This window comes from Dermochelys coriacea, chromosome 5 (assembly GCF_009764565.3).
Source record: "Dermochelys coriacea isolate rDerCor1 chromosome 5, rDerCor1.pri.v4, whole genome shotgun sequence".
In the NCBI taxonomy this organism is placed as follows: Eukaryota; Metazoa; Chordata; order Testudines; family Dermochelyidae; genus Dermochelys; species Dermochelys coriacea.
The window spans coordinates 2,397,014-2,677,768 of NC_050072.1; the positions used below are offsets into that span (position 1 = coordinate 2,397,014).

A 280,755-nucleotide genomic window follows, 5' to 3' on the forward strand; every position below is an offset into this window, starting at 1 on the left:
CTAATTACTTGATACCATCTCAGATTTTAGATAATTATTTGGGATGTTCTAAACCTATTGCTTATGTCTGTGTGTGCTTAAATCTAATAAATAGTAGTTTTAGATAAGAGCATGGTTACTTGTATTAATCTTTCATCAGCCGAAAGCGCTGTGTTCCCATTGATTTATTCCTGATACCACCTGGAGTGAAACAGTTAAGTTACCACTGTTTCGGGTTCTGAAAACCATGGGTTACACACCTATTGCTGGTACTGCATTAAAGTGAGCACATCTCTGGTATATCTCTCTGGGGAGGAAGTGCTGTAGGCAGTCTATGTCTGGTACAAGAGTCTGACCTGCCAGTAGCAGCCCTGCAACCTATCATGTACAAGGAGTACATCACATAGTGTCAGAAGTAAATTAGGGCCAGACAAGAACAGAAAGAGAAAGAACAAAGCAACAAAGGTTGCAGGATCTCATCAACATACCATACTTAAGTGTCCCAGAGAACTTCACCTTTGATAGGCTTTCAGAATGGACAGTCTGGAAGCGGTATTTTGCAAGATTTTGCATTGCTACAAAACTCCCTAAAGAAACTGGAGATACTCAGGTATCTTCTTTAACTTATGCTATGCAAATGCAGGCAGACTATATCTTTATCTTTACTGATGACAGTCACAAAGAAGACAATGAAAGAGTTTTGGCTATGTTTGATACCTCAGAGAAATGTGGTTTATGAAACAGCATGTTTTCATCAGGGAATTCAAGAAACAAAAGAAAATGTTCAATGTTTTATAAGAGCTCTGCATCCATTGGCTGAAAATTATGATTTTTGGGACTACAAAACATGAAAATATCAGAGACAAGCTGGTTATTAGGTTAACAGACAAGAACCTCTCGCAGTATCTGTGATTAAAGACGCAGTTAAATCTCCCCACAGCTGTACAGATAGCAAAGCTCTCTGAACTAGTCAAACGGCAGAACAAAAGGCAGGAGGCAACATGAAAAACTTGAAACTAGCTTAGAAGCTGTAAACATACACAGCATGAGGGCTAGAAGTCATTACTATAAAGTCCATGAGGCTATGAAGACATTCCAAGCAAACTACAAAGCCTTTCAGTATAAATATACAAGATATGGAAAAATACATAGCCCAATAGATGTATGTTTAGCCAGAGGCATCTGATGTAATAAATGCACAAAATATGGACATTATGCAGCTGTTTGCTGCACCAAGGCAGTCAGGGAGATGACTAACATTACAGACAATCAAGAGCCATTGTTTCTGGGATCTATCACATAAGATGAGACAGAGCCTGCCTGGAGAGTGAAGTTAAATATTCAGGGTGAGACTATTGACTTTAAAATTGACTCAGCAGAAAATGTAAGTATCATCTCAAAAGGGACTTACCATCACCTTCAACCCCTTGCAGGTCTGAAATCACCTGACCCAGCTCTGACTAGCCCTGGAGGTATTCAGAACTGCATAAGAATAGCCATGCTGGGTCAGAGCAAGAGTCCATCTAGCCCAGTATCCTGTCTTCTGACAGTGGCCAATGCCAGGTGCCCCAGAGGGAATGAACAGAACAGGGAATCATCCAGCGATCCATCCCCTGTCACCCATTCCCAGCTTCTGGCAAACAGAGGCTAGGGATACCATCCCTACCCATCCTGGCTAATAGCCATTGATGGACCTATCCTCCATGAATTTATCTAGTTCTTTTTTGAACCCTGTTATAGTCTTGGCCTTCACAACATCTTCTGGCAAGGAGTTCCACAAATTGACTGTGCGTTTTGTGAAGAAATGCTTCCTTTTGTTTGTTTTAAACCTGCTGCCTATTAATTTCATTGGGTGACCCCTATTTTGTGTGTTATGAGAAGGAGTAAATAACATTTCCTTATTTACTTTCTCTACGCCAGTCATGATTTTATAGATCTCTATCATATCCCCTCTTAGTCATATCTTTTCCAAGCTGAAAAGTCCAAGTCTTTTTAATTGCTCCTCATACAGAAGCCGTTCCATACCCCTAATACTTTTTGGTGCCCTTTTCTGAATCTTCTCCAATTCAATAGATCTTTTTTTGAGATGGGGCAATGACATCTGCATGCAGTATTCAAGATGTGGGTGTACCATGGATTTATATAGAGGCAATATATTTTCCATCTTATTATCTATCCCTTTCTTAATGATGCCCTACATTGTGTTTGCTTTTTTGACTGCTGCTGCACATTGAGTGGATGTTTTCAGAGAAGTATCCACAATGACTCCAACATCTTTCTTGAGTGGTAACAGCTAATTTAGACCCTATCACTTTTAGATGTAGAGTTGGGATTATGTTTTCCAATGTGCATTACTTTGCATTTTTTTTTAACATTGAATGTCATCTGCCATGTGTTTCCCAGTTACCCAGTTTTGAGAGATCTTTTGTAGCTTTTCGCAGTCTAGCTGGGATTTAACTAACTTGAGTAGTTTTGTATCATCTGCAAATTTTGCCATCTCACTGTTTACCCCTTTTTCCAGATCATTTATGAATATGTTGAATAGGACTGGTCCCAGAACAGATCCCTGGGAGACACCACTATTTACCTCTCTCCACTCTGAAAACTGACCATTTATTCCTACCCTTTGTTTCCTATCTTTCAACCAGTTAGCAATCCATAAGAGTACCTTCCCTGTTATCCCATGACAGCTTACTTTTCTTAATTGCCTTTGGTGAGGGACCTTATCAAAGGCTTTTTGAAAATCTATATACATTATATCCACTGGATTCCCCCTTGTCCACATGCTTGTTGACCCCCCCTTAGAGAATTCTAGTAGATTGGTGAGGCATGATTTCTCTTTACAAAAAACATGTTGACTCTTCCCCAACAAATTATGTTCATCTCTGTGTCTGACAATTTTGTTTTTTACTATAGTTTCAACCAGTTTGCCCAGTACTGAAGTCAGGCTTACCAGCCTGTAATTGCCAGGATCAGGTCTGGAGCCCTTTTTAAAAATTGGCATCACATTAGCTATCCTCCAGTCATTCGGCACAGAAGCTGATTTAAATGAGAGGTTACAGACTATAGTTAGTAGTTCTGCAATTTCACATTTGAGTTCCTTCAGAATTCTTGGGTGAATACCATCTGGTCCTGGAGACTTATTACTCTTTAGTTTATCAGTTTATTCCAAAATCTCCAAAATCTGGGACAGTTCCTCAGATTTGTAACCTAAAAAGAATGGCTCAGGTCTGGGAATCTCCCTCACATCGTCAGCCTTAAAGATTGATGCGAAGAATTCATTTAGTTTCTCCGCAATGACTGCATCATCCTTGAATGCTCCTTTAGCATCTCAACTGTCCAGTGGCCCCACTGGTTGTTTAGCGGACTTCCTATTTTGGATGTACTTAAAAAAAAAATTGCTATTACTTTTTGAGTCTTTGGCTAGTTGTTCTTCAGATTCTTTTTTGGCCTTCCTAATTATATTTTTACACTTCATTTGCCAGAATTTTTGTTCCTTTCTATTTTCCTCACTAGGATTTAACTTCCACCTTTTAAAGGATGCCTTTTTGCCTCTCTCTGCTTCTTTAGTTTTGTTGTTTAGCCACGGTGGCTCTTTTTTGGTTCTCTCACTGTGTTTTTTAATTTGAGGTATACATTTAAGTTGAGCCTCTATTATGGTGTCTTTAAAAAGTTTCCATGCAGCTTGCAGGGATTTCACTTTTAGTGCTGTACCTTTTTAGTTTCTGTTTAACTAGCCTCATTTTTGTATAGTTCCCCATTTTGAAATTAAATGCTGCTGTGTTGGGCCACTGTGGTGTTTTCCCCGCCACAGGGATATTACATTTAATTATATTATGGTCACTATTACCAAGTGGTCCAGCTATATTCACCTCTTGGACCTGATCCTGTGCTCCACTTGGGACTAAATCAAGAATTGCCTCTCCTCTTGTGGGTTCCAGGACTAGCTGCTCCAAGAACCAGTCATTTAAGGTGTCAAGAAACTTTATCTCTGCAGCCTGTCCTGAGGTGACATGTACCCAGTCAATATGGGGATAGCTGAAATCCCCCATTATTATTGAGTTTTTTATTTTTAGAGCCTGTCTTATCTCCCGGAGCATCACAGTCACTATCTCCATCCTGGTCAGGTAGTCGGTAATATATCCCTACCGCTATATTCTTATTATCAAGCATGGAATTACTGTCCATAGTGATTCTATGGTACAGTTTGGTTCATTTAAGATTTTTACTTCATTTGACTCTATGCTTGCTTTCACATATAGTGTCGCTCCACCACCAGCACAATCTGTTCTGTTCTTAAGATATATTTTGTACTCTGGTATTACTGTCTCCCGTTGATTAGCCTCATTCCACCAAGTTTCTGTGATGCCTATTATATCAATATCCTAATTTAATAGCAGGCACTCTAGTTCACCCTTCTTATTGTTTAGACTTCCAGCATTGGTATATAAGCACTTTAAAAACGTATTACTTTTTAGCTGTCTGCCATTACATGATGAAATTAAGTGAGACTTTCATTTTCATTTGACTTTCATTTCATTTCATTCAGTACTAGGTAACTTGGTAGAAACTATTGTAAAGAACAGAATTATCAGACATATACATGCATGCGATTTGTTGGGGAAGAATCAACACGGCTTTTATAATGGGAAATCATGCCTCACCAATCTATTAGAATGTTTTGTGGGGGGTCAGCAAGCATGTGGATAAGGACAATTCAGTCGATATAGTGTACATGGAAATTTAGAAAGCCTTTGACAAGGCCCCTCACCAAAGGCTCTTAAGGAAACTATGTAGTCATGGGATAAGAGGGAAGGTTTTCTCATGGATCAGTAATTGGTTAAAAGACAGGAAACATAGGATAGGACTAAATAATCAGTTTTCACAATGGAGAGAGGTGAACAGCAGGATCCCCTGAGAAAGGATCTATAATGGGACCTGTGCTGTTTAATGTATTCATGAATGATCTGGAAAAATAAGTGAACAGTGAAATGGTAAAGTTTGCAGATGATACAAAATTATTCAAGATAGTCAAGTCCAAAGCAGACTGCGAAGAGTTACAAAGGGATCTCGTTAAACTGGGTGACTGGGCAACAAAATGGCAGATGAAATTCAGTGTTGGTAAATGCAAAAATCATGCATATTGAAAAACATAATCCCAGCTATACATACAAAATTTTGGGGATCTAAATTAGTTGTTACCACTCAAGAAAGATCTTGGAGTCGTCATGGTTAATTCTCTGAAAACATCTCAGTGAGCAGAAGCAGTCAAAAAGGCTAACAGAATGTTAGGCACTATTAGGAAAGGGATACAAAGACAGACAATACCATAATGCTACTCTCTAAATCCATGGTGTGCCTACACCTTGAATATTGTGTGTAGTTCAGGTCAGCCCATCTTAGAAAGGCTGGAAAAAGTTCATAGAAAGGCAGCAAAGAAATCGAAAATATGGAGCAGAGGAGAGACTAAAAAGGAGAGGGCGGTTCAGGTTAGAAAAGAGATGATTAAAGGGGGATATATTAGAGGTCTATAAAACCATGACTGGTGTGAAGAAAGTGAATAAGGAAGTGTTTTATTTACCCTTTTCCACAATACGAAAACCAGAGGTCACCCGGTAAAATTAATTGACAGCAGGTTTAATACAAACAAAAGGAAGTACTTTTTCACACAATTAACCTGTGGAATTCATTGTCATGAGTTGTTGCGAGGGCCAACAGTATAATGAGTTCAAAAAAAAACTAGATAAGTTTCTGGAGGATAAGTCCAACAATGGCTATTAGCCAAGATGGTCAGAGATGCAACTCCATGCTTGTAGCGACCCCTAAACCTCTGACTGACAGATGACATAGTGAATCTCTCAGAATTGCCCTGTTCTGTACACTCTCCCTGAAGCTCTGGTATAGGCCACTGTCGTAGACAGGCTACTGGGTTAGATGGACCATTGGTCTGACTCCAGGCTGGATCTTATGGATCTCACAGAGGAGAGAGAAGTCCTCTGGATCCAGTCACTGAGGAAACCTTTTGTGGAGTGGTGGTGTTTTCATGCATGTGTGGATCCTGGTTCTTGTGAAACTAGCCAGCTCTGTAACAGACTAACCATTGGAGGGAAAACCTACTTTATAGGCAAGCTAATTATAGGAGAGGTAACTATTAATAAACGGAGACCCAGCTTTGCATTCTATTATTTAGTTTTGTGTTGTAACCAATTGTTTCCATCATTTTCTCTCTCAATTCTAGTTAAATCTTTATCCTTTCTTAAATAAACCTACTTTTTTTTTTTATTGTGCATGCTCACAGAGCTGTGAGTTACACAGGAGCAGTGGTTTAAGGCAGGGGTTCTCAAACTCCATTGCACCACGACCCCCTTCTGACAATACAAATTATTACACAACCCCAATAGGAGGGACCGAAGCCTGAGCCTGCCCCAGCCCCACCGCCCCAGGTGAGGGGGCCAAAGCCCCAGCCTTACCGTCCTGTGGGGGCCTGTAACCTGAACCCCAGCACCCATGGCCAAAGCCCTTTGGTTTTGGTTTCAGCCACTGGTGGTGGGCCTCAGGCTTTGACTTCAGCCCTGGACCCCAGCAAGTCTAACCCAACCCCGGTGACCCCATTAAAACAGGGTCACGACCCCCAGTTTGAGAACTACTGGTTTAAGGTGAAGCTAGTAAACAGGGCAGAGAATCTGGAATTACAGGGTGTAGCCAGTGGCAGGAGCCGGATATCAGGGGGGAGTGATTTGGGACTGGGGTGCACCTACTGCTAACCTGCAGGGTGAGGACATGGCAGGCCTAGCCCAGAGTGGGGTGCTTGACTGGCCAGTAGAGTTAAAGAGCTGACACCCAGCCAAGCAGAGTCAAGACTTCCTCCGGCAGGTCAGTCCAAGTGTGGATTTGCTGCAGGAAACTTTCCAGGCCTGGTCTCCCTGTGCTGCCCTCTTGGATCATCTAGTGCAGACCATTCTCTGCTCCTTCATGCAGCCTCACCTGCCACGTGGAACAGCCTCTACCTAGCAGTCTGCTTCATTCATTCTCCATCCCTTTCAGATCCTATCTGAGCACAGACCATAGCGCTGCTCCCTTCTCCACGGCTCATAATTTCTCCTCCTCTCGTTACTTAAGTTCTGTAAAGGATTGGGGGGGATGCAGTGGGCATGAAAGTGACTGTGCACCGTAGACTTGTGTCACCACCAAAGCTGAGCCTCTGAGCCATCTAACCAGTCCTTGTGCCCAGGGTCCCCAGCTGGCCGCTTTGGAGGAGCTCCAACTGGCAGACACTCATCAGGCTGCTGTACCAGCCCCAAACTTTGGGTCCCATGTACTCTCAGCTTGCTGGGGGAAGGCAGAATTTAAACACTGTTTCTGGGCTGTTAGGCATGCACATCAGGTGCAGATCCAGCATCTGACACCCCTCTTGGCAGTGGGGACCCCATAGTCCACATGCCTAGGTAGGCCCTGACGCTCCCAAGCAGCTGCTGCATGTTCTCAGAGTTCCACCATTGCTGCTGAGCCCCCTGGTTTACTGTTTCCCCCTTCTGGACTCACATAACAGTGTAAACAAGTAACTCTCAGGCTCTGTGAAGGAATTTCTAAACCCATGACATACTTTACTTTTAGATAGCACTGATCTATGGAAAGCAACAAATCTCCATGCAGATCCCTGCCTCAGTTTCCTCGCTACTGCAAGTGTCCTTTGGGACTTGTCACTGTCTCTTCAGGGGGCCTAGGATTCCTCCTACTCAATTTTATTTCCATTGCATCTCCCAGCAGTCCCTACCTCTCCTAAAAATGGCTGATGAGAAAACCTCCCTTTATAATAGTTGCAATCCCCGTTGGCACACTGTGACTACCCGCTGTGACTTCCGATCCCTCTGGTAATTCCTGGCCTGGTTACCAGCTCAGTAGAAGAGGTTTCCCCAGGTGTCAGTAGCTCATTGTCCTGCCAGGGCAGATTAGTCAATTGTTGACTGTCCCCTCAGCACAAGAAGGATGATGCAAGGATCCAGTGACAGACACCCGGCATGCCCAGCGTTCATGCAGGCTCACTGGAATTCATCACTCCACACAGATGGATGGCCGGCAGGTCACACGAGGCAGACCTGGATTGCAAAGCATGGCCCGAGATGTTCGCACAGTGTCCCCAGCCGGCTGCCGCTGGGCAACGAAGCCCCTGTTGAGACCCGCTTCTCTCAGCACAGCGGTGCTGCCATCCCAGCCTGGGTGCAGGGGCTGGGGGTCCCTGCTGAGACTGGCTGCTCTCAGCTGGAGCAGGTGGGACTGGGAGGCCCTTTCTGAGCCCAGGGACTCATTCACTGCCCATCTCTGACCCAAGGGGCAGAGAAACCAGCAGCAGCCCGGACCCACCCCCCCAAGGGTTAATATTGGTCTGTCAATCACCTTCCTTCCCTTCCTGATTGGCTGAACCTGTCCAGGTTTTACTGGGTCTTAGCTACTGATAGGGACGTTACTAGGCAGGATAGCAATGAGGGCGGGCCTGCCTGCCCCGTTTTTCCATTGGTGTATTTTTGTGATTGGCCGTACGTTTCGTGTTGCCGGGTAGAGTCACCCCTCTTCCTTGAGCACTGTGATTGGCGGACGAGGTGGCGGTTGGAGCTTTCTGATTGGCCAGAGCAATACGATTTTTTCCACTGGCTGCTCTGCTGCCAGCCTAAATTTCTGATTGGCGGGCGCGGCTTGTTGCTAGGCAGAGTAGCCGGCGCCGGGCGGAGCTCCGCTCCCGATGAGTCGGCTGTGAGGCTCAGTCAGAGCGAAGCGCCCGGAGCCGCCGCCAGCCCGAGCCGAGCCCGCTGGGGAGACCCCGAGACCCGCCGCCGCCAGCCCCGCTCCGAGGAGCCGCCCCCTCCCCCTCGCCCGCGCCATGGCCTCGGCATCCGAGTAAGTGCGGAGGGGCCGGGCCTCGCCCCCGCCCCCGCCCCCGCCCCCGGAGGAGCCGCGGAGCCGGTAGGCCCCGGCCTGGGCCCGAGCGGGCGGGCGCGGGGCAGCGCCGGGGGCCTGCCCCGGAAGCGGGCCCGATCCTGCTGTGTCATGCAGGCCCCGGGGGGCGGGCCCGGCGAGCGGGGCCTGGGCCTCTCGGCCGCGCGGGAGCCCGCAGAGGCAGAGGCGGCGGCGGCGGGGCCCAGCCCTTCTGGGGCGGGGCGGGCGCCCCGCTGGCCGGGCGCGGGGCAGGGGCCTCGCCGGGGAAGCGCCGGCCGGGGCTGGCCTGGGGTCCGGCGGCTGCCAGCGCACGCCCGGGCCTGGCGTCCCGGCCGCTCGGTGCACTTCCTGCTGCCCGAGAAATGCCGAGTCATGTGGTTACAAGATGGTGGGAGCTTCGGCTCCTGCCCCTGCGCCGTCCGCTCCCCCTTCAGGCCTCCTCGCTGCCGGGGGGGGTCCCCGCTTCTGACTTCGAAATCAGCCAGATTATGGCCATTAGTAAAGCGAGTCCCTCGGGGCCTAGGGCTCGGCCTGCTGGGCGGCCTGCCCCTCCACTGCTTTATTTTTCACTTTGCCCTTTCGGGGGGGGGGGTGTATTTCCGCTCGTCGGCCCCCAATTCTGAAGACACCGTGAAGTCTCGCATCGCGTCGCCCGGTGGCTGTCAGCTTTTACAAACAACCGTACCCCTTCCAGGAGTCCGATGTGTCTTGTGTCCCCCCCAGGTTGCACCTCACTGAAAAGCTAGGGGCTTACAAAATCGGACGTACAAATACAAAAGTGTCTCGGGGCACTGCTAGTGAAGAATTGCTGACTTTCTCATTTTACCATAGAATTATAAAATCAATTGGAATATAAACATTGTACTTACGTTTCAGCCTCAAGTATATAGAGCCGTATAAACAAATCATTTTCTGTGTGAAATTTTAGTTTCTACTGGTTTTGCTAGTGCTTTTTAATGTAGCCTGTTGCAAAACTAGACAAATACCTAGATGAGTTGATGTACCTCCTGGAAGACCTCTGCGTACCCCCAGCGGTACATGTACCCCTGCTTGAGAGCCACTGGTGTAGCCCTCAGGAACCCACAGGACAGCAGTTGTGGGAAGGTTTGGTTTTTAGACTCGGTTACGGCATAGAAGAAAATGGCAGATTCTTGGGAAGTTGATGGCCATCAGCGCCTCCAACCAAAATACCCCAGATTAAAAAATCATACTGATTGTCCTAAAAACAAATTCAGAGTAACCAGATAGATGGAAATGGGAGCTGCTGAGGGACTCAGTGTGAGAAGGCATGGACATGTTCCTTTGGAGATGTGGTTATGCCATATGGCAACTGAGAGGAATCCTCTATTTTCTTGTGCGGCATCTTGCTTCATATTGTTACACGCTGAGAATGGAGGTCCTCTTCAGCTTTTCAGACTTCACTAGGGTGATAGCTGCACAGCCACTGTGCAATGGGCAACCATTGAGATGACCTGCCACATAACTTAAAGGTGATCTTCCAAACGAAAGAGTATTTGGAACAAGCCATTCGCAAGTGTCAGAGGGGCATTCAGTGCCTTAGAAATCCATACCTTAACTCTTTGTTCTTTTTCAGGTCCCAAAGTCCAGACCTGCTGTGGATCAACAGTTCTGGCATGACACCAGATTGCTTTGTCCTGATGGGTCAGCTGCAGCAAGGATCTGCCATGGGTTTGGTGCCCATGGCAGAGTTCATGCTGGAACTGGTGATCTAAGATACACGTTTTGTCACTGAGTCACATTGACTGTGCCTCAAAATAAATCTGCTCCTGTTCTGCTTAGGAAAACTTTTCCCACCCTATGATTACAAGACAAGTCATTCTTTAACTGAATTAAATGATACTATTTTAATGACAATTTCTGGGCTCCTGTTGGTGGCAGCTGTCTTGCTGAGGTGACTCCTCTGATCACACCACGTGGGAGTCCAGTAACTGAGTAAACTATTTCAGCTTGGCTTTTAAGATTGTTTATCTTTTAAATATATAATTGATTAACCAATATTAGTAAATGGGAACTGACTATCTGGTAATGGGCTCTAATTGTGCTGTCCCAAATGACACCTCAGCAAGATGGCTGCCATCAGCAGGCAGCTTTAAGGAAAAATTGTGTTCTTTATTTTTATAAATACCTGAGGAAAGCACTACTTGCAGCACAAACATTCTGGCTCAATCTCTTACAAAACTGACCTCTCCCTAGGTATCTGTCAGTAGCAGGTCCACCTGAATCAGTGCTAAAACCAGTTTAACTATTAGCATAGAGGGTGCAAAACTCCTTTCCGATTCATTGCAGAAACATGAGTCTCAATCACATTTTCCATCACAGATGCATATAACTTTGCCCATCTATGTTAGCAGTAATTGTCAGCAGCAAGTTTCAGGGTGGTAGCCGTGTTAGTCTGTATCAGCAAAAACAATGAGCAGTCCTTGTGGCACCTTAGAGACTAACAAATTTATTTGGGCATAAGCTTTCGTGGGCTAAACCTCACTTCATCGGATGCATGGAGTGAAAAATACAGTAAGCAGTATATATATTGCAGCACATGAAAAGATGGGAGTTATATATATATACTGCTTACTGTATTTTTCACTCCATGCATCTGATGAAGTGGGTTTTAGCCCACGAAAGCTTATGCCCAAATAAATTTGTTAGTCTCTAAGGTGCCACAAGGACTCCTTGTTGTTTTTGTGTCAGCAGCAAGTCAATTTCCTAATGTGGATAGGCCCTCAGAGACCCAGACATAGTTGGTTCTTGCCTCCTGAGGAATATGTTGTCACAAGTGTGCTAATCAGTAATGTAGGTTCCTCTCTGCCCCTGCTCATTCATGCTGTGTACCACAGTATATGAGCTTCAGGTTTCATCACAAGCTAAAGCAGCAGGAGCTTTAACACAGGGAAATGATTAAGTGGCACGGACTGTAAAGCTTGTTTTGTTGGCAGACAGGAGACTTGGAAAGTTTCCCTTATAAAGGAAGGAAAGCAGTCTTTATGGATTGGGGCAGGAAAATACTGTGGGTGAGTGTTAGTGCTGGGATTTCTCATCTCAATTGGACCTCTGTACTGGGGAACATATCCTGACTTCTGGACTGTATTGAAGAGAGATTGAAACATGCCGTCAACTCTGCGTTTTAATCTAAACCCCCTCAAAAGTACAGTAAAACTTAACATTACGTATCTGTCTCATGGGTCAGTGTAAAAACAAAAGAGGACTGATCCATTTTCACTGGGCTCTCTGTAGTCTTAAGGACCTTGTCAAATTCCCTCTAATTCTCCTTTCCAGGCTAAGTAACTTCCATCTTTTTCACTCTCATCTGTACCCCTCTGATACTTACTCTCATCTGTAACTACCATGTAACCCTCTAAACACCCTTGTTCCTTTCACTGGAGCTGTTCATTGTCAGCAGTACCTCTAAGGTGAGGTGACTGAAACTGGCCCTGCTAGACTATATGAGCATACGCCACTGTTTGGAATAATGTCTTCTATTTGTAATGCCCTCAAGCCTCTCAGTGCTGTAAGTGCTGCAGTGTGCTGGACAGACGGCTTCTTCTGTCCATTAGACCTAAGGTTCCCAAACTTTTCTGATTGCGTACCCCCTTCCAGATTTACCAGCTGCAAGTTCAAAGCTCTACAGTGATTGGCGGTGAGGGCTCTGTATGTCACTGTATCTGTGTTCTCATTGGTACATCTTGAAATAAATTCATTACCATATTTTATATAACAAATTCCCACAGAGTTTTAAAGCTTCCTCTGAGCAGCTTATTATGAAAATGCAATAAATAAAATAATGAATAAAACCCACCATTACACAATTTCTCCAGTGTACACCCAGGGGTACGTGTACCAGAGTTTGGGAACCCCGGCATTATCCTCTTTTTCCTCTGAGGATCCTGCAAGTTTGAAGCTCTTTAACAGACTTTTTGCCTCTTGTGAATTAACTTATATTTACCCAAGCTAGGTGTCACCTGCTATTGTATTGCTCATTTCCCCAGTGTGTTTAAATCCATCAGAAGTTTCTCACCGTTTTCCATAGCTTTTTAATTCACATAACAACTTGTTTATAGTTTCAACTCACTGTCCATTTCCTCCTCCATTTTGCTAATAAATGTGCAAAGCTGAACCTACTGTCAGCCCCTAGGCTCACACTGCTAACCTCTTCCCCCCTCAGAGGCAGTAATTCACAATGCCATTTCCTGTCAATTCAACTTCTTAAGCTGGACAAGCACAAGTCTATGGGGCCGGATGTGCTGCATCCGAGGGTGCTAAAGGAGTTGGTGGATGTGATTGTAGAGCCATTGGCCATTATCTTTGAAAACTCATGGCGATTGGGGGAGGTCCCGGATGACTGGGAAAAGGCTAATGTAGTGCCCATCTTTAAAAAAGGGAAAGAGGAGGATCTGGGGAACTACAGGCCAGTCAGCCTCACCTCAGTCCCTGGAAAAATCATGGAGCAGGTCCTCAAGGGATCAATTTTGAAGTACTGAGAGGAGAGGAAAGTGATCAGGAGCAGTCAGCATGGATTCACCAAGGGCAAGTCATGCCTGACTAACCTAATTGCCTTCTGTGATGAGATAACTGGCTTTGTGGATGAGGGGAAAGTAGTGGACATGTTATTCCTTGACTTTAGCAAAGCTTTTGTCACGGTCTCCCACAGTATTCTTGCCAGCAAGTTAAAGACGTATGGGCTGGATGAATGGACTATAAGGTGGATAGAAAGCTGGCTAGATCATCGGGCTCAATGGGTAGTGATCAAGGGCTCCATGTCTAGTTGGCAGCTGGTATCCAGTGGAGTGCCCCAAGGGTTGGTCCTGGGGCCGGTTTTGTTCAATATCTTCATTAACTATCTGGAGGATGGCGTGGATTGCACCCTCAGGAAGTTTGCAGATGACGCGAAACTGGGAGGAGAGGTAGATACGCTGGAGGGTAGGGATAGGATACAGAGGGCCCTAGACAAATTAGAGGATTGGGCCAAAAGAAATCTGATGAGATTCAACAAGGACAAGTGCAGAGTCCTGCACTTAGGACAGAAGAATCCCATGCACTGCTACAGACTAGGGACCGAGTGGCTAGGCCGCAATTCTGCAGAAAAGGACCTAGGGGTTACAGTGGACGAGAAGCTGGATATGAGTCAACAGTGTTCCCTTGTTGCCAAGAAGGCTAACGGCATTTTGGGCTGTATAAGTAGGGGCATTGCCAGCAGATCAAGGGACGTGATCGTTCCCCTCTATTCGGCATTGGTGAGGCCTCATCTGGAGTACTGTGTCCAGTTTTGGGCCCCACACTACAAGTAGGATGTGGAAAAATTGAAAATAGTCCAGCAGAGGTTAGCAAAAATGATTAGGGGGCTGGAGCACATGACTTATGAGGAGAGGCTGAGGGAACTGGAATTATTTACTCTGCAGAAGAGAAGAATTGAGGAGGAATTTTATAGCCACTTTCAACTACCTGAAAGGGCGTTCCAAAGAGGGTGGATCTAGACTGTTCTCAGTGGTACCAGATGACCGAACAAGGAGTAATGGTCTCAAGTTGCCTTGGGGAAGGTTTAGGTTGGATATTAGGAAACACTATTTCACTAGGAGGGTGGTGAAGCACTGGAATGGGTTAGCTAGGGTGGTGGTGGAATCTCCTTCCTTAGAGGTTTTTAAGGTCAGGCTTGACAAAGCCCTGGCTGGGATGATTTAGTTGTGGATTGGCCCTGCTTTGAGCAGGGGGTTGAACTAGATGACCTCTTGAGGTCCCTTCCAACCCTGAGATTCTGTCATTCTATGATTAAGTCATGTATGAGGAACCTTATCAAAAGATGGGTTTTGTGCAGTTGGTGTCATTTACATTTGAAACTCGTAATGAGTTTGGGAGGAATGATTATTGCTTTGTAGAATCTGTGCTGCCTTCACTCCCTGAGGATATATGTTACTTTTCAAAACATTGTACTAGTCGCTTTTTAGACTTGCCATCAGTTCCCTCAGTATCACAGCCAAGATTCTCTAGTTTCTGACGTCCGAAGTCTCCCTTGGCTCTGTCTTTAAAGCTGGGCCACTAAGTTAATGACTTTCCAATCTCCAAGAGCAGCGCTGTTTGTAAGGACCTTGCATCTCCTTGTATATACCTACTGTTTCACCCATTGGATCCTATCTTGCCTGATGACTTACAGGTTTTGAGTTTCTTATATTGCTCTGTTACTTCCTCATGGGAAACTTGAGTCCTTGAGAACTCTTCCAAGACTGTTTTGTTGGGCTTTGGTCAGAACCCGTCAGTTCCTCCTCCAGTCACGCCCACAGCCTTTCTGCTTCTTACGGGTTTAAAGACTGCCTGCCTGGGTGATTGCACATAGCACTTTACATGTACAGAACTCTGTGTGGACCTTTATTAATCCCTTTCCTCATGAGATAGGAAGAGAGCCCTATTCTACAGATGGGGAAAGGCAGATACAGAGATCAGGGCCACACAAGTCTATGGAAAGATGCATGCTTCCTGACTCAAGAGTTTGTGTTTTTCTTTAGGTCAGTACTGCCTCTCTGGTTATTCTGAATTTGCCTCTTAGCTGTAACTGGTTGTCTGTCACAGCATACTTGTGCTCAAGCTGGATTTCCAAACAGTTCCCAGATAAGGCAGCTGCCCTCCTGTTATTCCTGTGATCTCTTCTCCAAAGTGACAGGGAAGGGGCCAGTGCTGCATAGTTGTCCGCTCAGCAAAAACTGTCATCACTACACTGAAATCACATTGCATGTACTACCACTTGTCTGCATGTCTGTAACATTTTTCTTAAAGATTCAGTGAACATGCAAAACAAAACAACTGATCATCCGTAGTCAGCATTCCCCAGGAAAGTTAATGCAGAACGCTGCACCCGCTTGCTCTGCTCACCACCTCCCCAAGGTTTGCTCTCTGAAAACTGTTGTTTGTTGCCCCCAAAGGAGTTACATACAGCCTAATTGTGCAACCATCAGTGTTGTCCAGTGGAACCCCTCTGCTCCCATCCTGCGTTAACACGGGCATATTACTAAGGATAGTATTATTAAGGATAGTAAGAGTTGCCTTTTTGTTGGAACCAAACCAACCTGCTTTTCATATTTATCACTCACGTATGGTATCTCTAAACTGTCCAGTTGTGCCAGTCAGCCGTTGTTAAGGGAGCAGTTAAAATGCTCTGCTGATGCTGTTCCAGAACAGCTTGCAACTTCTGCAAGCTCTTAAATGATCACTTGGTTCAAAATCATACTTTTAAAAAAACAACCCAAAACTTTTTGCTTAGTATGTTAGATGTTGAAAATGTATCTCCTCAGCATTTTTTGCTCTTCAATTTACTCAGTTTATTTTCATTGCCCAAACGATCGGTTTCATTTCTTGGTGTGTATTAGCATAAAGCTGCAATGTTCTGTGTTTGAATGCTGCAGGGAAATGTTTACATCCAAACAAAACTTTTCATGGACGCTTTAAAACAAGGGTGGGCAAACTTTTTGGCCCAAGGGCCACGTCTGGGAATAGAAATTGTATGGGGGGCCATGAATGCTCACAGAATTGGGGTGGGGGTGTGGGCTCTAATTGAGGGAGGTGGGGCCTGAAATAAGGAGTTCAGGGTGCGGGAGGGGACTCCAGGAGGGGGGAGTGGGATATGGGGTGGGGTGAGGTGTGGGCTCCAGGCTAGGGATGAGGAGTTTGAGGAGTGTAGGAGGGTGCTCTGGGCTGGGACTGAGGGGATTGGAGGGCGGGAGTGAGATCAGGGCAGGGGGTTGGGGTGTGGGCTCTGGGGTGGGGATGAGGGGTTTGGGGTACAGGAGGGTGCTCCAGGCTGGGATTGAGGGGGTTGGAGGGCAGAAGGGGGATCAGGGCTGGGACATGCGGTTGGGGCGTGGCTCGGGGGGCAGGCTCCAGGCGGCTCTTACCTTAAGTGGCTCCCGGAATTAGCTGCATATCCTTTCTCTGGCGGAGGTGCAGCCAGTCAGCTCTGCACACTGCCCCGCCTGCAGGCACCGCCCCTGCAGCTCCCATTGGCTGTGATTCCCGGCCAATGGGAGCTGTGGGAGCAGCGCTTGGGGCAGGGGCTGCATGCAGAGCAGAGCCCCCTGGCTGCCCCGACATGTAGGAGCCAGAGGGGTACCATGCCACTGCTGCCGGGAGCCACATGTAGCGGCCCCCGACCCTGCGCCCCAGCTGGAGTGCCAAAGCATGGCAAGCCCCAGACCCCACTCTCCAGCAGGAGCTCAGGGGGCTGTCTTAAAACAGCTGGCGGGGCATAGTTTGCCCGCCCCTGCTTAAAACTATTCATCAATGTGATTAGGTTTGTTAGTTTTACCTGACAGCCTTCAGTAGGCTAAACTCATTTGAATTGGGGAACTGTAACATTGTCCTTGTGTGTAATCTGGGATTTGTGACCAGATAGAGTCCACCCTCCTGGCCATTACTGTGGGATTGTTAAGCCCACAATTTGCATATGAATGCTGGTGTTTGTCTTGATACTGTGTCTTTGTTTTTAGGCAAGAGACATTCCAGGAGGGAACATCTTGATGGTCCTGTTTTTCATAAATATCTTCATATTTTACTTCAAAGCTACCAAATTAGCTAAAATCACTTTCTTACAGAACATAGTTCTGCCCTCTCACTTTGCTCTCCATGTAGAACTGAACCAGTTTCACTCAACAAGATAATTGTATTTTGTCTTTCAGACAGGTTTAGTTTGTAAAAGAAAAGGCAGCCAAGGAGGTTTTTAATGTGTGTAGACAATGGTGACCAAAGCAGGGTTTGCCCACAAAGGGAGGAGCAGTATTATCCAGGTTCAGCAGTTGTGTTTCTTTCCAGTTCTAAAGCGGACGACTTATCTACCGCAATTCTAAAGCAGAAGAACAGGCCCAATCGGTTAATTGTTGATGAAGCCATCAATGAGGACAACAGCGTCGTATCACTGTCACAGGTATGTCTCAAGTAAAGTTAGGAACGGTGTAGTTAATATGCAAACTTTCAGTGTCTTTCACCCTGAAACTCGGTATTAGGCCATTGTTGAACATGCTATATGAATGTAAAGATTATATAGAAAGCCATGAGGAAAGAACAGATGGGCTGTGATGGGTGAAAATGGTTTCTTATAGGTCTCTTGCTTGTAAGACTTCTGAGCAATTATCATTGTTCTCTAATGATGCTAGCGTTCAAGCAGGAGGCCTTGCCCTTGCTCCAGGATTGGGAGTTGTGGGATCCCATATGTCTTCATGGGTTACTCAACACTACTATTACCAAGATGTAGCACTTTGGGGTCAGGTTGCTGCTGTCTTCCAAACGGTTGCATTCTGGCCTTGGCAAATGCATGGTCTAACTCTGTCACTGTTCACAGGCAAAAATGGATGAATTGCAGCTGTTCAGAGGAGACACAGTTCTGCTAAAAGGAAAGAAGAGGAGAGAAGCTGTCTGCATTGTCCTGTCAGATGATACCTGCTCAGATGAGAAGATTCGCATGAATAGGGTTGTTCGTAACAACCTGAGAGTGCGCCTTGGTGATGTGATCAGGTGAGGTTTGCTTTGCTAGCTTGATGCATCTTTCTGGATTTGTTTAGCTGGCTCTGAACTAATTCAGTCAGTAATGGAGATTGGGATTGTAGCAAGTGTTTAGTTACCCTTCAGGGTAGTACTAAGAAGCAGTGCCTCTTAAAAGAGAATGTCTGTAGCTGGAATCTAAAATGTGCTGCTAGCTATATGACTATTCCCAGCACCTGTACAGGGGAACTATGTTCTGTGGATACAAGAGGGGTTTTCAAAAGAGCTCAGGTGATTTTAGGAGCACAAGTTCCATCACTAAATCTCTTAGCTATCTTTGAAAATCCCACCCCACATCACAGATCTCTCTTCTCCTGAAATGTTCCGTTTGACCGTTGCATAGTATAAGCCTATGTCTTTTCACAGTCTGATTATTAGTAGAAATGGTAATTTCAGTGGAAAGGGATATTGTATTTCCTCATAGTGTCTGTAGCTTAGTCATTGAACTTTTGCATGAGAAGCAGAAGTTGATACTGTTTGGAAAAGTAAAAGTGACTAATCTGTTTTCATTGTCAAAGTGGAATGAAAAGTGAAACAATCAAATAACATAACTAGTGAACAATTAGAATATAAAGATCCTTTCCATTTTAATCTGAGGGGTTAGCAACTCATGCAGACGTGTGGTGGGAGTCCTGTTGCTTGAGACTTCTAAAAAGTAGAGTGAGCTAGCACTATAACATGCATCATAGGGAACAGTCTTGCATTGACTTGAGGGAGATGAACTAGATTATCTAACAGAGGGAAAACCTGTAAATGGCTCTAAATCACAGCAATGTCCTTTTGTGTGCACAAGTTGTGGAGGGTCAGCTACTGAGTTGGCTCCTAATCCAGCACTCCCCAAATGTTGGGTGGGCATCTGAAGCTCCCTCCTGTTGCTTGCACAGGATTTTCAGGAGTGAGATCTAGTAGATTCTTCGGACTTTGCAAAATATATTTTTTGGTATCTTTGTAGAGGACTGAGATGCTTTCTAATGGAGTACCCCAAAGTGGCAAGCTTTGAACAGCACATGGGAAAAGGTGAAATCTGAGCTGATCAGGCTGTGTAGCTATGATACTAGATTGAAAGTTAAGATGGGCTTGAGTAGAGTACATAGCTGATGTTTACGGCTGTAACAATTACTTATGACGTGACTATTCCTCATAACCCAGTATCTTCTCTCCTCTATCATTCGTCTCTTACCTCCTAAAATTTCAAATAATCTTTTCCAAATCCTCTGTCTCTCAGCAGCTAATCATCTCTCCTTTCATCCATTTATCTCTACCTAGGTCTCTGTCCGGTGCCGCCTCTTGAGATTTCATTCCAAAACCGCAATCACTTGTCTTCACTTGGTCCGAGAGGCCAGAAATCGCTGAATTCTCGTTGGCCTCAGACTTGTCCTTGCTTATCTCCTTTGGCTGTAAATTTCCTGTTGCATTTCTTACTGTGGCCTTGCCTCTGCCGAAATCCTGATTCATGTCTTTATCACACTTCCGAATTCCTCCTGCCTCTGGGCCACTTGGTCTCTTCCTTTATTCTTCAACTTAATTCCTTCTTTATAAAACATTTGCTAACATGGTATATAAGGGGCGCTGTGCAAAGCAAGGCTTGAAAACACTCAGGTGAACAGTAGGACACACTCTAGGTGCAAGCTTCTGCTAAGTGAAATTGACACGTCTCTTGTCACTTGCTGATTCTAGTGAGATCTTAGTTTCACAATTGCTCAGTAGCTTTTTCCAAAGTGATTAGGAGCTGGAGCTCAGTTTTCTGGTGTTGCAGTCAGGAAGAGAGGGATTTTTTCTGCCTCCTTTATAGTCTTGCCAGGAGCAGCTGCTTGTTAAAATGAAAAGTAGCTGTTGAGTCTTCCAGCTGCCCAGAATGCACTAGGTAATAACTGGGGAGGTGGACAGATTCTTGTCCACTTCACTCTGCTGCTTGGGAAGGAGGCTCTGAAAGAACAAGGTTTGGGAGCAAGAGTGGGAAGCTGCTCTTTTCCAGCAGTCATAGTGGGAAGGGTGGAGAAGAACAGAGGGAAATGAGCAGAGTGAAGGACAAGCCCTAGGGTGGGTGTCAAGGGAGCTCTTCACATACTCGCAGAGCAGGGTGGATGCACGCTGGGGTTTTCATCCTGGCATTGGGAGTCTCTGTGTTTTGTGCCTGCTTTTCCTTGCTCTGTGTATAAGAATGAAATGAGTTGTAGCTCACTGGAATCTGCTTGTGTTTCAGTATCCAGCCCTGCCCAGATGTGAAGTATGGCAAACGCATACATGTGTTACCGATTGATGACACAGTGGAAGGGATCACAGGGAATCTGTTTGAGGTCTACCTCAAGCCATACTTCCTGGAAGCATATAGACCAATCAGAAAAGGTAATGAAACCTACCCCTAAAATCAGGGAGAAAGGTGAAAGATTGTGACATACTTTGTAATGAGACTGACCATAAGGAGAAGAGCTCCAGAAACTTGCCTGAGTCTGTACATGGCATTAGGGTAGCTTGAGTCTGACTGGCATCTTTGTGACTACGGGTATGTCTATACTGCAATTAGACACTCGCAGCTGGCCCATGCCAGCTGGCTCAGACTAAGGCATGGTTTAATTGCAGTGTAAACTTCTGGGGTCGGGCTGTAGGACCCTGCGAGGTGAGCTGCAGTCCGAGCTCGAAAGTCTGTACTGCAATGAAACAGCCGGGCAGTCCGAGCCCTGGGTGCCTGAGTCAGCTGTCATGTTCCAGCTGTGGGTTGTTGTTTGCAGTGTAAATGTACCTCCAGTCCTGCCGTGCCTGGCCTCACTTCCACCACTGAGGAGCAAGTAAGTTGCCAGCTGCTGGCTGGCTCAGAGCAGCATAATGGTCCTCTAGTCACAGGGTTTGTGTGGCTCTACAACTGCTTGGTGCACACCCAGAGAGGGTCATGTGAGGCTGGGGAGAATCTTGTTAAACTAACTTCTTTTTTTACGGGACTACACGGTGGTTTGATAAAGACAATGGTGTTGACACAATATTCTTAGGCTTTTTTTGATTTTTGTACTCCACAAGATTGTGAGTAAGAACCTAGAATGATATAAAATCAATATGGTATATACTACATGGATTAAAAACTGGTTAACTGACAGGTCTCAATGTAATTGTAAATGGGGGATCGTAACTGTTGACTTGGTATGTTTGTAGTGGGTCCTGCAGCAACTGGTTCTTGGCTGAACACCATTTAACACTTCTCCCAGGTCACTGATTAAAAACAGAAAATGATCACTGATAAAGTTTGCAGGTGACCTACTGGTTGGGAGAGTAGTAAATAATGAAGAGAGCAGGTCAGTGAGACAGCGAGATCTGAATCTCTTGAGAAGCTGGTCATTAGCAAACAGTAAGCGCTTCCGTCTGACCAAATCTAAAGTTGTGTGTCAAGAACAAAGAACACAGGTCAGACTTGTAGCATGGGGGACTCTACCCTGGAAAGCGGTAGTTGTGCAAAAGAATTGGCATTCGTGGTGGATAATCAGCTGAACATCAACTCCTAGTGCAACACTGGTCCAAAGGGTTAATGTGATCCTGGGATGGATAACAGGGAAGTACCTTCATGGGGAACAGAAACTTGATAATAGGTGGCTCTTCAATCTAGCAGACAAAGGCAGAACAAGAGCCAATGGCTGGAAGTTGAAGCCAAACAAATTCAGACTAGAAATAAGGTACACGGTTAACAGTGAGGGTAATTAACCATTGGAACAACTGACCAAGGGTTGTGGTAGATTCTCCACCACTAGCAATTTTTAAATCAAAATTGGATGTTTTTCTAAAAGCTCTGCTTTAGCTCAAATATGAATTAATTCAGGGAAGTCCTAGGGCTGATGTTATAAAGGAGGTCAGACTAGATCAGCGGTTCTCAGACTGTGGGTCGGGACCCCAATGGGGTTGCCAGGGCTGACTTTAGACTTGCTGTGGCCCAGGGCAAGGGCCAAAGCCGAAGCCTCCCCCATCTAGGGCCGAAGCCCAAGGGCTTCAGCCCTGGGTGGCTGGGATCAGGTTACAGGCCCCCTGCCTGGTTCTAAAGCCCTTGGGCTTTGCCCCCTGTCCAGGGTGGTGGGGCTTGGGCTTTTCCCCTCCTCCACCCCGGGCAGTGGGATTGGGCAGGCTCAGGCTTCAGTCCCGGCTCCTGGGATCATGTAGTAATTTTTGTTGTCAGCAGGGGGTCGTAGTGCAATGAAGTTTGAGAACCGCTGGACTAGATGATCACAGTGGTCCTTTCTCATCTTCTAATCAAGCCAAGGGATCAGAGAAGGGAATATGTCAAACTAAGGTATCTGGCCAGTCAGGGTTTCTCCCCTGGGGTAGACACTACACAGAGCTAAGTGCCTTTTGTATGGAGAATTGTCCTGCTCTGGTATTCAGAATTTCCCACTTCCCCTGCCTACTTCTGGTGCTGCTGGCTAAGAGTCCCCCCCCTCCCCAGGCCAGTGCTGACAGCTTGGTGATTGGAGGGGAAGGCCGTCTAGATACCATACTATCTCTCAAACTCCCACGGAATGAAAATGGGGAGAGGAAGGGAAAGTGAGAGGAGAGACAGGAGATGAGTGGATACGCTGCACTCCCAGGTTTGAAACTTGAATTCTGGCAGTCACTTGTTTTGCACACAGGGAAAAAAAGCAAGGGAGCCTTGGTTGGAATGACCTTCTTTTCCTCCCATCTTCCTCTGCAAGTGTAACTGACAGCATGAAGGAATTTAGTTACTGTGCATTGAGGATGGGGCTCATTGAATTGGTTTCTTCTGGCCACTGCATTGTAGTTTTGGCATTGGGCTTTCTCTTATCCCACTACTAGCTGGTCAGTTTGGCTGATTTTCTTTCTGGGTCTGATTCCCAGTATAGAACTCCCTTCCTCTCAGATCTGCAGTTCCTGCACCTGTGGGAAAGCCAGGCGGCCTGTATTGGGGATCTGTAGTCACTCACTTTGAGAGCAAGCATGATGCCGTTTGCATCCTGACTTACGTGGTGTTGGTCAAGCCTCCCCAAGGAAGGCATTGGCAGCTCCATAGCCCAGATCTTACCTGTGCAGGTTATTTCACTATCTTTTGAGTGGAGAACTCTTCTCTCCTCACAGCTGTTGACATTATTTCTGATCAAAGTTTTGGAAATGTTAACCACACGAGAGGCAGTTTGGCATGCTGACAGTTACAGTACATGCCGTGTTAGGAATAAAGACGGACAGCATTGGTAAACGGCAGCTACGGGCACCTCTTTTTATTACCAAGTACAAGCAGTCTGTCCCATTGGGCCTCTTTGGTAGCATGACTCTGACATTGTACATGCTCTGGTAACTGCAGATCATTGAAATCTGATGGTTTTTCCAGGTGACATCTTCCTTGTGCGTGGAGGGATGCGTGCTGTGGAGTTCAAAGTGGTGGAGACAGACCCAAGCCCTTATTGTATAGTGGCTCCAGATACAGTGATCCACTGTGAAGGGGAGCCCATCAAACGAGAGGTAAGCTGAGCCCCAGCACCTGGTTTCTCCCACAGTACCCTTTCTGCAGAAGGGAATCTATTCTGGGGGATCTCTGTGTGCTTGCTGTGCAAATTTCACACTTCCCTTTGGAGCATCTAATATTAACCATTGTCATACAATGGTCTCTGTTCTGGAAGCTTAAATTCATAACTTTGCTAGACTCTACAGATCACGGATTTAATAAAGAGACTGGATTTATGGCTTAAGACAACAGTCTGTAATCCAGGTATCAGAGTAGCAGCCCTGTTAGTCTGTATTCGCAAAAAGAAAAGGAGTGCTTGTGGCACCTTAGACTAACAAATTTATTTGAGCATAAGCTTTCGTGAGCTACAGCTCACTTCATATGCATCCGATGAAGTGAGTTGTAGCTCACGAAAGTTTATGCTCAAATGAATTTGTTAGTCTCTAAGGTGTCAGTCTGTAATCCACTAACCCTCTTGTTTTGTCCTATGACTGCAGAGGTGTTAACAGACCACTTCACCTTGAATGGTCTCTTACAGCATGTGTTAATTACTTGTACTAAACGATTTGTTCCACCTTGTGTTTAGCTATGACGCTCTTTGGGCTTGTCTACACTTAAAATGCTGCACACTTCAGTGCAGACGCCACCTATGCCAACGGGAGGGGCTCTTGTGTCAGTGTAGGTAATCCATCTCCCCGAGAGGCAGTAGCTGGGTTGATGAGAGAATTGTCCTGTTGACCTAGCACTGTCTGCACCAGGGGTTAGGTCGGTTTAATTGTGTCGCTCAGGGGTGTGGATTTTTCACACCCCTGAGCAGCACAGATATTCCGACTTAACTTCCTAGTATTCCGACTTAACTTCCAAGTATAGACCAGGCTTGAGTCCCTTTCCCAGACCTGAAGAAGATCTCTATGTAAGCTCGAAAATTTGTCTCATTTACCAACAGAAGTTGGTCCAATCAAAGATGTTACCTCACCCACCTTGTGTTCTGTTCCTGCAGTTCCTATGGTCTGTAGCAGATAATGTATATGATGTGGCTGACCAACTCAACTCTTTTCCTGTCAGGAAAAGGAGTGAATGTGGACATTAGAAAAGACTTCCAAAAGCGTCTGGTTGTGTGTGTGTGTGTGTGTTTGTTGTTTTTTGGGTGCCCAATTTGGGATACCTAGAGGGGGGCTGATTTTTGGAGAGCACTTCTTGCAAATCAGGCCACTATACAGTGTCTCGGGTTGGCCATTCTGCATTTAGGGTAGGAAACGCTGAAGGTACTAGGCATATGGTCCCTACCTTTCATTAGGCACAGGTGCCTTTGAAGTCTCATGAAGGAGAATCTAGAGTGTGCGCCCATACAGCAGTGTCTGCAGCCACTCACCTAGCTATCTGCTGAAAACCATTCACATTACGTTAATAACTATGGCTGAGTACAGATCTCTGAACAGCCACAAGACCTGAAATGCTGCCACTAACACTGTAGGGTTTGAATGTTACACTGATAGCATTAGCTAGAGCTGGCTTTGAACTTTCTGCAGAGTTTGGTATCTTTACCTTCCATACTGTGTGTAAGTCAGTCCTAAAATAAGAGCCTCTCATATGGTGTAACTGCCAGTTAGCCTAGGTGCTTTGAGTGGCTTGACTGAAATGCATCTACCTAATTCCTTAAACTATAGCTAATCCCTGACGTTGGGCTTCCCGGTCTAATTTTATCGCCAGGTTAGCAATACTAGAGGGTTGCACGCATTGGTACTTATGCAGACCCAGATGGTGGGAGGGGCAAGAATACAGCCTTCATCCCTGAACTTAGAGCTTTTTTACAAGAAACTGCCACTAAACCTACATTTGATTAACTTGTCTAAGCTACTTTGCTTTGTTTTATCAGTTTCATATCAGCTTCCCCTTGACAGTACCCATTTGTTGCTGCTTTTCTTCCCACTGGTGCCTAGACCGTTCCTGAAATTGGACATGTTCTTCAAGTGGCAGACAGAGGCGTGCCATTGAGTTGAGTGTTAGGTGTCACTTCACTCAGCCAGTGTACTTGTGGCACTTTAGAGACTAACAAATTTATTTGAGCATAAGCTACAGCTCACTTTATCGGATGCATATGAAGTGAGCTGTAGCTCACGAAAGCTTATGCTCTAATAAATTTGTTAGTCTCTAAGGTGCCACAAGTACTCCTTTTCTTTTTGCGAATACAGACTAACACGGCTGCTACTCTGAAACCAGTAAACTGTGGATCTTCAGCCAGACCTTTAGCTTTTGCCAGAACCACTCAGCTCTGAACTGTGCCAAAAGAGGAAACACTCCCATAAATGGTCCTTGATGTCATGTAGGAACTTACTGTAAAGAGTCCAATTTTGCTAGTTGGTGATATGCTCTTAGTGTAGTGACACATCAGGTGCGGTGATACCAAGGCATTTGGATACCACAGTGATGGACGTGGCATAAGAGCTAGAACAGTCTTTGGGGCTAGCATCATAGTCTGTTGCTTGGTGCGAACCAACTCCCTCACAAGCCTGAAATGTATTGTATGTGGTAGGAGGCAAAGTACTGGCATATGGATCTAATTCTGGGAAGGACATTGAAAGGGATGAGAGACCCGGGCAGTATCCCTGCTCCCCTAACAGCTGCTGGGTGGTGGGAGGTATTTTAAAACCATTCAGATTTCACTTTTAAATTTGCTGGAGCTCCTGTGTAGCCACATCACGGGCTGTCGGTCAACAGTCTCCACTGCACAGTTAGGTAGCTTACTCAAGAAGCTAGGTTTGTGGTCACGCCATGATTATAGCTTGAGATGAATACTGCTTAGCAGTGACACACCCTTTTCACTCTCTGAAGGGAGTTACAAACATTGCCCCTCTCAGCACCTCACCATTTTACAGCTGAGGAGATCAATGCTGAGACACTGTGACTGGCCCAAGGCCACAGGCAAATCCATTAGAACTGGTTCCCAGTTTTGTGCTATGGCCAATAGCCTGTGCTCTTCTGTAATCCAGTTGGAGGAAAAGAAACTTGCAAGTCCTGTGGGGATCCCCACTGCTTTCTCCAGTGTCTAAGGGCTCCCAGGTCCTGCGTGACTGAGGAGAGTGTTAAACTAAGTCTCTTGTTTCCTTTGTGCACTAATGACTTTCCCTGCTGGCAGGATGAGGAAGAGTCCCTGAATGAAGTGGGCTATGATGACATTGGAGGCTGCCGGAAGCAGCTGGCCCAGATCAAGGAGATGGTGGAGCTTCCACTCAGACACCCTGCACTTTTCAAGGCCATAGGTGTGAAGGTAAGGGTCGACCTGCTAAGCTCTGCAAGTGCCACATGAATGATCAGCCTAGCTCAGTGCTTGAAGCTCTGCTGGGATCTTCCTTCTTGGTCCAGCAAGAAGTTGGGAGTGTGCTCGGTGCTGGGGGGAAGTAACCTGTGACCTTTCTTGCTGACCTCAGGAGTCCCATTGCTGGCCTAGGTGTTCAGGCTACCACTCTGGTGGATGCGGAGTGAAAAGCTAGAAGCCATGGTCTATTGCACAGTGCTTGTCCCTGGAGAGACAGTGATGTGAAGAGCAGAGCCTCACTTTGGAACAGCCCTGCCACCTGTTGGAAAGTTCTAGTTTCTGTGTACTGCAGAAAGACATTAGCAGTGTTGATAAGACTTATTGTTGCTGCCTGAACTTGCATCAGAGCTTTGGAGTGAATGCACTCCTCAGATTCTCTTCAGGTTCATTAGGAATCTACATTGATGTTTAAAATTAATGTACTAACAAAGGCCCTGCTCCTTGTCCTCAGCCTCCCCGTGGAATCCTGCTGTACGGCCCTCCTGGTACTGGTAAGACCCTGATTGCACGTGCAGTGGCTAACGAAACTGGAGCTTTCTTCTTTCTGATCAATGGTAAGTTGCATGAATTCCTTGTGCCCCAAATCTATTTTAAGCACTCGTTTGAAATGTGCATCCAGCTCATGGGGACAGAAGACATCAATGCTGTTTGTAAAACAGTCCTCAGCTGAGTGGAGCCACCTTCTTTTTAAGTCTTTCCTGACCTGTTTCAAGCATGCCTCTGGGCCTTTTGCAGCCCATCCTTGTGAAAACCTCTCTAGTGTCAGCATGGAGTAAACTATAGTCTCCTCATAGACAAGAAGAGTTGTAAAGATGTGTTCAGATCTAGGACCTAGATTCTTTCATCTGCTGAGGGGAGTGTGGCGGTTGTGGGTTGACACATCTGATTAGAAAATACATCAGCAAAGAGTTTCAGCCTGTGCCAGCATGTTTCATTCTTGAAGGGGTAATGCTACCTGGCTGGTCTGTAGTGGAGAGCCCTCTATGGTCATTGTTGGTATGGGGAGCTCCCTACAAGTGGAGGAGGAGAGCTGTTCTTGCTTCACTTCATACCAGCTGGAAGGAGCTTTCCCAAGGGCAGTATGTGACTCTCACAATCTAACAACAGGATCAAAACTCCTTATTAACCCCTTCATGGGATCATCAAAGGGCTGGGTCAGAATGACCTGGGTCGTATAGAATATAGCCAGCAATGGCCAGGTTACTATAATGTTTTTCTGTTTGCTCAGCCTTGTGCCGCACATCATACTTAGTGTTTTGGGGACTAGGGATATGTGCTTAGAAACTGCTTTTTCTTTCAATTTTGGTCAGATTACATCAGACTTTGTCCTGGGAGGGTGAAAGCAGCCAAATGGATCGTGCAGTATAAGAGTGACCAGTGTCTGGAGTTGGCAAGCTCAGCATCTTTAGAGTGACCCTAGTCTGCAGGGGCTGGAGGACATTGTGGGTAATGCACTAGCTCTTCCTCTAGAGGCTTGAGCTCCCATTGCATCGCAAAGTAACTACATAGTAGATAATGACTTTGTCTTTGAATGGGAGTACCCAAACTGCAGTTGCAGAGGGTGCTATAGGGCAGGATCTGGGTGCATCCACAGAGCTACATAGGGGAAGTCTACATGAGTACTGGCTCTAGTCATGGCTGTCAGTTCCCCTCAGATACTGTAAAGAACATTCAGTCCTGGGGTTCCTTTGCCACAATGGTGCATGCAGTCAAAAAGAACTTTAATAGAGTGAGTCAGTAACACTTCTCATTTGTTTGCCTGTTGTAGGAGATCTCTTATCCCCTCCCTGCTCTCCTCCGGGGAGTACTTTTCTTCCTTCTGGAATTCACATGCTTACAAAAGGTCTGTCCTTACTGAAGTCTCTTCAGACCGTCTGCAGAGGAGCTAGTTTGGAAAGCTGACTTGTATTATCTGTGTACTGCAAACCCCACAAACAAAAGGCAACTGTAGTATATGGCTCTCTCTAAATTCTTTACAGTGTAATTTGGTCACGTCTCTTTCAAGTCAGAACTGACGCCAGCAATCTGCATTGAGGTGATGAGGCCTCAAGAGAGAAATAGGCTGAGTAGAAGTGAAGATAAAAGGTGGCTCAGTTATTTTAACTGAATGTAGTTAGCTGGTTTGGAGACTCCCCAGGCTGGTGTTAAAAAGCAGCTTTGCTGCTGCTGTGGATTCGGTGAGTAATCCCAGCCCTGACAGTTCCAAGTTCCGTTTAAAAATACACATTCCTTTGCAGGAGAAATGTAACTTTTGCTCTTAGCAATGAGCAGCTCAGTCACAGGTCCTGTTGGTTACTTGTTGTTTCCCCAAATCCTGTCGCTCTTTTCCAGGTCCTGAGATCATGAGCAAGTTGGCTGGTGAGTCTGAGAGCAATCTGAGGAAAGCTTTTGAGGAAGCTGAAAAAAATGCGCCTGCCATCATCTTCATCGATGAACTGGATGCCATTGCTCCGAAGAGAGAGAAGGTAAACAAGGAATCCCACTCCTGCATTCCCACAGGCTGTTAGCACCAGGACTTGAGTGTAGTGCAGAAGCAGTGTACATGCATCACGCTAGCCTAGTGCTTGGGTTTCGATCTGAATTGGGAAGAATCCGAAGACTGGGGCTGGCACAGAACAGCAGGTTTCCTTCGAGCTTGAGGATTTCACTAACATTGGGCAGTGTTGCCGACCTGCTTCTGTCGGGTCTCTTGCTAATCTGCTGTTTTCTCTCTCTGTAGACGCATGGAGAGGTGGAACGTCGCATAGTGTCTCAGCTGCTGACTCTTATGGATGGCCTGAAACAGAGAGCACATGTGATTGTTATGGCAGCTACCAACAGACCTAACAGCATTGACCCTGCACTCAGGCGATTCGGTAACTGAGTTTTGCTGCCTTTTTGTTGGTGCATCCAGTGCTTTGTTACAAGTGGTACTTGAGTGTTCCCTGGTTAGGGCAGTGAAATGATTGATGAGACATTAGCATGTGCCCGATAACTTTGTAGGTCTGATTAACAACTTGCTGACTCATCTCTTCGGAGCTCACGGGAAACTCATTTCTGGCTTCCAGCATTTGGTATCACACTCCGTGCTGCAGGGTTATAAACAGCAGAAATTTCAAAATGCTGTAATGATGGCTAAGGCAAGCCTCTGTCTGAAGTAGCCATTTACTATTAAACAAAATTCCACTGGAAACCTTGAGGGTGCTTTAAAGACCATCTCTACTAGCTGGTCACTTCAGACAGGTTCATCCCTTAACTTGTAGTAGGCCCCAAATTGTCTACCTTAAATTTAGGTGTTGAGACATGTCCAGTGAATTTTCAGAACTTTGTGCCAAGAATGAATGTCCAATTTGCATGAGCAGTTTCTGCCAGACTGCAGTTGCAGACTAGTGGAACTTGCATGGGCAAATGGCCAGTTAAATGCACAACTAGCCATCTGAGTGCACAGTTCTGGTGACACTGTGCAGTTGTGGCATGTTTACATTTTTGCATGTGACTATTAATTTTTATTGCAGTAGTGGCTGTCAGGGATCGGGGCTCTTTCATGCTAGGCACTGTAACACTCTTCATACGTAGCTTAGATACTGCAGCGATAGGCATTGTAGAAAGTTATGAGAAAGATTTAAATCTGCCTTTAATTTCTGAATAGTCCCTTCCTGTGCTGTGCATGCATGGGTAGAAATGAAAAAGGAGTCATGCTGGTAAACTGGGTGTAAGCAAACAATGTGTGTTTTAATACGCTGAAATGTATACATCCGGAAACAAAGAATGTAAGCCAAATTTATGGGGTGGGTGACTTCTATCCTCGGAAGCAGGGACTGAAAAAGATTTGGGGGTGATGGTGAATAATCAGCTGAACATGAGCTCCCAATGCGACTCTGGCCAAAAGAGCAAATGCGATCCTGGGATGCATACACTGGGGAATCTGGAGTAGGAGCAGAGAGGTTATTTTTCCACTGTATATGGCACTGGTGCAACTGCTGCTGGAATCCTGTGTCCTATTCTGGTGCCCACTGTTCAAGAAGGATGTTGGTAACTTGCGGAGGGTTCAGAGAAGAGCCACTAGAATGATTAAAGGCTTAGAAAACCTGCCTTATAGTGATAGTCTCAGAGTCCAGTCTGTTGAGCTTAATAAAGAGAAGGTTATGGGGTGACTTGATTACAATCTAGAAGTATCTAATGGGGAATAAATATTTAATAAAGGGCTCTTCAGTCTAGCAGGGAAAGGTCTAATGCGATCCAATGGGTGGAAGTTGAAGCTAGACAAATTCAGACTGGAAATAAGGGTGAGAGTAATTAACCATCGGAACAACTTACCCGGGGTTGTGGTGAAGTCTCCATCACTGACCATTTTAAAATCAAGATGGAATGTTTTTCTAAAAGTTCTAGGAATTACTGTGGGGCAGGTCTCTGGCCTGTGTCTTATAGGGGGTCAGACTAGATGATTGCAATGGTCCCTACTGGCCTTGGAATCCATGTATCTGTGGTGCTGCTTCTTTCAGAAACAGAGCAATGCTGGTGAGGGGGAGACTTACCTTCACAAAAGCATAAATCACTCTAGAAGAATGACTGAACCAATCAATGCTCCTCAACATTTGGTAATCCTGACTTCTAATCAAACCAGTGCTCTCACTTGGCCTGACTGGCTGACTCTCTCCCTCACTCTCAGATCTCTCTTGGGTTTTTTAAAGCATCTATTACTGTAGTTCAAACTACTGGGACCTCCTGGAACATGTGTACAGTCCTCATTTTGCTTTTCAGTGGGACCACGGGCAGGGGAATGCTGTAATCAGAGCTTACCTACTTCCAGAGAATTTGGCAGCTAAGTGTGTGTTTTGTGCTCCTCAGGTCGCTTTGACAGAGAGGTAGATATCGGTATCCCTGATGCCACCGGCCGCCTGGAGATTCTACAGATCCACACAAAGAATATGAAACTGGCTGACGATGTTGATCTGGAGCAGGTTGGTAGCATGCTTTCTGGGAAAGCCTTGGTTGTACCAGCACACCGATGTTCTCATTAAGGAGTTACGTAATGGATGAATTGTTGCTGTTATGGTGATGTAATTTATCCATGGGATTGATAGGGCAGGAAACTGGATAAGCAGGGAATCTTTGGCCTTAATCCTACTCGGCCGGCTTGTGACCAAAAGTCACTGCCATGTGAAAGTGGCGTGGCTGCATAAGAATGTATGAACGGTCACACTGGGTCAGACCAATGGTCCATCTAGCCCAGTGTCCTGTTTCCAACTATGGCCGGTGCCAGGTGCTTCAGAGGGAATGAACAGAACAGGGCAATTACCGAGTGATCCATCCCCTGCCGTCCCTGGCTTCGGGACACCCAGAGCATGGGCTGCATCCCCGACCATCTTGTCTAATAGTCATTGAAGGACCTGTACTCCAGGAACTTATCTGATTCTTCTTTGAACTCGCTTATACTTCCGGCCTTTCCAACATCCCCTAGCAATGAGTTCCACAGGTTGACTGTGTGTTGTGTGAAGAATTATTTCCTAGTGATTGTTTTAAACCTACTGCCTGTTCATTTCATTGGGTGACCCCTAGTTCTTGTGTTATGTGAAGGAGTAAATAACACTTCCTGATCTACTTTCTACACACCAGTCATGATTTTACTGATCTCTCTCATATCCCCACTTAGTCAGACACCATTGATTTATATTGTGACATTGATATATTTGTCTTATTATCTGACCTTTTTCTAATGGTTCCTAACATTCTGATGGCTGCTGCACATTGAGTGGATGTTTCAGAGAACTATCCACAATGACTCCAAGATCTCTCAAGTAGTAACAGCTTATTTAGACCCCATTATTTTCTATGTAGAATTTGGATTTTGTTCCCCAATATTCATAAATTACTCTTAGGCCAGTTGGAGGAGTGTTGTGCAACCATATCTTCGGACTCCCCAAGTTGGCAGTCTTATGAGAAGCCAAGGATTGAACGGACCACAGACTGAGTTATCTGAGTGTTTGGCAGTGTGCACGAGAATTGGTGCAGTGCACTTGCAGTATCGGTCCTGTGGATAGAGGACACCTATCTCCAGGGCTGTCATTTTGCCCCCTTTCTGAATTAATCCTAGCTCCAATCCCTTATGAAACGTAGCTTCTCCCTGCCTGCTGGCTGGGGTGCTGTATGCTCCTCCTGAACTTACAGCAAAGAATCAAGGTTCCTGTCCCCCAGAGGGTTAATGCATGTCTTGCTGGCTGTACTCTTGGGCAGAAAAGTGGGGCCCAAATTTTGCCAGTGTGACGTGTTGGCACGTCCCAGTAAGTCACGGCTGATGCATTGCTTTCAGGTGGCCAATGAGACCCATGGCCATGTTGGTGCTGACTTGGCTGCCCTTTGCTCCGAAGCTGCTCTTCAGGCCATCAGGAAGAAGATGGATCTCATAGACCTGGAGGATGAAACCATTGATGCTGAAGTGATGAATTCACTGGCCGTGACCATGGATGACTTCAGGGTAATGCAGAAATGCTCAGTTAGCTGCTGGCACAAGTCTCTCTCTGTTCATCACTTATCTTAGAACAAGTGAACGTAGCATGTAATTCACGTGTTACCCATTCTCTTCTGATCCTAGTGGGCTCTGAGCCAGAGCAACCCCTCAGCTCTGCGGGAGACCGTGGTGGAGGTCCCTCAGGTTACCTGGGAAGATATTGGTGGTCTAGAAGATGTCAAGAGAGAACTCCAGGAGCTTGTGCAGGTGAGGGCTGGTGCAAGCAATTCCTGGCTGTCGGCTAAATTGCTTAATTCAAAAAAATTTACTAAGAGATGCCAGTGTGGGCTGCAAATGGAGAGGGTTACCTAAAAAGAGTTTCTGATCAACCTTAATCTCACAGGCCACCTCTTCCCAAATATTTTCACATGGATTCTGATTTCCTCACACTTGACTGTAAACTTCATGCTGCTTCCTGTCAGTTTTAACAGTGTGGTGTGCACGGGGGGAGGGGAGAGCTGTGCACATGCTTGGGGGACAGGCGCTTTTCTGTCTTGTTCTAAGTTGCGTCTACACTGAGCTTTCTTGGCAGATCTTGTGTTGGGGCTAGCAGTGGTGGAAATGCTATTGCAGGTGGGCATTCTTATGTCATGGAGGCTGTTCAGAGACCAAGAGTGGGAAAATTGCTGGGGTCTCAGTGTAGCTAAGACCTTTGTATCCAAGAAACTAAATGCCGAAAGCAAGCGCTGGCTCTGCGCTGTCAGGGCGCGTGACGTGTTTGATTGGGGGCTGTCTACTATTGTGAAGCTTTTCCCATGAAGAGACGCTGGAAATGCTCTTCTCTATTAGCCCTGAGATGCCAGGATCAGGGCGGTCTTGACATGCCCCTATCTTTGGCTGCAGGTCACTGTCTGCAGGGCAGATGCTGAAGACCCATCACTGCCCTTTTATGAAATATAAATTGGAGACTCTTATCCTGTCTTGTTCTCTGGTTTTAAGCCATCCCAAGTTAGTGTTAACCAAAAGCTATCCCCTAGCCCTGGTGAACTGGTAGGACTGTCCAGTTTCTGGTGGACATCACTGTCTCAGGAGAGAGACCCTGGCTGAATGGGCCACAGAGACTGAGCTTCCATCTCTCCCCTCTAGTGCAGTCCTTGCAGGGCAGAGATGAAGCACCCTGACAGGAAACTGGCCCTGCTGCTAACCAGGCAGTGCCTGGTCTGGGGATAAAGAGGCTCTTCGGGCCCCAGGACTGTTGATGAATGGCGTTAGACATTGGCTTGAAAACTGTGTTAGAATCTAGCAGTCTGAACCCTTCAAGTTTTGGAGCTTTAGCCTCCCAGCTGGCAGGGTCAAGGTGTGATCCATTGGTCTGGCTCATTCACTGAGGGCTGATGCTAGATTTCTCCCTTCTCTAGTATCCTGTGGAGCACCCAGACAAATTCCTCAAATTTGGCATGACTCCATCCAAAGGGGTCCTGTTTTATGGGCCACCTGGCTGTGGTAAGACACTGCTGGCTAAAGCCATTGCCAACGAATGCCAGGCCAACTTCATCTCCATCAAGGGGCCAGAGCTTCTCACCATGTGGTTTGGGGAGTCGGAAGCCAACGTGCGTGAGATCTTTGACAAGGTAAGTAGCTTTGTTTCCTAATAAGGGTTTTAATGTTCTGTCCCATCTCCCCAGAGCATCACCTGTGCTGAGCTGGCCCCAATGCTATCTTGATTTTGTCACATGGTCAGGTGTTGCCTTCTCGTGTCGTGAGCACACCCCATGTTTCTAACGTTAGAAAACTAATGACCCGTCCCAATAATGTGAGTCACATAGATGTAATAGGCTTGCTCCTGCTACTCCCTGAGCCTATTGGATGATAGATGCTCAGATATCCTGGCGATGGGTGCAGGGTAAGGACCAGAATAGAAGGGAAGCAGGGTTGTTTAAAGGTAATCCCCCCATCCCCATAGAGCTCTGTTACATGGGACGTCCCATTAGCTACTCTCAGCCTTCTAGAAACCTGCTGAAGGGTGGTTCATCAAGTAGGCTCTGTTTTCAAGGTCCTCAGTCTTGTCCAGCAATGCACCCAGCTTAGGGAGGCCACCCACCTCCATGAGTGTCTCGTTCCTCAGTGGAAATGTGAGCCTCTGTCCGAGCTGCATGCTTGTCTTGGGAGTCTGCTTTCGGAGCATGTTGCCTGCTGTGGAATGGGGAGTTGCAAGGGGAGTGAAATCTCAATTAGGAAGAGTGCCAGTCCAGCCAGAATACTTCCCAGCTTTTCTCTAGGCCTGGGAGTCTCCAACATTCTGCTGGTTCACGTTGCTCCCAGTTCTTGGGGAAACACCTAAGTCTATTGAGCGTAAGCATTTGTGATGTAAATCTGGGACACCCCCAGAGCTGCTTGTCTAAGCTGCCCTGAGGTCCAGCAGCATTCCAGCACCTCTCGGTGTATGATGAGAGAGGGCTTTTATTTGTCTGTCAAAGGCCAGGAGAATTCTTCAGGTGAATTCTAGTGTGATCCTGGCATTTGCTGTTAAGTGCACAAAGGAACTGTGTGTGTTTGCCTTGTGCAGGCCCGCCAAGCAGCACCCTGCGTGCTCTTCTTTGATGAGCTGGACTCCATTGCAAAGGCTCGAGGTGGGAACATCGGCGATGGTGGTGGCGCTGCGGACCGTGTCATTAATCAGATTCTGACAGAGATGGATGGCATGTCCACCAAAAAGAATGTCTTCATCATCGGTGCTACCAACAGGCCAGACATCATTGACCCGGCCATCCTGCGACCTGGCCGTCTGGATCAGCTCATCTATATCCCCCTGCCTGATGAGAAGTCACGAATCGCCATCCTCAAAGCCAACCTGAGGAAGTCCCCCGTTGCCAAGGCAAGGCCTGAGTTCTTTGACCAAGGCTGTGGTATTCTTGGGGTCTGGTGAAAATGGACCCCAAAGGAGCAAGGGGAACGACAGAGAGGCAACTGCTGCTGTTAGCGCATGAGCTGCCGTCCCTGCTGTTGGGGGATAGGGAGGGAGAGTGGAGTTTGGAGTCTGAATACCAGTGACTCCTTGGGTGTAAGTGGCAGCTCCCTAAAATAGTCACCCTTAATGAGGCTACACCCCAATACTTCTAAAGCCTGACCCACTGCATTCTGGGATGGGGACGAGCTCAGGTTGGTTCGAAAGAATAAGGTTCTCTGTAGTGAACACAAAACGGGACAGGGAAATCAAGCAAGAACCACAAAGGTTAATTGATGGAGCCCGTTTACTGAGCTCAGGCTGTGGGCAATGGAGCCTCAAGGAGGCAAACCGAACAGAGCAGTCCTGACCAGGAGCGAAGGGCCCACGTTGGGCCAATGCTGGGGTTCCCTAATATAGAGCATTTCTTTCCTGTGGGTTACCGCTGGCTGGCGGGTGACGACTGAAATGGTATATTGCTCTGAGCAGTTTGGGGGACTTAAAATGGGGTTCTTGTGCCCTGTTTATCTCAGTGCCCTCTGGGGTGTCTGCTGCTCTCTCTGCAAATGAGACCTAGGCAGTCACATGACCCATGCCCTTCCTTACCCAAGGGCAGCGTTTCCCTAGCACTCTGGCGCTGAGCTGGGCTTCCACGCTCCCCTGTGGCTTTGCAGTTCTGACACTGTCACACCATGAGCCAATGACTTCGGGGCTTTGCTGGCTGCAGCCTAATGTTGCTTCAGGCGATCCCCAGCACTGATATCTGAACGAAGGGCCCTGACCCCTAGAGCCATGCTGCATCCAGCTGCCTTTCCCGGTGGGGAGAGCAGTACCAAGGCACTTGGAGCTGCCTGCCCAGGTTCTGGTTGGGCACATATGGGAAGGTGGGCCTGCCTTTGCCCAAAGCTGAGCTGTAGGAGTCTCCTACTGTAGGGTCTTCCCACTACTGGCTAATTCTAGGAGGGCAGCCTGTTGTCTCGAGGGCACATGACACCTTGGTATTAGTTGGCAGTGTAACATGTAAAGAATGGGCTGTCCTGATCCTCCCACAGGATGTGGACCTGGAGTTCCTGGCGAAGATGACCAATGGCTTTTCAGGAGCTGACCTGACCGAGATCTGCCAGCGTGCCTGCAAACTGGCCATTCGCGAGTCCATTGAGAACGAGATCAGGCGAGAGCGTGAGAGGCAGACCAACCCTTCTGCCATGGTGAGTGAGGTTGCGTCTCAGTGCCGCTAGAGAGAGACGGGACATGGCTGTCTCCAGGCTGCTGGCGCAGCTCTCCCCAGGCACCCCAGAGAGGTGGGCATTTCCCAGCCACGGAGCAGGGCACTGAACGTGGTCATGTGAGGTGCCCTTTGCAGCAGATGGGTTCTTTGCTCTTGGCAGCCCAAATACTGGGCTGATGTGGGGGAGGGCCAGGCTTTCCCACTCTCAAGGGGACCCTTCCCTGGGGTGAGGTCACTTCTCTGCTGCAGTTTCCCCTTTCCAGTTGCTCCCACTGGCTGTATCAGAGCATTACCCAGAGCAGAGCTCTTGGGGGCTTGGCTGGGGACAAAGTGCTGTTTGCAGTGGGAGCTTGGGTGCAGGGTGAGCTGTGGTTCTGTCTCTGCTCCGTGGCAGGAAGTGGAGGAGGATGACCCGGTTCCAGAGATCCGCAGGGATCACTTTGAGGAGGCCATGCGCTTTGCTCGCCGCTCTGTCAGTGACAACGACATCAGGAAATACGAGATGTTTGCACAGACTCTACAGCAAAGCCGCGGCTTCGGCAGCTTCAGGTAACTTGGGGGGCAGGGGCTAGCGGGTCGCTAACGATGAGCAGCCTCAGCTGTGTCCTAGCATTTGGGGACCTGGGTTCCGTCTCCCCAGCTCTCCGTTCCCCCAGCAGCGTCAGTTGGTCAATTCCTGTCAAAGCCATGTGCTGTTAAACGGCAGCTGGGCCCACCCTGGTGTGGGCTGCACGTCAGTGGCAGGCGCTTGGTAAAGCGCTGTGGGACTTCCTTGGAATGCCGGAGCCATAGGTCTCGGTTCCTGCCTGCGTTTCAAAAAAAACCCCAAAACAACAAAACTTATCAGCAGTGTAAGCGGAGAGCAGAATTTCCTCCCTTTGTCTCTGAGCCAGGGGACTGGCGTGGCGGGGAAGGCGGTGGTGGCTGTTGGGCGGAGCTTGACTGGTGTTTCTCTGCTCTCCCATCCCGAAATGATCCGTGCAGATTCCCCTCCGGTAACCAGGGGGGCGCTGGCCCAAGCCAAGGCCCAGGCAGTGGCAGCGGAGGAAACGTGTACAGTGAAGACAATGACGACGATCTCTATGGTTAACCTGCTGCCCTCTGCGGACCAAACTCCAGACCAGGCCATGCTGTGCAGGGAAATTCCAACGTTCAGTGGACTCTCGGCTTCTTCATTCCTCACTCAGAACAGTGTAGCTGCACGTCAGACTTTGTACAGGGGTGTCTGTTGCAAACAATAAATTACAAACCGGTGTCATTTGGGAGGCAGACAGTGAATTAACCAGGAGGGGAACTGACTTAATTTCTGAGAAATTTCTGTTCTAGTTTATGTGGCAGAAACAGCAGCTTTAGCAAAGGGTACAATGCTAGCCTGTAAAAAAAAAACCACAAAAATAATAAAAAAAAACAAAAAAATTGCCATAAAATTCCAACCAGGCCACTGCCCTTCCTTTGTGTGATATGGCTGTGTTGTAGCCAGCTCTGTCACTTGCAACTTCTGCGTCTGTCTCACTTCTCTGGCCTTTACATCCCCCTTTCCCTGTGGTTGGCTGGGAAAATCTAGCTGTGTTGACACAGTGAATGTTTTGGAAAATAAACTTATCTACCCACAGGCGGTTTCTAACCCAACCCCAGTGAACGTTGAGTAAAAGTGGCTCCTGGGGACCAGCAGGTGCTGAATGTTCCCTCTAAAAGCAGGTGTGAGGCTGCATCTCTCTTCCCAGCTGGGACCTGTGTTTGGTACAGTGCTGTGGCTCGTGTCCCGCTCTGTCCTCTGAGCTCCCATGGGCCAGCCTTTCTGGGCTATCAGCCTGCTGTAAATGTGACTGCCTGCGCCCCCAGCTAGCTGTCTGGGTTCAATGTATCCCACTGGGTGCTCAGTGGCTGGGAGTGCAGCATCTCAGGGCCATGGACAGGAAATAAAGGAGCATCCTCTTAATCATCTTCCTTGATGCCCCAAAGCAGCTCTCCTGCGTTTGTCAGGCTGCCGAGCAATTCGTACTCGCAGAGGGACCCATCTTCCCCTTTGCCTGAAACCAAATCCAGCCAGGCCCTTCTATGTCCGGGGAAAGGTTTAGTTCTTTGTTGCCAACCTCGCTCTCATTGTTCCTCTTACCAGCCCACCAGAGCTGTCCTTTGGCTTGGGCGTCCTTCCTCTGCCAGGCTTATCCTCCCCTCTTCCAGCAGCCCAATGAGATGGACGTGCCCTGTGTCCCCTGCTGCTTCCCTTTGCAGTGCCTTAGCTGGGAAAAGCACTGGCATGGCCTGCCACTTACAGCGCATGCCATGGGGTGCACTCACTGCTCACCTGGATCAGAGGGCTGGCTGGGGTAGATCTGGAGAAGGGTGTGGCTCCTACTGGGCTCTGGTTCTTGAGTTCTTTACTACTGCGTGCGCAGAAAGCAGCCTCTGTTTCTCCAAAAGCCTGAGGCCGTGAGCTTGGACACTTGGTCTTTGCAGTTCTAGAGGAGAACCCGCCCTCCGGTGCTGAAAAGCTACAGATCTCAGGTGTAGCCACTTGCCCTGTTCAGCCCCCTTGCCCCATGTATGTCCACAGTAGCGCACATGGTTCAGGAGAGGTTTGCTAAGCAGCAGCCTGCACTATCGAACACATGGTGCTGGAGGGTAGCTGGCTGTAAAGGAAGGGGGCTCGTCACACAGTTACCTGCGTGTTTGTGATGGGGGGGGAGGGGGGAATGCAGGCTGAATTCAGAACCACTCCTGCTGTTATGAGTATGGGTGTAGGACAGCTGTATTCCTGCACTCCTCACTCAGCTCCGGCTCTCATGTGGCTACAGGTCCACCGTGTTTGGTGCTGGGCAGCAGGGGGGGACTCTAACAATGTTCAGGTGCTGTGTCCAGCTAGCCTAAAGCAAGATGGGGGAAGAGAAAGCACTGTGATAATGGGCTCAGGAGCTGAAGGATGCAAACACCAAGGAGAAAGGACATAGGCAGGGTGATGGTGTGGGTGTACCGGGGAGCAATGCAGGGCCAGTGAGAGCAAACAGAGATAGAATAGCATGCTCCAGGTTGCAGGCTGGCAGTAAGAGTAATCAGGTTTGGGCTAGTTCCCAAGCTGGGGTGGAAGCTCAGGGCATTTAAATTAGGACACAGACCTGTGGACCGGACTGCCAGGCACAACCCTGCACTCCCCGTCTGACTGCTGGCACAGCCCCATCGACCTTTCCCCAACCCAAGGAAGGGGGACAGGCCAGGTGGCCTATGTCCTAGCACTGATGGGGTGATCAGTAATAACCCCCATGGATCTGTCAAAAACAAGTCATAGCCAAACCAAGCTATTGTCCTCCTCTGATGGGAACCAGGCTACTTCATGGGGCGAAGCAGTAGACGTAAGACAGCTTATGAGGTCTTTTGACACAGTCTGATGTGACAGTCTCATAAGCAAACTAGGGAAATACAGTCCAGATGAAATTGCAATAAAATGGGTATGTAAGCGGTTGAAAAGCTGTACTCAAAGAATCGTTCCCTGGGGGTTCTCTCAGACTTTGAGGAAGTAGCAAGTTGGGTCCTGGAGCGGTCTGTCCTGGCTCCAGAATTATCAATATTTTCATTAATGACAGGATGACAGCATAGGGAATATGCTTACAAAATCAGTAGAGGGGTTGCAAGCGCTTTGGAGGACAGGATTAGAATCTAAAATGAGCTTGATAAACTGAAGGAGGGGGTCTGAATACACTATAATAACAGTCAAGAAAAACAGGTGCAGAGTATGACAGTTTAAGGAAAAATCAAATGCAGAACTACAAAAACTGGCTAGGCAGCACTGCAGCAAAGGAGCTGGGGGTTACAGTAGCTCACAAATGGAGCCAGGGGCCAAAAGTGTGGAGCTGGGGTTAAGGCAAGAACAGTCAGTCTGGGTGCATTCAGCAGGGTGTCATATGTAAGGCCTGGGATGTAATGGTCCCACTCTCCTGGGCACTGGGGAGGGGAAGGGAGCAAGGGCACTGTGGGTTAGATATTAGGAAAAACTTCCAAATGCACAGGATGGTTAAGCATTGGAACCAGCTGCTTCCGGAGCTTGTGGACCCGCCATCATTGGAGGTTTTTAAAAAAACAAGTCATAACACAAGAACCGGGAGTGGGGGGGTCACCCAATGAAATTAATAGGCAGCAGGTTTAAAACAAACAAAAGGAAATACTTCTTAACACAATGCACAGTCAACCTGTGGAACTCCTTGTCAGAGGATGTTGTGAAGGCCAAGACTATAACAGAGTTCAAAAAAGAACTAGATCAGTTCATGGAGGATAGGTCCATCAATGGCTATTAGCCAGGATGGGCAGGGATGGTGTCCCTTGCCTCTGATTGCCAGAAGCTGGGAATGAGTGATGGGATGGATCACTTGATGATTCCCTGTTCTGTTCATTCCCTTGGGGGGACCTCGTATTGGCCACTGTCAGAAGACAGGATACTGGGCTGGATAGACCTTTGGTCTGACCCAGTATGGCCAGTCTTATGTTCGAGACACACCCATCAGGGATGGGCTACATTTCCTTGGTCCTGTCGCCATACAGGGGGGCTAGACTAGATGGCCTCCTGAGGGCCTGGCTGGCCCTACATTTCTATGGAGCTAGTCCAGCTGTACCGGGTTATCACTGAGGTCCTCCTCTGGGACAGCGCCTTGGGTTGCCATTGTTGGGCTCACCGCAAGACCCCTTACAAAAGGTGGCTGTGATGGTGAGCACTAAAGCAGGAGCAGAGTTGGTAGAGAAGAGCTTTGTGTGAGCTGGAACACTCCTCTCTCTCGATCTCTCGCACCAACACAAGTTGGTCCAATGAAAGATATAACCTCACCCACCCTGTCGCTACTATCCTGGGACCCATATGGGTACAGCAACACTGTGTACTTATTAGAGAAGCCATTTGTAGATCAGGCTTTAGGGCTTTCAGGCCTCCTGCCTGGCCAGCATCTGGTCCCAGGGGGAAACGTCTTTTGTAGTTAATCTTTGTCACGCTCCAGCATCTTGGGACCAGCGTCTACTCCCATTCTACGAACTGACATTATATACGTTGCAAACACCTTTCACAAGCTCCTAGCTCCAAGGCTACTGTGAGCCAGTCAGAGATGAGAAGCAACATTGTCATGGACCAAAAATTGCCTCCTACACCCCGTGACCAAGTGAGCTGTTTTTTATCACAGCAGAAGATGAAGCCAGGTTCCTCAATGGGCTGTACTAGGCCCAGTTTAGAGATTGGAAAGAGGCAGGGAGCAAGCAAAATCTGTGGAAGTGCCTCCCTAACCTCCGCAGCTCTCCCCTGCAGGACCGACCCAAGCTACACGCCGGGTAACTCACGGCCTTGAACTTCGTTTGCGGCAGTAACATGTTGGAAGGTAAAATTGTAACGCTGCTGCTAGACATCACAGGAGCCTAAATTACCTTTCAGCTCCAGCAAGGGTCCTGGACAGCAAGCACCCTGATGTCTGCTCCATGGGCAGCCACAGACCAAAAACCTGCCACCAGGGGAGTGCACTAGATACGGGATGAACAGTACAGAAAATTGTATACAGTACTTTTATAGAAATCAAAGGATGGCCAGGGAGACTCCAGCCTGCTCACTACTACCGTGGGCTGCTCACCCCTGTAGGCAAGAATGCTACTGTGACGTACAACAAGGCTCTGGGACTGAGGGAGTTGGGGGGATGAAGCTGATGTTCTTAGCTGTTCTTCCGTCTCAGCTGGGGCCCCTGCCCTTGGCCAGACGCAGCCTGCAGGTCAATGCCTGGCTGTGCAGATGGGGAACCAGGAGGGCCTCCTCGAGCCCAGGTCGCTGTTCTGAGAAGGACAGCTCAACAGAGATGGGGTCCAGCTCTCGAGGATCGTTGGCTAGAGACGGGCTAATCTAGTGAGGGGGGCTTTAAACTAGGTTTGATGATGGCAGCAAGAGACAAAAGCCCCCAGGTGAGTCTAGAACATGGAGGAGTGGGTGAGAGGGAGACAGGAAATCAGACACATCTTTGAGCTCGTACACTAAGGCAAGAAGTGAGGGGAATAAACAGGCCAAGAAATACTAGGGAATAATCACACTGACACAGTTGGCACCACAGAAACATAGGGGGATAATTCACGACTGGAATATTGGTACAGAAGGGGACAGGCTCTTCCGGCAGAGAAGAAAGGTTTTGGCTTGTATCTCCTTGTATCTGGAGGTCTTGGCTTGTATCTCCCGGCTGTATTACACCTGCACTGAGGTTGGGATAGAAGGGGGAGGCAGACCTCTGAAAATCTCTGGTAAGGCTAAAAGAGAAAAATCCAGGCTGATGTCATGGAAGGGCTCTGCTATAGACAAGCTCACCAGGAAGAAACGGTGGATGGGGCTTTTTTTAAGCAACTAACAAAAATCATCCCAAGCCTAGGACTTGGTGGGGACGGGGCACTTCAACTCCCCAGACATCTGTTGGGAAAAACAATACAGAGCACAGAGCATCCACCATATTCTTAGAATGCACCAGAGACAGAAGGTGGGAAAAGCCCTTGGGGAGAGGCTGGTCTAGATTGGATTCCAACACGGGAAGGAACTGGTTGAGAAGTTGAAGGTGAAAGGCAGCTCAGGTGACCATGATCATGAAATGAGGAGTTCATGATTCTAAGGGCTTGTCTACACTTAAAACGCTGTAGCGGCACAGCTGTGCCACTGTAGGGCTCCAGGGTAGACACCACCTACGCCCCGGGAGAGTTCTCCTGTCAGTGTGGGGTAATCTACCTCCCTGAGTGCTAGTAGCCAGCTTGATAGAATAATTTTTCCATTGACCCAGTGCTGTCTACATGGGGACTAAGGTCAGCAACTGTGCCCCTCGGCATGTGGATTTTTCACACCTCTAACTTGCATAGTTAAACTGACCTCTGTCTTGTGTAGAGCAGGCCTCAGGAATGGTAGGAGGGAAAACAGCAGAATAAAGACAATAGACTTCAGCAGACAGGGTAGGTAAGACCCCACAGCAAGCAAGTCGAAAGGAAAAAAGATCAGGCAATGTAGCAGTTTTGCTTTTGCACCTTTAATAATGTCTAAAAAACTCTATCCCAATGCGTAGGAAAGCTAGGAAGTATGGCAAGATACCCCCCCAGCCTAACCAGGAGAGCTTCAACAACCTGAACCTCAAAAAAATGGCATACAACAAGTGGAAACTTGGTCAAGTTACAAAGGCAATAGGTATTAAAACAAGAGTGCAGACATCATTCTGGGCTGCATTAGCAGGAGTGTTGTAAGCAAGACAGGAGACGTAATTCTTCTGCTCTACCCTGTGCGGATTAGGCCTCCACTGGAGTCTTGGGTCCAGTTCTGGGCGCCGCAATTCTAGGACAAACTGGAAAAAGTCCAGAGAAGAGCAACAAAAATGATGAAAGGTCTAGAAAATGTGACCTGTGAGGGAAGATTAAACAAACCAATTTTTTCAGTCTGGAGAAGAGACGACTGAGGAGGACATAAATCTTCAAGTACATAAAACACAGTCAAAGAGGAGGGTGATAAACTGGTCTCCTTAACCACAGAGGACAGAACTAGTAGCAATGGGCTCAAACTTCAGCAAGGGCGGTTTAGGTTGGCCATTAGGAAAAGCTTCCTAACTGTCAGGGTAGTTAAGAAGTGGAACAAATTAGCTAGGAAAGTTACAGATTCTCACTGGAGGTTTAAGAGCAGGTTGGACAAACACCTGTCAGGGACGGTCTAGATAATACTTAGTCCTGCTTCAGTGCAGGGGACTGGACTAGATACCTCTCAGCATCCCTTCCTGTCCTACATGTCTATGGCACAGCCTCACAATACCATGTGCAATCCTCACTCCATTTCAACAGGATAGTGCAGAATTTGATGGGGTTCAGAGACAGGCAATGAGAGCGAGTAGGGGCCTAGAAAAATCCCCATGGAGAAATTGAGAAGATTAATTTTTAGTTTGAGACCAGATCAACACGACACTGCTGCCAGCATAGCCCTGTAGGACAGGGGTGCGATCCCTGACAGCAGTATGGGAAAAAATCCATAGTGCAGATGCAGTTAGATTAGCAAAAAGGCACTGTCTCTGCTCTAGGTTGTTTATTTGGGTGTATGTGCAGTAAGCGATCCTGGGAAGAGTGCAGCTATAGCAGTCTAAGCTGCATCCACACCAGGAGTGCTTTCCTGGTAACGTCCTATACTGCCGTGCTTACCTGTGTCAGTGCTCTGCAGAGACATGGCTTAGACAGGGGATCTTACATACTTTTCATCAGGGACACATCTAGAGAAAGGAGATCAGCAATGGCTGGCCTGCCTCTCACACAACAAATAGGGAATTTGAAAACTGATCAAAGGACATTTTCCTACACGTGACTAGACTGTGCCACAGGAAGTCATAGACCAAGATTAGCAAGATCCCAAAAGAAATGGGGGATTTTATCCACAAAGCTATCTAGAGTTTTAATGATTAATGTTAGTTAGTTTTGGAAAGGCTATCAAGCTTAACGTGCCAGGGTTTAAGTCAACGTCTAGTGATCGCTTAGAAAACTACAACATGGGGGGTGGATTATCCCTTGTTTGTTTACTGTGATATTTCTTGCCCCTTCTTCTGAAGCAGCTGCTCCAGTCCATTGTCAGAGACAGGATACCACACTAGATGGGCACCAGAGCCAGTCCAGTCCAGCAAATTCTTTACTCTCAGCCTTTTTTCCTTCTGTTTTTAAGAACAGAGGAGACCTGGCCCTTGTGTCAGAGCTGCTGCTGCTGCTGCTTTTCCCCACTCCATGCTGCTTGGGCAGAGACGCACGAGTTTCACTTTCTAGTTCTCTGGCTGTTAAAAATAAAAACCAACCAACCTGGCAGCCCCGGGGCTAATTTCCAGACACATTTCTGGTTAGTGATCTTCACTTCCTCTCCCCACCCCCGCCCACGGACAGGAAACCCCACACCAGTAATAAAACTCCAGCATCTTTAAGTCAATCGAGAAAACACAGAAATATCTACAAGGACTCTCCCCCTGCCCCGGTGGTTTGGGATGTTCTCTGACGGGGCTGCCGGTTGTGAGTGTGGCTGTGAGCTCGGGAGTGTGACCATGGAGTGTGTCCTTCCACCACCCTTGGGATGCTTCCTGCTAAATAGGGACACAAGTCTAGAGTGACCCCAATGGGAAAGGGGAGTGAGCTTTGGAGCCCAGCAGTGGGAGCCACAGGAAGGGGTTTAGAGGCCGAGTGCTGGCTTAGTGGCACTGGGGATGGGCTGTGTCTGAGGAGGGGCTGCCGGTGGCGTGACGGGCACTGGTGTGTGGGGAGTGGGGCGAGGAGGACAGACATTCAGGGGCTCTCCTGCACTGTTCTTTACAAGCCAGAGCCCAAGTCAGCTGGGATACAGTCAAATAAATTACACAGTAAAACCAAGATCCTCTAGTCTCCAGGCCAGCGCTTCGTGGAGGCGGCTGACTACCTGATGGTGTGGCCACGCTGCCATCCCAGAGGCTCGGTCGAGCATCCATGCTCTACACACGGCTACAGCCAGTACTGTTTGCTGCAGGTAAGAGGCCCGGGAGCAGCCCCCCGCTTCGCCAGCACCCTCCTCACTGTCCGATGACACGACCCGCAGCGAGATCCCTGCGGGACACAAGGTGGAGATGCTAGAGAGGTAGGTGGGTGGCCACCCCCCCGGTTCTCATCCCCCCCAGATCAGGCTGTAGGCAAAGGCTGGGGTCTGCCCAGCATCGACACTGGTAGTTACAGCCATGGTAGCTAGGACAAGCGTACAGACAGCAAGAGGGTCACACCCTGTCCTGAGTGACGCAAGTTACATCGACTTAAGTGGTAATCAAGACAAGCCCTTGGATGCTCAAGGCGACAGGATCCTTTTAAATCCAACACAGGCAGACAAAGCGCTTTTAAGACTCAAAATCCCCATCTCCTCCCTTGCCCCAAAGTTGAGAGACTTCTGCCAAGCCCGACACTTTCTGGCACAGCTCGTGCTGGACTCCAGGCCCAGCCAGCGAGCTGGGATCATGGGGGAAGACAGCCCCAACCCCATCCCACCCCACCCAGGAGGCCAGACAGTGCCCACCCCAGAGGGGGAAGAACTAAGCCTGCTAGCTCCCAGGCCAGCCCCTTTCCTCACGAGTAGCTCACCGGCACTGGCTCCGAAGTCGCTGTCCATGCCCGGCCCCAGGGAAGCAGTGAAGTTGGCAGAGTTCAGCGGGGCCGTCCCATCATCCCCCTGCCAGATGCTGCTGCTGTACTCGAAATGGACTGAGCCCACGGGAGTGGGGAAGGTGGTGCGAGCTGTTCTCAGGGTGCTGGTGCATCTCTGGGGGAACGTCCTCTTTGGGGTGACCTGCAGCAGGAGTGGGTGGGATGCAAGATACAGCTCTGGGGCCACAACAGCATGGCTGGGAAGTGAAGGCCCGTTGCCTTGAAAAGACCCAGCGCCTCTCAGCTCTGGAGCGGGGGGGCAGTGGTCCCTGTGGTGAGGTGCAGAGCATGCCCCATGCACCCCCTCCATCCAGCAGCAGGTACATGCATGTGTCCAGTCCAGCACTCTGGCTCCAGCCAGCACCTCAGGGGGACACAGGCAGTAAGTGCCTGGGTTAGAATACAGCCAGAACCCCAAGGGAGGTGTGGGGAAGATGCTAAAAGACAATCCATCTGCCATCTCAGCACTGAGCAACCCACCTACATGGGCCTATGCAGATAGGGGGCAGGTCAGCAGCTGCCCTGTCCTCCTTCCCCCACCCCCCATGAAGTGATCCTCGGGGAGGAGGGGGGCACAGAAGAAGTCACTCACTTCCCATAACCCAAGAGCAATAGGACACTCCACAAAATGCAAAAGGGCACATTCAAAACAGATGAAGAAATGCTTTCCCCACACACATAACAGGCAACTGGCCTGTGGTACTCATTGCCTCAGGATGTCAGGGAGGCCAAGGGCAGTTCAGAGAGGGAGCGGGCGTTAGGGTGACCAGATGTCCCAATTGTATAGGGACGGTCCTGATTTTTGGGTCTTTTTCTTATATAGGCTCCTATTATCCCCCACCCCCGTCCCAATTTTTCGCACTTGCTGTCTGCTCACCCTAGCAGGCGTTTACATGATCACAGGACTAGCCAGATGCTGCACAGCAACTACTTAGACAGCAAACCCTTTGGGGCCAGGATCTCCGTTTGCACAGCACCTAGCGCTGCAGGGCCCTAGCCCACTACTGGGGTTTCTTGGTGTTACAATAGTAAAGCAAGAATGCTTAATGCTGGGAAGGGCTGGGAGCCTGGGGCTTCAGGGCTTGGCTGTCTGGGCTCGGGAGGAGACTCCCCTGGGGTCAGATTATCCCACTGCTGCTCCCGCAGGGGGTCTGGCGCCTTCCTCCAAAGCAGCTGGTGCTGCCACTGTCAAAGCAGGGCCCCTGAGCTAGACAGGCCCCAGGTCTGACCTGCGCCCACGTACATCGCCAGAGCAACAGGCTGGCATTCACCACCTGGGGCCCAGTTCTGCCCGCTCCCTTCTCTGTCCTGCCCACCCCAGCTTTAGCTGCTAACCCTCCTCTCCTGCAGCCAGGGAAAGCTGAACTTCAGGGTTGCCAGAGGGTTCCCAAGTGGCCAACCCCCTGCCCCCACCCCAGGCTCTGAGACAGGGGGCTTACACCCCAAATGGCACTGGGGCTGTGTGACACAAGACTGCCCCGGGGCCAGCCCACCTAGCAGGGTTAAAGGGGGCAGTGCTAGCCACATCCAGGGAACCAAAGGGAGCAGGGCTAGTACCCAACAGATGTGGGAGGCTGGGAACAGCTTCCCCAAGGAGGGGGTGAGAGCTGGGTGCTCCACTGGGGTAGAGCGGAGACAGGGCCCAGGCAGCTCCCTGGGACATGGCCCCAGGAAGGGAAGTTGCAGACTAGATAGGAGCCAGGCTGTGCAATCACCGCTCCCCAGTCCCTGGAGCCCGAGGTTGTGGCAGGGGTGGTGGGAGGCACTGGCAGGGTGCATGCATCAAGGTCCCTGACAGAGATGGTCCCTTGAGATGCCCCGGTCCAGCGGGGAGCTCCCTGTTGGGCCTGGCTGCAGCAGGGGAGCAGATTTCTAGGGGGCCTCCTAGAATTGTAGGGCAGAGCAGCCCCCACACTGCAGCAGGGCAGCTTCCAGGAGCACCCAGCCAGCCCTTCCTCAGAGCAAGGGGTGCTGCCCCCAAGTCCCACAGCTAGGCCTGGGCCATGGCAGGCAATGGGACTGCTAGGAGCAGATGCTGCCATAGCTGGGGGGCTCTGGTCCCCCAGCTGCCCCTACTGGTGCTGCCACCTCCCCCTCTGACAGGCAGTCAGCTGGCAGAGCAGGAGCACACAGGGGATGAGCAAGCAGAGTATGGGCTGCAGAGCCCCCAGGAGCACAACTACCCCCTCCTACCCTAGGCTAGGAGCAGCCTCTCCAAGGGCCATCCTGCTGCAGGCCTGATTAAATCTGGCCAGGGAGGTGCAGGGGAACAAATGACTGTGAGCTGGGAGGGGCTGGGAGTGGAGCCAGCTGTGCAGGAGGGGCTGAGCAACTGCACCTGGGGAGAGGGCAGGGGCTGAGGAGTTGCAGCTGCCTGCATTTTGTCAGCCCCAGGGAAGCAGGGACAGGCACTCATATGTGTGGGGCAGCTCCTAGGTTAGGTCCCCCCTGCAGGGGTGAGCAGAGGGCAAAGTATCATCAACCATCATCAACCCCCCCAGTGGCTGAGATCCCGGCCCCATGGGGAGCCCTGGGGAAGGGGGACGCCCCGTCCCAAGTGGCTGTACCACAGGAAGGTGAGCGCTCACAGTGTTCTGTAGGGGAGAAAGGTGCCATGTTTAACCCTGGCTGCTCCCGGGGCACACACAGGTTTGCCCTGCTCACTGCCTGGAGCCCCGCTGCAGGCAGCTCCGCTCTGGCCTGAAAGTACCTTTAGTTCTTAAAGGGCTGGCCAGTGCCGAGCCATCCCACTGCTTGGCTAGAGCTTCCCCAGCCCCCCCGCGTGTGTGTGAGACAGAGGGGCAACCCAGGCTGTTCTGTGGGTTACACCCACCTGGGGCTGGCACTGAGTGCCATGCTGGGTGTGTGCTCCAGGTGGGGCTGCTGCAGCACTGAACCCAACCCCTTTGCAGCTGGGCCAGGAGCTGGCTCGCTTCTCACTTGCCTGATGCCTGCCTGCCTGCCTGCAGGACAGCACAGCATAAGAATGGCCACATTGGGTCAGACCAATGGTCCATCCAGCCCAGAAGCCTGTCTGCTGACCATGGCTGGTGCTAGATGCTTCAGAGGAAACAAACAGAACAGGGCAATTATCTAGTGATCCATCCCCTGTTGCTCATTCCCAACTTCTGGCTGTCAGAGCATCCCTGACCATCTTGGCTAATAGCCACTGATGGACCTATCCGCCATGAACTTATCTAGTTCTTTTATTAACCCAGTTATACTTTTGCCCTTCACAACATCCCCTGGCAAGGAGTTCCACAGGTTGACTGTGCATTGTGTGAAGAAATACTTCCTTTTGTTTGTTTTAAACCTGCAGCCTGTTAATTTCATTGGGTGACCCCCTGGTTCTTGTGTTACGTGAAGGGGTAATTAACACTTCCCTAGTCACTTTCTCCACACCAGTCATGATTTTATAGACCTCTATCATATCCCCCCTTAGTCATATCTTTTCCAAGCTGAAAAGTCCAAGTCTTATTGATTGCTCCTCCTACAGAAGCTGTTTCATACTCCAATTTTTCTATACATCAGTTTTGAGATGGGGCAACCAGACCTGTACCCAGTTTTCAAGATGTGGGTGTACCATGAATTTATTTCATGGCAATATGATATTTTCTATCTTACTATCTAGCAGTTCCCTAATTGTTCCCAACAGTCTGTTCGCTTTTCTGACAGTTGCTGCACACTGAGTGGATGTTTTCAGAGAACTCCCCACAGTGACTCCAAGATCCTTCTTGAGTGGTAACAGCTAATTTAGACCCTGTCATTTTCTGTGTAGAGTTGGGATTTTTCCCCGACGTGCATTACTTTGCATTTATCAACACTGAATTTCATCTGCCATTGTGTTTCCCCATCACCCAGTTTTGTGAGGTCCCTTTGTAACTCCTCAAAGTCAGCTTTGGACTTGACTATCTTGAGTAACTTTTTATCATCTGCAGCCAATGCCAGTTGGCTGTTTACCCCCTTTTCCAGATCACTGATGAATATGTGAACAGCTCTGGTTCCTGTATAGAGCCCTAGTGATCTGTCCCCTTGCTTGTGAATGAATGATGGATAGGCTGGGATCCTGCTCCAGGCCCAGGAAGAGCTGGTGTTCAAAAGGTTAAGGCAGCCAGCTCTCCCCCAGCAAAGCATGGAGGGATTTGCACTCACCGCCCAGAAAATGACTCCTTCTGTCCCCAGGAACAGCCCAAGGGGTGGTGAAAGGTGCCACTGGGCTGTGAACTCTGGGCAGGGCCCATTGCTCATCTCATTAGGCACCAACCAGCAAAACAGTGGTTGAGCAAGCCCCTATTTGCCTTGGGGTGTCTGTCAGGAGATCGGGGGCAGAAAACCCCAGAGCACGGACTGTGGGGGAAACACTTTATTGTCGTTTACCAACACAAAGCACAGGGGAAGCCGCCAACCTGCAGGCCGAAGCTATGCCTGTCCTGGGGCCATTTGGGGCCAGTTTCACCAGCACAGAGTAGCCACAGAGCCCCCTCCAACCTGAGGGAGTACCCCCTCCACCCTAGGCACAGAGCCAGCTCTAAGATCCCCTTCCCCCCACAAAAGCCTCCAGGGCCAGGGGCACTGCTGCACCTAAAGCCCAGGGGTCCTGAGCATGGGCCAGATTGGCAGTGAGCAGGACTGGAGGGATGCAAAGCACAGCCCCTGGCTGCCTGTGGTGGGCAATGCCCTGGCACAGGGCTGAATTACAGCCTGCGAGCTGGCCCCTGAGCATCAGGCCAGCGCAGTGGTAGCCAGGGACCAACGGAGTGCCTGCAGCAAGGGGCGGCTGTCGAGAAGGGCTGGGGAGGAGGCAGGCCTGGGCTGGGGAGACCGGGCCATCTGGCAGGGCCGTGGAGGGGACGGATACTGGAGAGGCGAGGCCAGCAGCTGCTGCAGTGGCACGGGTGGCTGGGACAGGACTGGGAGCAGCCGCGTGTACTCAGGATGCACAGGAAGGGCTTGTTGGTGCTGCTCTGGCTGGGGGCGCAACGGTGGAGATGGGGCCTGCCAGTGCTGCCTTGGCCAGGCTGGGAGCAGGACCAAGGGGGTGCACTGGTGGTGCAGCAGAGGGGCCTGCGGCCAATGGGTGGGGGAGGATGGAAGCTGGAGAGATGGGGGCTGCAGTGGAGGGGTGTGCCAGGGCTGCAGGGGCAGGGATGGGAGCTGGAGGGGTGGGGCCTGTGGGTGAGACACTGGCTCAGGGGGGCACCAGGGAGGTGGGGCCTGTAGGCAATGCAGTGAAAGCACCTGCTGGGGCCACGCTGGCTGGGACAGGAGGGGTGGGGCTGGCTGGCGGTGGGAGGGCAGCGTGGGTGGGATGGAAGCGAGTGGGCACAGGGTCTCCAGGATCTGCTTTTGCCAGTTGAGTGTGGTATCAAGGTAACCGCCTGGCCCGCCACTCCCCTGGGACGGTGCCAGTGGCTGCATGCCAGCGTGAAGGGCTTCCCCTCGTGGCTTCTTCAGCAGCCGCAGGAGGGCGTGTTCTGGGTCCTTCCTCTTCAGGCCGGCTGACGTGGTACCATCAGGGGAGGCTGGGAGGGTGGGGGGTGCCTCTAAGCAGGGCATGGGGGTGCTGCTCATTCTCACGGGGTCACCGTCCAGGCCTGCGGACGAGAAGCAGAGACCAGGGTGAGGATCCAGAGCAGGAGCTAGCGAGCTACGCTGGAGAGCAAGTGCCGCATGGGCACAGGCTGGCTGTGTTATGACAACACATGCAGGTCCCAGGCAGGGTCAGGGCCCACCAAGCCGGGTGCCCCCTGGGAACACAGCCCCTGTCCCACAGGGTTCACAGCCTCACCCATAGTGAGGGCAGCTAGACTGGTGGGAAGCCCCTACCCCCAGCCTACAGCCCCATCTTGCTCGTCTTCATGGAAGGGGCTCGGCCTTGCCGTGGGAAGTAGTTGGAGAGCGTCAGGGCTGTGGAGGCAGTGCCCCACATCCGGAGAAAGGTGGATTTAGGGAGACTCGTCCAGCCCCAGCTCACCCTACCGGCGACGGGAGGGCAGGAGCCACGCGAGCCTGGCTGGTTTTCCTGCTGCCGGGGTAGCTCTATACACAGAGGCCTGGTGACCTCCTAGCACTGGCTGGGAGTCAGGATGCTGCAGCCTGACGCCCCATGCCAGCGGGAACTGCCCGTTACTGCCAATGGCCAGTGGGCCAATCCCTGGCCCGCAGGAGACTCCAGTCGCCAGGAGACAAGAGCAGGGGCCCATGCAATGGCCATGGCAAAGCATCTTGGGACCTGGGTGAGGGGAGTCGCCCGAGTAACTCTGCTCTGTGGAGGGTTTAAAGCCCTATGGAAATATGAGGGAGATCCCCCCACCTGAAGGAGGCCAGGCCTGGCTCCATGGCAGAGCAGGATCCTCTGGCTGGGCACTCAGGCCAGCGCTGGCAGAAGGGGCCCTGGCACTCGGATGGATCCGTTTTTGGATACCTGAGAAGTCAGATCCCTGGGGTCTCGAGCTGGGCAGCCGAAGCCAGTGGCCATTTTTGGCCAGCACTGGCCTGAGTGGCCCATCAGTCAGAGGCAGAGGTAGGAGCAGGAGCTCAGCCTGCTGGGACAAGGCCTCCTACTCTTCTACAGCCACCTGACAAAGCCCCAGTTAAGGCAGGGGCCTCCCTCCCAGCTGTCTGCTTTGGCCAGTGCCCCATTAAAAGCCAGGGCCAGACTGGGGGTGGGGTTTCCAGGTGCAATTTCCCATGCCGATTTTGCTGGGGTGTCCTGCCCCTCGGAGCACCCAGTCTTGCAGGTGAGATTTGATAGGGCACCTGAGCAGACAGTCACAAGAACTGCCTCGGAGCAAGGCCCTGGGCCAGGCCTGGCTTCCCCCGCTACTCCACAGGGGCCTCGGCACAGCCAGCTGCGGGGCCCACTTGCTCAGATCTTTGCCTGGGGCTGGCTTGGGAAGATGATGGGAGCCTGGTGTCAGTCAGTGCTCATGGGACTGTCTGGGCTTGGTACGTACACAGACAGAGACGACTGAAGAGAACACCAGGCAGCCACCCCCGCCTCAACCAGCCCCCACAGTGCCAGCCATCTGTCCACCCATCCCTCCACATATTAATGCCAGGACATTAAGGGCGTGTCCCCATTGAGAAATTAATTCAGATTAAGGGTGGGTGCAAATTTAAAGCAGAATAGTTATTCTGGACTAGCTTCTCATGTGGGCACTCTTATCCTGAGCCGAGTGCTTTATTCCAAGTTTAGCTTTGGAAGTGGATTAAGCCAACTTGTGATAAAGCACTCAATTCAGAATAAGAGCGTCCACACAGGCAGCTAATCCAGAATAGCTTCCTGTGTAGACAAGCCTGAGAGCGCTTAACGGAGATCAGACAATACAGCACCTGCTAGAAACAGCTCCTGGTCTTCTGCTTCCCCGCTGTCAGACTCCTCTTCCGTGAGAGAGCCGGCGCTGTCCAGGTCCGTCGAGCTGGCGCTGTCCAGGTCCATTGAGCCGGCGCAGCACTTGCAGTGTGTGGAGTGGCTAGGGTGCTCCAAGTCATACATCAGCTTGGTGACCTCGCTCCCAAGGATGGCGTGCAGCTCCGGATAGAACAGGCAGTGGCCCCGCCCCGCCCCGATCTGGCGGTTGAAGTACTGCTTCATCATGGCATTGGCCTTCATGCGGCACTGCTGTGGCGATCGCCTGACTCCCGCTCCCATGAGCTCCAGGGACATCTCCCGGGCCAGCGGTACGCCGTGCGCCACCCGGCCTGCTATGCCCTTCCAGACCGAGAGCAGGCTCCTCATCTCCGCCTCCGACCACACTGGGCCAGCGCCGTTTCGGGAAGCAGAGAGGGAGAGGTCAGTAACAAGCAGGTGGCACAGCCAGGTGTGTTAGCGCGGCTGTAGCAACCCCCCTGGCCCAGCCCCCCAGCTCCACCCATGGCCAGAACCAGCAGCCACCTAGGAAGGAGCAATTCCTCCCCAGCCCAGTCTGTTAGCCGTTGGTTATGCTCAGACACAGATGGAGTCATATGGACACTCTCACTGGACCCTGTGGCGGAGAGTTCCCCAGGCGAGGTGTGCAGCTGCTGACGATCTGCCAGCTCCCTGCCCCAGGTGAGTTCTGCAACACTTTGGTCTAGCTCTGGTTGGACTTAGAGTGCAGGAGCTGGCCTAGGATAGACAGGAGGTCAGCCTATGATCCCTGCCTTAACCTGTAGGACTGTCTCCGCTCAGAACAGCCTCAGGCTTTCCTAGCCTCCAATTCTCCTGGCCCAGCTGACCCCAGCCCCCTCCTTCTCTAGAGACGGGGAGAGCTGAATGGAGCACTAGTCCCAGGGCGGGGTGCCCCACTAGCAATGCCATCCCATGGGTCAGAGTAACGGTATCTGCCAAGGACGGGGCTGTAGACTAGGGAGGGGCTCCCCGTTGGCATGAGCAGCCTGGCCCTGCGGGGTGGCCGGTGCCAGGGCACAGTGGATGGGGACAGCAGGAGTACAGGGGCCTGCCCTCTAGGCGTCGCCCACCACAGGCTGTCCTGGGAAGCGAGGGTTTGAGGTCCCAGGCCCTATATTCCAGCTACGCCCCAGGAGAAAGCAAAGTAGCCCTGCCGAGGCAGGGTCAGCACCGAGAACCCAGTCGTGCGTGGATGCTGGCTGAGCGGGGCCATGCCAGGTCCTGAGCAAAGCTGACCTACTCTCCTGGGGACAGAGAGGGCTCCAGGAGAGCCCTTCGCTGAGACAGCTGAGGATGCCAGAAACTCACTCCATGGGGTATCCTGGCCTCTGGCGCTCAGGGTGCTGGTCTGTGGCACACGGGGCTCCCTGTATCAGGCACCTCTAGCCCCACAGGTGGCCACCTCAGTCATTGCCGCTGAAGCAGAGTTTCCTGCGAGCGTGTCCGACCAAGGCTGTCCCTAGCGCCGTGCTGGAGACCCTCCTCTCCCTCCAGCCTAGCGAGGCAAATTACCACCTACCTCCACGTGTGTAGTCGGAGTCTTGCTGGAGCCACCCAGGGAGGGTAGAATCCAGGACCTGCTGCAGGCTGGTGGCCATGGTACTGCCCCGCTTCCTAGTGCCCGCCCAGCCTCGGAACCAGGGCATCTGCAAGGGGCAGAATTTCCGAGTTACTGTCTGGGTAACGGAGGGCAGATCCCCTGCTCGAGGGGAGCCTCACCAAGTCAGTGATCTCGTCTCCTCCACGTGGCTGGAATGGCTTCATGGCTGCAGGTGGAAGCTAGACAAATTCGGACTGGAACAAAGTGTACATTTTTGACAGTGAGGATCGTTAACCATTGGAACTGAGGGTTGTGCTGGATTCAGCATCACTGACCAGTTTCAAATCAAGATTGGATGTTTTTCTTCTCATAACATAAGAGCCGGGGACAGCCGTGCGTTACGTAGCTGGCCACTCCTGGGGTTTAATGGCCTCTGCGTGGCGAGGGAGGGGGACAATATTACCGACTTCCTGTCACGTCTGGCAGCCCCAGCAGTGGCCCAGGACCACGCTGTGCCAGGCACGGCACAGACAGCCCCTGCCCCAGGGAGCTCAGCAGACACTGTGGAGGGTGACCAGGGAGAAGGGGGGCCAGCCGAGAGCCAGGCTCAGGAACCCGTTTTCCCTGGAGAGCCACAGGCCTTCTGTGGCTTGGAACAGCAGAGACGGGGCCCTGGACAGTGGCCTGGCCAGCAGAGCAGGGACAGCTGTCGACGCAGGGCCATTTTAATGCTGAGGGCTGGAGGAGAAGGGACAGGAGACAGCCTGGGCGTTATAGCCCTGCTCCCCAGAGGTACCCTGCTGCCTGGCACCCATTGATTTCAGTGGGCGCCAAGTACCTAAATACCTCCGTAGGTCATGGCCCGAGGCACCACTGCCCCTGCATGCAGCTGTCCTGGGAACCACAGTACCAGCCCCCCAGCCCCCGCTTTCCCCAAAGCACCGGCTCTGGCCTGCAGGCAGAGAGACATGGCATCATGGGTGCCGGTCTGAGACAGCCGCTAGGATGGACAAACCAGTGGCCTGGCTAAGCCGTCCCGCTTCCCCTGCGGCCAATACCACCCATTCCTGCGGGATTTGGGGGGGGGCACACCTGGCCCAATGCCCTGCAGCCCTTCCCAGGGTGGCTGGGCCCCAGACTTACCCTGGAGCTGGGTTCCAGCAGGTTGTCCCCATGCAAGCCCGAGATGGGGAGAAAAGCCACAGTTGCTGGGTTCTTGCCCAGCTGGCAGAGGCAGGCGCTCACTGCCTGGATGATCTCCTGGTAGCGCTGGCGGCTGTAGGGAGGCTGCGTGGCATCCATCTTGTTCACACAGACGACGAGCTGCTTGGCCGGCAGGTTGCAGGCCAGGAGGACCAGCTGGTATGGGACAGCATAGCCGGCCTCACGCGGTCCCCCGGCCGCAGGCACCAGCAGCATGGCAGCACTGGCCTGGGGGAGACGAGAGCTGGTTAATGCCTGGAGCAACTCAGGTGTGTTAGTTGCGATGCACACGAAGCCAGGGAACCACAGACACGAGCGCTGGGGCCATGCACGGCTACGTAACTGCCACTATCCAGGGCACAGAGCAGTTCACGCCCATTGGGGCCTGGCGCCCGATCTCGTGCTGGCTGCGCGGCTCACGCCCACTGGGTCGGGTGCTCTATCTGGCTCTGGGCGTGGTCATGGGGCAGGTGTAGGGATTCCGGTACAGGGCAGCATGCCCTCTTTGGGGTGGGATGGGGTGGCGGGGGGTTAGGGGCACAGTGAATGGGGGGCAAACCTCCTCTTCCCCCAGAGAAGAGGAAAGGGAGGAAGGAGACAGGAGCAGGCAGCAGAGAAGCCAAGGGCAGACAGCCATGGCCTGACGATGCACCCCGCACATCAGCCCTGAACATTTAGTTACTGCTAGGGCCATGTGCCCTGTAACCCCCCCAGGGGAGAATTAAAGGGCAGCAGCAGAATTAACGCCAGCCAAGAGAGGCTGGTCAGACAAAGGGCACCACAGCTGAGCCTGCCCGTTCAGCTGTCCGAGGTACCCAGGTGGCCACGGCATGGCGTCTGACTGAACCCTGCCCGACATGCCAATAACCAGCACACGGACATGGGTTAAAGCGGGTTAGTGGAGGGAAGTCTTTAGAGCAAGATCCAGCGCTTTTGAGGCCGGAAGAGACTGTTAAATCTTCCCGTCCAGCCTCTTGCCAGAGATCCAGCCTTGACTCAGCCTCCAAGTGATGGGGAACCACACCCCTCGCTCCCGCAGCCCGGGGCGAGTTTCTGCCCTGCGTCAGCATCTAGCCAGCGGATCCTGGGTTTGTCAGTGAGCTCCCCAGCAATCAGGGCCCCAGCCATTCTGGTAATGCGCCCCCCAACCTGGCACTTACCTGAGCACTGCTCGGGAACCGGTTACTGAGCAGTCCCCTGGGCTCCAGGGAATCAACAATGACAACCTCGTACTTTGGGGTCGTGATGTGCTGCAGGAGGTGAGTGGGGGCTGCACCCTGCTGCTGCTCTGTGCTCGGCCTGTCCAGCACCCAGGCATGCGTGGGGGGGCTCTTCCCTGTCTGCACGGGGAGGGACGCCGGTTATAGTTCTTGTACGAGCCAGCAACAGCCACCTATCTTTAGACAAGGTACCCACAGAGCAACCAGCTGAGGCAAACCTCAGCCTTCCTCCGTCCCCCTGCCCAGCATCCCCCCTCTGCATGCAGCAGACATGCCACCCATGGCATCTTGGTGCCAGGAGTCTATGGGAATGGGGGCCTTGTGAGTGTCCCAGAGACCGGGGCAGCAGCCCTTTGTCTGACACACCTGGCACAACTGTGAGGTTCTCTCAGCTACGGGACAGTGAGCTCACACTGGGGCAGCCTGGCTGAGGAACGCACATGGGCCTGGGAGTCGGTGGTTCTAATCCTGCTTCTGCCGCCAGCTGCTGCCCTTGGGAAAGGCCTTGGGCAGCACTTACTTTGTAACAAAAGAGATGCCAGGACTCAAGCAATTGTTTTACATTCATAACTGATGCAGCAAGCAGAGAGGTGCCAGGGCTCAGCCCTGGCACAAATTAAACACTAGTCTTGGGGCTGAATTCCCAGGGGTGGGCACCGCTTCAGGGCATGCAATTTGAGACACACTAGGGCTAGATTCTCAAGGGTGGACCTCAGAGTCATGCCCCCAGGGGCTCAGCCAGCTCTGTGGCACCCAGAACTACTCATCTGCCCCAGAGGAGATGGCTAAGGCTGCAGAGCACCGTGGAAGTGCTGAGGGGAAACACCAGGCTCCTGTGGCTATTTGCGGCTTTGCCGGATGGGGGCCGGGCAGGGTGCTCCAGCACCATTTGTTCAGTTTTGTTACGCTGGAAAGCGAAGCCCAGTTTCTCTGGAAACCTCCCTGGGGGACTGGGGATCTGCTGGTCCAGGGGCACTGACATGGCTCTCGGGCTGAGACTAGCTGCTACATTGGAAGGGCTTTTTTTTCCACCAAATGCATCCGATGAAGTGAGCTGTAGCTCACGAAAGCTTATGCTCTAATAAATTTGTTAGTCTCTAAGGTGCCACAAGTCCTCCTTTTCTTTTTGCGAATACAGACTAACACGGCTGCTACTCTGAAACCTGTCATTGGAAGGGCTGCAATTGTCTGTTAGACAAGGCCTTTGGAGAAGCTCATCAGGCTCCAATTCCCCTGGGAGTGAGGGCTGAGAAATCCTCACTAGGCAGGACTGCGTCCTCCAGCTGCCCCGAGAAGAGAGATCCCAGCCCCCCCGGGTCACTCTGAGCCCATCCGCTCTGCTAGCTGGGGGGGCCTGCGGAAACGCTTCTCTTTTAAGTGGAGACAGAGGCTCACTTTGACTGTCCAGGCAGCAGTGAGGGGCCTAACCCCAGCCCCGCCGTCTGTGGGTCCCCCATAGAATGGGCATTGGCCGAGGGACCTCGCGGACAGTCTCATCGCAGAGCTTCCCCCCTATGCCGTCCAGCCCAGGCTCTGGTAGCGAGTGGTGGGGGACAGGGCTAAAGGGCACTCGTCTGCCCTGCAGACGGCCCCTAGCCACGGTTACCTCTCTCTGGGGTTTCTCCAGACTCTTCCAGCTGGCGCCCCCTTTGCGGAGCAGGTGTCTGGTCATGGTGGATTTCCCAGAGGCCTCTGGGCCGAGCACCAGGACCTGGAGCCGAGCCTGGCTCATGGGGCCACGGTGCAGCGACTGCTGTTGCAGGGGAAGCGAGGGAGAGTCAGGGGCTGTCTGCACCCAGGGAGCTCGCGGGGCAAGCCGCCAGCAGAGAGACCCTGTAAGCCAAGGACGAGCTCAGCCTCTCTGGGCAAACCCTGGATTACACCAGGGCAGGGCAGCGACACGTGGGCTGGGCCAGCGACACACAGGGGCTGGCTGCTCGGAGACCTGCAGGTGCTGGTGCTAAGGCCATCAGAGAGGTACCAGGGGGTCACATGTCGCAGAGCTCACTGTACACACCAGGCTGCTATGCAGCACCCCATTCCTCCCAGGAGCCCCCCTCCCAGCCCTCTATTATTTCAGGGGCTCCCCACTACTCTCCCTGACAGGGGGTCAGTGTGCCCCCCATTTCCCTTCCTCCCATACCAGGCTCATGCCATCAGCTGTCTGCACCCTATTATCAGTCCCCCCCAGACCCAGGATTCTGTGTGCACCCCTATTCTCACCTTTCTGGGTCCCCCAAACTCACCTCACAGCCCCCTTTCCCCCCCATAAGAGCCTCCCCCAGCCAGGGTAGGGTGTGCCCAGGGCATTCCCCCACCCTGGGGAGAGAAGCAGTACTCTGCTGGGAGGACGGCCAGCTATTGTTATCCTGAGAGGTGCTAATGGAGCCATCAGCCAGTCTGAGCTCCAAACAGTGCAGGCAGCTGAAGGTCTTGTGGGCTCAAGAGAGGGCAGGGGCTCCAGGTGCCCCCCAGATCAGCAGGGCTCTGGCCATGGATGCCTGGAACATTCCCTGACATTTCAGCATTGACTGGATGCAGCAAGTGACTGAATTGCAGCCTAGGGCAAGGCGTTCACAAGTGCAGCTGATGAGCCCCAGTCCCTGCAGAGAACCACCCCTAAACCCGCTCGCTCTAACCCCCTGCCCCTCACTAGGGAGATGCTGGGAGAGCAGAAGCCCGCTGGCCCCCCAAGAGAATCACCCCAGCCAATACAGAATGGGGCCAGAGGACCAGCCAGGGCTACCCAGCTGGGAGCAGGGAATCCAGGCTGATCTTCCCCAGCCCCCCATCCCATCGGCATTTCCCCCTGCAACCTCGCTCCAGCCTAGTCAGTGTTACACTCTCAGGGAGCCACTGTCCGGCACCGCCCGAGACATACTCAGAGCCATGTGGGCCTGGAGCAGTCATGGGTCCAACCCCCTATGTGGAGCCAGCATCAAGCACCCCTACAAGGGCTGCTTCCTCTTCTCCCTCCAGGGGAACTTTTAAACCAGTCGGGGAGTGGGAACCACCAGCCCTGCATTTCATTTCAGACCAGGCCTGGCTCCCAGGGCTGGGCTCCCCACGCACGCAGCCAGCTGCCCTTACCTCTGTCCCAGCACTGACTCCAGACACAGCTACCTGCAGCCTGCCCCACCCTGCCCTCCACCTGGCTCTTTAAAGAGTCTGGCTCCCAAGGGACTCCACCCACAGAGTTAGCCACACCCACACCAGTGTAGCAGAGACCTAGATGGCCAAAGCATTGCCCCATCCATGCCCCCTGCCTGGGCAGCGGGGCAAGGGGGTGTCAGGATCCCAGGTGCTCACAGGGAGTATCTCCTTTACACCAGCCCCTCTTCCCTGGGCCCCTCGCTCCTGTGCTCCCCCATGTGTCCCTGGCCCGCCCAGCTCACCCCATGCTCAGCAGGGTTCCCAGCTGAGGGGCAGCGGGATTCATGGGGGTGCGGTTCCCAGGCACCCTGAGAATGGCCAGCCCCCTTGCTGAGCCGGGGGCTCCCTGTGGTTTCAGATGGGTTTTAAGCCTTTACTCTCAGGCCTTCTCTGGGTGGGAATGTGGCACCAGTTTGACCGATGGAGTGAAAGTGGAGCAAATCCCATGTGGACGCTCTAATTTGAGTTTCAGAGGGGTTGGGACAGACCAGTTCCAACCAGTTCCTAATTGATTTCAGCTAAACATCCTGGAGAGGCAGGGACAGCTGCACAGGGTTCCTTCTCCCCCCCCACCACGATGGGTAGCTGAGCCCCACCCCCCCTGGGAGCAGCAGGGCTCCCCAGTTCTTCCCCCCCAGGAGCTAGGCTGGGGTGGGGCTGCTAGGGGCTCCCAGAGCAGTCGGGCTTGGCATTAACACTCCATTGAGATTCACTGGGCGCTCCTTCCTGCTCGGGCTTTCTGCAGAGTCGAGCAGCGTCGCTGCATCCGTCACTTGGGCCAGCTCCCCTCTCACAGTGTTGGGCTCAGGCTCTCTGCAGACTCGGGCAGCGTCTCTGTGTCAGTTACACTCGAGGCAGCGCCCCCCCCTGAGAGCGATGGGCTCAGGCTCTCTGCAGACTCGGGCAGTGTCTCTGTGTCAGTTACACTCGAGGCAGCGCCCCCCCCCCAAAGCGATGGGCTCAGGCTCTCTGCAGACTCGGGCAGCGTCTCTGTGTCAGTTACACTCGAGGCAGCGCCCCCCCCTGAGAGCGATGGGCTCAGGCTCTCTGCAGACTCGGGCAGTGTCTCTGTGTCAGGTACACTCGAGGCAGCGCCCCCCCCTGAGAGCGATGGGCTCAGGCTCTCTGCAGGCTCGGGCAGTGTCTCTGTGTCAGTTACACTCGGGACAGCGCCCCCCCCCCAAGAGCGATGGGCTCAGGCTCTCTGCAGACTCGGGCAGTGTCTCTGTGTCAGTTACACTCGGGGCAGCGCCCCCCCCTGAGAGCGATGGGCTCAGGCTCTCTGCAGACTCGGGCAGTGTCTCTGTGTCAGTTACACTCGAGGCAGCGCCCCCCCCTGAGAGCGATGGGCTCAGGCTCTCTGCAGACTCGGTCAGTGTCTCTGTGTCAGTTACACTCGGGACAGCGCCCCCCCCTGAGAGCGATGGGCTCAGGCTCTCTGCAGACTCGGGCAGTGTCTCTGTGTCAGGTACACTCGAGGCAGCGCCCCCCCCCGAGAGCGATGGGCTCAGGCTCTCTGCAGACTCGGGCAGTGTCTCTGTGTCAGGTACACTCGAGGCAGCGCCCCCCCCCAAGAGCGATGGGCTCAGGCTCTCTGCAGACTCGGGCAGTGTCTCTGTGTCAGGTACACTCGAGGCAGCGCCCCCCCCCGAGAGCGATGGGCTCAGGCTCTCTGCAGACTCGGGCAGTGTCTCTGTGTCAGGTACACTCGAGGCAGCGCCCCCCCCTGAGAGCGATGGGCTCAGGCTCTCTGCAGACTCGGGCAGTGTCTCTGTGTCAGGTACACTCGAGGCAGCGCCCCCCCCCGAGAGCGATGGGCTCAGGCTCTCTGCAGACTCGGGCAGTGTCTCTGTGTCAGGTACACTCGAGGCAGCGCCCCCCCCTGAGAGCGATGGGCTCAGGCTCTCTGCAGGCTCGGGCAGTGTCTCTGTGTCAGTTACACTCGGGACAGCGCCCCCCCCCCAAGAGCGATGGGCTCAGGCTCTCTGCAGACTCGGGCAGTGTCTCTGTGTCAGTTACACTCGGGGCAGCGCCCCCCCCTGAGAGCGATGGGCTCAGGCTCTCTGCAGACTCGGGCAGTGTCTCTGTGTCAGGTACACTCGAGGCAGCGCCCCCCCCTGAGAGCGATGGGCTCAGGCTCTCTGCAGGCTCGGGCAGTGTCTCTGTGTCAGTTACACTCGGGACAGCGCCCCCCCCCCAAGAGCGATGGGCTCAGGCTCTCTGCAGACTCGGGCAGTGTCTCTGTGTCAGTTACACTCGGGGCAGCGCCCCCCCTGAGAGCGATGGGCTCAGGCTCTCTGCAGACTCGGGCAGTGTCTCTGTGTCAGGTACACTCGAGGCAGCGCCCCCCCCTGAGAGCGATGGGCTCAGGCTCTCTGCAGACTCGGGCAGTGTCTCTGTGTCAGTTACACTCGGGGCAGCGCCCCCCCCTGAGAGCGATGGGCTCAGGCTCTCTGCAGACTCGGGCAGGTGCGGGCTGTGTTGGCCATGCTTGGGCCATTTTTCAAGAGTTTCCTCACACCCACAAGGGCTAGAAATGCACTTATTAAAATGGAGGCTGAGCTTCTGCGTTAATCTTGTGACTTCAGGAGCCAGGCCCTGGGTACAGGCCTTGAGTGCCCACGTCTTAATCCCTCCCAGAGCACGTTAGCGTCGCTGCTCAGAGGGAGCGTGGGTGGACTAACGTGTGAGGCCAGCGTCGCCCCGGGGACAATCCCTGGCTACACCAAGGAACTGGGCCCTGGGGCATTTCCCCGCTCCGCTCCCATGAGAGGTGATTGAGGCTTTTAAACTGTCTCTTTCCCTGCATCTGCCGCCAGAGGGCAGCCAAACCCTGAGGGAAACCCTGGGGATGGGCCTCTGAGAGCTGGAGCTGACTAGCTTGGCCTTCCCCTCGCCCCGATCTCACCCCTATGGGGTATGGGACTGTACCCAGCTAGCAGGGCTCTCATGGGGCAGGAGGGTGGCCGGCAGCTTCACAGACCTGAAGGGCACAGATGATCTGGAATGGCACAGGAGACGTTTCCTGCCTGCCAGGAGCATCCTGGCGGGCGGTGAAGCCGTTTATCTGGAGGGTCTTTACCCCCAAAGCCCGTGACATGCTCCAGCCTACAAATAGTGTAGGACAGCTGCAATAGCTAGACGTGGGGAGGGGGGGGTGTCCATGCTTGTGAGCACGGCTGCTGCAGAGGGACCTGGTGCAGCCGGGTCTTCGTCAGGAGGATGCTGCTCACTGTAGTTGGACTGGGGTCGTGCCCCCCAGCACAGGGATGCTGCCTGAGTCTGCAGTGAGCACGGGGTGCAGATATGAGCTGTGTGCAGGCAGATGGGGGGCCATAGCTGGTGCTTTTCACAGCAGCTCTTGCTGCGGTGAGTTTTATGATTGCAGACAGCAGGGACAGATGGGATAACTGGCTCTGTGGATAAGGGAAAAGTAGGAGACGTGTTATTCCTTACCTTTAGCAAAGCTTTTGATACAGTGTCCCACGGTATTCTTGCCAGGAAGTTGAAGAAGTATGGGATGGATGAATGGACTATAAGGTGGATAGAAAGCTGGCTACATCATCGGGCTCAACGGGTAGTGATCAAGGGCTCCATGTCTAGCTGGCAGCCGGTATCAAGCAGCGTGCCCCAAGGGCCGGTCCTGGGGCTGGTTTTGTTCAATATCTTCATTAATGGTCTGGAGGATGGTGTGGATTGCATCCTCAGCAAGTTTGCAGATGACACTAAACTGGGAGGAGAGGTAGATACGCTGGAGGGTAGGGATAGGACACAGAGGGACCTAAACAAATTAGAGGATTGGGCCAAAAGAAATCCAATGAGATTCCACAAGGACAAGTGCAGAGTCCTGCACTTAGGAGGGAAGAATCCCATGCACTGCTACATACTAGAGACCGAGTGGCTAAGCAGCAGTTCTGCAGAAAAGGACCTAGGGGTTACAGTGGACGAGAAGCTGGATATGAGTCAACAGTGTGCCCTTGTTGCCAAGAAGGCCAATGGCATTTTGGGCTGTATAAGTAGGGGCATTGCCAGCAGATGGAGGGACGTGATCATTCCCCTCTACTCGACATTGGTGAGGCCTCATCTGGAGTACTGTGTCCAGTTTTGGGCCCCACACTACAAGTAGGATGTGGAAAAATTGGAAAGAGTCCAGCGGAGGGCAACAAAAATGATTAGGGGACTGGAACACATGACTGATGAGGAGAGGCTGAGGGAACTGGGATTGTTTAGTCTGTGGAAGAGAAGAATGAGGGGGGATTTGATAACTGCTTTCAACTACCTGAAGGGGGTTGTCACGGAGTCCCCGGCGATGCTCTGGAGCTGCTCCCCATGAAGCCAGGCAGGACTCTGGGGAGTCTCCTCTCTGGGAGCAGCCTGTCTGCAGGACACGCAGCTCACCCGGGTTCCCCCTTCCTGGGTCTGACCTCGGGGCATTCAGCATCCTCTGCCCCTCCGTGCGCTTCCCACAGCGAGTCCCCCCAGGCGGGCTCCTGGGGAAGCCAGAGGGTCCTGCCCCCCAACTCCGCAGTCAGACGGGACTCTCAGCCAGCCAGTAACACAGAAGGTTTATTAGACGACAGGAACATGGTCTAACACAGAGCTTGTAGGTGCAGAGAACAGGACCCCTCAGCTGGGTCCATTTTGGGGGGCAGGGAGCCAGAGAACCCCATCTGCACTTCACTCCATGTCCCCAGCCAGCCCCAAACTGAAACTCTCTCCAGCCCCCTCCTCTGGTCTTTGTCCCTTTCCCGGGCCAGGAGGTCACTGGATTCCTTTGTTCTCCAGCCCTTTAGCTCTCACCTTGCAGCGGGGAAGGGCCCAGGCCACCAGTTGCCAGGAAACAGGGTGTCGGCCATTCTCTGTGTCCAGACCCCTGCACACACCTGCCTCTAGGGCTCTGCAACGATCATACACCCTTATCCCACCCCTAGAGACTTAAGAACTGCCATGGGGAAACTGAGGCACCCCCACACTATTCAGAGGAAACATTAAGAACAGTCCCGCTTCGTCACAGTGAGTTCCAAAGAGGATGGAGCTCGGCTCTTCTCAGTGGTGGCAGATGACAGAACGAGGAGCAACAGTCTCAAGTTGCAGTGGGGGAGGTTTAGGTTGGATATTAGGAAACACTATTTCACTAGGAGGGTGGTGAAGTCCTGGAATGGTTTCCCTAGGGAGGTGGTGGAATCTCCTTCCTTAGAGGTTTTTAAGGTCAGGCTTGACAAAGCCCTGGCGGGGATGATTTAGTTGGGGTTGGTCCTGCTCTGAGCAGGGAGTTGGACTCGATACCTCCTGAGGTCCCTTCCAACCCTGAGATTCTATGATCACAGAATGGCCCACTGCGTCCTGCCTGCCCCTCCCAGGTGCCTGCGCAGGATAGCTCCCCCGCCTGCAAAGCGTTGTCAGTTTTCAGTGCCCCGAGGGCAGGGTTCCCTCCCCTTCCTGGGGGCAGAGGGTCCCGATCTCCAGCCCTCCTGATCTCACCGCCTGCCATTCAGCCTGGATGGCCCAGGAGCCCAGGGTTCATTTCCCTGCACCACAGCAGAGTCCCTTTGTGACATTGGGGAAGTCACCCAGGACATGTCCCCTGCGGCTGGTCCATGCCAGCTGACTCGGGCTCCCAGGGCGCAGGCTAAGGGGCTGTATACGTGCAATGCAGACATCTGGGCTCAGGCTGGAGCCTGGGTTGTAGGGCTGTGGAAGGCTCCCAGAGCCCAGGCACCACCCTGAACCCGGAAGTCTACACGGCCATGACCCAGACCCCGTCAGTAGGCACAGGTCTGCGATGGGTTTTAGCTGCAGTGTAGACATACCCTGAGGGTGCGTCTACACCACAGCCTGAGCCCCGGCTCTAAGTCAGGTTTGAGCCCAAGCTGCCTTCCGTCTGCACACAAAGCAGTCTGGGGTGGGTCAGCAAGCACTACAGACCCGGATCCCTGCTGGGGCAGGGGGCAGAGCCCAAGTCAGACAGGCTGCGCCGTGTGGAGCGGACGCAGACCCAGACAGTGCGGACGCTCGAGCATGGGCTTGGAAACACTGAGTCCATACGCCTGGCTTGCACAGACCTGGTTTACAATGCCGTGTAGATGTACCCATAGTCTCTGTGGGGCTCAGTGCCCATCTGTACGGGGGAGAAAGGTGCTGGAGAGATGCTCAGCCAGCCAAGGGGGTGGATAAATACCCTGGGTAGATTCTGCTCTGTTTCCTCCCATCCCTTCCTGCTTGGCCCCCAGGTTTGTGCGGAGTTACCCTGTCCCGTGGGCAGCTGAGGGCTCAGTAAAAGCTGGTGCCCAAGGAACTGGAGAGGTGAGTGGCCTGTGAGCTCCCTGGCTGAGCGGCTGGAGGCATTCGCTCTCACACTGGGGACCGCAGCGAGGCCAGAGCCGGGCTTTAGGGGCCACACTGTGTCCCAGGGAACTAGGGTGACCAGACAGCAAATGTGAAAAATCGGGATGGGGGTGAGGGATAATAGGAGCCTATATAAGAAAAAGACCCAAAAATCGGGACTGTCCCTATAAAATCGGGACACCTGGTCACCCTACAGGGAACAGAGCTCGCCAGGCGGCTGATGGGCAGGAGTCTGGCTTCCAGCAGCCGGAGCAGCACACCATGTAAAAGGCAGTGCCAGCCCTTTGCCCCCAACCATGCGCCCCACCTTCTGGCTGGGCCCCGTTGGCCAGGCTGCCCCGCCCCAGTGACTGTGGTCAGATCCCACCTGAAAACCCACTCCCCCCTGCCTCGCAGCACTCCTCTTGGCTGGGGGGAAAGGGGGGGTGAAGCCCAGGGCGGAGCTGCATGGTGGTCTGGGGGACTTGGACAGGGCCAGCCCCGTGCACAGTGCCAGGTTTACACTGGTGCCATGGAGCCAGGCCCATGCTCAGAAGGGGCCCCGGCCTGCTCCGCTTGCCCTGCACCCCGAGACCCCGGTAGCTCCCCCTGCCCACCACTTGCTCCTCTTGGCCTGCCTGCCGGCCAGCCAAGGGCTCCTCTACATCCCTATCCCCATCCCCACCCTCCTGCTCCTCTCAGCCTCCTGGCCGGACCACAGGGCACCTCCGGCTCCGGGCAGCCTCTGCTTCCCACCGCCTGTGGGGCCCCACCTGGCTCCCCGGTGCTGAGTCTCCTGGGACGGGGCAGAAGCCCGCCAAGTCTGAGGTCTCAGCTGGTGGGGCGGATGCCAGTGGGGGGGAGAGGGGGCTTGGCTGGGCCTCTCCAGGCAAGTGGGTCCTTAGGGAGCCCGGATGGGGCAGGCCCTGGCCTGGCTGATGGCGCCACTCCTCAGGGGCCGGAGCGATTCTTGGCCCCGGGACCAGCCCTGGCTGCGCTGCTGGCTCAGCCCGGCAGGGTCACCTCCCAGCAGGGCCGGGGAGTGCAGCCGGGAGGCAGGGCATGGGGGAGGGGGTCTCTTAGGGGTCTGGGGGGCGGATGCTGGGCTGAGAGGGGCAGGGAAGATGTGGGTGTTGGGGCGCTAGGAGTGGGGGTTCTGCAGGAGGTGCTGGGCACTTGTGGTGGGGCTGTGGGCAGGGGGGCTGGGCAGGGCTGGTGTTGTGCAGGGTGCTGTGCATTTGTGGAGGGGTCTGAGGTGGGTGCTGGGCATAGTGGGTCCGGGGGGTCTCTGGCCATAGGAGTCGGGGGGGGCTGTGTGGTGTGGCATGGGCCTGCCCCCCGAGGGGAAGGGGCATGCTGACAGCACAGGGCTGGGTGGGCCACTGGGCATATGGCAACTGCCGGTTTGTAAACAGTGCCCTCGCACTGGGCTTGGCAGAGCGGGGCTGCCCCTGCCATGCCCTGCCTGGCCCCCACGCCAGGCTCCATTGGTCCCATGGGGGCCCACAAATATGTTTGGTGCCAGGCCCACAAAAGGTTAATCCAGCCCTGCCTGTGCAGCGCTGAGCACACGGACAGCGCTCAGTAAAGAATCCAGTGGGAGCCCTTCAACTCCTGGCTCCCGCCCTTCCCTTTGGGTGTGGGGGGGTGTCACTGCACAAACACCCCCCCCCCTTGACCCAGATTCCCATGTTAAAGCGTGTTTGCCAGCAGCAGGAGAAATGCTTGGAGCGCAGAGCCTGCTAGAGTTGCAGAGCTCCCGGTGCACATGCAGAGGCAGCCGGGCCAAGCCTGCATCCCCCTGTGCCAGCTCACAACGCCACTCAGGTTGGGGGCCCTCTCAAATCGGGGCAGGGGGAAACTGTCCCTTTGCCCTGAAGATGGGAAATGTTCACTTAAACTGGGACAGGGGTTTGGACCTGACAACAGGACAGTCCCGACACCTGGGACTGGAGGGAGACCTGAAATTGCAGCTGGTCAGCATTATCTCTGCCCGGGGGGCAGGTGGGTTAGTGGTTATGTCCGGGAACCAGGACTCCTGGGCTCTATTTGCAGCCCTGTTGCCGATTGGCTGCGTGTCCTAGGGCAGATCATGTTCTCTCTCTACATCCCCCGTATTGTCCCAGGTGAAGGGGACAGGAGTCTCTCATTCTTGTGCGCTGACCTAGCTGGGCGTCAGATGCCCTGGCATGTAGGCTGAGCTGTTGTGGGCACTGTGGGGGTCAGAGCCTGGGCTCCACGGCTTTGGGAGGTGATATATTGTTCGCACTCTCAGTCTACCATTCGCACGTACTGTGTTATCAGGGGTGTTACACTGGTCTGGCCCCAGCCCTTAAAATTCAGTTACCCCACTACGACCCAGCTCGTGCACACAAGCCTGTTTCAGTCTTGTCAGCTCAGGCTTAGGCAATGGCCTGTGAGATCGAGGCTCAGAGGAAGACGTTTGGCTAGAACAGACTTGGGCAAAGCATGCTCCCTCGTGGGCTCCACGCACTCTGCGGCCGTCTCTCTGCCCAGGGTCAGAACGCCGCTTGGGGCAGGGCTTTGCAGCAGGTGGGAAAAGACAGTTTTAGCTTGGGACAGTTTCCTGTGTCCAGGGGCAGTGGATGAGGGTCTGGGCCTGTCACATAACCATGGCAAGGGGAAGTAAAGAACGAACAGAGAATTACCCAGAGACCAGCATCCCCTGATCCATCCTGAAAACCCACTGTGCTAGCACAGAAGAATCTACGGTATGTTAGTTCATTACAAGACCTTCTGACCCTACTCGGCTCAGCAGAGACATGGGATAGTGCCTTTGAAATCTGGCTGCCCTGCTGGATTTGGAGAGGGGACAATCCTAGGGGAAGCCCGTTCTTTCATCCTTTGGACATTTGCAGACAGCAAGCCGCCCTGTCTTTCCCCTCCCCCCCAGGACCAATGGTGGATTTTGATGCTCCTGGACTCTGGCCCTTTCCAGAGATGGGACATCAGTGCAGGCAGAGCGATTTCATGGACTCCTAGGCCAGACAAGGACCATTGTGACCATCTAGTCCAAGCATTTTAAGGGGGGCTCCAGCTACACCATTGCTGCAGAGGCTGAACAACTGGGCCTGTGTTTTGGTTTCAATCAAGGCTGATATTCAGGGGGAAGGTTCAAACCGGTGGTTTTTAGAACACTGGGTTCCAGGTCACTGTGTTTTACAGGCTGCAGCCCCTTCCACCGCAATGCCTGGAGCGCACACAGCGCTCGCGGGGGTTGTCGCTGTCAGCCAAAGCCCCGCATCACTAACAGGTTGGGGGGATGGAAACTTTGGCCAAGGGACAAACTTATTCCTGTGAAAAGGGCTGAGAGATCCCCACTGTCCATGCAGGAAACCAGCTTTTAAAGGTCTCTGAGAACGCCACTTCACACTGCACTTGGAGCTAGGGGCTGTATATGGGAGTCTAGCAGGCTGCCAAAAGCACCAGCAGAGCTTCAGAGAGATGGGATCAAGCTCAGAAGAGAGCAGGACAAGGAGCAATGGCCTGAAGCGAAGGAAGGACTAGACTAGACAGACTGAGCCCTTGTCAGTTGGAGGAGCAAATCCCCAGTCTTACGCAGAGCTCCAGGGGCTGATTTGCTCCCCTGGGAGGGGCAGGGAGCTGTCTCTGGCAGAACCCAGGGCTCAGCTGGGATGTGAAGTTACAGAGAGCTCGTGTGTGTGTTGAGAGCACCAGGTTTGAGGAACCCCTGCCCTGCCCCAGCCCTGACATTGCCAGCAGGTTTATTTTTAAAATACTTTATTTTTCTCAATACTGACATTACAAAAAAAAAGAAAAAAAAAGAAAAATACAAAATACAAAAAAAAAAAAAAAACAAAACAAACCAAACCCACTATAAAACATTCAGGATCTCATTGAAACTGAGAAAAACAAAGCAGCTCCCAGCCTGGACTGCCGCCCCATGTTCCTCTCCCCCCGTCAGCGTTATCTGAACAGCGTTTATGTTTTTCTAACCGAACACGTAACATGGGAGGGACAAGGCATCATTGTAACCATTCCAACGGGTTTATAAATGAAGCGCTGTGTGACAGTTTCCTCCTCTCCAGAACGACGTCTTTGCCCTGGATTCCATTCCCCCTACGCGTTACATACTGTACATCTGTACATAGCGGACTGGGGTGTACATCCCACAGCAGAGTATCAACGGACACTCCAGAATACCTCAGTTAAAACCAAGATAGCTTAAAGTCAGCTCAGACTTACCAATGCAGGATTCCAGAGGTGCTCTGAGAAGGCCTAGACATAGGGAATGAGCCCAGAGAAAACCTCTCATTTCACGTCCAGAGGACTCCTAGGGCAATGGCCATCTGCTTGCACGGTGTCTGTGTGACTAGAAATGCTGTGCCTCTTTGGATCAGCTTCTGAACCGTCCCAAAGGCAGGTTAAATATGCTTCATTTTATGAAGAACCCAGCCCCAGAGACACTGGCAAGACAGGCTGACGTAGGTAAGAAATATAAAAATTCTCCCAATGGAAATCCAAGTTTAAAAAAATACAGCATTTAAAAAGAAAGCCACCCAAGCAGATTCCCTCCTGCTCCTCTCCGAAACACATCCTGAATTCCTTCTGCCCTGAAGGAAAGCATCTACATGCACATTCTTCTTGCTGCTAAATCCCTACTGTGTAACTCAAACACTAGCAAAACAAACCTCAGCTCCACTCACGCTTGGCTCTGCTTGTACACCTAGACTTCGGCTACACACGGATTACGTTCTCACAGACATGATGTTCATATGGCTGAATTGATCCCCAGAAGAGTTGGGATGAACCACTCCAGAAAAAAACCCTTATGGGGTTATAAATAAAAGCAGCAATTTAAACTCAACACACCTGAACAAGACAGCTTGCATCCTGGGCCCCCTGCCCCTCCCTTCTACTACCGTACATTTTTGGCATGCCAGCATGCACAGCAACATCCTGATAGGACATTGGCCCAACTCCACTCCCACCCATCTTACATGCTCTGAACCGATAAAGCTGGGACGCTTAAGTTTTAAGAAGAGTGCAGGAGGGGTGAGGGTCTGAAACGAGGTGCCTTGCAGCTCAGTGTTTGCATTCAGCACAGAAGATAATCAGCTGTAATCCTGGCACCGCAGAACGGACCCCAGTAAACTACAGGTACTGTGGTTCTGTGTTGGAAACGGTTCCGCTAGGGTGGCCATGGTGTATACAAGTCGTGCCTTTGTTGTGCACACTCATAGAATTTGTTTGGATTCTTGGTACTAATGGAACCCAATAGCAGCAAGCTTCAGAAAGGTGAAGCTAAAGCTAACCCTTCCAAGTCCTATGTACACTGTGTGGAATCTCTACGCTTTCCAGGAGACACAAATTCATCCTCTAGCCAGGAAGTTGACTTCAAAGCGTGCGATGCGAAAACCACCAACGGATAAAATTCCCTGGGCCCGCAGCCCATGCCCATTTGCTTGGACCAGGCAGAAAAGCTAGACCTCCAGGAAAAGGTGCCCAGCCCAGAGACCCAGCACGAGTTAGCCAGGAATCTGAGCTCCTGAATCCCACACTGCTAGAGTATAACAGAGGCTGACAAAAGGCAGGTGAAAGGGCTGGGGTTAACAGGACCGTGTGGAAAGGAGCGTGGGTTTTTTGCATTTGAGTGTGAATGGGCACCTCCGCTTTGTGCAGCTCAGATGCTGTGGCACGTGTGTTGGAAGTATTGCTGCTTGCAGAACGTCCCCATGGCTCTAGGAGCACGGCAGGTGCTGTTTGAGGATCTGTCTCGTCTGTGGAGCTATTTTGTCTGGGAAGCGGACTTTGAACTCTACAATCAAGTCTCCCCGTTGGGTGGGGACCTTTGGGAAGGGCAGCCCTTCCCCTCGCAGTCTTTTCACGGTGCCAGGCTTGATGATGTCGTTGCAGGGCAGAGGGATCACCCTCCCGTCGAGAGTGGGAATGTTCACTGTACAGCCACACAAAGCCTGCAAGGAAGAAGAGCAAACAGTGAGACCGGCTGCAACTTGGAGTCTCTAGAAAAAGCCCATGTGTGTAAGAGCAGCCAAGGCTGGGAACCCACTACTGGCCTGAGCAGTTCTGCTCCCTCACCCAGCAGACATGACACTAGCCCCTGGCCTGTCGCTGTTACCCATTTCACGTCTATTAGCAATGCAGCAGCAACGCCATTATCATCTGGGGGATATACAGGAGTCTCCCCCATGTACACATCCTAGGTGTTCTACTGAGAACGCTCCAGAAAAGCACATGGCATGTGGGTTCAACCATGGTGGTGGTTTCATGGTGGCATCCACTCTTCACTCCACTCAGGCCTTCAGAAGTGGGGCAGGTTTCTCTAGAACTCTACCCAGAGTGTGCAAAGCGCTCAGGACAGGCTGCATTTCATCTCTTACCCCGTGTTTGTCTGAATCCAGAGAAGCAGAGACCCCGAAGAGGAGGAAATCAGAGTAAGTGTCTCCCCAGAAGGACAACAGACTGGTGATGTACCCTGCTGCTGCGGAGTGTGACAGGGTCTCTGGCTACACAACACTGCCCACATTTTGTGTAGTACAAATCCTAAGTTTGGAAGCGGCTCATTATTAGATATAATCTCTCCCCCCACCCTGACTTTTCATAGTAATGGTGAATCAGTGTACGTTCGTAGTTCCCCATTTGTACAGCAACACAAGCTAGAACACTGCAACCAGACCCGATCCCGAAGGACCAGACTACAAGTGTTGGGTTCAAGTCTGGTTTGAAAACATCCCAGTTGTTTCAGGTGTGGGTCGACTCTCCTCCTGCCCAGGGGCGGGCATGACAGTGGCTGCATGCCATACTCCTGCCACTTGCTGTGCTGTGTGCACTTTGGAGTGAGTGTGCCGAGGATCCGCAGCACCTCTCGCTCCACAACACATGCACAGCGCGGCAGGGGGCAGCAGCTGGCAGGAGTGAGGCACTGCCTGGTTCCCGTGGGCACAAAGCATCAGTGCTGACTCGGGTTTGGCGGGAGGGGAGTGTCTAGTCAGAAAACGACTCTTGGGCTCAGGTCCAGTTCAGGCATAAAAACAGGCCCAAGCAGACCTGTCGGAAGAACTTTGAGCAAGTGAGCTGTGGGGAGGTCTCCTCATTGCCTGCTACCACGGTCCACGGCTGACAATGCCCGAACCGCTGGCCATTCCCAAGCTTGTCCTCCTAAAGATGTGCTTTACAAAGCACTTTGGAGCTCACCGGAATCTTGCCCTAGCCACCAGCCTGTGCATTGCCCACACTGTGATTCTCAAACCAGATGACTGAATCACCAATCAGGAGTTTTTAATTACTGCACAGGGTGATTTCGGGTAACCGCCCCAAAATGTCATGTCTTTCTTAGTAAGCAGGACCTGGTACCCTTAGCCACTATGTGGCTTGGTTTCAGCTAGGCCTGACTAAATCAGCCAATACCTAGAGTGTTTTGAACATTAGCCATCTGGCTTGGAGAACAGAAGAACACTGCAGATGGAAAAGTGCATAGAAAGTACATTCAGATCTTTGCCTCAAGTAACATAACCAAGGATTCTGCATGCGCCCAGCTCTTGCAGACAGGAAACTGGGCAGGGTAACTGCAAATGCACAGAAGCAGCCAGTCACACACAAGCTGGGTTTTGATGAAATCAAGACCCAGTGTCTTTTTTTAGGAGCCTCATTACATGCAGCCTGACTTCCAACAAACTATAAAAGGCAACAGCAGGGACAAGTCACATGGGGCAGACGCAGCCCTGACACTTGGCGCTGGAATGGCAGGGGTGCTGCAGGCCAGGATAAAGGCACCTTGACAGAGCTGTGCATGCAAGAAGCTTGCCCTGAACCTGCCTACAATATTGCTGCCTACAGCCAGGTAGTGTTGGTCAGTCAGCCCAAGGAATGCTAAACTGCACCAATAAACCCCCAAACGCCGGGCTTGGCTATCTCAAATCCATGATTCCATGTGCATCCCAGGAAGAGCCCTCCAGCAGCATAGCACCCCCCCGTGGGGCAGGCTAGTCTCCCAGCACAGACCACTCCCACACACAGAAGAGAAGAGCGGCGAGGAGCGTGAGGGGATCTGGACTAAAGTGGCCACCTCCGTACTTCCCTAGATTTTAAGGCACGGAAGGACCACTGTAATTCACCCGGTCTGACCTCTTGCATAGAACTGGCCAGAAATCTCTAAATCAAGCCCTCCCTTTCTGGCTGAGCTAGACCGTATCTTTTAGAAAGACATCCCGCCTCCAGTTAGCAATTCCACCTGACGGAGAATCCACGGGGCGAGTTGCTCCAATGGGTCATTCCCCACACTTTTCAGAGTAGCAGCTGTGTTAGTCTGTATTCGCAAAAAGAAAAGGAGTACTTGTGGCACCTTAGAGACTAACAAATGTATTTGAGCAGAAGCTTTCGTGAGCTACAGCTCACTTCATCCGATGAAGTGAGCTGTAGCTCACGAAAGCTTATGCTCAAATACATTTGTTAGTCTCTAAGGTGCCACAAGTCCTCCTTTTCTTATTCCCCACACTTAACAGTCTAGCTGTAGCTTCCAGCCATTGGTCCTGTTCTGCCTTTGGCTGCAAGATTAAAGAGCCGTCTGCCACCAGAAAACATATCCCCACTTAAGTGCCTATAGACTGTGATTAAGTCACCTCTTAGCTTCTCTCAGCTAAACTAAACAGCTCAAGCTTCTTTAGTCTCTCACTATGAGGCATGTTTTCCCGAATATCAGTCTCTGGACAGGGCTACAGGAGGGAGTGCCTGCTAAAGTGCTCTAGTGGGGTTGAACTGCAGCACCTCTTCCTTCTCTGAGTTCCCAACGGGGCCCCCTCTACCCTTCGCTGATCGCCCAGGAGAGGTAAGCAGCAACAGGGCAAGCTAAATTTAGACTATGGCCTTGTTCAATCCCTGACGAAGTATCCGAATGTTTCTGCTGCTCATCAGCTGTCGCCCTTCCCAGAGCTCAGCATCTCTGCCCAGCGCGCTGGATTTATCTATAGCTCATAGGCCCTGGCACCTCTGCCAACAGCCTCCAAAAGGCTAGGAAAGCAAGAGCCAGGAATTCCTCAGCTGCCCACTCACTGCTCGCAGCACAGACGCTTCCAGGAAGTTAAAACTCTTGAAAGTTCTCTCCCTTCCTGCAGCGGGGAGATCCACTGATGGACATGAGCAGGAAGTTTACCTAGAACCGTATCAACACACCTCTGCCCCTGGCTACTTGTACCCACTGCTTCCAACAGCCTGCGGCTGAAGCGCTACACACAGCTCCCCCGTTGTATTGTGAGGGAGGAGTCTCTAAGGTTCACCGTTCTCCTGGGTTCCTCTCTGCTCTCAATAAAGCCCACTCTCCTGTAGACTACACATGGCTGGCTCCCAGCATGGCTCTAGCTCCACAGAGGGTATAAGGACAGACTTTGGGGTCGGAGAACCTAGAGGAAGTGCCCTGTCTGGAGCATTAAAAGTTCCCCTGCCTGGCTTCTCCTTTTAGCAGGGTGGCAGTGGCTTTGCTGTACTGGCTCATTCAGGCATTGCTGCTTTCTATTTTGGTGCAGATCTTAACAAGTTTTGCCTCTTTAATAAAGGAAACCCATATAGCTGAACATGGGCTCCATCTCCCCCAGGCTAGGGCCTCACTGACTCAAGAGGGCCTGTGCAGAGCTGACAGGCACAGGGGGTGGGCTCTTCTGGGTTAGATTTCTGTGCTTTGCTTTTAGTGACTCTGTGGCACTGAGCTGTACACACCAGCGAGGAAACCCGCAGCCAGCCCCTTGGGAAGGGGGATGCTTTCTGCCAGTTTGTAGGGAACTCTTTGGCTGATGGTGCTTATTTTGCAGGTGTGGGGAGAGGATACTCAGGATGCCACTCAAGTCTTGCATCCTCTGGAAGAGGCTGGCATCCACGCTGCTCCTGGCTGCTGGGATAGTCACTCGAGAGTCACAAGGTGCATTTTCCCTCTGCCCCACAAGCCCTGGAGCATATGTCTCTGCAGCACTTGCAGCCAGGGCTGCTCAGAGGCCAAACTGTAAGGCCAGCCCAGCAATGACTAACCCCACCCCAGCTGTGCTCAGAGGCCAGAGGAAGAGAGTGTGCCTCCCTGCAGCTGAGCTAGCTAAGCTCCTCCCCAGGTCTCCATCAGCTCAAGCCATGTGTAAACTGCACACAGGAATGGACCGATCCTGGTCCCCATGAACTAGCTTATTGCTACTCTGTAACCAACAACTCCTCTCCGCACTGCTGTGGATCTGCCTGTGCCCCAGCAGGTTTCCCAGGGAGTCAAGGAGGAAACGAAACAGTCACACAGCCTCTCAGGTTAAATCCGGGCAGCAATCCCCTTCAAGCTTCTGCACATGGGAGGCTTGGTATGGCCAAACGTGAGAAATCACTAACTTGCAGGTATGCTGCTAGCCAAGCTGGCATGGCTGGCATTTGCTGGCTGCTCGTCCCATTTCCTACCTCGGGTTGTTTGGCTGGAAAGGTGACCCTACTGGCTTTGAGTGCAGGGGGTCTTGCTGCCACAATGGCACCGTGATAGAATCATAGAATCATAGAATATCAGGGTTGGAAGGGACCCCAGAAGGTCATCTAGTCCAACCCCCTACTCAAAGCAGGACCAAGTCCCAGTTAAATCATCCCAGCCAGGGCTTTGTCAAGCCTGACCTTAAAAACCTCTAAGGAAGGAGATTCTACCACCTCCCTAGGTAACGCATTCCAGTGTTTCACCACCCTCTTAGTGAAAAAGTTTTTCCTAATATCCAATCTAAACCTCCCCCATTGCAACTTGAGACCATTACTCCTCGTTCTGTCATCTGCTACCATTGAGAACAGTCTAGAGCCATCCTCTTTGAAACCCCCTTTCAGGTAGTTGAAAGCAGCTATCAAATCCCCCCTCATTCTTCTCTTCTGCAGACTAACAATCCCAGCTCCCTCAGCCTCTCCTCATAAGTCATGTGCTCTAGACCCCTAATCATTTTTGTTGCCCTTCGTTGTACTCTTTCCAATTTATCCACATCCTTCCTGTAGTGTGGGGCCCAAAACTGGACACAGTACTCCAGATGAGGCCTCACCAGTGTCGAATAGAGGGGAACGATCACGTCCCTCGATCTGCTCGCTATGCCCCTACTTATACAACCCAAAATGCCATTGGCCTTCTTGGCAACAAGGGCACACTGCTGACTCATATCCAGCTTCTCGTCCACTGTCACCCCTAGGTCCTTTTCCGCAGAACTGCTGCCGAGCCTTTCGGTCCCTAGTCTGTAGCGGTGCATTGGATTCTTCCATCCTAAGTGCAGGACCCTGCATTTATCCTTATTGAACCTCATTAGATTTCTTTTGGCCCAATCCTCCAATTTGTCTAGGTCCTTCTGTATCCTATCCCTCCCCTCCAGCGTATCTACCACTCCTCCCAGTTTAGTATCATCCGCAAATTTGCTGAGAGTGCAATCCACACCATCCTCCAGATCATTTATGAAGATATTGAACAAAACGGGCCCCAGGACCGACCCCTGGGGCACTCCACTTGACACCGGCTGCCAACTAGACATGGAGCCATTGATCACTACCCGTTGAGCCCGACAATCTAGCCAGCTTTCTACCCACCTTATAGTGCATTCATCCAGCCCATACTTAGGGGATAGGGAGGGCTGCAGTTCAGTGCTGGGCCTCTGGTCCAACAGGGCACTTCTCCATCTGCAGAACGAGCGCTGGGTTTGTGCAGCTTCACTGGGAGCAAGTAACTATGCAAAGGCTCCACTGAGGAACAAGAAGCACCCCAGCAATGCGACCAGTAAATGCCAGAGCACGGAGCTGTAGCCCTCCCACTGCACGTCTGCGGAGGCAAAAAGACAGATCTCCTGGGATGTCAGCACCAAATCCAAGCCCTGCCTAATGTGGAGTGGCCCGTGCGTGCCGGGGGGTGGCACTGCATGGCAGCAGCAAGGCAGCCTGCAGTAACAGGCCACAGGGCTTGGCAATGCAGCGTGAAACTCCTTGTGTCCTTAAATCACCCCGGCAGCTCTGCTGCACACGTGGGCTGGGATGTTGCCTTGCTTTTTCAAGGGAAAAACGTCACCATTAGTGAATGAGATGTGAAGCGATGCTCCAAGAAGGGCCAATGCTGCTAGGGGATGAAGAACTTAATAAAGCCTGAGTACATGTGCTGCTCACAGGGGAGTTTCTCACGAACCCCCTCTCCCTCCAGCCCCTGGGAGCAGGGCTCGGAGCAGGCTCTAACAGGTGCAGTCGTGTGAGGCCTCTAAGATTTGCTGGCCCTGCCTGTTGGCTTTCAGGGCAGATAAGTGCCCACTACTACTGTCCAGAGCAAAAGCAGCAAAGACAAGATTTGCTATGTCTAAGGCAAACAACATGGCCTCTCCTCCCTTACCCCTTTCTTTGGGAAAAATCTTTCATGCCACTTTCAGACATCACAGTAGAGGGTATAAGAAAGAATCTATATCCCCCATTCAGATATCCTTTAATGCCATCTGGGGAGGCTGTCATAGACACAAGTGGCTGCAATTCTCCCCGGTCATTAGCAAAGTACCCTTTGCTTCTCCACTCAGGGGAATGCAGGTCCAGCAGCATTGCAAGGGCCCACCCCTGCTCCCTTTATGGGACAGAAAAAAACAAGAGCTCTGATGCCAGAGGCAGCTCACATTCACTGAATCATTTTCGCTTCTTTGGAAGCGGGCCGAGAATGTGAGCAGTCAGGCTGCGGAGGGCGGGTTCTCTGGTGTCTGGAGATAGAATGGAATTGAGGAACCATGGGCTCTATTCCCAGCTCTGCCCGACACAACAAACAAGTCAATCAAACCAGCTGTAAAATGGGTACATTTCCCTGCCACCCGGGACTAGGAGGCTTAGTGCTGACAATGCAGCCAAAGGGTCTCCAGGTGCTTTGCCAAGCAGTATTACTTGGAGACCTCTAAAACCGCTCTAGCAGCCTTACTTTTCTGAGAGAGAACCAAACCAGCCCATGCTCTGAACCGGATACTGACCAGCCCCAGCACTGCAGGTTCAGGCATCAAGAGCAATGAAAAGCAGACAGTCTGTAGCAATGAGGTGGAAGCCTGGCTGTGTCTAGAATCCCATTCACAATGCTGCAGTTCAGCAGCTGTCAGCACTTCTGTGATGATTAACTGTGATCTTCCAGGGTTTAGAACTCTCTGCATTCCAGGAGGAAATTGACTCCCTTCTCCAGGCTGAGGGAACCAGGTTAGTTTTGCTCACTCTTCCCCACTTTCTGCATGCAGCTGGTGCATTTTGGTCCCTTCCTGACAATCCCACCCCTAAAAGTCCTCACTGCATCCTTGCCCTGAATTGCAGAGATGCAGAGCAGCTGGAGCTCCCATTAGCTTCAGCAGGAGCTGGGTGCTCATCACCCTCTGAAAATCAGGCCAAGTATGCTTTCAACAGATTGGTTATTAGCAGTTTTAACTAACTCCTCCTTCCTCACCTGAGCTCATGCATCAGCTCCATTGAGTGGAGCCTGCAGACCTCACAGTTGTTTGCAAAGAGGTCAAGTCAAATTTTAAAAAGTTAAAGTTTGTCTGAAATTTCTGTTACAAGTAACACTTAATGGTCATATAAATAGAAGTGAAATGAAATATAAACTCTTTGCTTTTAGAAGATACAGCAACAGGGGGTAGAGTCAGAAACCTACTACATGGAAAACATGATGGCAAAGTACACAACTTGGCAGAGGGCTCGAGGGCAGGCAGAGTAACCAAAACCACAATCAACTAATTTTTAAGATGATTAGATTTTAAGCAGATGGTGTCCCTTTACTACTGTCGGGAGAGCCAACATAGGAAACTGACACACTGATTTCACTATGGCATCTACAAGACTGTTTGAAAAAAATCCACATCCACAAATATCTTGAACTCTTTCCCCATCAAGTTTGAAACTGATTGGAGAAATAACGTATCAAAATTAAAACTTCAGTGTCATCTGCCATTCACATGTCAGTCTGCGTTAATGATTTCAAAGGACTCAGTTTGAATTTGGCCCCAAATTTATGCATTTTAGAATCAGCTTTCAGAGAGCTCAATAGGCCAAGAGAAGTGTTCCTGGAACATTTAATGTTTAATTCCAAGGGATGTGATTTAAAAGAAGACAGACAGCCCTCTCCTGTGCTTGTCGCTCACACATGGCACTGCAGCATTGTGTTAGTGCACGAGAATCTGGAAGTGTAAACTGACATGCTTGTTAGCGCAGCAAAGCATTCAAAAATGCAAGAAAGAAGGCAGCAGACCTAGTGACACTACAGTGGATTTTTAACATTTCCTTAGTACAGATGGTTCCCTCCCCTACTCTAGCCCTTTAACACCAGTGAAAGCAGGCAAGAAATTGGCAACACTAACTATGGAAAACAATCCCTTGGACTGGATGAACTGTAGTGGAATGACCAACCCCCACACTGCCTTCACTGAGATGACAGACAGAACTGATATCTATGCCCACCACTCTGAAAGGTTAGGGACTGCACTGGCAACTTGCCAGCAGCCCAGGGGACACCACATTTGCATATAATTTGATGTATGAGAGCAGTTCATTTTTACTATGACGGTGCAGCCCCCTGACATGAGTCCCAGCATGCAATGCTCCACCTTAATTCAAGCCCCCAAACTACACTGCACCCTGAAACTTTTTGTCTCCACAGTCTACATCTCCATATTAGAGGGGGCCCCACGTGACATTTGCCCTCATGGATTAAATCAGAGAAAGTTTTATGGCTGAATGCTGTGCCAAGCTATAAATGTAGGGATTTACCTAATTTAACTATGGGCCTTATTCTGCTCCCAGTACAGCCAATGAGGAGTTTTGCCTTTGACTTCAATGGGGACAGGACAAGGCCTCAAGACAAACAGGGAAGCCACTAAGTGCCTCACTAGGTCTGTGAATAGCAGATGCCACTAAAACTAGGATCTTAGCTGAAGCATTCACAGGGAGGTTGCTTCTGAGTGTAAATGTTAAGTTTCTGGTGGGGCTGGTTTAACTCAGACTTGTGAAGTTTCCTTCAGGTAGCAATACCACAGGTAAATCCTGGCTCCCCCCAATAGCAGGTCTGCTTCTTCCTCTCTCTACCTCCCACTGAGCCGCTCACATAATTTTAAGAACGGACAGTTTTCTGCTGCCCACATGTCTCTGGGGAAGCCCTCTCAGAAGCCCACCCAGCGCTGGCTTGCTCGCCATGGACAGACGTGAGTGACTGGAATGATCAACACAGAGTTCAATGGTACCTGGGCTTGGAGACCAGGGGAAGAATCTCCCTTCTCCACCCCCCTCCGGGTTTGATCGCTGGTTTTATCATGCGATAGTGACAAGAGGATGGTTGTCAAAGTCTGAAGGGCCAGCTGATCATGTCTGACCTGAAGCCTGGGAGGGCGAGGGTACTGAGGAGGGGCATATCTGATGAAGAATTAAGAATGCTGCTCTCTGCCAGTTTTAAACTAAAGGGTTTGAATCAGTCCTGTCACAATGGGGAGGGTTCCCTCATGGGCTGCAGGAGCCCTGGGACAGCAGGACAGGAGTCTGCCAGAGTTGCTCCCAGCACAGGATGGATCCCACCTCCCACCCAACCACCCAGGGCAACCATGAGATACTGAGACCCAACAACTAGTTACAGCTCCCTGATTCTCCACCCTAGCTTTGATTAGAGTAGGTTAGAAACCAGGGACCCCTGGAAACCATGGGACAGCTGGAACACATGATGCACCAGCCCCACTCCACCTCCCTTCTGCAGCAGGGCTGCAAGGAAGGAGGCATAGCAACTAGTTATGCCCTCTCTAAGGCCACTGAGGACTCTTGGGTGATTTTCTACCTTTGTGTTGCAGCACTCAGGTAAAGGGAGCAGAACAAAGGCAGATTCTCTGTCTTTAGTATTGATGGTGCCACTCCCCACCACACACATCCTCAGTAGGAAACATGAAACTGACAGAAGATGCTGGAGGAACATGGACTGATATCAGAAGGACTCACTGAGGTCTGGTGTGTGACAGGCATCTTTGTGAGGATGGCACTGAGGAAGCATCCGAGATATGGCAACAGCGCTGCCTCTCCCAGGTATTGCTGGCTACAGAAAACAGAGCCGCACACTTCAAGAGTAAACTTCGGTTTCCAGTGTCAACGTAAGTCACCTTGACTCCAGTGTCTCCAACGTACCTTTAGAAGAGTGTCCCCTAGAACACCCAGCTCTGAATGGTCACAGTGTGGCTGGGAACTGGCGCTCCATTCAAATGCATGATGGAAAGTCGCACCCTGACAGCGTGATGTTTCCATCTGGCTACAGAGCCCATGGAAAAGTTCCCTCAAGCTTTTAGAGGAAGGGGAGCCAGCCAGATATATCCTTACTCAAGGGCACACACTGAGACATTTGTACCCAAGATCTGATCCACAGAGCTTTTTTCTACAAAACGTATTTGCGTACGTGGACTAAATCGGTCTTTAAAAAAATCCGCCCACCAAGATCTACATTAAAAGACAGACAACCTCTACAATTTGAAATGAATGGTAAATTGCAGCTGCTAACAATTTAAATTTTAAATGTACCTGCCAGCTGGGACTTATTAAAAAGAAGTTAGACAGCAGTACCATCAAACATGCATCTCATGAATGTGGGTTACCCTTGTCTTCCTTTCCACTCCTGCCTCGTGCTGCTTGTTGCTCTGACTCCTCAAGTCCCCTCTAAAGTTCCACTGCAAACTCCATGGGCCAGAGACCATAACTTACTTGTCCTGCAAAGCACAAAACTACCTTCATATGCTGCTTGAATAAATAATGCAGTGCACACAGCCCGGGAGGGAGAAAACAGAAGAGCACAGCTAGCACAGGCTCAAACAAGGCATAGTGAGGACCAGGGTGCCATGCAAACTGTCCCCATGCGGCCACGCCAACAAACCTGTAACCTCACTGGGACCAACCCACCGCCCCAGCCACAGTTAGCCTGTTATATAAGTGCAGAACACTGATGTCAGAGTGACAAGCAGTGGCATTTGGGCCAACACCAAGACATGGGGCTGAACAGGGACAAGCCACCGGACTAGTTTCTCTTTTGAGCTGATGCAGGGTCTGAGCTCTTTTCCAGACATGAACACCCCATACTAACGGTGAAGCTTGGCACACAAGCAGGGGGAAAGGGTAATTAGAGCAGTTAAAACCGTATCAGTTGGACCTAGAGACTGAAGTACTGAGGTTGTGTAATTCCTGAAAACAGGGGAATGGACGTTGGTCTGTAAAGCAAAGGGAGAACACTCCACTCTGTAAATCTCTCTTGCTTTGGCTTATTATACCATATGTGACCTTCTAAAACCGTGCAAGTTAATCACCCTTCTCATCTATTCTGTTCAAACTAGCAAACTCATCTCCAAGGAGCACAGCGGTGGGGAGCTCCCACTGACCCACCTCTTTAAGACTGATCATAGCCATGTAGACCACATTTGTGCCGTCTCGCTTGAAATGTGTGTGAGGCTTGTCCTTGAGAATGAAGACAATATCGGCAGGGATGTTGTCTGGCGTGGCATCTCCTTCTTTGGGAAAGGTGATTTTGGTTCCTTCTTTCCACCCCCTTTTAATGACAATGTTCAATATCTTATCCTCGGTCCTTGTGGTCCTCCCGTCAGGGTTCAGCCGCCGGCGGGTGATTTTCATCCTTTTGGTAGAGCCGTGGTAGATTTCTTCCAGGGAGACCCTGAGCTCGTGGATGATGGGTGGGTCCTGGACCTTCCTTCGTGTGTGGAGAGGCTCCGGGTGCCGTCGATGGACTCCGTTGATGCCGTTGAAGCCGAACCGTCCAAAGGCGCTGAAAGGGTCATCGTCATCATCGATATCCATATCTTCCTGATCGAATCCATTGAATGCCCGGGAGCGACTGCTGGCAAAGAAGATATCAAAGGGATTGGAGCCACCGAAAAAAGAAGCAAAGGTGGCGTGTGGGTCTCCGTGGAAGGTGTAGTGGAAAGTGTTGCCGGAGCCACCAGAGGAACCGCCTCCAGTTTTGAGCCCTAGAACACAGCAAGGAAAGAACAACGTTAACAAAATCCATTGAAGAAGGAGGTTGTTCCCTTCTAGTCCTGCCTGATGCACAGGGAATGCAGACAGCTGTGCCACCCTGACTAGACTTTTGTTGGTTTTTTCTAATATGCAGCATGGGAACCAAAGGTGGAATTCAGTCTTGGTGTTGCAAGCTCCTTTCTACCACTCTCTAGGCAGCAGAATCCCACACAGCCTCTCATATCCCTCCTTCACCCCCAACCTGGCCACAATCTGCATCCTTTTTCCACTGGAGAAACTAGCTAGCAGTTATCTTCTGAGCAAAGCTGAGCAAACTTATCTTCCCAAGATGGAAGGTGGGGGGGTCTCGGTGCGCTGCTGCCCGCAGGCATCAGTTACCGGCCAATGGGAGCTGCGGAGTTGGCGCCCGGGGCAGGAACAGCGTGTGGAGACACCCCCACCCCCACCGCCAAAGGGACGTGCCGGCTGCTTCCAGGAGTGGGCAGAGCAAGGGTGCGCTGCTGGTGGTGGCGGCAGCATGGCCCCTGGGCCCTTTTAAATCGCCGGGGGTGGCAGGCGGGGCTGGGAGACACTATGAGGGAGGCGCATGGGGGCAGCAGGCGGGGCCGGGGAAGAGACCCGGCCCCGAACATTGGTGGAGCTAGGCCCCTGGGCCCTGAATATTCCTGGAGCACGGGCACCATGGGTCCATATAACTCGCTGCCCCTGCATGCAAGGCTCCTAAGCATAATCTTCCCGTGTTCCTTCCTGCTATACCGCAGGAAGCAATTCTGTCTCTGTAAATCTGTTAAATTTCACAGCATGGCAACTGCTGGAGTCCAACAACCATATGGACTAGGCAGTTGATGGCTCTTTCAGACTAATTTAGCGACACAAATTAGAAGTCCAAGTTCCGCCAAAGGCAGGCCTGAATACTCTCTTTATGTCAGCAGTACATTACCTCCTGAACACCCAGTTCGTGCTGTGATCTATTGCATCTCCCAAGGCATCTGAACTGCACCATGAACTCATGGCCCAGCAGTGGCATACTTTGCAATTTATGAAAGGCTTTGAACTCAGTGAGCAATTGTGGAGTCAGGGCTTTTTCACACTGACTGATGGGAGGTCAGCATTTATACACTAACTAGCCTCTCCACCACAAACGTGCGTGCGAGTGAGAGAAACACTACACTCTCAGATGAAAGGGGCTAACACGAGGGCCACAAAGTACTTTGCAAACCAAGTCATGGCTCAACAACCTGAGATGTTAATATCAGATCTTGTTGATGGGAGTCAAGTGTGAGGGGGAATGATGGCTTTTTGTTTTTAAAAAATACTCGCTTTCCCCTGCACCATGACCAGCCCAGGTCAGTCGGTGGAATGGCGCTCAGGAGCAGAACCCAGAGATACAGCTAATAAGTTGGATATTTATTTCTTTTGGTAACTAGCAAAAGATCTTCTTAAACTAGGGCTTCTCTCAGGCCCCACCCACCCCAGAAGCCTGCTCCTGCTTGATTCTGCACAGACACCCTATGTTTATATCTGTCCACAGCAAACCCCTGGAAGTTCCTACACAGCCAGGGTGTGAGGCAGACAGCCCCTCTCAAAAGTATATCTACGATAAAAATACAAAGAGGATCACTAAGGTGCCCAGCAGGTCACGCAGGTCTGGGGATAGATTTCTTCAAGTGTCCCCTTCACATTGCCACATGCTTCAGGATGTTGTGTCACATACTTTTGATTGGAGGGGTCAAGAAGGGGTCTAACCAAGCCCAGCTCAGTGTCTGTTTTCAGCTCTCCACTTACAAAATAGTGCTATTTCTGAAAAGCTGACGTCCTGTGCCAACCCCTCTAGTCAGAGCCAGCAGCAGGAGATGCAAGCCAGGCAAACGCAGGACAAACTTGTTCTTTTCTCTTGGTCTTGACGGATGTGTTTGCCTTGGGATGCAGAGGTCTTTTGTTGGCTTGAACAAAATACACATAAGCGAAGGCTCCCCATCTGCCAGCCACACACCTTAAGCCTCCACAACACTGTGCAAAAGGGACTTAGGCTTGAAAGCACATGCAAGACCAATACATATACTGAAACTGATCTGCATCACATTTAATCTAGTCTGCAAATATTCGTCTTTTCTTTCACCCAAGGCCTTGCGGGGGTGAGGGGGGGTGTGCTGCCTGAGCCCCCTTGCCCAGTACCACAAAAGCCCAGCGTGACAGCAGGTCTCCTTCTACCCATGCTAGCCTGCTAGGGCTGATCTAGTGTCCCAAACCTGGCAAAGAACGGAACTGGCGGTCCACCCCCAGTGCTTTCAAGTAGGTGGTTAGACAGACACTCCCCCACCCCCATCAGAACATCTACGTGATCCTCCGGCAACAGCTAATGCTGCATTTGTGTCACAGCAACACTCAGACATCAGCAGTTTGATTCTGCCGTGGAACGGAGCAGAAGGCACGAGTTGGGCTCACGTGAGCAGAGAGGCTGTCTCTGTGCATGAGAAGGTACTGGCAACCACCAGCGGGGCACATTGCCACTCGGGGCTTATTTCTAGGTCTCCCTCCCTCCTGGCCATGCTACTGCAAAGGAGCCAAACTACTGCTAACCCTTCTCTCAAGGCTTCTGGAAAGGGAGGCGTCCAGTTACCAGCATGGGTGAGTTCTGCACACGACCTGTCTGGCTATACAAGGCGTGTATCTAGCCCGCATCACTGCTGTATGGGAGCACCTCACAACCCACTGAGGGGGGCAGGGCTGTCTCCCCTATCGCACAAAGGAGGGGCTGAGGCAGAGAGAGATTAAGGACTTGCCCAAGGTCACACAGGACGCCTCACACAGAAGCCTTGAGAAATGGGTTAGCGCATTTGGTGCTGTTAGAGGGACCCAGGTCTCCCAGTCCCAGGCTAGAATCCTCTCTACTGAACCAACCTTCCTCTCATCCCACATAAGCTCCCCAAATAGGATGCAAGGGGTATGGCTGGGTGTGGGGTCAATTTCAGCAACTATGGCCACATGACAAGCCCCTTCCTCCTTGGAGGGAAGTGAGTTTCAGTGTTTGAGTTCCATCCCAGGATTCAAACCCCCGTGAGAGGGTTCTGAGTCCATGTGTTGCTTTGGGAATGGTTTAGTTTGGTTCAGAAACAGCTGGCCAGCTTCTTCTGGATTCTTCCCTCCACGCTCGAAGAAACAAAGCCATTAATTTCCTCTTGCCTCCCCTTCTGGCCAGGAGCAGCCACGCTTTGCCCGGATGCCACCCGCCAGTTTGAGGTGTTGGCAATGGAAAAACCCTTAATAATAGGCTCTTTTGGACAGAGGCTGCTTTGATTTTTGACATTGCCATTAATTACTTGGTTGCTTCTGCAGGGCAAGTTGGCTCTTCCCAAACCACTGAGAAGCAGCATGGTTTGGATTTCATGGTCCGCCATAAATGGAAGAGATCGGAAAAGTCTGTGTTGGCACCCACTAAAGGCTCCTAACAGAGGAGAGCAATGAGAGACTTGTTTGCACAGCCCATGGCATATGACAGTGGTGAAGCCCAGAATGTTTCCATTCGCCCTAGCAGTATAAACTGGGAAGCAGATGGAAATCATGGGAAAATACCTAGCCTGAGCCTACTTCCCCACCTTGTCCTAAAGGCTCAGGTGCAGAAGAGCTGAGGTCTTATTATCCCTAACCCTCAAAGGCCAGTTATTACCTGCTGTGTCACCACTACCTGCCGGAACTCAGCTGTGCATGTGCGGGAGCCACGTGGCGCCGGCTAGAAGAATTCTATCCGGACCACAGTCAAAGAGATGAAACATTGATAAAGGGGAGGGAGACCAGTACTATAGCACAGATCTTAGCTCCTGAACGGGGCTGTGGGGCATCCCTTCTGTCCAGCTCAGCACCATGAAAGTTCATAGCGTAAGGAGCCACTGACACCAAGACTAAACTCAAGTTCTCAGTTACAGTTGGTGTTTGAGCCTCATAGTTGCGGGGGCAGCGATTTCTAGAGGGCGATTCCATGGGATACGCTGGCAGCATCAGCGTCCAATGGGAGAAAATGAAACCTGCTGCCAACCCCACTGAAGATTGGCAAAGTAAAAAATGTGGAACCCAAAAGATGAGACAAAGGACCAGACGCTGCCCATACTGTTCCTCCCCTGATCCCACAGGGACCATCACCTGCTGGCGTGGCCAAGGGCAGAGTCTAGGCCCTAGCACTGTGTATTTATTCTGACTGCTAATCCAGCACTGAAGCAGTCTGGCATGGGTAGGGCCCTATCAAATTCACAGTCCATTTTGGTCAATTTCCCAGTGAGAAGATTTTGAAAATAATAAATGTCATGATTTCAGCTATTTAAATCTGAAATGTCACGGTGTGGTGATTGTAGGGGTCCTGACCCAGAAAGGAGTTGTGGGGCAGGGGGGTCCACCAGGTTACTGTATGGGGGGCTGCGGTACTGCTACCCTTACTTCTGCACTGCTGCTGCTGGTGGTGCTGCCTTCAGTGCTGGGCAGCGGGAGAGCAGCAGCTGCTGGCCGGGAGCCCAGCTCTGAAGGCAGAGCCTCCGCCAGCAGCAGTGCAGAAGCGAGGATGGCCGGGTCTGGTATCACCACCCTTATTTCTGCGCTGCTGCTGGGGGGCGCTGCCTTCGAAGCTGGGCACCCGGCTAACAGCCGCTGCTCTCCGGCAGCCCAGCTCTGAATTCAGCGCAGAAGTAAGGGTGGCAATACCCCAACGCCCCTAAAATAACCTGGTGACCTCCCGGCAACTCCCAATTCGAGAAACAATGGTCTCGCCTGTGAAATCTTTATACCGTAGGGTAAAAGCCCACATTTCACGGTCTGTAACACGTTTTTCATGGCATTGAATTTGGTAGGGCCCTAGGAACATGTCCTGGGATGGAGCACTAAGCAGGACTCTATGCCAACAGGCTGTCTTTGAACCCCATTCCCTTCACAGAAGGGCACCTGCCAGCAGGAATGGGCTTGAGAGGCTCTGAATGGAGACAATACAGACAGGGTGCATGAAGTGAACACATTTCTTCAGCGGCAGTTTAGATCCCCTGTTCAGTTTTACATCAACCGCAGGTTTGCCTGGAGCTGGGCTTCCTCAAGGACCAAGCAGCGTTTAAGAAAGCTCCACCATCTCCTGGCAGCAGGGGAGAAGACCGTGATATCCACAGACCTGAGGAAGCAGCAGTGTGCAGGGAGATGAAAGTTGAGATCACAGCAAAGCCCACAGGTGACCCACCTTCCTGGTCAGACCGAGCCATGAGGCGAGAAACTGCTGACATTTAGCATCCAACATGCTTTAAAGCGTCTATATAGAACACGGGGGAGATTTTCCACCAAATGCTAATAAATTTGTTACTCTTAGGTGCCACAAGTACTCCTTTTCTTTATATAGAACACAGTTGCTGCAGCTTTTACTTGTCAGTCTAAACAGGGCAGCACAGGAGCGAGGGAGAGTCAGGACTATTAAATCTCAGCCAGTCCTTCCCTCAGGGCCCTGGGAAGTTCTTCTCCAGTGTCCTTTTTCTCGAGCTTTACACAGTGCTTCGTGATGGGACTCTCCCTTCTCCCGTGGGGAGCCTCTCTCACCCTCAATTCAGCTGTGTTTGCCTTTCAGTTTAATCCTCCCATTCCTAGTTACACCCCAACAGAAATAAGTCTTGTTCTGATGAATCCTCCCAGAGGGTTTGTTTTTTCACTGGAGGCAGGTGATTCTGATTTTAGACAGCAGAGGACTGCTGCAGTTCAGATAGTCCATCGCAGCAGTGACATACTTAACTGGCTCCGTCACGGCAAGTGAATTTAAGAGTGAGAAGTGCCAGGATGGAGATTTTCTAAAACTTGTGTGGGTCTTTCTTACTTGCTTAGATAAACCACAAAAACTAACAACCCCAGCTCTCAATAAAGCTTCCAAGCCACACACTGGGAATTACAGCAGCCCCACCTTCTGTGCAGCACACAGAGGCACTAAGTGAGAGTGCCTTCCTGTCACCATTTCCCAAAGACCGCTCTTCAGTTCTCTTCACATGTTGCTGATGTGCCTAGTTCTCCCATGCCCACAGGGAGAGGATTGAGACTCTTGCCACTAATCATTCAAACAGCATCACCCTAAGAACAGAGACTTTGGTTGTTAACTGTAGAGAGATCTCTTTCTGCTCCTGAGGGCACAAAGGTATCTTTGACCCCTGCATATTTATGGTGATGCCTCAGGAAAGCTGATGCACCTACTCATTAAGCCTCTTGGGAGAATACATCTTGCTACCTGAGCAGCCTGTTTATACCAGACCTTCTGCTCTTTTAAGTGCTAAACTCTTTTGCTGATTAATGCAAATGCTATTCTCTGCTCTCTTCATCCTCAGCAAATAGGGCTGCAGAAGCTTTCATATTCTACTAATAAGGCTGTGCGTGGTGGAACAGCTCCCTACTCCATGCCAACAGGGAGACAACAGCAGCGACTTCGTTTCAAAACAAGAATCTATTACTTAAATTGGGAAAGGCTTTGAAACATGTAGGTCAGTACGTACCAGCAAGAACAAGGGAAAAAGAGAGTGGAACTAGTGCATAAGTAACACCACTGCACAAACACACTAAGCCCCAGTGAAAGGAAAAAGGGGGAAGAGAGTGTTTGTAGGTAGAGAATCTCTGTGAAGGAAAGAGTTGTTAGAGAGTTATTCTGCAGCCCATATATGATCGAGGATATGAACACCTTTCATTTCTATGCTCTCAAGAAGTGATTCAGCCTTCAGAATAACGGGGTGAAAATCGAAGGGGTGCCCATTTCGCTCACAAAACTATCAGAGTGAGCGGCAATGACTGCCTTGATTTACATCCTTCTTCCTTATCTAACTGGCATCTTTGTCTGATGAGGGCAGGGAGCGCCAGGTGGTGCCCAGGAGTTGGGATTGCATGCTGAAGACTGGCTTTGATTGGCCACAGAATAATTAGTCAAGAACTGGGTCAAGCGATTATCTTTGGCTCTTAGGAGAGATGGCATTGTCTGGGTGTTTGTTCTTCCCAGCTTTGGTAGTAGTAACCTTGTTTGAGAGGCAGGAATGAGTCATGAGGATAATTCCGGACATGCCACCCATGCCTGTGAACATTAGCTATATTTTTTACGTATAAACGCTTTCTTGCTTACAGCAGCACATTTAAACCCACCCGACTAACTGGGCACTCACACGCCACCAAACCATTCACCATCCCAGTCCCTTACCTTCTTCCCCATACTGATCATAGACAGCCCTTTTCTTGGGATCACTCAGGACATCGTAGGCCTCTGCAATCTCCTTGAACTTCTCCTCTGCACTGGGGTCTTTGTTTTTATCAGGGTGATACTTCAGGGCCATTTTCCGATAAGCTTTCTTGATCTCATCTTCGTTTGCTCCAGACTGGAGCCCCAAGGTCTTGTAATAATCCTTTCCCATGACTGCAACGTTGCCTCCGGTCGAGTCTTTATTCCTGAAAGGAGATAGACAGTGCTCTGTAATGCATGTATTGCCCGACAACTCTAGGGGACCCAGCAAATCTCCTGCTCCACCACACCATAGACTTACCCCAGACCAACTTCAGGTTCCCATCACAGCCACAGTCAGCTCTCCATAACCTTTGCCCAATTTACATCTTACACATTTCCTGTTAAGGGACCAATTCAAGACCCTGCAACACACTTCTCCATGTCTAGTAGTCAAAGCAGGGCATTGGGAAACAGGCCCCTGCGGGCTATTTCCCACTCCGCCACTCATTTAGCCTTTCTGTGCCTCAATTTCCCAACCTGTAAAATGGGAATCATGACACTCCCTCTTTGTGACATGCATCAAAATTTATGGATACAAAGTGCTATGCTAGTGCACAGCACTGTTATATGGCTGATATAACAAATAATGTCACATGGATGCTGTAACCTGAGCAGAAGCTCTGCCCACCTGTGAATGGGCGTGGGTGCATGGAGGAGGAAAGTCTAGGGTGACCAGACAGCAAATGTGAAAAATTAGGACAGGAGATGAGGGGGTAATAGGTGCCTATAGAAGAAAAAGCCTCAAATATTGGGACTGTCCCTATAAAATCGGGACATCTGGTCACCTTAAGAAAGTCTAAATTCAGCAGCCCCTCTCCCAAGAGCAGCAGCCTCACATGACTTCACTAGTGAGGTCCTCCGCATGCTTGGGTCCTCCAGGGAAGGAAGAAACCAGGACTGTAAATTTCTAATGCAAAAAACAAGCAGAACTTTAACAAAAAAAACCAAACCAATTTGAGGTGACCTTTTTGCCTCAGTGATAGGGAAAAGTTAAAACCAAAGGGGCTTGTGTGCTGTGCAGTTCACCTTAAAAGAACTTGATACATTTTGTTCTGCAAAGTGATTGGCGTTCATCTGGGGATAAGTGCTTCTCACCACGCAAGAACTGTAATTTGTATGTAAAGAAGACAACGAATGAAGCTGTTAGACAGAAATATCTTGTGATGATGAGAAGATATTTATAAAGTGTTTTCTAGCCTAGCTTAGACTATGTTAGAGAGTCTACAACTAACAAATTATGTGGCAATAAGTTAGAAATATCAGTAGCCCTAGGCATGGCTAAGTCTCATATCCTGACACAGTGCAACCAAGTCAGCCACACATAATAAACTCACTGGATTCACTTTCTCCATTGCATGGGACAGCCTGAAAGGCAGGGAGATGGGCAGGTCTGCACTAAGGCATAGGACACCTAGCTGGCACGGAACCCAGGAAAGGGACCGGGGCAGACAATGGCATTCCACAGGCACCATGCTGAAGACTGAAAACTGTCAGAGTCATGGAGGATCCGGAGAGCAGCTGGAGATGAACACATGCTCAGAGATCTAGGGCAGGAGTTATGGCAAAGGCTCAGCAAAGTTTACATTTCTCAGATGTCTCTTCCCAATGACCTGCTTCCTAAAGAGACACATTCAGGGCCTGAGTGAGGAAGGTGAGCGAGAAGGATGTTTGCACAGAATTGATTTCATTGGTAATTGGAAATAATTACCCCATATGCAGCAGTAGCAATTGCTGGAAGCACACCCAGAATGTCAGGCCTGCACACAAGTAACGTAGGAGTTCTATTGTTAGAGATATAAGAAGGCCTCTGGGGGCGTAAAGAGCATCCCACAGCATTCTCCCAGCCTAGCTTCTAAATGCCAGCACGTTTCTGTACCCATACACCCTCAAAGCATTCCAGCTTCTGTGCTAGCAGCACCTGCATTTCAAAAACCCACACAGATATTACCAGATTCTCTCTCCCTTGCTCACAGTATTGGTTTGCTGGCTCCTAATACAAGGGGGAAAACACAATGGGATAGGAATGCCAGTGAGTGATAATATTGAGCTTGAAGCTTGTTTTCCTAGGTACCCAGGTGCTAATGTCTCTGATACACAGCCTTTCCTCTCCATGCACACACACACACACAAACGCTTGTCCGGGCTCTCAGCATCTTGCGATTAGACTACCATAACATCCTCTTTGCTGGCTTTGACAAATGCCATCTTCTCCTGCTCACATCAATTTAAAATGCTGCCGCCATGATAATTTTCTTCGCTCCTCGCTTTGACCATATTACCTCTCTCTTTGCATCTCTCTGCTGGCTCCCGTCTCTATCCTGCCAACATAAAGTACTTGCCCGCGCTTTCAAGGCCCTTCATGGCCTATCTCCAGCCTACCTATTGTCTCTTATTCACTAGTGAGATGTTGACTCCTGCCTCCTATTGGCCAGCGATGCCAGCCTTCATCAATCACTTCCCAGGCTTCAAACAAGCACCTTCGTGCTTTCTCCCACGCTGCACCTCACACTGGTAGGCACTCCCCATACAGATCCCAACAGCTACCTCATGGTCCTCTTTCACGTGCTCTTTTGCCGTGACGCCTACGACAAACCTGACAATTAGGCAGCTGAGGTGCTAAGACCACGCCTGTCCTGCTGACCAATATTGGGTACAGCTACACTTCCAGGTGGAGATGTGTGATGTTATTGACATAATCTGGGACTGTATAGATCATTGTTGCAACCAAAGTCCTGCAGTGGCACCAAATCTTGTATAAAGGGGGTCAAATGAGGTGTCTAAGACAAGGTGATGGTTTGCTGGTTATGATTATGCTGTCTGTTTGCATGTATCATTTTTGTAATTAAAGATATAAGTATTGGCTCTAGACTGTCTGCATTTCAAACTTATGCTATGCTTCTGGGCGACACCCCAGACAAGTTGGCGTCAGCTCTGCCTAGCCTGCTGGATGGCCCATTAAGGACCATCAGCTACACAACTGACCCATTGAGAGAAGGCAGACACGACTCAGCAAGGTATGCAGGGACCTGCCTATGGACAGAACTCTCAGGTTTTTCCAGGCCATGTGCTGGATAGCTTGTCTTTGGGACAAAGAAAGACAGACCACATGGCAAGAGACTATAAAAAGCTGCTGCAGCTCCTCCATCTTGTCTTCAATCCTGCTTCTTACCTCTGGAGGGACTTTGCTACACTGAAGCTTTGAACCAAGGACTGAAAGACCCATCCCAGCTGTGGATGTTCTCCAGAGACTTGATTTGAACCTGCAGTTTAGTCTATCACTGCTGTAAGCCTGAACCAAGAACTTGGCCATTACTATATGTAATTCTAGCTCTCATCTATATCTTTTTCCTTTTATGAATAAACCTTTAGATTTTAGATTCTAAAGGATTGGCAACAGCGTGATTTGTGGGTAAGATCTGATTTGTATATTGACTGGGTCTGGGGCTTGGTCCTTTGGGATTGAAAGAACCTTTTTTCTTTTACTTGGGTATTGGTTTTCATAACCATTTGTCCCCATAACGAGTGGCACTGGTGGTGATACTGGGAAACTGGGGTGTCTAAGGGAATTGCTTGTGTGACTTGTGGTTAGCCAGTGGGGTAAAACCAAAGTCTTCTCTGTTTGGCTGGTTTGGTTTGCCTTGCCTTGGTGTGCATAGAAACCCCAGCCTTGGGCTGTAACTGCCCTGCTTGAAGCAGTTTGTCCTGAATTGGCACTCTCAGTTGGGTCCTGCTAGAACCAGCATCATTACAAGATGTTAATTCCGGCTTGAGGAGATGTATCTGCATTAGCTCTGATCGAGCTAGGGGGCTAAAAAATAGCAGTGTAGCAGTGATGGCATGAGCACTGGGAGGGGTGCATACCACCCAAGATGGTAAGTCTGTACTTGGGGTGGCTAACCCTCCAGCCGCAGCAGCTACACGTCTGTTTTTAGGGTGACTATGTTTCTTCAAACTGGAATTTATGCCTCCAGCTCACAGTGTAGACAGACATCCCCTTGTCTTATTGCTTCCTTGTGCTTCTTCATCCACCTGTTCATATCCACCTGCTGTCTCCCATCGTACACTTATATTGTAAGTGACTATGGCCAGGGACCATCCTTTTATTGTATCTGTACTATGCTTAGTACAATGGGGTCTTGGTCTGTGACTGAGGCTTCCAGGCACTATTGCAATACAATATTGCAATAAATAAAACAGACAGGCCAATGGTCATCTAGCTCAATATTCTATCTGACAGCGGGCCATGTCAGATGCTTCAGAGGAAGACAAATCTCCTATCATGCACCTAACCAAGCAAGAGCAAGCAACATAGAAAGAAGCAAATTTCTTCCTGACCCCTGAAGCATGATTAACCTATGCCCTGAAGCATGAAGACTGAAAGCCTTGAATGTTATCCCCGTTGCCGTAACTGCAGATGCTATTAGTGTCTAACTAATCTGTTTTAGTACTCTCACTTCTGGAACACAGTGGAACACAAAAGTGCAGGACTTTGGCTCCTATCCAATGCAGACTGTCCAACCTTGGGGAGGGAATTACCCTGCCAAAAAAGACTGGTTATTTCTGCCTGTCTCTGGCAGAAGTTAAAGATCCTAGATACACTTTTACAAGAGAAAAGGACAGTTCCAGTGTCCAGTCCTAGAGGCCTGGCCAATATTCTCTCTCTCAAAGACTCCTGTTTCCACAAACGTGTATTTGCCCATACTGTTACTGCACCACAGTACTGGGCTGTCTAACAGTTAAGAAAGGCTGCCTAATAAAGCCAGCTTCAATTCTGCTCCTACAACGCTGCCACTGTAAGCTCCTGGGAGGGGTAGGAAGCATAGGGGAAGGACTTGCAGGTTATGCAAGAACCTCATTTGACAGGTAATCACCATTTTCTAGTCACATTGTGGCTGCCTTCCTTAATGCCCTTCATCAGATGGGGGGGGGGGGAGAGAGAGGAAAAAGAAGAAAATGTGCAATAGTTTTTGAAGCCGCAAAGCCTTTTGTCTGATGACTGCCCACGCTCAGAGAGGCTTTTTCAAGCAGGGCATCTGAGGAAAAGCAGCATGCAGAGATTTCCCCAGAAAGGCACCCAGAACAGGGGCGGTTATAAGGCCAGTCTCAGAGAACATCACAAAATCTTGCAGGTCATTCAGTGGGTTAGCCACATTTCTGACGCAATAGTGCATGTGTGCATTGATAAAACACGATGCTGACCCTCTATTAGCTCCCCTCCCACCCTCCCAGAATCAGCTGTCTATTTCCACAACTCTTCTGTCAGATTCTGCTGGATCACACTTTCTAGATTCCCATTTAACCCTGAATCAGCCGGGAGGCACTCTGGGCCAAGATTTTCAAAATGGACTAGTGATTTCGGTGTCCGAAATTTCGGGTCCCAGCTGAGACACTGTAAGCTGGATCGAATTCCAGAAATTACTGAACACCAACCCTTGAAAATCAGGGACTTTTCAGGAGCTTCAAGTTGGTGACCCAAAAAACAGAGGTGCCTCATATAACTAGCCACTTTTGAAAACCTTAGTCCTGGCCTCTAGCATGGCATCAGATAGTGCTATTTCTTGGGTCAGTGAGACAGCTGGATATTAATCATTTGATATAATCATCCTGCTGTGTTCATGTAAAGCAGCAATCCTACATAGATGGATGTCATAAGGTTTTCCATCTCTAACGTCTGATTCTGTTGTTATGACATGATGACACTGAGGTCGAAGACCATTCACAAGACAAAGATGGGTGCTGATGGAGAGCTCTTTGGTTTATAACACATTTGTCTTCGTTAATGAGCATTTATGGAAAATACACAAGCAAGAGACAAGTAAACTGACTTACCGAAACTTTAGAAACATATTCAATGTCCAAGCACTCATTTTTAAAGGCTCTAACTTTATTTTAAACATCAAACTGGCAACAAATTCTTCAACCCTTGGTGCTGACAGTTACCAAGACTTCTTCTGGTCTGGAATGGGTGGTGGAACGGGATGGAAAGAAGAGAATGACTTGCTCAGAGCATAAGCAACCGCAAAGGCACTCAGATCTACAGTTGCTATTCTGACAGCATGCAAGAGATTCCTCAATAAAGAATGAGGCATTTCCTATTCAGCGGAACGGCTCTGGACCTACGCTGAACTCCGCTCTGAGACCAGCCAACACAGTTCTAAAATGGGAAGGATGGAAGGGTTGACTGCTGGAAACAGAACTTCCAAGTGAGCTGAGCGGTTCAGAAAGCAGCCCCTATGCGTGATGAAAAAGCTTTCCTTTGTGTGCTTTCTAGCAGCACTAAGCAATCCCCTCCCCGTTACAGAACAGGGAAGAAACCATTCAATGAAGTCACTTGACAAGCAGTAATTCTCCCTAATTGGTTTCTTGCTGCTTGCTTAGACTGAAAGAGCACTGGTCCTTATAATTCAGGCTGTAATTCTTCATGCACAATTCCCAGAGTAAGACCCTTCTATTAGTTGGCTCGGGTGTCCTTGTCATTTATAAAAGCGGTGTCAGAAAGGATGAGGTGGCTCTGGAACTTCAGAGTTGGTTAGTTACCTTTATCTTCTCCAATACAGCCACCTAATGCAGTTAAGCAGGTAAGAGGGTGGATATAGTTAGACTGGGGAATACACTGTCCCCTGGCTTCACCAGAAATTAATTGTTTGACGTCTCAATTGTGTCAGTGGCACTTTACCCCACGGACAAACCAGAGACAGAGAAAACTAGGACAGTGACATTTTCTAAGTCAGAAAAAAGTAACAGTGACCATTTTGGACCTCCCTATCCTCTCCTTTAAGACCCCAGCTCAGTGTATGCCTGTTTCCCTAGCAGCCAGCATGCTGTATTCACTGCTCTGCCCCTTCTCCCCCTGAGCAAAAAGGGGTTTATGAACACTGCATTTTCAAACAGAGGGACTCTCCCAAATGCAGATGCATTTCCAATGCTCCCATCACTGTGGCTTCTGATGGATGCCACTTTCAGACTGGATATCACAGAACTTCTTAAAAATCATCTTCATGCATATGTTTATTGCTCTCACTGCAGGCCACCAGTAACACTGAGTTTCTTCACTGTCATTCAGGATCTCTCGGATAAAAGACCAACGGCAGGATAATAAACAGGGGTATCCTCTCAACAAAACAGAAAGGTAATTCTGATTGTACAGTATATCACTCATTTAACAGAGACAGTTCGGGCTCACTGCACAGTAACATAGCACTAGCAGAGCACTGCTTCATGCCTCACCTGAGAAAATACTGCATCTGAAATTAAGTCATAGCCATCAGCAAGTCCCTTACTTTCTTCTGTTATTAACTCCACGCTTGTAACCTGCACTCAAGTACTGGAGGTCACAGGTGGAGTACATTTAGATATAAAATGCCCAGAGAGATCTGCAAGTTAGCAAAACAAAAAAACAAAAAAAAAAACCCACTCCCCCAAACAATGTGCGATGTTCTGTCCCCTTCAAACAATCCAACACAAACTGCTGAATTCTAGAGAAACCCAGACCAGCCAGCTCTTTAGAACTCGGGACAATTTCACGCTCAGTGAACGATTGTTATTTCCTGAAAACAAAAAGGACACCGATTACACACCGATCAGTGAGGCAGGATAGGGAAAGACCTAGATGCACCTAAGGAATCCAACAGAAAGGCAGACCCGAACTGACACAAGGGTTTGCAACTAAACAAAAGTTTCTTCATCTTAAATCTCGGACATAAATGAGAGCCTCTAAATCAGAGAAGTACTAAGCCAGAAGATACCTCTCCATGCGACTCCAGAAGAGCAGAATTGCTGGCATGTCAGCCGAACAGAGTCACCTGCAGCCCGATCCCAGCCAAGACCAAGTTTGGTAAGGCTGACAAGACAGCCTTAGCGAGACTTTACCAGGGCAGGGAGAGCTGCCAGCCTGGAGTAACCATTCAGAAATGTCATGACTACACCAAGTGAATCATCGCCAGTTCCCACACAGCGCAGCCCCCAAAGCCCTCCCCCCCCAGCTAGTCAGTTCCCCCGCATGGAACCAGGCTGGAACACAGGGGCCAGAGTTAACCCTTCCCCTGCCAGAGCCTCCCGCGCAACCAGGGGCAGCAGGTCACCAGCAGCAGCCACATCCCCCGGGGGAGTGGGCTGGGGGACAGGGCAACGCTCTGCCACCATTGCAATGGTTCTGCGAAGGGAACAGGATGTTACAACAAGACGGAACCTGACACTCAGACCTGTGCTGCCCCCTCCCCCCGTGTGTGCGTGGGGGGCCCTGACACTCAGCCCCCCCTTCCCGGGGGCGCGCGGGGGGGCCCTGACACTCAGCCCCCCCTTCCCGGGGGCGCGCGGGGGGGCCCTGACACTCAGCCCCCCCTTCCCGGGGGCGCGCGGGGGGGCCCTGACACTCAGCCCCCCCTTCCCGGGGGCGCGCGGGGGGGCCCTGACACTCAGCCCCCCCCTTCCCGGGGGCGCGCGGGGGGGGCCCTGACACTCAGCCCCCCCTTCCCGGGGGCGCGCGGGGGGGCCCTGACACTCAGCCCCCCCTTCCCGGGGGCGCGCGGGGGGGCCCTGACACTCAGCCCCCCCTTCCCGGGGGCGCGCGGGGGGGCCCTGACACTCAGCCCCCCCTTCCCGGGGGCGCGCGGGGGGGGCCCTGACACTCAGCCCCCCCTTCCCGGGGGCGCGCGGGGGGGGCCCTGACACTCAGCCCCCCCTTCCCGGGGGCGCGCGGGGGGGGCCCTGACACTCAGCCCCCCCTTCCCGGGGGCGCGCGGGGGGGCCCTGACACTCAGCCCCCCCTTCCCGGGGGCGCGCGGGGGGGCCCTGACACTCGGCGCGCGGGGGGGGCCCTGACACTCCGCGCGCGGGGGGGGACTCCCGGCCCCCCCGCTTCTCGGCGGCGGCGGCCCCCCCACACTCACCGCTCTCGCCGTCCCAGGGCGCCGCGCACACTGAGGCTCCGCCAGCCACCGCCCCCCGAGCCAGCCGGGCCGTGACGTGCGGGGGAACCCGCCCCCGCATAGCAACCCGCTTGCCCACCCACAAGCCCACGGCCGGTCCTCGAAACTCCATTGGCTACTGAGGCTGCCAATCTCGACATCCCTCTACTCTCATTGGTGTGAGCGGGGGGCGGCTCCCAGGCGGGCTCCCGTAGGAAACGGCCCGGAGTGCCTGCCTCTTCCCTGGTGCGAGTGGTTCATTTCCCTATCGATCACACGCTAGTGCCCGCCTTCCACCCCCTCTCATTGGTTGGAGAAAGCCAGCACCGCCCATAGCGGCTTATTATTGGTCAATCTGACTCCTTCACAACCCGCCCTGCGCTTTCTCATTGGCTCCTCTAACATGCATCCAAGTGGAATCCTTGGGGAATCTTCTGGAAGTCCTGTGACATCACTAGAGAGGGACCCTGTGACATCACTGGGGGGAGCCTGTGACATCACTAGAGAGGGAGGGGCTCCCTGGGTGTTATCACTTGTGGGGGGTGGGGGAGCTGGGGAGAGGGAGGTGGCAGCTGCAGTGGGGGCAGCACCTCCTGAGGGCTGGGTGCCGGGAGCCTTCCCCTGCGGAGTGGCCCCTACACCTCCTGCGGCCTGGAAAGCCCCGCTCAGGGCCCCCCAATCGCCAGATTAAATAAACGAATACGTCTGTGGGTGTTGATTGGCTGCCTGGTTTCTGAGCCGTTTCCTCGTTTTTCTCCACCACCGGCAGGGCCAGCATGTGACTCTTTTAAGAATGAAAGCTGTGACTGTCACGTGATAACAGGAGTCCAGGAGCAGGGACTTTAAAGAAAATACCAGATATTGCGAGACTCGTTAAAATCATGAGTGTTGGCAACACTGCCATGGCGCTGTGTGGTACTGGGTTGCTGAGATCATTTACCGTCCCAGTCATGCTGCTTTAAACCTATGCTTGGCCTTTAACATCTCCGCCCTTCTTTGCTAATCCACCCTCGTTCTTTGCTGCTTTGCCACCTCCCTTCCATCTGCCGCCACAGCTGGACCTTATGCTGGCTCTGGCCACATTGCCAGCTCTCACCATTTTATTTGCATCAGAGAGTCGTTTGATTTGGAGCCTCACAATATTTGATATTTTACATAAAGCTCCAGGTCACAGAGATGTGATTACATGAGAACCTCAGCTAATATTTAAAACCAGAGTAAGTTTCTAGCTCTCTTGGTTGTTGGGTAAAGCTTGAAAATGTGACCCAAGTGCAAACTAACTTTTGGGGTTGGCACTGCTGCCCTCTGCACAGGGTAAATTTCACCTGCATAGGCTGACTTTGGCCATGTATGGCATGATGAGCTTTTAAAAAATAGCAAATTCTTAGTTTTATTCTTTTGCCCGAAGAAGCACAAAGGATTCTGGAGTGTGGGGTCAAAGTCAATTAATTCCAGAGTTGCAGGTGAAACAAGATTGAGGAAGATTGCCTAAAGCACTGGGATGAGGACCAGGGTCAACAACTTTGCTCCTCAGGAACAGTGGAATTTTCTCCCACAAGGATAAGACTTGTGTGTGCAGGAGACAGAGCGTCCTTGGGAGCTGGACAGAACCTGGAACAAACACCCACAGATACTAAGGACCCTCACAAACCGTTTTCTACTCCCAGTGCAAGGTGAACTTCTTCAGCCTGCCTCAACTGGCTTAATCACAGAACAGCACATACCTATTAAAAACCCAGCGGCTTATGAAACCAAATCGCTCACTACACACACAATCTTGCCCTGGGGAGATGATGAGAGGGTGAACGAGGTTAGTTAGTCACATTACTTAATGCCTCATGGGAAGGCACTCAAATACTATGGTACTGAAGGTGTGATTAGAACCTGTATAGAACAGAACCTAGGAGTAAATGTGTGAGCATCAGATCTCTTGGGCCATTGTTATAATCCACTCTCTGACTCCCTGTGACTGGGAGCAAGTAAATCACTTAAGTCACACTTTTCAAAAATAGCCAGGAACATTGTATTTATATTTGGGCGTCCAACATGGGACAGAGATTCTGAGCCTCTGTAGTTCCCATTGTCTTCAGCTGCAGCATCTCTGAACTTCAAGTCCTAGTGTCTTGAGTCAGACACCCCAGTCCTCTAACTGCATGCACATGTGCAGACCCCCTATGCCTTCATGGTACCCCACTAACTTCAGTCCATAGTCTGCCCATGTATAGCTCATTGCAGGATTGGGGCCTTAGTTGAAGACAAGACATAACAGATGGGTGAATCATAGAATCATAGGGTTAGAAGGGACCACAAGGGTCATCTAGTCTAACTCCCTGCCAAGGTACAGGACTTGTGTCTAAACCATCCAAGACAGATGGCTATCCAGCCTTTTTATAAAAACCTCCAGTGAAGGAGCTTTCATGACCTCCCTAGGCAGTTTGTTCAACTGTCCTACTGTTCTTACGGTTAGGAAGTTTTTCCTGAGATTTAATCTAAATCTGCTGTGCTGTAGTTGAACCCATTGCCTCTTGTCCTGCCCTCTGTGGCAAAAGAGAACAATGTTTCTCCACCTTTCTTATGGCAGCCTTTCAAGTATTTGAAGGCAGATCCCATGTCTCCCCTTAATCTCCTCTTTTCCAAACTAAACATACCCAGTTCCTTCAGCCTTTGCTCATATGTCTTGAATTCCATCCCTCTGATCATCCTTGTCAATCCTTTCCAGTTTCCTTTTCAGTTTCTCTACATCCTTTCTCTACATTGGTGGCCAAAGTTGGACACAGTACTCCAGCTGAGGCCTAAACAGTGCAGAGTAGAGCGGTACTATCACCTCCCGTGACTTGCATGCTATGCCTTTGTTAATGCAACTTAAAACTGCATTTACTTTGTTTTGCAATGGTTTTGCATTGTTGACTAATGTTGCAGTTGTGATTCACCACAACTCCCAGATCCTTCTCAGCAGTGCTGCTGCCAAGCCAGTTATCCTCCTGTGTTTGTACATTTAGTTTCTCTTCCCTAAGCGTAGCACCTTACATTTGTCTTTGTTGAATTTCATTTTATCTATAGCCCAGTTCTCCATTTTATCAAAATCCCTTTGAATTTTAGCTTTGTCCTCCAAAGTGTTGGCAACCCCCCCAGCTTTGTGTCATTTGCAAATTGGATCAGTATGCTCTATATACCTACATCCAGGCCATTAATAAAGATGTTAAACAACACTGGACCCAAAACAGATCCCTGTGGAACCTGACTTGAGATCTCCCTCCAAGTCATTCCATTAATAAAAAGAAAAGGAGTACTTGTGGCACCTTAGAGACTAACAAATTTATTAGAGCATAAGCTTTCGTGAGCTACAGCTCACTCACGAAAGCTTATGCTCTAATAAATTTGTTAGTCTCTAAGGTGCCACAAGTACTCCTTTTCTTTTTGCGAATACAGACTAACACGGCTGCTACTCTGAAACATTCCATTAATAGTTACTCTTTGGATCACTTGATGATTCCCTGTTCTGTTCATTCCCTCCGGGGCACCTGGCACTGGCCACTGTCGGAAAACAGGATACTGGGCTAAATGGACCGTTGGTCTGACCCAGCGTGGCTGCTCTTATGTTCTTAGTTTGCAGTTGTTTAACCAATTACGTATCCATTTAATGTAGCTCTACTGAGCTCACGTTTTTTCAGAAACAAACAAACGGGGAGCAGCAGGATGCAGGACAGGATAACAGCCAAACAAATGTGTGTTTCACGGACTAGCTGAATGCACAGATTCGTAGGTGTAATAAGCAGTTCAGTAGCAGTAATCACTGTTTGCCACCCTCCTTGGTCATTCATTCCCTACCCCAGCCTTCCAAGACATTTACGTTCTTTCCCCAAGGCGGTGGGAGGGCCTCGTGAGGACTTGTACAAGTCCCATGGGAACGGTACTACCCCTGGGTCCTGTGGAAACTGAATCTCAGCTTCCATTACAAAAGGATAGTATGTTTCTAAGCATCTGCCTTGCAAAGTGCTTTAAAACCATGAAAGCGACGCAACCCTATTGGAGCCATTGGGCTCCCCTGCCGCAGGAGTCGGGCTGGGAGGGTTGCGGGGAGCTACATCAAATTGTGATTAGCATTATTTAATTCTGTTTCAGCAGTGCCTAAAGGCTCCAGCTGAGACTAGGGCCCCGGCGGGCTCAGTGCTGTGCAAGCATAGTGTGAGGCAGTCTCTGTCCCAGAAAGTGTAAATCTAAAGAGCCAAGATGCAGCAGGGGAGGGGAAGCGCCTTGTACAAGGTCTCCCAGCAGGTCGGTATCAGGGCAGGGGATGGAACCCAGGACTCTTGACTCCTGGCCCCATGTCCTAGATGTAATGATCTCCCTCCCCACTCAAGGTCCTTGTGTGTAATGAGTCCCCTTTGGCTTGGGGGGTATCCCAAAGAATCGTCTTGTTGCCACTCGCCAGGATGCTGTGCAGAGCAGGGGTCATCATAGGCAGGAAGCAACATTTGTTGGAGACCCTCCTCCAAACGCTAAGGCTGGCTCTGAGGGCAGGTCTGCACTTAAAAACGCTGCAGTGGCACCACGGTAGTGCGTCAGTGAAGATGCTCCTATGCCAGGAGAGCTTCTCCCATCGGCAGAGTTAATCCATCCCCGTGAGGAGCGGTAGCTGTGTCGACGGGAGAAGCCCTCCCACCGACGTAGCACTGTCGACACACGTGGGTCTAACTGTGTCGATCAGGGGGGTGGATTTTTCACACCCCTGAGGGGTGTAGTTGGACCAATGTAAGTTTATAGCATAGACCTGCCCTGAGTGTTAAACTGTTCATCCTCTTGTAAAGCTGCAGCAAGGGAAACTCCTTCCCTGAGTTGCCCAGTAGGCTTCTGGGTGCACTACGTAGTCCCTGTAACCTTCCCTGCCAGCCTCTCCAGAATTGCGAGGGGAGAGGAAACAGGCCCAGATGCTGTTGCACTAGATGGGAATCTTCTAGTCAGTGCAGGTGTCTCTTCCTGCAGGTGCCTACCTGCCCAGCCTGGAGTCTAGAGAGCTGGTAGTGGCAGGCAGCCTAGATATCTGTTCTCCCTGCATTAGAGGAGACCACCAGCATTCCTGGGAGAACTGCCCATCTCAAGAACCAAAGGCTACCTAGTCCTGGACCAGAAAGCATCTGGTTCCCGCCTACCAACCACCCATCCAGAGACTGTGGGATGACTTACCTGCAACTGCTACTGCTTCTATGAGGAACAGCTCCCAGGCAGAGCTTCCTAGTGGAACCTCAGTGATACACTAAGGCGGGAAGTAGAACATGCTTATGCAGTGTATGTTATCTCTTCTTTGAGGGGGCTAATCTGTAGTGGATGATAGCCTACTACTGCAGCTAGCTGATGGAGTTACTTCCTTAGCTCAAGTAGTTGTGATCTGTGTTCTGGTACTGAAGCTCCAGGATTCAATCCTTTCTGGAGTCCTGTTGAGGTGAACTGATTATAAGTCACACTTGGCTAGACGACATGGAAGGACCGGATTTGGGAGAGGGACGTGATGGATATTTTGGAGGAAAGGGAACATAGCATATGTCACTGACCAAGATGGACAGTTTCTGGGGAAGACCCTTGTTAAAACTTCGGTAGCACCTCATTGCATTCCCCAAAGGGATCTAAGTCAGGTCTTCTCCCTACAACATAATTTCCCCATACTAATTTCCCCCTACTGTTATTCACACCTTCTTGTCAACTGTTTGAAATGGGCCACCCTCATTACCACTACAAAAGTTATTTTTCTGCCCTGGGTATTCTACTGTTAATTGAATTGTCTTGTTAGACTGACCCCCCACTTGGTAAGGCAACTCCCTTTCATTTAGTATGTATATATACCTGCTACTGTGTTTTCCACTCCATGCATCTGATGAAGTGGGTTCTAGCCCACAAAAGCTTATGCCCAAATAAATTTGTTAGTCTCTAGGGTGTCACAAGGACTCCTTGTTGTTTTTATTGAGCCTAGGGTTAGTTGTTGCAAGGATGGATACAATGCCAGGAAATATTTCTTAATGAACTCAAGAAGCAAGACAAACCTGCCGGTCCTGTTCTTCATTGGCACTGCTTGACAAAGGAGTCTTGTCTTGGGCAGGTGGTGTCAAAACGGGAGAGGAGGCAGCTCCTCACATGCCTTGGGTTTGGCAAGATGCTGAGATAGGTCAAAGAGATAATTCTGCAACAGCATAAAACATTGAAAACCTGGCACAAACATAGTCAATCCAGCTCGATCAATGAGACACTTTCCATTTGCTTCAGCAGGAGTTGGACCAGGCCCACAAATTGAGAACAAGGGACAATCGGTAGAGGAAGCCCTGGGAACGAACCCTTCCCTTTGTCAATGCCCAGGGACAAATCCTACGCTGCTGAGGAGAAAGGTCGTGATCACTTGGGATGAAATTGAGCCCTGTGCAGAGGGTTAACACAAATAGACAGCATGTAAACCCCACTTCACTTAACCCCATAGGCCTTGCGCTGGCCCGCTGCGCTGGGAGGAATTTCATGCATTAGTGAGCAGATCTGGGCCTGGAACAAACTGGAGCCGGGGGTCACTGCATTCTGATGTTATTTCTTGCTCTGTATGTCTGTAAGAACTGCCTTGTGGTGGGAGGGCTGCTGCCAGCGCTCATCATTGTATTGTGACTCTGCGATATTTGGTGTTTGTCTTCAACCTGAGCATCAAGTGCTGACAGGGGGAATTCAGTTTTCATTAAAACCATAGCTATCTAGCCCTCATCATTGCTGAGAAACACTTCAAAAAATGGATGCAAGAAGATAAAAACAACCCAGTATTTATTAAAAAACAAACAAACCTTCATGGGTTTTAAGCCCATCTCATGATTTTGGGGGCCTTGACTCATGATTTTTGGGTGTTTAGGGTTGGCAACACTGAATTTATTCAAGTTAAGACAGTGCACTTTATAGCAGCAGTGTCGTGATTGTAAACAGGTGTTTGTTTATTCCTGTACAACCAGCTTATAAGAAAGAGGTTTACATTTGGATGTTGTATTTAGGGTGCCACTTCTTAATTTCTAGCTAGTTATTTGTTCCCTGTGACAATCTCAAAGTGAGTTTAAAATGTCCTCATAACAGTCTTGTGAAGTGGGTATGATCCCCAATTTCTAGATGGGGAAACCGAGGCAGTGAAGTGATTTGCCTAAGGTCACACAAGGAGCCGATAGCAAAGTTAAGAATAAAACCCAGATCTCCTGATTTCCAGCCCCATACTTTAGCCATAATACCATCCTTCCCCTCCTTTTTCAGAAGGACTGCGGCAGGTGTGACAGATATGACAGTACAAAAGAACAGAAGAATGGCCCAAAAGAACAGAAGATGGGTCAGACCAATGGCCCATCTAGGCCAGTATCCTGTCTTCCAACAGTGACGAATGCCAGGTGTTTCAGAGGGAATGAACAGAACAGGAAATCATTGAGTGATCCATCCCGTATCCTCTAATACCCTGGGCAAACCTTACTGAATTAAATTAAACCTTATTGAATTTGGTTCAATGTTTTTGGAGTCTGTTGTATTAAAATCCAGAGGTCTGTCTGTTATTGAGGGCTTGTATGTATTTCCAGGGGGAGAGTAAATAGGGGAGCAACAGGGGGGTGATCAGTCAAATGTACTCAGTGTGACATTGCATTCCATATTCCTTATGAAAATATGCTTATGATATGAATATGACATAACTGAGAGGTACTTTATGCCAGATGGATCATGTAAGGTATCATTGGAAAGGTTATGATTTACTGAATGTGATTATCCTATTTGTATGCATGTGTCATTTCTGTATCTGAAGCTAGGAATATTGACTATGTAGCTGCAAAAACAACGAGGAGTCCTTGTGGCACTTTAGAGACTAACAAATTTATTTGGGCATAAGCTTTCGGGGCTACAACCCACTTCATCGGATGCATGGAGTGAAAATACAGGAGCAGGTATAAATACATGAAAGGATGGGGGGTTACTTTACCAAATATGAGGTCAGTCTAACAAGATAAATCATTAACAGCAGGATACCAAGGGAGGAAAAATAACTTTTGAAGTGGTAAGAGAGTGGCCCATTACAGACAGTTGACAAGAAGGTGTGAGTAACAGTAGGGAGAAATTAGTATTGGGGAAATTAAGTTTAGGATTTGTAATGAAAAACCTAATGACTTGTAGTCCACACAAGGATGGACTACAAGCCATCAGGAATAGCATCCCTGATACCATCACGGCAAACCTGGTGGCTGAACTTTGTGACTTTGTCCTCACCCACAAGTATTTCAGATTTGGGGACAATTTATACCTTCAGGTCAGCAGCACTGCTATGGGTACCTGAATGGCCACACAGTATGCCAATATTTTTATGGCTGTCTTAGAACAACGCTTCCTCAGCTCTCATCCGCTTACACCTCTACTCTACTTGCGTTACATTGATGACATCTTCATCATCTGGACCCATGGGAAGGAGGCCCTCGAGGAATTCCACCAAGATTTCAACAATTTCCACCCTACCATCAACCTTAGCCTGGACCAGTCCACACAAGAGGTCCACTTCCTAGATATGACACTGCTAATAAGTGATGGTCACATAAACACCACCCTATACCAGAAACCTACTGACCACTATACTTACCTACATGCCTCCAGCTTTCATCCGGACCACATCACATGATCCATCGTCTACAGCCAAGCTCTAGGATACAATTGCATTTGCTCTGATCCCTCAGACAGAGACAAACATCTACAGAATCTCTATCAAGTGTTCTTAAAACTGCAATACCCACCTGGTGAAGTGAAGAAACAGATTGACAGAGCCAGAAGGGTACCGAGAAGTCACCTACTACAAGACAGTCCCAACAAAGAAAATAACAGAACACCACTAGCCGTCACCTACTGTCCCCAACTAAAACCTCTCCAGTGCATCATCAAGGATCTCCAACCTATCCTGAAGGATGATCCCTCACTCTCACAGATCTTGGAAGACAGGCCAGTCCTCGCTTACAGACAGCCCCCCCAAACTGAAGCAAATACTCACTAGCAGCTACACACACACAACAAAAACACCAACCCAGGAACCGAACCCTGCTACAAACCCCGGTGCCAACTCTGTCCACATATCTATTCAAGGGACACCATCATAGGACCTAACCACATCAGCCACACAATCAAGGGCTCATTCACCTGCACATCTACCAATGTGATATATGCCATCATGTGCCAGCAATGCCCTCATGTGCCAGCAATGTACATTGGCCAAACCGGACAGTCTCTACGCAAAAGAATAAATGGACACAAATCAGACATCATACAAAAGCCAGTAGGAGAACATTTCAATCTCCCTGGACATTCAATAACAGATTTAAAAGTAGCCATCCTGCAACAAAAAAACTTCAAAAACAGACTTAAAGAGAAACTGCAGAGCTACAATTCATTTGCAGACTTAACACCATTAATTTGGGCTTGAATAGAGACTGGGAGGGCTGGCTCACTACAAAAGCAATTTTCCCTCACTTGGTATTGACACCTCCTCATCACTTATTGGGAGTGGACCACATCCACCCTGATTGAATTGGCCTTGCTAACACTGGTTCTTCACTTGTAAGATAACTCCCCTCCCTTCTCTTCATGTGCCAATATATCTATGCCTGTATCTGTAATTTTCACCCCATGTATCTGAAGAAGTGGGTTTTTTACGCACAAAATCTTATGCCCAAATAAATCTGTTAGTCTTTAAGGTGCCACCGGACTCCTCGTTGTTTTTATGGATACAGAATAACATGGCTACCCCTCTGAAACTTTCCACTGTGAGGGAAGGGGGGGTGTCAAGTTTGGGAAACAAAGGATTCCCACCTTATGTGAATCCTGTTGAAGGGTGGAGAGGAAGGCAAACAGGACTCCTGCTCTCCATGGCCTGTCTACCCAAGAAGAAAGACTACAAAAGGGAAGGCAAGGGGGGAGTCCAGACTGAGATGGGTCCAGACTGAAATGGAATATATCTGGAACACTGAGCCACAGAAGCTTTGCAAACTACCTGTAACAATATCTAGGGGAAGAAATACTATTTGTAACCAATTTCTGTAGTGAAACTAGCTTAGTGAAACTAGCTTAGTTTGCGTGTTTGATTTCATTTGCTTAGTAATGTGCTTTGTTCTGTTTGTTACCCCTTTTACCACTTAAAATCTGCCTTTTAGAGTTAATAAAATTTGTTTTGTTTATTATTAAACCCAGTTTCTGTAATTTCTAACTGGGGGGGGCAAGAAGTGTGCACACCGCTCTCCACATTGTGGGAAGGGGCAAATTTCATAGTATATCTTTGGGTCTGCACTTCAAGGGAGGGCTGAGTGCTGGAGCAAGTCCTTGAAGCTGAGTGTTCCCAGAGCTGATCTGCAGCTGGGGGTGGCCCGGCCTGTGTTTGTGTTCGAGGACGTTTTAAGAGCCTGGCTCAGCAAGACAGGTTAAAGGGGGCCCAGGCTGGCAGAACAGGTAGACTCAGTGGTATCTCAGCACATCAGGTGGCTGCCCAAGGGGTTCAGCCTGTCACACTCAGGTTGTAGTGTCTCCAGAGGAATACCAACCTGGAGAGGTCCGTATATATCACTTCAGACTGGATTTGCCAGGGACCAACAGACCAAGAAAGGAGTTTTGGTTAAATAGCCTGGGGTTAACCTGGCTCAGGCTCTCCTTTCTGATCCAGCAAAAGGACAGGCCTTGTGGGCCAAGGAAAGACTTTGACCTACCGAGGCCCCGTAAGACACAGTGCCTGTTCTGAGCTGAAGCTGTGATGAACATGTGGCTGCAGGGAACACACCTCAGTGAGGGGCTGAAGGGCTAATCATCAGCCAGAGCCTTTGTTGAAGAGAGGGGTGATCTCTGGTAAGCTTATTAGCATGTGTGTAGGTTCCTTTATTGTTTGTAATAGGTTTTCTCTGTAATGCTTTCTACCTTAAGAATAAATCTGATTGCTTAGAAACAGCTGTGTGTTCACAGAGAACTGTAGCGATCACACTGTGTACTGTCTCTGAGGAGAGAAGTGAAGCAGAACTGTTTAGACAGACTGTCTTCAGCTGGGAAAATCACAGTACAGTCAGGGAACTGTGCAGCCTTGAAGTACCCTTGGCAGACGGGAAAGAGAGGCAGGTCTCCACTCAAGCGAGACATTGCTGGGGAGCTGGCAGCCTAGAGTGGGTTCCCTTGCTGAGGGGAAATACAGGTGCAGTTGCTGCTCCAAAACTCTGATTTTCCACCTGCAGGATGAGTAACTTCCATAATTCCCTAATGCCCTTCTTCTGTGCACTGGTTATGGAGCATCTCCCACAGCCGGAAGAATCAATATTTTCCATGTGTTATCAGCACAGCTTCTGAGTCATTGTGTATTAAACCACCTCTTATTATTGTAAATTATCTGTCTGTCTATTTGTCTAGTACACAAATCATTATGGTATCTAGGCAACAGAAGAGGAATTCCTCTCCCTATCTCTAGAACATAAGAAGGGCAATATTGGGTCAGTCCATCTAGCCCAGCATCCTGTCTTCCAACAGCGGCCAATGCCAGAGGCAATGAACAGAACAGGGAATCATCAAGTGATCCATCCCCTGTCGCCCATTCCTTGCTTCTGGCAAACAGAGGCTAGGGACACCCAGAGCATGGGGTTGCATCCCTGCCCATCCTGGCTAATAGCCATTGATGGACCTGGATTTATATAGAGGCAATATGATATTTTCTGTCTTGTTCTCTATCCCGTTTCTAATGATTCCCAACATTCTGTTCACTTTTTTGATGGCTGCTGCACATGGAGTGGATGTTTTCAGAGAACTTTCCACAATGACTCCCAGATCTTTCTTGAGTGGTAACAGCTAATATACATCATTTTGTATATATAGTTGGGATTATGGTTTCCAATGTGCATTACTTTGCATTTATCAACACTGAATTTCATCTGCCGTTTTGTTGTCCAGTCACCCAATTTGTAAGTCTTTGTAACTCTTCACAGTCTGCTTTGGACTTAACTAACTTGAGTGATTTTGTATTGTCTCCAAATTTTGCCACCTCACTGCTTACCCCTTTTTCCAGCTCATTGATGCTTATGTTGAACAGCAGGGGTCCTAGTACAGATCGTTGGGGGACCTCACTATTTACCTCTCTCCATTTTGAAAACTGGCCATTTATTCCTACCCTTTGTTTCCTGCCTTTTAACCAGTTAAACACCTGGGGGAGTTGCTTGTGTGCCGTGCAATGTTCATTCAGTGCAATGTTCCAGGATCATGAACAGTGTGTACATTTCTTCCTGGACTTTCCTTCATTTATAGTCTGTTGCCTTTCAGTCAGTGAAAGAGAGGCAGCCTGCATGCTCGGAGGGAGAGCACAGCATAGAATGACAATGGAGCTGCATTCACATACAATGCCAATAGTTCTCGCTAAAAGAAAAGGAGTACTTGTGGCACCTTAGAGACTAACAAATTTATCTGAGCATGCTCAGGGGTCGCATAACTAGTTAGCATGCCAGAGTTCTCGCTGGCTTTTGATTCTAAAACAATGCAAACAAGGGTCTTCACCCTGGCCCAAGTAAATGTGCTGTAGTACTCAGCTTCTCCATCGGAGCGGTGTGAGGGAATTCTAGTGGGGATCCAGGGGACTCCTGAGAACAGACAAAAGCCTGGGAGGGATGCATTGGAACAGGACAGGCCTGGTAAATATGGCAGCTGAGAGGTCTGGTTTTGAAGGGCACGCTTCCAAACATGCAGGTGTAAGCTACTGCCCTTCTGGCTACACTCTGCCACCCCTTATTCTCAGCTTCGGAAACTCCTAGTCTTCTCCATATCAGACTATGGAAACATGCCTTCTCTGTGGTAAAGGCACAATGAGCTTTCCACCATCAGCCGTTATGATCCCATAAAGACGAGAGGCCACAGATTAAGCCTTCCATTTCCTTTGCGTTTGCTGAGACTTTAAAAGTATGTCTATACTGCAAATCCCCCCCGCCCCGGCCACAGCGGGTGTCAGAGCCTAGGTGAACTGAGTTGGGCTCACAGGACTCTCCTTGTGGGGCTAAAAATAGCAGTTCTGAGACCCTCCCCCCACCCCACCCCCCCGCGTTTCAGAACCCAGCTCCCGCCTCCGTGGCAGCGTCTACACTGCTACTTTTAGCCTTGTGAACCCGAGTCAGGTGACCCGCACTCTGCAGGGTTTCTTTCTGCAGTGTAGATGTACGCCTAAGAGACGAAATCCTGGCTCTTAGCCTGAAACGTGGTAGGAATTCGACTCCCACCAGCCCTTCGTAGCTTTCAATTTTCCCCGGTGAAATCACTTCTCGTTGTAAAGGGTTAGTTGGTGCATAGCTCAAGGCTACCTCCCACCCAGGAAGTATCAACAAGGTGTTTTCTCAAGTCATTATTTGTTACCAGCCGAGGACTTTCCCCTTTCCCTTGTCTTTTGTATAGAAGCCAAGGGATTAATGAGTAAAAACACTGATCCAAATTTGTCTCTGCTATAATTCCCCAGAAATCGACAAGGGATGGATTTGGCCCATTAACTTTTAGCATTTGGGCAAGTAGCCTCCATAGGTTTCCATCCGAACATTCGTACCAGCGCAGAAGCATAGAATTGTAGGACTGGAAAGGACCTTGAGAGGTCCTCTAGTCCAGCACAACTCTTCTCATTGACTTTTTTAGTTGCTGAATTGTCACACCGCATCTCCTGGCGTGAGAGACAATGCTCTTTGGAACCAATGCCAACACCATCCCACCCATCATTCCAGGAGGGCGTGTGTGGAATCACTCACTTGAGGACATCACCACTGCGCTGTGCCTAGTTCTCAGCCAGCCTGGGGAGCAAGGAGTCCACACTAGGTCTGCAACCCAGCTTTCTGCCAATGAATCTGGGGCAGGCTGCAGGGGTTAGTAACCTGGCCTGGGACTCTATACACAAGAGGAGGAGAGTTTCTTTGTTGTCCTTAGTACTCTAGAGAGCCTAGCCTAGCTCAGGGCTCTGTTGTGCGAGGTCACAGTGCTGCACATACAGACTGAGAGAATTCCTGCTCGGAGAGTTCACAATGTACACAGACAAAGGCACTCCACTTTCTACAGCTGGGGAGCCAAGGCTCAGAGAGTTTAAGGGTGTGTCTACATGAGCACTCACTGTACGGCAAGCCGGGGTGTCGATCTACAGGACTGCAGTGTCCTGACCACTAATGGTCTGGCTGGACCCTGCTGATTCAAACGGCAGTCCATGCTCGCACACTAGGGAACTGTGCATCAGCAGGGTCCACCCGGACTGTTAGCGCCCGGGATGCTGGACTGCTGCGTATCTACCCCCCAGCTTGCGGAGCTGTAGGTGCACATGGGGATATGCCCTAAGTGATTTGTGTAAGGGCACACAGGGAGTCTGCAGCCATGCTGGGAGCCGAATCCACATCTCCTGGGTCCCAGTCCAGTGCCTTATCTGTCAGGCCATCCTGCCTCACCAGACCAGTGGTGGTGGAGTCAGCGCTGACTCTTCTGCCATACATCTGTTCCCATGACCAACGGAGTTCCTTTCCAGCTCTGTCCTAGCATTGAGACCAGCGGTGTCCCTAGCTCCAAGACACAGAGACCAGTGGAGGGGTTGGAAAATATCAGCCGCACAGGAGGAGAGATGGAGAGTTTCCCTCTGATGAACTCGTCACTCCCCACCTGTTGCGAGAGCTAGATGCATTGCAAGTCTGCTGAACAGGGCATGAGTGTTAGTTTGGTGCCAGATCGACAGTGCCAGACTTTGGCATCCTCTATTTATCCCCTACATAGCTCCTGTACATTAGCCCTACAAATGTGTCACAGCTCCAGACCCCTTCCATGGACAAGGGTTGAGTTCATTCTTCATGGCCCATCCAGACCTGGCCCCTCTGAGACCACAAACCCTAGACTGGGTACCTGGACTGCAGGTGGGGAGTCCCTGTAGGGGATGCATGGGGGGCTCATATCCATGCAAGAGCCAGGTGCTGTCTGGCCCTAGAGCTCCCAAGGCACTTGTTCTCTGAGGTGGTGCCCTCCCTGTCCCCCACAAGTGTGCAGGCTCTCCCCGTGCGGAGGTGGCTGTGTTTCAGCAGTGCTATGCTGATGCTCTGTGCAGCCCACTGGGTCCTTTCGGCTGACCGGCATGGTGGGAGGGAAGCTGTTATTTGCCCTAATGATGGTGATTAGTTTGTATTGAGGAAGCCGGACGATCACTCCTTCCATCAGCGTTGCCAGCTGAGGCGAGGACAGCCCACTGCCACTCTGCTCCAGCTCGGGACTGTGCACCTGCGGGGGCGGCATTAATGAGCTGGATCCTCATCTCAACCCGAACGCTTCCTTTCCTGGCGGTGACTGTGCTGCCAGCTGGTCTGTTTTTTTTCTTTCTGCCTCTATTATACAACAGCTCCCAGACGCTGGCAGCCACACAAGCCTTTCTGCGCTCCGTCCTGGCTGGCCTTTTCAGATCACTGTGATGAGCCGGTCATGGCCTTTGTTTCTTTATCCTCATCCTCATCTCATCAGGTGGGCGGAGAGGATGCAACCTGCTCTGGGTGGCAGCAAGTAAAATATGTGCGTGTTCTGCTTCAGTACCAGCGCTGTAGATTTCAACAGATCCTTCAGCCAGTCGTGTCTTGACACAGCTTAATCTGGACTGGACAAATCACTAGGGATTAAGCTGTGGGAGAGAGTCCTGCCCTGGGGCGGGAGGTTAAATGGGACCTAACAGGGCTTCACCAGCTGTCACCGCTCGGGGAGGTGGGTGGATGAGGAATGAGAAGGCTGTATCATTGTTTAGCTACTAAGATGCAAGACCTAGATGGCTTCAAATGAAAATCCTGGTTCTGAGCCCCGCCCCCTGATTTGGGGAAAGCTCTGATCCAGATCTGGATTTCTTATTACTTCTTTGCATTCCAGTAGCACTTAGAAGCCCCATCTTGGATCAGGGTCCCATAGACACGCCTAGTGAGAGATGGGGCCTGCAAATCTACAATCTCAGCAGACAAGACAGACAAAGGTGGGGAGATGAGGAAGTGTTAGTATCCCTATTTACAGATGAAGAAAAGGAGTACTTGTGGCACCTTTAGTGCCACAAGTACTCCTTTTCTTTTTGCGAATACAGACTAACACGGCTGCTACTCTGAAACCTGTATTTACAGATGTTAACACCTGGAGATTAAGTGACATGGGGAATTGGCAGCAGAGGACAGAATTAAACCCAAAACTCCGCAATTCTAGTCCAGAGCCTGAACCACACAACTATGTCCCCTTGGTCCCATTTCCACCCCTGGCGAGAGGGGATGGATGTCAGTCAGTTTTGGGGGTTGGCAGTAGGGTGACCAGACAGCAAGTGTGAAAAATCAGGATGGGGATGGGTGGGGGAGGGGGAAATAGGTGCCTATATAAGACAAAGCCCCAAATATCGGGACTGTCCCTATAAAATTGGGACATCTGGTCACCCTCGGGTCAGAGGGGGTTACTCTGGAGGCAGCCCAGGACAATGCTGAGCATAGCCATGAACCATCCCACACCCTTGGGTGAAGTTCACCTTGGGATGCAGGGGTCAGCACAGGATTCTCAGTGTCATTCTCTCTCTCTTGTTACAAGCTTCTCTAGCCTGTGACTAACACAGAGTTCTCCCAGGGATCAGAAGAGCATTGGGAGTTAGGTTTGAGGTTTAAAGAGGGCTGGGCTGCCTGGAAGGCCAGGGCTAGGAAAGAGAGTGCTCTGAGATGAGTCGCTGCTGCATTATTTATAGGCCTTTCTAAGGGGCTCCTCATCATAGTGTTTAGGTGCTCTACAAAATCCAGATGGCCAGCCAGGTTTGATCTGCAAATAGGGAGCATGGCATTAACCAGCCCCAGCTTGGCTGAGCTTCCTCAGCCTTGCTGGTGCTTCTCATAACCCAGCGCTGCTTGCAGGGCTGCCCAAGTGAGGGCGAGGTGAATAGTTTGCCCTGCGCTAGCTGACTGCAGTGCAGGTGCCAGGTGCATGGGAAGGAAGGGCCTCCCCAGGAGATGGAGGGGTATGAACATCTTGGGCTTCACATCAATCTCCAGGGTTTATTTCACTTTGAATACTGGTGCTCGAGCTCTTGGATTTGGCCTCGTGGCCCCGTGCCAGTCTGGGACCAGTGGCACATTCCCTGTGACTCGTTGGCTACTCTGGGTCCATCCCAGGCTGCTTTCTCAGCAGCCGATGCCAACAACCATCTCCCCCTGACTGGCACAGCCTGAAGGTGACGTCACAGCTCAGGGAAGGCACCAGCCAGCAGCGAGAGAACTGAAATTGCCTGCTGGCGCATTGAACAATTATCCCAAGGGACCACACAGTGAAGTTTCCAGCTCCCCCTCACCCCCGCTGTGCGGGAGAATCGATGAGTTCGGCTAGTGGAAGTGAGTCAGTGTCACCCACCCACGCAGGATCCTTTCTGCGCCTGTTGCCCATGGCGCTGGGGTTTTGTTGCCTCCCTCGTCACACAGCCTCACGGCTCGGAAGGGGTATAATTAAGGAGGATCTAATTTAGATCTCCCTTGTTTGGCCAAACTCCCCTGAATCTTCTTTGGGTCCCTGCTTGTCAGCACGGCCATTGCCAGAGAGAGCAGCTGGGTGTCTCTCTGTGCTGCTCTATTCAGAGTCCTCACCATGTGCTTTGAGGGCTGTCATCCAGTGTCAGGATCAAACCACAGAGTCAACCTGTGGAGGAGGCAGAAGGAGGAGATGCAACAGGAAAACAAAAAGAAAAGGAGTACTTGTGGCACCTTAGAGACTAACAAACAGGAAAACAGATAGTGACTCGGTGCTAGATCTTGGGAGCCTTGGGGATACGGGACTTGATTAATCAAGAATTAAAAAGGGATAATGTAACTGTGATGAAGCAGGGGCTTTTCTTGTTGTTTTCAATGGTTTGCATGCAGAGGGGATGGGACTCAGTTTCCCTGGGTGTTACTGGTTTAACGAGGGAGTTTGTTGTTACAGATGGCCAGCGAATGGCCTGGAGAATGGAGACCCCAGCGACTGGTGACCTGGTGACTGGGAGGCCCAGCTCAGGAGTCACAGCCGGTTCTGGCCAGTGAGAAGACAATGGGCTGCGGAGAGAAGACCCCGGTGACCTGATCAGCTGGTTCCAGACAGAGGGGAACAAAGGATGGATGAGAGGAGAGGCTGAGAGGAAAGGAGGCCCAGGTGACCTGTTTACCTGGGACAGAAGACAAAGGACAGACGTGGGGCTTGGGGGATGGTGATATCGGATGCCCAGCTGGAAGTGAGGGAGGTTCTGGGCTGGCAGGGGAGAGCAGCCAGAGCCCACCTGGATGTAGGACAGACCTAGATGTGCTTGTGGAGGGAGGCCTGGAGAGGCCTGGAGAGTTTCCTGTGCTGGGTTCAGACGCTCAATAAACCCTCCTGTTTTACACTGGCTGAGAATCGCTTTGGTCTAGAGAATAGGGTGGCATTACTCCCTCTTGGAGCAGAGGCCCCAGGGGTACAAAGTGAGTGGACTCCCTGAGGGGGCCCATGGTGAGAGACAGGCTGAAGGCTCAGAGAGGTGCAGTTCCAGGTGGTGGAGCGGACCCCCGAGAAGGGCTGTTGCTCTGAAGGGGGTTCCTCCCAGGGACCGTACAGAACTGAGAGAGAGCACGAGTCTTGGGAGTCTGTGACAATAATTAATGCCAATCAACATGGGTTTATGGAAAATAGATCATGCCAAATGAATGTGATAACTTGTAATTGCATCAAAACAATGTTTGGTTGATAAAGACAGGTTTCAGAGTAGCAGCCGTGTTAGTCTGTATTCGCAAAAAGAAAAGGAGTACTTGTGGTACCTTAGAGACTAACAAATTTATTAGAGCATAAGCTTTCGTGAGCTACAGCTCACTTCATCAGATGCATTCGATGAAGTGAGCTGTAACTCACGAAAGCTTATGCTCTAATAAATTTGTTAGTCTCTAAGGTGCCACAAGTACTCCTTTTCTTTTTGGTTGATAAAGGTAATAGTGCTGACATAATGTACTTAGACTTCTGTATGTCCTTTGCCTTGGACCACATGGCATTTTGATTAAAAAACTAGAATGATACAAAATTAACATGGAACTCATTACATGGATTAAAAACTGGATAACTGATATGTCTCAAAATGTAACTCTTGATGAAGAATCATTATTGAGCAGGGGTGGTTCTAATAAGGTCTCACAGAGAACAGTTCTTGGCCCTTCGCTATTTAACATTTTTATCAATGACCTGGAAAAAAACATAAAATCATCATAGATAAAGTTTGCAGACAACACAGACATTGGGGGAAGGGAAATAATTAAGAAGACAGGTCTCTGATACAGAGTGGAGTGGATAATTTCAGAAAAGCAGACTTTGACTCCCTCAGGGAACTGATGGGGGAAAGGAGTCCAGGAGAGCTGGCTGTATTTTAAAGAAGCCTTATTGAGGGCGCAGGAACAAACCATCCCCGATGTGCAAAAAGAATAGCAAATATAGCAGGTGACCAGCTTGGCTTAATAGTGAAATCTTCCGTGAGCTTAAACACAAAAAGGAAGCTTACAAGAAGTGGAAACTTGGACAGATGCCTAGGAGAAGTATAAAAATATTGCTTGAGCATGCAGGGATGTAATCAGGAAGGCCAAAACACAATCGGAGTTGCAGCTAGCAAGGGATGTGAAGGGTAACAAGAAGGGTTTCTACAGATATGTTAGCAACAAGAAGAAGGTCAGGGAATGTGTGGGACCCTTACTGAATGGGGGAGGCAACCTAGTGACAGATGATGTGGAAAAAGCTGAAGTACTCAATGCTTTTTTTGCCTTGGTCTTCACAGACAAGGTCAGCTCCAGACTGCTGCACTGGGCAACACAGTATGGGGAGGAGGTGAGCAGCTCTCAGTGGTGAAAGAAGAGACTAAGGACTATTTAGAAAAGCTGGCCATGCACAGATCCATGGGTCCAGATCTAATGCATCCGAGGGTGCTAAGGGAGTTGGCTGATGTGATTGCAGAGCCATTGGCCATTACCTTTGAAAACTCATGGCGATCGGAGGAAGTCCTGGACAATTGGAAAAAGCCGAATATAGTGCCCATCTTTAAAAAAGGGAAGAAGGAGAACCTGGGGAACTACAGCCTCACCTCAGTCCTTGGAAAAATCATGGAGCAGGTCCTCAACGAAACCATTTTGAAGCACTTGGAGGAGAGGAAGGTGATCAGGAACAGTCAACATGGATTCACCAAGGGCAAGTCATGCCTGACCAACCTGATTGGCTTGTATGATGAGATAACTGGCTCTGTGGATATGGGGAAAGTGGTGGATGTGATATATCTTGACTTTAGCAAAGCTTTTGGTACAGTCTCCCACAATATTCTTGCCAGCAAGTTAAAAAAGTATGGATTGGATGAATGGATTATAAGGTGGATAGAAAGCTGGCTAGATTGTCGGGCTCAATGGGTATTGATCAATGGCTTGATGTCTACTTGGCAGCTGGTATCAAAGAAATCTGATGAGGTTCAACAAAGACAAGTGCAGAGTCCTGGACTTAGGAATGAAGAATCCCATGCACTGCTACAGACTGGGGACCGACTGGCTAAGCAGCAGTTCTGCTGAAAAGGACCTGGGGATGACAGTGGATGAGAAGCTGGTGTGACAAAGTTCCTCCTCTACCTTGGTGGGTCTTGGCTTATTGGAGGATTTGAGCCTTGGAGCTTCACGGCAGCCCTTAGTTTGGCCGTTTTCATGAACCCACAGTCCAGGTCAACTCCTCCTGTGTCTGATCAGGAGTTGGTAGGTTTGGGGGAGAACCCAGGTCTGCCCTCTACTACGGGTTCCAGCCCAGGGCCCTGTGGAATGTAGCTGTCCAGAGTGCCTCCTGGCACCTGCTGTGCGACAGCTACAACTCCCTGGCCTACTTCCCCATGGCCTCCTCCCAGCACCTTCTTTATCCTCACCATAGGACTTTCCTCCTGGTGTCTGATAATGCTTGTACTTCTCAGTCCTCCAACAGTCTGCGTTCTCACTCTCAGTTCCTAGCGCCTCGTGCTCCCAGCTCCTTACACGCACACCACAAACTGAAGTGAGGTCCTTTTTAAACCCAGGTGCCCTGATTAGCCTGCCTTAATTGATTCTACCAGCTTCTTGATTGGCTGCAGATGTTCTAATCAGCCTGTCTGTCTTAATTGTCTCCAAAAGGTTCCTGATTGTTCTGGAACCTTCCCTATTAACTTACCCAGGGAAAAGGGACCTACTTAACCTGGGGCTAATATATCTGCCTTCTATTACTCTCCTGTAGCCATCTGGCCCGACCCTGTCACACTGGATATGAGTCAGCAGTGTGCCCTTGTTGCCAAAAAGGCTAACAGCATATTGGGCTACATTAGTAGGATCATTACCAGCAGATCGAGGGAAGTGATTATTCCCCCCTATTCAGCACTGGTGAGGACACATGTGGAGTATTGCGTTCAGTTTTGAGCTCCCAACTACAGAAGGGATGTGGACAAATTGGAGAGTCCAGCGGAGGGCAACGAAAGCAATCAGGGGACTGGAGCACATGACTTGCGAAGAGAAGCTGAGGGAACTGGGCTTGTTTAGTTTGCAGAAGAAAAGGTTGAGGGGGGATTTGATTGCAGCCTTCAGCTACCGGAAGAGGGATTCCAAAGAGGATGGAGCTTGGCTGTTCTCAGGGGTGTCAGATGATAGAACAAGGAGTAATGGTCTCAAGTTGCAGTGTGGGAGGTCTAGGTTGGATATTAGGAAACACTATTTCAGTAGGAGCCTGGTGAAGCACTGGAATGGGTTACCTAGGGAGGTGGTGGAATCTCCATCCTTAGAGGTTTTTAAGGTCAGGCTTGACAAAACCCTGGCTGGGATAATTTAGTTGGGGTTGGTCCTGCTTTGAGCAGGGGGTTGGACTAGATGACCTCCTGAGGTCCCTTCCAACCCGAATCTTCTATGATTCTATGATTTGGTAGGCTGAGTGCTAGCAAACGATATACATTTTAATACAGCTACATGTAAATGTATACATCTAGGAAGTTGGGGGACTTGCTCCTGGGAAGCAGTGATTCTGAAAATATATGGGAATCTTGGCAGATAATCAGCTGAACATTAGCTCCCAGAGCGACACTGGCCAAAAGGGCTGATGCAATTCTTCGATGCATGAAGAGGGAAATCTCCAGTAGGAGTAGAGAGGTTGGTTTATCTTTGTATGTGGCACTGGTGTGATCACTCCTGGAATCCTGTGTCCAGTTCTGGTGCCCACCATTCAGGAAGGATGTTGATAAACTGGAGAGGGTTCAGAGAAGAGCCACGAGAAACATTAAAGGATTTGAAAATATGAAACTACCACGTACAGAATTAAACGGGTGCCTTCAGAACATGGTTTCCATTAGGAGGTTCTACTCTGGAGGCTGGGTGGGCAGGTGAGGCAGTGACGTGATACTGACGTCACCCCCATGGGCCTCAAAGAGCTCGTCTACACTGCAGCGGGCAGTGAGGCTCCCAGCCTGGACAGACGGATGCAAACAAGCAGGGCTGGAGCTAGCGCGCTAAAAGAAGCAGTGTGGAGATTGTGGCTCGGGCGCAGACTCAGTCTAGCCACCAGAGCTCAAGTCCAGGGGTGGGGTGAGCTTGGGAACCTGAGTTGCCATGTTGATGCTACTATTCTTACCACGCCAGCAGGAGCCCCGCTAGCAGGAATCTGTGTGCCTGGGCTGGAAGGCAAGCTCCCTGCTGCAGTGTAGACATAGCTGAAGGACCAGCTCTGATTTGTAATTGGTGAGGGCGGGATCTGACTCCTGTTCAGTCACTTTTGTCAAATGGCTTTTATCTAAAATAGAGTGGACTCAGGCTGCACAACCTGGATCCAGATCTGGATCAACCCAAAGCTCCGCAGTGTTTGCACCTGGTGTTTGGTTGGGGCCCCTTCTTACTGAGCTGCTGGGGTCCCAAAGCACCTTGCAAACTTACCAGGATAAGAGCACTTAGCATGTCGCACCTTCAAAGCATTTACTGGGAAACTGAGGCACGGAGAGAGCAAGTGGCTAGGTCAGGGTCACAAAGCAAGTCACTAGCAGAGCCAGAAATAGCTCAGGAGTTCCTGGACCCTGTCCCATACTAGTCCACTAGGCCAAACTGCCTCCTGTATAACTGTAGGGGAGTTAGCACATGAGAAGGCTCTGGGTACACAGGAGGAGAGGTGAGTGACCTAGACTGGCAGAGAGAGGTTTCTGAGGCCAGAGAAGCCTATTAGCATGAACAAAGGGCTAATGGCTGGGTTTGGAACAGTAGCTGCTGCTACTATGAGCTGAATAGAGAATTCTGCCTGAATTATTCTTGAACAAAAGGCCAGCACCATTCCCCAGCTCAATCGTGCTCATTACAAAAGCATTCACTTATTGCAGCTTAGTCTGCTTTGGGGGCGAAAACAGAGCTATAACTCTGTTCTGTTTGCCAGCTGCGGGGTCACTTCTGCAGCAGAGCAAGAAGCTAATCACCATAATCAGACTCCATCACATGGGGAATCTAACTGGCAATGTTCAGAGCTGAACTCTTCTCAGGCCAACAGAAAGGAGAGTTGAGTCATTGTCACTCAGAAGCTAGTTTCCCTAAGAAGTGAAATAAGGTCTCAGGTTTGACCTCAGATGATATCAAAGTCCTGAGTTATTGCTGGTCTCCGTTCAGATTAGACACCAGCAAGGTGGCGTCAGCTGGCAGATGGTCCAGTCCCTTCCCAGCAGGGATGGACAGCAGCAGGCTGGCCATGGTGTCTGAGCAGGACTTTGCTTAGTAGCTGAGTCTGCCTTCGCATCTGCTGCGTAGTTGGGTCTTGCAAGCACAGAGCTAAAGAGGGTTACAGAGGGCCATTGAGTAATGAGGAGACAGATAGGCAAGGGCTGTGAGAGTGGCCAGGGACAACTAAGGGTGGAGACAATTCTGAGGGCTCTGAGTGGGAAAAGCTCAAGCCGCTTCCCCTGAACAGGACAATCTCTCAGTGGACATGCCCTGGCCCAGGCAGACCCCAAGCTCCATGATGCTGTCAGTACCTGGGATGAGATTGGGCAGGAGTGAGACACAAAGGGTTTGCCTGAACGCTGACATCTCTCCTATGGAGCCCATGAAGCTCTACAGCATGGTGTGTGGAAGAGAGCAGTTCACGGCGGCTGCACAGACCGACAGGCCCCTGGTGCTCCAGAGGAAGATGGAAAAACTCCCTAATGCACCTGGGCAATTGTGCCGTGCTGCCCCTGGAGGAAGAGGGATCCCTTCCTAACCGCTGCGCTGCGCCCACTAGTGGATGCCTTAAAACCACTGTAACAATGCTGGTTCTGGTGGGACCCAACTCAGGGTATCAATTCAAGATAAATTGCTTCAAGCAGGACAGTTACAGCCAAAGCCTGTGGTTTTTCCACCTCTAAGGCAAACCAAACCAGCCAGACAGAGAGGATTTTGGTTTTATCCCACTGCCTAACCACTAGTCACACAAGCAATTCCCTTAGACACTCCAGTTTCGCAGTATCACCACCAGTGCCACTCCTTATGGGGACAAATGGTTATGAAAACCAATACCCCAGTAAAAGAAAAAAGGTTCTCTCGATCCCAAAGGACCAAGCCCCAGACCCAGGTCAATATACAAATCAGATCTTACCCACAAATCATGCTGTTGCCAATCCTTTAGAATCTAAAATCTAAAGGTTTATTCATAAAAGGAAAAAGATATAGATGAGAGCTGAATTACATATAGTAATGGCCAAGTTCTTGGTTCAGGCTTGCAGCAATGATAGAATAAACTGCAGGTTCAGATCAAGTCTCTGGAGGACATCCACAGCTGGGATGGGTCTTTCAGTCCTTGGTTCAGAGCTTCCGTTTGTAGCAAAGTCCCTCCAGAGGTCAAAAGCAGGATTGAAGACAAGATGGAGGAGCTGCAGCAGCTTTTTATAGTCTCTTGCCATGCGGTCTGTCTTTCTTTTTTTGTCCCAAAGACAAGCTGTCCAGCACATGGCCTGGAAAAACCTGAGAGTTCTGTCCATAGGCAGGTCCCTGCATACCTTGCTGAGTCGCAAGGCATGTCTGCCTTCTCTCAGTGGGTCAGTTGTGTAGCTGATGGTCCTTAATGGGCCATCAAGCAGGCTAGACCTACAGACAGTATAGAGCCAATATTCATAACTTCAACTACAAAATGATACACACATATAGACAGCATAATCTTAACCAGCAAATCATAACCTTGTCTGAGACACCTTATTTGACCCCCTTTATACAAAATTTGGTGCCACTACAGGACCTTGGTTGCAACCATATTCTGTATGGTCCAAGTTCAAGTCAATAACGTGCCAACCGCTTCAGAACTTTTCTCCTCCTGCAGCACTAGAGATCACAGATGTCTATCCCCACCCACCACATGCCTGTTGGGGGAGACCATCTAGGATAGTAAAAAGAAAAGGAGTACGTGTGGCACCTTAGAGACTAACAAATTTATTAGAGCATAAGCTTTCGTGAGCTACAGCTCACTTCATCGATGCATCGATGAAGTGAGCTGTAGCTCACGAAAGCTTATGCTCTAATAAATTTGTTAGTCTCTAAGGTGCCACACGTACTCCTTTTCTTTTTGCGAATACAGACTAACACGGCTGCTACTCTGAAACCTAGGATAGTAAAGAGCAGTTTCTTCAGCATGGCAGGGTAACAATCCACAGCCATCTTCCCCCATCACCCACCCGTCCAGGGAGCAGTCAGGAAGTATACTTCGTGTGTGTGATTGTGCCTCCCTCCAGTGACTGGCTTCTGAGGGGATAAAAGCCTGCTACTTAGAGTGGAAGAAGTGACTCTTGTAGCTCAAGTGGTAGAGGCCTGTGCTTTGGTGCAGAAGAGCTCAAGTGCTGGCAATGCTGATGTTTGTGTGTCTGCAGCCATAAGCATCTTGGCGAGCAGCAGTAGGCATGCTGGTACTCACTGCCGATGGAGGGGCTGGGGCTGTCCAGACAACAGCTAGATAAAGTAGTGGCTGCAGAATGAGCTCTGTTCCTCTGCTTTGCTTGGCTCTCACCCAGGCACGAGGGCTGAGTGCCAACGCAAAAGCTCCCATTAGGGCCGGACAGCAACAGTTGCAACGAGATGAAGGTGCACTTTGCTGCCAGGAAGATTTGTCTGCAGAGTAGCTTTGTCAGGTGCTCCTGCAGTGACCCCACATTTGTACCCATCTTTCTGGACAAGGGAGGGTGCCCTTCAGTGGAGCTGCCCTGGCTCAGGGTACGGCTAACAGAGGGGCACCTTCTGGGCCTGTCTGCTCAGCAAGGGGAAGGGGAACAAGCGGCCAGTATCACTTGGAGGCGTATGCGCCATAGTGCTATGCACATGGCATGCCAGCTGTCATGCCTGTAACGTGACTCCATGCGGCGGGGAGACTGCCAGCTGAGGGGGTGGTGGGTGGAGATGGGATGTTTTCACAGGCACCTCATGGCGACTTAAAAAAAGAAATTGTTCTAGGAAAAGAAATTAGCTGAATCCGCTTGTTCCCCCAGCCTCTCCGGAACCCAAACAGAGTTATTTAAGGGCACTCTACCGGTCTCGATGCTTCATAGAGCGTGAAAGCCACCCTGGGGAGGGGGATTGTGTGTAGGGCTTTTCTTTCCTGCTTTCTTTTGTCTATTCATATGTTTGTTGTTTCATTCCTTCGTTCACTTGTGCTCTTGTTTGTTTGTTCTTTGCTTCAGTGGTAAGTGTGGACTACGACTGTGTGTTGAGTATATGTGTGTGGGCCTAGAGTTGATGTGTATGCACTGTATACATGAGTGTCTCAAGGCTATGTGTGCATTCAGTTCTCAAGTGTGCATTCAGTTCTCAAATGTTTCATTTGTGGGTGTGTTTTTGTGCTCTGTCTCACAAGTGGGTGGGAAGGGAGAAGAAGGTAGCAGCAGGCCAGGTCTTACTAATACAAAATGCAGGTGTCTGTTTTCAGGCCACAATCTTCTGAGTAGCTGCACTAGATGGAACCAATATCTCCATGAGCAGATCTAATTCTATCCAGTAGCGGGCAGCTGTGCACACCCGTATTCACCCCCTACACATACACACACACATGCACCTCCCCCGCACACCTCTACTATACATATACATACCTACATGTGAGCACACATACGCCAGAGAGGGAAAGGAACTGATGCACATGAGATTGTGACTGATTCATTCTGGCTCACGAAGGTCAGTGGGCCACTTACTTACAATTCCAAGAGCATCCTCCTCTTTTGACTTCAAGACCAGGGAAGGGACCAGTCCTACCCCAGTCCAGATCTCCCTTCTAGTAGCTGGACCAGTGAGGGAGGCAGCCTATAGCCCATTTCATCTTTTTCTGGCTTGAGGTCCTAAACTAATGTCACCCGCCCACCTCCTGGGTGTGGGGTTCTGTCCCATCTAGTGGCACCAAGACCACTTAGAGAGAGAAAGTGATTAATGAGTCAGCTCGACAGCCTTAGGCAAGGGCCAGTTGGCTTTTAGCTCATGCAGTAGAAGCTCATGCGGCCCCAGGTTCAATCCAGCCTGCCAATGACCGGGGTCTGTCAGTGTTACATTAATAAAGCCAATCGCAGGAGGCTGTCAGTGACGGGTGTAAGAGTCCAATCCTCTGTAGCATCTTCATGAGGGCTATGGGTTGATGAGGGAGACAGAGCCTTTGAATCTGTGTCCTGCTGTCTGGTCCCAGGCTGCCCTTGTTTTTGCCCAGGTCACACACCACCACATCACCCTGTAGGGTCTTCAAACACCCTCAGCTCGCTGCACCACACTCTGCTGAAGGCTGCTGTAAGTGGGCATCCAGCCAGCGACCTACCCCAGCTAGATTCCGCAACCAGTTCTGAGCCCACCGCCAGGACCCTGATCACCGCCTCAGACACCACTAAGGGGAGGTGGAGGTATACCGGGGGGGGGGAGGATTCACTGAGGGGAGGGGAAGTGATACCCAGGGCGGGGGGAATTCACTCTGAGGAGGTGGAGGGACACCTGGGGGGGTGGATTCACTGAGGGGAGGTGGAGGGACCCTGGGGAGATTCACTGAGGGGAGGTGGAGGGACCCTGGGGGGATTCACTGAGGGGAGGTGGAGGGACACTTGGCAGAAATCGCAGCGGGGAGGGAGAAGTGGTGGGATTCCCCGAGGGCCGTGGCTGTGGGAATGATCATTTGCCATCTGTGCTGAGGGCATGTAGATGGTGCAGAGGCTGTGGTGGGCCCATGCCCCCCTGCTGGAGATGCTAGACACGGCCTCAGGGCTGCCAGCCCCTCCTGTCCATGTACACTGCCATGTAGCTACACTAATCTTAGCTCGGTACCTGCTAGTGTGGGGATGTCACAATCACACCCTACTTGTAGAGCCAACATCCGCACAGCCAGAGTGATGCCCTGGCTGGGCCAGCCCCTCGCACTGTGCTCCCCATGAGAGCTGGTGCCAGTTCTTGTGCTCAGTTCCCTTCGTCCTACTGGGGCCGACGGGGCCTGGGAGTGCTGGGGAGGCCGTTGGTAGGATCCATGTGGCACGGGCACCCCTCCATTCTTTAGGTGAGGGAGTACAATGTGATACAGGGGTGTGGGGCGGTTGGTGAGCTGGGGAGACATAAGCTGCGAGCAGGGACACAGAAATATCAGGCCGGGGCTAGTGCTTTTCAGGCCAGCTTCCGCCTTGTACTTCAGGGCAACTCGCTTATGGGTCTGTTTGCCCCAGCCCCAAGCAACCCCCTCAGCAAGCAAAGGAGCAGAAAGACAGGTCCCCGGACAGCCATGGCCCTTCTCTTCCAGGGACCCCTGGGTGACGGGAAAACAATCCCTTTCTTGACGCGTTTTTAGGACATGATGTGTTTTCTTGCCTGCTTTTGTGCCGTAAACTCCCCTGGAGCCCACACCCGCATCGTGGGCTGCGGATTGGATGTTATACAAGGCACCCCCACATTGGAACGGGTCTCCGCTCTGCATCTGCACTGGATTCCCAGCTCAGCCTGCTTTTGTGGGCAGGATGAGGTGGCTGAACAGATGGTGGGAGAATCCATGAAAAGCTCCGTGGCTGTCGAGAGAGCCTGGAGGGCTGGAGATGGGGGTCCTGCAGCTAACAACAGGACTGGGTTCATGGATGGGTGCGTGTCTGCACGTGTGTGCATGTGCATGTGTGTGCACATCCATGGAGAGGTGTTTCTGCGTGAACACGTGCAGAGGGGTGGCCACAGGAAGTTTGCTGTGTCCAGGGATTTGTTACAGTGATGTTATCTATGTGTGGGAGTGTGTACATGCCTAAGGGTGTGTGCATGGTTAGAGAGGGCCTTTCTGAACAGATCACGGCACGAGGGAATTAACTGCAGAGGCACTGGCTGTAACACAGCATTTCTCACTAGAAGAATGAGTGTGCAAGTGTGAGTGCAAGGACATGTTGTGACAAAGTGGGAATTTTTCATAATATTTTGTTTTAATAGTGTGCATGCCTCGGTTTCCCCTATGTGCTGCATGGTTAACTAGATGGGCGGGGGGGGGGGGGGAGAAGGTTGTTCACTCTTTGCAGAGATCCAGGTGTGACTGAAGCCTGGCTGTCTACGGCCGGGGCCCCACCCCCATGGAGAGTCCGAGAAGACAATGGTGTCATGGAGTGTGGGGGAGTCTGGGGCCTGCACCCCTCTTCCTGGGATTCACTGTGACTCTCAGCCAGCCAGTAAAACGGAAGGTTTATTGGACAATAGGAACACAGTCTAAAACAGAGCTTGGGGGTACAACCAGGACCCCTCAGTCAAGTCCTTCTGGGGGAGCAGGGAGCTTAGACCCTGGCCCTGGGGTTCCCTGCGTTCCATCACCCAGCCCCAAACTGAAACTAACCCCCCCTTCCCCGCAGGCTCCCTCCTGCAGCCTTTGTCCACATTCCCAGGGCAGAGGTGTTACCTCCTCCTCCCCCTCCTGGCTCAGGTGCCAGGCTCTCAGGTCTCCCATCCCCAGGGAGTGAAACTCCCCCGCCACATTCCCAGGTCAACACCCCCCCCCCCCCCCCCGCTGCCTCACAAATGGCCACTCCAGCTGCCAGGACATTTGGCACCTAGCAACTAAGGACCATCAACCCTCCATAGGAAGCCAGGGGGGTCTGACCAGGTGGGGAACAAAGGACTGAGGAAGGGCCAGTGGGGCTGTTAAGTGTGGGGCTGTCGGAAAGAGAAGCTGGTGGGTACTGGGACTAAAGAGGAGTCAGAGGGCTCTGGGCTCTGGGACTGACCCAGCTGGACTTTGCTGTAACTTTCCGTTCTCTGTGTTAACTAAGGACTTTCTACTCTGTGTCCCAGACAGCTAATAACCCTCCTGCTGCTGCCCCGCTGGCTGGGAGTCGCTGCAGAGACAGGAGGTCTGGGGGGGGGGCAAGTCTCCCTCTGGTGTCCAGCTCAGGTGGACTCGCAGCCCAGAGCTCACTGTGTGAAGCAGTGGGGCTGAAGGCGCCAAGGTTGGGTTCCAGGAGGCTGTGAAGCCAGGTGGCTTATATTAGTGAGAGTGTGACCCTAAGGATGCAGAAGGGGTCCTCCCAGGGACTGTTACAGAGCCATTGAAGAGCACCGGACCTGTGGATCTGTGACACTTGTGTGAGTGTACGTGGGGAGAGGGGATTTTGCATTTTGGGCATCAGGAGAAGGTCACAAAGTCAGAGAATTCGCCACAACAAAATGGTGCTTTTCTATCAGAGGAGTGGCTGAATGCGTGTATGTCAGCGCATGTGTACATGCATCTGAGGGTATGTGTTTGTGTGTGTTTGCATGTGTGTGTGCCTGTGTCAAGAGAGCTTCCAGAGAAGATTAATGAATGAGGAAATTCAGCAATAACTGTATCCCATTTCTCCACTGGAGGAAGGTGTTTTTTTGAGCGAGTGGGTGCTCGTGTGCGTATGTGAGTGGGCACGTGTTTGCGTGTGCATGTGGGTGGGGAGGAGGCTTCGGGAGATATCTGCCACGTCAGGGAATTCACTGCAGAGTCTGCCTCGCCTCCACAATGCTCGCTTCCTCATCTAGTTGGTGCATTGTACAGAGCTGTCTTCTGTAATTTCCAGCTCCCCCGCCCAGATCTCCTTCCCCGGGGAGAAAAGCTGGACAGCAGCAAACCCTGCCGGATGGATGAAGGCCATTCCATCTGCAAGGTGGGGAGCAGGGCAGATTGAAAGCACTCCCCCTCCCCAGGAATAGCCGTGGCTTGGTTCTTCCCCATCAGAAACGCGCCCTGCCAGGTGCTGTCAGTGCTGAAGGGTACAGTACGTACCAGCATCCCTGCATCTCACAGTCTGTACAGTCAATGGCTCAGTGAATTATTGTAGGCCCCACTGTGAGAGCATGACTGCCGGCTGGGCTGCGTAGTCAGGCTCGAGCACTTCAACCAGGCCCCACTAGACCTGGCGAAATGGCTGAACGGGCACCGGCTGCAGAATAAAGTGCAAGTTGCCGGTGGAAAAGTGCCCTTGTGATTGACATCTTGGAGCTTTCTAACGGTTTCTTCACATCAGCAAAGAGCTGGTTGGGAATTTCCCTCGGGGATGATTTCACAACAGAAAACGCCTGTTGAACACAATCATATTTTTCTGGGGGACGAAGTCGATTTTGCTGAAAATATTTGTCTGTTGGGGAAACCAAATGCTGGTGTCCCTGTAAGGCTCTCGTCAAGCTCACGCTGCGTCCGCAAGCAGGCAGGTTGAAACGTCCTGTTTTGCGTCTCCTGAGAGAGCGTTTTGCTGGCAACCCCTTCCTGGGAAAAAGTCACCTTTTTGACTTTTCGTCTTAATTCAAGAGGCAAATCCCTGCGCCCCGTCTCCCCCAACACAAAGGTTTTGACAGGAAGGGATTACCAGTTTCTGGCCAGCTGTAGTGGCTTGATGAGGCCAGCATATCCCGGCAACCAGGCCGTGTTATTCCTGCCTCATGCACTGACAAAGCTCTGGCCTGCAATCAGAAGTGGCAGTCGTGGAGGGGATGGGCACGGTAGAGGAGATTCCGGCCCTTGTGTCCGACTGTACAGGAGCAGGGTGTGCCTCGATTACTGAACTCAGCTGAACTGACTCTGAAGATGCTCCCAGGGGAGCTGGGGAGAAGGGCCCCAGACTGGCCAAGAGTCTTGGTCAGAGGAGATTTTCTACCCTGTCACGTGACATTTGGCATCTGCTGGTTTTCTGAACGGGTCGGTTTGAATCTCAGAGTTGGCAGGATTGTAGGTGCGTGTGTGAGCTTTAGGAGGTGAGGCTGAGCTGGCAGTTTTAAATCTATGGGGCCCAGCACAATGCCACCTGCCCGAAATTGACAGACACTCCTCCCCGTGCTGGGCCCAGCACTCTCTCCAGCCAGTGTGACCCACAACAACCCAATACCTGCTGCATTAGCCATGTCCCGTGCAGCACCCGCACATCTCAACATCCCCAGCATGTCACCACACCCGCCACACGCATTTCTTCCACCATTGTAGGGCACAACACTCGCACTACCCACGCCCCTGGCCAAACCAACACCGTCACCACCAGCTACCTGTAACCAGCCCTGCTGACACAGGCTGCATGGCCATCTCTTCTCTATATCCCCTTCCAGAGGGGCAAGCTGGAGGGGTGAAAGGAACTCCAATGGAGTGTAGGCATGGATGTGTGTGAGTGTGTGTGTGTACAAGGAAAACCCAACTGCAAGCTGCCTTGACTTCCCTGAGGAAACATAGGGTAAGAAGAGGGGGCCAGGCCCTAGGGCTTATTCTAAGGGGGCAGGTGCAGGAGGGAGTTGGGGAAGCTGCACCCCAGCTGTGCAGGCAACCTCAGCGCCTGGTCACCAGACTTTTGTGAGCCTGGGCTGAGGTTCTGCGATTGGCCCCACCCAGCTCAAGGCTCAGGCCGTGAGGGTTTGCAGATCCACATGGGGAGTTTGCACAGGTCTTGTGCTGGGCTCTGAGCTCGGCATGTGGCTGAGGACAGTGACGTGCATTCTCCTGGGGACGTGGAATCCTACCCAGTAAAAGGTGACCCTGTAAGAGCTGATTACACTGGCTGCCCCTGTTAGGTGGGGCCCCCCAGATAGCTTGGCTGCCGCATGGTTTTCTTTCCATCTAAAGGAGTTTTCACTAGTGAATTTAGTGCCAGGACTGAGGGCCCACCTGGTGGAGGGAAGCAGCTTTTTGTCCGTACTAACCCAGGGCTGATTCCAACCGATGAGGCTGAGGTGGACGTGTCTGTGTCCCCTTGCCAATTCCAGGAGCCTGCGACAGCTCATTGATAGCCGTGACCTGCTAGTTGACGTCTGCCACGCAGCAGCTGTAGAACAGGCCCGGGACAAGGCAGTCAATAGGGATCCGCCATGAAGGGCAATGGAAAAGCCAGCGGTAGCCAGTGCCAGGAGGAGAGATGGGAGGAACCCAAGCTGGGGCGTATGGGGAATCTTACTGGGAAAGGCAACCATCTAGACTTGGAGCAACAGATGCCTGCAGGCGCATCTTAAAGTTTGAAGCGAATGTCTGGCATTTTCTCTCTCCATCAGCAGCAGCTGTTGCCATGGCACCCCAGCCGTTGCCATGGCACCCCAGCCGTTGCCATGCTACGCTGAGTGTGTCAGATCAGGATGTTAGGTTAATGTGCTTTCTATTGGTTGACACCTTCCGACATGTCACCTAATTGCTCTGGACAGGTGGTCACAGGCCCGGTGCACTGCCTGGCCCTCGCTCAGCCTGCTAGGCCTTGTGGCTCCTGAGCCATGTGCTGTGCTGATGACACTAAGGAAGGGAGAACTGAGCTGCTGACAAAAGCACCCCAAGAAGCGCACTCAGAGGACACAGCAGCTCCCCTGCTGCTGGTGATCCCCGGACGGATGTGCTGTCCTTGGCTGGCAAGAGCAAAGGATTGGTAGAAACTGCCCACAAGGCCAGCTGTAGCCCCAGCTCCCTGTGCAGCCCGCAGCATCACACCCCTTGTTTTCAGCCAGGTTTTTAAAAAATCCAGTGACGTTGGGTGCTTGTGGTTCTAGCTGCAGCCAGGCGCGAGTGTTTGGTCCTTAACCTCACCTCATTCGGCCTTTGTTCTGCGTCACGTCCCTGGTGATTTCAGAGCTGCTCTCCAAAACAGAGAGTGCTTCATTCACACTGTTGGGGCCGGGAGTTGGGCAATTCACGCCCTGGATGAAGCTATGGAGTAGGCTAGCCGCCTTCCATTCAGGCTAGCGGAGGGAACCATTTAATGCCCCTTTGTTTAACTATAGCTGAAACAATGGAAAACCACCCCCCAAGGAGGAGATCATGTGCAAGCCCAGACGGTGGCTGGGCCATGCCGTCCAAGGGATTCCCTGGACTGGAGGTCTGAGAACAAACGCAAGGGCGGGCGATTGATTAGATTGTGGCTGTGCGGCTGCGTATGTGAGTGGGAGAGATGGGCGAGAGGCAGCAGAAAGGCAGGCAGACGTGACAGGCAGAACAAGCTCTGGGAATGAAGCCCTGAGAAGAAGCCTAGAGAGAGCTTTTTGGGCTGTGTGCTGGCTTAGAAGGGCTTGGAGTTGCGAGTGAAGAAACTCTCTCTGGCTGTTTGGTTCCTGCTGTGTTCAGGGAAGGGGACTCTATACAAAAAACCACCCCACTCCTACAGCAATTGTGCCCCCGATGAAAACAGCCTCAAGACCCCAAGACTGGCTAACCACTGGAGTCCAAAGGAAAGCAGCTCGGCCTCCAGCTTCCAAATCAGACAGAGCAGCCACCTCCTCCTCTAGCCGTCTGAAATTTCAGGGGCTCAAATCATGCTGGGGCTCACGAGGAGAGAAGAACCTCCCCGCCCAAACAGAATCAGAATGGGGCTATTTTAAAGGCCACTCTTTTGCCCCCAGCCAGGGTTAGAAGTTCTTTGGTGGCAGTGCTCCCAGGCCTGGTGAACGGTCCCCCACCGTGATCCTGGAGCACTACTGGAGTAAAACGTTAGGTGTTTCCTTCGGCGGCATGCGAGCTGCTGCCCAGACGGACATGGCCTCTGATGAGATAACGAGAGGGGTTGAAATGAACCAAACCAGCTCCAAGATATCATGTCTGTCGATGCGGCAGCTGGCTCCCAAGAAGGACAGACTCTCCGCGACTCATCTCCAGACCCAGGGTGGGGAGGGGGCTGAATTAAATCAAACCTGTCACTGGCTGTGATGTCCAGCGGCTTGTCTCACCCTTGCTGCACTGAGCCCTCAAGGGAAGTCACAGAAACGGGGGGCTGAGGGGCCGGACGGAGCACATAGGGGAGGGTCTGGACTTGCCCGCCCACAGCTGCACTAGACGGAGCACACGCACATGGCTGGTTGGCTGGCTGCTAGCAGCTGCTGGAACCCTGAAGGTTGGAGTCAATTCACAAAAATACCTGGAGATTTCCAACAAACTTCAGTGACCCCTGACACCCTGGTGCCCCGGCCACTGTCTGTGGGGTGCTGTGAGCACAGAGAGGGGCTGTGCATGCCACCCGGCAGGGTGCAGACATCTGCTCTGATCCTCTCCAGGGCAGGCGTCATTGTCTGCTCTGTGCACAGGGATGCACTGTCACCAGGAAGGCAGGTGACAGCAAAGTCCTGCTTCACCAGCAGAGTCTGGAAATCGCGAGGGACTGGCGGGAACGTGGACTTCAGTTGCTCTGGAATGACAATAATAGATCCCAGTGCCACAGGAGCTAAGTGGGCAGGTCTGTTTGCTCAGCCCGGGGCTGAACCCTGGCCTATTGGTGTGATTCCCAATGTTCTGTCCAACCCAGGTGTGAGGTCCCAGGCAGGGGGGCTCCCAGCAGCTCCCAGGGGACGTGATTTCACAGTCGCATACACCTGCAGATGGGAGATTCGGGGCCAATTCTCTCTTGCCTGGCAGCTGGTGTCGTCATTTCATACCTGTGCGAAGGGAGTGCCAAGTGGGAGTGAAGTGTTGCCAAACGAGGGCCCTGGAGCCTCCAGCTTCTCTTTGTCCCCCTGGCACCCCCACACTCCAGCCTACAGAATTCCTCCCCTGCCTGGCTGTTTACAGGCTCCCTGGCTGCAGCCTGCTAGCATGTCCCCTTCCCCTTAGTCATCGCTTAGCCAGGCTACACCGATATAGCTCTTTGCATCTGCTTACAGCTCAGTCTCTCCAGCCCTGGCTTCTCATCTTGGAATCTTTTGGTGGAGGTGCCTGGAGCTGAACACAAAGGGCCTGATTCTATTACACAAACACCTCTTTACACCGCTCTGGCAACATAAAGGGCCTTCAAGGGCAGTGGAAACAGCTCCCTGACCCCCTCCCCAGCTGGGATGGAGTTGGCAGAAGGGGTGTGGCCAGAGCACACTACGCTATTGCTGTTCTCCACTTTGCAGGGCCCACAGGGTGCTGTGGCTAGCAGAATGTAAGTTAGATAAGTCTCAAGGCTGCTCTAAGTTACTTGGGGGGCTTCATTGCCCCAGATTATCAGAAGCATGAAGGTGGCTTAAAGCCACCCCATGCCTGCTTCAAAGCCAGGGTGAGGAGGAACTGACAATCAGGCTCCAGATCAGAGCCCTGCCCCCAGCTGGCTTTGGTATGGGAGGTCTCTGTGTGCACAGGGCCAGCATTGCACCGGCTTTTCCTGATGCCTCTGATCAGACTCTAGAGCCAGCTTATATTTTTCTGGTGAGCTGAAGGCCCTGATTTGCCTCCCACATCCCCCCCATGGCCAGTCTCGATTATTTTCAGCCTGTCCGATGGGGAATGACCCAGGTGCAAGGCCTGCCAGGGCTGCATGCAGCTTGCGGGGTGTGTCCGAAAGCAGCAGGCACAGGGGCCACGTGTGCCGGTCTCCTCTGTCCGGCAGAGGAAACTGCCTGCTCAGACCTGCTCCAGGGTTGGGGTCAGCAGCTGACACTGACAACACAATACCCAACTCTCCTGCTCAGGAACCAGTCCTCAGGGGGGACGCGCTGCCCGGAGGCTGCCGGGCACAGCTCAGGCTCAGGGGCACCGCACACTGATACGCTCCAGGATCGCTCTGGGTCAGTGACTGCAGGCGCAGCGGTCTAGGGACACTGTTCTGCAGCCAGGGGTGAGACGGGCTCAGGCAGAGCCAGGGTATTCCGCTAAAAGCAGCATTATCCAGGCACCGGGACTGGCAGGCTACGGATACGTCTCTGCTGACAATGCTACAGCAGCACTGCACTGTGGCTGGAGGGTTTTGGGGCAGATGCTTGAGACAGCACTAAAGGGGTTCTCCCGTTGCAGCGATAGCTAGGTCGTGTCTCAGGATTTGTCACACCCCTGAGCGATGTAGCCGTGCCCAGCTGGGACCCGCTCTCAGCAGTGCCTTGTGCTGGGCAGGCTCCCTGCTGGCCATGGGGGGAAGGAGCATCAATGGAACAAGGGGAAAGCCCTCGGGCCTGGCCTGGCCTGGTGCAACCCAGCACACAAAGGTGCCGCCTTGACAGTCCTGGCCCTGCAGCTGCCTGGCCACAAGCCCTGCCCTCAACCTCAGGGCTGATCTGTGTTATGCCCCAGTGCCCTCTTCTGTAAGCTCCCCCCATGCCACTGGGCTCCTTCCCCTCGCAATGCCTGCCTGGACCGCGCCCAGTCAAGGGGGCCGAGGAGATGGAAGGGACGGGCAGGTGGAGTGGGGACCAAGTGGGGCAGCGAAGTCATGGGCAGTGGAGATCCTGGAAAGGCCTGCCGGGATCACCCCCCTGGCCACGTTGGCTGAGGGACGCAGTGGGGCTCCCCGGTGCGGAGAAGCTGGTGGGTGACTCCTAAGGCCTGTCCCTGCTGCAGGGTGAGTGGCCACAGGGCCGGGCTGCGGTGTCCCGCTCTGCCTGGGAGGTGAACACGGCACCATGATGTCTTTTGACTCCTCCTCGCGTCCCCACTGCCCTGTCTGGGAGCAGAGTGGCACATGCAGAGCTCTCGGTGTTCCAGCACACGGAGCGACGATGCTGGCGCGGGAGACGAGGAGACGAGCAGGAGCGTGCGCTGGGTATGGCACAGAAGGTGTCTGGCAGTGCAGCTCCATGTCAAGGCTGCGAGGACTGAAAGCGCGTGGGTGGTGGAAGCTGGCAACACACACAATACAGTGGGGAAGGGATACAGGACGCTCTGTGTGCCAGCTCCCACGGGGAGTCAAGGCACAGATAGCTCCTGCCTGCCCACCGGGCACTGAATGGCCTTGCAGCGGCTCGAGAACAGGGTGAAAGCTGAGGCCAGGGAGCAGGAAAACTCCTGGAATCGTATCCCAAGGGAAGGGCTGGGAGCCCCATTGCATGGGGCAGGGACCAGCGAAGGTGCTCCAGGGAACAATCCTGCCCTGGGCATGGGGCAACCTAACTGGGCTTTGCTCCACACCAGCTTCAGCCCCAGGGCCAGCAGGGAGCCCCGTTCCCCTCAGCTGGGTCCTTTGCCCCAGGGAAGAGTCTGTGAGGGGGCTAGAGGTGCCCGTGCCCCCCCACGCAGGTCCTGCATGACTCGTGCTGTCACCCAGTGCTGCTGCTCCCGGGGAGGCCCATGGCTTGGCCCGGTGCAGTTTGTGCTACTGATGGCTCCTCTGGGACGTGCTGTGCCCACATGCCCGGCCCTCACTGTCACCAGCCAGCTGTGCAAGGGGGAGTGGTAGAGGAACACTCCCAGCCCTTGCATGCTTGGGGCCAGGGCGTGGGTACGCAGCAGAAGGCTCTGACCACACAGTCACCAGCTGGGTACTAGCCAGTTCTAGGACCCCCTGCTGTGGGGGTCCCACCGGCCCCGCCTCGTCTCCCCCCCAGGCCTTCCTCCGGCTCATTATTTGCACTGCTGTGGTGGCCAAGGGTCCCAGCCCAGGCCAGCTCAGCTTGGCCAGGGGGAGGGTCGAGGTGGGAGAGCTGCTACCTGCAGACCCTGAGGCTGGTGTCTGATCAGTACCATGTGGGACAGGAGCCATCCCCGGCTGGGGCTCTGCAGGCTGGCGAGCCCTGGCCTCTGGCTGGCAGGAGGATGTCTGACCTGGCCACAGGGCATCTAAGCCTGCGGCTCATGGCTTTCCAGCTCCCCAGGACACAGCTCTCATTGCCACGCGTCTGTAGCACAGCCTGACCCGCTCCCCAGCTCGGCAGGTGGGGTCAGAGTGGGCAGGCCCCGTAGCTGCTGCCGGGATGGGCACCGGGCATTAGCCGGCAGGGGGTGACTCAGAGATGGGATGCTGGGCCAGCGGATCCTGCCAGCCGGGACACAGGGAGAAACCCCCCCCACCCTTCGGGCTGTTCCAGAATTGCCCACTAAGGGGGTCTTGCGCTGTCCCGGGAAGCAGCTGGCGCTGGGCACCGTCAGCGCCGGGATACTGGGCAGGCCGGAGCCCTGGGCTGCGCTGCTGGGGCAATACCCGAGTTCCTACTTAGTCATGGGGGGGGGGCGTGCCAATGCCAGCACAGCAAGAGCCTTCTCCATCCCCCAATGGGGAGCCAGGGTCATAGACAGCCTGGGCAGGCCCCCAGGGCTGTCCCACCCTAAAGAAGGGAGGGCATGGTCCATGGCTCCTAGGGGATGCTCATCTCAGGCTCTCTGGCCCCGAAAGGCCCCATCTCCAACACCCCATTTCCCTCACCCTCCTGCTGCCCCACTTCCTTCCCAGCTGCCCCCGGCCCCCCAGGCGCTGCACAGACGCCGCACGCAGGCTCCACTCCAAACAGGACCGACTTCCTGCCTCCCACCTGGTGCTGCAGAGGAAGGTGAAGCTACCCAGGATGCACTGGCGCAGGTGACCCCCCCCCAGCAACCTCCCCAACACACACTGCAGACGTCCTGCCCCAGGCTCCAGCCAGTTCTGCTTCCGGGTGCTCTAGGTGCCCACAGCCTGGCGCCGGGTCATCTCTGGGAGCCCAGCCACGTGGCATGGCCCATGCGGCCCCAGCAGAGGGCAGGTCCCTCGCCGCCTGCTGCAGAGATGTCTCCAGCAACGCTGCCCCTGCCGGGGGTGATGCTGAAAGGCCCCGCGGGAGCATCATGCCTCGGAGGGGGGAGGAGGCTGAAGTGAGGGCTGGGGTGTTCCCGACCCAACTGCACCCGGCTCTAGAGAACAGGCTGCAGGAACCAGCCCTGGCGCTTAGCCTGGGACAGCTCCAGGCACAGGGGCAGCATGGGGGAAGCAGGCCCAGGGGCAGCTAGGCAGGGGCCTGGGTGTGGGACGGGGTGAAAGCGGATGGTGGCAGAGCTGGCAGTGGGATAGGGGGAGAAGCCAGCAGCGCAGATATTGGCCTGAGCCCCACGGCCAAGCCATCCAGGAGCCCAGCTGAGGTGATTAGCTCAGAGGTGGGCTCCTGGCGCGGGGGGTGGCCGCTGCACAGGGCATCCCGTGCATTAGGGACGAGGGGCCGGCCCCAGAGTTGCTCCCTGTGATGGCTGTTGGAGGACTCCTCTGCCATGTTGGAGGACTCCTCTGCCATGTGTGTGGCAGCGTCAGGCACCTCCTGGGGGGACAGGTGTCCTTGGTCCCCGCAGAGCTCGCCAGGCGGAGCGGCCCTGGCAGGGTGGACCCTGCATGGCACTGCTGAGTGGGGCTGGCACTGGCCCAGGTTGTGTGCGTGAGCGGAGCTGTCCTGGTTTGAGGCAGAAGTGCCGCCTGAGAGCAGCCTCCCTGCCTGGGTGAGTGCCACCAGCCTGCCCCACCTCCCTCCCAGCCGCCATGCCCCCCAACCAGCCTCCCTGCCTGGGTGAGTGCCCCATACACACATGATGGGGGGAGGGGGTAGCTAAGCCCAGCAGCCTGGAGCTCTCCCCGGGGGGGTTCCCTTTGGGTCCTGGAACTGCTGGGAAGATGGAGAGTGATTTCCACCCACATCCCGCTAACGGGAGGGGTTCAAGTGGGATGCTTTATGCTGCCGCTCTTGTTCCCCTGGGTGCATTGCCCACCGTGGCCCCGGTGCGCCCGGCTGGCAGGGGCTACGGCTCCCGTCTAATTCCCTTTGCCTGGTTCCCCCCAGAGAGTCCTGGGTCTTCCTGGTGCCTTCCACCCCTCCCTCCCTTCCCTCTTGGCTGCCGCTCCCACATGCACAAGCCCCAGGCCCAGCCGGGCCCTCCTGGCCACGGTCCCCCGAGGAGCCAAGGAGCCGATGGGCCAGAGCGACACTTCCCTGGAGAGCGGCTTGCAGGGGCGCTGGGGTGGCCGCCACTTGCAGCGACTGAGTGTGGTGCTGGGGGGCGCTGTGCTGCTGGATGACCCAGGGTTCTGGGGCAACCACAAAGCCCATGGCATTGTTCACCAGGCTCAGACCCTCTCCCCTACAGCTGGAGGGGCAAATCACTGAGATAGGGGCAGGGGGTTCCCCCTAGAGCCCTGTCCCTGGGTAGCTGAGCTGAAACGTCCCTGAGGCCCCCCAAAAGGCTCCCTGATGGGCACCGTTACCAGCCTGAGCCAGTGACCCTCACTCCAGCCCTGCCACGGTTCAGCCCCTGTGGGAACATTTCAGCCCAAGACACTGGATCTGGCCCAGGGACCAGGCCCTGAGCCCATGTCGCACCTGCTGTATGTGCCCCTGCCATGTGACCCCATCCCCGCTTGGGGGCACATTGGAGTGTGTGACCCGGACAAGCCGCTGTGGGCACTGGGACGAGTGGGGGGAATCCTTACAGACCTGCAGTGGTCATCCAGGTGCTTTGCCATGGCCTGGCTTTCTCAGCTCCTGCCTGTCCACAGCTCCACGCCGCGCCCTCCCTCCCCAGGTGACCCAGCCATGCCCTCCTGGGAACTGCGGGCATTCAGAGTCTGCCAAGGAGGAGCACCCAGCGGGTGTGCGGAGCTGGAGCTGGTGAGGTGCGTCTCCCCAGACATGGCGCAGCAGTGTCACTCTGTGGCCAGTTAGGGTCCAACATGCAGGTGGTGCCCCAGGCTCAGGGTGCAGGGCATGGTGATGGTGAACGCAGGGCGAGTGAGGCCAGTGCCTAGAAAAATCTTGCTGGGTGGCCCCCCTCTCCCTCTGCGCCAGGCAGTGGAGTCAATAGATCAGACCAGGCCAGGACTGGACCAGGCCAGGAGCGGGTGCTGCCCCATCTCTGGTACTTCTGCTCTGAGCACATCCCCAGCCCTGCTCCATGGCTGTTGGTGAGGCCCCCGCATGCAGCAGGGCCATGTGAGTGGCTGGTGCGTGCCCTCTAGGTCAGTGGTTCTCAACCAGGGATCCAGGGCCCCCTAGGGGGGCCCTGAGCAGGTTTCAGGGGGGCCACCAAGCCGAGCTGGCATGACACTTGCTGGGGCCCAGGGCAGAAAACCAAAGCACCACTGCATGGGGCTGAAGCCAAGGGCCCTAAGCCCCACCACCCGGGGCTGCAGCTGAAGCCTGAGCAACTTAGCTTCATGCAGCCCCCTGTGGTGTGGGGCCCAGGGCAGTTGTCCTGCTTGCTACCCCCTAATGCTGGTCCTGGCTTTTATAGTTGCTCCAGCAGGTCGTGGAGTTTTTATACTATGTTGTGGGAGCCTGGGGGGGGGGGGAAGGCGGGGGCTCAGAAAGGAAAAGGCTGGGAACCCCTGTTCTAGGTGGCCCAGGGGCATCACTGCCAGGCCCTCCCTCCGGGGGTAGGCTGGCCAGGGTGTGTAAGTGCCAGGAGCTGTCGCAGTGTGGCGGGCGGGCGCTCCACGGGGCACAGGGCTGCTGGGGCGAGGAGGATCTGCTGGGCCCAGAGAGCAGCGGGGCCTGAGCTCCTGGCCCAAGCGAGAGGCTGGTGCTCAGAGCTCAGGGACCAGCCCATCCTCGCCAGCAGAGCGCCAGCCCGTGCCAATCGCCGGCACCGGGCCCTGGCCTGCTGCCCTCTGACGGGCACTGGGGAGAGCAGGGCAAGGCCCACGAGACCCTCACGAAAGAGCCATGGCCCGGCTGGTGCCCGAAAGCAGCCGGGGCTCATTCCGGGGGGATTGAGGCTGTATGGGGTTGTCCCCATGTGACCCCTTCCCCGCCCCTCCCCTGGAGGAGCTGCCCCAGCCTCAGTCCACCCAGGGTGGCAAGTGGGACAGTTCACCCAGATGCCCAGCAGATGGCACTCACAGACCACCTCAGCAAGGAGGGGGCCTGGAGGGGCGCAGCGTAGCCCCTGAGTGGGAGGCTGCGGGGGGTCTCATGCGGATCCCTTCCCTATGCCCCCCTCCAGGCTGCTGCCTCCTTTGGTGCCATCCCACAGCCCCAGCCCAGACCTTCCCACCAGTTCCCCATTCATTGCAAGGGCCTGGCGGTCCTCTCCCCTGTGCCCTCCGCCAGCACGGCCTGCCCCTCTACCCCTCACCTTGATCGCCCCTCTCCTAGCAGGACCCCACCTGAGACCCAGCCCGGCAGGACAGATGGAAACCAGGGGCTGCCTGCCCCAGCCTGGGAGCTGTGAGTGCTGCAGGATCCGCCCGCCTGTGCCAAGACCCTGCTCTGTATGGGGGTCCCCACCACAGCCTGCTGCCCTGGCCAGTTTCTGAGTGCCATGCCTTCCCTGGGCCCCCTCTGGCTCAGCTCCAGCACCCAGCCGTCTGGGCAGCCCTCCCCCAGACATGCCAGGGTCAGCTCCGGCACCCAGCCGTCTGGGTAGCCCTCCCCCAGACATGCCAGGCTCAGCTCTGGCACCCAGCTGTCTGGGCAGCCCTTCCCCAGAGGGGCCAGGCTCAGCCCTGGCACCCACCTCTCTGGACAGCCCTTCCCCAGATGTGCCAGGCCCAGCTCCCACACCGAGCTGTCTGGGCAGCCCTCCCACAGACGGGCCAGGCTCAGCTCCGGCACCCAGCTGTCTTGGCAGCCCTCCCCCAGACGTGCCAGGCCCAGCTCCGGCACCCAGCCGTCTGGGCAGCCCTCCCCCAGACGTGCCAGGCCCAGCTCCGGCACCCAGCCGTCTGGGCAGCCCTCCCCCAGACGTGCCAGGCCCAGCTCCGGAACCCAGCTCTCAGGGCAGCCCTCCCCCAGATGTGCCAGACTCAGCTCCGGCACACAGATGTCTGGGCAGTCCTCCCCCAGACGGGCCAGGCTCAGCTCCGGCACCCAGCCGTCTGGGCAGCCCTCCCCCAGATATGCCAGGCTCAGCTCCGGCACCCAGCCGTCTGGGCAGCCCTCCCCCAGACATGCCAGGCTCAGATCTGGCACCCAGCCATCTGGGCAGCCCTCCCACAGACGTACAAGGCTCAGCTCCGACACCCAGCCGTCTGGGCAGCCCTCCCCCAGACATGCCAGGCTCAGCTCTGGCACCAAGGCGTCTGGGCAGCCCTTCCCCAGACGTGCCAGGCTCAGCTCCAGCACAAACCTGTCTGGGCAGCCCTCCCCCAGACGGGCCAGTCTCAGCTCCAGCACCCAGCCGTCTGGGCAGCCCTTCCCCAGATGTGCCAGGCCCAGCTCCCACACCCAGCTGTCTGGGCAGCCCTCCCCCAGACGTACCAGGCTGAGCTCCGACACCCAGCCGTCTGGGCAGCCCTCCCCCAAACGGGCCAGGCTCAGCTCAGGCATGGCCCAGCTGTCTGGGTAGTCCTCCCCCAGAGGGGCCAGGCTCAGCTCCGACACCCAGCCGTATGGGCAGCCCTCCCCCAGATATGCCAGGCTCAGCTCCGACACCCAGCCGTCTGGGCAGCCCTCCCTCAGACGGGCCAGGCTCAGGTCTGGCATGGCCCAGCCGTCTGGGCAGCCCTCCCCCAGACGTGACAGGCTCAGCTCCGGCACCCAGCCGTCTGGGCAGCCCTCCCCCAGACGGGCCAAGTTCAGCTACGGCACCCAGCTGTCTGGGCAGCCCTTCCCCAGACGTGCCAGGCCCAACTCCGACACCCAGCCGTCTGGGCAGCCCTTCCCCACATGTGCCAGGCCCAGATCCGGCACCCAGCCGTCTGGGCAGGCCTTCCCCAGATGTGCAAGCCTCAGCTCCCACACCCAGCTGTCTGGGCAGCGATCCCCCAGACATACCAGGCTCAGATCCAGTACCCAGCCATCTGGGCAGCCCTTCCCTAATGTGCCAGGCCCAGGTCCCACACCCAGCCGTCTGGGCAGCCCTCCCCCAGACGTGCCAGGCCCAGCTCCGACACCCAGCCGTCTGGGCCCTCCACCAGAGATGCCAGGCTCAGCTCCGGCACCCAGCCATCTGGGCAGCCCTTCCCCAGACATGCCAGGCTCAGCTCCGGCTCCCAGCCATCTGGGCAGCCCTTCCCCAGATGGGCCAGGGTCAGCTCCGGCACCCAGCTGTCTGGGCAGCCCTTCCCCAGATGTGCCAGGCCCAGCTCCCACACCCAGCTGTCTGGGAAGCCCTCCCCCAGACGTGCCAGGCTCAGCACCGGCACCGAGCAGTCTGGGCAGCGCTCCCCCAGACGGGCAAAGCTCAGCTCCGGTACCCAGCGGTCTGGGCAGCCCTTCTCCACACGTACCAGGCTCAGCTCCGGCACCCAGCCGTCTCGGCAGCCCTCCCCCAGACATGCCAGGCCCAGCTCCGACACCCAGCCGTCTGGGCAGACCTTCCCCAGACGTGCCAGGCTCAGCTCCAGTACCCAGCCATCTTTGCAGCCCTTTCCCAGACGTGCCAGGCCCAGCTCCCACACCCAGCCGTCTGGGCAGCGCTCCCCCAGACGGGCCAGGCTCAGCTCCGGCACCCAGCTGTCTGGGCAGCGCTCCCCCAGACGGGTCAGCCTCAGCTCTGGCATGGCCCAGCCATCGGGGCAGCCCTACCCCAGACGTGCCAGGCTCAGCTCCAACACCCAGCCGTCTTGGCAGCCCTCCCCCAGACGTGCCAGGCTCAGCTCTGGCACCCATCCGCCCTGGCAGCCCTCCCCCAGACGGGCCAAGCTCAGCTCTGACGCCCAGCTGTGTGGGCGGCCCTTCCCCAGACGTTCCAAGCGCAGCTCCGACACCCAGCCGTCTGGGCAGCCCTCCCCCAGACAAGCCAGGCTAAGCTCCGGCACCCAGCCGTCTGAGCAGCCCTCCCCCACACATGCCAGGCTCAGCTCCGACACCCAGCCGTCTGGGCAGCCCTCCCCAAACATACCAGGCTCAGCTCCGGCACCCAGCCGTCTGGGCAGCCCTCCCCCACACGTGCCAGGCTCAGCTCCGACACCCAGCCATCTGGGCAGCCCCCCCAGACGTGCCAGGCTCAGCTCCGACACCCAGCTGTCTGCGCAGCCCTTCTGCAGACGGGCCAGGCTCAGCTCCGACACCCAGCCGTCCTGGCAACCCTCCCCCAGACGGCCCAAGCTCAGCTCCGGTACCCAGCTGTCTGAGCAGCCCTTCCCCAGAAGTGCCAGGCCCAGCTCCGACACCCAACCGTCTGGGCAGCCCTCCCCCAGATATGCCAGGCTCAGCTCTGGCACCCAGCTGTCTGGGCAGCCCTTCCCCAGACATCCCAGGCACAGCTCCGGCACCCAGCCGTCTGGGTAGCCCTCCCCAGATCTGCCAGGCTCAGCTCCGGCACCCAGCCATCTGGGCATCCCTCCCCCAGATGTGCCAGGCTCAGCTCCGGCACCCAGCCGTATGGGCAGCCCTTCCCCAGATGTGCCAGGCTCAGCTCCGACACCCAGCCATCTGGGCTGCCCTCCCCCAGACGTGCCAGGCTCAGCTCCAGCACCCAGATGTCTGGGCAGCCCTCCCCCAGACAAGCCAGGCTAAGCTCCGGCACCCAGCCGTCTGGGCAGCCCTCTCCCACACATGCCAGGCTCAGCTCTGACACCCAGCCGACTGGGCAGCCCTCCCCCACACGTGCCAGGCTCAGCTCCGGCACCCAGCCGTCTGGGCAGCCCTTCCTAAGATGTGCCAGGCTCAGCTCCGACACCCAGCCATCTGGGCAGCCCGCCCCAGATGTGCCAGGCTCAGCTCCGGCACCCAGCCGTCTGGGCAGCCCTCCCCCAGACGGGTCAGGCTCAGCTCCGGCACCCAGCCGTCTGGGCAGCGCTCCCGTGGAGGTGACAGGCTCAGCTCCGACACTGAGCCGTCTGGGCAGCCCTCCCCCAGACGGGCCAGGCTCAGCTCCGACACCCAGTCGTCCTGGCAGCCCTCCCCCAGACGGGCCATGCTCAGCTCCAGCACCCAGCTGTCTGCGCAGCCCTTCCCCAGAAGTGCCAGGCCCAGCTCCGACACCCAACCGTCTGGGCAGCCCTCCCCCAGATATGCCAGGCTCAGCTCTGGCACCCAGCTGTCTGGGCAGCCCTTCCCCAGACATCCCAGGCACAGCTCCGGCACCCAGCCGTCTGGGCAGCCCTTCCCAGACATGCCAGGCTCAGCTCCGGCACCCAGCCGTTTGGGTAGCCCTCCCCAGATCTGCCAGGCTCAGCTCCGGCACCCAGCCATCTGGGCATCCCTCCCCCAGACGTGCCAGGCTCAGCTCCGACACCCAGCCATCTGGGCTGCCCTCCCCCAGACGTGCCAGGCTCAGCTCCAGCACCCAGCTGTCTGGGCAGCCCTCCCCCAGATGGGTCAGGCTCACCTCCGGCACCCAGCCGGCTGGGAAGCCATCCCCCAGACGCGCCAGGCTCAGCTCCCACACCCAGCCGTCTGGGCAGCCCTCCCACAGACGGGAAGGCTCAGCTCTGACACCCAGCCGTCCTGGCAGCCCTCCCCCAGATGGGCCAAGCTCAGCTCCGGCACCCAGCTGTCTGGGCAGCCCTTACCCAGACGTGCCAGGCCCAGCTCCAACACCAGCCGTCTGAGCAGCCCTCTCCCAGACATGCCAGGCTCAGCTCCAGCACCCAGCCGTCTGGGCCTGCCTCCCCCAGACGTGCCAGGCTCAGCTCCGGCACCCAGCCGTCTGGGCAGCCCTCCCCCAGACGGGTAAGGCTCAGCTCCGGCACCCAGCCGCCTGGGCAGCCCTTCCCCAGACGGACCAGGCTCAGCTCTGGCACCCAGCTCTCTGGGCAGCCCTTTCCCAGACGTGCCAGGCCCAGCTCCGGAACCCAGCTCTCTGGGCAGCCCTTCCCCAGATGTGCCAGGCTCAGCTCCGACACCCAGCCGTCTGGGCAGCCCTCCCCCAGACATGCCAGGCTCAGCTCCGGCACCCAGCCGTCAGGGCAGCCCTCCCCCAGACGTACCAGGCTCAGCTCTGGCACCAAGCCGTCTGGGCAGCCCTCCCACAGACGGGCCAGGCTCAGTTCCGGCACCCAGCTGTCTTGGCAGCCCTCCCCCAGATGTCCCAGGCCCAGCTCCGGAAACCAGCCGCCTGGGCAGCCCTCCCCCATACGGGCCAGGCTCAGCTCTGGCATGGCCCAGCTGTCTAGGTAGCCCTCCCCCAGACGGGTCAGGCTCAGCTCCGACACCCAGCCATCTGGGCAGCCCTCCCCCTGACGTGCCAGGCTCAGCTCCGACACCCAGCCGTCTGGACAGCCCTCCCGCAGAGGGGCCAGGCTCAGCTCCGGCACCCAGCTTTCTGGGCAGCCCTTCCCCAGACGTGCGAGGCCCAGCTCTGACACCCAGCCATCTGGGCAGCCCTCCCCCAGACGTGCAAGGCCCAGCTCCGACACCTAGCCGTCTGGGCAGCCCTCCCCCAGACATGCGAGGCTCAGCTCCGGCACCCAGCCGTCTGGGCAGCCCTTCCCCAGACATGCCAGGCTCAGCTCCGCCACCCAGCCGTCAGGGCAGCCCTTCCCCAGATGTGCCAGGCTCAGCTCCGGCACCCAGCCGTCTGGGCAGCCCTCCCCCAGACGGGCCAGGGTCAGCTCCGGCACCCAGCCGTCTGGGCAGCCCTCCCACAGACGGGCCAGGCTCAGCTCCGGCACCCAGCTTTCTGGGCAGCCCTTCCCCAGACGTGCCAGGCCCAGCTCTGACACCCAGCCATCTGGGCAGCCCTCCCCCAGACGTGCAAGGCCCAGCTCCGACACCTAGCCGTCTGGGCAGCCCTCCCCCAGACATGCGAGGCTCAGCTCCGGCAACCAGCCGTCTGGGCAGCCCTTCCCCAGACATGCCAGGCTCAGCTCCGCCACCCAGCCGTCTGGGCAGCCCTCCCCCAGACATGCGAGGCTCAGCTCCGGCACCCAGCCATCTGGGCAGCCCTCCCCCAGACGTGCCAGGCTCAGCTCCAGCACCCAGCCGTCTGGGCAGCCCTCCCCCAGATATGCCAGGCTCAGCTCTGGCACCCAGCTGTCTGGGCAGCCCTTCCCCAGACATCCCAGGCACAGCTCCGGCACCCAGCCGTCTGGGTAGCCCTCCCCAGATCTGCCAGGCTCAGCTCCGGCACCCAGCCATCTGGACATCCCTCCCCCAGACGTGCCAGGCTCAGCTCCGGCACCCAGCCGTATGGGCAGCCCTTCCCCAGATGCACCAGGCTCAGCTCCGACACCCAGCCATCTGGGCTGCCCTCCCCCAGACGTGCCAGGCTCAGCTCCAGCACCCAGCTGTCTTGGCAGCCCTCCCCCAGACAAGCCAGGCTAAGCTCCGGCACCCAGCCGTCTGGGCAGCCCTCCCCCACACATGCCAGGCTCAGCTCTGACACCCAGCCGACTGGGCAGCCCTCCCCCACACGTGCCAGGCTCAGCTCCGGCACCCAGCCGTCTGGGCAGCCCTTCCTAAGATGTGCCAGGCTCAGCTCCGACACCCAGCCATCTGGGCAGCCCGCCCCAGATGTGCCAGGCTCAGCTCCGGCACCCAGCCGTCTGGGCAGCCCTCCCCCAGACGGGTCAGGCTCAGCTCCGGCACCCAGCCGTCTGGGCAGCGCTCCCTTGGAGGTGCCAGGCTCAGCTCCGACACCGAGCCGTCTGGGCAGCCCTCCCCTAGACGGGCCAGGCTCAGCTCCGACACCCAGTCGTCCTGTCAACCCTCCCCCAGACGGGCCAGGCTCAGCTCCAGCACCGAGCTGTCTGCGCAGCCCTTCCCCAGAAGTGCCAGGCCCAGCTCCGACACCCAACCGTCTGGGCAGCCCTTCCCCAGATATGCCAGGCTCAGCTCCGGCACCCAGCCGTCTGGGCAGCCCTTCCCAGACATGCCAGGCTCAGCTCCGGCACCCAGCCGTTTGGGTAGCCCTCCCCAGATCTGCCAGGCTCAGCTCCGGCACCCAGCCATCTGGGCATCCCTCCCCCAGACGTGCCAGGCTCAGCTCCGACACCCAGCCATCTGGTCTGCCCTCCCCCAGACGTGCCAGGCTCAGCTCCAGCACCCAGCTGTCTGGGCAGCCCTCCCGCAGATGGGTCAGGCTCACCTCCGGCACCCAGCTGTCTGGGCAGCCCTTCCCCAGATGTGCCAGGCCCAGCTCCGACACCCAGCTCCCTGGGCAGCGCTCCCTCAGAAGTGCCAGGCTCAGCTCCGACACCCAGCCGGCTGGGAAGCCATCCCCCAGACGGGCCATGCTCAGCTCCGGCACCCAGCTGTCTGGGCAGCCCTCCCACAGACGGGAAGGTTCAGCTCTGACACCCAGCCGTCCTGGCAGCCCTCCCCCAGACGGGCCATGCTCAGCTCCCACACCCAGCCGTCTGGGCAGCCCTCCCACAGACGGGAAGGTTCAGCTCTGACACCCAGCCGTCCTGGCAGCCCTCCCCCAGATGGGCCAAGCTCAGCTCCGGCACCCAGCTGTCTGGGCAGCCCTTACCGAGACGTGCCAGGCCCAGCTCCAACACCAGCCGTCTGAGCAGCCCTCTCCCAGACATGCCCGGCTCAGCTCCAGCACCCAGCCGTCTGGGCAGCCCTACCCCAGACGGACCAGGCTCAGCTCTGGCACCCAGCTCTCTGGGCAGCCCTTCCCCAGATGTGCCAGGCTCAGCTCCGACACCCAGCTGTCTGGGCAGCCCTCCCCCAGACATGCCAGGCTCAGCTCCGGCACCCAGCCGTCAGGGCAGCCCTCCCCCATACGGGCCAGGCTCAGCTCTGGCATGGCCCAGCTGTCTAGGTAGCCCTCCCCCAGACGGGTCAGGCTCAGCTCCGACACCCAGCCGTCAGGGAAGCCCTCCTCCAGACATGCCAGGCTCAGTTCCGGCACACAGCCATCTGGGGAGCCCTCCCCCTGACGTGCCAGGCTCAGCTCCGACACCCAGCCGTCTGGACAGCCCTCCCGCAGAGGGGCCAGGCTCAGCTCTGGCATGGCCCAGCTGTCTGGGCAGCCCTCCCCCAGACGTGCCAGGCTCAGCTCCGACACCCAGCCGTCTGGGCAGAGCTCCCCCAGACGTGCCAGGCTCAGCTCCGGCACCCAGCTTTCTGGGCAGCCCTTCCCCAGACGTGCCAGGCCCAGCTCTGACACCCAGCCATCTGGGCAGCCCTCCCCCAGACGTGCAAGGCCCAGCTCCGACACCTCGCCGTCTGGGCAGCCCTCCCCCAGACATGCGAGGCTCAGCTCCGGCACCCAGCCGTCAGGGCAGCCCTTCCCCAGATGTGCCAGGCTCAGCTCCGGCACCCAGCCGTCTGGGCAGCCCTCCCCCAGACGTGCCAGGCTCAGCTCCAGCACCCAGCCGTCTGGGCAGCCCTCCCCCAGACGTGCCAGGCTCAGCTCCAGCACCCTGCTGTCTGGGCAGCCCTCCCTGAGACGTGCCAGGCTCAGTTTCGGATGCCAGCCGTCTGGGCAGCCCTTCCCCAGATGTGCCAGGCTCAGCTCCGGAAGCCAACCGTCTGGGCAGGCCTCCCCCAGACGGGCCAAGCTCAGCTCCGGCACCCAGCTGTCTGGGCAGCCCTTCCCCAGACGTTCCAGGCCCAGCTCTGACACCCAGCCGTCTGGGCAGACCTTCCCCTGATGTGGCAGGCTGAGCTCCCACACCCTGCTGTCTGGGTAGCCCTCCCACAGACGTGCCAGGCTCAGCTCCAGTACCCAGCCATCTGGGCAGCCCTTCCCCAGATTTGCCAGGCTGAGCTCCCACACCGAGCCGTCTGGGCAGCCCTCCCCCAGATGGGCCAGGCTCAGCTCCGGCACCCAGTTGTCTGGGCAGCCCTCCCCCAGACAGGCCAGCCTAAGCTCTGGCATGGCCCAGCCGTCGGGGCAGCCATTACCGAGACGTTCCAGGCTCAGCTCCGGCACCCAGCCGTCTGGGCAGCCCTACCCCAGACGTGCCAGGCTCAGCTCCGGCACCCAGCCGTCTGGGCAGCCCTACCCCAGACGTGCCATTCTCTGCTCCTGCACCCAGCCGTTTGGGCAGCCCTTCCCCAGACGGGCCAGGCTCAGCTCCAGAACCCAGCTGTCTGGGCACCCCTCCCCCAGACACGCCAGCCTCAGCTCTGGCATGGCCCAGCCATCGGGGCAGCCATTCCCGAGACGTTCCAGGCCCAGCTCCGACACCCAGCCGTCTGGGCAGCCCTCCCCCAGACATGCCAGGCTCATCTCTGGCACACAGCGATCTGGGCAGCCCACCCCCAGATATGCCAGGCTCAGCGCCGGCACCCAGCCGTCTGAGCAGCCCTCCCCCAGACGTGCCAGGCTCAGCTCCGGCACCCAGCCGTTTGGGCAGCCCTTCCCCAGATGTGCCAGGCTCAGCTCCAACACCGAGCCATCTGGGCAACCCTCCCCCAGACGTGCCAGGCTCAGCTCCGGCACCCAGCCGTCTGGGCAGCCTTCCCCCAAACGAGTTAGGCTCAGCTCCGGCACCCCGCCATCTGGGCAGCCCTCCCCCAGACGTGCCAGGCTCAGCTCCGACACCCAGCCGTCTGGGCAGCCCTCCCCCAGACGGGTAAGGCTCAGCTCCGGCACCCAGCTGTCTGGGCAGCCCTTCCGAAGACGTGCCAGGCCCACCTCCGACACCCAGCTGTCTGGGGAGCCCTCCCCCAGATGTCCCAGGCCCAGCTCCGGAACCCAGCTCCCTGGGCAACCCTCCCCCAGACGTGCCAGGCTCAGCTTCGGCACCCAGCCATCTGGGCAGCCCTCCCCCAGACGTGCCAGGCTCAGCTCCGGCACCCAGCCGTCTGGGCAGCCCTTCCCCAGATGTGCCAGGCTCAGCTCCGGAAGCCAGCCGTCTGGGCAGCCCTCCCCCAGACGGGCCAAGCTCAGCTCCGGCACCCAGCTGTCTGGGCAGCCCTTCCCCAGATGTGACAGTCCCAGCTCCGGCACCCAGACATCTGGGCAGACCTTCCCCAGACGTGCCAGACTCAGCTCCAGTACCCAGCCATCTGGGCAGCCCTTCCCCAGATGTGCCAGGCCGCGCTCCCACACCCAGCCGTCTGGGCAGCCCTCCCCCAGACGGGCCAGGCTCAGCTCTGGCACCCAGCTGTCAAGGCAGCCCTCCCCCAGACAGGCCAGCCTCAGCTCTGGCATGGCCCAGCCATCGGGGCAGCCATTCCCGAGACGTTCCAGGCCCAGCACCGACACCCAGCCGTCTGGGCAGTCCTCCCCCAGACATGCCAGGCTCATCTCTGGCACCCAGCCATCTGGGCCGCCCTCCCCCAGACATGCCAGGCTCAGCTCCGGCACCCAGCCGTCTGGGCAGCCCTCCCCCAGAGGTGCCAGGCTCAGCTCCGGCACCCAGCCGTCTGGGCAGCCCTTCCCCAGATGTGCCAGGCTGAGCTCCAACACCCAGCCGTCTGTGCAACCCCCCCCCAGACGTGCCAGGCTCTCCTCCAGCACCCAGCCGTTTGGGCAGCCCTTCCCCAGACGTGCCAGGCTCAGCTCCGGTACCCAGACTTTTGGGTAGCCCTCCCCCAGACGTACCAGGCTCAGCTCCGGCACCCAGCCATCTGGGAAGCCTTTCCCCAGACGGGTCAGGCTCAGCTCCAGCACCCAACTGTCTGGGCAGCCCTTCCGCAGACGTGCCAGGCCCAGCTCCGACACCCAGCTGTCTGGGCAGCCCTTCCCCAGACGTGCCAGGACTAGCTCCCACACCCAGGCGTCTGGGCAGCCCTCCCCCAGACGGGCCAGGCTCAGCTCTGGCACCCAGCCGTCTGCGCAGCCATCCCCAAGACAGGCCAGGGTCAGCTCCGGCACCCAGCCGTCTGGGCAGCCCTTCCCCAGATGTGCCCGGCTCAGCTCCCACACGCAGTTGTCTGGGCAGCCCTCCCCCAGACATACCTGGCTCAGCTTCGACACCCAGCCGTTCTGGCAGGCCTCCCCCAGACGGGCCAAGCTCAGCTCCGACACCGAGCTCTCTGGGCAGCCCTTCCCTAGACGGGCCAGGCTCAGCTCCGGCACCCAGCCGTCTGGGGAGCCCTCCACCAGACATGCCAGGCTCAGCTCCGGCACCCAGCCGTCTGGGCAGCCCTCCTCCAGACGGGCGAGGCTCAGCTCCGGCACCCAGCCGTCTGGGCAGCCCTCCCCCAGACGGGCCAGGCTCAGCTCCGGAAGCCAGCCGTCTGGGCAGCCCTTCCCCAGATGTGCCAGGCCCAGCTCCGGCACCCAGCCGTGTGGGCAGACCTTCCCCAGATGTGGCAGGCTGAGCTCCCACACCCTGGTGTCTGGGAAGCCCTCCCCCAGACGTGCCAGGCTCAGCTCCAGTACCCAGCCATCTGGGCAGCCCTTCCCCAGACGTGCCAGGCCGAGCTCCCACACCCAGCCGTCTGGGCAGCCCTCACCCAGACGGGCCAGGCTCAGCTCCGGCACCCAGCTGTCTGGGCAGCCCTCCCCGAGACGGGCCAGCCTCAGCTCTGGCATGGCCTAGCCGTCAGGGCAGCCATTCCCGAGACGTTCCAGGCCCAGCTCCGACACCCAGCCGTCTGGGCAGCCCTCCCCCAGACATGCCAGGCTCAGCTCCGGCACCCAGCTGTCTGGGCAGCCCTCCCCCAGATGTGCCAGGCTCAGCTCCAACACCCAGCTGTCTGGGCAGCCCTCCCCCAGACGTGCTAGGCTCTGCTCCAGCACCCAGCCGTCTGGGCAGCCCTCCCCCAGACGTGCCAGGCTCAGCTCCGGCACCCAGCCGTCTGGGCAGCCTTCCCCCTGACGGGTGAGGCTCACCTCCGATACCCAGCCATCTGGGCAGCCCTTCCCCAGACGGGCCATGCTTAGCTCCAGCTCCCAGCTGTCTGGGCAGCCCTTCCCCAGACGTGCCAGGCCCAGCTCCCACACCCAGCCGTCTGGGCAGCCCTCCCCCAGACGGGCCAGGCTCAGCTCCGACACCCAGTCGTCCTGGCAGCCCTCCCCCAGACGGGCCAAGCTCAGCTCCGGCACCCAGCTGTCTGGGTAGCCTTTTCCCAGATGTACCAGGCCCAGCTCCGGCACCGAGCCGTCTGGGCATAGAATCATAGAATATCAGGGTTGGAAGGGACCCCAGAAGGTCATCTAGTCCAACCCCCTGCTCAAAGCAGGACCAAGTCCCAGTTAAATCATCCTAGCCAGGGCTTTGTCAAGCCTGACCTTAAAAACCTCTAAGGAAGGAGATTCTACCACCTCCCTAGGTAACGCATTCCAGTGTTTCACCACCCTCTTAGTGAAAAAGTTTTTCCTAATATCCAATCTAAACCTCCCCCATTGCAACTTGAGACCATTACTCCTCGTTCTGTCATCTGCTACCATTGAGAACTGTCTAGAGCCATCCTCTTTGAAACCCCCTTTCAGGTAGTTGAAAGCAGCTATCAAATCCCCCCTCATTCTTCTCTTCCGCAGACTAAACAATCCCAGCTCCCTCAGCCTCTCCTCATAAGTCATGTGCTCTAGACCCCTAATCATTTTTGTTGCCCTTCGCTGTACTCTTTCCAATTTATCCACATCCTTCTTGTAGTGTGGGGCCCAAAACTGGACACAGTACTCCAGATGAGGCCTCACCAGTGTCGAATAGAGGGGAACGATCACGTCCCTCGATCTGCTCGCTATGCCCCTACTTATACATCCCAAAATGCCATTGGCCTTCTTGGCAACAAGGGCACACTGCTGACTCATATCCAGCTTCTCGTCCACTGTCACCCCTAGGTCCTTTTCCGCAGAACTGCTGCCGAGCCATTCGGTCCCTAGTCTGTAGCGGTGCATTGGATTCTTCCATCCTAAGTGCAGGACCCTGCACTTATCCTTATTGAACCTCATTAGATTTCTTTTGGCCCAATCCTCCAATTTGTCTAGGTCCTTCTGTATCCTATCCCTCCCCTCCAGCGTATCTACCACTCCTCCCAGTTTAGTATCATCCGCAAATTTGCTGAGAGTGCAATCCACACCATCCTCCAGATCATTTATGAAGATATTGAACAAAACGGGCCCCAGGACCGACCCCTGGGGCACTCCACTTGACACCGGCTGCCAACTAGACATGGAGCCATTGATCACTACCCGTTGAGCCCGACAATCTAGCCAGCTTTCTACCCACCTTATAGTGCATTCATCCGGCCCATACTTCCTTAACTTGCTGACAAGAATGCTGTGGGAGACCGTGTCAAAAGCTTTGCTAAAGTCAAGAAACAATACATCCACTGCTTTCCCTTCATCCACAGAACCAGTAATCTCATCATAAAAGGCGATTAGATTAGTCAGGCATGACCTTCCCTTGGTGAATCCATGCTGACTGTTCCTGATCACTTTCCTCTCCTCTAAGTGCTTCAGGATTGATTCTTTGAGGACCTGCTCCATGATTTTTCCAGGGACTGAGGTGAGGCTGACTGGCCTGTAGTTCCCAGGATCCTCCTTCTTCCCTTTTTTAAAGATGGGCACTACATTAGCCTTTTTCCAGTCATCCGGGACTTCCCCCGTTCGCCACGAGTTTTCAAAGATAATGGCCAAGGGCTCTGCAATCACAGCCGCCAATTCCCTCAGCACTCTCGGATGCAATTCGTCCGGCCCCATGGACTTGTGCACGTCCAGCTTTTCTAAATAGTCCCTAACCACCTCTATCTCTACAGAGGGCTGGCCATCTCTTCCCCATTTTGTGATGCCCAGCACAGCAGTCTGGGAGCTGACCTTGTTAGTGAAAACAGAGGCAAAAAAAGCATTGAGTACATTAGCTTTTTCCACATCCTCTGTCACTAGCTTGCCTCCCTCATTCAGTAAGGGGCCCACACTTTCCTTGGCTTTCTTCTTGTTGCCAACATACCTGAAGAAACCCTTCTTGTTACTCTTGACATCTCTTGCTAGCTGCAGCTCCAGGTGCGATTTGGCCCTCCTGATATCTTTCCTACATGCCCGAGCATGTCTGGGGGGCAGCCCTCCCCCAGACATGCCAAGCTCAGCTCTGGCACCCAGCTGTCTGGGCAGCCCTTCCCCAGACTGGCCAGGCTCAGATCTGGCACCCAGCTGTCTGGGCAGCCCTCCCCCAGACATGCCAAGCTCAGCTCTGGCACCCAGCCATCTGGACAGCCCTCCCCCAGACAGGCCAGGGTCAGCTCCAGCACCCAGCCGTCTTGGCAGCCCTTCCCCAGATGTGCCACGCTCAGCTCCCACACCCAGTTGTCTGGGCCGCCCTCCCTCAGACATGCCTGTCTCAGCTCCGACACCCAGCTGTCCTGGCAGCCCTTCCCCAGACGTGCCAGGCTGAGCTCCGACACCCAGCTATCTGGGCAGCCCTTCCGTACACGGGCGAGGCTCAGCTCCGATACCCAGCCGTCTGAGCAGCCCTCCCCCAGACATGCCAGGCTCAGCTCCGACACCCAGCCGTCTGGGCAGCCCTCCCCCAGACATGCGAGGCTCAGCTCTGGCACCCAGCTTTCTGGGCAGCACTTCCCCAAACGTGCCAGGCTCAGCTCCGGCACCCAGCCGTGTGGGCAGCCCTTCCCCAGACATGCCAGGCTCAGCTCCGGCAACCAGCCGTCTGGGCAGCCCTCCCCCAGACGGGCCAGGCTCAGCTCCGGCACCCAGCCATCTGGGCATCCCTCCCACAGACGGGCCAGGCTCAGCTCCGGCACCCAGCCGTCTGGGAAGTCCTTCCCCAGATGTGCCAGGCCCAGCTACCACACCCAGCCCTATGGGCAGCCCTACCCCAGACGTGCCAGGCTCAGCTCCGGCACCCATCTGTCTGGGCAGCCCTCCCCCAGACATGCGTGTCTCAGCTGCGACACCCAGCCGTCCTGGCAGCCCTCCCCCAGACGGGCGAAGCTCAGCTTCGTCACCCAGCTGTGGGCAGCCCTCCCCCAGACGGGCCAGGCTCAGCTCAGACACCCAGCCATCCTGGCAGCCCGCCCCTAATGGGCCAAGCTCAGCTCCGGCACCCATCTGTCTGGGCAGCCCTCCCCCAGACATGCCTGTCTCAGCTCCGACACCCAGCCGTCCTGGCAGCCGTCCCCCAGACGGGCGAAGCTCAGCTCCTGCACCCAGCTGTCTGGGCAGCCCTCCCCCAGACATGCCAGGCTGAGCTCCGACACCCAGCTCTCTGGTCAGCCCTTCCCTAGATGGGCCAGGCTCAGCTCCGACACCCAGCCGTGTGGGCAGCCCTCCCCCAGACATGCGAGGCTCAGCTCTGGCACCCAGCTTTCTGGGCAGCCCTTCCCCAAAAGTGCCAGGCTCAGCTCCGGCACCCAGCCGTCTGGGCAGCCCTCCCCCAGACGGGCCAGGCTCAGCTCTGGCACCCAGCCGTCTGGGCAGCCCTCCCCCAGGCGTGCCAGGCTCAGCTCCGACACCCAGCCGTCTGGGCAGCCCTCCCCCAGACATGCGAGGCTCAGCTCTGGCACCCAGCTTTCTGGGCAGCCCTTCCCCAAAAGTGCCAGGCTCAGCTCCGGCACCCAGCCGTCTGGGCAGCCCTCCCCCAGACGGGCTAGGCTCAGCTCCGGCACCCAGCCGTCTGGGAAGTCCTTCCCGAGATGTGCCAGGCCCAGCTCCCACACCCAGCTGTCTGGGCAGCCCTCCCCCAGACGTGCCAGGCTCAGGTCCGACACCCAGCCATCTGGGCAGCCCTTCCCCAGATGTACCAGGCCCAGTAAAGCACCCAGGTGTGGGCAGCCCGCCCCCAGATGGGCCAAGCTCAGCTCCGGCACCCATCTGTCTGGGCAGCCCTCCCCCAGACATGCGTGTCTCAGCTCCGACACCCAGCCGTCCTGGCAGCCCTCCCCCAGACGGGCGAAGCTCAGCTCCTGCACCCAGCTGTCTGGGCAGCCCTCCCCCAGACATGCCAGGCTCAGCTCCCACACCCAGCTCTCTGGTCAGCCCTTCCCTAGATGGGCCAGGCTCAGCTCCGACACCCAGCCGTGTGGGGAGCCCTCTCCCAGACATGCGAGGCTCAGCTCTGGCACCCAGCTTTCTCCGCAGCCCTTCCCCAAACGTTCCAGGCTCAGCTCCGACACCCAGCCGTCTGGGCAGCCCTTCCCCAGACATTCCAGGCTCAGCTCCGGCACCCAGGCTTCTGGGGAGCCGTTACAGAGATGTGCCAGGCCCAGCTCCCACATCCAGCTGTCTGGGCAGCCCTCCCCGAGACGTGCCAAGCTGAGGTCTGACACCCAGCTTTCTGGGCAGCCCTTCCCCAGACGTTTCAGGCCCAGCTCCGACACCCAGCCGTCTGGGCAGCCCTTCCCCAGATGTGCCAGGCCCAGCTGCCACACCCAGCTCTCTGGGCAGCCCTCCCCGAGATGTACTAGGCTCAGCTCCGACACCCAGCCGTCTGGGCAGCCCTCCCCCACACGGGCCAGGCTCAGCTCTGGCATGGCCCAGCTGTCTGGGTAGCCCTCCCTCAGACGGGCCAGGCTCAGCTCCGACACCCAGCCATCTGGGCAGCCCTCCCCCAGACATGCCAGGCTCAGCTTCAGCACCCAGCCGTCTGGGCAGCCCTCCCCCAGACATGCCAGGCTCAGCTCTGGCACCCAGCCATCTTGGCTGCCCTCCCCCAGACGTGCCAGGCTCAGCTCCAGCACCCAGCCATCTGGGCAGCCCTCCCCCAGACGTGCCAGGCTGTGCTCCGGCACCTAGCTGTCTGGGCAGCCCTCCCGCAGACGGGCCAGGCTCAGCTCCGACACCCAGCCGTCTGGGCAGACCTCCCCCAGACATGCCAGGCTCAGCTCCAGTACCCAGCCATCTCGGCAGCCCTCCCCCAGACATGCCAGGCTCAGCTTCAGCACCCAGCCGTCTCGGCAGACCTCCCCCAGACGTGCCAGGCTCAGCTCCGGCACCCAGCCGTCTGGGCAGCCCTCCCCCAGACATGCCAGGCTCAGCTCCAGTACCCAGCCATCTCGGCAGCCCTTCCCTGATGTGCCAGGCCCAGCTCTCACACCCAGCTGTCTGGGCAGCCCTCCCCCAGACGTGCCAGGCTCAGCTCCGACACCCAGCCGTCTGGGCAGCCCTCCCCCAGACATGCCAGGCTCAGCTCTGGCACCCAGCCGTCTGGGCAGCCCTCCCCCAGACGTGCCAGGCTCAGCTCTGGCACCCAGCCGTCTGAGTAGCCCTCTCCCAGACGGGCCTGGGTCAGCTCCGGCACCCAGGCTTCTGGGGACCCGTTACAGAGATGTGCCAGGCCCAGCTCCTACAGCCAGCTGTCTGGGCAGCCCTCCCCGAGACGTGCCAAGCTGAGGTCTGACACCCAGCCGTCTGGGCAGCCTTCCCCCAGACGTGCCAGGCTCAGCTCCGGCACCCAGCCATCTGGGCAGCCCTCCCCCAGACGGTCCTAGCTCAGGTCCGTCACCCAGCTGTCTGGGCAGCCCTTCCCCAGTCGTTTCAGGCCCAGCTTCGACACCCAGCCGTCTGGGCAGCCCTTCCCCAGATGTGCCAGGCCCAGCTCCCACACCCAGCTGTCTGGGCAGCCCTCCCCCAGACGTGCCAGGCTCAGCTCTGGCACCCAGCTGTCTGGGCAGCCCTTCCCCAGACGTGCCAGGCTCAGCTCCGACACCCAGCCATCTGGGCAGCCCTCCCCCAGACATGCCAGGCTCAGCTCCAGTACCCAGCCATCTCAGCAGCCCTTCCCTGATGTGCCAGGCCGAGTTCTCACACCCAGCTGTCTGGGCAGCCCTCCCCCAGACGTGCCAGGCTGAGCTCCGACACCCAGCCGTCCTGGAAGCCCTCCCCCAGACGGGCGAAACTCAGCTCCGGCACCCAGCTGTCTGGGCAGCCCTCCCCCAGACGTGTCAGGCCCACATCCGACACCCAGCCATCTGGGCAGCCCTCCCCCAGACATGCCAGGCTCAGCTCCGGCACCCAGCTATCTGGGCAGCCCTTCCCCAGACATGCCAGGCTCAACTCCGGCATCGAGCCGTCTGGGCAGCCCTCCCCCAGATGTGCCAGGCTCAGCTCTGTCACCCAGCCGTCTGGGCAGCCCTCTCCCAGACGGGCCAGGGTCAGCTCCGGCACCCAGCCTTCTGGGGAGCCGTTACCGAGATGTGCCAGAGTCAGCTTCGGCACCCAGCCGTCTGGGCAGCCCTTCCCCAGACGTTCCAGGCCCAGCTCCGACACCTAGCCGTCTGGGCAGCCCTCCCCCAGATGTGCCAGGCTCAGCTCCAACACCCAGCCGTCTGGGCAGCCCTCCCCCAGATATTCCAGGCTCAGCTCCGACACCCAGCCATCTGGGCATCCCTTCCCCAGATGGGCCAGGCTCAGCTCTGGCACCCAGCTCTCTGGGCAGCCCTCCCCCAGACATGTCAGGCTCAGCTCCGGCACCCAGCCGTTTGGGCAGCCCTCCCCCAGACATGCTAGGCTCAGCGCTGGCACCCAGCCATCTGGGCAGCCCTCCCCCAGACGTGCCAGGCTCAGCTCCGGCACCCAGCCGTCTGGGCAGCCCTCCCCCAGACGTGCCAGGCTCAGCTCCTGCACCCAGCCGTCTGGGCAGCCCTTCCCCAGACATGCCAGGCTCAGCTCTGGCACCCAGCCGTCTGGGCAGCCCTCCCTCAGACATGCCAGGCTCAGCTCCGGCATCCAGCCGTCTGGGCAGCCCTTCCCCAGACATGCAAGGCTCAGCTCCTGCACCCAGCCGTCTGGGCAGCCCTTCCCCAGATGTGCCAGGCTCAGCTCCAACACCCAGCCATCTGGGCAGCCCTCCCCCAGATGTGCCAGGCTCAGCTCCGGCACCCAGCCGTCTGGGCAGCCCTCCCCCAGACCTGCCAGGCTCAGCTCCGGCATCCAGCCATCTGGGCAGCCCTCCCCCAGACGGGCCAGGCTCAGCTCTGGCATGGCCCAGCCGTCCAGATGTGAGGCCTGCAGAGGACATGGGGTCTCAGCTCAGCCTTGCTTGGCACTCTCAGGGCACTGCAGTCCTTGCTGTCTCAGAGGCGAGCTGCTGACGGCAGAGGGCAGCCTCGGCACTGCTGCCAGGACACTGTGCCGGGCTTGGGCAGAGCTCACAGGAATCCAGCCGGCAGGCAGCGAGAGCAGGGGGCCGAGGCCAGACCTAGGCTCCGGGTCAGCAGGAGACCGTTCAGGATTCATCCTGGTGCCTTGTCTCCTGCCGGGGCGAGTTGCTCTCAGACCCCTCGGGAGAGACCCCAGGCAGAGATGGGCTGGGACCAGAACCACTTGGGAAGTGTGTGGGGAGGGGCTGGACTGGAGGCTGCCTCATTGCAGTTCTGGCCCCGAGACGTGCACCCACCTGGTTGTTTTCTCAACACGGACCTGCTGATCCCAGCAGCTCTCCCCAGTCGGCGTGCATGGGGGGAGCAGCCAGCAGGGCCAGCTCTCCCAGACCCACCCGCAGCCCTGATCCAAACCTTTCCCAAGCCCCCCAGATCGCTCCGTATTGGAGACCTGCCCTCGGGGTTACTTACCACCCCTCAATCCTGGGGTCAGCTGCAAATTTCATCAGGGAGGATTTTATGTTTTCTTCTAGGTCACTGATAAATATGTGGGACCCAGTGAGAACTGGAACCTCCTCCCACTTTATCCTGGTGAATCACAACTCCTCCAGCCCCACCCGAGGGGACAGGGAGATGTGACCTTGACAAACACCCATGAAGGGAGAGCGCGGGAGGAAGCAGCTGGCTTATGAGCACTACAGCAAAGCGCATAGGGGACGGGAGCAGTGCCACCCTCCTGATCCACCACCCCAGCCCAGAGCACGGGGGTGTCCCGGCTTGGCAGGATGGATGAAATGTAATGTGGATAAATGTAAAGTAATGCACAATGGGAAAAATAACCCCAACTATACATACAATATGATGGGGGCTTAATTTAGCTACAACTAATCAGGAGAAAGATCTTGGAGTCATGGTGGATAGTTCTCTGAAGGCTTCCACGCAATGTGCAGTGTAAGTCAAAAAAGCAAACGGGATGGTAGGAATCATTAAAAAAGGGATTGAGAATAAGACAGAGAATACTTTATTGCCCTTATATAAATCCATGGTACATCCGCATCTTGAATACTGCGTACAGACGTGGTCCCCTCATCTCAAAAAAGATATACTGGCATTGGAAAAAGTTCAGAGAAGGGCAACTAAAATGATTAAGGGTTTGGAACGGGTCCCATCTGAGGAGAGATTAAAGAGACTAGGACTTTTCAGCCTGAAAAAGAGGAGACTAAGGGGGGATATGATAGAGGTCTAGAAAATCGTGAGTGGTGTGGAGAAAGTGAATAAGGAAAAGGTATTAACTTGTTCCCATAGTATAAGAACCAGGGGCCACCAAATGAAATTCATGGGCAGCGGGTTTAAAACAAATAAAAGGAAGTTCTTCTTCATTCAGCGCACAGTCAACCTGTGGAACTCCTTGCCTGAGGAGGTTGTGAAGGCTAGGACTATAACAGGGTTTAAAAGAGAACTGGATAAATTCATGGAGGTTAAGATCATCAATGGCCATCTGCCAGGATGGGTAAGGAAGGGTGTTCCTAGCCTCTGTTTGTCAGAGGGTGGAGATGGATGACAGGAGAGAGATCACTAGATCATTACCTGTTAGGTTCACTCCCTCTGGGGCACCTGGCATTGGCCACTGTCGGAAGACAGGACATTGGGCTGGATGGACCTTTGGTCTGACCCAATATGGCCGATCTTATGTTCTTATGGGTTTGTCTGAACACCTCCTTTGCTAACGCAGTGCTGGAGCCACGGAAATGCTCCCTTTCATGCCGGGCCGCCCGGTTCTGCACCTTGTTAGCTCTTTGCAGCTGCATGCTGCACCCACTGCTGGAGGAGCCCATTGTGGCTTTGTTAGCCCAGGTGGGCTGGGACTTTGGGACAGCCCCAAGCTGTCGCTCTGCACTAGCTTGGGCCTGGAGGGGGAATAACAAGCTGTGATGAAGTGGGATTTTGTCTTAATGTTTTTATGAATACTGTTTGTACCTCAGTTCCCCCTATGTGCTGCAGGCTTAACTAGGTGGTGGGAAAAGGTGGTTTATTCTTTGAAGTGATCCAGGTGTGACTGATGCCTGGCTGTCTGGGGCCCCACACCCATGACAAACCCAGAAGACAATGGCCAGGACATCTGGTACCTAGCAGCTAAAGACCTGGGACTGCTGGCCTCCTCTCCAGGAAGCCAGCCAGTTTTGGCCAGCGGGAGAACAAAGAGCCAAGGAGGATGAGCAAGTGACCTGTTTTTTGCCTGGGAATTGGAACAAAGTGCGGAGGAGGGGCCCTTGGGTGCAGTATCGTGTGGGCTGCTGAAGCAGGACTCATGCTTCTGGACTGGGACAAGGAGGAGGCGGGGGGGGGGTCAGGACTGACCCAGCTGGACTTTGCTGTAACCAGGGCTGGCCTTAGGGAAAATGGCACACTGGGCTAGCTTGCATTTTGGTGCCCCTGGCCCCCGTGGGTGTGGCACCTCCCATTGCCCCTGGCCCCCATGGGCTCCCCAGACTCCCCGCCCTCCATTCCTCCCAACCCCTGCACTGTGCCCCCTTTGCCCCAATGCATGCTCCTCCTCCTGCACCCCTAATCCCTACACCCCCTTCACTCCCAACCTCTGCCCCCCCCATGCCCTAATCCCTACACTGGGCCATCTTCACCCCTAATCCCTGCACTTCCCTCCTGTGCCTCTAACCCCTGCACTGGGCATGCCCCCTTCACCTCAACCCCTGCCCTCCTCCTGTGCCCCAATCCCTGCCCCCAACCCCTGCACTGTGTGTGTTCCCTCACCCCAATCCCTGCACACCTCCTGTGCCCCTAACCCCTGCATCCCCTTCACTCCTATCCCTGCACCTCCCTCCTGAGCCCTTAACCCCTGCACTGTACCCCTTTGCCCCTAACCCTTGCATCCTCCTGCACCCACGTGAGGAAACTGATCTGGATGCACAAAGCAGCTGGCATTGCTGCTCGCTCCCCCATTAGACTGCTGCTGCTCCACCCCTGTGCAGCCCTAGGGGGTTGTGAGAGAGGCAGGGATTTCCATACACCCCTCCTCAATTTCCTCAGCACCCCCCAGTTACATGCAGTGTTGCCAATTTAGTTGTTGGTTGGAAATTTGAATTGAAATGGAAACACTCATGAAATGATTTGTAAGCAAGGTCAGAATGAGCTCTCCCCTCCCCTGACCGGCAGCAAGTGATCAGTTTTGTAACCCGGCACCAGCCAAAATTGATCACTTGGGCACCACAGCTCTGTCTGCTGAATATGTAGGTGGGACGCAGCCGGGAGGGGGGAGCAGTGACCTGGGAATGTGGCAGGGGAGTTTCACTGGGGATGGGAGACCTGAGAGCCTGTCACCTGAGCCAGGAGGGGAAGGTAACATCTCTGCCCTGGGAATGTGGAGCCTGCTGGGGGGGGGGGGTTAATTTTTGTTTGGGGCTGGGTGGTGGAACGCAGGGAACCCCAGGGCCAGGGTCTAAGCTCCCTGCTTCCCCAGAAGGACTTGACTGAGGGGTCCTGGTTGTACCCCCAAGCTCTGTTTTAGACTGTGTTCCTATTGTCCAATAAACCTTCCGTTTTACTGGCTGGCTGAGAGTCCCAGTGAATCCCAGGAAGAGGGGTGCAGGCCCCGGACTCCCCCACGCTCCGTGACAGTAGGCAGAATAGGTGTCTAGTCTGATCCTGAAGCCTTTCCACTCACCACTGGCTCATCACTAGCTGTCAGGGGAGAGCGCAGGCAGACCTTGCTTGCAAATCATCTAATAATCCCCGTCTAGTGCTCAGCCACCAAACTTCCAACCCATTGCATGTAAAGATGTGGGGTTTGGATGGAAAATTTGTCCTTGATTCTGAGAGTGAACATCTAGCAGTTAAGAACAGAAGAACGGCCAGACTAGGTCAGACCAATGGCCCATCTAGCCCAGTATCCTGACTTCCAAATTTCCACTGCCCCCATCCCCGGAGTTGCGTCTGGGCGGGAATTCCTGCTGCCCCCTCTGCCTGGCAAGATGTGGTGTGGTGCAGGGAGGGGGCTGAGCGTGTGGGCTCCATTGTCAGCTGTTTCATTTAATGTGCTGCTTCTTCATTTATGTCCCATGCCCTGTGCCTGGCTCCCAAACCGCTTGTCTGCACCAGCTCAACATGCCAGACTCTGCTCCCAGTTACCCTGGGGGAAATCCAGAGACAAGTGCCCCATGTAAACACCCCATACCCCCTGCCTCAGAGCAGGCCGGGAGCAGGGAGCGGCTCTGAGCTAGGCTGGGGAGAGCTGCCAGTGGCTGTGACTCAACACATCACAAGCTCCATGCTCTGAAATGCAGCCTCTGGTTTTTTTCCTCTGCACAATAATCCTGTATTCCAAGGCCAGTACATCCCCTCCCCCTTCCCCGCTGCATTCCCAACAGGCCCCCAAAGCCCCGGGCTGCACACGCCCACCTCCAAGGCGCTGCTCCATCTGCAGGACAGTAACCAGCCGGGAGTCCCCGAGGGGCTCGCTGCCTTGCCATGCCAGCTGTTCCGCACTGCCAGGCTGAGAGCACTGATCTGGGAAGCCAGACACAAGAGAGGTCATCATGACTGGGGAAGGGGCGGGGGGGGGGGAAGCATTGCCTGGGCACAGCTCCCAGCACCCCAGGGAGCAAGAGCCTGGGGCTGGAGAGAGCATCTCCCCTCTGCGCTTTCCTCAGCTCCCTGCCCCCCAAAAGCTGCAGCCAGCGTGGCCCCTTTACAGGGGCCCAGCCCAAGGCAGGAGCCTTGGTGTCTTGGGCTGAGGCTCAGACAAGAAGGATGGCCCAATGGTTAGGGCACTAGCCTAGGACTTGGGAGACCAGGGGTCTAAGCCCCTGCACTGCCACCGCCTCCCCGTGTGACCCTGGGCGAGTCCTTTCACCTCACTGCGCTGCCGTTCCCCAGCTGGGGATAACTGCCTGGCTGGGTGGCTCATGCTGGGGTGGCGCTCAGTTTCTGTAGTGATGTGCACCAGGGCAGTGCTGGAGCTGGACAGTGTCTCACCAGGGACAGTCCTGGAGGGGCCCTGGCAGCCTGTCCCCCTCTGCTTTGGACGGCTCCAAAGAGGGTGGGGCCGAGTGCCCAGACTGGATGTGCCCATTGCTGGGGTGTATCCCCCCCGGGCCTGAGGCCTGAGCTGCACAGGCCACGCCACTGACGAGAATGCTAATCAAAGGCCCAGGAGGGAGCTGAGTTCAAGTTCACAGCAAGTCCCCTGGCTAGGGAGCTCTGCCCAGGGGGTCGGGGCCTGCCCTGACCAGTGCTGTGGGGCGGCGCTGAGGACGGGCTGCCCAGGGCCTCTCTGGAGCGAGGGAACCAGGAGCCACCTCACAAGCTGCTGGCACTCGAGGGCAGCCACCGCGTCCAAGGACAGAATGGGCCCCTGCGTGAAGTTCCCATCTCAGCAACTAGGATATGGACTCTCCAGGTGCCGTGGGCCCAGGGTGCACCAGCCACGGTTACTGGACCCCCCTGTGTCATTGCAGCAGCCGCCCTGGGGTTAACCGCCCTTAGGAACCCCCCAGAGCTGCTGGTGACCAAGTGATACCGAAATCCAAAGACCAACAGATCTATCGAGGTTGGACACAGCTGTTTAATGAACACATCTCGCTGCACAGCCCCTCTCACGCCTCGCAGCACCTCCCAATGACCAGCCGTTGCCCCAGTCCCACTGACCGCAGACGATGGTGCTGTCTCAGCAGTGCCGCCGGCAGGGTCAAACCTGGGGGACTGACTCCCCCATGCGCCCCGCTCCCACTGCAGCCATTGGCACCTGCGCAAAGCGGGGGTTAAATGCAGCCCAGGCAGAAGGGTCGGGCTCCACACAAGGCGCAAGGGAATGGGCCCCTTTATCTGTCCAGTGCCCCCAGCCTCCACGTGGGCTGTGGGAATTTGGGTAACTGACTGGCTCTGCCCCCCCTGACCCTGGCCTCCACACGGCCCTGGCTGGCTGGGTGTAACCCATGCACTTGTTACCCAGCGAGCCAAGTGAGACGTGTGCCCCCAACCAGCCCGTGGGGCTCACCACCACAGCTCCATTCCTGAGACGGCGTGGCCCGCAGAGACTACACATCCCAGCAGTGCACAGGCTGCAATGCATGTTGGGACTCGTAGTCTCTGCAGGTTGCACACGCAGCTCCGTTTTCTGCAAACGAAGGGCAGCCTTCAGTGCCCAAAGTTTGAGGATCACCCTAGGTCACCAGCCAGAGACAAGCAGGCTGAGGGCTTCAGAGTGGCGCAGAGGGTACAGATGCAGGACTGCCCTCATATCAATAGAGAATGTGTCTAAATCCCCTAGGTGCATGGGGACAACTCCCCATTTGGTTACCTCCTGGGCTCAAGCAGAAAGATCCAGGAAGCTACCTGCCCCTGGGTCCCTGAGCTTTCCTTTGCCCGTGTCTCCTCTGTCCCATTAACTCAGCAGTGGGCCTCTTGGAGGGAGCCCCCTGTATATTATCCCTGCCTGGTAAGTGCGCCCTCCTGCCACCCTCATTTCAATCCTGAAGTGCACTTGGCAATGTGCCAGCCCTGGAGTGCGAATACGAGGAGCGCTCGTCCCTGGCACACCAGCTGCGAGAGCGGCCTGAGAGCCTCGGACCCACTCCGAGCACTGCTCCTGACTCCCCCGGGGAGGAAAGACACCGCTGGGGGCTGACGCGCGTGTGAGAGCAGGGCTGGCTCGGATGTGCAGCTCGTCCAGTAGCCCTGCTGGCTGGCATCACTGCAGCTGCCTCTCGTGGCTTCTCGCCAGGCCGTGCCCCGGGTGGTGTCTGTTGGGGCAGTTCCATGGTCCTTCCCTCCGCCATCGTTAAATGGGCTGCCCCACGGAGGGATGGCTTTCACAAGCAGGACCTGTAGGGGAGCGGCCTTGGCTCAGCATCACGGTCCATGCCCGGTACGCCCACGAGCCGAACATGACCGAGGGTGCATTGCAATGCAGCCCGCGGCTCCACTCCTTTCTGACGCAGGGCTGTGGCACATGGAGACTGTGGGTGCCAGGATGTTGTGCTCCACCTTGATCTGGGGGACATTGCGGCTGGGCCCTCAGCCCAAGGGCCTGTCATCTCCTTACCTGCACCTCCTCTGGGGCCGTGGGGGTGGGCACAATCTGCTCTGGGTTAGGTACGGTTCGTGCAGCTCACCAGCTGTTTGCAAGGTGTCAACAGTTGTGTGGTGACAAAGTCTGGGTGTGTTGCTCCACTCCGTCTGGGCCCACGTACCAGGACGAGAGGCGCCAGAGGAACCCCTTAGATAGACAGAGTGTTTGGGCTCCTGTTTGGGTCACTCCTGTGCACTTGAATCTTTTACGTTCAGCAGCAGCAATCCTTCAGCCTCTCCCCACGCCGGGCCCACCCCACACACATCATGTGTGGCCCCAGGCTACCTTCACTGTCCCAGTGGACACGAGGCAGGGCTGCTGAGACGGTGACTCTCAGGCAAGCCTGTAACGAGGAAGGTTATAGTCTATAGTGTATATAGTCTATACACACTATAGACGAAAACGGGGATGGAGCAGGAGAGGGCGTTGCAGGCAGCAAGTCAGGCTTCCTTCTAAAAACAGGACAATGTTCTGGGCAGGTCCCTGAGAAGCCAACAGCTGTTGTGCTCCGAATATACTTGAAACAAGGCTAATTGGCCAGTGAACCCCCAAGAACGGAGAGCTGCAAGATCTGGAGTGAGCTGTCATCCATGAGCGGCTTCCCAGGAGACAGAGCGACCCCACTGGCCAGACAGTGACCATGGACTCATTGTTGCTGGGATGGGGTTGCATCTAGGCCCTCCCATCACAATGGGATTGATTCCTCCAGCAATCTCTGGCGCTGTGTCCTCTCCTTTCAGCCTTCCCAAGCCAGGCCCACTGGAAGATCTAGCAAAGCGAAAGCGAAAGCATTTGCCACACTGGATCAGACAGCTGGATCCTGCCACTGGCAAGACTTAGATCCTGCCTGTGGCAAGGGCGGCAATCGGGTGCTTCCGAAGTGACCCCCCGACATGTGGCAATGCCCCATGGGTGGAAATTCCCTCCTGAGTCCTGTGGTGCTCCAGGTAGAGCTGTCAGGAAGGACTTTGTTTCCGGCAGTAGCTGGGCATGGCCATGCCTGATGTAACTGTTTTATCTCTGCTAGGTTGAACTGTGACCGATTTCCCTCTCCCATTAGCTGAGCCAGCATTTGTTTCAGCTGCTCAGCTCATATGTGGCTGGCTCTGGGGATGGCCAAGTGCTTATTAATGAGAGGCAGAGCCTGCCGAGGAGGGAGGCCCTCTCTGCTGTTCTCGGTGCAGCTCACCGAGCCTCTGTCTACACCGGAGAGCTCTTGCTGTGGGAGCCTCACGCCTTCTGCTTTCTCTGCCCGAAGAAACAGGACAAGAGCAAACCTCAGTTCTGCCCAGAACTGCTACTGGAGAGCCTGATGATTCTGAGCCCCTGCCCTTGCTGGAGGCTAAGGGGATCCGGTGACCTCTTGTTGCTCACCATGGATCTCCTCTCTCAGGCTCTCAGCTTCCATACCGGCTCCAGACATCGTGCATGCAGGCTGGCTCCTAGCTCCCCTGATGCGCTGCCGTAAGCTGATCCAGGCCCTTTTATAGGCTTCGGGGGCGGGGGATCTGTGGGTCAAGTAGCCGGTGGAGTCCATGGCCACCTTCCTAACGAATACGTAGGTGCGGAGACTACGGATCCCAGCATGCAATGCTCTGTCTCGAACCAAGCGCCCTCTGCTTGGGTTGGGACAAGGCACTGCATTGGCACTGCATTCTCTGCAGGCTGCACCTTCGTGTTCAAGGGGAAGGTAGCTGGTCCCAGTGGCTGTGTTCTGTGGGGGTTAAGCTGGGTGGGGTGGAAATCTGGTCCCTCCTGATAGTGTCTCAGACGAGTTTGCTGATCTTGCATCATGGTGCAATACTGGCTTCTCTTTGTAGGGAACAGGAGGCACCATTAGGAATAGCTATCAGGTCCCGAGTGCCAATGGGGGGCTGCTAGCACTGTGCCTGTGAAAGATGTGCAGAGCTAGTGCACATGTGTCACCTTTGCCCCCCGGTAGGTGGAACTGGAACTGCTCAGCTGTGTGTCATAGCTCCTGTAGTGCTAACAGTAAAAGAAGATTTTTCTTTGACTCCGGGCAGTGGCCGGTGCTTTTGAAGCAGGAGGGCATGACTTCTATCCTGTGAAGTCACAGGTGGCTACGGATTCCATAAAGTCTGGCGGAGGTCTCGGAAATCGCAGACATGCGATGCTGTGTAGAAAAGGCGGGTAGCTGGCGTCTGACAACTTTGAGAGGACTAAGAAATCACAAGAAACTCGTCTCCCTTCTTCACACATGGCAAGGCCAGAAGAGACCACTGTGACCCTCCAGTCTGCCCTCCTGCCTAACCCCGCCCCATAACATCTGCATCCAGCCCAGTATTGGTGGGTGAGCTAGCAAGCGTCTTCTAGAAAGAGATCCCGGTGCGAAGCCCAGGTTACGTTAGCGGCAACGCTTCTACAACTCCTACCACGTCCTCGTTCCATAAACACAGGGGGCCTGATCCTCCTCCCCCACACTGCAGTGATCCCGGCTCACTTCACTGCAGCTGACACTGGTGGGAGCGAGAGGGGAAGCGGGCCCCGTGACAAGCAGCCGACACACTGCCCCGCTCTCAGGATTGTCCTGATGGGCCCCCTGGCTGGCAGAGCAGAGCCTGGCACCTGACCCAGGAGGTGGAGCTGCTCAAAGGGAGTTCTCTGCGGCTCGTTTATGCAGCTGCAGCGGTGGGCCGGGTATTTGCCAGCCTGAGGAAAGCAGTTCCCCACATGCCCGGTCCTGGGGACATGGAGCCGCTCTGGCCCGAATCCACCCTGTCCCCCACCCAGCCCTCTTGGCCAGGGCAGGACTGTCGATCGGACAGAGACCAGGGCCTGACTCTTCTCCAGGAGACGGGTGTGAACCAGGAGTAGCTCCGTGGTGGCGGTCATACTGCTGATCTGGTGGTGGTGGTGATGATGAGGGGCGACCCAGGCCCGGTATGCCATGTCCTGGCGGGGGTCTCATGGTGTTCGGCTCTTGCTCCGTGCCCAGCTCCCCTGCAGGCTGCTCTCCCAGCTGGAGATCTGCTCACACAGGGAGGCTGGAATATGGGTGTCGAGAGCCACCGTGCAGAGCCGAGAGGGTAACACTGCCCTGCCGCGGGGGACCAGCCCTGAGAGCCTTTGGTGAAAGCCGATGGTGTGTGCGTCTGGGGGTGGGTCCCAGGGAGCAGGGGAGAGGCTGGGACGGTGCCTGGCCCAGCTTGCCAGCGGCAGGGCAGCCCCGCAGGCCTTGCTGCCCCGGCCCAGCCAACACGCCTCCCTCTGCTCTCCACCGGGCACGCCAGTGCCATTGCCGGGCCAGCAAGGGGCTCGTTAGTCCACAGCCACTGGGGGTCACACCCGGTCCGCTGACCTGCCGCGATGGCACAGGGCTACCTCAACTCTGGGAACCGTCCAGCCCCATAAGTGGGGGCTCGCATGGGCTTTCTCGGCCAATCAGAAGCCAGAATGCTGCTGGACTGTTTGTGTTCAGTCCTCTCTCCACTAATCAGAAGTCTGCCGAATTTCGTGGGGGTGTGTGTGTGTGGGGGGGCCCTCCCTCTCAGCCAATCAGAAACCAGAACTCTGCTGAACTGGGGGTGTGGCTGGGCCGTGGTGAGGGAGGGGAGCTGGGTGCGGCTACCTGAGGCCCATGGGAGATGGGGCAGCAGGCTGGAGCGCCCCTCTGGCGGGTGAACAGTCTGTCAGCTCCTCCAGCTGCAAGCTCGGCGAATACAGAACACAATGGCTAGGACTGGGCTCCATGCGTCCGGCCTCCCACCCGCTCATGCATCGTCCAGGTTGGGAGCCCTTGCCCGGCCCCTGTCCCGGGCAGCGGCTACGCCAGCGGCTTCAGGTGGATGGCGGCGCTGTTGGGGCGCGCGGCGAGGATGTAGATGACGTTCTCTTTCAGGAAGGTCGGCCAGTCGACAAGCCTGCTGGGGAGAGCGGAGGGGGCTTAGTGTGGGGGCCATATGGGCAAGGGCTCTGTCCCCAGCCCAGCCCATGTGCGCTACGCAGCAGCTCCTGGCCAGCCCAGCCTGGCCACGGAGCAGCAAGCCCATGGGCCCTACAGAGCCCAGCATACAGTGCTCCATTGGGGCATGAGGGGCTCTGCCTTTGTAGGGACCATTGGGGAGACAGGGTCCCCTCACCTGAGCCTGGCATGACGGACCTGCTAAGCAGGGGTCTACATTTCCCATCAGCCCTGCCCCATTGCACATCCCCTTCCTTCTGGCCAGGTAAGGGGGCACAGAAACCCTATGAAAGGCCCTGAACGGGATCTGGCTGGGCACCTAGGGGAATCAGCAGCCGCCTGGCAAGCCAGGAGCTGCAGAGAGGACCCCCCAGGAATTGGATGGAGAGTCCCGGATGGAGGGCTGTGACGGCCAGACATCACAGCTGGGTGCAGGTCTGTGTGGCAGCTGGCAGGGAGCCAGGGCAGAGGGATCCTGATTAGATACACCGCTAAGTGATCCTGGCCTGGGAGCCTGCACGTGCCTATTTGCTGGACGAGAGCCCGGACTGGAAAGGGCAGCCCTGGCATGGAAGAGCCACCCATGACCCTCGAGTGGGCTGCTTCCCAGACCCAACCAAGAACCGCTATTGCTCACCTTGCACCATATCTGTTCAAACCTCGGTGCCTAGGGTATCAGCAACCTTCCCCTTCCCTGCCAGCCCCAGTAAAACACCCTTCCCTTAGCACGTCTGAGTGGTTACGGGAACGCCAGCCTCGTGCCTGCAGGGCCTTCAGTGGTTCTCCGTGTTTGTCTCCGAGTCGAGTCGCAGTGCAGCTGGCAGGCTCCTGGCCCCGGGGGTGGGGCACTCCTGCCCTAAGCAGCTGCACAAACGAGCTCGGAGAGTAGCGCTCTGGGGTCTCCCCGTGGTTCCCGGCCTGCGTAGCAGCCAGGGCGGTGGAGCCGGCAATGAGGGGGGGCCGACAGGTGGCAGGGGCACAGAGAAGCATGTTTTCCAGCCCAGCAGCTGGTTTCTGCAGCGCTTGGCGCAGCTCCAGCGTCTTCTGCCTGCCACCTGCTGAGTCATGCTCCGACCTTCCAGGGCCCGACCCTGAGTCCTGGGTTTGTCCGGCAGCAGCTGTGGAGCTGCTTTAGGTGTCTGTGCCTGTGATCTCACTGTGGAAATGTAGGATCCTGATCTTAAGTTAACAATACTTAGCACCTCACAAACATGAATGAGTCGTCCCACACCCCAGGAGACAGGGCAATACCATGAGTACAGATGGGAAACTGAGGCACAGGGAGGGAAAGGGCCTTGGGTCACACAGTGCGTCAGTGACAGAAGATTAGAAACCAGGAGTCCTGACGCTCAGTCCCCTGCTCTAACCACTAGCCCCAGCTCCCTCTTTCCTGGGCAGGAGAACGAAAAGGAAGGGAGGATTTGCTGACTATTCCATTTCAAAATGTATTCACTTGCCAGCAGATATCTGTCCCCCGGGAGGATTCTGCTAACGAGCCGGGCTCCCAAACACACCCACGCATGGGTGCTTTAACCAGAGCGCTCCCGCCCACTTGGGAAAGGGACGCCATCACACGATCCTTCCCAGGGCAGAGGAGCCGAGGTGTCTGGCACACAGAGAGCCCCGCTCAGCCCTCTGCCCCTGCAGCTTTGCACTGATGGGATGCCGTTAACTTCAGTGAGGAAGCCGGCCCTTTCTGCGTGGACTGAACGCCATGAAATACATGGAGCTCCAGCTGACCGAGGTGATTTCCCATCTGGGTGAATCTCCTCAACCACCCAGTGATTTTAATAAGAGACAGAACATTTTCTCCAGACGCATGGACTGGGGGGGGAGGGGGGGATAATTACACTGTCTGCCTCATATATCTATAGTGCTTTTCATTACCCTGGAGACTCTCCGGCTGCTTTCCAGACTGAATATAAAGGGACCACTCCCCTCACCACCACCCCACACCTACAGAAATGCATCCACCTCTGGGGTGTAGAAATACAGCTGTTTGCCGCTGGCTGTGATGGGAGACCATCAGCATGGCTCTCCGGGCTGAGGGGTGCAGTTCTGCTCTAGCTGTCTAAGAAGACCATCTTGATTAAGCTGCTGCTTTCTGTGGATTCCAGGAAAGCTGCTGAAGACCAAGTTTTCCTGGAAAATGTCACTTTTGCAAAAAGGCACTGGAGGCTCTGTATAGAGCGCTAGGCTTGTGTATAGAGCACTAGGGTGGGACTTGGAGACCGGAGTTCTAGTCCTGGCTTTGCTACTCGCCTACTGAGTGACTTTGGGCAAGTCACTATACTGCCCTATGCCTCAGTTTCCCCACGTGCAAAATGGGGGCAAGGACACTGGTCTACTGGTGAAACGTGCTGTAATTACTACTGACCACAAGGAGGTACCAGCTCAGTCTCATCCGGCAGATGGCACCTCCAGCAGCCCATACTGGCACACTGGTTTCTCGCCAGCACTATGCTTAGGAAGGAAAACTCCAGTGTACAAGGGGACTCGCTGGGTGGTCGGACTGCAGCAAAGGCTGGGGGCGTTAGAGTGGGTGCCAGTTGAACACCAGGCAATGGGGTGAGGTAGTTGTGAAACAGGCTCGTATTGTTTAGTCTCGAGAAAAGGAGGCTGAAGGCGACTCACCGGATAACAGCCCTCAGCTGTGTCAAGGGCTGTTCTAAAGAGGACAGAGATCAATGGTGATGGGACCTAATCTGCAGCAAGGGAGCTGTCGGTTAGCTCTTAGGAAAAGCTTTCTAAGGCTCAGGTTGTTAAGCTCTGGAGCAGGCTCCCAAGGGAGGCGGTAGGATCCCCGTCTCTGGAGGTTTTTAAGACCAGGCAGGACAAACCCCCACCAAGGGGGGTCCAGGTTTACTTGGCAGGGGGCTGGCCTAGATGACCTCTGCAGGACCCTTCCAGCGCCATGCTGCTATGATACCCCTTTAACACCACACCCCCCAGCAGTGGGGAGGGGCCCTCCGGACAAGCTGCACTGGGATGTGGGGGAGCCCAGCTAGCCTGTGCCCAGCAGAGCTGAATGGAGGCTGCGGCCATGGGCCTGGAGACTCCCGCGGCAGAACCCATCTTCCCCCCACGTCCCGCCCCGCTCACCTGGATTCCTGCTCTGTGCTCAGCAAGGTCTTCTCCTGGCTCTGGCTGCTGCCACTGCTGGCTGGACTGCTCTCTGACATGGGCCCCACGTGGCTGATGCTGCGGAGGAGAAAGGCCGTTTCCCTCTGCAGATGTGCCCCTGGGCCACCGGATCCGGGCTGGGACTCCACCAGCGCCCTGGGGAAGCCTTATGACAAACGCGCGTTGCCAGGGCCAGCTGGGCTGCAGCTGTGCCCCACACCCTGGGCCCGTGGCCTCAGGGATGTGAGGAGAGATGGGGGGGCTCCCCATGCCACTCTCAGGCAGGTGGGAGGGAGATGGGGGGATGCAGAGGGAAGTGGAAGCTGTTGCTTGGCGGGGCGCGGGGGGAGTGCCGGGGGATCTGCGCTGGGAAGACACTGGGCAGGGGTTCTGGGTGGAATCGCCCCGCTAACTAACCCCAGGAGTTTGGGCCTCCTGGTTCTCCCCCAGCTCTGGCATCCGTCCGTAGCAGTGTGGGGAAGGGTTCTCCCCCTGGGCAGCCCGGCCCCGTTACCTGACATTGCAGGACGGGTCCTCCTTCTGGTGCTTCCGAAACCACGTGTGCTGGGCTCTCCGGCACTCGCCCTCGCTGATCAGCCCCTGGCCGTCCTGGTTGAGGGGCAGGAAGGTGGCTCGCGCCCGCTCCCGCTCCTTGGCTGTCAGTAGCCGCAGCAGGGAATTCTGCAGGAGGGAGAGAACGGAAGAGGACAGAGGAGCTGGCTGGAGCCCCTGGGCATGGCTGGAGAGGGTGCGGGGGGCAAAGCTCCCCTCAGGCACAGGGACACAAGCCAAGGGGTTGGGTTCATCATAGCTGTGCCAGCCCCAGGCAACACTGAGGGATGTCCTGGGCAGGTCGCTCTCCAGCCATCCCAGGCCAGGACGGTGGGAATACAGCCCCATCCTGCTGATTGGTGTGGGGAGAGGAGACCACACCTCAACTGGGATGGCCACTGTCTCAGCCTGACCTACAAAGGGGGAGGCTGATCTAGTGATGGGGCCTCCATATAATCTACCCCTCTTGGGCTGACAGAGGGGTTCAAATCTGGGACTCTCTCTCAGCATGAGAAGGTATGAGCCTCTAGGGCTGGAGCAAAAGGAGAAGTTCCTTGGATGGCAGCTATAGTAGGCTCTTATCCTCTTTTGTGGACCAGCTACTCGAAGATATGAACAGCCACACTGGGTCAGACCAATGGTCCATCTAGCCCAGTATCCTGTCTGCTGACAGTGGCCCATGCTGGCCTCAGAGGGAATGAACAGAACAAGACAATTTTGAGTGATTGATCCCCTGTTGTCCATTTCCAGCTTCTGGCAGTCCCGATGTTTACAGACACCCAGAGCATGGGGTAGCATCCCTGACCATCTTGGCTAATAGCTATTGATAGACCTGTTCACCATGCACTTATCTAGTTCTTTTATGAGCCCGTTTATACTTTTGGCCTTCACAACATCCCCTGGCAAAGAGTTCCACAGGCTGACTGTGCGTTGTGTGAAGAAATACTTCCTTTTGTTTGTTTTAAACCTGCTGCGTATTCATTTCATTGGGTGACCCCTAGTTCTTGTGTTATGAGAAGGAGTAAATAACACTTCCTGATCTACCTTCTCCCCACCAGTCATGATTTTATAGACCTCAATCACATCCCCCCTTAGTCGTCTCTTTTCCAAACTGTATAGTCCCAATCTGATTAATCTCTCCTCATACGGAAGCCGTTCCAGACCCCTCATCATTTTTGTTGCCCTTTTCTGAACCTTTTCCAATTCCGATAGATCTTTTTCGAGATGGGGTGACCACATCTGCACCCAGTATTCAAGGTGTGGGCATCCCATGGATTTATATAGAGGCAACATGATATTTTCTGTCTTACTATCTCTCCCTTTCCTAATGGTTCCCAACATTCTGTTCACTTTTTTGACGGCCGCTGCACATCGAGTGGATGTTTTCAGAAAAGTATCCACAATGACTCCAACATCTCTTTCTTGAGTGGTAACAGCTAAATTAGACCTCATCACTTTATATGTAGAGTTGGGATTAAGTTTTCCAATGTGCATTACTTTGCATTTACTTTGAATTTCATCTGCCGTTTTGTTACCCACTCACCCAGTTTTGTGAGATCCCTTTGTGACTCCTCACAGTCTACTTTGGTGTGTTGGGTATGGACCCTGGAGATTGGTGCTCTAAAATAACTAAGGTAGATAGCTAGATAGATAGAGGGGGTGGATGGGGATAGATAGGTAGATAGATAGATAGATAGATAGATAGATAGATAGATAGAGGGGATGTGTGGGGATAGATGATAGATGATATGGGGATGGCCGGACACACAAACAGAAGGCGGGCAGAAAGAGAGATCTCGAGGAATGGGCAGCTCATTGGGATGGGAAGAGGCACTGGGACAGTCTCTGGGATGCTCAAGGATCCCCCTTGGTCTCCTGACCTCTCCACGGGGTGCCCAGCCCCCACTCCGTGGCATTGCCCAGGGGGCCCGGCTCCGTGTGCTCGGGGGGGCTGTCTCAATACCTGTGGCCGGAGTTTCTGCAGCAGCACGATGGACTCGTGGGAGAGGAAATCCGGCCACTCGATGTGGCCCTTCTTGTCGGGGTCCAGTGCGGAGAACTGCAGGGCAGCTCGCTCCTCCTGCTCCTCGCTCATCGGCCTCTCGAAGTGGCGCTTGTGGACCAGGTGCTTGTAGTGCAGGAAATTGTCCTGCGTCAGGCAGGTCTCTGCAAGGCCAAGCCAGGCGCCCATCAGCCCTGTGCTGTGCCCAGGGGAGAGCACTGACCTGCGGGTCCCCAGCCCAGCCACAGGAGCCGGCGCTGCTTTCACAATCACACAGGTCCTGCAGCTGGGACCTGCAGCCAGGCCTCCCATGGTCCCTTGCCAACCCCCATGACATCACAGGCACACGCTGCATTGTGCACCTGTGATGTCATCGATTTGGCCTGGGAAACATGGAACCTGAGTGTAGGTCTGGGAAGGTGAATAAACAAGGAGCAAATCTGGGCCCAAAATCTTGCTCACCTGCTGACCCAGGGCTTTCAGAACTGGGGGTGCGCTGCTGGAGTTCGGGGTGCCTGTGTGAGGCTGTAGGTATCCCACATGTGTACAGAATGGACCTAACTCTGGGCCTGCAAACCCTAGTCTCTCTGCTTGAGTTAAAGGAGAAACTCCACCAGCTGTCAGCAGAAGTAGAGCTTTTATCTTCTGTAGCCTCTAAGGGGCAGCAATATACACACCCAGGGGCCAGTACATTGCAGTGTGAGGCGGGGCGAAGGGCAGCACTCACCGGGGATGATCTTGCATTGCTGGAAGGTCTCCATCAGGCTGTACATCTCCTCCTCCGTCAGCAGGAGGTTGAGGTTATCCTGCCGCAGGGAGAGACGTTCAGAGAGAAACACCCAGGGGTTTGTTAGCACCTGGAGAACAGCCCCGGAGCTTCATCCCAGCTGCCTGGCAGGATCCGTAATCCCGCCAGGGACTTCGCCAGCCCCATTATAGCAGCATCTGGCGCCTCCCAAGCGTTTAGCCATGGAAGTACGGAGAGCCACCAGTCTGTCTCTTTCTCCCTTCCTGGCGTGCAGTGGAACTAGCTCAGTTCGCTTGCAGGGTGCTTGTTACGGGAGGGAAGCTGTGCTCTGTGCGTGTGGATGGGGGCGAGAAGGATTTGGCAAGGGAAAGCCGAAGTGACAAAACAGGTTTTGCATTTTGTTCTGAACATGGCGAGATCTGTTGTCAGGTTATTGGAGCGAGTGCAGGGCTGCAGCATGCTGGTGTGTTATTGTAGGGCTGCTGGGGAATGCTGGGGGGGCGCTGTTGTGTTATTGTAGGGCTCCTGGGGAATGCTGGGGGGGTGGGGGCGCTGGTGTGTTATTGTAGGGCTGCTGGGGAATGCTGGGGGGGCTGGTGTGTTATTGTAGGGCTGCTGGGGAATGCTGGGGTGGTGGGGGCGCTGGTGTGTTATTGTAGGGCTGCTGGGGAAGGGTGGGGGTGGGGCCGCTGGTGTGTTATTGTAGGGCTGCTGGGGAATGCTGCGGGGGGCTGGTGTGTTATTGTAGGGCTGCTGGGGAAGGGTGGGGGTGGGGGCGCTGGTGTGTTATTGTAGGGCTGCTGGGGGGGTGAGGGCGCTGGTGTGTTATTGTAGGGCTGCTGGGGAATGCTGGGGGGGTGAGGGCGCTGGTGTGTTATTGTAGGGCTGCTGGGGAATGCTGGGGAGGGCTGGTGTGTTATTGTAGGGCTGCGGGGGAATGCTGGGGGGGTGGGGGCGCTGGTGTGTTATTGTAGGGCTGCTGGGGGGGGTGGGGGCGCTGGTGTGTTATTGTAGGGCTGCTGGGGAATGCTGGGGTGGTGGGGGCGCTGGTGTGTTATTGCAGGGCTGCTGGGGAAGGGTGGGGGTGGGGGCGCTGGTGTGTTATTGTAGGGCTGCTGGGGAATGCTGGGGGGGGGCTGGTGTGTTATTGTAGGGCTATTCAGGAGTGACACCGTCTGTCTGGGCTCGGTGGGGGGGTGACGCCGTTTCCCGGGGTGAAGGGGTTGGGGACACAGAGTTTTGGTTATGGGAAGTGGAGCCTCTGCCGTGCGGGTCTGGGCCCAGCTGGGTGCCTCCGTCAGCCTCTGGCTCCTGTCCTGTGCCCCCTGGGGCAGCGGGGCCCTGGCATAGGCACGGCCCTGGGCCTCGGGGCAGGTCAGGGCGCAGCTTGCAGCATGGGGCAGGTGTCAGGGACTGGCCTGCTGCTGCCCGGGAAGAGCCTGCTGTGGGTGTCCCCCGCTCAGAGCTCCCTGCCCAGCCTTCGTACGCTCCCCAGGGAGCCGTGGGGCCCGGGGCTGGCCCTAGTGCCACGGCCAGGCCCCCCGTGCCACACTCACGCAGTAGTAGCAGCTCCAGCCTGTCTCGGTGTGCGCCGTCTCTGTCACCTCCACGGTGCCGTTGTTGTGCAGGAAGCCCATGCGATGGAGACAGCCGTCGTGGTAGACCCGGGTGCACACCCTGCAGGGGAGCAGGCTCTCCGCCGTCCACACCTCGCAGATCTCGCACATCTCGTCGCTGCTCACCTGGGCGTGGCAGGCGGGAGAGACGGGGGGGGGGTGAGCAGGCGGGGACCCGTCACACGGACCACCTTGGTGCCCCCCTCCCCCAGTCCCTTGGCCTGTAGCCCTCGGCCTGCCCGGGGCAGCAACGCAGGGTGCAAGGCCCCGAGGCCAGGATTTGTAACTAGCGAGGGGGCTGTGTGTGGGGAGAAGGGGGCTCAGCTCCTTTGGGGATGGGGGCAACACGCGAGAGAGGGCAGTGGACAGATGCACTGATGGGTACATATGGGGATGGATGGAGGAGGGGTGTGTGTGGGGGAGATAGACAGAGGGCTGTGGGGGGCAGAGAGGGGTGGATAGAGAGGTGTGTATGGCAATGGATAGATGGATAGATGGTTGGATGGAGGGGTGTGTAAGGGGACGGATGGAGGGAGGGAGGGATGGAGAGATGTGTATAGGCAGGGATGGGGGATAGAGGGTGTGTGCAAGGGGAGGAATGGAGGGGTGTGTAGGGGATGGATGTGTAGAGGATGTGGAGGGGTGGAGGGATAGAGGGGGTATGTAAGGGGAGGGATGGAGAGGTGTGTATGGGAGGGAGGGATGGAGGGGTATGGATGGGGAGAGATGGAGGGATGGGTGTGTATGGGGAGGGATGGGGGTGTAGGGGTATGGATGGAAGGGTGTGTAGGGGGATGGAGAGAGGGAGGGGTGTGTAAGGGGAGGGATGGGGATGGAGGGAGGGAGGGATGGATGGAGGGGTGTGTAGGGGGATGGAGGGAGGGAGGGGTGTGTAAGGGGAGGGATGGGGATGGAAGGAGGGAGGGAGGGATGGATGGAGGGGTGTGTATGGTGAGGGAGGGAGGGGTGTGTAAGAGGAGGGATGGGGATGATGGATGGAGGGAAGGGTGTGTAAGGGGAGGGATGGGGATGGAGGGAGGGATGGAAGGGTGTGTAGGGGGATGGATGGATGGATGGAGGGGTGTGTAAGGGGAGGAATGGGGATGGAGGGAGAGAGGGGGGTGTAAGGGGAGGGATGGGGATGGATGGAGGGAGGGATGGGGATGGATTGAGGGAGGGGTGTGTGTGGGGAGGGATGGAGGGAGGAATGTGTAGGGGGGAGGGATGGAGGGAAGGGTGTGTATGGGGATGGATGGGAATGAAATGAGGGAGGGATGGATGGAGGGGTGTGTAGGGGGGAGGGAAGGAGGGGTGTGTAAGCTGGCGTGGGGGAGCCCAGGGCTGGGGGAGCAGGGGGTCAGGGTTGAGGGGCGCTGGCGGAGCTGGCGTGGGGGAGCCCAGGGCTGGGGGAGCAGGGGGTCAGGGTTGAGGGGCGCTGGCGGAGCTGGCGTGGGGGAGCCCAGGGCTGGGGGAGCAGGGGTCAGGGTTGAGGGGCGCTGGCGGAGCCCAGGGCTGGGGGAGCAGGGGTCAGGGTTGAGGGGCGCTGGCGGAGCTGGCGTGGCGGGGCCCAGGGCTGGGGGAGCAGGGGGTCAGGGTTGAGGGGCGCTGGCGGAGCCCAGGGCTGGGGGAGCAGGGGTCAGGGTTGAAGGGCGCTGGCGGAGCTGGCGTGGGGGAGCCCAGGGCTGGGGGAGCAGGGGATCAGGGTTGAGGGGCGCTGGCGGAGCTGGCGTGGCGGGGCCCAGGGCTGGGGGAGCAGGGGATCAGGGTTGAGGGGTGCTGGCGGAGCTGGCGTGGGGGAGCCCAGGGCTGGGGGAGCAGGGGGTCAGGGTTGAGGGGCGCTGGCGGAGCTGGCGTGGCGGAGCCCAGGGCTGGGGGAGCAGGGGATCAGGGTTGAGGGGCGCTGGCGGAGCTGGCGTGGCGGGACCCAGGGCTGGGGGAGCAGGGGGTCAGGGTTGAGGGGCGCTGGCGGAGCCCAGGGCTGGGGGAGCAGGGGTCAGGGTTGAAGGGCGCTGGCGGAGCTGGCGTGGGGGAGCCCAGGGCTGGGGGAGCAGGGGTCAGGGTTGAGGGGCGCTGGCGGAGCTGGCGTGGCGGAGCCCAGGGCTGGGGGAGCAGGGGATTAGGGTTGAGGGGCGCTGGCGGAGCTGGCATGGTGGGGCCCAGGGCTGGGGGAGCAGGGGGTCAGGGTTGAGGGGCGCTGGCGGAGCCCAGGGCTGAGGGAGCAGGGGTCAGGGTTGAGGGGCGCTGGCGGAGCTGGCGTGGGGGAGCCCAGGGCTGGGGGAGCAGGGGTCAGGGTTGAGGGGCGCTGGCGGAGCTGGCGTGGGAGAGCCCAGGGCTGGGGGAGCAGGGGGTCAGGGTTGAGGGGCGCTGGCGGAGCTGGCGTGGGGGAGCCCAGGGCTGGGGGAGCAGGGGTCAGGGTTGAGGGGCGCTGGTGGAGCTGGCGTGGGAGAGCCCAGGGCTGGGGGAGCAGGGGGTCAGGGTTGAGGGGCACTGGCGGAGCCCAGGGCTGGGGGAGCAGGGGTCAGGGTTGAGGGGCGCTGGCGGAGCTGGCGTGGGGGAGCCCAGGGCTGGGGGAGCAGGGGTCAGGGTTGAGGGGCGCTGGCGGAGCTGGCGTGGGGGAGCCCAGGGCTGGGGGAGCAGGGGGTCAGGGTTGAGGGGCGCTGGCGGAGCTGGCGTGGGGGAGCCCAGGGCTGGGGGAGCAGGGGTCAGGGTTGAGGGGCGCTGGCGGAGCTGGCGTGGGAGAGCCCAGGGCTGGGGGAGCAGGGGGTCAGGGTTGAGGGGCGCTGGCGTAGCTGGCGTGGGGGAGCCGAGGGCTGGGGGAGCAGGGGTCAGGGTTGAGGGGCGCTGGCGGAGCTGGCGTGGGAGAGCCCAGGGCTGGGGGAGCAGGGGGTCAGGGTTGAGGGGCGCTGGCGGAGCCCAGGGCTGGGGGAGCAGGGGGTCAGGGTTGAGGGGCGCTGGCGGAGCTGGCGTGGGGGAGCCCAGGGCTGGGGGAGCAGGGGTCAGGGTTGAGGGGCGCTGGCGGAGCTGGCGTGGCGGAGCCCAGGGCTGGGGGAGCAGGGGATTAGGGTTGAGGGGCGCTGGCGGAGCTGGCATGGTGGGGCCCAGGGCTGGGGGAGCAGGGGGTCAGGGTTGAGGGGCGCTGGCGGAGCCCAGGGCTGAGGGAGCAGGGGTCAGGGTTGAGGGGCGCTGGCGGAGCTGGCGTGGGGGAGCCCAGGGCTGGGGGAGCAGGGGTCAGGGTTGAGGGGCGCTGGCGGAGCTGGCGTGGGAGAGCCCAGGGCTGGGGAGCAGGGGGTCAGGGTTGAGGGGCGCTGGCGGAGCTGGCGTGGGGGAGCCCAGGGCTGGGGGAGCAGGGGTCAGGGTTGAGGGGCGCTGGTGGAGCTGGCGTGGGAGAGCCCAGGGCTGGGGGAGCAGGGGTCAGGGTTGAGGGGCGCTGGCGGAGCTGGCGTGGGGGAGCCCAGGGCTGGGGGAGCAGGGGTCAGGGTTGAGGGGCGCTGGCGGAGCTGGCGTGGGGGAGCCCAGGGCTGGGGGAGCAGGGGTCAGGGTTGAGGGGCGCTGGCGGAGCTGGCGTGGGGGAGCCCAGGGCTGGGGGAGCAGGGGTCAGGGTTGAGGGGCACTGGCGGAGCTGGCGTGGGGGAGCCCAGGGCTGGGGGAGCAGGGGTCAGGGTTGAGGGGCGCTGGCGGAGCTGGCGTGGGGGAGCCCAGGGCTGGGGGAGCAGGGGGTCAGGGTTGAGGGGCGCTGGCGGAGCTGGCGTGGGGGAGCCCAGGGCTGGGGGAGCAGGGGTCAGGGTTGAGGGGCGCTGGCGGAGCTGGCGTGGGGGAGCCCAGGGCTGGGGGAGCAGGGGGTCAGGGTTGAGGGGCGCTGGCGGAGCTGGCGTGGGGGAGCCCAGGGCTGGGGGAGCAGGGGGTCAGGGTTGAGGGGCCCTGGCGGAGCCCAGGGCTGGGGGAGCAGGGGTCAGGGTTGAGGGGCGCTGGCGGAGCTGGCGTGGGGGAGCCCAGGGCTGGGGGAGCAGGGGGTCAGGGTTGAGGGGCGCTGGTGGAGCTGGCGTGGGGGAGCCCAGGGCTGGGGGAGCAGGGGGTCAGGGTTGAGGGGCACTGGCGGAGCCCAGGGCTGGGGGAGCAGGGGGTCAGGGTTGAGGGGCGCTGGCGGAGCTGGCGTGGGAGAGCCCAGGGCTGGGGGAGCAGGGGGTCAGGGTTGAGGGGCGCTGGCGGAGCCCAGGGCTGGGGGAGCAGGGGGTCAGGGTTGAGGGGCGCTGGCGGAGCTGGCGTGGGGGAGCCCAGGGCTGGGGGAGCAGGGGGTCAGGGTTGAGGGGCGCTGGCGGAGCTGGCGTGGGGGAGCCCAGGGCTGGGGGAGCAGGGGTCAGGGTTGAGGGGCGCTGGCGGAGCTGGCGTGGGGGAGCCCAGGGCTGGGGGAGCAGGGGGTCAGGGTTGAGGGGCGCTGGCGGAGCTGGCGTGGGGGAGCCCAGGGCTGGGGGAGCAGGGGGTCAGGGTTGAGGGGCGCTGGTGGAGCTGGCGTGGGGGAGCCCAGGGCTGGGGGAGCAGGGGGTCAGGGTTGAGGGGCGCTGGCGGAGCTGGCGTGGGGGAGCCCAGGGCTGGGGGAGCAGGGGGTCAGGGTTGAGGGGCGCTGGTGGAGCTGGCGTGGGGGAGCCCAGGGCTGGGGGAGCAGGGGGTCAGGGTTGAGGGGCGCTGGCGGAGCCCAGGGCTGGGGGAGCAGGGGGTCAGGGTTGAGGGGCGCTGGTGGAGCTGGCGTGGGGGAGCCCAGGGCTGGGGGAGCAGGGGGTCAGGGTTGAGGGGCGCTGGCTCTCCGCTCGGCTTGGGCAGGCTGGCACGGCTGGCTGGGCTCCTCTCCTAGGGACCATAAAGGCCGCTCTAGGGCCCAGAGCCCCAACTCCCCGTGACGTGACCCTTCTCCAGCACCCACCGGCCAGTGGCATCCAGAGCAGCACAAACACCCCCAGGCCACAGGCCTGGGCACAGCAGGGACCCATGGCCCCCCCTCCCCACAAGTGCTGCCAAGCTGACCCAGGCTGAAGGCATGTGGTGGAGGGTCAAAGGTTAAGGCAGGAGGGGGCCAAACCCCCCATGGCCCATGGCTGTGATTGCTGCAGTGACTTGTGCCATGGGGCCTGCAGCACCCAGACGGTCTCCCCACACCGAGGGGCAGCCAGGGGCTTTCAGCAGCACCAGCGGGGTCGCCCACCTCGGCATGGTCACCCGCTGGGCCCTGGTGCCCAGGACGAGGGGATTTGACCTGCCCTGGAGCAGTGGGTCCGTCTGCCAACCCCAGGCTCTGGGAGCCCCCTGTCCCTTCCCACTCGCTGCCTGCTGCTGCCTGCCCGCGTCTGGGGAGTGACGGGGAGAGCGGGTTACGCTGGCTCCTCTAAAGTGTCCACCTGGGCTCCCCCATCTCCGTGCGCGGTGCCCCCCCGGCTCCATGCCTGATGCCCCCCAGCACTCACCTGCTCCTGTTGCTCCAGGCTGATGTCCAGCGGCTCGTCATCGTGCAGCTCGCGCGTGGGCCGGACGAAGGCCGGCGGTGTGAAGCGGTTGGCGCGGTCGAACTCCTCTGGCTCCACGCCCCGTCCGTCCCGCAGCCTTTCCCAGGCTGCCCGGTTGGCATGACTCTCCTCCCGCTGCGTCTGCGAGGGGCCAGCGGCCTCCGGCCTCTCCTCCTCCTCCTCTTCCTCCTGCACCACGTGCTCCAGTGTCCCCTGCTGCCCGCCCCAGGCCTCCGCCTTGCGCTTGCTGGAGGGGCGCTCCCGCAGCCCGTCCTTGAAAGCGGAGACGGCCAGGCTGACCTTCTGCACCCGCTCCACCGTCTGGCGCCGGGACATCAGCACCCCCATGGCTCTGCTGGCAGGAAAGAGGGGGTGGGGGGGTTCAGGGGCAGCCTGCCTTGCGGCTACCGGCCAACAGCTCCCGGCCCTTCCCCTCACCAAAAGCCAGCCTTTTCTGGGGTGCGCCATGGCAGCTGCCTCTGCAGGACTCACTCACCCCTGGAAGGCCACTGCCTCTGGGGCAGGGCGCAGCAGCTGTTTAACAGAGCACACCAACACTGCACAAGACTCACGCACCCTGCTCTGAAATGCAGCCACCTCTGGGGCAGGGCGCAGCAGCCGTTTAACAGCGCACACCAACACTGCACAAGACTCACGCACCCAGCTCTGAAATGCAGCCACCTCTGGGGCAGGGCGCAGCAGCCGTTTAACAGCGCACACCAACACTGCACAAGACTCACGCACCCAGCTCTGAAATGCAGCCACCTCTGGGGCAGGGCGCAGCAGCCGTTTAACAGCGCACACCAACACTGCACAAGACTCACGCACCCTGCTCTGAAATGCAGCCACCTCTGGGGCAGGGCGCAGCAGCCGTTTAACAGCGCACACCAACACTGCACAAGACTCACGCACCCAGCTCTGAAATGCAGCCACCTCTGGGGCAGGGCGCAGCAGCCGTTTAACAGCGCACACCAACACTGCACAAGACTCACGCACCCAGCTCTGAAATGCAGCCACCTCTGGGGCAGGGCGCAGCAGCCGTTTAACAGCGCACACCAACACTGCACAAGACTCACGCACCCTGCTCTGAAATGCAGCCACCTCTGGGGCAGGGCGCAGCAGCTGTTTAACAGCGCACAGCAACTCAGCACCACAGAGTAGGACAGGAGGTGAAGAAGAATTCCTTGTCCAGCTGAAGCTCCAGGGAGGGGTAAGGGAGGGTGGTGAGGAATCGACTGATCCGTGTTAGGCTCTGACCCGGTTTATACCCAGATCCTTGTAGAAAGTGCCCAGGTCCTGCCCTTGGTGTGGTTATGGCTCTGGCCTGAAAGAGGCGCTCAGGGGACTATGGGACAAACAGAGATCAGCCATGGAGGATCCCCTCAGCTCTCCTCTGACCCTTCCCCAAGGCCTGGGCAGCCCCAACCCTTCATGCTGCTCCCCCGTTGGGTGGCGCTCACCAGACTCTGGTGTAGGCACAATCAGAGACACCCCCACACTGCATACAGATACACACCTGCAAACACAAACACGTGCTCCCTCCCGTCTCGGAGTGGCGGAGGAGGGGTCTGGGCCAGGCCGTGGCAGCTCCAGGCCCAGCTCAGACACCGGCTCCAGGGCCTTGAGCAAGTCCCTGCACCCCTTTGCTTGCCTGGCTTTGCCTTCCCTTCCCTGGAGAGCGGAGCCCAGGGGGTTCTCCTGGCCCTGCCGTGAGGACGTCAGCTGGTGTGTGGATCCAGCTTTGCAGATGCAAACCCTGCAGCGGGATGGTCTCTCCGGGAGCAGGTCATGCCTAAGTCGGCGTGGAAATGGTGCTTTGCGCGTGGTCTGTCAGATGAACAGTTCAGAGAGCCCTGGCTTGGTCAGGGAGTGTGAGCCCAGCCTTGCACCCCGTGCTGGCCGTCACACGCAACACGCTCCGCATGCCAGTGCGCATGTGTCTCCCTCCTCCACACACAACCCCACAGCCCTGTCGCATGCAACACACTCACCTAAACACCAGCACGTGCACGCACACATACACCTCCCTCTCCCACCCACAGCCCCCTGTCACATGCAACACAAACACCCAAACACCGGCACGCACACAAACACCCACCCAGCCCTCTGTCACATGCAACACACCCAAACACAGACACATGCACAGACACCCCCCCATACACATATTCAAGCCCCCCGCCATCCATAGGTTTGCAGTTCAAGCTGAGGACACAAAACCCCAGTATGTCCCAGCCCTCGGTGCCCCATTGCACCCTCTGTTATTGGACCCAGGGTCACCCGGGAGACTCCATGCCACCTGCCAGTCATGTGCTATCAGTGAGGCTTCCCAGCGGTCCTGCTTGTCCCCACATCACGCATTCCCGCTGTGCCAGCGAGCGGCCCCGCACCCCAAACGCTGCCCATCTCCCTGCGCGCTCGGCTGGCAGGTGCTATTGATTTCCTCCCCAGTTGCCAGGGCAACCCAGGCTCCCGAGGGTCGGGGCTGGCAGGTAAGTGATTTGCAGATGCTGTGCTGGGGGAGTCGCGTGCGGGTCCCGGGGCCCCCCGCTCCAGCGTGCCTGCGGACGCCCTAGTGCCCCGCAGGGCGGCGGGAGGGGTGAGGGGCCCAGAGCCCCTGGAAAGCAGTGCCCCTCCCTGTGGCACGGCCCACTGATGAGGGAGGAGAGAGCCATGGGAGGCGCTGCCATTGCAAACCAAACGCCCGGGGCCCTGGGAGAACTGCGCTGCAGGCCCAGCCGGGAGCGTTGGCCCAACCTGGGCACCGTTGTCAGGACAGGCTCAGCGCCAGGAGAACCATGCAAGGAAGGAGCCCAGGGCACGGGGTGGACAGACAGCAGCTGCTGGGAGCACCCTGGGACAGGGGAAGCAGTAGCGTGGGCAGGCGGGCGCCAGGCCCAGGGGAGCGTCGTGGGCACAGTGTGGCCAGGCCATAGTGGGCTCTGCCATGTGGGCAGCATGGCACCGGGAGAGGACTTGAGCACAGCTGGGGCAAGAGGGTGCTGGCAGGTGGCATGGTGCCCTGTGCAATGGGGCTGCTCGCTGGTCACGTTGTGCATGTGGGTCTCAGGCTCCTGCCACCCCTTTGGGCCCCGCCCCACATCCCCTCCCCCACCTTAGTGCCAAGGAATAAGAGCAGTGGAAGTACCGTCTGCTGCAATGGGAGAGACTGGGCCAGGCTGGCTGGCAGCCGTGGGGCAGAGCCCATCGCCTTCCCTGAGACTAGCCTCCCCCAGCCACAGGGATGCAGCCCAAAAGCCAGTGTCCTCGCTCCTTAGAGCCTGTGACATGCACACTGCCCTCACATCTACACACTGCCCTCACACACGCAGATAGCACTGCCTACACACACACACACACACACTGAGAAACACACACACTGCCCTCACATCCACACACTGAGAAACACAAACACACACACTGCCCTCACACATATGCACACACACTGCCCTCACATCCACACACTGAGAAACACAAACACACACACTGCCCTCACACACATGCACACACACTGCCCTCGCATCCACACACTGCCTTCACACCCCCCCACACACACTGAGAAACACACACACTGCCCTCACATTCACACACTGCCTTCACACATGCACACCGCCCTCACACACACACACACACACTGAGAAACACACACACTGCCTCTCTCACACACACACTCAGAAACACATACGCTGAGAAAGACACATTGCCTTCATACATATACGCATTGAGAAACACCCACACACTGCCCTCACACGCACACACTGCCTTCACACACACACAGACAGCGCAAGTAAACACACACAGTACACAGAGACATTGAGACACACACACACAGCAGGACACCCTGCCCCCCGCCAGCCCTGCAGGAAGAGGTGTGTATGTGCACACAAACACCGACCAGAAACGCCCTAATTCCCACACTGCTAATCCGCAGCCACAGCCCTGCTCAGAGCGTGGCAGCCGGGGCCGCCCCGCCGAGCGCTGTAAGAGCTCAAGGACACGGATATTCTGATGAAAAAGCGAGCGCTTGCTCTGCAATATCACCGGAGCCCACGGGAGCCGGTTCAGGGCTGGCTACGGGAGCTCTCGAAAGGGGAATCCTCATCGAATGGGGTCCCAGCGGGCTCCGTCCTAGGCCTGACGCTTTTCAACATCTCCCCCTCCCCGATTCGGGCAGTAAATATAAAATCCCTGCTGGTAAAACGTGCGGCTGGCACACAGATTGGCGGAGCTATAATCAGTGACGAGGCCGGGCAGCCACACAGAGCGATCAGGGTCACTGCGTAAGCCGGGCCTGTGAAAAGCAAAGCGGGGTTTTAGCCATGTGGCGTTCTACACGTAGGAACAGGGCATCCGGCCAGACCCATGGAAGCGGGGCTGTGCCCTGGGAAGCAGCGACTCGGGCCAGAGCGTACAAACAGCTCAACACGAGCCCCCAGTGCGAGGCTGTGGCCAAAAGGGCGAATGCGACCCCGGCTGTACGGACAGGAGGAGAACAAGGGGGTGATTTTCCCCTGTATGCAGCATTGGTGAGACCAGGGCTCGATGTTTCCAATTCTGGCAGCCACTGTTTAAAAAGGATGCTGAAAAATTGCAGAGAAGAACCACCAAACTGATCTGAGGGCTGGTGAAAAATGCCTTAACGAGAAAGCCCTAACGAGTGCCAGCTGCTTAGCTCATCAACGGAGACTGAAAGGCAGCTCGATGCACCTCCCTGGGGAGAAAAGCCCAGGTACCAATGGCTTTTTCGCCTTGCAGAGGAGAGCAGAACAAAAGCTGAAGCCAGACAAGTTCCAACGAGGCACAAATGTTGAACAGTGCAGGTCACTAATCATTGGCACAACCTGCCCAGGGATGTGGTGGATTCCCCATCTCTGGGGGTCTTTGCATTCAGCCGGAGGGTGCATCAGCCAAACCCGTTACTGGGCTCAAGGTGGGGGGGGGGTCAGGGGAACATCCTGGCCTGTGAGCTGCAGGAGGGTCAGACGAGTGAGCTAATGGACCCACAGGGCCTTGACAATCATTATCACGGTTATGGGGCTGGAAAAGTCTCGAGGAGCAGGAGCTGTAGTGAGAGAACACAGGGCTGAGCCTGCCTTGCTGTCTAAAATATGCCCTGGTGCATTCGCCGCTGTGCTAGGAAGTATCATCTGAAATAATTACAGCTACACAGTGCTTGTCAAAGGAAACGAGCAGACGTGAGAGGCTTTGATTGTGTTTCTTCACCTGCTCGCTAGGCTGTAAAATACCGTGCCTGGCAATGGCTCTCCCAGTCAGTGAGTGCTCGCCAAGCTCTGGTGTAGACATAGAGACACCCACACACTGCACACAGATACACCTGCAAACACAAACACTCTATTGATCCCCGGACATAATTCTGCACAAACACACTCAGCCAGGTGTATAGCCACCCCCAAACACTGACTACTGCACACACGTACACAGAGGCATGATCATACACACCCAGGCAGAAAAACACACATACACACACTAACACTCAGCTCTCTAGTCACACACACAGACATGCCTGTGGTAGATTTACAAAGGCACACATACACCAAGATATGTTCATGGCGACTTGCATGTTCAGGCAGACACACAGACACACAGACATGTATTCATGCACCCCACACACAGAGGGCCGTTTTCTTGCACACCCACACACAGAGAGGGGCATTTTCATGTGCACACACAAACACACATGCAGCTGTGTCTTCATATACCCCCACACTCACACACAGAGGCATGTATTCATGCACCCACACAAGCATACACACACAGAAAGATGTGTATTCACGCATGTGCACACAGAGGTGTGTGTTCATGTGCACACACACACACAGAGGTGTGTATTCACATGAGTGTACACCCACAGGTGTGTATTCATGCACACACAGAGGCATGTATTCATGCACATGCACACACAGGTGGGTATTCATGCACACACATAGGTGTGTATTCATACACACGCACACAGAGGCATGTTTTCATGCATGCACAGAGGTGTGTATTCATGCACACATAGGTATGTATTTATGCACATGCATGCACAGAGGTGTGTATTCACATGCATACACATAGGTGTGTATTCACACGCACGCACACACAGAGGTGTGTATTCACATACACATGCACACACAGAGGCGTATTCACAGGCACACACAAAGGCGTGTATTCATGCACCCTCCCATCCCCATCTGGAATCCGGCCCACCGTGTTGATACGTGATTTCCAGAGAGGCGTGAGTGGAGAGGAAAGGGAAGGCGGGTGTGTGAGTCGCAACGCAGCGTCTGTGTGGGCAGCCACCTCCGGGAATCCTCGGCTGATCTGCTCTCGCCAGCCTTGCCTCCCCCACATGCTGCGCTGCCCTGTCAGCCGGCGCGGGAGAGATGCAGGGACAGGCGCACAGGGAGGGGCTGCTGCCCCCCATGGGATGCTGCTCCATCCCCTGCCCCTGCCCAGCTGCCTGGCACGAGAGGCCAAGCCTACTGCTGGGAGGGGCGCGGAGAAGGCACCGGTTCCAAAGGGCCAGAAACTGGCCCCTGACCCTGTGGCTACGCAGGGGGCAACCAGAGACGGAGTTACACAGGGGAGAGGTCAGAGAGAACTGAGCAGCAGCTCCCTGAGAAACAGCCCTCTGAGTACCAGTGCCCTGAGAAACAGCCCTCAGAGTAACACCACCAATACCCCGAATAACAATGCCCCCAGTACCGGTACCCTGAGAAACAGCCCTCAGAGTAACACCACCAATACCCCAAATAACAGTACCCCCAGTACCGGTACCCTGAGAAACAGCCCTCAGAGTAACACCACCAATACCCCAAATAACAGTACCCCCAGTACCGGTACCCTGAGAAACAGCCCTCAGAGTAATACCACCAATACCCCAAATAACAGTACCCCCAGTACCAGTACCCTGAGAAACAGCCCTCAGAGTAACACCACCAATACCCCAAATAACAGTACCCCCAGTACCGGTACCCTGAGAAACAGCCCTCAGAGTAACACCACCAATACCCCAAATAACAGTACCCCCAGTACCGGTACCCTGAGAAACAGCCCTCAGAGTAATACCACCAATACCCCAAATAACAGTACCCCCAGTACCAGTACCCTGAGAAACAGCCCTCAGAGTAACACCACCAATACCCCGAATAACAATACTCCCAGTACCAGTACCCTGAGAAACAGCCCTCAGAGTAACACCACCAATACCCCGAATAACAATACCCCCAGTACCGGTACCCTGAGAAACAGCCCTCAGAGTAACACCACCAATACCCCGAATAACAGTACCCCCAGTACCGGTACCCTGAGAAACAGCCCTCAGAGTAACACCACCAATACCCCGAATAACAATACTCCCAGTACCAGTACCCTGAGAAACAGCCCTCAGAGTAACACCACCAATACCCCGAATAACAGTACCCCCAGTACCGGTACCCTGAGAAACAGCCCTCAGAGTAACACCACCAATACCCCGAATAACAGTAATAGTGCCTCAAGTAACAGCAGACTGAGTACCAGTACTGGTACCCTCAACAACCAGAACATTACCCAAGTAACAGTACTCTGAATACCAGTAGCAGTGCCCTTTACAACAGCAATGGTGCTAGAGGTGACAGGACCTGAAGAACAGTACTCCAAGAACAGTATCAGTATCCCAGATCAATGTGTCTGGAGTAACCATACTGCAAATAACAGGGCCCCCAAAACCCTACCCACACCCCAAGTAGCCGTACTCCGAGTGCAGTAGCCCTACTCAGGGTAACAGTACCACCAGTCACAGCGCCAGGCCCCTGCCCTCTGTAGGCATCTGGTGCTAAAGGAGCCATGTCCCCCGTGCCCTGGCGCCATCCCTCGCCAGCCTCCATGGCTCCGCCATGCTGATCTATGGCCAGAGGAATTGCTGATTTTCCTTTACTGAGGCCGAGATCAACACCTCCTCTTTGGGCCTCCCAATCGCTCCTCATCCCCCATGCTGGCCTGGGCCTAGAATCTCCTTAGCCAGAGGCCTGGGCGCTCCCTGTCCCCAGCCAACGCGTCTCGGGTCCAGTGGCAGCCCTGCCCGGCCAGAACAGACGACTCCCCTGTATTTATTATCGGCCCCGCACCAGCGCGGGCCCTTCCCACAGTCCCGGGGCCCCTTTGCCAAGCCCTCCCTGCCGGCAGAGCTGCCGCGGGGTACAGGGCCTGTTCCACGCTCTCATGGTCTCCGAGTGTCATGAGCTCCCTCCCCGCCTGGCTGTGGGCTCTGGGCTCCCACCACCCTGGCCTCCACCCCTTTGCCACTGCAACAGCCTGGCGCCAGTTGTGCCTTGTGTGCCCCAGGGTGTTGCCGTGCCCCCCGGCTTTAGGGGAGCACCGAACAACGTGGCTAGAACCTCAGGCTGCAGCATCCTTCTCCCAGGGTGCCCTCCCCATGCCCCAGGGCCAGCGCACAGGCCCTCGGGGCAGGCAGGCAAAGGCAGCTGGTGCAGCTACCCCTGCCCTCCGCTCCGTCCCTGGAGCCCACGCTCCCCGTGTCTCCCACACGCAAGGTAGCTCAGGCGGAAATGCCCCCAGGTGCTCCCTGGTTTCCCCGGGCATTGCAGGCCTCAGCTTGCAATGGTTCTCCCGGGCCCTCACCCACCCAGGCACTGGGTCCAGCCAACCGCCCGGGCCTCCCCACTCCCTCCACGTGTTCAGTGCGTCCGCTCAGGGTGCGAGAGCCTTCCCCTCTGCAGCCCCTGCCCCGACACAGCCTCCCGTCTCTCTCCAGCCAGGGCATATTGTCCCCTGACCCTTGCTTGGCTGTCTCCAGCTCTCCTGTCCCACAGCCATGGCAGAGACGCTACGCAGCAGTGCTGCTGACGTGCCAGCCTTGTCCGGGGCACGCTGAGCCTTGCCCCCCGGGACACGCTGAGCCCTGCTGGCAGGTCCCTCAGCATGTGCTGACACCTTGGCATGGAGTATCCGGTGCTGCCGCTCACCTTGGCACGGGCTAGTGCCAGCCTGACCTTGTCGCCTGGCACAGCCTTGGGGCTATTTTTAGATCTCCTCTCTGGAGACTCCAAATCTGGCCGCAGACAGCTGCAGTCTCCACATATTGTTCTGTCCTCAACCTTCACACGGCAGCGCCAGGCTTCATGCAAGAGGCTGCAGCATCCCTCCACCCCTGCGCCAGGTCGCCACCCATCCCTCCCCACTGGGAGCCGGGGGCAGAGGCCACTGCCCTGCTGGCAAAGGGCTCAGCCCCGGGGGAATGCTTGGGGGTGAAAGCGCTCGGCCCATCACAAGCACCTCCCAGGGTCGAACTAATGCTTCCTCCCCACCCCTGCGAGGCACCCCCACATACAGAAGGGGAAATTGAGGCCCAAGGGTCACACCCCATATGTGTCAGAGCTGGGCGCAGCCCCCAGGAGGAGCTGGCTCCCCCACTCCCTCCACAGCGCAGAGCAATGACCACATGCCCAGGGGACAGCCAAGAGCAACTGAGGCAGGGGGTCTCTTTGCAGGGCGTGAAACAAACTCCCAGCGACAGGAGGGGTACATAGGAATGGGAAGGGCTTTTGGGGGGGGAGGAAGAATCTTTGGAGGAGTGTGTAGACAGATGTTATCCCAGGGCACAACCCCCTGGCCTGGGGGGCCCTGCAGGCACCCTGCCTCAGTTTCCCTCAGGTTCCAAAAGTAACTCACTCACATCCAGAGCCTTTACAATAACAGCCCCCTCTCCTGGGGCCTAATGGAGTCAGATTAACCACTCCCCTTTTAGAGTCAAGGGTTTGCACCCTCCTTCCTGTGGCCGGGTGGTCCTGAGTCCCTGGGCCAAGAGCCTCTTCCCCCCAGGCTCAGGGGCTACCCCGACTGCCTTCCTGGGGCTGCATCTGCATTGACCTTTCCCCTCAGCAGCTCCCCCTTGACCATATTTGGAGCCTCCTTTTTGAGCTACCTGCCCAGTCATTTGGCCCCAGGCAGGGCCCAGCTGGGAGAGAGGGGATCCCCGCCCTGGCTGCTCCTGGACCCTGCCTTCCCACTCCCTCGCAGGCCCATCTTCCTCTCCCGCTCTGACCCCATTAAGGCCTTTGTCCACTTCCCCGGCACCAGTGGGGGAACGGGGAACTTACCATCTCCTCCGGCCGCCAGGGCCAGCCCGAACAGCCACGGTGCCGGGGTGTGTGCACGACTCACACACGGCAAGAGGGGCCGAGCTGTCAGACGGGCGGCTCAGGGCTTGGGAACAGGGCCAGGGCTCGCGCCGGCAGCGGCAGGAAGCCAGCATGGTTTGCTGGCCAGTTGAGATCCCATGTGACACGAGCTGGCGCGTCTCAGCCTGGTTTCTAGGGGACAAGTGTCCACTGCAGGGACACCCTCCCCCGCCCTGGCAGAGTGGCTGTGGGGACTGACCCCCCTTCCGGGGTCACGTTTGGGGAGGTGCATGGGGGGGCTGGCGTAATGCTGGTACTGCTGGCTCTGTGCACGGGGCACGTCAGGCCTCACCTCTCCCCTGGGCGAAGAACGCAGTTCCCTAAATCCCAGGGCTCTGTGCCGCCCTGCCCCGCCCGCCCCATCGAACACAGACTGGAGAGAGGAGCTGCCAGCTCAGCCAGCCGCCCGCTGGGGGCCAGCTCAGAAGCCCCCCTCCCTCTGGCCCCCGCAGGGCTCTCTCCAGCCCAGGCTCCCCTGCAGCAGATTGCCCCGCTGGGCGGCCTTGGGAGCCCCTTTGGCCGTCAGAGGGCATTAAAAACACCTCTTGGCTCCCCCCCAGGCTCAGCTCCAGCCCAGCAAGTGAGGGTGGGGGGACAGCTGCTTTGATCTTCCCTGGGAGAGGCACCTGCATGATGGCAGGTCTCTCCTGCTTTGTATCCCCCTAGTAAAAGCCCCTTTTTTTTTTTTAAAAAAGCCCCAGTGGTGCCTGGCTTCCCCCTACAGGGCAAAGCAGGATGGAGATCTCCCCCCGCCTGAGAGGGAGAAACTGAGGCATGGAGAGGGGCTGGGATCGGTGCTCAGGAGATCCCATCTCCTCTGAGACAGGTGACCAGATCCATGGTGGGAAGGTTTCAGGAGCTGGGGGTGAGAGCTGGCTGGGGTGGGCCTCTGCAGGGCATGGAGCTGCTATGGGAATGGCTGGCGCAGTCAGTGTGGGGCGGGGTGAGGGGCTGGGCTGAGGGAGGAAGGGATTGTTCCAGCGGGAAGAAACAGACCCAGCCCTGGCACCACGGGCACCTTCCTGCTGGCAGCTCCGACCTGTAAAACAATTGCTCCCGGCCCTGCCCCCTTCAGGGCTGCCCTCCTTGCCAGGTCCCACTCCTACTCCGCCAGCCCCTGAACTGGCACCACATGGGCTCCCCACGCTCTGCCCCAGCTTGGTGAGGGCTCCCTGGACCCTGGCATGGAGTCGCTGGGGCTGGTCCCTTGTCCTGAAATCCCAGCCCGGAATCTGGAAGGGCCACGTCCCGGGACCCCTGCTGCCTGGAGAGGAGAGGGGGTGGCAGGGTGCTGCACTGAGACTTCCTGCCTCCTTGTGCTCCACTGCTGAAGGACAGTTTGGGGGGCTGGGATCAGGCACCGTTTCCATCAGCAACTAGTCCAGACCTGGGCCCCCCCAACCCCACCTGCCAGGGGCCCCTCAGCCCTGAACGGCAGCTCCCTGCCTTCCCCAGCTAGTCCCGCTCCGGCCCCTCTGCTCAACCCTGACTGCGCTGGCCCTACTGGAGCTGTGCTAACCAGGATTTGAGCCACCGGTCTCCAGCAGAGTGCACAGCCCCCCCATGTTGTTCCCCAGCCACATACGCCCAGGAATCTGTCCCCACCCCCCACAACTACAAACCACTGACCCAGCCCCCCAACTCAAATCGATGGGTCCTAGGCCCCAGAGCCCCCACCCCACTGCACCATTAAGGTCCATGCATCATCCCCGCTCCCTGAGCTACAATCCATTCACCCTCAGCCCCCTCTGCTCCCCAGGCCAGTCACCGCCCCGGCCCAGCCAAAATCCCGCTGATCCCCAAGCATCTGTCGGTGTGCGGTCCTAGGGCTGTGAGAAAGAGGGCTGAGTTGTTATGGTAGGGTTGTGGGCCCAGGGCTGTGTTGTTATTGTCAGGTGGAGAGCCCAGTGCTGGGTTGTTATGGTAGGGTTGTGAGCACAGGGCTGGGTGTTATGGTAGGGTTGTGAGCACAGGGTGGTGTTGTTATTGTCAGGCAGATAGCCCAGGGCTGGGTTGTTATTGTCAGGCAGAGAGCCCAGAGCTGGGTTGTTATGGTAGGGTTGTTAGCACAGGGCAGGGTTGTTATGGCTGGGTTGTGAGCATAGGGCTGAGTTGTTATGGTAGGATTGTGAGCACAGGGCAGGGTTGTTATGGCAGGATTGTGAGCATAGGGCGGGGTTGTTATTGTCAGGCAGAGAGCCCAGGGCTGGGTTGTTATGGTAGGGTTGTGAGCATAGGGCGGGGTTGTTATTGTCAGGCAGAGAGCCCAGGGCTGGGTTGTTATGGTAGGGTTGTTAGCACAGGGCAGGGTTGTTATGGCTGGGTTGTGAGCATAGGGCTGAGTTGTTATGGTAGGATTGTGAGCACAGGGCAGGGTTGTTATGGCAGGATTGTGAGCATAGGGCGGGGTTGTTATTGTCAGGCAGAGAGCCCAGGGCTGGGTTGTTATGGTAGGGTTGTTAGCACAGGGCAGGGTTGTTATGGCTGGGTTGTGAGCATAGGGCTGAGTTGTTATGGTAGGATTGTGAGCACAGGGCAGGGTTGTTATGGCAGGATTGTGAGCATAGGGCGGGGTTGTTATTGTCAGGTAGAGAGCCCAGGGCTGGGTTGTTATGGTAGGGTTGTGAGCACAGGGCTGGTGGTTATTGTCAGGTAGAGAGCCCAGCACTGGGTTGTTATGGCTGGGTTGTGAGCCCAGGGCTTGGTTGTTATGGTAGGTTTGTGAGCACAGGGAGGGGTTGTTATTGTCAGGCGGAGAGCCCAGGGCTGGGTTGTTATAGTGGGGTTGTGAGCCCAGGGCGGGGTTGTTATTGTCATGTGGAGAGCCCAGGGCTTGGTTGTTATGGTGGGGTTGTGAGCCCAGGGCGGGGTTGTTATTGTCAGGCGGAGAGCCCAGGGCTTGGTTGTTATGGTAGGTTTGTGAGCACAGGGAGGGGTTGTTATTGTCAGGCGGAGAGCCCAGGGCTGGGTTATTATAGTGGGGTTGTGAGCCCAGGGCGGGGTTGTTATTGTCATGTGGAGAGCCCAGGGCTGGGTTGTTATGGTGGAGTTGTGAGCACAAGGAGGGGTTGTTATTGTCAGGCAGAGAGCCCAGGGCTTGGTTGTTATGGTAGGTTTGTGAGCACAGGGAGGGGTTGTTATTGTCAGGCGGAGAGCCCAGGGCTGGGTTGTTATGGTGGGGTTGTGAACCCAGGGCGGGGTTGTTATGGTAGGGTTGTGAGCCCAGGGCGGGGTTGTTATTGTCAGGCGGAGAGCCCAGGGCGGGGTTGTTATGGTAGGGTTGTGAGCACAGAGCAGGGTTGTTATGGCAAGATTGTGAGCATAGGGCGGGGTTGTAATTGTCAGGCAGAGAGCCCAGGGCTGGGTTGTTATGGCTGGGTTGTGAGCACAGGGCAGGGTTGTTATTGTCAGGCGGAGAGCCCAGGGCTGGGTTGTTATGGTAGGGTTGTGAACACAGGGCTGGTGGTTATTGTCAGGTAGAGAGCCCAGCACTGGGTTGTTATGGCTGGGTTGTGAGCCCAGGGCTTGGTTGTTATGGTAGGTTTGTGAGCACAGGGAGGGGTTGTTATTGTCATGCGGAGAGCCCAGGGCTGGGTTGTTATAGTGGGGTTGTGAGCCCAGGGCGGGGTTGTTATTGTCATGTGGAGAGCCCAGGGCTTGGTTGTTATGGTGGGGTTGTGAGCCCAGGGCGGGGTTGTTATTGTCAGGCGGAGAGCCCAGGGCTGGGTTGTTATGGTAGGTTTGTGAGCACAGGGAGGGGTTGTTATTGTCAGGCGGAGAGCCCAGGGCTGGGTTGTTATAGTGGGGTTGTGAGCCCAGGGCGGGGTTGTTATTGTCATGTGGAGAGCCCAGGGCTGGGTTGTTATGGTGGAGTTGTGAGCACAAGGAGGGGTTGTTATTGTCAGGCAGAGAGCCCAGGGCTTGGTTGTTATGGTAGGTTTGTGAGCACAGGGAGGGGTTGTTATTGTCAGGCGGAGAGCCCAGGGCTGGGTTGTTATGGTGGGGTTGTGAACCCAGGGCGGGGTTGTTATGGTAGGGTTGTGAGCCCAGGGCGGGGTTGTTATTGTCAGGCGGAGAGCCCAGGGCGGGGTTGTTATGGTAGGGTTGTGAGCACAGAGCAGGGTTGTTATGGCAAGATTGTGAGCATAGGGCGGGGTTGTAATTGTCAGGCAGAGAGCCCAGGGCTGGGTTGTTATGGCTGGGTTGTGAGCACAGGGCAGGGTTGTTATTGTCAGGCGGAGAGCCCAGGGCTGGGTTGTTATGGTAGGGTTGTGAACACAGGGCTGGTGGTTATTGTCAGGTAGAGAGCCCAGCACTGGGTTGTTATGGCTGGGTTGTGAGCCCAGGGCTTGGTTGTTATGGTAGGTTTGTGAGCACAGGGAGGGGTTGTTATTGTCAGGCGGAGAGCCCAGGGCTGGGTTATTATAGTGGGGTTGTGAGCCCAGGGCGGGGTTGTTATTGTCATGTGGAGAGCCCAGGGCTGGGTTGTTATGGTGGAGTTGTGAGCACAAGGAGGGGTTGTTATTGTCAGGCAGAGAGCCCAGGGCTTGGTTGTTATGGTAGGTTTGTGAGCACAGGGAGGGGTTGTTATTGTCAGGCGGAGAGCCCAGGGCTGGGTTGTTATAGTGGGGTTGTGAGCCCAGGGCGGGGTTGTTATTGTCATGTGGAGAGCCCAGGGCTGGGTTGTTATGGTGGAGTTGTGAGCACAAGGAGGGGTTGTTATTGTCAGGCGGAGAGCCCAGGGCTTGGTTGTTATGGTGGGGTTGTGAGCCCAGGGCGGGGTTGTTATTGTCATGTGGAGAGCCCAGGGCTGGGTTGTTATGGTGGAGTTGTGAGCACAAGGAGGGGTTGTTATTGTCAGGCAGAGAGCCCAGGGCTTGGTTGTTATGGTAGGTTTGTGAGCACAAGGAGGGGTTGTTATTGTCAGGCGGAGAGCCCAGGGCTTGGTTGTTATGGTGGGGTTGTGAGCCCAGGGCGGGGTTGTTATTGTCAGGCGGAGAACCCAGGGCGGGGTTGTTATGGTAGGGTTGTGAGCCCAGAGCGGGGTTGTTACGGTTGGTCTCCGGCTGCGTCTGGTGAGTTAATGAGAACTCAGCGTGTGGCCTTTGCGTGGAGAAGGCTCAGCCCTTGGCGAGAGCTAACGTGGAGCTGGGACCCCAGGGGTGAACCATCCACCCCAGGGTGCTGCAGTTCAGCATCAGCCCCTGCTCTGGAGACAGGGTCCTGGGGTTTGACCTCTCCTATCCAGCCCCCCAGGGTGGGCCTGCGCCCTCCAGCGCGTCCGGCTGGGCTTTGCCTGGGCTCCGTCGGTCTGTCCCCTGCAGTCTAGTGCTCAGCACGATGGGTCCCTCAGCGTTCCTCTTCCACCTGCCCTGGAACGTGACCGGCCGGACCTGAGCTGGGCTGATTGCAGCCGGCTCTGCCCTCCTGCCCTCGGAGAGGCGCCTGTTCTCCGGGGTGCACCAGGCGCTGTGGGTTTGTACCCTGCCCCTTCCCCACTCCAGTAACTGGGCCCGGCCCATACTTCTGTCACTAGTGCAAATGGTGGCTCACAGCTGGCGTCTGCATGGGGCCCTCTGGGCTTTCTGTGCTGCAGGCTCCCTGGAGCCGGGAGGGAAGGAGCTTCTCTCTCGCCCTGCCTGCCCCAGCCCCCTCGGGGGAAAGCCCCTGGGAAGGAGGGAAGCCAGCTGGCTGCGTGTCTAGCTACCGAGATCTCTGTGCTGGGTCTGTCAGACGCTGGGGTGGGGCTGGCAGTCACAGCAGCTGGGCTGCCCCTGGGGCTGGCATCTCTTCCAGCCGCTCTGCCTGGTCTGGGTGCAGCTCCCCCTCCCTCCTTGGGCCTCCCCAGCGCTGCAGCCTGTTGCAGGGTTACAGCCTTGCGGGCCCCGCTGGGTAATGTGCTGGCTAAACGTGGGCACTGCTCCTGCCCGCTACGGGCTGCCATGTCAGGGCGGCTCCCTCATCTCACAGCCCATGGCTGGAGGAGATCCCCAGCTGGGCAGGCCCGCGTCTGCCTGATGTAGGGCATACGCTCTGCCCCTGCCGGGGCGCAGTGACAGTGTCTGTGCCAGGGCAGCCACTCCCATTATACTGGGTGAGGGGTGCGTGCGGGGAAGCACATGGCAGCCAGACGCCCAGGCTGGCACAATGTGGAAAGGGGAAAGACGCCCTCCTGCTGCCTACCCCGAATCCCTGCCATGGGAGCAGGGCCCTGGTGCCTGCGCTGGCCAGGGGAGAGTGTGGCTGGAGGCAGGTGGCCTGTGGCAGCGGCAACGAAGCCACTGCGTGGCTTGAGGAGGAGGATGCAGCTGGGGTGCCCTGTCTGACGTGACGCTGTGCCGGTGGCTGTCACTGAGTGCCCTGGGGGGGAGGAGAAGGCCATGGGATGGTCACTGCTCTGTTATACGGTGTCTGGAGCTCGCTGGCTCCTTCTGCTCCAGGCATGCACCCTGCCCCTCTGTCAGCTCTGCCAGTCACCCGCCACCCATCACTTCACCCCTCGCTTTTCCCCACTGGAGCCCGGGGCTGCCCGGTCTCCTGGCTCATGGGGCTGGCCTGTGTGCCGGGCGATGGGGGCGTGGAGGGGAGGCTGCAGTCAGATGCTGGGGAGGGCTGGGCTAGGGCTGCCCTGGGGGGGGGACTGGGGGCGAGCAGGAGAGAGCCAGGAAGAGCTGCTGAGCGCGAGGTGCGTCCAGCTGGGGAAGCAGGGAGCCGGGAGCACTTAGTGCGGGGTGCCCAAGGCCTGACGGGCACAGCCCTGCCCTGGGGAAGGAAGGGCTGGGAGCAAGTCACCGCGCTGTGCTCTCCGGATTCCAGCCGACGCTGGCCGGGCGAGGAAAGGGATGAGGTGGGCACCTGGAGCCAGTGATGCTGCCCCGGGGCGAGGTGCCCAGCTGCAGTTGAGCCAGACGGACAGACAGACTTCAGACCAGGAAAAGCTCCAGAAGTGACTCCGGGCAATGGCACAGGGGGGTAGAAGCGTGGGGAGCCCGGGGCTGGGTGTTGCCAAGGCACGACGGACCTTGCAGGGGGCACTGCTCCTGGGGCTCAGCAGTGAGCTGTGGGCTCACACTCTCCAGGAGGGCAGGAACGACCCTGGGACTTGGCTTCGTTGGGATGGGGGATGGGGTCCCTGTGGGGCTGATGGCCCCCATCTATGTGCAGGGCAACCAGGGACAGCTCTGGGTGGGCTGGGGGCTCTGCGGGTGTCTGGAGAGGGACAGGGTCTCAGGGCCCATTGTCCCCCGGCTGGGATCAGGGCAATTCCCCCACAGCCGGGGGGCTGGGAGAGGCCTACAGTCTCCTCTACAGCATCCTGCATCTGCCCCTTCTTGGAGCCTGGGGAACAGGCAGCATGGGCCAGTAACCTGTGCCAGTTGGCAGGGGGTAGGAGGCTGGGCTAGCATTCCTGGGAAGCCAAAGAGGGTGCTTCCCGCACCCTCTGCTCCTGCTTCCTTGTGGCGGGGCCCCCTGGCTCTGTTCACCCGGCGTGGTCCTGCTCGCTGCTTGCAGTGGGGCCAGGGTCTGCAGGGTCGCCTGTGGGGGCTGGGGCGGGGAGGCAGAGGGACTGACCAACAGCCGTGCCAGGCCCGTGCAGTGCAGCTGGTGCCAGGCGGCTGACCCCCTTTGCTTGGATCGGGCGTGGGCGTGGGCAGGGGTAGGCAGGCCGGCCTGCGCAGCTGAGTAAAGGTGGGTTCTGGAGGCAGCGCTGAGGGGCCCAGGATGCTATTTCCACTGGCTCTGACTGTCCCCCGCCTTGGCACTGAGCTGCACTGGGACCCGAGTGGCAGCCCCCGGGGGCGCAGGGGCACAGCCGGTGCCCATGCTGCCCCACTCTGTGGCTAGCCGGGGATTCTAGCCCCGGGGCTGCCCGCCGGCACCTTCCCCAGCACTCAGGTCACTCCGACAAGATTCAAGCAGCAGCAGGAAGGGAAGGGATGGAGCCGCTTGAATTGGGGCTTTTCCAGGCTGCTGAGCGAGCTTGCAGCAAGGCAGCCGATGGGGCTCAGGGCAGCCTGGCACCGGGATAGGAGGCTCGGTTCTGCGGGCTCATAGAGCAGGAGCTTTTGTTGTTCTGTCGCACGTCTCCATCTCCCAGAGGGCATCAGAAATACTAAGACCACACAGTCCCCTCCCCTGCAGCACACTCAGCACCCCCCCGGCACGCAGCTCCCCCGCCCACCAGCCCTTATGAGACCCTCAGCCCAGCACCCACAACAGGACCCTGCACCCAAGGGAGAGAGCCAACGGACTGGCCCTGGTGTCTGACTTTCTGCCCCAAGGCAACACCAAAGCCAGTCCCCCACGGCTCAGACCGGCTCCAAACCCCTGCTCTCCCCCACCAGTGAGATGGGTGCCTGTCCTGGAGAGGAGGGGGGCCAGCGGGGTGAAGTGCCCCACCCTGTCTCTAATGAGTTCCTGAATGGTCTCCGCCGTGCATTCGCAGCAGGCTCGGCGCTGCTCCCCCGATGGCGGCTACGCCTCACTTACCGGGGTGGGGATCCGGACGCGCCACGGCGTGAGCCCTAAGGCGCTGCCCGCACGGTGCCCATTCCTTCTGCTTCTCCCAACAGCCTCCTCCTTGCCTGCCTTCACTGCATCCCTGGCGGGGCTCCCTCGCTGCCCCAGAGAGGCGATGCCTGTGGATGGAGAAGGGAGGCTGGTACCCGGAGCAGATGCTGCTGGAGGACGCGGGAGGAGGAAGATGCTGGCAGCTGGTGGCCGAGGCTAGCGTGCACGCAGGCAGGCAAGGAGGAAGCGGGGCTGAGCAGATGCCGCCTGGCTTGCTGGCCCCATACCAGCTACTGCCTGAGCTGCGCTAGGCTCCTCGCTGGGAGAGGAAGCGGGTTTTTAACCATTCTGACGTTGGCTGGGAGATACCAATAAAATCCTTCCCCGCGTCTCCAGCTCCCAGGCTGAGCTGCTTTTATTAGTGACAACCTCAAGGACTGCAGCGCCCACACGGCATCCACTCAGGAAAGAGATGAGCAAGGTCAGCCCAGCCTCTCCCCACCCCACCCAGCCCCAGCCCAGGAGATCTGGCAGCTTTTGGGTGCTTTAACCCTTCCCTGCCTAGCAGAGGTACCTTCACAGAGCCGGAGCAGCAGAGATGGAAAGGCGGGGGGCTCCCCAGCCCATGCCCCTGTGGCCAGGGCAGGCCCAGCACACCGACTGGCCTCTGCCACATGTCAGCTGGTCTGGGGGGTCTCTGGGAACATGTGCATTGGCCCTTCTCCCTTGCAGAGCTGGGATCAAATCCCAGGCTAGGTCACAAGTGAAATGAGTTTGGTGGATTCTCATAGAATCATAGAATCATAGAATATCAGGGTTGGAAGGGACCCCAGAAGGTCATCTAGTCCAACCCCCTGCTCAAAGCAGGACCAAGTCCCAGTTAAATCATCCCAGCCAGGGCTTTGTCAAGCCTGACCTTAAAAACCTCTAAGGAAGGAGATTCTACCACCTCCCTAGGTAACGCATTCCAGTGTTTCACCACCCTCTTAGTGAAAAAGTTTTTCCTAATATCCAATCTAATCCTCCCCCATTGCAACTTGAGACCATTACTCCTCGTTCTCATCCTTCTGAATGGGCCATGGTACCCAAGAGCACAGGGCTGGCCACATGAGGGAGTAACTAGGGGGAAGACAAGGACTGGAGGCCAGGATGGAAGGGCACTGACTGAGATGGTGATGGGGGCCTGTGAACCCAGAGCTGGGACAGCAGGGGGCAGGATGGAGGGACACTGGCAGAGCTGGGGAGTCAGCACCATCCTGGGGCTGATCCATGCCCCCCACTCCCCGCAGGGGAACCAGCAGCTTCTTCCCTCTCTGCTCTGCACCAGAATCCAGCCCCTCGCACTCCCGGGGCAGAACTGCAGTGGGGCGGAGCAAACAGAGGGGCAGCAGGAGAGACCCACACTCCAAACCTCCCCTGGGCCAAAGGAACCAGTTCAAGGCCAGGCAGGAACGGGCGCTCCCAGGAGAGCGGGGAGGAGCCTGAAGGACATGGGGGAGATGGGGCAGTGGGTCCCAGCTGACCCCTGTGACTGTCCTGTAGATTCTCCCCTGGAGGCACAGGAGAGACATGGCTGCTTCCGGCCCTTGGCCGACTCATCGCTCTCCCATGCAATTGCTAAAACACTATCTGCACCCGGGGTGGGGCGAGGGGAATCTTCCCCCCCCACCCCATACACAGCAGCACTGCTCATGACCCATCATCCCGACGCTTCCCACATCCTTCCCACTCAGGGCTCACTCACCCACCTGCCACGGAAATGCACCCACCTCTGGGGTGGATGGCAGCAGCTGCAACAGAGTTTGGGCCAGGACGTGCAGAGGAATCCCATGTCTGAGTGAAGCTGAAGTGGGGATTGAGGGAGGCAGAAAGTAACCGCACACGCGGGGACTGGCCAGGATGCTGCAATCACAGATTCCCTTCTGATCCCAGTGACAGCACAGGGACAGCAGCTGTGCTCAGCTCCCTCAGAGGGACGGCACCATGGCACTGCCTGGGGCACCGGGCACAGTATTATTCAGCGGGTCACACGTCCACTACTCGCCACCCTGCTCCCACCAGCCCAGCGCCCCATAGCACTGCACCGGGCACTGCTCTGATCTGGGGGGAGAGCGTCCCCTGCTGGGACACCCACCCCGCTCCCACCAGCCTAGCGCCCCCTAGCACTGCACCGGGCACAGCACAGATTCTGAGGGGAGCCCCCCCTCACCCCACTCCCTACACACCTGGATATTTCTTGGCACTGTCTCCTCCAAGCCCCACCAGGCTCATCACCTGCAATCTGACAAGCTCCGACCCCAAGCTGGCCACACTGGAGGCAACCCCTGGCTGGGGGTGTCACGGAGGCCCCGGCGATGCTCTGGAACTGCTCCCCATGAAGCCAGGCAGGAGTCTGGGGAAGTCTCCTCTCTGGGAGCAGGTTTCAGAGTAGCAGTCGTTTTAATCTGTATTCGCAAAAAGAAAAGGAGGACTTGTGGCACCTTAGAGACTAAGGTGGGCAGTGCGTGTGTGTGTGCTGGGCAGTGCGTGCGTGTGTGTGTATGCTGGGCAATGTGTGTGTGTGTGTGTGTATGTGTATATGCTGGGCGGTGGGCGTGCGTGAATGCTGGGCGGTGTGTGTGTGTGTGTATGTATGTGTATGCTGTGCGGTGCTCATGTGTGTGTGTGCCATGCTGCATGGTGCGTGTGTGTGCCATGCATGTGCGTGTGTGCCATGCTGTGCCGTCCGTGTGTGTGTATGTATGTGTGTATGCTGTGCGGTGTGTGTATGTGTGTGTGCCGTGTGGTGCCGTGCGTGTATGTGTGTATGCTGTGCAGTGCGTGTGTGTGTATGTGTGTATGCTGTACGGTGTGCGTGTGCGTATGTTGTGCGGTGTGTGTGTGCGTGTGCCGTGCGGTGCCATGTGTGTATGTATGTGTGTATGCTGTGCTGTGCGTGCGTGTGTACGTATACACTGTATCAGGTGTGAGCATGTGTACACCCTGCTGTGCGCGGACGTGTGTATGCCGTGAGCGTGCCGAGCTGTGTGTGGTGACCCGGCACCCTGTTCCCTGGGAGCGCCGGAGCAGAGAGGGGTCACAGACTGCAGGCGTCTGCATAGCCAGCTTGCCTGGTCAGCAGTGACCGAACATGGGCATGGCGACCATGGCGACGCGGGGGCAGGAGGAGCCTGCGGGGCCCAGCCAGGCCCTACGGCCAGCGCAGGACGCCCCCGGGGCTGCTCTCCAGGGCTCCGGTGGGAGACTTGTCCAGGGGATCTCGCCAGCATCAGGACGTTGCTCAGCCTACGTTTCCCTTTGCTCAGCATCACTGTGCTGCGGCTGGTTTCACCCCCTGCCCTCTCCCCACAAAGACACGCATGTGGAGCCCCCTTGGTCTCCTCTGACCTCATCACACTCCCCGGCCCCTCCCACTTTTCCTCTGAATTCCCTGCTCCAGCCAAAGCTGACCTGAAATCACCACCCTGGGGGCAGGATGGTGCACGCTGTGACACTGGCAGACCAGGTGCCAGCTCACGCCAAGGGCCATCAACACCAGGCGGACTATTGGGGGACAGCAAAGAGAACAAAAGACTTTGTTGTTCTCCTCTTCCCCCCCAAAGATGAGTCTTGCCACTGGATTCCTCCCATCAGCTGAGTCTGCAGCTCAGAGCACATGACAGGAAGGGGACAAAACCCCCTCTCAGAAGGAACGGATTATCTCCATGCTGCTTGGACTCTGCGGGGGGACAGGTTTCCTAGGAACAAGCAAGAGATCCCCAGCGCTTAGCCTGGGATAGCCCTAAAGGACATTGTAACGGGGTATCGCTACTCACTGCAAGGGTGCCTCCTTGTGGCTCCGCTGGGGATTAGCTCCTGGCCGCTCTCATGGCCCCATGGTCTCCCTCTCTCTCAGGAGCCAGGTTTCTCCTTCTTCATGACCAGGTGCTCCCTTGTCGAGGCTTGGCCTTCCAGCCAGCTCACAGTGGTTTTCCCTCTCTGGGTTATCCAAGTCACTGGATCGGTGTCTGGGTATCGTTCCCAGCAGTTCTCCAATTCAAGGCTATGTCACTTCGCTGGTGGCTGGTAGGGGAACCCGGGTCTGTCCACTGCTCTGGGTCCAGCCCACGGACCCTCCAATCAGCCGCCAAGGTCTGCCCTGTCCCATCCTTGCTGCCTTTTTCTGTTCTGCCTCTATCAACCTTCCTCTTCACCACCCCTCTGAGTAAACCCTTCCCCTTAGGCCAGGATCCCAGGGCTCCTGCCTTTCCTAGGGTTCCCTCCTTTCCCTCTCTGAGCCCCGACAATGAGTGCAGGCTTCCTGGCTGGAGCCTCTCCTGGGTCAGCCCTTCCTCCAGGTTTCAGAGTAGCAGCCGTGTTATTCTGTATTCGCAAAAAGAACAGAAGTACTTGTGGCACCTTAGAGACTAAAATTTATTTGAGCATAAGCTTTCGTGAGCTACAGCTCACTTCATCGGATGTGAGCTGTAGCTCACAAAAGCTTATGCTCAAATAAATTTGTTAGTCTCTAAGGTGCCACAAGTCCTCCTTCCCTTCCTCCAGGTGTGTCCTATCAGGTAACTTAACCCCTTCTGAGACACATGAACCCTTTCCAGTCTGGTGTGGGGCGGACACCCCATCACAGACTCACAGAGCTCACTTGATACAGAAGCGTCTGTCACCTTCTGAAACTTAGATTGTATCTCATTTGTATGAGTACGTTACTGGTTTTCACCTTGTAAATAATTCTCATTTCCTTCCCCTAGTTAATAGAGCCGTATATAATTTGTTATAGGATTGGATACAATTGCTGTCTTTGGTGTGAGATCTAAAGTACAGCTGTCCTGGGGAAAGTGACTGGTCATAGAACGTATAGCATCTGATGAAGTGAGCTGTAGCTCATGAAAGCTTATGCTCAAATAAATCTGTTAGTCTCTAAGGTGCCACAAGTCCTCCTTTTCTTTTTGTGAATACAGACTAACATGCTGCTACTCCGAAACTGGTCATAGAATGATAGGCTATCAGGGTTGGAAGAGACCTCAGGAGGTCATCTAGTCCAACCCTCTGCTCAAAGCAGGACCAACCCCAACTAAATCATCCCAACCAGGGCTTTGTCAAGCTAGGGCTGGGAGCAACCTGAATATTGCGGTGATACTTGGTTGCAGGGACCATCTATCGCAAAGGCAGGCCCACCTGCGCGGTGACGGAGATCAGAGCACCCACAGGGACCGTCTGTGACTTCGTGGTCAGGCTGTTCCAGCCCCTGAGGGAGTTCACACCTGATCATTGGTTGGTGAAATCTAAGTATAGAACTTCCAGCCAATGTGGGGGTTTTGCCCAGCATCCTGCCAGCCTGGCCTGAGGTTGGTACCCACGTTCTCGCGTCACTGCAGGCCATGTTACCCATTGTTCCTTTCAGGGCCTGGGACCAGCAAGGCTCCCTTCTCCTCTAGCTGGTCCAGACAGGGGCGTGGGGTTATCACACCCAGCTGGGGAGGGTCAAGGGCATGGCCAGATGAGTGCATGGGTGGATCAAAAAGGAGGCTTCAAGCCTACTGAGATGAAAACTCAGCCGGGTCCCTGCCCCCGAGGGAAACCCGTGCTTAAGAAATGGCTAATGGACAGATCCCAAGAGGTAGCTGTCAAAGGAGAACCCTCATGAGTGGGGGTGTTTCCAGTGGTTTTTCACAGGGGTCAGTACTAGTCAATACTTTCACCCCTGGCCTGGCAGTAAACGTAGGATCCTGGCTTCTCAGTCTCGCGGCTGATGCATCGATTGGCAGAGCAGTAAATAATGACCGTCAGCCAGTCACACACAGCGATCTGGATCACGGGAAAACTGGGCCCATTCAAACGAAAAATGCTTTAATAAGCTAGGTGTGGGTGTCACAACCCAGATGGACACCAGGCTGTTGCAAACGGCTCCAACCGCTGGATCCCACGTGTGCCTGAGACAACTGGATCAGGGCAGAGCTACTTACGCTTAGCTGCTTAGACACGCTCCCCGGCTGTGGGCACCTGGAGATTGATGAACCCCTTCCAGGACGATGCGGCAGGCGAGCCAGGAGCAGGGGCTGAGCAAAGGGCCTCCTTAGCCAGTCGCTTTCCTCGTGGGAAGCACTAGAGAGTTGTAGGGCTTTGGAAAACTCCAAACTGCCCTGACTGCAGCCCCCGAGTCTGAGCTCACCCCTCCTGTGAGCCGGCCCCTGGCCACAGGCTCAGCAGCCCTTTCTGCCTGCCCTCTCCTGCAGACTTGTGCAATGGACCCCCCTTCACACAGAGCACCCCCCCTTACATCCAGTCTCAGCCACCGCTGGCCATGTGTCCAGCCCCCACCGCCAGCCAGGCTCCTGGGACGAGCATTTATTGTTCCAGGCTGGGCTGGCGGCCGAGAAGCAGCGGAGCTGATGGCCGCACGTTGGCTCTGTCCTGTCCTCTCGGGCACAGTCCTTCCACTCGGCGTCAAGCCCCTACTACAGCTTGGCTGCTCTAACCTGCATGCAGAACCTTCCACCATGACCCCCCCGCCCCCCGACACCAAACCAGATTAAAAACGAACTGGAGCTCACCCTTCGAGGTGTGCTGGCCAGACCAGCACCACGGGGGCTTTTGTCCTGGGGGAAGTGAGGCCTCTAAAAAGGGGTTCTGGTGGATAAACAGTTCCACATGAGCTTCCAGCACGATGCAGTGGCCAATGCAGTCCTGGGGTACAAACACAGGGGGATCTGGAGTAGTGGCAGAGAGGTTATTTGACCCTGTATCTGGCCCTGGTGTAACCTCTGCTGGGATCCTGGGTCTGGTTCCGATGCCCACCATTCAAGAAGGACGTTGGTAAATTGCAGAGAGTTCGGGGAAGAGCCACGAGAACGATTTAAGGATGGGCCAACCTGTCTAAGTGTGAGAGATGCTGGGAGCTCAGTCTGTTTTCTTAACAAAGAGAAGTGAAGGGCTTGTGTGGCAGGGTGCACCCCCCTCCTCCCCAGCTCTATAGTGCACCCCTGTGGCATGAGGTAGGAGGGATGGCGGGGGCGGGTGCCCAAGAGATCAGCGGATTCCCACAGAATGAGACTTTCCCACCGCGGGCCCTCTTTGCCACCTGGACCCGTGCAAACTGATACCTTACTTGGTACATAGCACTGCTGCGGTGTGGCAGAATCCAGCTCTTGCCTTCCACTGATGCAAATATGGGGCCCAATCCTGTACCACGGAAGTTAGTGGGATTTTTACCATTGGCTTGAACAGGAGGAGGATTGTTGCTGGCCTGTGGGGACCCATTGGGCTGCCTGACAGGACCCCTCTCAAAGGAAATGAAGCAGGATTCAGGGCAGGGTGGATGCCTTGGGTGGGGTGCTCACATAGGGCCAGGCTCAATTGCCATCTCTCATGAATTTAGCTCGAGCCTTATGACAGTTGCTTTTTCTGAAAGCCCCGGCTGCTGGAGTCCTGTGATTACATGAGTGTCTCAGCTTCCGTTTGAAAACCAGGAAGGGGAAATCCTGGCCCCAGTGAAGTCAGTGGCAAAAAGCCCCCTGGACAGGACATGCCCTGGAGTCTCAGGGTGCAGAGGGAAGCGGGGAAGGTGACACCTGCAGGCCAAGGTAGAGCAGCCCCACTGATCATTGTGGAAGAGCTGTGCAAATTTTAAGTCTGAATCCTGACTGTGGGGGCCGGCCCCGTAGTGCTGGAGCAGTTGGGATTGGACACGCTCTTGTCACATGCCACAAATTGCAGCCGGTGAAGAGAGGGGGTCAGCCCCAGGTTGTCTCACTCAGGGCTGTGAGATCCAGATGGGGCCAGCCCCAGGCTGCCTTGCTCGGGGCTGTGAGATCCAGCACTCTTCAGCTGCAAACGGAGCAAGACCCAGAAACCATTCAGCCCTTGGCCCATTGAGTGAATTGCTGCTCCCAGCCCCCGGACCCTGAGCATCAGCCAGGAGCTGGCCAGCGAGACCCCACCGGGATCGCTATCTCCAAAGGATTTGCCCCCACTCTTCCTCACCCCTCTGCAATGTCCCTGGCTCTGGAAGGCAGCATCTGTATGCTGCTGATATGGGATTAACCTCATGCTGGGGAAGGGAGGGGTGTCAAAGGGAGTCATGGTGATTTGGGTCTATTCTTCCCTGTGTTACTTCCAGCAATCTCAATCCTATGGGAGGATCCTAGGCTAAAGGAGGAGAGCTCCTGGGTGCTCTGCCAGTGGGCTGTTTTGGGCTGGGAGGGGGGCACTGGCATGGGGAGCAGCAGAAATAGAAGCCTTAGAGATGCGGATGGTACGGGAGCTGGGTCCAGGCCCCAGGCAAGGGCTGGAGATCTATGGCGGTGGGGTGCAGAGAGAACGGTTGCTGTCCAGGCTGGAAGGCTCCCCTGCCCAGCTCCCTCCTGGCACTGGTTGAAGTGGCTCTGTCTGCGTCGGGCTGGGAGGCTGGTGTCTGAGTGTTGGGGCCGCGGCTGGAGAACGCTTCCACCCATGGGGCTCAGGGAGCCCCTGCCCCCACGGCTGGTGTGTGAAGCCAGGGTTCTGCTAGCTGCAAGCACAGCCCTTGGCTTCACCTATCTGGCCGCAGCAGCAGGCATCCTGACAGGGGTCCCTGCACCTGGCATGCCGAGGGCACGGGGAGCACACGCATGGGTGCAGTCGTGCCCTGGCTGGGTCAGAACCTCACTTTTCAAAGCGGAGAACTGCCAGGGACTGCCATAGAGGTACCCAGGGTGCGGTGGGGGGGCTCCCTAGACGCAGGGTGGGGTGCTGCTAGGAGGTTTTGAAGCTTGTGCTCTGGGTCCCCCTACTCCAGAGTCTTCTGGGCTGGCTCCCAGTCACCCAAGCCCCTGGGTAGTGCGGGGGGGTTTAACTGAGCCTTTCAGATAACCAGGGCCAGGCTGGGCCAGGCCAGGGAGCCTGGCAGAGGCTACAGGAGCTGTGTTCCCTGCAGCAGCATGGCTCCGGCACTGGTCCTGCTGGTCCCAGTGCAGCTGGCGAGCGCCCAGGTTCGCAGCTGCCTTGCATGGCATTACCGAGTCACTGCATTTCCCCAGCAGAGGAGCTCACCGGTGACTCAGCAGCTCAGCGCTATGGGCGGCTTCTCAGCCTCCCGTGCAGACTCAGGGCTCAGCAGCAGCTGTGCTGGGTACGTCGGTGCCAGCCACGCCGAGAGGCCGGTGCCGCCCAGCGAACGAGGGTCCATCACCATGTGCCTTCGCAGAGGCCACCGGAGAAACCTGGGCCACAAAGCACCCGGTAGTGCAGCCAGTGGGACCAGGCCTGGTCCCCGTCCTGGAGGCCGCGCTGCGGTGCCCGGGGCTAAACAAGCCGCACCCTGAGCCCAGCCCATGCCCAGAACAAGCCAGGCTATGACCTGGGCACTACCCAGGATGCCCAACTGGAGAAGTGACTAAACCTATTGGAGTAGTGCTGGGACGGGCCCAGACCCCAGAGCACACAGCGCCTCCTCTCCCGGCAGCAGCCAGGCTGCACTGTGTGGAGTCTGCTTTGGTGTCACGGTGGGGGTGTGGCACAGACCGGCAGTCCCGGGGCAAGCCTTTAACGGGTTGTTGGAAATGGGTTTCCTCTCCAGGCAATGCCAGCGTGGGGCACCAAGGGGTTAACCTCCCCCTGCCCACCTTGGGGGTATGGCTGCGGTAAAGAGAGCGTGGCTGCAACCTGGCTATTCCCAGCTGCCAAACTTGCCCCTTGCGGCCATAAATTAGAGTCGCCTTGAGACCCCTCTAATTGACAGTGGGCGTTGGACAGACCCCCCAGCCACCCGTGTGTCCCTGTGCTGAGTGTATCTCAGCCTGGGGCCCCTCTGTCCATTCCTCACTCCCTGGGGCTTACGGACAAAGGAGCCAAAGTGCCCTACCAAGCTCAGGTGGAAGGAGCTGCAGCGGGGTAGCGTGTCCCACGCGAGACTGCCATCACAGGATGTGCTTGTCTGAATGCCAGGCCTGGGTGTTGGCACTGCAGAGAGCTGCCACCGGCTCTGCTGACTCTGGGTGACCCTCTGACATGCAGTGCATGATTCTCCTGGGAGGAGGATCTGAGCCTTGCCTTTTGTTTTCTTCATGCAGAAGAGTTACTCCAGCTTGATGCCATCAGGAGTCAGGGGGGAGTTTGGCTCCAGAGTTCCTTCACCATTGCGGACCCACTGTCTGTGCAAATCCAGCACTTGGGCACCAGCTGTTCCCATATTTCACCTGCCCCACTTCTGCCGGGGCTAGATCCTGCTGCGCCTGAAATCACGGGGAGACTCCCATTGGCTTCAATGGGAGAAGGATGGATCCATGGGCCTCTAGCAGCAGCTCTAAGGGAGCCTGGAGATCACGGCTAAGTGCTGGACTCCTTCAGCGCCCGGCTCCGTTCTCAGCTCACATCCCCAGTGCTGGGGAATTGCTAAGCTGGTCTGTGCTCTCTGGGATTGCCCTGGCTGGGTACAGGCTGAGTTCTGGGTCTCGCTGGCTGCCACAGGGCAACCGGCCGCTTTAAGAGGGACCAGAATCGGTTCAGCAGGGAGTAGTTAGCTGCCTCCTGATGGCACCTGCCTCTCTAAAGAGCCAGGCAGCAGTTGAGAAAAGGGCCCAGGAAGATGCTACGGAGATGGGAAAGCGCCCAGGCCTCCCTGGGGGGAGCGGGCATCTGGTGCAGAGTGGCTCAGGCGGGAGACCTGGGAGGGGCTGGTGAATGGAGATTTCATCTAGGGCTCAGTGTGAGTGGAGGCAGGAGCAAGCTGTGGTGTGTGGACGAGGAACCTACCGACCAAGCAGGGGCTGGCTGAAGGCTGTGGACAAAAGGGGAATGACTCGGAAAGGTCTGTATCTCAGAATATGGCCCGAGAAGAATTAGGGGACAGCCAGGCCTGGATGGAGGGAAGCCTGGGTTGAAACTGGTGTAAAAGCTGATTTGTGCTGGCAGAACGTGAGGCAAGTATCGCTTCGCTTCTAGGATGTAGAGTGAGAGCCTGAGGAAATGGGATCAAACTGGACTTGAGGCTGGGTGTCTGTCCATCCGGGTCTGGGGAGACAGGACGAACCCCTGCAAAGAGGGGACACTGAGGCCTGTCAGCCAAGAAGGGCGCCCTGGGAGGGGTGAGCCGGGTTACGCTGGTACATGTATTCCCCTGTACCAATGCCCGCAGCTGGGAGGACTCAAAGCCTTGCTGTTGGGTCCCCCTCGAGGGGACTGGGAGCACCCAAAGGTACCCTGCTCCTCAGTGCTCCAGCCGGGAGCTGTGCCACTGACAGCTTGTGGAGACGCTGCCAGAGCTGACGCGGCAGCAGAGGGTGCCTGGAGAAGGGACCAAGGCCAAGGCCAGCATAGCCTACTCTCAGCCCTCCAGCTAGAATAAAACCCTCCTCCCCCGCCAGGCTAAGGACAATTCCCAGCCAAACCACCCTTGGCTCCGAGTCCTCCCACGTGGCCACCGCAGAACCTCTCAGCAGCCCTCCTCTCTGTCTGCCTCCATGCAGAGGCCCCCAAACAGCCTTTAGCGCCCCCCACCTCTTTCCCTGTTTTGAGTAAAGACTGGCTTTTATACTCCCTGCAACCTTCCCAGCATGCCTTGCAGCCCAGCCTCTAAGTCCCCTGCTCCCTGAGAACTACAAGTCCCAGAATTCAATTAACTTAGGCTTGACTAGAGACTGGGAATGGATGGGTCATTACACAAAGTAAAACTATTTCCCCACGTTTATTCCCCCCTTCCACCCCCCACTGTTCCTCAGAGGTTCTTGTCAACTGCTGGAAATGGCCCACCCTGATTATCACTATAAAAGGCTCCCCCCCCCGCTCTCCTGCTGGTAATAGCTCACCTTAAGTGACAGGTTTCAGAGTAGCAGCCGTGTTAGTCTGTATTTGCAGAAAGAAAAGGAGGACTTGTGGCACCTTAGAGACTAACAAATTTATTTGAGCATAAGCATCCGATGAAGTGAGCTGTAGCTCATGAAAGCTTATGCTCAAATAAATTTGTTAGTCTCTAAGGTGCCACAAGTCCTCCTTTTCTTTTTTCAGAATTCATAGGAGCTGCAGGCCAGAAGAGATCATGGTGCTCATCCCCTGTGACCTCCTGCACCAGGCAGGCCAGAGTCTCCCGTGTGACTCCTGTGTCCAGCCCCACACTTCTGGCTCAGCTAGAGAGACCCCCAGCCTGGCTTTAAGCACTGTGGGTGGTGGTGGGGTTCTCCAGTGGTCAGTTCCCTCCACAGTTAATCTTTCTCCCTTCGTTCCAGCCTGCCCTGCAATGAGAGATCCTCCCCCAGGAGATACCTGTCCATCGGGGTTGAGTCACCTCTCAGCCTTCCCTTGGATGCTCTCAATGGATCGAGCTCCCTGATTCTCTCACTAGGAGACAGATTGTTCAGCCCCCCAGGTGTGGAACCTCGATTCTTTCTCGGAAGTGTCTTAATTCTGGGCTGAATCTGGACCGGGGCCAGAGCTGTGTCATGACCCCCTGTGAAGTGGCCAGCTCTGCCCTGTGTACTTTGCCTGCTGAGACATTGGAGCTGGGCTCGGGGGCTTGGGATTTCTCCTGGCACGTGCAGGACAGCCCTGCTGCCCCCCAGACTGGCATGTTGCAAGCTCATGGGGGCTTTAGCTGAGCATGGGGGGCTCCCCGCAAACTGCCTATTCAAACCCCTCCTTTCACCTGGGAGGTGGCTGACTCCATGGCGGGCTTCCGCCAAGAACTCCCTCGCTCCCCAGCTCTTTAAATCCCTCTCCCTTCTTTCCTCTTCCCAGCCCCCCTGAAAGCCAGCGAGGTGCCTGGAGCAGTGACACGGTGTTTCCCATAGTCCTTTGCCCAGGGGATTCCCGTGTGAACTCCTGTCGTGAGAGGATCACACAGCAACGCGACCAGCAGGAAATCCAATGGGAAGTCAATCCGCCGGGTGAGACTCCCCAGGTCCTGGGCTCTGCTGCAGCCACCCGCCTCCCTCTGGCCAGGGGACTGAGCTGACTGTGGGCTTGCAGTTGTCCAAGTAGCCACGGCAGGGCGTGTGGCAGTGAGCCGGGCACCTGTGCTGTTTCCATGGCTCAGCCTGGTGCCTGGTCCGGAGAGCCTAGCTGAGCTGCAGGCTGGCGAGGGGGCAGACGGGGAGGCTGGTGGCGAGGAGCCGGCGGAGGGTGGCAGAAGTTCTTGGAGCCGCAGATGAACTATGGGCCGTTAATGAGTTTCCTTATCTCCCTGACGCTTTAACCGGCTCCCTGGCTCTGGGGGCAGGGCCCCCACCCTGCTGTGCCCCCTCTCCCACCACCCTCACTGCTGAGCGGGGATGGGAGGCAGAGGTTCAAATCCTGGCTCTGACACGAACTCACTCTGTGACCTGGGGCGAGTCACTTCTCCTTGCCCTCTGCCTCACTTTCCTGCCCCATACAGTGGGGAGAGTGACGCTGACTCGCTGGGAATGCACTGTGCCATCGGGAAGACCGAGGGCTGGGGACTATTATTAACTAGCTGCCGGGGGGGCTGAGTCCCATACAGCCGTGCTGGGTACACTGCTGAACGGCTCCTGGGGCAGGTGGCTGGGAGCTGGGGCAGGGTCCTGGGTGACAGGGGCTGGGGCAGGCTCCTGGGGTGGGGGTCTGGAGAGTCGGGGAGCCCATCTCACGGGGTACTGGGGCCTGGCCTCCAGCACCCATTAACCCTGGCCAAGATCCACTCAGCCCAGAAATGGAGCTGGGAGAGGAATTGCTCCCTCCTGCCTGCCTGGCTCTTTGGTAGGATCCTAATCGCCCCTGGCACCCAGCCATTCTGCCTAACGAGGTAGCGTCCTCTGCACCAGCAGTGCCAGGGCCGTTCATCGCCCTCCGTCAGGCAGGCACCAGGGGATTTTGTATTTCTTGGCACAGAATGAAAAGTCTGATCAAGCCGTGGGGGCTGGCAGAGCCATATCCACTCAGTTTCTTCCTATCACATTTATTTCTTTTCCTTTCCCTGCAGGATGATCCCTGGCTTTGGGCCCCCAGATGCGGGACCCTGCATTTAAAGGGGTTCACACCACCTCCCCTTCTGGGGAGCTGCGGCTCATTCAGCCCCCTGCACAGACAAGGAGGCCTGGGTGATGTGGCTGGGATGCAGACCCAGACCCAGCATCTTGTTTGAGCAGCCCTGGGGCGGCCACCCCTTTCCTGGCAGCCCATTCGGACCCAGTCTCGCCGGGGTTTCCGGGAAAGCGCCGTATGGATTGTGCTCTCTCGCTGCACTGCAGGCAGGGCTGGATGTGCAGCGATATCACTCAACAGCAATCGAATCATCCTCCTGGTGAATAACACTCCCTGCCTCTCTGCGCGCTCCAGCCCCAAGCCAGTGCGCAGAGGCTGCACTCTCTGGGCTGAGGGCATGGAAAGCAGTAGCCCGAGGGAGACGGCAGGAGCTGTGGGAGCAGCAGAGATGTTTGTGGCTCCCATGGAGCGGTAAGGGGCGGAAGGGGCCTGGGAGCTGCCCAGGGCGGGAGCTGCGGAGCGGGAGGATCTTGTGCGAGTTGGCACAGGGCTGTTGGGGTGGACGGAGAGGGGGCGTCACTAGGAGCGGGACCAGGGGGAGTCGCGCCGTTGTCTCCATTGGGCTTTGGCTCAGGCCCGGGATGAAGAGCGGGCAGCGGGAGGGCCAGGGCTCAGGAGGGTGGTGGGATGGAGTCTGTGCAGGCCCCAGTTCTGATCCCCCGGAGGCACATGTTGGGCTGGGGCACCCCTGTGGGGGGGGGGTGAGCCTGCTGGGCCACGTACAGCGCCAGGATGGTCGAGAGTCTGAGTGCGAATGGAGCACTCTGGTCGCCCAGTGCCGGCTCATACAAATGGCTGCAGAATTCCCCCCCTCGCACTCACCCCCACCCCTGCAGAATGCCCCCCTCGCACTCGCCCCCACCCCTGTAGAATGCCCCCCCTTGCACTCACCCCTCACCCCTGCAGAACGCCCCCCTCGTACTCGCCCCTCACCCCTGCAGAATGCCTCCCCACATACACCTTTCGCACTTGCTCCTCACCCCTGTAGAATGCCCCCCCTTGCACTCGCCCCCACCCCTGCAGAACGTCCCCCCCTCGCACTCGCCCCTCACCCCTGCAGAATGCCTCCCCACATACACCTTTCGCACTTGCTCCCCACCCCTGCAGAATACCCCCCCTGACGTTATGAGTGTAATATAATATCTCATTGAAAGGTGACAGGGCCAGAAAGAGTTAATTAACTCACAGACCGACCTGACCCATGGCCGGACTTTAGAGACTGGTTAGGAAGAGATGGAAATGAACAGAGCTGTGAAATGCAAGTCTGCATTGTTAGAGAGAGAAGGGGAGATGTTTGCTCAGGTCTTGTGATGTCAGCAAACAAGTCTTGTCTATTGCTATAGCTTTGATTCAAAGATCAAAAAAGGAATATTAACATTTAAGAAGACACTTGAGTGAAATAGTATTATTGTCTAAAAGAAAAGGAGTACTTGTGGCACCTTAGAGACTAACAAATTTATTAGAGCATAAGCTTTCGTGAGCTACAGCTCACTTCATCGGATGCATACAGTGAGCTGTAGCTCACGAAAGCTTATGCTCTAATAAATTTGTTAGTCTCTAAGGTGCCACAAGTACTCCTTTTCTTTTTGCGAATACAGACTAACACGGCTGCTACTCTGAAACCTAGTATTATTGTCTATGTCTCTTTGAAGGTTGTGATAACCTGTGTCTGAACTGTTTAATGGATAAATGATCCTGTGCTAATTGCCCGGATGTTTGGAAGAAGGAAAATTAAGCCTATTGTTTTCTCAGGCCAAAAGGCTGCAGGAAATGAATAAAAACCTTGGGACACGATCCTTCTTCATCTCAGATCTGCTTTGGGTTTCAAGAGGGGGAAATCTTAAGCCATAAGGATTGAGATCCCCAGTCACTGACTGGAATCACCCTGAACATGGACATTGGACTATGGACCTGTGGACCATTTCTAAAAGGACTTTTGGCAACTACAAGCTCAGCTCTGCTCTGTATCTGAACCTGAAGAATTGAACCCAAGTCTGTCTGCATATTGATCTTTTAACCAACACACTCTCTTTCCTTTTTTAATAAATTTTACTTTAGTTAATAAGGATTGATTGTAAGTGTGTATTCTGGGTAAGATCTGAGTTATCATTTGACCTGGGTCTGGGGCTTGGTCCTTTGGGATCAGGAGAACCTTTTCTTTTATATGATGAAATAAGATTTTCAGAGTTTATCATCATCTGTTTGACGTGTGTTTCTGGATGGAGACCTGAGGCTGGGCACTTTAAGGGAACTGCGTTGTTTGGACTTCTGAGTAACCAGGGAGGTGCTGTAGAAGCTGTTTTGGGCTGGCTGGGTAAATCTAAGTATTGGAATATCCACCAGCGTTTGGGGTTTGTCTGCCCCGTTCTGTTTGCAGATCATCCTGATTGAGTGACCTCAGCTGCCTCCTACAGGCAGCATCATCACACCTCCCCTCGCACTCGCCCCCCGCCCCTGCAGAATGCCCCCCCACATACACCTTTTGCACTCACCTCTGCAGAATGCCCCCCTTGCACTTACCCCTCACCCCTGCAGAATACCCCCCCCTTGCACTTACCCCTCACCCCTGCAGAATACCCCCTCACATACATCCCTTGCATTCCCCCAAACCCATGTGGGCATGAACACAGCCAGGTAGCCATCCCTGTCACCCCCAGATTGGCTAATAAGAGCATAAGCACAGCCATACTGGGTCAGACCAAGGGCCCATCTAGCCCAGTATCCTGTCTCCCAACAGTGGCCAATGCCAGGTGCCCCAGAGGGAAGGAACAGAATGGAAATCATCCAGTGATCCATCCCCTGTAGCCCATTCCCAGCTTCCGGCTGACATGGCTGTGCACTGAAGGTTGGGCTAATGTCAAGATGGCAGCCTAGGAAGGTATGTGTGGGGTACACATCTGTGGGTGCATGGAGTATGTGTGTCCAGCTCTCCTGGCACAAACCCAGTCTGGTGACATGTCTGTTTGATGACATTGCTTCTCCACAGCCTGTAGTGTCACCCACAGCCCATCACTCACAAAACTACACCCAGAGCATCACCCACAGCCCATCACCTCCAACCTACACCTCATACCATCATCCACAGTCCTCCACCCCCAAACATACACTCCCATGTCACCCCAAACCTGTATCCCGCCAACATACCCACCAGCACCACCCACCCCAACCCGTTCTCTCAGACACGTACATGACACAGAAACACCCCACAACATGGGCCAAATCCTGCCCTCATTTACACCAGGGCAGCCCCTGGCTGCAGTGGGGCTGAGGGGCAGTGCTGCAGGCAGCAGGTGGGTTGCCGCTCACTCTCCCCTCTGCTCCCTGGGCTCTAGGCGTGTGAGCTGCTCCCATGGGGAGGGCAGTGAGGGGCCAGCGGGCGCCGCTCACTTCACTTGCCTTTCAGGGCCCCGGCTGCTGAAGCCCCTTCGCTCGGAGCAGAGGGGAGCAGGGGGTGTGTACACCCATGTGTGTGTGCATGTGCATGTGTTTGTGTGGGACGGGCCCAGGTCACACCCTTCTCAGAGCTGGTCTGGCTGGTGCTGGGGGCTGGCGGGCAGGTTCTAGATGCTGGCAGGTGGATACCCACCACCGGGCAGGCTCCCTGTGCCCACCGCCACAGGCCAGGCTAGGGGCTGTTGGCGAGGAGAGCTAAGTAGATACAGCCAGGCTGCCCCAGAGTGAGCCCACCAGGATCCCCCTGAGGCCAGGGCAGCCTTTCAACTGCACCCGGCTACGGAGCTGGGCTTGCAGCTAGCCTGCCCCCAGCCCCTGCTTCCGGTCAGGTGCAACTAAAATCTACAGGACTGGACACTCCAGAGGGCCGAAATCTCCCAGCTGGGCTGGGCTGCTAGGAGCTAGTGATTGAGAGATTTTAGTAGTGTCCAGTCTGACCCCAGGCCCTGCCCTGACCCAGGGCCCCTGCCTGACTGGCCCCAGTGCTGACCCCTGCCCCCTCCCAGCCCATCTGGAGGTCACTGAACTCCTTTCCTTCCCCCAGCATCTCCAGCATCAGCAGAGCTGAGTCACCAGCTGCTCCGGGATCTGCCATAGAAACAGCATGGCACGTCTTACCCATTCCCCCTGCTTGCCCCAGGCAGCTGGCCAGGCACAAGGAGCTCATGCCAATCTAATCTCTCCAGCTAGCTAAACTTACCCACGGTGCCCAGCCGCAGACCACGTGGGTAGGTGTTGCCAAGTGCCCACCTCTCTAGTGAAGCGGCCGTTTGGTCTCCAGTGACGATGCCTGGATCAGCTTATGGTCTGCAGGGTGATCCTCGCCTGGCAGAGGGTCCTGCCTCAGTTCTATTTCTAGAACAACACCCTAAACCTACAGCACCCACAGCCTGTAGTGTCACCCACAGCCCATCACCCCCCAAACTACACCCACAGCCGGCAGAGCACAAGACTGTGGGATGATCCTGCCTCGGACTCCATGGTTCTTTTCGGCATCTATCTGCAGGTGTGATTTCCTGTGTCTGTGCCAGGGAGTTTCTCTCGCGGGGGGGGGGGGGGGGAAGAGGGAACCCCCTTTTTGTTCCTCAGTTTCCCCTTGTACAAAATGGGAATAATACTTTGGGGGAGGGGAAAGACTGCAGCAGATCTGGCTTTTGCACAGCCCCAGCGGCTGGGATCCAGCAGTAACTCTCGCCTTTCTCCTTTCAAGGGGTGATACCAACAAATATCGGCTCTTTGACCTGCACCGAGCCTTGTGTTATTGGGTGTCTGGGTCATTCATGTCATCAGTCGCTCACTCAGCCCCATTGAGGGGACTTCTTAAAATGAACCACAAGTGACCAATCCCTGCTTGCTACACAGGAGCTGCGCTCCCTGGCAAACACGTGACAGAACTAAACCCAAAGGGAAGCCGCTGGCAGTTTGCGCCAGTTCAAAACCGCGTCTGTCTCCTTGAAGTCGTCCCGTGGGTGCCTCCAGGCAGCCGCCCGCATTAACAGGTTCATACATTAGCCCTCTGTTGTGCACCCTGCCGGCTCCCGACCCGCACCTTCCCAAAGGGAGCAACCTCCACCGGTCAGCCCAGAGCCTGGCACTGCCAGCCAGGGGAGTGTGACGAGTCCAGGCAGCAGGGAGCTGGGGGCCTGGAGTCCGGACAGCGGGTTCCCAGGCACTCGGCAAAGGGCACTGAGCACTTGTGTGCAAACACATGGCACAGACACACCATACCCCCGCCACGGGGATATACACACACCCTCCACACAGACACAGACACACACCCCGGGACACGGACACACCCTCCACATCAACACAGACCCCCTCCCCACCAGATTCACACACATGCACCCCCTCTACAGGGACACACACACACATCTCTCCTCTCCTCCCCGCCAGTGCAGATAGACAGCCCTGCTTTCACATATACGCCCCCCACACCCCCGAGAGACGCACAAACTCCCAGGTCTCTCCGCAGCCATGCAGTGAAGCTCACACCCACCGAATCACAATCCTGCACATAGCCAGGACTCCCTCAAACTACAATGCCACACAGCTACGCACACACACACAGAGCTACACACACGCACGCATGCACAACCCCTCCCCACAGAAACATAGTGACCCACTCACTCAGAGCGCTCCTCCAGACACACTCTTCAGCCCCCCCCACAGAGAGAAAGGCACCGAGTGGCAGAGAAGTGTCCCCCCACCCCCACAAGAGAAACTCCCTGGCACAGACACAGACAATCACACCTGCAGATAGATGCACATGTGAGCACCTCGCCCACAGCCCCCCCCTCGAGTGACCAAAGGGCGGCATTCAGCCCCCAACCCTTGGGCTCAGAAATTGGCTGTTGACCATGGGGAGCGAGGGAAAATCTCTTGTCACTGCTCAGAGCCCCGGGCGCGGCTCTGCTGGGGCAGCGGGGCGGGAGAGGCGCCCATGGCGTGTCTCTTCCCTCCAGCCTCTTGATGTCTGTCTTTTAATGATGCATGAGTCTGGCTGCCTGGTCTCCGGAGCCACAGCCGGGCTGTATGGAGACTTTCCCAGCCAGCCGGCAGCTTTGCAGCACCCTCCTCCAGCCAGTGCAGCCTGGGCCCCTTCACCCTTTGCTTGAAGACAGGCTGGGTGCTGGAGCCAGAGGCAAGAGACATGGCCCTGGCAGGAACTGTCCTGCCTGGGTAACGCCAGCCCTGCCCCCCAGGCAGGAGTTCCAGGAACACCAGCCCCCTGCCAGCTTGTCAAGGGGTCCAGCGCTGCCACCACCTTCCATGTCCATCCGCCAGCGGGGGATTTCGGGGAGTCTAGTCTAATCTCCCGCTGCTGCCTGGCCTTGCTCATGCCCACCCACCCTGCACCTCTCCCTGGACTCCACCCTTGCATCCCCTTTCCGCTCCCTCAGGACTGGCCCTTGCTGTCCCGCCCAAGCCCCTGCCACCCTCCTCTCCTCTGGGACCCACCAGACATCCAGTCTGGTCTCCGCACAGCACAGGCCAGGGTCTTTTCCGCCAGTGATCCCTGCACCCAGTCCGTCACCTCTGGTGCAGCCACAGTGCCTCACTGAGAAAGAGACGCCTCAGCCTGATTGAAAGGCACCAAGTGGCAGAGAAGCCGCCCTGCCCCAGCTCCCCAACCTGCCCTCAATCAAACCAGACAGTTTCCGAGGCACCAGTTGGAGCCCCGGCAGGTCTCACTCCATCTCCCTTGGCCTTTCACCCCCCCTTCCGGGCTTAAGGAATTACTTGCTGCAGCTTGTGAACTCCTTGGGACAGGGACTGTGTCTTGTTCCCATTCTCCAGGGGTGCAGGGCTCATTTGGGTGCTGGATGAATAAAGCATATGAAGAAATAACGAGCCAGTGAAACTTGCCTTAAGTGGTGAACCAAGGGTACTGGCAAAATGAGCAGCCTTGAAGTGGGGGGATCTTTATGCAGAGGTGGAACAAACATGCTAGAAACCTCGGGAATGCTCTAACGGGGGCATGGAGGAGTGGGGGGGGGGGGAGGCTGAGGCAAATGGCCATTCAGGCAGGTTTCACTGTAGAGTGAAAATATTTGTTTACAAAGTACTTTGCTGAGGGTCACCCCTGCACAGTGGGACCTTCTGCTCCCAACCCCCATGCTCCCCCAGAACACAGGGTCCGCCCCCCAAACTCAGCCGCTGGGGAACCCGAGTCTGCCATGGAGTGCTGGAGCGAAACATGAATGTAACAAGAAAAGCAAACCACAGACCCAGCAAACCAGACCTGGCCTGCTTTGGGCTGCCAGCACATGGAGCCCCACCATCTCTGTGCACCATGATGATACCTGGGAGGGCTGGGGACCTAGAATGGGGTGTCCAGCCTCTTTAAGGGCCCTGTTCAATTAGCCCCAACCCCGCTACACTTGCACTGGGTGGAACTGGAGAGAAGAAAGGCCAGCAGTGGAGAGCAGGCTGTTGCTGGGGGGGGCGGGGTAGAGGCTGTGGGGTGCCAGAGGAGGCCTCGGAGGCTGGCCAGAAAAGGGGGGGGGGACATAAGAACATAAGAGTAGCCTTACTGGGTCAGACCAAAGGTCCATCAAGCCAGTATCCTGTCTGCCGACAGTGGCCAATGCCAGGTGCCCCAGAGGAATGAACAGAACAGGCAATCATCAAGTGATCCATCCCCTGTCACCCATTCCCAGCTTCTGGCAAACAGGCTAGGGACACCCTCCCTGACCATCCTGGCTAATTGCCATTGATGGACATATTTTCCATGAACTCATCTAGTTCTTTTTTGACCTAGTTATACTTTTGGCCTTCGCACATCCTCAGGCAAGGAGTTCCACAGGCTGACTGTGCGTTGTGTGAAGAAATACTTCCTTTTGTTTGTATTAAACCTACTGCCTTCATTTCATTGGGTGACCCCTAGTTCTTATGTTATGAGAAGCAGTAAATAACACTTCCTGATCTACCTTCTCCACACCAGTCATAATTTTATAGACCTCAATCATATCCCTCCTTAGACGTCTTTTTTCCACACTGAAAAGTCCAAGCCTTATTAGTCTCTCCTCATACGGAAGCCGTTCCATACCACTACTAATTTTGTTGTGCAATTTTCTGAACTTTTTCCAAGTCCAATAGATCTTTTTGAGATGGGGCAACCACATCTGCACGCACTATTCAAGATATGGGCGTAGCATGAATTTACATAAAGACAATATCATATTACTGTCCTATTATCTATCCATTCTTAATGATGCCCAACATTCTGTTCATTTTTTTGACGGCTGCTGCACACGGAGTGGATGTTTTCAGAGAACTAGCCACAGTGACGCCAAGGTCTCTTTCTGAGTGCTAACAGCTAATTTAGAACCCATATTTTATATGTATAGTTTGGGATTATGTTTTCCAATGTGCATTACTTTGCATTTATCAACTTTGAATTTCATCTGCCATTTTGTTGCCCAGTCACCCAGTTTTGAGAGATCTTTTTGTAGCTCTTCGCAGTCTGTTTGGGACTTAACTATCTTGAGTAGTTTTGTATCATCTGCAAATTTTGCCACCTCACTATTTACCCCTTTTTTCCAGACCATTTATGTATATGTTAAATAGGACTGGTCCCAGTACAGACCCCTGGGGGACACCACTATTCACCTCTCTCCATTCGGAAAACTGACCATTTATTCCTACCCTTTGTTTCCTATCTTTAACCAGTTACCAGTCCATGAAAGGACCTTCCCTGCTATTCCATGACAGCTTACTTTGCTTAAAAGCCTTTGGTGAGGGACCTTGTCAAAGGCTTTCTGAAAATCTAAATACACTATATCTACTGGATCCCCCTTGTCCACATGCTTGTTGACCCCCTCAAAAGAATTCTAGTAGATTGGTGAGTCATGATTTCCCTTTACAAAACCATGTTGACACTTCCCCAACAAATTATGTTCATTCTCGTGTCTGACAATTTTATTCTTTACTATAGTTTCAAACCAGTTTGCACGGTACTGATTTCAGGCTTTGCCAGCCTGTAATTGCCAGGATCACCTCTGGACCCTGTTTTAAAAATTGGTGTCACATTAGCTATCCTCCAGTCATTGGCACAGAAGATGATTTAAATGATAGGTTACAACTACAGTTAGTAGTTCTGCAATTTCACATTTGAGTTCCCTCAGGACTCTTGGGTGATACCATCTGGTCCTGGTGACTTATTACTGTTTAGTTATCAATTTTCTTCCAAACCTCCTCTAATGACACCTCAATCTGGGGCAGTTCCTCAGATTTGTCACCTAAAAAGAATGGCTCATGTCTGGGAATCTCCGCCGTGAAGACCATGCAAAGAACTCATTTAGTTCTCTGCAATAGCCTTATGGGAGGTGGACAGGAGCCTGGGTAAGGGTGAGAGCTGAGCCCAGGGGGTGGGCAGAAGAAGTGTGGAATCAGGGGGAGAAGGCAGAGCCCTCATGAAGGAGGGCTGGGCTCAGCAGGAACCTGGGGCAGAGGCTCTGGGGGGTGTCTGCTTTGGACGGAGCTACCCTGGAATCAGTCAGATGGGCCAGGTGGGGAGAGTGGGCGAGGTGAGCAAATAGGGGTAGGGGGCTGGTGAGCATGTGGGGAAGGGATGGTAGAGGGAGCCTGACAGGCAGGCGGGTGAGATCAGTGGCAGGGTGAAGCTTGGAGCTAACAACCATCGGCAGACAGAAACAAACCTGCAGCCTGCTGACATCACTGCTGTGTGTGGTTCTCCAGAGCGGGGCGGGGAGACCCCTGGGCTGGGAGCTCTGCTTGGCGGAGTCCAGGGAACCCCTCCTGGCCTGCGGCTGCTCCCTGGTGCAGCCGGCAGTCCTAGTGCTCCTGGTGATTCTTCCTCCCTTCCTGCCCCATACGGCTCGGTGGCACTATTGGGTGGCTGTTAAACAGCTGCCCCGCTCCGCCCCAGAGGGGGTGCATTTCCACACGAGGTGAGGCAATCTGTCTCTGCCCATCCAGCGTGCCAACTGTCAGGCACCCAGGGCGGGGCTGGAAGCACTCTGCATAGCTGATGACAAGCGCTCTGCGGATGCCAGTCATTATTGCTCATCATCATCATTGTCCCGGAGCACTCCAGCATGTGAGTGCTGCGAACGCTGCCGTCTGCCAGCTGGAGCCTGTGTGGGAGCTGGGAAATGCTCCTGAGCAGTGGCTGGTGGGGGGATGGTGGCAGCTCACACAGACTCAGCTGGGACCCCAACGCTGGGCCTGTCAGCAGCAGCCCTGTGGCAAGGTCATCGGCTAGGGGCAGCTCTCAGACCCATCCCTGCTGAGCGTGGACAGAGCTAGCTTATCTGCAAGGCACTTACAGGCATTAGCTACATCACCCTCTACACGCTGCCCATAGCCAGCTCCTCCAACACATGGCCCTCCCTGGCACTGCACCCCTGCCCTGGAGGAACCCTGGGCACTTCTGGAGACGTGGCACCTTCCCACAAGGAACCAAGCCGAGGACCCATCAGCTCCACCCTGCCCAGGCCGCCAAAGAGTGGCCGGCGGTTACAGCAACACCCACCAAACCACGCTGCCATCCAGTCGGGGCAGGAGGAGAGCCCCGATCTCCCAGGGGTATGAGCAGACTGGGCCCGGATGAGAGCAGTGCCCGGGGCTCAGAGACCATGACGACTGTCCCTTCCTATGCAAAGTACTCCTCGGAGGAAGGAACACTCAGTTGCACACATACACAACGGGCAATACGGCCTAGGAAGGAGCCCTGCGGAAAGGAGTCTGGGGGTCAGAAGTGGACCACAAGCTAAATATGAGTCAACAGCGTAACGCGGTTCAAAAAAACCAAACATCATCTGGGATGTACTAGCAGGAGTGTTGTGAGCAAGGACATGAGAAGTAATTCTTCCGCTCTACCCCCACACTGAATACAGCCTCAGCTGGAGTCTTGTGTCCATTTCTGGGGCCACATTTCAGGAAAGATGTGGACAAATGGAGAAAGTCCAGAGAAGAGCAACAAAAATGATTAAAGGTCTAGAAAACATGACGTATGAGGGAAGATTGAAAAAATTGTGTTTGTTTGGTCAGGAGAAGAGAAGACTGAGAGGGGACATGATACCAGTTTTCAAGTACATAAAAGGTTGTTACAAGGAGGAGGGAGTAAAATGTTCTCCTTAACCTCTGAGGATGGGGAAAGAAGCAATGGGCTTAAATTGCAGCAAGGGCAGTTTAGGTTGGACATTAGGAAAAACTTCCAGTGAGAGTGGTTAAGCACTGGAATAAATTGCCTAGGGAAGTGGTGGAATCTCCATCATTGGGGATTTTTAAGAGCAGGCTGGACAAACCCCTGTCAGGGATGGTCCAGATAATCTTAGTCATGCCATGAGTGCAGGGGCCTGGACTAGAGACCTCTTGAGGTCCCTTCCAGTCCTGTGATTCTACAATTCTATGCAGCATCGGTGCTGGAGCATGACTTGGCCACGTGCCGGTACAGGAAACTCATAACTGCTCCCTCCACCTGGTCCTGGAGTGCTGGTGCCCAGGGGTGAGCAGGGAGGGGCATCTGGGCCTTGGCCAGTGCAGCAGAGCTGGCACAGGGGGTGCTGACTGAACTGGCTGCTCACCCTTCAGAGCAAAGGGGAGTGGGAGGAGACTGAGTCCTACAGGGGTATCTCCTGGGGCAGGGCCCCGGCCCCTGCCCTGCTCAGCTCCGTGGGGAGAGCTGTTCTGACTAGCACCATCTGACTCATGAGTTTGTGCCATCCCTGGGGTAGGAGCCCAGTTTCTTCCAGGCACCGTACCAGGCTGGCCGCACCGGTAGCAATCTTATCCATTAACCAGCCAGTCGGTCACTCCATCAATCACTCCCCCGCTACGCAGCCAGCCAGCCAATGCATCACACTGCTAACAGCCATCAGCACTGCGATTCATACAGCCCCAGCTGGGCAGCCCTGGGGAAAGGGGCCTCTGGGGAGCTAAGAACAGCCACAGTCCCCAAGCAGGCTTCCTTGCCTCGTCCTATGGAAGCCCAGGAAATGCTGGCCCTCAACATCCACGTCACAGGCTGGCTACGCAGTGATGGAGTGTGACACTTTTCAGGTGTCCGGGGCAAACGGCTACCCCCTGCTCGTGGCAGGAGGGAGCCTTGTCTGGGGCCAGCAGGGGAAATGCTCCCCGGCCGCTAGCAACACAGGTGCTCCAGGCTCCGTGAGCCCAGCTCTTTTCCAGTGCAGGCTAGCAACTGGCACACCCCACTTTGTTACACTCGCACACCCAGGCCCTTATCTTCTGGACACCCACAGTGCACACCGATCCGCTGCTGCCATGGAGATAACACCCCCCAGCTAACTGGTCTCACCTCGTTCAGTGCTCCCCTTATGTGTAGACGGGTTTATAATCAGCCCAGATTGAAGGTTAGTTCACAGAGCCTGCGGTAACGATTCCAAATCAAGGTGAGAAAAAGGATTCGGAAACAGGAGGTTACAGGTAAAAGAACAACATGAAATGCCATCTAGATCCTCAAAAAGAAAAGGAGTACTTGTGGCACCTTAGAGACTAACAAATTTATTTGAGTATAAACTTTCGTGAGCTACAGCTCACTTCATCGGATCTGATGAAGTGAGCTGTAGCTCACGAAAGCTTATGCTCAAATAAATTTGTTAGTCTCTAAAGTGCCACAAGTCCTCCTTTTCTTTTTGCGAATACAGACTAACACGGCTGCTACTCTGAAACCCGTCTAGATCCTGCGCTTATTAACAAGGAACTTTCCTGTCTACTACGGGATTTCTCACCCACCCATTAGTTCTTCAGCACATTCCAGTTCAGAGAGCTGGAGTTCATGAGACCCTCTCACTGACAGAGTCTCTCCTCTGTGATGGGCCATTTCTTCTCTCTGATACAGTTACAGCCTATTGTCTCTTAGGAGAGTGGCCCCCTCTCCTTGGAAATCTCCTGGGGTTCCTTTGTCACTGAAGCCTGAATCTTTGCCAGACAGTAAATGCAGGCTGTCTCCAGGGATGCCCATTGTTCTCCTGTTGTGGCGAGAGGTCTCAGGTGAGAGGTCTCACTCCCACCAGGTCTCAGAGCTCTACAATTGATTCCCATACAAACATCTCAGAAGAACCATGACGACCAGCTAGTTCTTGGCTCTCGGCAGAGACCCCATGTCACGGATCCACAGGCCCGGTGCTCTCGCATGGCTCTGGAACAGTCCCTGGGAGGAGCCCTTCAGTGTGTCAGCCCCTTAGAGTCACACTCTCACTGGGGTCAGCCCCGTAGCCTCACGACCTCCTGGGACCGACCCTTGGAGCCTTCAGCCCCTTTACTTAACGCCGTGAGCTCTGGGCTGTGAGTCCACCTGAGCTAGACACTGGAGGGAGACTTGCACCCCCAAATGGAGCAATGCCCCCCCCGACCTCCTGTCTCTGCAGTACTTGTGGCACCTTAGAGACTAACAAATTTATTAGAGCATAAGCTTTCGTGAGCTACAGCTCACTTCATCCGATGAAGTGAGCTGTAGCTCACGAAAGCTTATGCTCTAATAAATTTGTTAGTCTCTAAGGTGCCACAAGTACTCCTTTTCTTTTTGCGAATACAGACTAACACGGCTGCTACTCTGAAACCTGTCTCTGCAGTGACTCCCAGCCAGTGGGGCAGCAGCAGGAGGGTTATTAGCTGCCTTGGACACAGAGTAGAAAGTCCTTAGTTAACACAGAGAATGGAAAGTTACAGCATGGTCCATTTGGGTCAGTCCCAGAGCCCAGAGCCCTCCTTAGTTCCAGTGCAGGAGCATCTCCCACCACCAACAGCCCACACTTAACAACCCCCCCGGCCCCTCCTCCATCCTTTGTCCTTGTTCTTGACAGCCATTGTCACCTGGCTTCCTCCTTAGCCCTTTGTTCTCCAGTTGGTCAGACCCCCACTGGCTTCCTGCCAAGGGTCAGGGTCAGCCATTCATGGTTGTTAGTTGCTAGGTGCCAAATGTTCGGGCAGCTGGAGTGCCATTGTCTTCTGGGACTCTCCATGGGTATGGGGCTCAGGCCCCAGGCAGCTAGATGTCAGTCAAACCTGGATCTCTGGATCTCTGCAAAGAGTAAACAACCTTTCCCCACCACCTAGTTACCAGGCACCACATAGGGGAAACTGAGGCACGCACTAAATATTATGAAAAATTCCCACTCTGTCACACCCCACATGAACCTCTTCAATGTGATATTGAGCAAATAGTTGGACAGAGATGTAATCTACCTGCCAAGCATTTCTGGGCATGTCTGTGTCACACTGAGCATCATAGGAACTGCCAGATGGGATCAAACCAGCTAGCCCAGTATCCCAGCTCAGGCAGTGGCCAGTGCCAGATGATTCAGAGGAAGATGCAAGAACCCTGCAGTGATGGGATAATCACCCAGATGCTGTCGGTGAGAGGCTGGCTTATGCACTGTAGCAGGAGGGTTTACAGCCTCTTCCAGGTTTCTTGGTTAGTTTTCTTTCAATCCTTACTGCTGCAACTCTGGACAGTCTTGCCCACAATGAAATGTCCAGTCCTTTTCTCATTCCTGCTAGGTTCTTGGCCTCAGTGCTATCTTGTGGCACTGAGTTCCACTGGCTACTTGTGTGTTGTGTGTTAATATGTTTCCTTTGATCCATTTTGAATTTGACACCTTCCGTTGTTATTGAACAGCCCTTGTTTGTGAATTGGGAAGAAGGGTGACTAGCAGATGCACTCCTGCTCCCAGCTTGAAGCTCACTTGAGATAGGCAGATTTGGTGTTTGAGGCTGCATTTGTTTGAGTTTGGGGTTCAGTCAAAGGTGAGAAGTGAGCTGTAGCTCACGAAAGCTTATGCTCTAATAAATTTGTTAGTCTCTAAGGTGCCACAAGTACTCCTTTTCTTTTCAAGGGTACAATGTTATGCTCACAACATCCACACAGAGACATTGGATAAAAACATAAATATTCTTGCTGGAAGGTTGCAATGTAACACAACTTTATTTCTTAGAATCCATGACCCTAACATACAACAACAAAAACAGAGAGAAACAACACAGGCTGCTCTCTAAGGCAGAGTGGCACAACTCAAACCACCCTGCTTTAAATTGGCTCTTTGCGGACTGACTGCTGAAGACCTAGATCAGTGGCTCTCAACCTTTCCAGACTAGTGTACTCCTTTCAGGAGTCTGATTTGTCTTGTGTACTCCCAAGTTTCACCTCACTAAAAAACTACTTGTTACAAATCAGACATAAAAATATAAAAGTGGCACAGCAGAATGTTACTGAGAAATTGCTGACTTTCTTATTTTTACCATATAATTATAAAATAAATCAATTGGAATATAAATATTGTGCTTGCATTTCAGTGAATAGTATACAGAGCTGTACAAACAAGTCATAGTCTGAATGAAATTTTAGTTTGTACTGACTTCGCTAGTGCTTTTTATGTAGCTTGTTGTAAAACTAGGCAAATATCTAGATGAGTTGACATACCCCCTGGACCACCTCTGCGTACCCCCAATAATACATGTCCCCCTCATTGAGAATCACTGACCTAGATCACACAGTTCCCTACAGAGCCCCCTAGCCTGCAAACAGGACCAGGAAACCCCTAACACTTAGGCTACATCTACATTACAAGCTCGCATTTACCCTGCATGTGCCCAGCCCCACTGCAATTACCTGCCCCAGGCCTGGCTCTGCTGTAGGTGTTTTTCATGTACGTGGCTCTGATGTGTTTGAATGCCCTGGTCTCCTCCCCCGAGCCCTCTGGATGCCAGGATGGTGCGGTCTCAGCCTGGTGACGGGACATCGGAGATCAGCAGTGTCCAAAGCCGGGCTTGGAATCCGCCAGCAAGGAGCGAAATGGAGAAGAAGGGGAAAGAATTGGGAAGGGGATACCGGTGCAGCACGGGGGAGGGGACAGGAGGAATCCTAGCACTTACATGCCAGAGACTGCCAATCTGATGGGGTAGAGAGGATGCTGAATGCTCCGAGGTCAGACCCAGGAAGGGGGAAGCCGGGTGAGCTGTGTGTCCTGCAGACAGGCTGCTCCCAGAGAGGAGACTTCCCCAGAGTCCTGCCTGGCTTCGTAGGGAGCAGTTCCAGAGCATCGCCCAGGGACTCCTGACAACTGGTGGCAGAGGTGGGATGTACTGCACCCCGTGGATGGCGCTTCCTGCAGTAAGTGACTGGGGAGCAGTAAAACGAAGGGGGATTGACGAGGACCAGGCATGCTGAAGGCTCAGAGAGGAGCGGTTTCAGGGGGCAGTTAGCCCCTGGGAGTGTGTGACCAGCGAGAAGGACTGTGCAGTAATGGGGTCCCCCTGGGGACTGCGGTGAGCAGTCGCAGGGGTGGAGGAGCTTGTGGCTTGGCCCTGGGAGAGAGAAGGACTTTTGCAGTAACAGGGTTCCCCTGGGGATTGCAGCGAGTGGTCCCGGGCTGGAGGAGTCTGCAGCTCGACCCTGGCAAAGAGATGGTGACCTCGAGAAGGGCTGGCACACTAGAGGTTCTCCCTGGAAACTGTGGGGAGCTGAGAGCACACAGGCCTGTGAGTCCACAACAACTTGGGAAGAGCGGAGTGATGGCCTGTGACCATCTCCTTAAGAAGGACATTGTAACCCTGTGCAAAAAGAGAGGGTTGCGCATTGGAAAGTTCACCAAAGCACAGTTAATCGTGCAGCTGGAGGAGGATGATCACTCTAAGGAGCAGATTCCTGACCCAGATGGGGCTATAGCAGGATCTGGGAGCAGCTGGAGTGGTAGCCAGGCATCCCCAAGATTCCTGTCCCCGACCAGACGGGGGTCCTCACGATCGGGTTCCCCATCGGGATCGGAGACAGACGGATTGGAGCTGAGTCCGAGAGAGCAAGAGGAGAGTCCAAGCAAGAGCTGCAGAAGCAGCAGCAGCATGCCAGAGCCTCGCGAACCAGCTGAGCGGCAGCGAACCAGCGGAGCAGCGGGGACAGCAGAGCAGCTCACAGCAGGAGTTTGCCTGGGAGTTCGCCTGGAGTGAGCCCAGTGAGGCTTACATCTTGCCAACGTCTCTGAGGAAGCTCATAGTAGGTAGGTGATATGGAAGGGGGGGTTCAGCTGTTGTGACCTGCACTGGATGTGCCATGTTTGTCTTTCTTCCACAGGACAGAAGCGACTTTGTCTGTACAAAGTGCAAGCTGGTCTCCATATTGGAAGAGAAGATTGAAGGTCTGGAGCAACAGGTAACGACCCTGCGTTGTATACGAGAGACTGAGGATTTTCTGGACCAAACTCAGGATAGCCTTCTAGGGGCACAAAGCTCTAAAGATATAGAGCAGGTTGCACAGAGGAGCCAAGGGCCAGTGAAGAAGCTTGGCAACATGTGACCTCCAGAAGAGGTAAGCGGAATGTCCGGGTTCCAGTAACACAGACACAGGTAACTAACCGCTTTCATGTTCTCTCCACAGGTACCAATGCGGAGAGTGGACCAGATGATATGTCTGGGGGGAGAAAGCAGAAGGAGACTCCGCTGGTTGGGGCATGAGATGCGATGTCCTGAGGTTGGGGTTCCACGACCACCACTCCCAAGAGGAGAAGGCGGGTGGTGGTGGTCGGGGACTCTCTCCTCCGGGGACTGAGTCATCTATCTGCCGCCCTGACCGGGAAAACCGAGAAGTCTGCTGCTTGCCAGGGGCTAAGATTCGTGATGTGACGGAGAGACTGCCGAGACTCATCAAGCCCTCGGATCGCTACCCCTTCCTGCTTCTCCACGTGGGCACCAATGATACTGCCAAGAATGACCTTGAGCGGATCACTGCGGACTACGTGGCTCTGGGAAGAAGGATAAAGGAGTTGGAGGCGCAAGTGGTGTTCTCGTCCATCCTCCCCGTGGAAGGAAAAGGCCTGGGTAGGGACCGTCGAATCGTGGAGGTCAACGAATGGCTACGCAGGTGGTGTCGGAGAGAAGGCTTTGGATTCTTTGACCATGGGATGGTGTTCCATGAAGGAGGAGTGCTGGGCAGAGACGGGCTCCATCTTACGAAGAGAGGAAGAACATCTTTGCCAGCAGGCTGGCTAACCTAGTGAGGAGGGCTTTAAACTAGGTTCACCGGGGGAAGGAGACCAAAGCCCTGAGGTAAGTGGGAAAGCGGGATACCGGGAGGAAGCACAGGCAGGAATGTCTGTGAGGGGAGGGCTCCTGCCTCATACTGGGAATGAGGGGCGATCATCAGGTTATCTCAAGTGCTTATATACAAATGCACAAAGCCTTGGAAACAAGCAGGGAGAACTGGAGGTCCTGGTGATGTCAAGGAATTATGACGTGATTGGAATAACAGAGACTTGGTGGGATAACTCACATGACTGGAGTACAGTCATGGATGGTTATAAACTGTTCAGGAAGGACAGGCAGGGCAGAAAAGGTGGGGGAGTAGCACTGTATGTAAGGGAGCAGTATGACTGCTCAGAGCTCCGGTACGAAACTGTGGAAAAACCTGAGTGTCTCTGGATTAAGTTTAGAAGTGTGTGCAACAAGAGTGATGTCATGGTGGGAGTCTGCTATAGACCACCGGACCAGGGGGATGAGGTGGATGAGGCTTTCTTCCGGCAACTCACGGAAGCTACTAGATCGCATGCCCTGATTCTCATGGGTGACTTTAATTTTCCTGATATCTGCTGGGAGAGCAATACAGCGGTGCATAGACAATCCAGGAAGTTTTTGGAAAGCGTAGGGGACAATTTCCTGGTGCAAGTGCTAGGGGAGCCAACTAGGGGGAGCGCTTTTCTTGACCTGCTGCTCACAAACCGGGTAGAATTAGTGGGGGAAGCAAAAGTGGATGGGAATCTGGGAGGCAGTGACCATGAGTTGGTTGAGTTCAGGATCCTGACGCAGGGAAGAAAGGTAAGCAGCAGGATACGGACCCTGGACTTCAGGAAAGCAGACTTTGACTCCCTCAGGGAACAGATGGCCAGGATCCCCTGGGGGACTAACATGAAAGGGAAGGGAGTCCAGGAGAGCTGGCTGTATTTCAAGGAATCCCTGTTGAGGTTACAGGGACAAACCATCCCGATGAGTCGAAAGAATAGTAAATATGGCAGGCGACCAGCTTGGCTTAATGGTGAAATCCTAGCGGATCTTAAACATAAAAAAGAAGCTTACAAGAAGTGGAAGGTTGGACATATGACCAGGGAAGAGTATAAAATATTGCTCGGGCATGTAGGAAAGATATCAGGAGGGCCAAATCGCACCTGGAGCTGCAGCTAGCAAGAGATGTCAAGAGTAACAAGAAGGGTTTCTTCAGGTATGTTGGCAACAAGAAGAAAGCCAAGGAAAGTGTGGGCCCCTTACTGAATGAGGGAGGCAAGCTAGTGACAGAGGATGTGGAAAAAGCTAATGTACTCAATGCTTTTTTTGCCTCTGTTTTCACTAACAAGGTCAGCTCCCAGACTGCTGTGCTGGGCATCACAAAATGGGGAAGAGATGGCCAGCCCTCTGTAGAGATAGAGGTGGTTAGGGACTATTTAGAAAAGCTGGACGTGCACAAGTCCATGGGGCCGGACGAATTGCATCCGAGAGTGCTGAAGGAATTGGCGGCTGTGATTGCAGAGCCCTTGGCCATTATCTTTGAAAACTCGTGGCGAACGGGGGAAGTCCCGGATGACTGGAAAAAGGCTAATGTAGTGCCCATCTTTAAAAAAGGGAAGAAGGAGGATCCTGGGAACTACAGGCCGCCAGCCTCACCTCAGTCCCTGGAAAAATCATGGAGCAGGTCCTCAAAGAATCAATCCTGAAGCACTTAGAGGAGAGAAAGTGATCAGGAACAGTCAGCATGGATTCACCAAGGGAAGGTCATGCCTGACTAATCTAATCGCCTTTTATGATGAGATTACTGGTTCTGTGGATGAAGGGAAAGCAGTGGATGTATTGTTTCTTGACTTTAGCAAAGCTTTTGACACGGTCTCCCACAGCATTCTTGTCAGCAAGTTAAGGAAGTATGGGCTGGATGAATGCACTATAAGGTGGGTAGAAAGCTGGCTAGATTGTCGGGCTCAACGGGTAGTGATCAATGGCTCCATGTCTAGTTGGCAGCCGGTGTCAAGTGGAGTGCCCCAGGGGTCGGTCCTGGGGCCCGTTTTGTTCAATATCTTCATAAATGATCTGGAGGATGGTGTGGATTGCACTCTCAGCAAATTTGCGGATGATACTAAACTGGGAGGAGTGGTAGATACGCTGGAGGGGAGGGATAGGATACAGAAGGACCTAGACAAATTGGAAGATTGGGCCAAAAGAAATCTAATGAGGTTCAATAAGGATAAGTGCAGGGTCCTGCACTTAGGATGGAAGAATCCAATGCACCGCTACAGACTAGGGACCGAATGGCTCGGCAGCAGTTCTGCGGAAAAGGACCTAGGGGTGACAGTGGACGAGAAGCTGGATATGAGTCAGCAGTGTGCCCTTGTTGCCAAGAAGGCCAATGGCATTTTGGGATGTATAAGTAGGGGCATAGCGAGCAGATCGAGGGACGTGATCGTTCCCCTCTATTCGACACTGGTGAGGCCTCATCTGGAGTACTGTGTCCAGTTTTGGGCCCCACACTACAAGAAGGATGTGGATAAATTGGAAAGAGTACAGCGAAGGGCAACAAAATGATTAGGGGTCTAGAGCACATGACTTACGAGGAGAGGCTGAGGGAGCTGGGTTGTTTAGTCTGCAGAAGAGAAGAATGAGGGGGGATTTGATAGCTGCTTTCAACTACCTGAAAGGGGGTTTCAAAGAGGATGGCTCTAGACTGTTCTCAATGGTAGCAGATGACAGAACGAGGAGTAATGGTCTCAAGTTGCAATGGGGGAGGTTTAGATTGGATATTAGAAAAACTTTTTCACTAAGAGGGTGGTGAAACACTGGAATGCGTTACCTAGGGAGGTGGAAGAATCTCCTTCCTTAGAGGTTTTTAAGGTCAGGCTTGACAAAGCCCTGGCTAGGATGATTTAACTGGGACTTGGTCCTGCTTTGAGCAGGGGGTTGGACTAGATGACCTTCTGGGGTCCCTTCCAACCCTGATATTCTATGATTCTATGATTCTATGAACTGGCGATGGTGGAGCGGAGAGGCAGAGGGGACCTCCCAGGGGTGAGTGGGGATAGACTGCGGGGTGCCAGTTCCGCGGGGAACCTCGAGACTAAATTGCTGCCCCTGGTTAAGGAGCGGGGGGATGTGGATGCCCACCTCACTGCCTTTGAGCAGGCTGGTGATTTGAACCAAGGGGACCCTGTGGAAAAGCCCCGGTGTCTAGCTCCCTTGCTGGGTCCCAAGGCCATAGACTCCGTCAGCCAGATGGGTGAGGTGGTGGACAGGCTCCCACTCCTGACCCCAACCTATACATCTGTGTGGAGTCTCCTGGGGTCAGGCCCCTCGGACCCCCAGTGGGAGCGGAAGGTGATGGTCAATGGGGAGACATTCCTGGGGTGGCGAGATCCTGGGACAGAGAGAACTGTTGTCAGGCCCTGGGTGGTGCAGCCTCAGATGCTGAGGGGCTGTGTGAGCTGGGTGAGGATCCCAGGGATGAAGCCCCTTGCCCTGCCTATGGCCCAGATCCCTGTGCAGACCCAGGAGGGGTGGGGCTGGCTGGTCGTTGGGGTTCTCCAGGATACCAGCTGCGAGACCCTGTTGTGGGGTGACTGTGTCTCTTTGGGACAGGATCCAGGCCCTGTTCCTGTAACTGCTGAGGGTTTGAATTTGAATCCAGGGAACCAATCGGCGGAGAGGGAAATGGTCAGTGAAAATGCAGATCACCTGGCTGGCAGTGGGGAGGAGCTGCTAGGCTCAGGATACCTGCCTGCCAGTAACCAGACCCCTGGGGCTGGGTGGGATAGAGAGATGCTCTCTGCCCCCTTGCACACCGGAGAGGGGGCTCACACTGGCTCTGATGCAGTGAGGAAAGCAGCGAGCTCGCTGCCTGCCCCCACGGGGACAGCAAGGGCAGCGCTGAGCACAGTGGGAGCTGAGACCCCAGCTGAGGGGGGGAGACACAGGCAGGGCAGGGGATCTGTGGGGAGTGGCAAGGTGCTTGGTAAGGGAAGTTTGGATGAGCCTAGGCAGCCTTGTGAGCTGATGGCTTTGTCTAGTCAGCAGTGTGGGAAGGCGAGGAGAGTGGAACATGAGTGTCCCTGGACCTTACCTGTTACCTGGGTGGAGAAGTGTGACAGTGAAGGAAATAATGTTTTTCCACCAAATGCATCCGATGAAGTGAGCTGTAGCTCACGAAAGCTTATGCTCTAATAAATTTGTTAGTCTCTAAGGTGCCACAAGTACTCCTTTTCGCGAATACAGACTAACACGGCTGCTATCTGAAGGGTGTGAAAGTGATTTAATCAAGGTTTCAGAGTAGCTGCCGTGTTAGTCTGTATTCGCAAAAAGAAAAGGAGTACTTGTGGCACCTTAGAGACTAACAAATTTGTTAGTCTCTAAGGTGCCACAAGTACTCCTTTTATTTTTGATTTAATCAAGACAGTTTCAGTTCCTAACAGCCAGAAATTTTCTGTTGTGAATGGATCAATTGACTTTCCTGTTGAAAGATCCAGTGTGGATGGCTTTGAGACGGTCTCAGATGAAGTGAAAGCTGTTAAGAAAGTTAAAACAGTCCTATAACCAAGTGACTGTGTTTGGCCAGCTTGTTGGGGAGACAAGGTTTTTGAGAAAGGGATGTCTCCATGCTAGTTCTGTAAGTGAACAGTATGTGGCCCAGGTCAAGATGGGGGCTTTTAACCAAGAGAGCCTGAATTGCAGGCCTCCAGACTGGAGCGCTGGGAGAAGACCCGATCCCAGTTTGACCCCTGGGGGTTTTGGGGTGACAAAAGGGCATGGACCGCATAACCCTTCCCACATGCGGCATGCGAGTGCTATCGACCACCCCTGACCTAAGGGAGGGTATGAAACTGGAAGGGCCTGGTGTAACTCCCACCAAGGAATGGGAGGGATGCTGGGGCATCCATGGGAATGTTGGTGGCTTTGAACTTCCCCAGGTCACCAGCTAAAGTGACCCTGCTCAGTTCGGTCTCGAAGGGGGGAAAGATGTGACGAAGCGGGACTGTTCTTAATGTTTCCTCTGAATAGTGTGGGGGTGCCTCAGTTTCCCCTATGCAGTTCTTAAGTCTCTAGGTGTTGGGACAAGGGTGTATGATCGCTGCAGAGCCCTAGAGGGCAGGTGTGTGCAGGGGTCTGGACACGGAGAATGGCCGACACCCTTTTTCCTGGCAACTGGATGGCCTGGGCCCTTCCCCCCTGCAAGGTGAGAGCTAAAGAGTTGGAGAACAAAGGAATCAGGTGCCCTCCTGGCCCGGGAAAGGGACAAAGCCCAGAGGAGGGGGGGCTGGAGAGTGAGTCAGTTGGTGCTGGCTGGGGACATGGAGTGAAGTGCAGACAGGGTTGTCTGGCTCCCTGCCCCCCAAAATGGACCCATCTAAGGGGTCCTGTTCTCTGCACCTACAAGCTCTGTGTTAGATCATGTTCCTGTCGTCTAATAAACCTTCTGTTTTACTGGCTGGCTGAGAGTCACATCTCACTGCGGAGTTGGGGGGCAGGACCCTCTGGCTTCCCCAGGACCCCGCCTGGGCGGACTGGCTGTGGGAAGCGCACGGAGGGGCAGAGGATGCTGAAAGCTCCGAGGTCAGACCAGGAAGGGGGAAGCCGGGTGAGCTGTGTGTCCTGCAGCCAGGCTGCTCCCAGAAAGAGACTTCCCCAGAGTCCTGCCTGGCTTTGTAGGGAGCAGTTCCAGAGCATCGCCGGGGACTCTGTGACAGGGGCCAGTGGATGACCAGGGTGCTAAAGGAGCACTCACCGAAGGCAAAGCCATTGCAGAGAAGCTAAATGAATTCTTTGCATTGGTCTTCATTGGAGAGGATGTGAGGGATGCATCCGATGAAGTGAGCTGTAGCTTACAAAAGCTTATGCTCAAATAAATGTGTTAGTCTCTAAGGTGCCACAAGTACTCCTTTTCTTTCCCACACCTCAGACATTCTTTTAGGTGACAGATCTGAGGAACTGTCCCAGACTGAGGTGTCAATAGAGGAGGTATTGAACAAATGGATAAATTTCACAGGAACAAGGCACCAGGCCCAGATGGTATCACTCAAGAGTTCTGAAGGAACTTAATTCTGCAAATTCATATCTATCAACAGAGGTGTGTAACCCATCACTTAAATCAGCCTCTGTACTAGATGACTGGCAGCTAGATAATCTGATGCAGTTTTTTTAAAAAGGCTCCAGGGGTGATCCCAGCAATTAGAGGCCGGTAAGCCTGACTTCCGTCCCAGGCAACTTGGTTGAAACTATAGTAAAGAACAGAATTATCAGACACAGAGATGAACACAATATGTTGGGGAAGAGTCAACATGGCTTGTGTAAGAGGAAATCAGGCCTCAGCAATCTGTTAGAATTCTCTGGAGGTGTCAACAAATATGTGGGAAGGGGGGATCCAGTGGATATAGTGGTCCGTCACCAAAGGCTCTTAAACAAAATAAGGAGTCATGGGGTAAGAGGGAAGGTCCTCTCCTCCTGGTCAGTTTGGTAAAAGACAGAAACAAAGGGTAAATAATGGTCAGTAGAAGAGAAGTAAATAGCAGGGTCCCCCAAGGATCTGTACTGGGACTAGGGTGACCAGATGTCCTGATTTTATAGGGACAGTCCCGATATTTGGGACTTTTTCTTATATAGGCTCCTTTACTCCCCACCCCCTGTCCCAATTTTTCACACTTGCTGTCTGATCAGCCTAACTGGGCCCAGTGCTGTTTAACATATTCATCAATGATCTGGAAAATGGGGTGAACAATGAGGTGGTAGAGTTTGCTGATGAACAAAATTATTCAAGTAGTTAAGCAGATTGTGAGGAGTTACAAAGGGATCTCACAAAACTGGGTAATTTGGCAAGAAAATGGCAGATGAAATTCAGTGCTGATAAATGCAAAGTAATGCACATTGGAAAAGACAATCCCAACTATGCATACAGAATGATGGGTCTAAATTAGCTGTTACCACTCAAGAAAGATCTTGGAGTCATCGTGGCTGGTTCTCTGAACACATCCACTCAATGTGCAGCAGCAGTAAAAAAAAGCGAAGGGTGTTAAGAACCATTAGGAAAGGGAAAGATATTAAGGCAGAATATATAATGCCACTATATGAATCCATGATACACTCGCATCTGGAATACTGCCTGCAGGTCTGGTCACCCCATTTCAGAAAAAGATAGACTAGAACTGGAAAAAGTCCTGAGAAGGGCCACAGAAATGCTGAGGGGGATGGGACGGCTGCCATAGGAGAAGCAAATAAAAAGGCTGGAACTGTTCAGCTGGGAAAAGAGGTGACTACGGGGGAGGTGACAGGGGTCTGTACAATCACACCTGGTGGGGAGACAGTGAATTGGGACGTTTTAGTTACCCCTTCCCAGAACACAAGAACCAGGGCTCACCCAATGAAATTAATAGGCAGCAGTTTTAAAACAACAAAAGTAAACACCCATCAACCTGTGGAACTCATTGCCTGGGATGTTTTGAAGGCTAAAAGTATAACTGGGTTCAAAAAAGAACTAGGTAAATTCATGGAGGACAGGTCCATTAGTGGCTATTAGCGAAGATGGTCAGGGACACAACCCCATGCTTTGGGTGTCCCTAAACTTCTGACTGCCAGAAGCTGGGACTAGATGACAGGGGATGAAGCACTTGATAAATTGCTCTGTTCTGTTCATTCCCTCTGGGGCACCTGGCACTGCCCATTGTCGGCAGACAGGATACTTGGCTAGATGGACCTTTGGTCTGATCCAGTATGGCCGTTCTTATGTGCTTATGTTTACTCAGAAGGTTCACCCCAAAGCCCAGCGTGGAATCTCATCAGGATGCAGCAAAGAGCTCTTCCAGCCGCCGAAGCTCACATTGAACTGTGTGTTAGTGTGATGGACATGCTTGGCCCAACTGCAGGCTTTGTTGGAAACTTACCAAGAGCCCTAGGGCTGCAGATAACCTGCAAAAAATGTCACATGTTAGAGCTTCCCTTATCTTGAATGCATCTCATCGTGTTTGTCAGCTGCTCCGTATTAAGTGGCAGGACAAGATCAGCAATAAGGATATTTATAGCCGAATATACCAGTCGCCTCAAAAAAAGAAAAGGAGGACTTGTGGCACCTTAGAGACTAACAAATTTATTTGAGCATAAGCTTTTGTGAGCTACAGCTCACTTCATCGGATACATTCAGTGGAAAATACAGAGATTTGGTTGTGGTGGCTTTCTTGGTAGGGACATTTTATTAGGATGGAAAACCAACGAATTATGAAGTGTGCTTTCCAAAGAATGCTGTTGGATGGCTGGCATGTCTAAAGGACTTAGCTAGAGACTGAGCCAGGTGACCTGTGATCTGATGTCCCTTTCGGATTTGCCTTGATGCTGCTGCTGCTGACTTGAATACAGAGGTGAGGGCCAGTGGAGACTACAGGTTCCTGCTTGCTGGGCTCCTGCTGGGTGCACCGTGGCCGCCCTACATTTCATGCTGGGATCCATTGTCTTGGTGCCACAGGCTGGAGTGCGAGTCCTAGCACATGTGCTGACAGCATGTAGGATGGAGACCTGCTCAACCGCCAGCCTCCAGCCTCCGTACAGCCCAACACCTGAGGCTGTTTGGATCCCACGCAGCTTGGGATCAGCATGTTTTGAAGGGAGCGGGGGTGATCTGTAAAATCGAAGTCTGGCCTATGGTTTGGTTCCAAATTCCCTGGTACTGTGGGGAGGGCTGGGGCTGTGACTTTGTTCCTGGTCACTCTCCGGCTTATGGTTTCCCCACCCAGAGTCTTTACCCCATGTCTCCTCCTTGTTAATTGTGAATCACAGTTGGGCCCCACTCTCCCTCCCTTCCATGGTGCAGGCTCCTCGGGGTCCTACAGAGTTTGCAGCCTGGTGTTTGCCACTCCCTCTCCAGAGCCGCCTGCAGACACAGAGGGATGCAGGAATCTGAAGTTTCATTCACAGGGCCAGTTGATGACCTCCTTACGTCAGCAGGTACAATTATAGAGTGCGATTCGGTGAGCACTCGCTGATGTCAGGGACAGCCCTTCTGCAGAGGGGAGTGTGAGCAGGCTGGCATGCACACGGCAGCAGCCTTGAAGACACACGGGGAAAGGCTCATGAATACGTTACATGCAAAGCTATTGTCATAGGGACAGAATCACAGGCATCAAACTCATCTGCTGTGACAAAGCCAGAGGGAACCAAGGCACTGGCACGTGAGCCCACACACAGACACGCATGCTTCTGCAGATGCACAAGTACACACACCGACATGCGTGTGCAAACACACGTACATGGACATACACACATTCTGACTCATGCCTGCACATATACAACACGTATGCTCACTAACATCCATTCATATGCCACCCACTTTGGAGCTCGTCCATAGAGGGGATAACAGCCTACTACTATTGCTCCCTGATGGAGCTACTCCTTTAGCTCAAGAGGCAGAGCTCTGTGCTTTGGTGCTGAAAGTTGCAGGTTGGGGATTGTTACATGTTTCCTACTGAGGTCAGATGAACTTTGTCCTGTACAGACTCCTCTCTGCTTTCTCATGGCCCTCTCCCTGCAACTCTTGGTGGCAGCTGGCGGGCCCAGAGTGCAGTGTGAGCCCAGGTATACACAGTGCACTTGTCCCTGGAGCTGGACTCTTTGCGGAGCATCTTCGGTGCCACTGCCTAGTGAAAAGGAAGCATCGCTGGGAGCCCTGAGTCGCTGGTGTCTGCTGCAGCCCCCATGCCACCGCGCAGTGAGGAAATCACCCTTGCTCCTCAGCCCCAGTGGGATAAATTACTAGCCTGTCTCCCTTCTGGCTGTCTCAGGACCTGGCAGACGTGTCTCCCCCATTCCCTGCTGGGCCAGCACTTCCCTGCTGGCTTCCCCAGATCCCGGCCAATTCCTCTGGCATGGGCCTTCTGGCCTCAGCCCTGCCCCCTGTGCCCATTCCCCACCAGCTCAGCGCCCTTCCCTGGCTGCCCTGCAGACAGGCTGGCATGGACCCAGGCTGTCCACGGAGGGAAGGGGGATTGGAGCTAGCTCGCTGCGCTCCAGGACGCAGGGGGACGGGGCTCGTCCCTGGCGGCTGGGGTTTGTGACAGCCCATCCGGACAGCTGCCTGGGTAGGGTGACCAGACAGCATGTGTCAAAAATCGGGATGGGGGTGGGGGGTAATAGGCCCCTGTACAAGACAAAGCCCCGGATATTGGGAGCTGCCCCTCTAGAAATGGGATATCTGGTCAACTGTGCCTGGACAGTGTGGAGATGGCAATGGGGCAAACCGAGTGCTGCTCTCTGGCAGGTCCCCCCCAGCACCTCCCCTCTGGGCTGACGGGCTTGGGGCAGGTCCCCCCCAGCACCTCCCCTCTGGGCTGAAGGGCTTGGGGCAGGTCCCCCCCCAGCACCTCCCCTCTGGGCTAATGGGCTTGGGGCAGGTCCCCCCCAGTACCTCCCCTCTGGGCTGACGGGCTTGGGGCAGGTCCCCCCCAGCACCTCCCCTCTGGGCTGAAGGGCTTGGGCCAGGTCCCCCCCCCAGCACCTCTCCTCTGGGCTAATGGGCTTGGGGCAGGTCCCCCCCAGCACCTCCCCTCTGGGCTGACAGGCTTGGGGCAGGTCCCCCCCCAGCACCTCCCCTCTGGGCTGACGGGCTTGGGGCAGGTCCCCCCAGCACCTCCACTCTGGGCTGAAGGGCTGGGGCAGAGCTCCCCCCCGGCCCGGGCTGACGGGCTGGGGCAGGTCCCCCCCAGCACCTCCCCTCTCTGACACTGTGCCCTGCCTCAGGGCATTTCTAGCCATTTTGTCCTTTGGAAATCATCACAGATCATGGGGTGGAAACCAGGGTGGGTGGGTCTGAAGCATGGCCTGTCCTATTTTCTCTCTTGTAGACATACCAAAGAGCAGGAGATTTTAAGAGCCTTGCAGCCTGTATCGAACCTGACATTTGAGACAGGGAGGGAGGACCCCTTACGCCAGGCAGACCCCTCCCCTCCCAGGGGGGCCCGTGCACCATTGTCTCCTGCGCACTATTTCTAGCTGTGAAGCTCCTGGCATGAGACTCATTCCTGGGAAGCTCTGGCTGTGTGCGGAGCTGCCTGGCATGTCTCCAAGGGAATGATTTACTGTAATTCCTCTGGAAAGCCACTTTGTCATCACTCAACTGGAGAGCTTGAGCCGGACTTAAACAACAGGCTCCTGAGGAGCCTTGAATAATTCACTGTAATAAATATTAATCACTCACATCTATTGTTGCGGGCGTGTAATTGCAAGGAGCGTTCTGGAAGTGCGGCTCTGGCAGGCAACGATGGGCCCCCTGCAGAAGTACGTTAACTCTGCCATTGCCATGTGACAGCCTGGTGTCCTGGACACTGGGACACGAGCTCCTTTCCGGGTGCCGGCCGGAGCGCGTGCCTGCAGCATCCAGGACGCAGCCTGGCCCACCCTGCTCTAGAAACGCCGGCTCCCACTGCAGTGAAATGAGGGTGAGCGTTAGCGTCACTAGCTAGTTAGTGCGAATTCCTAGGGCAAGGAGAACCCTCCTGGTGTGCCACAGGCCTGGTGTGCCGTGCTGGCGCGGCTCAGGATCCAGAAAGCGAGAACAGACAAACATAGTTCGATTTCAACAAGCCCCTGCAGCGCCTTGAGCCTGAAACTGGGCGTGACACTGGGCGTGGGCTGGGGGGTCATAAAGCAGACATAAAGCACCCTGGAGTGGTATAAACTCCTCGTGGGTCCCCTGAGCTGCGAGGAACCTTCTCGCTGATTTAAACAGGGTCCTGGGGTGAGCTCCCCCGCCCACAGCAGCAACTGATTGAGGTTGACAGTCCAGAAATCTGGAGAGCAAATGCCAATGACGTAATACCCTGATTTGCATAGCTCACGAATACACATTTTCTCATTTACATAAACAGCAGAAAGTAACCCAGTTCTAACACCCTCCGGTTTAGCACAAGCCACCCACTGTCTGTCTGTCCTCAGCTCCTTCTGTGGCTCTCACTCTGGCTCTGCAATCCTTGTTTTGCCCAAGTGAAGACCAGGGGAGGGCCTTGAAAGCTCCAAAGTGACAGCCAGTGCCTGGGGGGTCGAGGGGGCTCAGCCCTGGGTCCCCCGTGCATCTGTCCATCTCTCCTGGGGAACTGGGAGGCTCCGAGGCAGGGAACTGGGCTGGGCTGAGAGCAGTGTTGCCAACTCTGAGCCAGTTTCAGGATGTCCAGGTGGGTTTTTCTTACCTCCCAGCTCCTGAAGTCATGGGATGACGTGAGAATCTCAGTTTCTATTTAAAAAAACAAGAAAGCCAGTTTCTGGCCCTCCTGGTTGTGGAGAAAAGCCTAAAACTGTGACTCTGAGAGGCTCAAAGGTGAATCAAAAGACCTCCCCACCCTGCTATTTATTATTTTTAGACTCTGAGGATTTTGAGGCCAAACACGTGAGTTTGGAGCCCTGCCATGGCTCAGGGCACTGGCCCTGCCATCCGCAGAAGCTGCAGGCTGACAGTCCCACCAGGCGGGGCGGATCGCAGCTGGTGCACCTTTGCAGATCTGCTGCCCACCCGAGAACAAGCTGATTTGCACCCAGCCAGCCCCTGCTCCACCCAGAAGGACTCAGCAGCAGCCACAATCTGCCATGAGGCTGGAGAAGGGGGACCGCGTGGGGAGTCAGGTGAGATCCCCCCAGGCACTAAGGAGCTGGCTGGGTAGGAAGGGAATCCTGGGTGGAGTAGCCGTCCCAGCTCTTCTCCGGCTGAGCGCTCCCTTCCCGCTGCTTCCCCGGTGAGGCCTGCCTGTCCCCCATAGGAGCTGCGGATGGTACCCAGAGTGGGCTGGGCTCAGGGCATATCTCCTGCTCCGGACTCAGCCGTTGGCAGGTTTCGGGCCAGGCCGACCTCCACACCCAAACAATCACAAAGGGTGAGTGAGGTTCACCCTCAGTGTACAAGCCGAAGCACCACTTAAGACTCATTTCATTGGTACCCAGTGGTTGCGCTGGCCTTTGGGCAGAGTGAATTTCGCCCCAAGGGATCCGTGATCTGCTCTGGTCGGGGTTCCATAGCAGCTCCCCGCGTTGGATGAAATGATCAGTCATTTGAGGGGGGAGGACCCACAGGAAAAAGATATTGGGTGCTCAGCACCCACTGGCAACCCTGCCGATCAGCTCCTCCACCTCCCTCCCGGTACGATCAGCTGTTCAATGGCATGCAGGAGGCGCTGAGGGGCGGGGAAGGAAGAAGAGTGGGGCAGGAAGAGGTGGGGAGGGGGTGGAACGGGGTGGAGAGGTGGGGTGGGAAGAGGCGGGGTGGGGATGGGGACTTGGGGGAAGGGGAGAAGTGAGGGCGGGGCCTGGAGCGGAGCAGGGGTCGAGCACCCCCCGGGAACTCATAAAGTCGCACGGTGCCTCTGTCTCCCAGACAGCCTCCAATTAATACAGCGATTTAATAACAGCAGAGATGTGATCGACTCAGCCGCATGGCCGCACGACTCTTCAATGAGTGTTAACGGGAGGTAGGAATGAAATCCTGCCGGCACATTAGCATGAGAAAAGGCCGGGGGGCAGGCGGGAAGGTGCCATCTGCGTTAGCCCTGCCGTGTTCCAAGGCCTGAGAGCAGGAATCACCTTTCAGGTTTGAATGAATTTGCCCGTCTTGCCAATTCGCTGGAGGTAAAAGGCGAGGGCCCTGGGAGGAGCTCAGTGTCTGGAATAAATGAAGCCCAGCACGGGAGGGTAAAGAGGAGAGACGCTGGTTGAGAGAGACCACCCTTGGAGCTGGACGGGAGGGGACCCCTTTTGGAGCCCAGCGTTGCTTTGCTTAGACTGGCCACAGGAGGCACCACGGAGTGACACGAGCTGCCACCTCTTCCCCTGAGCTGAGCATGTGGCCTCCACAGCTCTCGCGGCCCCCCCACCTCAGTCCAGGACTGAACCTGGGGTGGCTGCCGGTTGTTCCACGGGAACTGCACACACCATGCTCTCGCATGGAGACTTGACTTTGGTTCTTTCTTGTTTCCCTTACTTTCGCAGCAAAGCCTGTTTCCCCTGGAAGTTTATGTCTGCTCTGAGTGTGTGGGAACGTAGCCCTGCACCTGCAAACAGGCCGGAAAGCAGTAAAGGCCCAGGACAAAGCACCAGCTCCGACTGGAAGGGCTTGTTGGCATGGGAACGTGTTTTCAGGGGAACTTTAGATTTCTGGCATGAGCCAGTGTCCCCCCCCCCACACACATGGCGTTTTCTCAGCGGCTCTGGCGGCCCATCCCACTCTTGCTAAGCCACGTTGGAAGTGACGAACCCGAGTTTGGCATGAGTGATGCTGGCATAAGGTGTGTGTGGCTGCATCCCAGCTTCGCCAGAACGCTTCGGGCAGCCCTCCCCCTGCTCTCCCACACTGCATTGCTTCCTGGCCTTGTGCCTTCGACTGCTCTGGGCTCCTTTTGCCCAGATGTCACCTCCCTTTGTCAAGGCTGGCACACGGCCAGCCGTGCCCCTTGTGATCCTAGCGTGCGGCGAGTTCACAAACCAGGCACAGACCCATTATTGCAGCCATGTCCTGGGCGTCTGCGTGTCTGGTCCAGAGGTGCTGGCCGTCCTTGGCCTCCGGGGACAGGCACACGGCTAGTCCCATCAGAACAGAAGTCAGCAGCACATGAAGCTATAGGAGCAGCAAGTGGAGAAATGTGGGGGGAAGGGGCAGGGTGGCGGGCCGAAGCCAGGGAGCTCGGGCAGAATCACAATACCCCTGGGCACAGAACAGGACCGTGATGCTCCCATTGCCTGCACTTCCTCTGAGGGGTGCTGGGCTTTGGTAACCACGCGGTGGGTTCAGCGTTATGTGGGCACTTAGCAACCTTTGGGAATGAGGTTTAGTTTCTGGAGGCCCTGCACTAACTCTAGGGCTGTTTGCACAGGAGAGCCGCTCCACCAGTCCCAGCTGCAGGGCGAATGCCACTCAGAATCCTGCCTGCCCTCTGTCCCTGGCGCGGCGCCCGTTTGGAGGGACAGGGTCCAAGTGTGGGTGCAGCCCTTAGGTGGCCTGGCAGGTTGGCCTGTAGCACCTGTGAGTTGGGAGCCTCCCCCATCCCCGCGCTGGCACTGCTCTCCCAGGGCTGCCAGCGTTACCCCTCCGGTCGCCCAGCCCGGCCTCCACCAGGATTGCAGGCTGCTGGCACCGGGCACCCCACAGGGCAGCACGCTGAGTTTCCTAGGCATGACATTTCTTATGGCAACAGGAAGCTCAGCGTGTTCTCCCGCTAACACTGGCCGCTCCGGAGGTCTACGCACCACTCGTGATCACAGCAAGTGCACTGGGGGTGCCCCCTAGCGGTGGGGCTTGGCTTGCTGCTGCCAGGCTGGGTGTGCAGGGTGGGCCCGGGTTGACTAGCGTGCTGACACGTGCTACCTCCCTCCCTCCCTCCCTGGGCGGCGCAGCCGTGCTTCATCCCCCGACGTGCCCGGACTCTGGGCTGCAGGACCAAGCCGCTGGGCGCCGGCAGACGCTCTGGAGCTGGCATTCGGCCCAGCCCGCGGCTGAGAGTCACTGGACAAACGTTGCTGCCATCTAGCGTTTGGCACAGCTGTGCACCCTCACGGCCCTGCACGCAGCATTTCCCCAACGCAGGCGGAGATCCTGGGCCCGCTGCGTGGGCCAAAGGGGAGGGGTCACCCCCTACTTGCAAGGAAACGATCCTGGGGGCGTCTGGCTCAGTGTCCTAGCAGAGCTCGCACAGTAGGGGTGTTCGCTGGTGGCTGCCCCAGACCAGCACGGCACACTAGGGAACAGGACGACGCGCTCCTTACCTGCCCGGCTATAATGTGTAGGGGAAGTGTTGCGTGAGCACAGGGGCCGGCCATTTGCCTGACACGTGCTGGGGCTCCCCTGCTGCCAGGGCTAAAACATCCTGGGCTTTATTAATATTACAGGCGACAGTTTCCTAACTCCGTGTTGCATCCAACACGGAGAGTTCTAGATCGGAGCTCGCCTGAGGCTGCTGGAATACTGCCCGGTTCTGTGCCCACCTTTCCAGAAGGATGTTCTAAATTAGAGCGAATTCACAAAAGAGCCTCAAGAATGATTAAAAAGTTAGAAAACCTGCCTCCTAGTGAGAGACTCACAGAGCTCAATCTATTGAGCCTAACAAAGAGAAGGTTAAGGGGTGACTTGGTCACAGTCAATAAGTACCTACATGGGGAACCTGTACTCAAGTGAGACTGGCTGGGGAATCAGTCGGGAGTCAGTTGGGAACTTGCCCAGATGTTGGGATTAGCTATCCTGCCCTTGCTGGAAGTCTTTGGGATCTGGAGGGTCACTGTCCCCCCTAATGAGGATGCCGTGGGACGGAACAATCCCTCGCAGAGTTTCTGATGACTGGAGGGATCTGTCCAGGGGGCAATGTATGAATTCTGACTGATGGCATGGAGCTGTGATTATGAAATGGTTGTACATGAAGGGAGACTGGACAGAGGAGCCGTACCCTGAGAATGTACCCAGGGATCCCAGCCCAAAGGACATGTCTGGGCTCTGCTCAGACTCTGGAGGGTTAAAGCACACGGGCCTGGTCGCGTGGGCCCCAAGCACAGTGGGCTGGGGAAGGTTCGGCCTGGGGAAGTTCTGCCAGGGCGCAGTGTGGGACAGAGCAGAGATGCAGGAGGACCGGTACTCTGCCAAGGGAAAGGGCTGGAGCAGGGTCCTGGGGACAGGCTGCAGGGAGCCGAGGGGCTGGACTGATGCTTCTTGCCCACCTCCGGTGCCTGCAGTGCCGTTGTGATGTCAGACCCAGGCTGGCCTGGCCCCATATGATGTGCACTGGAACAAACGGCCCCTCAGGGGAGATCCAGCCGCAGCAGCGGCCGGGAGTGCAGCGTCTCCGCCCCAGAGCGTGTCATAGACTCTGAGAATGCCAGGGTTGGAAGGGACCTCAGGAGGTCATCTAGTCCAACCCCCTGCTCAAAGCAGGGCCAATCCCCGATTTTTGCCCCATATCCCAAATGGCCCCCCAAGGATTGAACTCACAACCGTGGGTTTAGCAGGCCAATTGCTCACACCACTGAGCTATACCTCCCCCAGGCCACACTCCCCGCATGTCTGGCGTGGTGGGTGGGGATCGCACAGAGCTGGTACTCGGTCTGCTGCTGGGCAGGGCCAGAATGTCGCAGGTGTACATCTGGGTAGCCTTGGAGAAGCAGGATGGTGGGAGCAACCCCTGAACCCCTCTGCAGCCTTCCTGCACTCTCAGCAACTGTCCTGACACAGCCCATGGGGTGCCTGAGGCCCCTGTTCTGACCAGGCGCCGTTGGGCTGGCGTGGCACATTCACAGAGAGAGACACGGCCACAGACAGAGCTGGTGGCTCCATTCAATTGGCCGTTCCTTACTGCCCCCCCCCCAGCTTGTGCTAGAAATGCCAGGGCTCTCCCTCCTAGTCCCAAGGTTTCCCCGGCACGATGGCTCTGGCGATTTATTTCCCTATGCTCAGGGAAGCTGAAGCCCCGTAGCCAGGTTATTTCCCCCTGGGACTGAGTTGCTAGCTGGGCTGGTGACCAACAAACCCTCCCAGCTCCCTCCCAAAGCCGCAAGCTTTCCTGGGTCCCTGCCTCCCAGCCGGCCAGGGAGGGGGCAAGCCGGGAGGGGGAGAAAGGGAGAAGGCATGGACAGGATCTTTGGACAGCCGTGGGAGTGGTCGGATGCGGCTCTGGCTCGGGCAGGCAGAGTCCTGGCTCCATCCAGAGGAGCTGGGCTCATAGCGTGGGAACCAGTGGAGATGGTGAGAGAGGAGGAGGCAAAGTCCAGTCCAGGACCTGCCAGGGCTCACTGTGAAACCCTAGACACAGCCTGGCCGGAGTGTCAGTGGGCCTGGTCCCCATTAGACCCATAACACTGGGGGCAGAAATCACCCCCCACAAGGGTCACACCCAGGGCACAAAGAAAAGGAGGACTTGTGCCACCTTAGAGACTAACAAATTTGTTTGAGCATAAGCTTTCGTGAGCTACAGCTCACTTCATCGGATGCATTTGGTGGAAAATACAGAGGGGAGATTGATATACACACACAGAGAACATTAAACAATGGGTTTATCATACACACTGTAAGGAGAGTGATCACTTAAGATAAGCCATCACCAGCGGGGCGGGGGGGAGAAAACCTTTCATGGTGACAAGCAGGTTGGCCATTTCCAGCAGTTAACAAGAACATCTGAGGACAGTGGGGGGTGGGGTGGGGGGGAAGAAATAACATGGGGAAATAGTTTTAACTTTGTGTAATGACTCATCGACTCCCAGTCTCTATTTGAGCCGAAGTTAATTGTATCCAGTTTGCAAATTAATTCCAATTCAGCCGTCTCTCGTTGGAGTCTGTTTTTGAAGTTTTTTTGTTGAAGGATAGCCACCCTCAGGTCTGTAATCGAGTGACTGGAGAGATTGAAGTGTTCTCCAACTGGTTTTTGAATGTTATAATTCTTGACGTCTGATTGTGTCCATTCGTTCTTTTACGTAGAGACTGTCCAGTTTGACCAATGTACATGGCAGAGGGGCATTGCTGGCACATGATGGCTATATCACATTGGTAGATGCGCAGGTGAACGAGCCTCTGATAGTGTGGCTGATGTGATTAGGCCCTATGATGGTATCCCCTGAATAGATATGTGGACAGAGTTGGCAACGGGCTTTGTTGCAAGGATAGGTTCCTGGGTTAGTGGTTCTGTTGTGTGGTGTGTGGTTGCTGGTGAGTATTTGCTTCAGATTGGGGGGCTGTCTGTAAGCAAGGACTGGTCGTCTCCCAAGATCTGTGAGAGTGATGGGTCGTCCTTCAGGATGGGTTGTAGATCCTTGATGATGCGTGGAGAGGTTTTAGTTGGGGGCTGAAGGTGATGGCTAGTGGCGTTCTGTTATTTTCTTTGTTGGGCCTGTCCTGTAGTAGGTGACTTCTGGGTACTCTTCTGGCTCTGTCCATCTCTTTCTTCACTTCAGCAGGTGGGTATTGTAGTTGTAGGAATGCATGATAGAGATCTTGTAGGTGTTTGTCTCTGTCTGAGGGGTTAGAGCAAATGCGGTTGTATCGTAGAGCTTGGCTGTAGACAATGGATCGAGTGGTATGATCTGGATGAAAGCTGGAGGCATGTAGGTAGGAATAGCGGTCAGTAGGTTTCCGATATAGGGTGGTGTTTATGTGACCATCACGTATTAGCACCGTAGTGTCCAGGAAGTGGATCTCTTGTGTGGACTGGTCCAGGCTGAGGTTGATGGTGGGATGGAAATTGTGAAATCATGGTGGAATTCCTCAAGGGCTTCTTTTCCATGGGTCCAGATGATGAAGATGTCATCAATGTAGCGCAAGTAGAGTAAGGGCATTAGGGGACGAGAGCTGAGGAAGCGTTGTTCTAAGACAGCCATAAAAATGTTGGCATACTGTGGGGCCATGCGGGTACCCATCGCAGTGCCGCTGATTTGAAGGTCTCCATTGTCCCCAAATGTGAAATAGTTATGGGTTAGGACCCAGGGCACAGAGACAGCAAAGGAGGAACCTGCCGGCCCCCTCTCGCCAGGTTACTCTGGGGCTGATGCCGTTTTGGCTCAGGGCAGGGTGCCCAGCCAGCTACAGTGTCTGTGTTTGTCACCCAACTCCCCAAAACAACAGGGCATTGAACAGCTCAGCCAGCCCCAGCCTCATAGCTAATGTCCCAGCACACAGCCCTGCTTGGGCTTCCTGGGCTCGGGTGCAGGGTTCCCAGAGCCCCAGGGGCGATGGGGAGAGGCCAATGCTCCAGGTCAGCCTGACTCACAGGGCAGGCAGGCTAAAGAGGAAGTCAGGAGGCCAGGGGGTCCCGTCCTCCTCCCTGTGAGCTGGAACTGCCTGGGCCAAAGTGGGGCCGAGCTAAGGAGAGAGCAGGAGCCCAAGCTGAGCTGGGGAGCAGAGCTGCAACCACAGCAGCAAGAGCCACAGAAGCAGCCCAGAGAGCAGATCTGTGCTGGGATCAGAGCTGCAGCAGCCAGAGCCAGAGGGGCCATAGGAGGCGCTCAGGCTCCTATGAAAAATGCACTTAATTGCAGTGCCAGACTGATGACTGAAATCCACTAACCGCAGGACAGGTACAGAACAGACAGCAGCGTTTCAAGTTTCTCCAGACTGTCCCTGAAATAAAAGGGTCCTAACTCATCCAATCTCTTTGCCTATTCAGTCCTGGACTCTTCAGCTGAGAGAGCCAACATCCAGCTGTTCACAGTGATGGCCAGGTTCCAATCCCAAGCTGAGTTTCCAGACTTAAGAACATAAGAACGGCCATACTGGGTCAGACCAAAGGTCCATCCAGCCCAGTATCCTGTCTTCCGACAGTGGCCAATGCCAGGTGCCCCAGAGGGAGTGTACCTAACAGGTAATGATCTAGTGATCTCTCTCCTGCCATCCATCTCCGCCCTCTGACAAACAGAGGCTAGGGACACCATTCCTTACCCATCCTGGCTAATAGCCACTAATTAAGGTTTCCCCTCCATTATGAATCTGTCGATGCTGAACTTTATTTACCATTACATCAGTCATTCCTCTAGCTTGATTAAATCCCTCATAAATTTTTCAGTCTTCTCTGGACTTCACTAATCTAAATAAATGTTGGCAAGGTTCCTTCCCCACTCTGAACTCTAGGGTACAGATGTGGGGACCTGCATGAAAACCTCCTAAGCTTACTTTTTACAGTTTAGGTTAAAATTTCCCCAAGGTACAAACTATTTTACCTTTTGCCCTTGGACTTCCACTGCCACCACCAAATGTCCGGGTTTATTTTTTGAGAAAGAGTTGTTTGCAAACGTCTTTCCCCCAAAATCCTCACCAAAACCTTGCACCCCTCTGCCTGGGAAAGGCTTGATAAAAATCCTCACCAATTTGCATAGGTGACCACAGACCCAAACCCTTGGATCTTAAGAACAATGAAAAAAGCATTCAATTTCTTAAAAGAAGAATTTTAATATAAGAAAGGTAAAAAGAATCACCTCAGTAAAATCAGGATGGTAAATACCTTACAGGGTAGTTAGATTCAAAACATAGAGAATCCCTCTAGGTAAAACCTTAAGTTACAAGAAAGATACAAAGACAAGAATATCCATTCTATTCAGCACTGTCTAATTTCTCAGCCATTTAAAGAAATCAGAATCTAACGCATCTCTAGCTAGATTACTTCCTAGTTCTAAGACTCCATTCCTGTTCTGTCCCCGCAAAAGCATCACACAGACACACAGACCCTTTGTTTCTCCCTCCCTCCAGCTTTGAAAGTATCTTGTCTCCTCATGGGTCATTGTGCTCAGGTGCCAGCGAGGTTATCCTGGCTTCTTAACCCTTTACAGGTGAAAGGATTTTTCCTCTGGCCAGGAGGGATTTTAAAGGTGTTTACCCTTCCCTTTATTTTTATGACAAATGTCATCTCAAATTTTGCTGCCTCACTGTTCAATCCTTTCTCCAGATCATTAACAAATATATTACAAACATGTCGTGGAGAGAAAAGGAGGACTTGTGGCACCTTCGAGACTAACAAATTTATTAGAGCGTAAGCTTTCGTGAGTTACAGCTCACTTCATCGGATGCATTTGGTGGAAAATACAGGGGGGAGATTGATATACACACACAGAGATCTCCCCCCTGTATTTTCCACCAAATGCATCCGATGAAGTGAGCTGTAGCTCACGAAAGCTTATGCTCTAATAAATTTGTTAGTCTCTAAGGTGCCACAAGTACTCCTTTTCTTTTTGCGAATACAGACTAACACGGCCGCTACTCTGAAACATGTCGTGGAGAGCATGCTTATAAAATTTGTAGCTGACACCAGACTACTGTTGCAAGCACTTTGGAGAACAGGATTAGGATTCAAAACGACCTTGACAAATTGAAGTATTGGTTTTAAATCAATTACATTAAATTCAGTAAAGACAAATGCAAAGTACATACTTAGGAAGAAAAAATCAAACACACAGCTACAAGATGGGTAATAACTGATTGGAGGTGGTATGGCTGGAAAGGATCAGGGGTTATAGTGGATCACAAATTGAATATGAGTCAACCTGTGACACAGTGGTGAAAAAGGCTAATATTTTTCTGAAGGGTATTAACAGGAATGTCATATGTAAGACGTGGGAGGTAATTGTCCCACTCTGCTTGGCACTGCCCCAGATGAAGTTCTGTGTCCAGTTCCGGGTTCTGCACTTTAAGAAAAGTTGTGGACAAACTGGAGAGAGTCCAACGGAGAGCAACAAAAATGCTAAAAGGTTTAGAGAACCTGACCTCTGAGGAAAATTTAAAAACACTGGACATTTAGTCTTGAGAAAAGAAGACTGATTGGGGACCAGATAAGAGTCTGCAGATATGTGAAAGGCTGCTGTACAAAGGATGGTGATCAGTTGTTCTCCACGTCCTCTGAAGGTAAGACAAGAAGCAATGGGCTTGATCTGCAGCAAGGGAGGTTTAGGTTAGATAATAGGAAAAGCTTCTAAGGTGGTAAACTCTGGAACAGGCTTATCAGGGACGTGATGGAATCTCCGTCCTTGAAGGTACATGTACCCCATGTACCCCTGGTTGAGAACCTCTGACATGTTCTATGCATATTACAAGCCTTGTTTGAGAATGCTATGTGGCCATCACCGAGCTTTCGCAGTGCTCAGCTCTGACAGTGGGACTGTTAATTCCATCTATTCACTGTGCTTTTATCTGCATCTTTAGCAAGGGGCAACACAACACCACAACATCTGCTCCCTGATCCAAAGACTTTGTTGTTCCAGGGAACAAATCCTAAAGGTCGACAGTGCACCGGTGACCATATGCAGTTCAAGCAGAGCCTGTTGCTTCTTTGGTTAGAGGCGTCACAGTGGCACGATTCCTAATGATGGAAGCCCTCCAATGACAGTTAAAAGTGCACAAATCGTGGAGCCTGGGGGCAGTTTATTCATTGACAGGTTAGATAGCATGCTTTGCTCCATGACATCGGTGAGAACACAGCTCCCAACACGCGATGCTCTGTGTCTTGCACCATGGGGGTGAAGGATTCTAGCATGCCATCCTGCACCGTAAGCCAAGTGGCCTCCAAAGACAGCAGCTCCCTGCACCTTGTAGCACCTGGGGCTAGCCTGGTAGCTTGCTTTTTTTCTCTTTAGCATCTCTTTTTCTTTATTGGTTTGATTGATTACATTGTTTTGACTGATGTTTTTGTGCTGAGTAATTTCAGTAAATATTACTTCATTTTATTTGGCTGTAATGCAAGGAAATTACAGGCCTATGTTCTGTATAATTAGCTAGAGCAAGTTACCATGAGTGTTTATAATCTTTGGCACCGATAAATGGCCTACCAGTTACCCCTTTTTAACTTTGGGGAACTGAATGCATTTACCAGAATTCTGGAACATACTAGTAACCACAGGATACAGCATAAGAACATGGAAGTAACAGCTCAGGTCCAAGGTAGCGGTTATGAGAACGAGATAATCAGTATCAATATGTAAGAATATTCTATCCTATAGATTTCAAGTAGCAGCCGTGTTAGTCTGTATTCACAAAAAGAAAAGGAGGACTTGTGGCACCTTAGAGACTAACAAATTTATTTGAGCATAAGTTTTCGTGAGCTACAGATGCATTTGATGAAGTGAGCTTATGCTCAAATAAATTTGTTAGTCTCTAAGGTGCCACAAGTACTCCTTTTCTTTTTTTTGTCTATCCTATAGAGTAAGTGTACCCTAAGCTTTATCTGGGTGAGAAAATTAGATTGGGCATGGAAGGTTGGACATGGATATGAATATTCAAGATAGTGCCAGGACCCTAGAAGAGGGCAAACAACCCTGTATAGATGCATCTGAAGAAGTTTTACCCATGGGGTTTTACCCACAAAAGTGGGGTTTGACCCACGAAAGCTTAGGCCCAAATAAATCTATTAATTAGTCTTTAAGGTGCCACTGGAGTCCTCGTTGTTCTTGTGGATGCAGACTAACACGGCTACACCCGATACCTGTGGAGTGGGTTCCTTTTAGAACTTAAGAACGGCCATACTGGGTCAGACCCAAGGTCCATCTAGCCCAGGGTCCTGTCTCCCTACAGTGGCCAATGCCAGGTGCCCCAGAGCGAATGAACAGACCAGAGAATCATCCAGGGATCCATCCCCGTCGCTCATTCCCAGCTTCTGGCAAACAGAGGCTAGGGACACCAGCCCTGCCCATCCTGGCTAATAGCCATTGATGGACCGATCCTCCATGAACCGATCTAGCTCTTTTTTGAGCCCTGTTATAGTCTCGGCCTTCACAACATCCTCCGGCAAGGAGTTCCGCAGGTTGACGGTGCGCTGGCTGAAGGAATACTTCCCGTCCTCTGTTTTGAACCCGCTGCCTGGGGCGCCCCCTAGCGCTTGTGTCCTGAGACGGAGTAAACAACACTTCCGGATTCGCCCCCTCCCCACCCGTCACGCTCGCGCAGGCCCCTCTCCTGGCCCCCTGGCGACGCTTCGCCCGGCCCCGCCACACCCGGCCCTGAGCGGCGCCCGCGAACTGGCCCCGTCACGTGACCCCAGCACCGGCGCGGCCCCGAGCGCAGGGCCGGCCGGGACACACCGTCTCCATGGCAACTCGGTCGGTTTAAATTAACCACTTCCGGGTCATGGGCCCCCGCCTTCGCCGCTGGGTTCGGGAGAGGCCGCGTTCAATTGGCTCCTGTCACGGAGAAGTCCCGCCCCCGCTTCCGGCCTGCCGGGTGTTGACAAGATGGCGGCGATCGGGGGCCTGCAGGGCCGGCTGGAGGCGCTGGAGCGGCGGGTGTTCGGGGCCGGGGCGGCCCCGGTGGAGCCGCGCAAGGTGTGGGGGGGGGGACGGGCCCCTAGCTCCCCCCCCGCCTGTGTGGGACCCCCGCAGCGGGGCCCAGCCGGGGAGCGGCTCCCCCCGCCAGGGGAGCGTCCAGGGCCCTGCGGCTCGGGGCCTTGAGCCGCTCCAGGGGCAGGTGGCTCCAGCCTCCGCGTTGCCCGGCAGCAGCGCCGGGGGGGACTGGCCCGGGGGGCTCGTGGGGGGGCGCCAAGCTCTGGCCGTTGGTTCCTTCAGCAGCGCGGCCATGGCGCCCCCCCCCCCCCCCGGCTGCGGGTTCTTCTCCTCCGCTCCTGCCCCGAGCGCTGCTCCCCGGCCGGGGGCAGGCCCCGCACGGCGGGCGGGAGGGCTAGTGCGGGGCCTTTCGTCCCGATGCCCCGAGGGGCGGCCTAGCTCGGGGCGGCTTCGTGTACTTCTGAATTGCAGCCCCCTCTGGGGTGCAACACGGGCTCTGCTTAGCAGCCCCTCGCGACGTCACGTGACCGTTCGGGCCGCTCCTTGAACTAGGCTGCGTGTGAACGTTAGTCACGGAGACCGTTTTAAACAGACATTTCCTCTCCCGTCTCTGCTGGTCTGTTCCTGACCGTCTGGTTGTGGGATCCTAGAAGCGTCACTTAATGGCTGTTTGGTTTATACCCTCTCTTGCCGTCCAGGCAGCAGATGGCTTGGTGAAAGTTCAGGTGGCTTTGGGGACCGTTGCAAGCAAAAGAGAGAGGATTAAAATTTTGTATAAGAAAAGTAAGTATTCATCCAGCATTTGTGTGTTGTTTCTTTTTTACCCCCAGGCTTTAGATCCAAATTGTATTTTAAGTGGTGGTCTTGTTGGGTGGCCTGTCTGAGATCATCTGAGGTGTGTTTTGCAGTGGGTTTAAAAGCCACCTTAATTTGCCTCCCAAGGAGCTAATTATGACTGAGTAGGCAAGCTGGCATCTCTCTGGAGTGCAGTGCACCTCTTGAGAGGTGAGAGTAAGGTGTTTTGGTATCCAAGGTCTAAAACCTAAGATTTCAGCTTTATTCCTTCCCTAGGACTGTGTATGCTATCCACTGTCATAGGCACCGACCCCATGCATGCTCTGGGGCTGGAGCACCCATGTGGAAAAATTAGTGGGTGCTCTGCATCCACCAGCAGCCAAGCTTCCTGCCTCGCCTCTTCCCCTGAGCGTGCCCCATCCTGCTCTTCTGCCTACTTCCCACTGCTTGCTGCTGCCAAACAGCTGTAGCAAGCTCCATGAGGGAGGGGGGAGGAACGGGAACATGGTGCACTCAGGGTAGGAGGCGGGGAAGAGGCAGGGGTGGGGATTTGGGGAAGGAGTCAGAAGAGGGGCAGGGAGGAGGCTGAGTTGGGGTAGGGACTTTGGGGAATGGGGGTGATGCAGGGTGGAATCAGGGCAGGGCTGGGGGCAGAATGGGGGTTGAGCACTCACTGGTGCCAGAAGAAGTCTGCACCTATATTCACTGTGATCAGATCCTCCTAGAAATCTGCAGCCCATCAGGCATGGTGTCATCAGCAAGGGGTAGTACATGTTCAGTGTATGTCCACTTGCAGAAAATTATGGGCTCTGACTTCTCACTGGCATTGGAGCTTATTTCTCCCTGTTGGGTTTATTAAGGACAACTTCGATTGCAAGTAACCTTGGCATTTTTGTAACAGAGGAGAGATGTCACAGAAACGGCATGCTGTGCCTGGAAAGGACATGGTAGTGCCACTTCAGCACACCCTCAGCCAGCTTCAGAAAGCAAGACTTGTGTGTGTAAAGGAAAGACATTTCAGAGGGCAGGGAAAGTAGCAGGCCACATGATGGAAAGGGAGCACTCTGTGCCCTCCCTTTAAAGAATGAACTGTGAATTCTGCAGTTGAATTTAAAATTTGCTAATGTGATACTTAGCAGGTTAGTGGGACCTTCTGTAAATAACGGGTGCATATTGGCATTAGGCCATGTGTGTACCACACTTTTAAAATAAAATCAAACAAGGAAACTTATGGGCTTGGTGCAGCAGCGACTTTGTACTGTTGAATCAAAAGCCATTCCTCTCCGATCCCCCACAGAGGATGCCTCTGCATCTTGGTACATCTGAATTGTGGTCTAATACAGTTAGCCGGCTCAGATTTGTAAGCTCTTTGAGGCCGAGTGTCTTTCAGGTGTTCTATAAAATGCTGTGTAAGTTCATGGTGCTGTAGAAATACTGTAGCTGCTGATTCTTTTTAACAGAATCTTTTACTAAGTAGGAAATTGTGACAGGCAGTACTTCCAGAACTAATCACTTCTCTTCTTCTCCTTCCCTGTCACCTACTTCTGATCTTAGTTGAAGATTTAATAAAATACCTGGATCCTCAGTACATTGATCGAATGGCTGTTCCCGATGCCATGAAACTGCAGTTCATCTTAGCAGGTACGTCATGAAATGGAAGAAGAAAAGGAGTACTTGTGGCACCGTAGAGACTAACAAATGTATTTGAGCATAAGCTTTCGTGAGCTACAGCTCACTTCATCGGATGCATTCAGTGCATTCCGCTGAATGCATCCGATGAAGTGAGCTGTAGCTCACGAAAGCTTATGCTCAAATAAATTTTAGTCTCTAAGGTGCCACAAGTACTCCTTTTCTTTTTGCGAATACAGAGTAACACGGCTGCTACTCTGAAACCTGTCATGAAATGGAAGGAGTATGCTCATTCCCCAAAAGCTCACAAGACAAGTTGGGGTGGGGGGGTGGGATTTTAATTGAATACAGTTCTTTTAATCTCCTAATCATGGGTTTAGAACAGAAATGCCTCACTTGGCCTCTAGTCTTCCGCTGTAAACTGGCTAATGCTTCAATAAAAGATCAGAAATGGAGAAACTACAGTATGAATTGCATAGAGAAGAACTAGCCTGGTTCAGTCCCCAGTCTCTGGCTCCCTAGCAAGCACTTGGAATGCAACTGGCACCGTGGAGCTTGTTCCTGAATGAGGGGCGCTTTTCTTGCTATCGAACGCCTTCCCTGAATGAGTGACGAGTGACCTTGACTCCCTCTGAGTCTGTCTAGTCTTTGGTCAGAAGCTTGTGTGGGGAATTGCTGCCCTAAGTCTAGCAACTGTTGCTGTAATAATAGTGTTCATAACAGCAGTTAAGTATATATACTGTGATGTGCATTAAGTATTCATACCTTGAGCTTGTAGCCCTGCCCAGCTCTCTCACAGGGGACCTGAGTCGCCCCTCTCCTGTGGTAGGCGTGTGTAACTCCATTGTCTCCAGTGGCGTTTTCCCCGATTCATACTGGTGTAAGTGAGGGAGAGTCGGAGCCATGAGGTTGACTTTTAAGGGGGCTCAACAACTGAGCCAATGAAAGAGCAAAGAGCATGTGCCTTTTCCATCACTAGCTTAACGAGGAACATCCTGGCTTCTGCTCCTGGTTCTTCCCTTTATGTACTGTGTGCTGCCTTTGAGCTTCTGTTTCCCCATCTGATAATACCTACCCCAGAAAAGGGTGGGGGATGTTTGCGAAAGGCACAGAGATCATTGGTTGAAAGGTGCGATAGTAACGCCAAGTATCATTGTGGTGAAGTCTTTCTGCTGCATGTAGGTTTGATTGCCTTCTGAGAAGGGGAAGCTGAACCAGGCCAATTAATCAACTTATTTTTTCTCATCTGTGGAAAGCTGAAATAGTGTTTGACTTAAACTTCTCCTTCTGTGTCTTTTAAACCAGAGGAGCAGTTTATTCTTTCCCAAGCCGCCCTTCTGGAACAGGTGAACAACCTCCAGCCGTTCTTGGACAGTGCACACATCAAAGGTAACTCATGCTCATCTGCAAGCTACCTTTTCATAGCTGCTGTCTTGCTGTTAGCGAAGACCAGTGTGGCCTCTCTTCTGTTACTCTTCATGCTGAGGAGAGTGTGGAAATGCTGTTTTTAAAAGTTCTCTAGCTGTCTGCCTCAAATAACCAGAAACCATTGTAAGAGTTTCCAACTCTGAAGAGTGTGCAGTTGAAGAAGGCTAAAGCAGTGCAGCAGCATGCAGAACAAATGCAGAATGTGGCATGGCTGTCCTCTTCAGCAACATGGGCTTGAATGTATTCTCCTGGCTGCGATTCTCCCACTGTTCAGGGAGGCTGAATTTAAGTGACATCAAGGCCATGCTATACTTGCTGGACTGTTAAATATTCCTGAGATGCTGGTCCAGTGAGCCAGTGTAATTATGAGAGAAAATGGAGGCCAACAGATGCACACTTTATAGAATCCTTAGAATCTTATAGGGAAATACTTAGTAGAAAGTCTCCATTCTAAGATGTAGCTTCCTGTTCACTGAGTATCCCTTCCCCGTGCATGGTGAGGTCTCTGTAGTCTCCATGCAGTTTCTTATCAATAATATCCACATATAGTAATCCAGTTGCATGCTTCATACAAGTCTCTTGGGCATCTAATCCTCAGCTTGGGACCCATATCTCATAGCCCCAGAAGCAGCAGAGGGGTGACTTTGGAAAGTTGTTTTCAGTTGGTTTGGATCAGCGTATACACTAACAACTAAAATGTTGGCATTTCACTTATTTTGCAGTAAAGTGGCAGTAACCAGTGGTGGTATGGTGGCCAGCAGTATTTATCTTCAGGGCATTCTGAGCTGTAATGTGCTTCCTCTGACAAAGTGTATTAAATTAATCCCAATAGAAACATTTTAGATATTCTCTTACACAGTCGTCTCTACTTTGGTAACTGCAGTTTCCTAGATGTAAAAACTAAGCGGTGACTGACATTTGTTCTGTGTGCTTTGCAGCTGCTCCTGACCATGCTGCCAAACTGCAGCGACTTGCTCAAATCCACATACAGCAGCAGGTAGAGTGAATACTTATGGTTAATCTTCAGTGGGCAGGGATGGGGCCTTTTGTTAACTGTAGGTAATTTGTGGACAAGGATGGGGTAATTAGTAGCACAGACTAGAGCCACTCTAGTTAAGATTATCAATATTGTTTACAGTTTGTCCAAATCATGGAATTTGCCAGGAGTCAGATTAGATCTCTGCTCAGGAACATCTCAGTGAACAAATAGCTTTGGGTGGCTTTTTAAAAACTGCAGTGAATTTAACTGAGTAACATTTCTACATTAGAGAGAGGGTAACAGGCATGGAGAGGTGAAGTGACCAGCCCAGCATCACACAGGAAGTTAGGGGCAGAGATGGGAAGTGAACCCAGAGCTCATGAGTCCTAGACCAGTGTCTACTCCCCAAACCATTCATCCTTGTACCCTGGTGTGTTCCTGTTACTAGCTCCTTTGTCTCTTCCCCCAGTTCTGTACCTCCGAATTAGGGTGTCTCTCTTTTGCAATCTTAGGCTCCTTGGGTGGGTCATTCCCTGACTGTGTCTGTAGACTGCCTAGCCCAGTAAGACCCTGATCCCAGTTGGGGCATGTGGCCACTAGTGCAGTCTACATTTTGTAGTAGTTACAGTAGCACCTGGTGGCCTTGCTCAAGTCCTGTTGTGTAGGAACTGTACAGAGTGCACGAGGGTCGCTGTCCCAAAACACTTGCGCTTTGGGGAGATGAGCCATATACAAAGGGTGCAGCGAGAGGGAGGCAGTCAAATATTATAGTGGTGTGGCAGCGCCACTTACAGTTCAGGTTGTGTCACAACATCTGCTTGAAGGTCGACCTTTCCAAGTCCTGTAAAATTAACATGCTTAGTTGCATGTCTCTGAAATTTGGTGTGTCTCGGCAAGGTGCAGGGTAAGTGGTGACCCACGTTTGGAATCATTTGACGGAGAGGTTCCTGAATTACAGCTGCCCCTCCCCCCCAAAAATAAAAAAAAATTCCTTTTGCTTCTTTGTGCTGTTAAACAGAGCGGTACTAATAACGGGTGAATCTCAGACCTGTTGACAGCTGTGAACTCACCCTTCAATTAACATAATGAAGGATAAATCATCACAAGCCCCCACCTAGGTTAAAAGTAGTTTTGGACTGAGTGACTGGAGATTGCTATAATTTGTGAATTATGGGAGGCAATTTTATTTTGTGGGGAATTAGACAGGTGAAGGCTTCCTGGGAAGGGAGAGGTGTCTGGGGATGGAGAAATAGAGGGAGACGGGTTTGGGGCTGCAGTGGGGGAAGTTATAGGGAGTGGAATAAATACGGATGGATGGTAGGGGAGGCAAGAGTTTGGGGGGTCAGGTGTAGGAGGTACAGCACCCCCTACCTCTGCCAGTTTATCTTAACTGCTTTGCCAGTGCACCCCAATGCCCTGCAGCGCCCCCTCCTCTCCCCGCCCCAGCTCTGTCAGTGTTCCCAACCCTATCCCACTGTACTGTAGTTGCCCTTTGCTCCAGGTACTGCATGTGAGCTGGGTTATAGGCGAGGGAAGTAATGGAAACAGAAGTGTTTGTAGACTAGGGAATGAAACCTTCAGGGAGATGCTTTCCTGGATAGGAGGCCTGGTTTAGTCGGGAGGGCTGGGTTGGAGTAGGGAACACCTTGAAGGGGTTAGGAGCATGGTTTGGGAGGTGTGCTGTAGCAGGGCTGGTGGGGTGCAGCTAGTATATGTGGAGATGAGGGGAGACAGGGACAGCTGGCTCAGAATGCTGATTGCAGGATGTGATACCTACAACTGCCTAAATGACCACTAGCTCCTACCGACAACATACCTTTTGTTTAAAACCACTAGGGAATTCCGTCATCCCCTTGCAGAACAGCAAGCTGAGCAAAACTCCGCAGCCTGAAAACCAGGAAGTGCCCAGTTATAGGTGCCCATGTGGGCTTAGCTCTGCCCTCTTTCAGCAGTGTCCCAATATACCCCATTAGAACACACACCTTTACTCTGCCAACCCCACAACTGCTGAAATGTATGAGCTCTTCACCTCGTGTTACAGCCCAGTCGCACTCAGCCACAGGATTCCATCAAACACTGTTAAAAGGACAAAAGAAGCTGCCCACACCACCTTCCTGATGTTCCTCGGAGCTGGCAGTGGCTACTGAGAAGTATTTGGATGCACTCCAGCTGCAATCAGTATGAGGTGGAACTTCACTAAATGGTGGGGGCAGTAACTGAGCCTGAGGATGTGTGTGGATTCCTTTGAGGTGCATGGCAGAGCTGTGATTGTGATAAGAGATCTGTGTTTTGCACCCTGTGGTACGTGTGGGTACCTTCAGGATGCAGTGTACATAATTTCTATGCACAATTGTATTGTGTAGGTTATGTCAATAGCAGGGCAAGGGGCTTTTCTAGTACAGGATGTCAGCAGTGAGGGGGAGTGAGAAGGTTCTAATGCCTTCTTGATGGATAAGTGAAATGAGATGGTCCCCGATGAGTAGGTTTAAGGGAATTGTAAAAGGCTGAGAAATGGTTCTTAAATTGTACACTTGTGCTCTTCTTTTGAGGAGCTGGCTAAGGCTTGTTGGCACTTGAAGCACTGCGGAGGCGCTGCTGTCGTTCTTCGGTGTAGATACGACCTATGCTGCCGGGAAGGGTTCTCCCATTGGCAAGGGGAATCCACCTCCCAAGAGGCAGTAGCTCAGCTGATGAAAGAATTCTGATGACTTAGCGCTGGCTACGCTGCAGGTTAGGTCAGCTGAACTGCATCACTTGGAGGTGGATTTTTCTCATACCTGCTCAATGTAGTTAAACCAACCTAGTTTTCTAGTGTAGACCAGGTCTAAGCATGTGAGTGTATGTCAGGATCTGGAACCTCTGGAATCTTACAGTGCCAAGGACCAGTATGAGTGTGTGCTACTGAGGTATTGCTTGAAAAGAGGAGAGAGAAGGTGACATGGGGCAGCCTTTTTCTCCTTCAGTATTTCTAGATGGCATCCTGTGCGTAAGAGTAAATGGGCTTTTTGTGACCATCAAGGTCCAGGCCCCCCAGGAGAGAACAGGGGCCTGAACCCCAAAGAATAAGCAAGTGAATTAACTGGTTGTATACAGTGTTACTGTGAGAAATGTGTGTCAAGTAAGGTCTTTTATGGAAGCTTGTGATGGTCTGAACATGATGGTCATGAAGTGATATATACACATGTAATGGTTTTGTGTGTGTAGAACAGTGTAACTGTAACTAGGGCCTGGACTGCACTAAAGAGTTAGGTCAGTCCATTTTACGCCACTGAGGGTGTGAAAATCCATACCCCTGAGTGAAGTTGTTAAGCTGACCTAGCCCCTTCCATTAGCATAGGCACTGTCCATGCTGCAGCTGTGCTACTGTAGTATTTCAGGTGTAGACAAGCCCTAGTATGCACCTGCAGCGTCACCTCAAAACAGGAGGTGAAGTAGCCAGGCAGGGAGGGTTACAGGCTAGCTGTTCGCGAAACTAACTGCAAGGATCTAGCACTGTACAACCTCGGGAAAGACAATGGGGACTATTACGTTTAATGGAAAGACACTGAAACTGAAAAGAAATCCTTAGGTCTTAGAAAACTAAGGCCTGGTCTACACTAAAAAGGAACGGTGTAGTGAAGCCGACATAACCCCCAGTCTAGACAGTGCTAGGTCAGTGACCTATCTACAGCTTCCCAGGGAGGTGGATTAACTACGCCAATGGGAGAACCCCTCCCATCAGCATAGGTCGCATCAGAAGTTGTAGCACTTCTGTGTACAGCTGTAGTGTTTCAAGTGCAGACAAGCCCTGTAGAAGCAGGGGGAGGTCCCCCACGCTTCTCACCGCTGCTCTGCTGTGTAGCAATAAATTATTACTAGAGTCTGAGCGAGTGGGGGGGGAACCCACACACACCCTGTTAAAAGGGAAGAGGGTTTGAAGTGAAGGTTATCCAGAAACCATGGGCCAGCATCTAAGCAGGTGCTGTCTGTATGAGACTGGATCCTCTCGAGGACACGATAACTTGTACTAGAAATGGGAATTTAGTAGGGCTGTCAAGCGATTAAAAAAATTAATTACAATTAATCATGTTAAACAATAGAATACCATTTATTTAAATATTTTTGGAAGCTTTCTACATTTTCAAATATATTTCAATTACAACACAATACAAAGTGACAATGCTCACTTTATATTTTTTATTACAAATTTTTGCACTGTAAAAAACGTTTTTCAGTTCACCTAATGCAATCACTGTAGTGCAATCTCTTTATCATGAAAGTTGAACTTACAAATGTAGAATTATGTACAAAGAAACCTGCCTTCAAAAATAAAACAATGTAAAACTTTAGAACCTACAAGTCTCCTTAGTCCTACTTCTTGTTCCACCAATCACTCGGACAAACAAGTTTGTTTATATTTGCAGAAGATAATGCTGCCTCCGTTGCAAGATATTTACATGCCATATGTGCTAAAGATTCATATGTCCCTTATTGCTTCAACCACTATTCCAGGGGACATGCATCCATGCGGATGATGGGTTCTGCTCAATAACGATCCAAAGCAGTGCGGACCGATGCATGTTCATTTTCATCATGTGAGTCATATGCCACCAGCAGAAGGTTGATTTTCGCTTTTGGTGGTTTGGGTTCTGTAGTTTCCACATCAAAGTGTTGCTCTTTTAAGACTTCTGAAAGCATGCTCCACACCTCATCTCTCTCAATTTTGGAAGGCACTTCGGATTCTTAAATCTTGGGTTGAGTGCTGTAGCTATCTTTAGAAATTTCACATTGGTACCTTCTTTGCAATTTGTCAGATTTGCAGTGAAAGTGAACATGTGCTGGGTCATCATCCAAGACTGCTATAAGATGAAACATATGGCAGAATGTGGGTAAAGCAGAACAGGAGACATACAATTCTCCCCCAAGGAGTACAGTCACAAATTAAATTAACACATTATTTTTTTCAACGAATGTCATCAGCATGGATGCATGTCCTCTAGAACGATGGCTGAAGCATGATGAGGCATATCAAACTTTAGCGCAACTGATGTGTACATATCTTGTGACGCCAGCTACAAAAGTGCCATGCAAACACCTGTTCTCACTTTCAGGTGACATTGTAATTAAGAAGCGGGCAGCATGATTGCCTGTAAATATAAACAGACTTGTTTGTCTGAGCGACTGGCTGAACAAGAAATAGGACTGAGTGGACTTGTAAAAAAAAAAAAATGGGCTAGAGCCTGTGTTTCGTTTTTGGGTGCAGTTATGTAACAGAAAAACCCCCACATTTGTAAGTTGCACTTTCATGATAGAGGTTGCATTATAGTACTTGTATGAAGTGAATTGAAAAATACTATTTCTTTATCATTTTTACAGTACAAATATTTGTAATAAAAAATAATATAAAGTGAGCACTGTGCACTTTGAATGTTGTGTTGTCATTGAAATCGATATATTTGAAAATGTAGAAACCCATCCAAAAATATTTAATAAATTTCAATTGATATTCTATTGTTTAACAGTGATTAATCGCGATTAATTTTTGAGTTAATCATGTGAGTTAACTGCGAATAATCAACATCCCTAGAATTTAGCTAATACAGAAGTGAAGCCTCAGATTGCATCTACCTCTTTTCTGTATAACTTTGCTTTTCCTTGCTATTTCATCTTTGGATCTGCATTTTCTGTTAAATTCTTTTTTGCTTTTACCCTAAGCAGGTTTCTGGTATGCAAACTGTGGAGAGTGTGTGCACCAAAGTGAAGTGATAACTGGGGGCAGGTTTCACTCCTTCGGGAGTGACAAACCAGAGGAGAAAAGTCTGAGTGTATGGTAGTTAAGAACTTGAGGAGATGGAATTAGGGGGTGGGGGTGGCTCGGGACCAGAAGGGCTAGTGGATCACCCTGCAGGGAGTAACTAGGTGGGTGGAAGCTAGGGTTGAGAACCTTATGCTTTTAGGCTAGCTAGTGGTGTCGGGGCTCTGAGCCACAGCAGCACAGCCAGAAGGCACCCAAAGTTACAGGCAGGTGGTGACAACCCCTTGCTGGTCTGGGTGGTCCCCCAGAATGTGTGTGTGGTACTGAGGCATTGCTGGAAGAGGCAGAGCTAAGGTTGTTGCCTGGGCAACCTGAGCATTGCCGGGGTTCAGAAGCTTGGGTTTTGCTCAGCTCAGTGTTCTGCAAGGGATGACATTTCGCCCAGCAGCCTTATCTCTGCATTAGCATAGATGTTGCCATTGACGGTCCAGTACTGCTAGCTCCTGTGCTTTGGGGTTTCCTGCACCTCATTTGAGTGTCCTTTTCCCGCAGTAACCCCTGATCACAACCTGGAATGGCCAGATGCTAAGCCAGGCACTGACCTGGGCTAAGGCTCTTCCCCCAGCCTCAGTTTCCCTAGGATAGTTGCCTTCCTCCCAGGGGCTGGGAGGATAAATGCTCTGAAATGCTTTGGAGCTGGAAAGTGCTGTATCCAGATCAGGATGTCATTTATTGCCTGCTCACTGAGCTCTCTCATCCTGTTGCAGGACCAGTGTGAAGCAGTAACTGAAAACGTCAGGGTGCTCCTAGAAGACTACAATAAAATGGTATCCTTTAACCCCAGGCACAGCCCAGCCAGGACAATTGTTAATCTGAAAATAGCTGTACTAAGTGGTAGAATGACGTTCTAAGAATTCTTCAGCCCGTCGGATATCTTGGGTAGCCAACTGTTCTAGCCCCTGGCTTTTGAAAAGGGAGAGCTGTCTGCATATCGTACTGTCCCCTATGGCGCATCCTCGGTTTGGTGTGTGACACACAGCGCTGTGTCATGTTACCAGACAGAGAACCCAGGCGCTCATACTGCCCTGAGGGTCCAGCTAGCCCAGTGAGTGAGCGTCTAGATCTCCCCCTCACTGAGAGGAGCTCTAGAAGCTCACGCTGGGCTAGGAGCCCTGACGACCTCACAAAGGCTGGTCTCAACACAACAGTGGAGAACCTGTACGTTTGCACTCTCCATTCTGACAGCTTCTTGCCCAGAGCCCATCCTGGACGGGGAGCTGTCAGCTGGTGGGTTGTTTGGACTGCTGATCACTGAGAGCACCTGCCTGAGCTACATTAGACTTCCTGGCTCTGCTGCTTTCAGAGTGAGAAGTGTGGATCCCAAATGAAGGCCCTAGGCCTCCTTCCTGTGGTGTGGCAGGATAGAGAGCAGGCCGTGGAGTTCTAGGGCATCAGGTGGGCTATTCTGACTCTGTACTAAGCCCCGCTGTCGTCTTGGGCCTCTTGAAATCCCAGCTCTGGGAGAGACTCCTTAGGATCAGCACAGTGCTTCCCTGGGCTTGAATCTGATCGCTTGCTCTCTACTTGCTGCGGTGCATGAGCCCAGACCCTGCTGTTACCCGTCACAGGGTAGAGGCGGAGGCCCCAGGCCTGTTGTGTTCACTTCTGTACAAATCAGGTGTCTGACAGAGCGGCAGAGCTCAGTCAGGCTTCTGAGAGTCTCCTGGGTTCATTCTCCGGGACCGTGGAGCCTCGGCTTTGCTGCCACATTCTTTGCCATGTTCTACCACTTCTTCCTTAAAAGCCTTTTTCAGACTCTGCTTCTGTCTAAGCAGTTTGTCCAGTGGGATGAAATGCTGACGCAGCTGGAAGCGGCCAAAGAGGTGAAGCCTATGGCAGAGTGATGGCAGCGATGTATCACTAGGAGAAATGCAGCCGGCAGCCCCAGGCTTGGGTGAACTGGGGAGGATTGCAGCCGTACTGGTACCACAGGTTCCAGTGTGCAGTGCTCTGGCCTGGCTGCTTGGAGCAGAGTGCTGCATGCTGGGACTTGTCGTCTCAGGGGGCTGCACCTACATAGGGAAGATGAAGGTAGCTTCCAGTGGTTGCACAAGTTCTTGTAACCCACTTTTGGCCCAGGGGCTGCACTTTGCCCTCCTGACTTTCTTAAAAATGAAGCCAGATGACTGGCGTCCTGTTAGAACTCGACTGTCTGCGCTCCTCCTGATTTGCACTTCCGTGAAATAACTTTTGACTTCTAATTTATTTAAAACTCCCGGCTCAGCTCTCTGTTTGGGATGTGATGGAAACACGGATCTGTTAAACTTGTGGACCAGAATAAAATCCTCAGACATTAACTGCATTGTGGCTCACGTGCTGTTCTTTGCTAACTTCTGGAGTTATGGTAAAAACATAAGAACGGCCATACTGGATCAGACCAATGGTCAGCCTAGCCCAGTATCCTGTCTTCTGACAGTGACCAGTGCCCCAGAGGGAATGAACAGAACAGGGAATCATCAAGTGATCCATCCCTGGTTGCCCATTCCCAGTGTCTGACAAACAGAGGCTGGGGGCACCATCCCTGCCTATCCTCCATGAACTTACCTAATTCTTTTTTGAACCCTGTTATAGTCTTGGCCTTCACAACATCCTCTGGCAAAGAGTTCCACAGGTTGGCTGTGTGTTGTGTGAAGAAATACTTCCTGTTGTTTGTTTTAAACTTGCTGCCTGTTCATTTCATTTGGTGACCCCTAGTTCTTGTGATATGAGGAGGAGTAAATAACACTTCCTGATGTACTTTCTCCACCCCAGTCATGATTTTATAGACCTCAATCACTTCCCCCCCCCCCCCTTAGTCATCTCTTTTCCAAGCTGAAGAGTCCCGGTCTGATTGATCTCTCTGCATGTGGAAGGTGTCCACTTCCTGGATCATTTTTGTTGCCCTTTTTTGTACCTTTTCCAATTCCAGTATGGTGCGGCTGGTGGCATGAGAGTTTACCTGATCCCAAAGATGGGCATGCTGCTGGTGTCACTAACGAAATCTCCCTTGCGTAACTGCAGATACCTGCTGCTGTACCAGTGTGGGGCTCACGGTAGGCTTCCCTACAGCTGTGCCCAGATGTATGCTTATAGCTGAATAAATAGCAGTGGGCGCTGGACAGGCTGGCAGGAAGTGCTCTGGCTGGCATCAGGCAGTAAATTTCAGCCTGGTCTCTGGGACGGGGGGACTGTACCCACCTGATGATCCAATGGGAGTCAGGGGAGAACTACCTGAGCTGCTTTGGTTAGCTGGTGCATGTGCTATTAGGGACTCCAGGCAATCCAATCAGTCGGTTGCATGTCCTGCCTTGGGAGTAGCTGTGAAGGGAGACTGTAAACCCCTCCCCTGGAGAAAAGGGCCGTTTCCTCTGATGCTCACCCACCATCCTTTTGCACAGGGCTGAAAGCCTGGGAAGTCACAGGGAAGGTTCTCCCCTTCCCCTGCTTTGTAGCTCAGTCCCAAGAGGGGAAAATAAGGCCAGGTGCCTGCAGTGCAAGGGCATAAAAGTGACGGGTCCTCCCACTCTTCGGGACAGGCTCCAGGAACTGGGGAAAAGCCCAGCTGGTAGGTGCAGGGTCCGTAGCAGGCTGACAGGCCCCATCCTCACTAGGATCCATTTGGGCCCTTCTTAAACTTTGTCTTGAGTAGGTGAAGGTGGAGTGTCCTGGCTAAAGCAACAGGCTGCGAGTTGGGTGTTCCCAGTCTGGATGCAGCACCTCTCTGCCGCTGTTTTCCTGTGAGAGCTGCAGGGGAACGTTGGCCTCCCATGGGGACAGCGCACTACAGAAGTGCCGTGTCTGTAAACGACTGCTGCTCGTAATGGCTGCTGAGGAAGGCTAAAACCAAAGTCCTCACCTCCTCCTCGCTCCAGTGACTAGCTAGTGCTCGTGGCGTGCCATGCTGGCGCATACTGGGCTTATTTCCGACAATGGGGAGAAGCGAGCTCCAAGCAGGAGGCCCCTCCGACAAAGCTCTGCCAGCCTCCTGACCTTTCCCATGGTGGAGACTTGCACTGTGCAGCAGCTGGGAGATGGGCGGCTCTGAGCCCTGCAGGCCCAGATGGGTCAAAACCAGCACCTGAAGCTCCACGCGGGAGATGAGGAGGCAGCAGCGAAGCCCCTGGTGCGCTGGCATCATGTGCTCCTGCCCCACAGCACTGCTCCCCAAGCAGACTGCCACCTTCTGCCCCAGCTCCGCTTTCTGGGTGCCCTGCAGTGGAGACCCTATCCAGGTCGCTGGGATGGCAAAGGGCCTGACGGGGATGAAGGGCTGCAGCCGAGGGGGATGGTCAGAACTTCCTATCCCGTACGCTGCTGCCATGGGACTATGCAGCAGCACCAGGGGTCTGATAGCCAATGGTGGTAACAAAAGGCAGGCTCCCGTGGCGAAAGGGGGAGAAATCATTCTTGCCCAACGTTCCCGCCGCTCCTGCCAGCGGCATGTCAGTCTGACGTGCTCTGAGCTCGCTCATCCATAGCCCCGGGCACTGGGCCAGGCATCCCAGGGAGCTGGGTGTCCACCGCTGCTGGATCCCCCTCCCTACCCTGGCAGGGGACAGGGAACCTGTGGAACTCCACGTGCCAAGGTCCTGGGTGTGGGGAGGAGGAGCGATTGGTTCATGCCCTCTCAGGAATGCTCCAGGGAAGGAATGGAGTTCCCAAATGCTGCACCTCCTGTGCAGGCAGGGCAGCACTGGGATCAATGGTACAAAGGCATGGGCCCTTGATCTACATGCAGCATCTGCCAGTACAGCTTCTCCCACAGCCAGGCCTGTGGTCTGCATTGAGGGGGCGGGTGGAGGAGACACTGAGCCTCACTGTCAGAAGTGGTGGAGGAGGAGGAAAGCCTGGGTGGGTGGGGGTCCAGCTGTATCCAGAGATTGACAAGATCCAGCCAGCCAGGAGCCGTAGGAGCCGGGGCACTGCTTGGGCAGGCTGAGGGCAGAACTGCAGCAGGGACGGTGTGGCACTGTGGGATGCTCTGGGTGCTTGCTGGCCTGCCCTGAAGGCTCCCCCAGCTCAGGAGGAGCAGGTGGGGAAGGTGAGCTGGGGGCTGGAGCAATGGCGGGGGGGAAACCAGGCCAGGCACGGGGTGGGGGAGGACTGGAATCACTTGAAAAACCTCCCTCTCTGCTTTCAAGTGGGCTCGCTTAAACTGCTCTTGTTTTAAGGCCAAAGGAAGGGACGGCTGCAGGTGCTGCTGTTGGACATCTCCTGTATGCGACCAGGGCCTCCCAGCGCCCCTTCTCGCCCAGCAAGCTCCGCTCTGCTCCTGAGCGCCAGGCAGGCAGCCGGCACACAGAGCGCCGCCCGCCGGGAGAGGATGAGGAGGGGCTGCCCTGCCCCAGCAACCCGAGGGCTCTTCCAGGGAGCAGGAGGAATGTCTCAGCTGCTCCTCTCGCTGGGATGAGACTCTCCTACGTGGGCAAGAGCAGCCCCCGAGCTCCTCGTCCAGCCGGCCCTTTGCAGCCAGGAGCAGCCCCCAAGCTCCTCGTCCGGCCAGCCGGAGCCGGCCCTTTGCAGCCAGGAGCAGCCCCCGAGCTCCTCGTCTGGCCAGCCGGAGCCGGCCCTCTGCAGCCAGGAGCAG

The 280,755-nt window shown here is 54.5% G+C and overlaps 6 protein-coding genes across 14 annotated transcripts; 2 read left to right on the forward strand and 4 right to left on the reverse strand.

Annotated features, from left to right (window-relative positions):
* Positions 1–8,651: 8,651 nt before the first annotated feature.
* Positions 8,652–39,223, forward strand: LOC119855705 (valosin containing protein). Its single transcript, XM_038402305.2, has 17 exons — positions 8,652–8,871; positions 17,719–17,830; positions 18,245–18,417; positions 20,648–20,790; positions 23,762–23,892; positions 27,012–27,143; positions 27,643–27,745; positions 29,523–29,656; positions 29,911–30,046; positions 32,019–32,131; positions 33,481–33,645; positions 33,763–33,885; positions 35,037–35,249; positions 36,185–36,493; positions 37,615–37,770; positions 38,185–38,339; positions 38,775–39,223. The coding sequence occupies exons 1-17, from the start codon at positions 8,855–8,857 to the stop codon at positions 38,878–38,880; spliced, it is 2,421 nt and encodes an 806-aa protein (XP_038258233.1). The 5' UTR covers positions 8,652–8,854; the 3' UTR covers positions 38,881–39,223.
* A 7,896-nt stretch (positions 39,224–47,119) lies between these two features.
* Positions 47,120–49,190, reverse strand: LOC122460325 (protein huluwa-like). The gene is made up of 3 exons (XM_043515002.1): positions 49,175–49,190; positions 47,883–48,122; positions 47,120–47,360 (listed from the first exon to the last, which is right to left on the reverse strand). The coding sequence occupies exons 1-3, from the start codon at positions 49,188–49,190 to the stop codon at positions 47,134–47,136; spliced, it is 483 nt and encodes a 160-aa protein (XP_043370937.1). The 3' UTR covers positions 47,120–47,133.
* Positions 49,191–51,922: 2,732 nt separating this feature from the next.
* On the reverse strand, positions 51,923–62,436 carry LOC119855922. Its single transcript, XM_038402868.1, has 7 exons — positions 62,392–62,436; positions 60,908–61,054; positions 59,242–59,421; positions 58,022–58,309; positions 56,858–56,984; positions 55,281–55,703; positions 51,923–53,539 (listed from the first exon to the last, which is right to left on the reverse strand). Exons 2-7 carry the CDS (start codon positions 61,031–61,033, stop codon positions 52,668–52,670), a joined length of 2,016 nt encoding a protein of 671 aa, XP_038258796.1. The 5' UTR covers positions 61,034–61,054; positions 62,392–62,436; the 3' UTR covers positions 51,923–52,667.
* Positions 62,437–72,523: 10,087 nt separating this feature from the next.
* On the reverse strand, positions 72,524–103,148 carry DNAJB5 (DnaJ heat shock protein family (Hsp40) member B5). Of its 4 annotated transcripts, none has more exons than XM_038403729.2 (4): positions 102,910–103,148; positions 93,941–94,185; positions 86,149–86,747; positions 72,524–74,735 (listed from the first exon to the last, which is right to left on the reverse strand). In XM_038403729.2, the coding sequence occupies exons 1-4, from the start codon at positions 103,086–103,088 to the stop codon at positions 74,502–74,504; spliced, it is 1,257 nt and encodes a 418-aa protein (XP_038259657.2). In that variant the 5' UTR covers positions 103,089–103,148; the 3' UTR covers positions 72,524–74,501. The 4 variants fall into 4 exon arrangements, with proteins under 4 accessions (XP_038259657.2, XP_038259656.1, XP_043370634.1 ...); XM_038403728.2 differs by lacking the exon at positions 102,910–103,148 and adding an exon at positions 101,767–101,944; XM_043514699.1 differs by lacking the exon at positions 102,910–103,148 and adding an exon at positions 101,249–101,715.
* Positions 103,149–170,290: 67,142 nt separating this feature from the next.
* PHF24 (PHD finger protein 24) lies at positions 170,291–208,421 on the reverse strand. Of its 4 annotated transcripts, none has more exons than XM_038403873.2 (8): positions 207,943–208,421; positions 189,233–189,626; positions 183,720–183,905; positions 182,143–182,221; positions 181,377–181,579; positions 179,376–179,542; positions 178,841–178,939; positions 170,291–175,697 (listed from the first exon to the last, which is right to left on the reverse strand). In XM_038403873.2, exons 2-8 carry the CDS (start codon positions 189,617–189,619, stop codon positions 175,601–175,603), a joined length of 1,218 nt encoding a protein of 405 aa, XP_038259801.1. In that variant the 5' UTR covers positions 189,620–189,626; positions 207,943–208,421; the 3' UTR covers positions 170,291–175,600. The 4 variants fall into 4 exon arrangements, with proteins under 4 accessions (XP_038259801.1, XP_038259800.1, XP_038259796.1 ...); XM_038403872.2 differs by having other exon boundaries at positions 189,233–189,623; positions 207,943–208,399; XM_038403868.2 differs by having other exon boundaries at positions 170,291–175,700; positions 189,233–189,623; positions 207,943–208,375.
* A 39,564-nt stretch (positions 208,422–247,985) lies between these two features.
* LOC119856209 (dynactin subunit 3-like) lies at positions 247,986–277,491 on the forward strand. 3 transcript variants are annotated; one of them, XM_043514875.1, is made up of 7 exons: positions 247,986–248,013; positions 265,143–265,347; positions 266,914–267,000; positions 268,294–268,377; positions 269,355–269,413; positions 275,897–275,956; positions 276,944–277,491. In XM_043514875.1, exons 2-7 carry the CDS (start codon positions 265,227–265,229, stop codon positions 277,031–277,033), a joined length of 501 nt encoding a protein of 166 aa, XP_043370810.1. In that variant the 5' UTR covers positions 247,986–248,013; positions 265,143–265,226; the 3' UTR covers positions 277,034–277,491. The 3 variants fall into 3 exon arrangements, with proteins under 3 accessions (XP_043370810.1, XP_038259398.1, XP_038259397.1); XM_038403470.2 differs by lacking the exon at positions 247,986–248,013 and adding an exon at positions 264,422–264,606 and having other exon boundaries at positions 265,263–265,347; XM_038403469.2 differs by lacking the exon at positions 247,986–248,013 and adding an exon at positions 264,474–264,606 and having other exon boundaries at positions 265,215–265,347.
* The last annotated feature ends 3,264 nt before the right edge of the window (positions 277,492–280,755 follow it).

What these genes read in the sequence shown, in the direction of transcription:
- LOC119856209 (XM_038403469.2), top strand. Translation starts at nt 264,517, where the DNA reads ATGGCGGCGATCGGGGGCCTGCAGGGCCGGCTGGAGGCGCTGGAGCGG. An exon ending in CCCCGGTGGAGCCGCGCAAG is followed by an intron (nt 264,607 to 265,214) that starts GTGTGGGGGGGG and finishes GTGGGATCCTAG; the next exon opens with AAGCGTCACTTAATGGCTGT. An exon ending in TAAAATTTTGTATAAGAAAA is followed by an intron (nt 265,348 to 266,913) that starts GTAAGTATTCAT and finishes TTCTGATCTTAG; the next exon opens with TTGAAGATTTAATAAAATAC.
- PHF24 (XM_038403868.2), bottom strand. Translation starts at nt 189,619, where the DNA reads ATGGGGGTGCTGATGTCCCGGCGCCAGACGGTGGAGCGGGTGCAGAAG. An exon ending in GCCTGGAGCAACAGGAGCAG is followed by an intron (nt 183,906 to 189,232) that starts GTGAGTGCTGGG and finishes TGCCACGCCCAG; the next exon opens with GTGAGCAGCGACGAGATGTG. An exon ending in GCTGGAGCTGCTACTACTGC is followed by an intron (nt 182,222 to 183,719) that starts GTGAGTGTGGCA and finishes TCCCTGCGGCAG; the next exon opens with GATAACCTCAACCTCCTGCT.
- LOC119855922 (XM_038402868.1), bottom strand. Translation starts at nt 61,033, where the DNA reads ATGAGCCAGGCTCGGCTCCAGGTCCTGGTGCTCGGCCCAGAGGCCTCT. An exon ending in CTCCGACTACACACGTGGAG is followed by an intron (nt 55,704 to 56,857) that starts GTAGGTGGTAAT and finishes GCGCTGGCCCAG; the next exon opens with TGTGGTCGGAGGCGGAGATG. An exon ending in CCAGGAGCTGTTTCTAGCAG is followed by an intron (nt 53,540 to 55,280) that starts GTGCTGTATTGT and finishes TCTCGTCCGCAG; the next exon opens with GCCTGGACGGTGACCCCGTG.
- DNAJB5 (XM_038403729.2), bottom strand. Translation starts at nt 103,088, where the DNA reads ATGTCGAGATTGGCAGCCTCAGTAGCCAATGGAGTTTCGAGGACCGGC. An exon ending in TGATCAGTATGGGGAAGAAG is followed by an intron (nt 86,748 to 93,940) that starts GTAAGGGACTGG and finishes GCTGTGTTCTAG; the next exon opens with GGCTCAAAACTGGAGGCGGT. An exon ending in CTATGATCAGTCTTAAAGAG is followed by an intron (nt 74,736 to 86,148) that starts GTGGGTCAGTGG and finishes TCTTCCTTGCAG; the next exon opens with GCTTTGTGTGGCTGTACAGT.
- LOC122460325 (XM_043515002.1), bottom strand. An exon ending in CGACTTCGGAGCCAGTGCCG is followed by an intron (nt 47,361 to 47,882) that starts GTGAGCTACTCG and finishes TGTGTCCCGCAG; the next exon opens with GGATCTCGCTGCGGGTCGTG.
- LOC119855705 (XM_038402305.2), top strand. An exon ending in CGCCTTGGTGATGTGATCAG is followed by an intron (nt 18,418 to 20,647) that starts GTGAGGTTTGCT and finishes CTTGTGTTTCAG; the next exon opens with TATCCAGCCCTGCCCAGATG. An exon ending in ATATAGACCAATCAGAAAAG is followed by an intron (nt 20,791 to 23,761) that starts GTAATGAAACCT and finishes TGGTTTTTCCAG; the next exon opens with GTGACATCTTCCTTGTGCGT.